Source organism: Pelophylax lessonae (genome assembly GCF_965119305.1).
Source record: "Pelophylax lessonae genome assembly, chromosome: 7".
Classification (NCBI taxonomy): Eukaryota; Metazoa; Chordata; class Amphibia; order Anura; family Ranidae; genus Pelophylax; species Pelophylax lessonae.
In genome coordinates, this window is record NC_138774.1 from 74,033,579 (window position 1) to 74,321,936 (window position 288,358).

General features: G+C 43.2%; 2 protein-coding genes across 3 annotated transcripts; one reads left to right on the forward strand and one right to left on the reverse strand.

The window, feature by feature from the left end:
* Positions 1–2,137: 2,137 nt before the first annotated feature.
* Positions 2,138–10,731, reverse strand: LOC309559922 (homeobox protein otx5). The gene is made up of 4 exons (XM_082263379.1): positions 10,685–10,731; positions 5,489–5,699; positions 4,451–4,602; positions 2,138–2,895 (listed from the first exon to the last, which is right to left on the reverse strand). The coding sequence occupies exons 2-4, from the start codon at positions 5,583–5,585 to the stop codon at positions 2,272–2,274; spliced, it is 873 nt and encodes a 290-aa protein (XP_082119505.1). The 5' UTR covers positions 5,586–5,699; positions 10,685–10,731; the 3' UTR covers positions 2,138–2,271.
* A 3,829-nt stretch (positions 10,732–14,560) lies between these two features.
* LOC309559923 (homeobox protein Nkx-2.4-like) lies at positions 14,561–241,928 on the forward strand (the record flags this gene model as incomplete). Of its 2 annotated transcripts, none has more annotated exons than XM_082263381.1 (2): positions 14,561–14,793; positions 241,328–241,928. In XM_082263381.1, the coding sequence occupies 2 exons, from the start codon at positions 14,676–14,678 to the stop codon at positions 241,861–241,863; spliced, it is 654 nt and encodes a 217-aa protein (XP_082119507.1). In that variant the 3' UTR covers positions 241,864–241,928. The 2 variants fall into 2 exon arrangements, with proteins under 2 accessions (XP_082119507.1, XP_082119506.1); XM_082263380.1 differs by lacking the exon at positions 14,561–14,793 and adding an exon at positions 238,706–238,961.
* Between the last annotated feature and the right edge of the window lie 46,430 nt (positions 241,929–288,358).

A 288,358-nucleotide genomic window follows, 5' to 3' on the forward strand; every position in this document is an offset into this window, starting at 1 on the left:
GCTTGCTAAAAGCTCTGCAAATGCTTTGTCAAAGCTTGCTGTTCACACTGCTCTTGTACAGCAGGCCCAATTGTGAATCGACAACACACAACTGTTTTGTGGAGTATTGTATTGTCAGTTTTCTGTTGCTAAACTACTTAGACCCACCTTCTTTCATATCTTCCCAACATAAAGGCTAATTATTTTGTAGTTCTAAGATAAAAACGACTAAAAAGCTAAATTACTTTCTCTGAGATAACAGGAAGTAAGCAGTTCACACAGGACAGCTCTGATTTTCTAACACGATCAACCGGTATTTTGTTTGCACTTGTCAAACAGCTATAACAAAACATGTTCAATAGTATGTATGTATATATATATATATATATATATATATATCTACACTAGGGATCGACTGATTATCGACAAGGCTGATATATTGAGGGCCAATATTGACTTTTGCCGATATATCTGTATTGGCCCTGGAACTTGCCCATATTCCAAATATTGCTCATGTAAGGGTAAAAATGATGTCACATAGCATAATACCATTTACAAATGTTATTGAATAATTTGCCATAAGTGATACCGCTCCGTCCGGCATACGATGACGATCTCGGAGGTCACGTGTGTGGTCACGCCCGGTATGCTAGACAGAGCGGTATCTAGCGGGTGTCACTTACAGCAAGTGGGTGAGAGACGGATCGGTATGGGGTGGGTGGGAGATGGAGTGGGTGAGAGACAGAGCAGTATTGAGTGGATGCCTAACGGAGCGGTATCACCCGGGTATCACTTACGGCAAGTGGATACCGATCTGCCAGCAGATCTGCTAATGCATAATTGTTTATATCTTTAATTTGTACATATGTGAGTGGCATATTCAATAACATTTGTAAATGGAATTATGCTATGTGACATCATTTTACCCTTACATGAGCATCACCACCTAATGGTTGGAGGAGGAGAAGACTAGTGTCGGACCCTGACATAGGATGTACAAAATATCGGCCCATATCGGCTGGTACCGATATGCGATGGCCAAAATATCAGTATCGGTATCGGCAACGAAAAACCGATATCGGTCGATCCCTAATATATACTGTATATGTATAAAACAAACCAAAAGAGAGTATTTAAGAGAAGTTCATTGTTGGGGATTATATATACTCTTTAATTATTGCTATAGGTGTAGCTGTTACTCTGTTTTTTCCAGTTCCCACTCTCACATATTAGTATTAACCAGATGCACAATCAACACACAAGGATGACTCATTGTATTTTAATAATATTCCACACTTTTTTTCAAATAACAATAATTAATAATATAACAGATCTATAGGAACAATCTTCTCTCTTAGCAACCATTTGAGGCAGCAGACACACAGACTAATAACAACACTATACAATGTTACACAATAACAAAGTAAAGTACACGGGGACACATTTAATTTTTTAAAGGAACGGGGGTGACAAGCCCTCATCCACTTGGAATGGACTATGACTCTTTATAAAATAAGTTAAACTGGTTTTAAAAATATACATGAAAAAATACATCCAGATTTACATGGCTCTGCTTAGGTGGTTTAAACAATTTTGTGACAGCTCCTGTGGGATAAAGAGTGACAGACTGGGTAGGCAAGAAGGAATCATCCTAACATTATTATGGCATCAGTAGCATCACCTCTCAAACGTCATACAGACACGTTATGTATGGTCCACCCACAACACATCAATACAGTGTTGCCACAATTTATAAGCAAGGAAATAGGCATAGCAGATTAGAATTTTCTAGGTGGACATAACAGAATTTTGCTAATTGTAATTGTAGCTTTTCAAAATCCCAAAGATCTAGATCCTTTCTACAACGTTTGGTAGCATTCAGCAAATCTTTCTTCAACAGTTGCCAATCTAAACACTGATGACTAATGAGAGGACATTGGAGTAGGTGTTGTTGTTTTTTGTACACAATGCATAGTCAAAGGCAAAATCCAAAACTGGACTCAGCTTTATGGTACGACAGAAAGTTCTTTTTACCCTCAGCCGAAGTGCTTTCATATCCCAGATCTGACAACACCCATCAACCTCAGAGAAAATTAGATTTATATTTGGAGAAGTGGAAGTTTTTTTTTTTCTAAGCACAACATTTCAGCGTGTCCTTCTAACAAGAAATAGACACTGAAGTTTTTGAAGTTGATGTGTTTTGTTATCTACCCACTGCTGAACTTCAGCCATGCCATTGGATCTAGTTGATTAATATTCGTGAATATCAAGCTTTGGAGCCTTCAGCTTGATTCACAAGACCTGGAATTTCCATGAACTTTGGTCCTTATAATCAAGACAGTCAGTGGCATTGAAATTAAGCTTCCAAGAGGAAGTTTGGTCTTTGTAGTCTAAGCAATCCACCGATGTAAAGCCAAGGCTGGAAGTTCCATATCCCTGGGCAGAGAGAGATGCCGGGGACTGGCTGAGATGACTACCCATGGTGGGAGTGGCAATAGGACTCAGCGTGGCACCTGGAGCTGAGAGCTGTGGGTGCATTGGAGATAAGTAAGAGCTGCAGTCCAGGCCTGTGAAATAAGATGAGGATCCACCATAGCTCTGAGTATAGGCCGGGGCTTGACTGTATGTCATAGGATATCCAGCTGATCTCTGCATACAAGGAGTGGAGACTGCAGAAAGAGGATCTGGAATTGGTGATATGGAGGCTGGACTCCAGATAGAGACTGTGGCACTAGCTGTGGAGCTGGGAGTCACTGCTGTGCCAGGTGGAGGTGGACTATATTGGCCATTTGTGCTAGCTTCTGAGTTAGTCTCTCTTGCTGGGGAAGTTTTCTTCTTGGCCGGTCGAGGTTTGGCCTGTCCGCTGCTTTGCTGCTGCTGTTGACGACATTTGGCCCGTCTGTTCTTAAACCAAACCTACAAGTTGGAAAGTAAAATGTAAGCATGAACATATATGATTAACAAACTAGATAGAATATATATTTCCTGAAACATTTGCATAAGTGGCTATGCGTTACTTTAATCCCATGGAAACAACTCAAGTACCACAACATTTTTCCAAGGTAATGACTCAGTATACAGGTTCAGCTTTACTATCTAAGAATTTGTTAGTGGTACATAGGTCAGGGAATGGCTCGTTCCATTAGAGCCTAGTCACAGTGTGGGTTTGCATCAGGCCTAGTCTTTCTTAGCTAATAGTTTATGAAATCTAAACAAAGACTATATATAGTCAGGGGTATGGCTATAGGCTATAGGGCTCTAGAGCAAAGTCTAAACAAGGTTCTCCTGATATTTTATGAAAAAACTTAAAATGCCCCGTGTAAACATTTAACAAAAAAAAAAATATGAACTCTGCTTTTAAGAAAAAAAAATATCAACCATTGTAAAAATGTAAATAATTCCTAAAGAATGCTGCAAAAGTTATCTGCAAAAAGAGAACTTCCATAATTAGAAAAAATGCTAAACCGGGAAATAACAGAAACGAAAGGATGTAAAGGACAGACAATATCTGATTTGTTTCATAGAAATGTGTATGCACACAACCGGTAAATAAAAGGGAGTCAAAATTGTGTAAGGGGCCTGGGGTACTTGCACCTTACACATGCTATGTAGTTACACCACAGCATAACCCGGCAGGGTCTCGTGACTTCTTATCATTCATAACACCAGCCATATAGACATAAGCCATGAAAAAAATATGAACATAAAAAATCTCAATGATTTTATGTTTGTATAATAAAGGGAAAGCAAGCAAGCATTTCTATTTTCCATGAGAATAATTTATTTCCCCTGACAATTGTGGGTTGTACTACCACTATGTTTTATGTTTATTGATTTTCATAATATAACACACTTTTTTTTCTTAGAGAAAATGCTAAAAGACGGTATTATCCCTTTTTAAGAGCAGATTATTTTTTATTTATTTTTATTTAATGCAACTTAAAAACCAACACCTGATTAACTTGATTAGCTGCATCACATTTGTTAAACTTTTTCTTAAAATAAGGGTCTTAACATTTTTTTAAAAATCAGTCACAGCAAACTGTAAGCTTTCCTTACAACTAACTGTATGTAAAAATCAAAGGGTAATATAGAGATGTTTTAACCCATGCCATTTTCCAGATCAGAAAGGAGCCACCTCCACAGCAGGCAAAATATGGCAAGAATTGTAATATTTTAGACTGGAGCTTGACTGATCGAAGAAGCCAGACAGCCAATGTACTCGAAAAATCTGATTTGGTGTCTGAAATTTGTTCTGCTTGTGTCAATGGAGCATAGACATGTTTTCTGGCTCCCTAACATAGATTGGAGCTCTGGGCTCTCTATTCTCTCTCTGAGTTCTGCAGCCTTGTTTTATACACAAAATCATCATCAATCTAAGCGGCAGTTAAATTCCTTGCCATGTGTGGCAATTGCAGGGGCATCAAAACTGACATATCAGTGATAATAATGTAAGCTATTGACTTCTTACCTGTACTCTTGATTCTGGCAGATTTATCTTTAAGGCCACCTCCTCCCTCATGAATATGTCGGGGTATCGGGTTTTTGCAAATAAGGCTTCCAAAATATCAAGCTGTGCCCTGGTGAAAGTCGTTCTCTCTCTTCTTTGTTTCCTTGGAGTGGCTGAGATTGGTTAAAAAGGAAAGAGTTTAGATACAGAAATGCAATGTTTCAATAACCAATACCTAACAGAGTTACTCAATCACATGTCAGTTCATGCTTTTTAAATAAACACGAATGGTGTGTGCTACCTAAGGAATTATTAGCTTTATTTAAACAAGGAATAATGCTGATGAACTGAATATCCAGTCTTTGATTTTTTTTTCCTACATTGGTTACTAGATGATGTAGGAAAGAAAGTTTCAGTTTTTCTTTCTGGCCTATTATTCAATATAATGGGGTTGATTTACTAAAAATAGAGAGTGCAAAATCTGGTGCATCTGTGCATGGTAGCCAATCGGCTTTTAACTGCAACTTGTTCAATTAAGCTTTGACAAAAAAACCTGTAAGCTGATTGGTTTCTATGCAGAGCTGCACCAGATTTTTCTCTCCACATTTTTAGTAAACCAACCCCAATGCGTAACACAGTTCTGAATTATTCCTAAATAGCAGTCAATGCATCTTTAGAACTAGAAATCAAATGGATGTAACAGGATAAAGAATGCTGTTCAGCAGACCAATCCTTTAGATTAACATTCTACAAGAAAAAAAAAGTACAAAAAAAAACTTTACATTGAGCTACCTTGTTTAAAATAATTTTTTTTCATTGGTACATTATTAGTAAACTTATTTTGTTTCTGTCAAAACTATCCTACACCTATACATCTATATAACACAGCACTGTTGCAAATAAACAGATCACAAGTACTTCAATTTGTTAACAATTTATAGCAAAAAATAATCTGATCTAAAATTATTCTTCACTAAGACTTGAATTTCAAAACAACACAGGATTGAATAACTTACAACACAAAAATAATAGCATACAATACTAAGGTATAGTACTTACTTGGGTACCCCACTGCCGAGTGCAGTAGATCCATTCCTGTCCCGGCTAATGTTAGCCCATTCACGGCATAATGTGGTTGTTTAATGTAGGACATCATTTCAAAGCTTGGGTGTTAGGAGGCCTTAGTGTGCGAAGACCTGTTAGCTCCTTGTTCAGACTCCTCGACTTCACCAAGATCTTAAAGCAGTTAGCAAATCTCCTTTAGATTCTTCTGAAAAATACAGACACCAGAGATGATGCTTAACTTCCCATGTAAAAGGTCCACAAAGTAGGAATCATTAGTCCATGTTCTCCAAAACTATATCCTATGTCCAAGAAGTCTTCTGAGCCTACTGAGTACAGGTAAGATCAATGTTTGCTTTAAAAGCTCCCCCTCCAGGCCACTAACTAATTAAATCAAAGGTTGTCTGGAAATCTCCACCCACTCATCACCTCCCCCGTTACTGCCCAGTACACTTCCCCCTCAATTTTGGGTGGAGACTTTGCAAGAACTTGAGGTGGGGTAACGTTTTAAGGTAGTAATGTGGATTTTACCAGAAAAAAATTGTTTTGTTGTCTTTAGGGTACTAGTGCTTGTAATGAATATTCGTTCATGAACATATATATCTATATAGATATATATAGATACATTTACATTTACATCTATCTATCTATCTATCTATATATATATATATATATATATATATATATATATATATATATATATATATACATATCTATCTATCTATCTATCTATCTATCTATCTATCTATCTATCTATCTATCTATCTATCTATCTATCTATATATATATATATATATATATATAAATACATATATTACATGTTACCTGGGAGACATGTAAAAAGTATTTATTATGAATACCACACTAAATGGACATCATCAGAGGTAAATATAGTGCTATTTAGTGTTGTTTAACTTTTTTCTATGTAGTTGTTAAATGTTTACACTGAAGAGTTTTCGGTTTTTCTGGAGATAATGAGACTTTAATAGGGGAATTTCTATTGTCCTTAATGCATTTTAAGGTTTTATAGTGTAAAATGGTCGAAGTCTGAAGCCACAGTCACAGCCATTGATAGTCAAATGCCCCTCCTTACAGTATGTTCACCAGGGGGGTAATGACTTAAGACAATGGTTCCACATAGTGATCTGGGAGATACAAAAGGATTTATTTAACATGGGGAAAATGGGTGAGGTGTCCCCAGCTAATATCCTATTACACCTTTTTGTTTGGGTGTCAATTGCAATCACTGAGGGTGTGTTAATACTGTGCTAATTGGGTAAACAGAGATAGGGGGATCTGTTAGCCTGCTCCTCCAGAATCACATCTGGTTGAGAATATTCTGAATTATTCTCTTTACCCCCTTCAGGCTGTAGCCCCTTGGGGCAGGAGTGGGGGATGTAGCTCTTTCAGTCAAGGTAGGAGCTCTGTATACAAGCACAAGTTAATAGGACTGCAATAAACTACTCAGCAGCAATGATACTAAGTAATTGGCTCAACATCTTCTCAATTACCGGCATTTGAGGGTATTCCCTAATGGGACCTGTAAAAACGTCACCTTTCTGCTCAGGAGATCTTGTACTTATCTAAGTTTATTTTTCCCACATGTATCCCATCGATTTTAAAGATGCACATTAATGGCTTTAAACAAATGTGACATTATTATTATTATACAGGATTTATATAGCGCCAACAGTTTGCGCAGCGCTTTACAATATGAGGGAAGACAATACATTTACAGGACAATTCAATACAGGAGGACTCAGAAGGCCCTGCTCATTAGAGCTTACATCTAAATTGATATGATGCCACCGTTTTTTAATTATAGTTGACTATATTGGCGTTGGTTTTGCTTTCTTATAAAGTTTTATAAGTTCTCATATCATAAAGCTAAACCACAAGGATAAGTATCTTAATTTTAACCATATGTAAATGCAATTGGACTCAACTGAAAATAACTGCCACTATTTTGGAAACAAGTATACTTATCCTGGTGTGTTAGCTTTGTGAATTGAACCTAATGTGCCAAATGCTTTCCTCAATGATGAATCGGTGGATGTTTTGGATACAGTGTTAAAGATCATTGCAAAAAAAGTTATGACCCTTTCTAGATGAGTATGACCTCTGACTCATATGACTCCTAGATTGACGCTATATAAATCCTGTATAGTAATAATAAACACATATAGCAAGTCTATTGCTGTAAAAGAGGGAAATCTCCCTCTCTCTATGTTCATGATATATGTCTTTCTGGTACAGGTAGCTTGAGATGCTATGTATGAAACAATCTTTTATATTTTGGTCTATCCTTACAGAAACATTTTTACAGACATAATTATGATAATGAAAAAATTAAAAGGAAGGGCCTTAGGTTTACTTCCCTAGTTCTGATATTCTCCCAATAAAACCAATCTTGATATACAGAAAGAATTATTGGTTGAGAAACTCCTAATATGCTTACCTATTAGACAAGTAAGCTAACGATTCAGCCAATATTGCTCAATAAATTTAGAGCAATTTCGATTTAAATTTAAATTTAGGTGAAGTGCTTTTCACAAATTAAACTGTACTTTCCCACATCACATTTGAAATACAAAGTGCTTTTATCTGAAAATATCTTTCTTGTGAAACTGATGGATCAAAGCGATCTGTGATAACAAATCACCAAACAATCCAAATGATTTAATTTGCACTGGGTACCACTTACAATCCATACCTGAGTTTTGACACTTCCTCCATGTCTGGCACATGCTCTACCAGTGGTCTCATAATTAACAACTTTAGTGTCCTTTCTTATCCATTTAAAACCTTTTTTTGTATTGTTTTTTTTTTTTAAGCTGCATGTATAGCTGTATTGTTGGTTTCATCTCCTGAATTACTAGTTTCGTTTGAGGTGTGACTAAGTGTGTCCTATACTACAATGTGGATGTCCCAAACTCTCATATTTTTTATACTTTTTTTTTCTTATCTGCTATTAAAAAGGTAGTTAGAAAATAATAGCAAAATAATAATTTCTATGAAAAAAAGAGTTGTTCTAGCTAAACAACTCTTTTTTTGCCTGTATGTTAAATTTAGTCTATTCCATAACATCATTTTATTTGGTTCCTTCTCACATATAAAGCTGGACTCCTCTGATCATCCAGACAATAAATATATATTACAAAAATATTTTATGTATGTGATAGACAGTTTTCTTCAATTCTCTTTTTTATTTTCATTTCTTTAGAATTTTTCTTAGATTTTATATGTATTTACTGTTGTGTGTATATGCAATTTGACAATGACTTTTTTTTTTTTTATTATTGTATACAAATGGTTAAATGAGGGATATCTATTAGTTCTCAATATTACAATTTTCTGTTGTCTATATGGAGAAATAATTTGTAGAAAAGATTTATGTACTTTTACAGTTCTGCAATAAACTCAATATAAAAAAAATGGTAAAACTCCACTTAATTTGTATAAAAATAAACTACAATCATTTGAGTACCTTAAAATATAATTTATACAGTTATGATTTCTATATAGCTACTCAAATCAACAAATTATCATTTTGTGATATTTAAATAATTCACATAGCTACTCTGTATCAAATTTCACAATTTTATAGTTGTAACTTCTGCTTTTCCCTCTGTTTTGCAGGACTCTTTTTTTCTTGTTAGTCTACACTAAAATTTAGTTTTTAGAGATTGGTTTGCCTGCAACTCTTTGTGCAATATTATCACATGAAAGGCAATCCCTGCAGATATAACCATCCCATTCCACATATCTACTTGATTAGTGTGCTAGTTTGCTACCCATTTAGTTCAGGTAATGTGCATTGAGATTTGAGTACACAGTCATTAACACCTACCCTTAGCTAATTACTTCCCACTGTACATTGTCATTGTGCTAAAGAATTTGATAGAGATCTGTGTAATGGGGCCAGACAGTTATTATCCATTACCTGAGTCACTTATTAATATAATGGCAGGTGCCTAAAATGTTGCTTTTAATAGTTGTTGGTACAACATTTATTATGCCAGCTGAAATCAAGGAGTTATTGCCCCTTTTCAACAAAACTCATTTTATTTTAAACCTTTTTACCTAGCTTTTAATGCTGATTTTTTTTATATATTATATTTAGATTTTTTTGCCAAGAATTATTTTTAAAATGTCTAAATTATTTTATAAATTACTTATCCAGTTTTTTTAGTTAGATATTTGTAAAATGATTTTATAAATTACTTATACAGTTTTTTACTTAGATATTTGTATAAACTTTGTTCGTGTGTGCAATCCTATATTACGTTTTTAATTTATTTCCTTTCCTTTTTCATTTTCTTTCTTTCTATCTATCTATCTATCTATCTATCTATCTATCTATCTATCTATCTATCTATCTATCTATCTATCTATCTATCTATCTATCTATCTATCTATCTATCTATCTATCTATCTATCTATCTCATTATAATGTTTTATGAGGGAAGATGGCATACTTTATTTCCCTGTGCTCTAGCTAAAGGGTACATTTTAAAACAAATGGTGCAATGCATTACTTCAGATTGATGCTTTTTCTAAGCCTGCCTAAAATGAACATCATCAGCAATGCATTGTTTTAAGTCAACCTAGCTCACACCAATATACTGGGCTAATGAGCATTTAGAAAAAAATACTGCATAAAACACTTTTACATGCGGTAAGTGAACACCAAAAAAAAAAATAGTCATGCATTTGTGTGTAGTGTGCATGCACACAAGATTAATTAAACTCTTGGTGTTATTGTAAGTCATCACTTAGCATCAGAACACACTCCGCATGTCATCCAGCAGAGCACTATCTTTGCAGAAGATTAACATGGAAGTCTCTAGGAGGAGTAGTAGTCAAATGACAGACAAAAGACCATCCCCAATTATTAGTGCTAAACAGTTTGTCCCTGAATAATTGACCATCCCCAGCTGCTACAGCAACAATCTTATGCTTGTATTGCATGCCTGTTGATGGGGTTTTAGGAATATTTGAATGACTTAATTAGAATAGAAGATGATAGATAGATAGTCTAATCAGTCCAATCTAGTGATAAGCACTTTTAACGAGCAGTTTCCTTCCACTGACAATTACAAAAGGGTTTCGTAATGTTTTGCTAAATAGGATTTTTGTAGTAGTAGCACTGCTTTTTTAAAGTTTTATCTGTGGACAGATAGATTTACCTACCTTATGCAAATTGCTCCCAGTCAGTATAATCATCAGTTGCGTTCTCTGCAATAAAACACAATAAGACAGCCATGATTAAAAAGTATAGCACAAGTACCAGGAAATCTCAGTACCATTGTGACCCACGCAATGGAACCAGGAGTATGACTGTCACCTGCACTGTGTGGCCCTTGCAGGGTTAATAGGCTGAGTAATACAGATCACATTGGGATTAATACAAAGGCATAAAGGAGACTTGTCTTGGGAGTTGGTTAACCCTCCATTTGTCTCGCACTGCAGGAGGTGAATAGGGATTGACTCTACAGCAATTATTGACTGAAGCTTGTAGGTTTTTGTGCCAGCGCACGCAAGTTTCCAGGACTAGTGTATAGCTGTCACTAGATAAGCACAATTTAAGAACAAGCAGACCCTTGAAATATATCTTTTTGACTTCTGACATGCATTGTCCTATGTTTCTGAGTAGTGTTTCTAATACAAAGTAAAGTACTGGATTAACTTTGCGCCATTAGCGCAGAAAGTTGGGACCCTTCTCTAATTTTCCTTTCTCAGTCTATTTGATTTTTTTAAACTAGTATATCTTATAAAGTTGTGTGCATTCAAGTTACACCAAGACTGATGCTCAATCACGCAGATAATGCTGATATCGGGTTCTGGTATCTAGATATGTATGGGTACCTCTTTTTATTAACAGTCTCTCTATATAAAAAAAAATGGGCATGTATATGCATTTCTGCATTGTATTTTGTTTTTTTGCAAGCTCACAGACATTTTTTAATAAACTTGAAACTGGGCCAGTGAACAGACAACAACCGTGTTTAAATATTCATAGTGATGAACATCTCCCAATTTTTTTGCAAGATTTCTTTAAGAGCGCTTCATAAGATGCTTATGTAGATGTCTCTATTTTATTACTTCATCTCTCAACCTCACCCAGTTTAATAGTGTCCTTAATTTTACAAAATGGATTGGATCACTGTTATTTTTTTAGTTTCTCATACATATTCCAGTGATCTGGAAAGAAAGGTTGGTCTGAACTCAATCTGAAGATAATTGAGGTGTATATGAACTACCTCCACCCCCAACTTTTACACTTGATTGTTATCTGCTTTGATATGGTTTGAGGGAGCAAAAATCCAGTTGTATAGTACCTTTATTTGTTATCACATATGTTTTCATTTGTTTTTAAGCGCTCCAGATGATATGGCAGGGTTCCCGCTAACTATATCTTATAGATTTGGCTATTTTATTCTGGCAAAATCAGGCATGTATCATCAGGCATTTAGAAACGGAGTCAGGAAAGTTTCTTTGCAAGGGCAGTAAAGATACAAGGGACTAATCCGGGGTGTGAATTGGACCATGAAACCATAGAAAGCAAACTTCTATTTAGGGATATGCTAACTGTCTTGATTCTAAGCCAATGGACAATGTGGCTTATTCTGTACTTTTCCTTTTCTAAATATAAGTGGAAATAATTGGTCCCTGCTTGCATTGAGATTTCCTCACGAATGGTAAATGTCTGGATGCAAGCCTCAGTATGCTTCTGGCGCTTGGGAGTCCTTGTTGATTTTTCCAGAGGATAGCTCAAAAATGGCCCATTGTGGCCAGAGCACGGCATCAGCCGTTTAGAAGCAACAGTGGGACTGGACCAGTTATGGCCACCATAAAGCTGCAAGGAACCATAAATCCCAAGTAAGCATGGCAGAGATTCTGCTTGTCTCTATCTACAGTGATTTTTGGTTGCCAGAGTTTTCTGTCTTGTGCAACTTTTGAGTCATTTTTTTCTGAGTCATCTTAATGCTGCATATACACATGGCAGTCTTTTAGCAACTTACAGGCACAAAAGCTATTGATTAAAGCAACCTTCCACCATCCATGGCAGTTTCGATAAAAACTATGCAAATAAAACAATTCTTGAGAGTTGATTACCTTAATGCTATTTGTTTTTTTTTTTTTAAGTTGGGCAAGAGTGATTGAAATTGGCAGAAAATTGCCATGTGTGTTTAGGCAGCATTAGACAGCATCTAAAAGAAATGACTCCTCCTCAAGAAAAGTTAATACAGTCTTGTTTGCCCTCACTTTGCATCTCCCACTTGTCAACGTTAACATCAGAACTAAGATGGAAAACTATTTCACAGCTAAAACCAGTAAACAAATTTTTTTTTTTTATGAATAGGAAGGAGAAGGAAGCTCGAAAGTGTAATATGACTTCAGGACCTGGACTATACATTTCCTAGATGTTGTATATTATGTTGTTTTTAAATTATATATTCCCATTTTACAGCATAAGCTTCTTAGTTCTCCAAACGACTGCAGGATACAGTGCATGCACACATTTAATAGACTAAGAGGTTGATTTACTAAAGGCAAATCCACTGTGCACTATCAGTGCACTTGGAAGTGCAGTTGCTGTAGATCTGAGGGGAAGCTCTGAAATAAGGGGAAGCTCTGCTAATTTCTATCATCCAATCATATGCAAGCAAAAATGCTGTTTTTTTATTTTCCATGCATGTCCCCCTCAGGTCTACAGCGTCTACTCTTCCAAGTACACTTGCAGTGCACAGTGGATTTGCCTTTAGTAAATAAACCCCAATGTATTCTGAAGTATCCAGTGATCCTGATTGCATATATTCAAACACTGCTTGTTTCCAAATGAATGAAGCGAGGACATGGTCCACGGTTAACTTGAACCGATTATGGAACATTCACATTGATCAAAATTTCTGTTTACAGTTCAGAATAAAAATTAGAATATTTGCCTTTCGGCACAGTAAATTCTTCAAGAGCTTGTGCAAAGTACAACCTAAATACTGTAGTGGATTACTTTACTACTGCTCTGGCTAACAGTATGGAATATGAAGTTAGCCCTGGGTATCACCATTGCTTCAGAAAATATGTGCAGCACAGTCACATCCAATGGATAACTCCTTATCTCTGTCCTAAGGCCAGTCATGTTCAGTGTAATGCTTTTTCAGATCTCCGATCCGTTCTGTGACTCATAAAATTCATTAGGTGAATGATCTGACTTTTTCGATGTGTTATTTTAAGACCACCAGATACAGCAATACAAAAACATCAAAATTTGTCACTTACATACAAGACTAAACAACTTGCTCGTGGCACATACGAAATAGGTCGAAATGCGAGAATAATAATGTCTTCACTGATCAAGGTGAGGGAAGAGAAAGTGTCAGGTTTTCTGAGACAGACATTCCCATAGTGGGAGGGTGTTTTCCTGACAGATCTGGTACCACAGGCGGTTTATGCTTTTAAATGAGACACCACATCCTTTGTGGGAAACATGTCAGGGCTTTGGCAAGTATGAATTAAAAAAACAAATTCTCATAAAACCCTTGACGTTAGGAAGGGGCAAGTTGGAACGGTGAAAATAATTATTTTGTCGGCAATTTACAGCTACCGTAATAGCGTGTATATACTATGAAAGCATGTATAGGTAAAATGTGTGCATGCAAGTGTGTATGGATATGTGTATTGTGTAAATAATAAATATATATATATATATATATATATATATATATATATATATATATATATATATATATATATAAATTCTTATAAAAATAAGATAAATGTTTTTTTTTTATTCTAGTCCCGAAAAGCATAATGTGTGAAAAACAAATATGATTCCTAATAGCTTAAAAATGAACCAAATGATCTCTCATTCTTTCCCTATCTGTCTGTCTCTCTGTCTTTATAGTCTCTGGTGGTGTCTAGCTTCAGCATCTATCCTGTTCTGTCTGTTCAGTCGTGTTCAAGTTCTTTGAAGTTCAAGTGTTTGTCTTTAAAATATGTTGCAGGACTTCTCAGAATAATGCTGGTGTGAAAAAAGAGATGTATCTGGATAAAGAGACCCTTGTGCAGTGTTTTTTTCCCGAGCTGTTGACCCCAACATAAAGAAGTTAATCTAGATCAGAGGAGCAGAGCTGCATTATCGGGGTAAGGACTTTAAATCATTAGTCATAATTTTATCAGGATGGCTAAACCTCTCTATTTTAAATCTGGATCAGATATCCTGCGGATAGAAAACTGGAAGAGGAATGAGATTCGGAGACTTACCTCGGAGCAGAGCGGACGGGCAGCAAGGAACACAGGTATCTAAGGGTGTCTTGCTCGGGATGTCACTGAAGGATGCTGGAAGATGAGGGCATCAGTTGGAAATAAGGATCATGAAAGATAGTTGGGTGACCATCTTTAAGCCGGAGGGGTTGTGATGTCATGGAGCATTGTGTGAATTTCACTGGTTAATATGAGGCGTGTGGCAGTGGGTGGACTGGTGAAGGGGAGGGCGAGAGGTCTACCATGGAGGTGACATTGCTAGCTTGCCCACCCTGGCTCGTGTGCGCTGTGTGTTGACTTAATCCTGAGATGACATGCCGGGACCAATTAGTGTTTATCTCCCTAGACGGGATGCTGACACGTAGGCTCCCTTCTGGGGCCTTGGGCAGATGTCCCCATGGACAGATCTGGTCCCTTTTCTGGTAGGACGTTTGGGGCAGCTGGTGGTTACTTAGAGCTGGTGGGCATCCATATGGCCTGATAGTTGTCAATATAGCATATTTTGTATTGTCTGGAAGCAGTATTGCATTGATCTTCTCTTTTATAACCCCTCTGGATATATAAAGATGTCTGGCACTGTTCCTCTCTGTCATGTATGGGGACTACAGTTATTATATCTACATGATTAGTCTTTAATATTTATAGAAGTAAATTGTCAGTGGTTTCTATAACTCCTTCATATGTACTCTTGTATTTATCCAATTTTTATGACATGAAACAATAAAATTCTGTAGTAATACACTTATTTTTTATTTATTATACTTTTTTTGGACCTGGATTCAGTAAAAATTGGCAAATTTTTACCATGAGTTTACTGATCCACTAGCGATTTGCGAATACAGGTAACTGTGCCCATGACAATTTTTCCAATCATTTTCCTCTTTTGTGATCAGTTTATTTCAATACATATCACATTAGGAGAAATTTTAATCTCTTTTTTTTTGTGTATGTGACTAGCTCCTATCAATGCTGTTAATGTAAAAAAAAAAAAAAAAAAAAAAAAAAAAGCATTTGGGCTAGAGTAGGGAATTTTTAAACCCTCTCTCGGGTTTTAAATGCTGTCTGTGTTCCTGCTGGGGAGATTGGCTTTCTTTTTTTTTACCTCAGGGATCATTTTCACAGGGACTCAAAGCACAGAATAATCCAAAATCTTTTTACAAAAGATTGGCTCAAGTAATGACTTTCAATAGATCTCAGCGAGGTAGCTGCTCTGTTGTACACAAAACCCTGACAAATCCAAAATCTTATGTTTTCACTAGAACTGCAATAAAAAGAAAATCTTCTAATGGGGACTCTTGTTCTAGTTACAACTTTTGTTTGGAGAGATCCCCCTCACTTATTGCTGTGTCTTCATAACAGAAAGTGAAGGAAAATCTCCCCAGCGGGACACTGACAACAAGAAATACAAAGTACAGGGCTTTGCCCATTCCCTACATTATCAAAAATCTAAAAAATGTGGTCCTTAAATGTACTTTAATGTGCATAATTTGGAAAATTCTAAGTACATAGGGATGATTTGCTCAATATATATGTAGGATCTGCTTCCTGCTTCATAGTGCTGCACAATGCATGTGCTTGTTAGTCTGCATCAGAGCAAGTTTAACAGACAAGTTTGTGCGCCTGAAATTCTGGAGTTGATTTAATGAAACAAATTTTGCAAGTTAATTTTCTTTGGCTTGAGTTGAGGTGGTGAAAATTCACTTTGCAAAGAAAACCCAATCATGTGTGACAAAAAAACAAACAACAATATTTTTGCTTGCATGCGATTAGATGTTGAAAGTCAGTAGAGTTCACCTTATCAGTCGGCTAAGGGAACATTCCCTTGCAAAGTGAACAGCCTATTTTTTAGTAAATCAAACCATTTATCTCAGCACTTGTTGATTGGAAAGATTGACTGATAACATGCAGTAAAATACAGCTAGGCACTACAAGAATGAACGAACTGCATATGTGCAAATGTAATATATTACTGCAAATATAGTACAGCAAGCATTTATTATGTAAAAGTTAAATACCATTATTAATTGTAAAACATTATAATTTTAAAAGTTAAATGAAGTTCGGGTAAGCTCGACACTAACAACTTAAAATATGTGCTCCCCAGAATAGACCATGTGCAAAATGTTTTCAACCAACTTACGAAAAATTCTCTGGCATAAGTAGGCATGTTGACTAATTCTTAAAGAGTCAGTCCACCCAAAACTGATTTTTCAGGTTTTGATAGATTACAGGGTTAAATTATCTAAATGTCTGAAGACTCTCGGTGAGATCTCTGAACTGGGTTCCTGGGTCTACACCCCTGCTCTGGTCATTAAGAGAGGTTTTCTTTCTCCATGTAATATGTTTCAATAAATTTCTATTATGGGGCAGGCAACATGTAGAATAGAACCAGAAAGAGATGATTGGTAATACCCAAAACTCCCAGGTGGGCAGATACAGAGTGAGGAATTATAGCAGATCTCACTGTTGGAGTATCCAATACATCTAAGCTGGCCATACATGGATTGAAATTTCGATCCATCTATGGCAGGCTAGTCTGCTGCAGGGGCATACCTAGAGCATTTGACACCCGGGGCGAATACTATATCTGGCACCCCCTCATTTGGAACAACTCCCCCAGTTTGGCAATAATATAAGTGAAATACCACTGTGTGCAAACTTACCACAGGGGTGCTTGTTTTTAGGACAAGAAGGTGTGGTATGATGCGCTTAGTGACAGTGGAATCAGGATGTAAACGTTTCTGGGGTGTTAGCTGGGGTGCCAAGCATGAAGAAAATGTGGTTCTATAGTGTGGAACGCATGCCAACCACAGGGACCAGGAAATCGGGCTGGAAATGCGTTCCAGCGGGCACTGCCTGCCGCCGTATGTTTAATTTCCCCTCGGCAGGCCACCGCTACTTGAGGTCAAAGCTCCCTCTACTCGAAAAGGAAAGCAAAACCACTGAATAAGTGGCGCCAGCCTGACACCCCTAAACGGCGCCGGCCTGACACCCCCACCCAATGTGTGGCACTGCCCCCCCCCCTGTTGGTAAGCCACTGGACTACAGATTAACTTGTGTACAACCAGCCTGTCAGATTTTTCCAGAATGATCAGTGCCACTGGCTATAGCTGGCAATACTGATCATTGTTTTCTGACGGTGGGGAAGGCTGTCCACTGTAAGAATACAATACCACTAGGGGAATGATTCACCATCTGCCTCGAATGTGTGAAATTAGATCTTTTTTCCCCATCCAACCCTGTCCAGGGGGGCTTAATATCACACCCCAGATCCATCCGATAGTGAGGATGATTCCTCCATGGTCGCAGCAGCAAATTAGAAAGCGCTGGTAAATGCACTTATCACTGCAGTGCGTGAGACTTTAAAAATGGAGGATGCGGCTGATGTAGCCACGGGCGTGGCTGTGTCATTTGGTACGCATAAGTCACCTCGCACTCCAAAGGTGTTTACTTATGTGCCTTATTTTGACAGGTTTTCCTGTAAGGAATAAAAACAACCAAAATTACCCTTTGTGGTCCCCAAAAGTTTTGCTGTAAATTACCCTTTTGAGGAGTCACTTTTAAAAAAGTGGACTAGTCCACCAGTGGTGGACCCCCCTGTTTCCAGGTTGAACAAAGCTACCATGATCCCAGTATAGGAATCCCCATCCTTTAAGGACCCAGCTAAAAGGAAAGCGGAGGCTGTGGCATGCAGCATGTTTACTATGGCTGGTTCAATATTGCAGCCAGTGTTTGCCTCAGCTCTGGTGTCTCAGACCTTAAATGAATGGGTCAAGCTTTTGTGGCAGGGCCCTAACCCTAACTGAATGGGGTGATCAGGTCCCTGCTGCTTATGTTGATTTAGGGGACCAGTTGGTCCATGGACTGCAGTTTATATGTGATGCAGCTTTGCATATCCTGTGCTGTCCAAACTTTGTTTCAGCGGTGGTGATTAAGCGTGTGCTATGGCTTAAGAATCGGTCGGAAGACCAAGCCTCTAAGAAAGCTCTCATTGATCTGCCCTTTGGGGCTACCCTGGATGACATCATTAAGGGTATCACGGGGGAGGGGGGGGGAGAGTACCTTCTTGCCATTGTCTAGGAAAGGAAAGGAGCTTTGTTGCAGACGGGTGCCCTCCTTCCCAGCACATAAAAAATTATTTTGTGCTTCTGGGATGGAGAATAAGGGAAATAGATCTTTCAAATCTTCCCTAGGAGGTTCCAAGCATCCTTGGTCTGGTAAGCATAAAGCAAGCTTCTCCAGACCCGCAGACAACCCATTATTAGGGTGGGGGGGGACATCTTCGCTGGTTTCTGGCCTCGTGGACCTCCTTCATGAGCTTTAAGGGGATCCAGAAAATGTATATTTTGGGGGTACCCAGAAAGGGGGACAAAGCTTGTCCTTTTCAGGTTTTGTAGGTCCTGAGTCTCCTTGTACAGATTTAATTCCTGTAAAGGTTCAGGTGATGTCCGAACTACTTAAGGTCCCCCATCCCTCTCCAGGGAATTGATTTACCTAGGTCTGATTCTAATTCTGACCAGGGTGGTCCTTCCTCTGGACAAACTTCAGGAACCACAGGCCGTGATTCACCGGCTGCTGTCACACAGATATAGTTCTCTCTCCCATTCTGCATACAGGTTCTGGTGGTACACACCTTCTGCACAGTCCTATATGCAGCTCCATTAGCAGGTTCGGCTCCACAGGAGAATACCGGGGATCACGGGTTCCTCTGACAGATCCTTTGGGCATCCAAGGGCCACGGTAAGGCCAGTATCATCCTCTACCTAGGCTGCCGCAATTTCTGTGAGGAATCAAAAGCAAGGATCTTCCAATCAGTCTGGAGGCCATAAACTTCCCTTGGGGGCTTCCTCTCAGAGAAGACCAATTGTCCAAAGGTCTGATTTATCATCCTGCTTTACAGTAGCTGTTTTTAATGGCTTAGCTATTGAAAGCCAGGTACTGAGGGATAGAGGTCTGACTGGATCAGTTATCCCTACTATGGTGAAGGCGAGGAAGTTGTCTTCCAGCAAGAAATACCATTGTACGTGGAAAGCGTACATTTCTTGGTGTGAGTCGATTGGCGCTTATCCTCGATCCTTTTCTGTGGCTCAGATCTTAACCTTTCTTTAACAGGGCGTTGATCAGAAGTTGGCCTTGAGTACCATCAAGGGCCAGGTGTCTGCCCTTGCAGTCTTTTTACAGCGACCCCTAGCCATGCACTCTTTAGTTCGTACCTTCCTTCAGGGGGTTCAACATGTGACTCCACATGTAGGGTCTCTTTTGCTGCCATGGGATTAAAATGTAGTACTTTTGGTTCTCCAAAAACCTCCATTTGAGAATATTGGGGATATTCCCTTGCCTATGTTATCCCAGAAGGTAACATTCTTGGTGGCTATAACCTTGGCCCACAGGGTATCGAAATTGGCGGCATTATCCTGCCACAGTCCCTATTTAGTGGTCCGTAGGGATAAAGTGGTTCTTTGTCCCTCTCCATCATTCCTGCCCAAAGTTGTCTCTGACTTCCATTTGAATGAGGTCATTGTGTTGCCTTCCTTGTGTCCCAAGCCGGCTCATCCCAAGGAATTTGCTTTGCATACCTTGGATGTGGTTCATGTGATTCGGGTGTATCTGGCAGCTACTGAGTCCTTTCGGAGGTCAGACTCGCTTTTTGTGGTTACGGACAGACCAAGAAAATGGCTGGCCGCTTCTTCGGCTACCATCTCCAGATGGATCAGAGAGACAGTGACTCAGGCCTATTCCATTAAAGGTCAGGTTCCACCTTTCCATGTCACGGTGCATTCTACTTGGTCGCTGATTGCTTCTTGGGCCTTCTGTAATCAGGCATCAATATCGCAAGTTTGCAAGGCGGCCACTTGGTCGTCGGTGCATACCTTCACAAAATTCTATAAGGTAGATACTTTTGCATCTGCAGATGCTTCTTTTGGCCGCCAAGTTTAGCAGGCTGCTGTTTAACAGGGGCTGTTCCCTCTTGAGGGGTGTTATTCTTTAAACTTTTATTAAACCTTGGACCCGGTTAAGGCTCCTGTTTGTTGGTTAAGGGCTCTTATGTTTAGCCTTGGGTTATTTTCCCCACTCTTCATTTTCCTTTTGGCACTGCTTTTGGACGTCCCAGTAGTTATGATTTATGGAGCAATGTGTCCGTCGATAAACGAAAGAGAAAATGGGATTTTTGTACTTACTGTTTCTCTGAGTTCATCGACGGACACAGCACCCACCCCTCTATGGAGTTCTGATACTTCTAATACTGCTTGCTACTAAACTGATTACCTAGAGCAGAGAGGGGGGGTTACACACCAAGCTGAGTACGGCCCATGGGCGTAGCCAGGTGTTTTTTGTTCTGCCTAGTCCTACTCCTGGAGGAAGCAATATAACCCAGTAGTTATGATTTATGGAGTGCTGTGTCTGTGGATTTTACGGTAAGTACAAAAATCTCATATTTTTCTTTAAATTCCCTGTCTTTGTATATACAGATTAGTAGGCCAGTGTAAAAATAAAATCTGTGCAGTTTAGCTTCTGAAATGCAGCCGCACACAAATCAGCCCCTGAAACACAGACAGAAGAAGGAAGGAGGAGACAGAAGAAATGCCTTCTTCCTGCAACAGGCACACCATTTCAGCCTTAACAAAATCACTTGACTGTAGCTGAAGGACGGCTTTTTATTGATAAAGGTTGCACTTTTTGGAAACATTATACTGTTGCCCTAGATTAGCCTTTCTCAAACTTTTCAACACATAGAGACCCTTAAAGTAACTTTCCGGTCCCTGGGAACCCCGTGCTAAAAATGTCTATATTCACAACTCATGATGAATTAGTGTGGTGGCCAGTGGGAAGAATGCTCCTTACTCTTGTGGTCGTTGGGAAGAATCCCCCCCCTTACAGATAGCTAAAAAGATCAATGGTTTCAGTGGGAACTTATCTGAGAGGCAGAAATTGATTATTGCTCAATGAACCCCTAGCAACCTCTGGAGGAACCCTACGGTTCCCATGGCATCCCAGTTGAGAAATCCTGGCCCAGATTGTGAAATGTTACGTATTTGTAAAGTCTGCTTTAGGAAAGTACTTTGTGACTTTGTCTACTATATGAATTGTCACTACATAATCTTTTATCTATAAGTTTTTTTTTTGCTGATGACACTATCTTGCAGTTATAGGTCCTCTAAGAGCTTATTCACACCACATACGTTCGGCTGGGTCGGTCAATGTAGTTTCTATTGTGTTAGTTCACACCAATGTGCTGTGTTAATAGGTGCTGAAGAAAACAAGGCATGGCAAACTTTATCCCAGCTTGTTGCCAAGTGCTGCAGCATGCTTTGCATAAAAGCAAAGTAATGCGTTTCTTATGAAAAAAAAGGAACCGCAACTTGCATATAAACAGCATGTGCATTGTGATGTGAGCCTACCCTAAGACCCAGGGGAGAAGTGATTGTAGGTTTTCCAGTGTTGTCAGTGATTGTAGTGGAATCAGGACATCAATACTATTTAACCAGTTAAAGGATGTTGGGAGGCTTACCGTTACACAAGAGCATACACAGAGGGACGTACTAGAGCAAAAGAAGTTTAAAGCAGAACTCCGCAAAGCATTACTTTCAACAATGCAGACCGCATAGCATAATTCTAAAGCTTTTCCAGGAAATCATTAACCTTTTGTGTGGGAAAAAAAAGAAACAAATGTTGGCCATACACAATAATTTGCACCAATTTTTCACCAATTTCAACCAGTTTTTATTTGCAAACTAAAACCAAATGAATGATTGCAACCTTCCATCAACATCATAAATAGTTTTTTAGTTTTGAAAACAAATGTTTGTGACAGGTGACATTGATCAGTTTAGTTGAAAGCTTGGATGAAAGTGGTTGAATGCTTGAAAATTGTCTTATGAATGGGCAGCATTCCTGTTATTGGAGTCCCCATGCCCCCATACTCCTGTTTATGGGGTTCCCATGCCTCCATATTCCTGTTTATGGAGTCCCCACGCTTGCATAGTCTGGTTTATGGAGTTCCCATGCCTCCAAATTCCAGTTTATGGTGTACCCAGGCCTCCACATTCCAGTTTATGGATTCTCCATGCCTCCACATTTGAGTTTATGGAGTCCCCATGCCTTTACATACCTGTTTATGGAGCCCCCTGACTCCACACTCAAGTCTATGGAGTACCCAGGCCTCCACATTCCAGTTTATGGATTCTCAATACCTCCACATTCCAATTTCTGGAGTCCCCATGCCTACATGTTCCAGTTTATGGAGTCCTTGTGTCTACACATTCTGGTTTATGGAGCTGCCATGCCTTCACTACCTATGTACGAAGTCCTTATGCCTCCATGTTCCAGTTTATGGAATCTCCATGCCTATACTTGCCTGTGTGTGGAATCCCCATTTCCTGTTTATGGTGTCCCTATGTAATTTAAGGAGTCACAATACCTACACGATCCTATTTATGGAGTCCCCATGCAATTTATAGTGACCCCATTTCATTTAGGGAGTCCCAATGCCTACACATTCCTGTTTATTGAGTCCCCATGCATCTAGGGAATCTGCATTTTGTTTAAAGAGTCCCATGCCTACATATTCCTGTTTATGGGGCTTCCTTATCTCCAACAGTTGGGTACATGGAGAAGAATAAAATATAAAAATTGGGACCAGTTTGTGACTATTCCTTCTCTTATTCAGCATGCCATAGCCAAACAGTTCTGAACCAGATTAAAAAGCTTAGTAACCATGAAGCGGGGGTACAGTGGCTAGTGGTGAGCACTTATGCCTTGGGGCACTGGGGTTCCTGTTTGAGTCCTAGCCAGTACTATCTGCATGGAATTTGTATGTTCTGCCCTGTGCATTGATTTCTTCTGGATACTCTAGTTTCCTCCCACACTCCAAAGAAATGCTGTAGGTTAATTGGATCCCAATCAAAATGTCCAAAGTATGCATTTACAAATTAACTAATGTTTTCTCACATTATGCATACCAGTCCCAAACCTGGGCAATTGGGGAGGGTTGATGAAAGACCTGGCAACCTACCTCCTCAGAAATTTGCCAAAAAACATATATGGAAAAGGTTTTTAAGTGTATCAGACATGATGCTCATAGCCAAAGCCAAGAGTCCGATCTACAATATATATGCATACCATAATGTAATAAGTGCTTTCCCTCTTGCTACTTGTAAAGTGTGCTGTCAATATGTTGTAGTGAAAGCAGAGAGAACAAGATTTTGGAGGGTTTCAGGCTCTGGGCTGAAGGTTAGCCGTTCTCCAAGCAAAGAATGTAACTTTTATTAATCAGTGATAGAAATGTCAACGTTTATTTTAAAATGTTTTTCATTAGATGGGAGTTTTTAAGGTGCTCGTGGTTGTCAGATAGGGTTGGGTATGTTGTATAAAAAGAAAAGAACGCTTGGCGTTCATGACAGCAAGAGGGAAAGCACTTATTACATTATGGTATGCATATATATTGTAGATCGGACTTCCAACCAATCATATCCTTACATGAAAGAATAAAAGGATTGCTATGGACAACAAACAGTTTTTGCATCAGATAATTCTGATAATCTTTTTAAACCATGCTTGCAGTTTAATATCTTTTCTAATCTTTTTTCACAACTTCTTTACCCCCAGTTATGTTTTCCTTGACCATTACATAAAACTGGTTACCCTGTGTAACTCTGAAGACAAGTGAAGAATTAAAAGACAAAGCTCAGTTTTAATGCCTTAGTTGTCATTAGTTAACATTGCACATCGTCTCTTCTCAAGCTATTGTTAGGGATGCTGCTACTAGCTTTCAATAATTTGAACATAATACACAGTAGCTTAATTTAGAAAAAATGTAAAAAAAAAAGTTGCAGTAACGGTTGGTCAACACAGGTGCAGGATTCAGCAGAGTTTCAATAAAGTACCATATTTCAAACCTGTATGTGCTCCCATTTTCCACAAATTGGCATTGGCCACTGATAGCCATTTACCATCGACACCATGCAACTGAAGGTGTTGCTCGCCTCCTCTCATGCTATCTACATCTTTGGCAGCATTGCAATCGCCAGACATAGATACTATGGGAGTGGGTGGGCTGAGTGACACCTTGAGTCGCATGGTGTCAGTGGTAACTGGCCTGCAGTTTCTATTGCTGATTGCTGGACAACTGGAGCGCAGACAGAATTCAAACATGGCGATAATGCATTTATCAAGGTACATATGTTATACAGTATGGCATTTTAATATTCATAGAGTGATTCTAGGGTGAACTACCACTTAAGATTTACTCTGCCATTTCCCCATTCACCTCTGTCTCCACACTGCTTCATTTCCCTGGGTGTCAAACCCTATGTAAGCTGTATGTCATTTGATGGCAGAGCTTACATTGGGTTGATGACATTGTTCTCCTTATGGGACAGCAACGTTTGGCCACTTAGGCCCTAGCACTTCATTTTGGGAGGTGGTCACATACTTCCTCATATCTAGCAGCACCAGGCATTTACAGTGGGTCAGATGAGTTTGGGGAGTAGACTAGTAAGGGACTGAATAGGCGCATTGGCAATTTCCCTATAAAGTAAACCTCTCATAACAGCAACATGTACAAAACAGCAACTTTTTATAATGCCTGAAATATATGCCAGTTATGCCCTAGCCCTTTATTTTGGGAGGTGGTTACATGCTTCCTCATATCTAGCAGCACCAGGCATTTACAGTGGGTCAGATGAGATTGGGGGGTAGACTAGTAAGGGACTGAATAGGCGCATTGGCAATTTCCCTATAAAGTAAACCTCTCATAACAGCAACATGTACAAAAGAGCAACCTTTTATAATGCCTGAAATATATGCCAGTTCATTGTACAGTACAAAATACAGTATTTGTAAAATTGCTTGCGTTATGAATGTACAATACAGTGTACAGAGTTCCGCAGTCTGGGGAATTTAATGTACACATATTGTACATACATACAGTATGTACATAGTGCAACAGTTTTTGGTGCCTGGTTTCAATTTCAAAGAATAAGGAGGAACTGTATGGCTAGAGATTGTGATGATAACTGCACCACATTCCACAATAACAGTCTGACGAAAAAAACTAGGTAGGATGGGATTTTTAAGGTGCTATTTGAGTCCACAAGCTAAATATTAGCTAAAATAGTAATATTTTATTTGTACGAGGATTAAAAACAAAACACATATAAACATATTACATATATATGACAAAAATGTCAACCATTGTTTGTGAAATTAGATTTGATTCCATACACACCAAAATCTTCTACATGTTTCGCCAAAAAGGCTTCTTCAAGAAGTATTTAAGTGCAAATAACATAACTAAATAGAGAAATAATCAAGAGTACATACATAAATTAATTCATGTAGCATGTCAAATACACCATCACCTTCCAAAGCTCTGAATTGTCTGCACCCGGATGGAGGCAGTGAGCCAAAGGACAGAGGGGGGAACAATCCCAGAAATCAGCAAGGCGCCAGAAGCCACCCAAGAGCCCAAGGGCAACAATCCCAGTCCCCCCCCCCCACAAACCCACACTTGGGGTAAATCACAGAAGGGGTATAAGTGATACAGAAAAAAATAGATTCTAGGACATAAACAATATTAAAATTAAGAATGTAATATGGGCCAAAGCTCCTACAAATGAATTACATGGTTAAATGCTCATATAGTTACTAAAATCAAATGAATTACACAAATGACCAGGAAGATGATACACCCCAATGTTAGATATGGTCAAGGTCATCCACTTGATGGTAGTCCATAATAGGTCTAGAATCATATAGAAAAAGGCCTATGGCACCATTGCATATGTATATATCCTTTAAATGTTGGAGGGCAGACTAAGTATTACATTTATCAAGCATCCACATTTGAATGAGTTAATTTAAATTAGTTGTGCTATATTCATATTTATTTTTTCATTAGCATGCCAAGCAGTCTAAAGGATAATTGCTTTCATTATAGCCTCCATCTCTATAAGATTATAAGTCAAGCGCCATGGGGAATTTCATGTATACACATTGTACATACATACTGTACATAGGGCAACAGTTTTTGGAACCTGGTTTGCCAACACAGTGGAAAATTATGGCATTACATTCAAGAGATGTAAACTCACGAAAAGAAAAATGGGACCTACAAACCCACCACTACTGGTCCAGAGTCAGCAGTAAAGGCTATGAGGACGACCAAAGGAAAAGGGACTTACAAACCCACCATTACTTGTCCAGAGTCAAAAGTAAGGGCTATAAGGACGACCAAAGGAAAAAGGACCTACAAACCCACCACTACTGGTTTAGAGACAACAGTAAAGGCTATGAGAACGACCAAAAGAAAAGGGACCTACAAACCCAACACTACTGGTCCAGAGTTAACAGTAAAGGCTATGAGGAAGACCAAAGGAACTACAAACCCACCACTAGTGGTCTGGAATCAGCAGTAGACAATATGAGGAAGACTAAAAGAAAAAAAAAAGTGTATGCTGTTTCAAAATCCACAAAGGACCAATAAACTGTAGAAAATGTAAAGTAAAACACTAGAAAATGTCTGCAGAGTTTAAATTTTGTGGAGCTATGTTCCTCTAGAAGTCATTTGTCTTTTTTTTTTACAAACATCTAAAAAGTACCCAGGTAAAAATAACAACCCCCCCTCAAAAAAACATTCCCTATCGCTGTACCCCAATCAAAGAAAACAGACCTGTCAGATAATAGTATTATCTAGCCAATGCTTATGGAAGATTGGTCCAATTTGTTCACTCCTCTAATGCAGTACATTGCCCACATACCTTAAGACCTTGGCACCCCAGATGTTTTGGAACTACATTTCCCATGATGCTCAACTACACTGCAGAATGCATGAGCATTATGGGAAATAGAGTTTCAAAACATCTGGGGTGCCAAGGTTCGCCATCACTGCTTTGGGAGAACCAAAGTGCGATCTCTTGTCTATGGATGGGGTCTGGTGGTGGTGTATGTTGTTATGGAGGGGGGGGGGGAGTTGTCACTTTATGCCTGGGTATCTTTTAGTTGTTTGTAATAAAGTGACTTCTAGAAGGACACAACTGAGTTTATTTTCCTATAACCATAGATTACAAAATGTGGTGCAGCTGTGCATGGTAGCCAACCAGCTTCTAACTTCAGCTTATTCAAATAAGGTTTGACAAAAAAAAACCTGGAAGCTGATTGGTTTCTATGCAGAGCTGCACCAGATTTTGCTCTCTCTAGTTTTAATAAATCAACCCAAGTCCCACTATTTTTATAGCCTGTAGAAATGTTGTTGTGTTTTGTGTTTTCTTATAGTTTGTTGGTCTGTGGTATTCTTTGAAGTACACCTTCCTTTTTTCTTCTGTCAGAGGAGAAGTACCTGGTACTGTGGTGGCCAACACAGATGTGCATTGGTACATTATTAGCAAACCACTGACTGCTAAGTAGTCTGCATTAGTTCACATTATGGCGCTTTTCCACTGCATGGAACCGTACCGGTTCAGCACGCTTTTGTGCTTTTCCACTGCGGTACCGCATGGTATAGGGTCGGAACGGTTCGGTACGGTACGGTATAGGTTTGCTTTTCCACTGCATGGAACCGAACGGTACGGTACGGCTCTGAAAAAACAGTACCTACTCGATTGTGGTTCCAACAGGTACCAAACTGGTACCATATCCCACAATCCTTTGCATGCAGTCACTACTAGCCACTGATTGGTCAGAGAATCACACCCACCCCGTTGTTATCCCACCCACTTAACTTTAGTACTACTTTAGTGGAAAAGCAAACCTATACCGTACCGTACCGAACCGTTCCGACACTATACCATGCGGTACCGCAGTGGAAAAGCAAACCGGGCCAAGCAGGGCCGAGTAGAGCCGAGCTGGTACTAGCCGGTACTTGCAGTGGAAAAGTGCCATAGGATTCACGTAAACCAGGTATGGACCTGTTGTTATCATATGGCACTTTTCCACTGCAAGTACCGGCTCGGCTCTACTCGGCCTTGCTTGGCCCGGTTTGCTTTTCCACTGCTGGTACCACATGGTACGGTGTTGGAACGGTTCGGTACGGTACGGTTTGCTTTTCCACTAAAGTAGTACTAAAGTTAAGTGGGTGGGATAACAACGGGGTGGGTGGGATTCTCTGTGGCTAGTAGTGACTGCATGCAAAGGATTGTGGGATATGGTACCGGTATGGTACCTCTTGGAACCACAATCGAGGTGGTACTGTTTTTGAGAGCCGTACTGTTCGGTTCCATGCAGTGGAAAAGCGCCGCCGTACCGTACCGTACCGTACCGAACCGTTCCTACACTATACCATGCGGGACCAGCAGTGGAAAAGCACAAAAGCGAGCCAAACCGTTCGGTTCCATGCAGTGGAAAAGCGCCATTAGTAATGTGAACTAGATTTGTGAAGGTTCTCGTAATACAAAAAAACTACTATCTGTGTAAAATGGGGATATCCCCTTTCAGACAGGGGCTCTTGTGTTAAATTCTTCCCTAAATTGAGTTTAAACTGGAAAACATTAGACAGAGTTTGTGTTTTTAGTGAGGAAATCTTGGTATAGGAAAAACTGATATCTCACATTGAGCCTGGCTATCCAACTCCAATCTAGAGAGAAATGTCTATGTTGGATGCAGGGGGTTAAATCACTCCATCCCCACTCCCTCTTTTTCTGCTGCTTTTGGTGAAGTCGGTGAAAGGAACATGTTCTCTGTCCCCTAATCCCTGAACCCAACAGCACACGCGCTTTTAATTAAGGAAACAGATTAGCCCCATCTGTCCATCAACTTAAGTTCTGCTTCAAACTGGGGCAGCAGCTAACAACGAGTCACTTCATTAGCCGGCCTGTGCTTATGCCAGTGTACAAGCTGTAGGCTTTTTATCATGCAATCTTAATTTATTGTACAATTTGTATCTACAAAATCATACTTTACTTAATTTTGTACTTTTTCTTTGTTTTATTTTGTTGTAACATGCACATGTTTTTTCGTAACACTCCCCATCCCCAATGTTAGTCTGTTTGTATGTGCAACTTTTTAGTTACAAATTCAATTACCCTTTTTCAAATATACTTTTAGGAAATCCTAATATAAGATTTTACCAAACTCTCCTGGTATGTTCCCATATTACCTGTTAGAACTCACCTGTAACTGAAATGTACCAGAACGGCACAACTGAGTGTTTTTATCTAAATATATATATATATATGTATGTATGTATGTATGTATGTATTTGTGTATATATATATATATATATGTGCATGTATGTATGTACTGTATATATATATATATATATATATATATATATATATATATATATACAGTACATACATATATATATATATATATATATATATATATATATATATATACATACATAAATACATGTGTATATATATGTAAATATATATATATATATATACAGTATATAGATGATGGAGATACAAAGAAAGATCTTTGGTGATAGAAAAACAAATCTGACAAATAGTTGGGTAATATAAATTTAAAGTGGTATTAAACCCAAAAGCTAACATGTATTATATTGCAGCTTGCCAATCCTTAGGCCCCTTTCACACGCGGCCGATCCGCTCGACGGACTCCGCTAGCTCAGTGGGAATCGCTCTGCTCACTGTGCAGAGACGGACCTGTCAGAGTCCCGCTCTCCTCTATGGGAGATCGGATGAAAATGGACAGCATGTCCGTTTTCATCTGATCTGACCCGCTGGATGGATGGCGAACGTATCACCATCCTTCTGTTTCAAGCGGATCCTCTCGGATCGGATAACAGACGGCTGTCAGCGGACACATCTCCGCTGACATCCTTCTATAGAGGAGAATGGGTGGCCCGATCAGGTCCGCCTGAAAAACGGACAGGCGGACCTGATCGGTTCGATTGTGTGAAAGGGGCCTTAGATGTGATAGCTGTATTCATTTTCTTTTTTAGTCTTTCTTTTTTTATCTAATTATCTGGCCAATAAGTCTGTTGTTTTTCAAAAGGGCAATCTCTCAAGCAGAATGTATCAGTTTACAGGGATGTGATAAACTATTTAACAGTGACGGAAGTGCTTACAATGATCGGCTTTTATTTATTTATGTAAAACCTTTATCTCAAAAGGAAAAAAAAATGTTTGCAGTAGGTGATTATAAATTATTAGACCTGGTTCACCCCAGTGCGACTTTGAAATCGGGATACTTTAGCGCAATTTCAAAGCCGCAGATCAGTGCAATTTGGACCTCTGATTTCACTGCGGCTTGCGACTTCATTAAACAGAAGTCAATGCAAGTAACAATAAAATCGCAAAAAACCTTTTTCAAACTGACTTGAGTCGCAACCGTTTTGAATGGTTTCATTGCTGGCAATGGGGTGTGAATTGTCATGCCATTTTGAACTGTCAAATCACATGACAAATCGCACTGGTGTGAACCAGGCCTAAGTTGGAGTCTGGTTTCACTTAAATGTCTCTAAATCTGCTAATCAACATAACATTCCCCTCCCTCCAGACTGACAACCTGGCTGCGCAAAGGTGCCCCTGTGCTTGTTCACCCAGAGTGGGGGCACTCTAGGATGTGTGATACTGGCCAGTTCACCAGGTGAAAACAGAGGGGGATTCATAAGCTGCAATATATTACCCTCCTGGTTTTAATACTGCTTTAAATATGAATTCCAGATATTTTTACAGTTGCATTGGTCCAGCTTGGTTCAATGCAGCTATGGATATACCATACCTGCGGGATCCCTCTAGAAGCTGTAAATCACTGTAGACATCGCTACTCCAGAGATGTCAAGCCAAGTGGTGCCAACAGGGCCACCCACAGCTTGGATTTCAGCAGGAATCCGCCAGAATTCGAGCCGTGTGTGACTAGCTTTAGGGTTCTTTATAAGCTGTGTGGGGATCCCATGGTGAGCTCTTGAACTGATCTCTGTAGGATCCAACTCTAGGCATTGTAATCTCAGAGCTAATTTCTTTCATTTGTAAACGAACTGCCTGATTGCGGTGTGCAGGATTTCTGTATACGGCATGGAATGTCAAACACTCTTCAGTTGGCTGGAATATGTTCTTCTCTTTACAAAATCTCCTTATCCTAAGGGTTCACATACTTTTTCATCAATGACCTATATTGTATAAACAATTATTTCTTAACCAGGATGCCATTTGGGTTCCTAGGGTGTCGTGAGCATGAGACCCGTTTGCCCTGGATCAGATACAGATGAGAGGACTCTGTGATGGGGTGACTGTGGTGATGGGGCTGATAATTTGTCATGCTGTGTTGACTTTTTAGGTGTAAATCAGGCAAATTACTTGTTATGGGTATTGTCAGGGTTTCCATATCATGTTTATGCTGTTTAAATATTGATTGCGTTCGTTTTCTGATGTGATGGGGGGGGGACTGTCATGAGGAGACTCCGATGTGATCAAAGGATCTCATATATTGGGGGACTCTGATACTCTGGGCTCTGATGTGCTGGGTGGACTTTGATGTGACAGGACACTCTGACGCAGTTCCGGGACAAAGTCATCTAGAGCCCAGGGCAAACATGCCAAATTGCGCAAAAATCCCCCACCCCATAAAAATCGAGCACTAATCTGCATGCATAACCCCCTAAGCATAAATTCCCCCTCCTCCCAGTACAAATCGCCCCCCCCTTACTGAAATTCCTTCCTTCCCAGCACAAATCTTTGCCTCCCCCAGCTTAAATTCTCTTTCCCCATATGCCCCCAGCACAAATCCCCCCAAAAAATGTCCCCATCTTAGGACAAACCCCTTACATGTCCTCTCTGAGCACAATTCCTCCCCCCCCCAACACTCCAAATTCCCCCCAGCACAAATTCCCCTACCCCAATTTCCCATCCTAACACAAATCCCCCCCCCAGTTCCCCTCCTAGCACAAATACCCTCCAATCATCCATAATAGTACAAATACCCCCCATCAAAAAATAAATAAATATATATATATATATATATATATATATACTGTATATCCCCTCATAGCACAAATCCCTTCCCCCTTCTACCATATCACCTTTTCTAGCACAAACCCCCCAAATCCTCCCTCCTATCACAAATCCTTACCCCCCCCCCCCAACACAAATCCCCCCAAATCACCACTCCTAGCACACCTCCTCAAATTTATTTCCTAGAACCATTCTTATCCCCCTGCTGCTCCCCCCCACCCAACACAAATCCCTCCCTCCCCCCCAAATCACCACTCCTAGCACACCTCCTCAAATGTATTTCCTAGAACCATTCTTATCCCCCTGCTGCTCCCCCCCACCCAACACAAATCCCCCCCCCCCAAATCTCTTTGTGGTGCCCCCACCTCACATGACACCACAATGCCCAGGGCGTGTCCTGCCCACCCCTTGTCCCGGCCCCGCTCTGACGTTAAGGTGGACCTCTGGTGTGAAGGGGGGGGGGCTTCTGCTGTGAAGTCAATCAAGATGATTGTGTGCATCGTCCTGTATGTACATATCAGAGTGGTTACATGGATACAGGGATAGATGAGTGTCCCTGGATGCAATCTGCCGTTACAGGTGGACATCTGGTCACGGCTGTACTCCAACACCTTTGTCTCCTGGGCATGGAAATGCGTTGAATTTTTTCAGTATACACCCAAATGCATCCATTTGCATGCGCCCTTAGATCTCAATTGTACCAGATGAATGAAAATGCAGAGTGGGTCATAGTAACCGCTCTGCATGTATGGGGCCATGGCAGGACAGAAAAGGGTTGTTCTTTTGATAAGCCATTAACAAAGATTGTTGATTGGTCAGTTAAGGGAACAAAATGAATTGGTCAGTTAAAGTACACTTACCTTTAATTGGCTGAAAATAACTAATTTAGCCACCTTGAGTCTGGTTCATTCCATATAAAAAGAGGTGAAATCTGTTAGGAATTTCAATCAGCAGAAACAGAAGAAGGAGTTTCGTCCCTCCCTCCCGCCCTAGAGGCGTGTCTTATTATTTATTGTTTTATTGTGATGGGGGGTTATTATATTGTAAAATTTTGGGAAGTTCAGGCTTTTTGGCCGAACTACACTGTTTTTAGTCTATAAGTTAATGTATGCGTACTTAGTTAGTTTCGAGCTTTGTGGCTGAACTAAAGTATATATGTTATGTTATATGTTATGTTATGTAAAATTAATAAATGGCCACGGCCAATTGCACCAATACAAGTCAGGAGTCATTAGTGTCATTTTTGTTTTTAAAAATTTTTGATTTATATCTTGATGTCCCACCTATGGCACCATGAGCCATCAAAGTATACTGAAATGCATTTTAGACACATGGCAATACAATGTGTTGGTGTTGGGCGGTATTGTAGACAATCAAGGTCATTGATGGATTTTCTCATGACAATGCATTTCGCCTGACCTGGAAAATACAGAAAGATTCATGATTATACACCTGGTATGAATGAGTCCATAGATGAAGAATAGAACGCATTGTATTAAAATTCCTCAAGTTCACAAATATTTTTCACAACTCCACTTATTTCCTACACCTATTGCTGTATGTATAACCCAACTTCTTAGGCTTTATAACTCAGAGTTACATAGTTAGGTTGAAAAAAGATGCGTTCATTAATGTGACACTAAACAATATCCTTATTTTCTAAAAAATAATCCATACACATCTACTACTTATTGGCTCTGTAATCTATTTTTCATTAAATTGTTTCTTACAGTGTTTTTCTGCCTACTTTTATAAACAATGTGGGCTATGTGGGACTTTAGGTGAGACACCAGCAGGTATGCCCAGCGTCTCCATCCCTATATCAAAAAAAACGAATTGAAAAGGATTAAGAGTGGTGCATGGAAGCCAGCCATCCCCCAGTCTGATGTACTCACCCTCCAGTCTGCCACCAACCAAGTAGACCTGTCTCATGATATAAATAGAGAACAGGGATTTAGTTGACACGCATTTGCAAACGCATGTGTAAGCTGCAGGGCCACTACACGGCACCCTGTTTTACCTGCAGTCCTAACACTTTTAATTTGAGTGTCTCCACACTGGGAGCACATGGCTGCTAATGGATGGATAGGAGGCAGGTGGGAGGGAGCAGCCCAAACCTCCCCCAACCCACCCCCATCCATGACTGGTCTAGTATCTCAAAACTCTAATAGGGATGTTCTTGCGATGGTACAAACTGAAAACGACCAGCTGAGAATCATACACCTCCAATCCCTTGGCGGATGCAGTGTAAAACACAGATTGGGACTTTATATGAGGCAATTGGCCTGTATAGCACAGTGCCTCCATCCCTAATTTCATAAAATATTTGGGACTTTACATGAGACAAGCAGGTCATGCTATGGTCTCCATCCCTGTATATGAAAAAACTGGGGTCAAATCAGACTGCATCCACCAAAAAACGCACGAAAATCGCACGGTGGGACTTTAAATGAAGCACCAGCCTGTAGGCAAGATACTAGACCAGTCATGGATGGGGGTGGGTTGGGGGAGGTTTGGGCTGCTCCCTCCCACCTGCCTCCTATCCATCCATTAGCAGCCATGTGCTCCCAGAGTGGAGACACTCAAATTAAAAGTGTTAGGACTGCAGGTAAAACAGGGTGCCGTGTAGAGGCCCTGCAGCTTACACATGCGTTTGCAAATGCGTGTCAACTAAACCCCTGTTCTTTATTTATATCATGAGACAGGTCTACTTGGTTGGTGGCAGACTGGAGGGTGAGTACATCAGACTGGGGGCTGGCTGGCTTCCATGCACCTCTCCTAATCCTTTTCAATTATTTTTTTCTGCCTACTTTTAACATACTCAGTGAGCTTCCAAAGCTATCCTTTTCCCTCCCACTTCTATTTGTTTGGAGGGAGCAGTCCATGTTAGTTGCAGTCATTTGCAAGGCCCTAAGCACACGACAAATCCCATAGTTCATAGTTTCTAGTCAATTTTGAGAGAAAACAGGGTGGCTACATTCCTACATACAGTGAGACCAGGGCTGCTGATAGAAATCGCAGGGCCCCGTACAGACTACCTGACAATCGCCCCCCCCCAAGAACACATTAAAGTTATAGATAGATAAAAATACAATAAAATCATTACCAGCGGACACAAATACAATAAAACTCACTGGGCTGGGATAAGGAGTATAGGAAGAACTGCAGGGAGAGAAACAAAGTTACAGAGATAACAAACCCAGGAGCCAAGCTAACATTTGAGTCAGGCTTGGGAGGGGGGGCACACAGGGAGGGGGATTTGTGAGGGACAACTGCCTCTTACTCAGTAGATAAAAGCTGGCAGCAGGGAGAGGGGGAGAGATCAGCTTTCAGGTGCTGGAGGAAGATTTCTGTAAATGTCGTTCATCACTAATCCCCCTCCCTGTGTGGGCCCCCCTGTGTGCTAGTGCCCCCTACAGGAGGACTGGTGGTCCCCCCCTATCAGCGGCCCTGAGGAACGTAGCCACCTTATAACAGGAAGTCAAAAGGCAACAGCAAAAAAAAAAAAGAGGAGGAGCCTCGGAACAATAAAAAGGACTTTTATGAGTTAATAATATATACTTGAATACATTTTATTTTTGTTAAACCAGAGTTTAGTGTTACTTTATGTTCAACCAAAAGATAAAAATGAATACAAATACAAAATGAATGTATTCTTCTAATTGGACTATATGACCTGTCAGCATAACAGTTTACTACTCTATATTTTAATCTACAATTCCATATAATTTGTTTTTGTATTCACAATTTGTTACTTCATACTGTATATATGCATTCTATAACACCAATGACCCTTTACAAATCAACCCAAAACCATGGATAGATCATGTCTATACCAGCTCCTGTCCTATTATCTAACTAATATGTGCTGTGTTGTCAGGGATAATGAAAGATCTGGGGCACCTTAAAGCGGGGTTCCACCCATTTTTGTGTTTATTAAAAGGCAGCTACAAAAAGTGTATCTGCTGACTTTCAATAAACAGACACTCACCCATCCCACGATCCAGCGATGCGGCCTCCCGAAGCCTCGCTCCTCCTCCTCTTGGTGGCGCCGGCATCACTAGTGTGGGCACCCGGCTGTAACAGCTTACGGCTTCACAGCCGAGTGCGCACTGCGCATGCGCGAGTCGCGCTGCGCATCCTGCATGGCCAGACAATCTTCTGGGACCTGTGACATGTCCCAGGAGATTGCAGGGAGGGGGAGAGGAGAATTACCTTTCGAGCCGCCTAAGCGGCCTGATCGGACGTGGGAGCGGGTACCTGTCAAAACAAGGTACCCCCCCAAAAAAAAACAACATGCCAAATGTGGCATGTCGGGGTCAGGAGTCCTTAAAGCGGAAGTTTCACTTTTGGGTGGAACTCCTCTTTAGGGAAAGCAATGAGGTGGAGTTTGATGCGGCGACCCGTTTTCAGCAGAGAGCAGTCTGAAGTCTGCTCTATGCTGACGTCACAGAAGTGATCCAGAACCTGGACTGACACCCAGTGGGCCGCTGAGAGCCTGAGCCAGCCGCTGCCCGCCCCTCCACAGCCCAGCACTTCAATGAGCGAGAAGGGGGCAGAGCAGAGAGCTGTAACTGATAGTTAGCAAGTCTCTGCTCTGGGAGCTGTCAGAACTGAGCAATCAGCGGTGTTTGATCGCTCAGTTCTCAGTGCAGAGGCGCTGAGGGACAGATGCAGCATCCACCTAGATAAGTATACATGGGGAAAAACACTGAATCCTAAACTTCTCTTTTAAAGAAGACCTTCAATAAAATAATGGGAATCTTAGCAACCAGCAACTGTTGAGACAATAAAAACTTTGTCGAGGAATATGTAATGTATATTGGTATGCACCTTGTTATGGACAACACAATGTATAGAATGAAGCAGTCAGCAGTATATGTCATAGAGTCCTTTATATTGCTGGTCAGCGGGAGGAAAGTTGTCTGTGCCCCCTTACATTGGTGATCAGTGTCTGGGCCCCCTTACATTGGTGGTCAGTGTCTGTGCCCCCTTACATTGGTGGTCAGTGTCTGTGTCCCTTACATTGGTGGTCAATGTCTGTGCCCCCTTACATTGGTGGTCAATGTCTGTGCCCCCTTACATTGGTGGTCAATGTCTGTGCCCCCTTACATTGGTGGTCAATGTCTGTGCCCCCTTACATTGGTGGTCAGTGTCTGTGCCCCCTTACATTGGTGGTTATTGTCTGTGCCCCCTTACATTGGTGGTCAGTGTCTGTGCCCCCTTACATTGGTGGTTATTGTCTGTGCCCCCTTACATTGGTGGTCATTGTCTGTGCACCCCTTACATTGGTGGTCAGTGTCTGTGCCCCCCTTACATTGGTGGTCAGTGTCGGTCCCCCCCCTTACATTGGTGGTCAGTGTCTGTCCCCCCCCTTACATTGGTGGTCAGTGTCTGTCCCCCCTTACATTGGTGGTCAGTGTATGGCCCCCCTTACATTGGTGGTCAGTATCTGTGCTCCCTTACCTTTTATGGTCATTGTCTGTGCACCCCTTGCATTGGTGTTCAGTGTCTGTGCCCCCTTACATTGGTGGTCAGTGTCTGTGCACCCCTTACCTTGGTGTCATTGTCTGTGCCCCCTTATATTGGTGGTCAGTGTCTGTGCACCCCCTACATTGGTGGTCATTGTCTGTGCACCCCTTACATTGGTGGTCAGTGTCTGTGCACCCCTTACATTGGTGGTCATTGTCTGTTCCCCCTTATATTGGTGGTCAGTGTCTGTGCCACCCCAACATTGGTGGTCATTGTCTGTGCCCCCTTACATTGGTGGTCAGTGTCTGTGCCCCCTTACGTTGGTGGTCAGTGTCTTTGCCCCCTTACATTGATGGTCAGTGTCTGTGCCTTCTCACATTGGTGACCCAAAATGCAAAATTGAAGGAGACCTATGGCCAAAGCTTTTTTGGCCATACTTCTCCTATGGATCACAGGAGTGCAACCTATTTTCAGCTAAACCCCTCTGTCGGCTGACGTCACATGGACCAACACCTTGCTCAGCGATACACTGAGAGCCTGAGGGAGCCCCTCCTACCCCCTCCACAGCCCAGCGCTCTAGTGAGAGCTGGAGGGGCAGAGCAGAGAGCAGGAGACTGACAGTCCCGGCTCTCTGCTCACAGCGGAGGGGGAAGGACCGAGCGATCAGCGGTCTTTGATCACTCAGTTCTCACTGCAGAGGCAGCAGGGGACAGATGCAGCATTGGATTGATGCTTCATCCACCTAGGTGTGTTTTTTACAATCCCAAACTTCTCTTTTTTAGCAAACCTATAACAACCAATCATAAGTTCTATTTTACTGATCTCACTAAAGGAAACTGAAACTAGTTGCTGTAGGTAATGTATTGGGCCCATCATCACTTCTCTTCCTGCTGCCTTATTGATAGAATCCTCAAAGGGGAGAGGGAAATGTGCTAAGCAAGGGTACCACATCCAAATTATTTCAAATGTGTAATAGAGTATACACTGATCAGCCATAATTTTACAACCACTGCCAGGTGAAGTGAATAACATTGATTATCTTGTTACAGTGGCATCTGAAAGTCGGTGGGTTATATTAGGCAGCAAGTAAACATGTTGTCCCTGAAGCTGATGTGTTGAAAACAGAAAAATTGGCATCACAGTTTGTTGTGTATGGGGCTGTGTAGCTGCAGATCGGTCAGGGTGCCCATGCTGACCTGTGTCCACAGCCAAAAGCACCTACAATGGGCACATGAGCATCAGAACTAGACCAGGGAGCAATGGAAGAAGGTGTCCTGGTCTGACAAATCACATTTTCCTTTCTATCATGTGGATAAGTCCTGCCATTCATGTGGATGTCACTTGACATACGCCACCCACCAAAACATTGTTGCTGGCCAAGTACACCCCTTCATTGAAATGGTATTTTCTCATGGCAGTGGCAGCGAATAATGCACCCTGCCACACTGAAAAAATGATTGAAGAATGGTTTGAGGAACACAACAACGAGTTCAAGGTGTTGATTTGGCCTCCACATTCTCCAGATCTCAATCCAATTGAGCATCTGTGAGATGTACTGGAAAAGCAAGTCTGATTCGTGAAGGCCTCACCTCGCAACTTCCAAGACTTACTACTGACAGCTTGGTGTCAGAGACCACAGCATACCTTCAGGCTGTTTTGGTGGCAAAAGGGGGACCTACTCAATATTTAGTGGGTCGTCATTTATGGCTAATCGGTGTATCACTTGCAGACTTTTAAGGTACCCTCAACACCTTGGAAGCTGTACTTTTTATTACTCCACTTTAATAAATATAACTCCCCCCCCCCCATACCCCCCATCATAGCTATTGCTTAGCATCACCCCTCCTGTAACTGGCCTTGATAGCAGGCAGCTATAATGTACCCATTGTATTGTGCTGGTCAGGTCTTTGGCGTTAACAGTCATGAGAATTTTTCTGTAAATGGCAAACTCTTTGGGGTGAGATAAAATCTCCATAAGAGGCTTCAGTTTCATAATTGTTCCTGGGGAAAATGAACACAGAGATAGTGTGCTGGTTAATCCTGTACCAATAACAGCCACGTGCTCTTTAATTACATGGCGGGCCGAGCTGCGCAGCCCCCTTCCCTCCATCCACCTTAATTAGAATGCACAAGGGGATTAAGGGCCCGTCCACCAGGCATTTCATCTGCAGTCCTTCCCTCCTCATTAGGCAAATGGAGGGAGAGAGACACAGTGTAAGTCCTCTTAATTAGAAATCCCTTGTCTTGGAATACGAGAGGGATTAAATGCCATATTATTTCTACATGTTGCGGCAATGAAGTGGAAACTCGGTAGCCAGGACTGCTTCCTGCTGACATGCACCTGTTACTGGGCTGCATTACTATGTAGGATGTTCAACTTAGTGTGATCATACATGGCTCAAAGTTTGCAAGCAAGGCGACCAATTTAAGCAGGTTGTGACAGTCAAGGGGTGACAGTGAGGCCCCAAGGGCTTCTGAGTGTCTATGGTGCTTGCTGTTGCACGCCTAACTCTTCTGAAAAAAAGAATTGTTGCTCTACATAAAGATTGCTTAGGCTATAAAAAGATTGCCAAGACCCTGAAACTGAGTTGCAGCACGGAGGCCAAAACCATACAGAGGTTTAACAGGACAGGTTCCACTCAGAACAGGCCTTGCCATGGTCGACCAAAGAAGTTGAGTGCACATGCTCAGCGTCCTATCCAGAGACTCTCTTTGGGAAATAGACGTATGAGTGCTGCCAGCATTGATGCAGAGGTTGAAGGGGTGGGGGGTCAGCCTGCCAGTGCTCAGACGACCAATTTATGCAGGTTGTGACAGTCAAGGGGTGACAGTGAGGCCCCAAGCGCTTCTGAGTGTCTATGGCGCTTGCTGTTGCACGCCTAACTCTTCTAACAGCATGTGATAGTTTATTTTGAAAAGTTGATGGCTGCGCTGGACTGACCTACTCCATAGAGGGTCTGTGGGTGGGTGGTAGGTGAGAGAGGGCCACTTGGGGGAATTAACATTTCAGAGAAATCCATGGAGGCAACCTTGGTTCTTTTTCCTTTTTTGGTTTAGAACAGGTTGGAAGACCAGTTAGAGGAGGTGATATACACCGCACTTGTTTACTACAGCGTGATTTGTGGTGGATACACAAGCTAAATACTAGAGCACCTAGTGGTATCAGAAAAAATAGTCAAGGGACTATCTACAGCGCTTGCTGATTGCCTAATATAGTAAATAAATATATATACTGTTAAAAAATAAATGGAAATATAAAATGTAATGATAAATTAATTCAAGTGCAGTCAAAGGTACATCAAAGTTAAATTGGTGACAATGGTATTAATAAATAAATAACCAATAGTGCAAAATTAATGTGTAATCATGAAGTCCATCAAGATGACAAGAAAAAAGTCTTTTTTAAGATCTAAATCAAAGTGCAGGTGCTTTGTGCTCAAACATCCAATAGTTTGTGACTTTTTGTGGCATGGGTTCCTTTTCCAGTGAATGTGGTAAAGGTGGATCACTTACCAGAGGTATTGGGTCTTATGTGCTGTATAGCACTAAGACCAAACTCGCTTGTGGGTCTACCAGGCCGAAGGTACTGGGTTCCTTGTGTACTCCTAGTGGAGATGATGGCTGAATTCCTCCTCACCTCTTCTCCACTCCTCGGGGTATAGGGGCCAGGTTTTTGCAAAAAAGCAAATGCTCCAAAATAGTGTAGATAAATTTTAAAATGTATTCCCCGCATTGGGTAAAAACATATCCAAAGGTAAACTCCAAATGACAAACAGCCGCTAACATGCAGAGTGGTGAGCGGAGTGTTCTGGCTTGCGTTCCAATGCGCGGTGCGTCACGACGTGCGTTCCAAAACTGACGCGTTTCGTCACTTCCTGTGACGTTATCAAAGGTTTCCTATAGCTGCTGCTGTAATATCACTAGTCTTGTCACACACAGTTTTTGTCACACATTTTGCACCTAGGCACGGGATGATACACTTTATTTAGTGCTATCTTTCTCACCTAGTGGTATGAACAATAGGATGGACATAAACCTTTTTTTTAAATAATTGTGAAGTTTATTAAGGGTTAATGTTTATTTTCCTACGGGACACCTTCCTTGATTTTTGATTGACTTGAACACACCACCTCTCCCCTGGTGTTACGTTTTGATGTTAATTGCAATTAAGTATGTACCTCCCCTAGTTTTAGGAGCAGTTTTCACATTATATAAGTTTTATTGTACATGTACATGTTATGAGGAAGACGTAAAGCCGAAACTCGTCAGTTTGTCATGTTGTCACCGCTAACTTGGAAGAATCATTTTCGTGTGCCGGCTTTATTCATATAACACTTGGGGGAATTACCTCCCAATCAATCTGGCCCAACTGAATGAAAAAAGGCAGTGGACCCTTGTTAAGGGGTCTGGTCTGCTACCTTAAGATACGGCCTAGTGGTCGTTTGCAAAGTTTCTAATGGTAGTCGGTTAAAAGAGCGCCCAAAATCAGCAGTAAGAATCCCGCTTAGATCAAAAGATTGTTGTTTTATTGGTATCAGAACATGTTAAAACCCAGCCAGATAGGCTATAACATGTTCTGCTACCAATAAAACGACGATCTTTTGATCTAAGTAGGATTCTTATTGCTAATTTTGGGCGCTCCTTTAACTGACTACCATTAGAAACAGCATGTGATAAGAATCATGGGGGCTTGACACTCTTGCCTTACAGTGCTGGGGTCCCAGATTCAATGCCCACCAGGGGCAGTAGAGCGTTAGCAGGCTGGCAAACACATTTGGATGAATGGAGTACATATAAAGTTTGTGAACCCCTATACAATTAAAAATTGTAAAGGAATGGCTTTCAAGATAGAGAGGTGTGCTATTGTTGAGGCCCTGAAAATTTGGACAAGTTTTAATTTTTATTTTGTATTGGGCTCATTCACACTAGCGGCAGCCTTTGCTACCCCTCTGAAAAGTTATCTGCCTCCTCACCACCTGTCTCAACCCTTAAAAGCCCACACCCCAACTGTGTGCAATACATGCGGTTGCAGCATGACCCCATTCACTTGATTGGGTCACGTTTGGTGAATTTTTTTCACAACACTGTTGGGGTGGTGCTTTGGTGAGATATCAGGGGTCTGAACAGACCACTGAGGTCTTACTCGTCATGAGACAGATAAAGGGACTAAGTCAGCATTCCCTAGTCCCTTTCCCTGTAGCCTCAGCTGCACTGCAGATGAATGAACAGGGGAGAGGGGCCTTCTGTCCATTTATAAACGGAAGCATAGTAAACAGTTTACTGTGCTTCATTTATGAATGAATACAGCGAGTGATCAGTACTGATTACTAACTGTGTTTACTTAGAAAAGGAAGGGGCCGGTAAATGGGGGATTTTTAGGCAGCAAGAGAAGCCTGGATCAGTGCACCAGGTGGGGGAATTGACTTAACTGGAACTGATCTTTTGTGGTTCTCACTGCAGAAGCTGGAGCAGTAGATGTCAGCTTTCAGCTGCTGCAGTGAGAGCCACAAAAGATCAGTTCCAGTTATTTCCCCCACCCGTTGCACTGATCACCTGCTCTCTCCACTCCACACATGATCCCCCCTGTCCGGGGGGAACTGCAGGGGCACCCCATGCACATGGGGCCCTGTGACCAGGGGTGCCTGTGTGAAAAGACGGCCCTGACCATCCAGCCCTACTGAGTAGAAGGCACAGGCACATCATCCAGCCCTGCTTGACAAGTTGTTAAACTCTGCTGTGGCTGGAAGGTGCACTGAGTGGTACTAATGTTTATAAGGTGGACTCTATCTGACTTTTTGCAGCTTCTAATGCACATTGTGAGAAGCTCACAGTGTGAAGTTAAACCAGAGTAAGCAATTTCAGCATAGGAGAGGAACCTGTACAGCTGCGCAAGGCTGAAGGGAGGGTTCAAGTTCAGCTTTAAGCCGCTGCACCCCATACATCATTATCTCCAACTGTCCATCCTGTGCAGACATGGGTTGCTCTCACAAAAGGCCCAACAAAGAGATGCATGTTATGTCTTATAAGAAAACGCCAATCAAATTCTTTTCTTACTTTTTAATACTGTTGGGAAAAAATTGTAACTTTTGTCAGGTTCTTATCTCCATCCTATAGTGGTGATAAACTTATGGCGCTTTTCCACTGCATGGAACCGAATGGTTCGGCTCGCTTTTGTGCTTTTCCACTGCTGGTACCGCATGGTACGGTGTAGGAACGGTTCGGTATGGTACGGTGGCGCTTTTCCACTGCATGGAACCGAACGGTACGGCTCTCAAAAACAGTACCACCTCGATTGTGGTTCCAAGAGGTACCATACCCAGTACCATATCCCACAATCCTTTGCATGCAGTCACTACTAGCCACTGATTGGTCATAGAATCCCACCCACCCCGTTGTTATCCCACCCACTTAACTTTTGTACTACTTTAGTGGAAAAGCAAACCATACCGTACCGTACCGAACCGTTCCAACACCGTACCATGCGGTACCAGCAGTGGAAAAGCAAACCGGGCCAAGCAGGGCCGAGTAGAGCCGAGCCGTTACTTGCAGTGGAAAAGTGCCATTAGTGAATGTAGGGGACCACACTTGCAGCCCTCAACATTTCCAGACAGCCACACAACAGCATGGTTCTCATACAGTCGTATTGTCTTAAAGTGATACTAAAGTCTTTTAATTACAAACATGTTATACTTACCTGCTCTGTGCAGTTGATTTTGCACAGAGCAGCCCGGATCCTCCTCTTCTCAGGTCCCTCACCGGTGCTCCTGGCCCCTCCCTCCTGTCGAGTTCCCCCACAGCAAGCAGCTTAGGGGCACCTGAGCCACTGCTCTGCATGTCCATTCAGACCCGAAGCCGTGGCTGGGCCCCACCCCCTCTCTCCCTATTGGCTCACTGACTCTGATTGACAGCAGCCGGAGCCAATGAGCTTTGTCTCAGCCAATCAGGAGGGAGAGTCCTGGACAACCGAGTCTCTCGTGCATCGAGATAGGGCCCAAGGGGGGGCTGCTGCACACATAATGTTTTTTATCCTAATGCAAAGAATGCATTAGGATAAAAAACCTTCTGCCTTTCAAACCATTTAACACACCTGATGTATTTGCTGGGCATTTCAGCACACTACGTTAAAAAAAAGTCTGATTTGGATTGTGTTAAGGCAAGTCATATGTGGCCCACAGGCACTTGTTGGATACCAAGGGGATAGGTCATTTCCTCCTCCACTGCAGTTTCTGCTGTACCCCCAAAAAAAAAATTAATGTCCTTTTTTCCCGCAAATAGAGCTTTCTTTTGGTGGCATTCAATCACCTCCTGAGATTTTTATTTTTTGCGCTATAAACAAAAAATAGCAGCAATTTTGAAAAGAAAAACATATTTTTTACTTTCTGCTATAAAACACGGCCAATAAAAAAATAAAAAAATGTTTTTTTGTCTTTATTTTAGGCCAATATGTATTCTGCTACATATATTTGGTAACAAAAAATCCCAATAAGCGTATATTGATTGGTTTGCACAAAGGTTATTGCGTCTACAAACTAGGGGATAGATTTATGGCATTTTTATTTATTTAATTTTTTTTCACTAGTAATGTGGGGATCAGCAATTTTTAGCAGGACTGCGACATTGCGGCGGACAGATTGGACACCAAACTGACACTTTTGAGGAGACTAGTGACATTACTACAATAATCAGTGCTAAAAATATGCACTTTTTTTCTTTTCTTTTCTTGCTTGTATGTTATTTTGTTATGTGAAAATTATAATAAAAGAGATATTGAAACATAAAAATATGCACTGTTACTGTACTAATGACATTGGCAAGGAAAGGGGCTAACACCAGGGGAGATCAAAGGCTTAAGTGTGTCCCTAGGGGATGCTTTCTAACTGTGTGCAGGGTGGACTGACTAGATGAACACAGAGATCCGTGTTCCTAAATAGCAGAAACACAAGATCACTGTGTTCATCTCTGACAGAACGGAGGTCTGCCTTGTTTACATAGATAGACTGCCGTTCTGGGGAGTGATCATGGGTGGCCGGTGGACATCCTGTCCGCCGGACCCGCTGATTGGCTCCCTGTCTGGCCAATCAGCGCGTGTCCTCACTGGCTATTGCACGAAACTATGTACAGGTACAGCATTTCGCGCAATAGAGCCGGTTTGCCGCAGTATGTGTACTGCTGGCGGTCGGCAAGTAGTTATTAACCATGTATTTTGGGTTGCAGCACAAGAAATATATTGTGTATTTGTTCTGTATAAGGGCATTTTGACACAAGCTGTCAATCAGATCCGCCTGTCAGCTTTTCAGGCAGACCTTATTGGACACTATGTTACTATGTTACTATGTGACACTGAATTGTCCTCTGTGGAGCGGTGGATGTCAGCAGTCGCCATACGATCTGATCCTGCCTGTAAAATGGTGGCCCTATTTCCCATCCGCCCGGTGTATTTGGATTGCAGGAGGTCCGTTTCCATCCGATTTCCCCATAGAGAAGAGTGGGATTGTGTCCGTGTCCGCTCTGCACAGAGGAGCAGACACAGGCCTGTTATCCGCCTGCTCAGCAGGGTTCAGCTGAGTGATCCCCCCCCCACTGAACAAGTGGAATTCGCTACACGGAGGCGCCTGTGTGAAAAGACCCTTAGATAGACAAAGGTCAGCCAACACATGTAAAAAACGCACACCTGATGAACAGTGATGAAGAGTTCCTATGTCAATGTAAAGTGCGTTACCCAGATTCCTAAGAAGAAACCGTTCACACTTGTCCTGCGTGATATGTGCATTTCATTGCATGATAAACACAAGGTAAGTAGAAATCCCATTCTGTGTGGAAGGTTCACACCTGTGTACTGCAGTGTTTAAAGAATAACTAAAGGCAAAACTGTTTTTTTCGTTTGGATAAAGTGGAAGGAGAATCACCCTCTCTATCTGTCCTTATTACCATTATCAAAAAGTGAAAAAAAAAAATCTCAAATTTTGGGTTGTCCCCAGAACAGTAATATAGGGGAAAATAGGATCAGCTGTGGTCCCGTAGTGATGGCGGAGCGGCCGGGCAGGGCTCAGAGGTATATATATACTGGGAGGTCTGTGCATCTCCAATGGTTGCAGACGATCGGCAGCGGTTTGAGCCTCAGACAACTTTAGGGTGAGTACTGCTCCTCGGATTTTGGATCATCCTTTCAGGTTGGCTTTCTCTTTGTTTGCTATTCTTACTGAGCCTGGTCTGTGCATATTTTTCTTTTAGATGCTGGTTTGCCCAGCCTGTTTATCTCTCACCATGGACAACTGAACCTGTTTTTGTTTTTTTTTTACCATCTTTGCTGAATTGTATGGTCATGTGATTTATACAGTTTGATGAGATGAGGGTCCCTGATAATGGGGGGGAGGGGGGCAACAGTCCTCCGGTAGGGGGCCCGGGAACACAGGGGGGGCCCAACAGCACGGGGAATCAGTGCGGTTGGGCAGAGGGGCAGTTACAGAAGGAAGCCCTGTGCGGCTCTCTGCAGCAGCTGAAAGACAGTTTCTCCCCCTCCTGCCAGCTTTCAGCTGCTGCGGTGAGAGACACAGACACAGGGCATTGTTGCTGTATTTGCTTCTCTGAAACCACCCCCCTCCCTATTTTGCCTGCTTCTGCTCCCCCCCTCCTTGTGTCCCCCCTTTCACTGTACCCTCCCCCTCAGCAGCGCTGCAGGCTTAAAAAAATAGCAAATTGAAAAAATTGTAAAATAAAATAATAATAATTAAACATTGTAATAAATAATTTTAAAAAATTGTAAACGAAAATAATTGTAAACATTTTAAAAAATGTTTTTTTTTTTTTTTTTTAAATGTAAAAAACAATTAAAGAGGGCTAATTCACACATGTTCCCTGTTATGTTTGTGTCAACTAATAATGATTTTAGTGTATTTTTAGTGACAATATTGTCTTGATATATTTCCCTGATGTTTCTGTGTCACATGTGTATATGAAAAGCTAGGAATGTTTTTTCCCCAGAGTATTTTACTATTGCTATGTATCTTTTAGGTCATCTTTAACCTCTCTGTGAGACATTATATGTCTATACTTGCTGCCATTTGATCTAACAGTGTTGTGAGCACAAAGCTGATTAAAGAGTTCCGGCCATGGGGGTGAAATTTAGCTCAAAATACCCCCGGGACAGTCAGGGGTAGTACATTCCACAATGGATAGCCTCTGTACTGTCCCAGGTCGCACTTACCTGCAAGAAGAAATACTTACCTTGAAAATTTCTTCTCCAGCGCTGCCATCTCGGATGTGGGCAGCTGAAGCCAGCGCGTCCTCTTCTGCATCCTCTTCCGTGTCCTCTTCTCCCAGAATGCGCCTGCACCGGCCCCGCTCGTAACTTCCGGTGCGGGCGCGTCATCCCTCCACAGCTTCAGGGCATGCCCAGAAGCTGTTTAGCAGGGAATGCCGTGCCTGCACCGGAAGTGACGAGCGGGGCCGGTGCTGGCGCATTGATTCCTGGGAGCGATGACTTTCAGCTCCCAGGAATCAATGCAAAGAGGAAGCGACGGCGCGGGCCGCGGCCGCAGAGGAAGGAAGTGGAAGAAAGGCGAGTATATTTTTCTTCAATAACAAGGTAAGTAAACAAAAAAAAAAAATCGTAACTATCCATTTGTTTTTCAGGTGACCAAGAGCAAGCGGATGGCCCAAAATCGATTATGTCGATTTTGTGGCCGGAACTCTGCTTTAATTTGCCCCTTGGTTAGTGCCTTTCTTTTTGTGCTTAAAAAAATCATTACATTGAACTTCCTAAAATGTTCGGTTTAGTATATATGATGGTTTATTCTGTTGCTGATAATACACATCCAAGTGTATCTAGAATTATCTGATCCGAGTTGTTATCCAAGACCACCTCTTCCTTTTCTGTATGTTTGCCGATCGTCCTTATTACTACATTAAGAATTTTCTAGGTGCGCACTCTTAGTATGATGTTATGTTACTTGTTGGGTGTTGTGTGATATGTACCCCAAGTGGGACGCCCCTATACTAAGCCATACGTATAATTATTTATTCTATTCTTACTAGTTCCTAACCATTTATACATCCACCTGTGTCCCCATTCGCTCTGGAGGTTGCCAAAATTGGCGTTGCTGTCCTTTGGGTATTGGTGGGGTTTCCAGTAAGTATGTCTTGCCCCACCTCCATGGTATCTGGGTAATTTGTGGAAAAAATTGGGTCTATATATGCTTCTACTACTTCGTGGTGGTTATTTTCATTTTTGATGATAATTGCACATCAGTATGTATATATTTATTTGTGTTGTTGTTTCTCTCTATTATCTTTGATTTGTTTTTCTTTTACAGATTTTACATTCCTCTTGAATCAAACTCTGAAGAAGCGGAGCGTCAGGCGTCCCGCGATTCTGTATGTGAGATTTTACCGCGATTTGTCGGACAAAAATCGCGGCAAAATCGCACTGCATTTGGGGTGCCATTGCAAGTCACAGGAATTGCTCGGGCCTCCCGCCACTTGCAATGGTTCGGAATCGAGGGCAGAATTGCGGCAAATCCGAAACGCCTGTATGTGAACGGAGCCTTAGGGTTAGAAGAAAGGTTAGTTTTGGGGTTGCAAGAAGGGTTATGCCTCGTACACACGCAACGATTGTTGGCCGTGAATTTTCGACCAACGTCCGATCGGCCGATTTTCGGCTTGTTACTATGATGCTTCCGACAACCGACTGCCGAACAAAATCTGGTGTGCAGGCTAAAAAATTTTTGTTGGCCGTCAACAGAACGGCCGATTTTCCATCAGTCAGTACAGATTTCGGCAGACAAAAATCAGATGAGCAAGACTGGGCATGCAGGGCAGCCATCAGAAATTTTGGGACCCCTTACACAGCTTTAAGCCTGGGCCCCCCTGGGCCTCACCACCTGGCCACTAAATGACTGCAGGAGGGAGAAGAGGAGAAGTGAGGATTTAATAGATGCAGCAGGTAAGTGGAGTGATCCGTTCCTCTATATGCTGCCTGCCCCCCCCCCCCCCTCCTCTCCTCCATCCAGGTGTACAGGAAGCATGGGGCCAGGTTGCAAATGTCAGTAGCAGTGGATGGGAACAGTGGTGTTGGGTTTGGGAGGCGGGGTGGGGGGGTTGGGATAAAGTTGGCATCATGCCCTACTCTCAACTGTGCATGCAAGGAGAATTCCTGCCCACGCGCAGCGCCTAAACAAGATGCTGCCACTGATATGGGTGGAAATCCCAAACAGAGCAGCCATACATCAAACGACTTAGAGGAGAATTCATCAAAACTGGAGCAGCCAGAATCTGGGACAGTTGTTTGTGGCAACCAATCAGCTTCTGTCTTTTGTCTTCAAAGCTTAACTGAATAAGCTGAAGATAGATGCTGATTGGTTGCCATCCACAGCTGCTCCAGATTCTGGCTGATCCAGTTTTGATAAATTTCCCCCATAGTGTCCCCCCCCCCCCCAGAGTGGGGGAACACCAGGGCCCCGCTCCCGGGCCCCTCAGAATGCCTGGGCCCCCTACATGTGTATGGGCTGTCCCCCCCCTGATGGCGGCCCTGTGGGCATGCTCAGAGAAGAAAAAACACACGCAAAGTAAACCATCACATGACATCACTTCTGAAGTTGGTTGTTGTTGGCCGAGAAAATTTGTGTGCAGTCTAGAGCACATTTCAACCAACACAACAACACTGGACAAAAGACGGCCGATCGGTCGGCCGTTAATCGTTGTGTGTGTACGGGGCATTAGTTTCAGGGTTTCGGGAAACATCAGTTGCAGGGGTCTTGAGGTGGGTCAACACTCTTTGCAATGGGAGTCATGAGATAAAATCTACCAATGCTGATCTCCCGGTACTGAAATTTATGGTATCAATAGAAAGGATCCCTGCATCAAATGCTGCAGACATATGCAAAATTTTACATCCCTGCTAAATTACCTAAATAATTTTGAATGGGATTATTTGTAAAACCTTCTTTTTCACAGTAGGCTTAGCTAGTCAGGGGGATCAAACTGTTAAAAATATTTTCACGCCTGCAGTAGCTCTGGCTTGTGATCTCATGGCTTTGCATAGCTCGGGGAACTTTCGGGACTTCTTTTTATGTAAACTAGGTGACAAATTATCCAGGAAATTTGGAGGTTAAATTCTGGTTTTCTATAGAACTCGTTAAGAGACGTTGCCCCGTAAAATGAGGGTTCCTCTAACAGAGATAGTACGGTAGTCCCGTCTGCACCTCTGTTTGCAGTGACTGAATGGGCCAATACCTTGGGAACAAATGGAAGCTGGCAGGCCGACTGTGAGGACAGCAGGAGCAGGGTATTAAATCCTGATGAAAATTGATTTCCACGTCCTAATCCCTATTCTCAATCTTATAGACTGCACACTACACAACTCATATAATATACTCCACAATTATACACTTACAATTTAATTTGTCCAACTGGCTTAGAGGAAATTGAAAATCGCAATAAAAAATAGAGACGGGCCCCCCTACCCCCCTCCTCCTGCACTCACACAGTGCACAGACAATTTCATTTTTGTTTTCTCAAGGTATTTTTTATTGTCTGCATTTGGAAGTAATAAAATGTATTGTCCGCTCTCATCTTTCCTTTATTATGATAATGTACAAAGCCAGAGGTAGGAACTGAGAGCACCCAAACTGCCATCCAATCATCTCGCTGGATATTAATAGATACAGCACTAAACATTTTTAAATGAACTTTCAGAGATGCTCCTCAGCAGGTGCATCTAATCCATCCACATTGATAAAATGTACCATTTAATGCACAACAATCCTCACTAAAAATGAATTGCATAGCTTTGTTGCTATGCATTTTTATTGAATTGTAATAACTTGATTGTAGGACCTAAATTTGACCTAAAAACATAGTCCACCTTTTTTTGCAAAAATGTAAATAATGCATTCACAATAATAAAATTAGAAAAGATGTATTATTTATTATTGCATTTATTATATTTTACATTGAAGCCTGCAGAGCATTGTAACTGCGATCAATGCATCAGGAGTGCAATGCACAGGCTTCTACATTGTTTACACCCCAGCTCTCTGTCCTTTTGGAGGTACGGACCTTCTGTTACGCATGCAGAGGAAGTAAACAATAAACCACAAGTGTGATGACATACAACACTTGTGGTTCTATCGTTTTCTATCCCAGTTTTTTTTTTTTTTATAGAAAGAGGGAGTCAATCTCCCCAGTGGGGGGGATACAAATCTGATGGAGGTTCTACCCCCTCACTTCTCTATCTAAAAAAAACAACAAAAAAAAAAAATCTATCAATGCACTCCCTAATTCTAAATCTGCCTTTCCCCACCAGGATGCTGTGGAACCCATGGATTCCTCCCAGGGCTTTTTGTCAGCGGGAATGTTCCAGTACCTCCAGCACAGAATGTAATGGCAAGGAGTGCCGAGGTTTGCTTGAGCTTCTGTTGATGATGGCTGATGGAGGATCTATTGCTGCTTGGGGGGGCTATTGTTGAGAGAGGGATCTATTGTTGCTGGGGGGGGGGGGTCAATTGTTGCTGAGAGGGATCTACTGTTGAGGGAGGGTTATATTGTTGCTGGCTGCTGGAGAGTCTATAAATGCTGACTGTTTGGAGATATATTGTTGCTGGTGGGGGTCTCTTGTTCTTGAGGTAGGCCTGTTGTTGTTAGGGGGTATTTTGCTGCAGGGGTCCATTGTTGCTGGGGGGTCTATTGTCTCTAGAGGGATCTATTGTTGCTTGGGCGGAAGGGGGGGGCAATGATTCTGGAGGGGGTCTATTGGTTCTGGCTGCAGGGGATCTATTTTACTGCTTTGTAGCTTATCATTAACTAATTCCATACAAATTACTTAACACCACAAAATTATACTTGGTTCTGTTTTCTCTAAAAGGAGTGGTATTGGGAGGTGGGTAGGGGGTGGAACCAAGGGAGGGTGCTCAGGGGTGGTTGGAAGATGGGAGTACCTGCACCTATTCTCTGAGAAAAAGAGCTTTGGTTCCTCCTAAACTTGGTAGGGCTTCCCTAAGCAAGAGCAATGTTTAACTGATCTCCTACCCACACTGACCACCAACACAAGGGTGCAATTTCCACTGACCACTACTGTAAGGGGGGACTTTTACTCTGGCCACCAATGCCAATGTAAGGGGGGGGGGGGCTTCTACATTAAATGCACAGAATGAATGTAGGTAAAAACACCTTGAGCCTTTACAGTCACTTTAACACTCATATAAGCTTTTACATGTTAATATAATTTCAAAATTTCTTTTCATTCTCTTTAACCTGCAGCTTTCATTAAATAATACATACTAATCCTACCATGAAGGTCCTTGTTCAGGCACTTCCTGTTATCAGGTTACTGCTGTCTATAAATTGTGCTCCTACAATGTTACCCTGCCATATGCCCTTCAGCAGATTTTCCAACACTCATTACGTAGGCTTGACCTATCATTGTCTCTATCAGGATGTCGGTGTAGGGCAGTGGTCTCCAAACTGTGACCCAGGGGCTAGATGTGGCCCTTTGCTTGCCTTTATATGGCCATTGTGGCACTTTTTCTCCCACTTGTACAAGGAACTGTTCGTCCCACTGACACCAACAATTGGCCATTATTACTGCCACTGACACCAATACAAGGAACTATTCTCACTGACACCAACAATGGGTCAATATTCCATTTACTATTCCATTTACTGACACCAATAATGGGGTACTATTCGTCCCACCGACACCAACAATGGTGCATAATTCCTGCCACTGACACCAACGATGGGGCACTATTACTCCCACTGATACCAACAATTGGTCATAATTACTGCCACTGACACCAACGATGGGGCACTATTACTCCCACTGACACCAACAATTGGTCATAATTACTGCCACTGACACCAACGATGGGGCACTATTACTCCCACTGATACCAACAATTGGTCATAATTACTGCCACTGACACCAACGATGGGGCACTATTACTCCCACTGACACCAACAATTGGTCATAATTACTGCCACTGACACCAACGATACAAGGAACTATTCCTACCACTGATACCAACAATGGGCCATTATTCCACTCACTATTTCATTCACTGACACCAATAATAGGGTACTATTTGTCTCACTAACACCAGCATTGGGGCACTGACACAAACGATGGGGCACTAATCCTCCTACTGACAACAATGATGAGGTATTGTTGGCTCCCACACTAGGACATTTTCAACTCCCACTGGCTACAGTCCGGCCCCTCTAAAATCTAAAGGACAGTAAACTAGCCCTTTATTTAGAAAGTTTGGAGACCCCTTGTCTAGAGCAATGATGTGGAGCTGATGCAGGAGTAAAGCCCCGTACACACGCACAGATTGTTGGCCAACTGATCGGCCAACTTTTGTCCAGTGTTGTTTGTTGGTTGAAATATGCTCTAGACTTGCACTGGACCTTTGTTGGCCAACAAAAACCAACTTCAGAAGTGATGTCATGTGATGGTTGACTTTCCCTGTGTTTTTTCTTCTCTGAGCATGCCCAGTCTTGCTCATCTGATTTTTGTCTGCCGAAATCTGTACTGACTGACGAACAATCGGCCGTTCTTTGTTGGCCAACAAAAATTTTATAGCATGCACACCAGATTTTTTTCGGCCGAAAATTTGCAGTTGGTTGTCGGAAGCATCATACTAACAAGCCGACAATCGGCCGATCGGACGTTGGCCAACAATTTACGGCCAACAATCTGTGCGTGTTTACGGGGCTTAAGTGTAGAATGAGTAGGAGAGAGAGATCAGCAGCATTGAGATGCAAAAAGGGATGAAAACATTATTTTGTGAAACAAAAAAACACGGCAATTGTTTATGATACATACTGTTTTAGCAATAAAAACATCATCCAGTTGTGTTTTACATCTACTTGAACACACATGGCCTTAATGCCCACACGTGCCTGTTAACAGATATGGAAGAGGGGGAGGGGAGAGCAATCAGACACCACTGCTGTTGGCTTAATCCAGAGAAAACAATAGCGACTGACCCAAAAATCCAACCCAGGAATAATTAGATGGGTGATATCTGCCATTATGGGCAACAATCTCCTGATGTCCAATATGGGCAACAATCTCCTGATGTCTGTAAATACTTGTAGTCTGATGATAGAACTCACTCACGGTAACATTTACTGTGTGTTTTTGTTGCATTTGTGATGTATTTTTTTAGGGATTAGTTATACTCTAGTTTTTCTTGAATGGCATTTATATGCTTTTGCTGTATTTTCATGTGTGCTTATGTTCCTCTTGGTACGTTTATGTGCAAAATGCAGCATGTTGTACTTTTTTTCTTAAACGGAAATGAAAGCACCAAAATGGTGTAACCTAGGCTCATCGAAATACTGTACATTCATTTTTCTTGCATATGTGTTTGTACAGCGTTTACAAATGCATTTGACTACATCTGATAAGACCTTACATGCATACCCAGAAAGTCTGTGTGTAGCCTTTCCCACCACTGTTGTATTTTATTATGCTCTTAATCAGATATTGATTGATAGCAATCCTTGTTTTTGCTCCCATTAATGAATGAAGACCTAAAATGGCATCTTTCTGATTCTCGTGCGAAGGGTTTATTCAGCCTTTTGCCCCCTTTCACACAGGGAGTCCGTCGGCGGACTCTGTTTTTCTCAGCGGGGGATCGATCCGGCGATCGCCCGCTGAGCAGGCGGATGGCAGCTCTGTCTCTGCGCTGTGTGCAGAGACAGAGCTGTCAGGTCCCCATTCTTCTCTATGGGGGAATCGGAATGAGAACGGACCGTCTGTTTGTTTTCATCCGATCCGGCAGACAGATGGAAAATAGGGTTTCCATCCACCTGGATTTGACGGATCAGATTGGATGTCAGGGGACATGTCTCTGCTGACATCCGATGCCCCATAGAGATGCATGGGGCATCCGTTCAGACCCGCCTTAAAAACAGACAGGTGGATCTGAACGGTCCGCCTGTGTGAAAGGGGCCTAAAGCCCCGTACACATGATAAGAAATTCGGAGGGAAAAATTTGTCCGATGACCGATCTGCCGATTTTCGGATTGTTAGTATGGTGCTTTCGACAGCCGACTCCGACTTTTTGGCTGACAAAATCCTGATGTGCATGCTATAAAATTTTTGTCGTCCGTAATACAACGTCCGATTTTCGTCTCATTAGTACAGATTTTGACGGAAAAAAATCTTAAGAGCAAGACTAGGTATGCTCAGAGACGAAAGATCACATACAAAGCAATCCAACACATGACATCACTTCTGAAGTAGAATTCTGTCGTACGGGAAAATTCGTATGAAAATAACCTCTTCACTTTCCACATCAGACTAGCATGCCACAAAAAACAGACGACCGGTCGGCGGAAATTCGTAGCGTGTGTAGGGGGCTTAAGACGTCAGCAAGAGATCTTATGTTGGACACTTTGGGGTTGATTTACTAAAACTAGTGAGTGCAAAATCTTGTCCAGCTGTGCATGGTAGCCAATCAGCTTCTAACTTCAGCTTGTTCAATTAAGTTTTGACAAAAAAAATGGAAGCTGGTTTCTATGCAGTGTGTACAGTATATTACTAGCCATACAAGGCTCGGATTTTGTCCAGTTTCCATTGAATTATCTGAAATTAAATCCATTGGTGGCCCTGTCCACACCATCCAAGTAAACAAACTTTGAAAAATCAAAGAAGCCAGATAGAAAATTGTCAGCCGAACAGTAACCCCAACCAATCAGCTACAGCCACTGTTGAGGTATTCTAAAGCCCCATACACACGTACCGATTGTCGGCCGTAAATATTTGGCCGCCGACCGATCGGCCGATTGTAGGCGTGTTAGTATGATGCTTCTGACAGCCGACAAGGCATTTTCGGCCGAACAGAATCTGTCGTGCAGACTTTAAAATATTTGTTGGCTGTCACCAGAACGGCCGATTGTTCGCCAGTCAGTACAGAATTTGGCCGACAAACAGCAGATTAGCAAGACTGGGCATGCTCAGAAAAGAAAAAACACACGGAAAGTTAACCATCACATGACATCACTTCTGCAGTCGGCTGTTGTTGGCCGACAAAATTCGTGTGCAGTCTTTAGCACTTTTCAGCCGACAGGACAGCACCGGACAAAAGACGGCCGATCATTCGGCCGACATTCGGTACGTGTGTACGGGGCTTAACAGCCATGGAAGTCTGGGGCTTTCTGGTTACAATAGCCAGCAAGGGAGATTCCTCCATCCATGCTCTTTGAATTGATTGTTTTCTCTTATTGAGCCTTGTTCACCACTCCAACAGATTGTCAAATTTGGCCCCTAATGTTAATGGGTAAATCTTTTACAGACTGGGCCACCCACCAGTGAGAGAGAAGAATCTTGGGCCTCTCCATCTACAAGGTTATGGCCACCTTTAAAAGCAGTGGAAAGCTCTCTGAATTAAAGCCTGGTTCACACCTATGTAGGTTGCGGTTGATGTGTTTTTTTACACACATTTTTGACATGTTTTGGATGCGTTTTGCACATTTGGGAGGTGTCTGTTGCGGGAGGAACCAGCAAAAATGCAAGCACTGCGTTTTTGATGCGTTTTCATTGAAGTCTATGGACTCAAAAACTCAACCTGTCAAACAAAAAAATCTCTTACCCTTTCCAAAAAAGCACCGGTGGAAAACGAACAGATGTGACCCATTGAAAAACCAAGTTAAAAGGACTGTACTGCGCTTCTGCAAAACTAAAGACGCACTGAAAAATAAGGTACGACCCAGGCCTAAGACCAGGATCAGTTGTTGATATTTAATTTCCGCTGACTGAGCGGCTGCACGTGAGCCCTTTGGGACTTTGGGGTCCATTAACACTAGATGTGGGTTAGATGGGTGGTGGGAGCCCTCCCATTGTCACAGACTGGGGAACGGTTCACTTCTACAGTATCTAGCTGTAATCTGATACACAGTAAATTGGTGTTTTTAATTGGCCTGGAGTGACATGGGAGGGGGGCAAAAATAGGCCTTGCAGAAGAGCTCTTGGGGACACAGAGGTCCATTAATACTAGATGTGATTTAGATGAGTGCTAGGGGTCCTCCTGTTGTCACACAGACCTGGACACAGCTTACTTCTATAGTATCTGTCACTTGGTATGCAGTGAATTGGGGTTTTTACTTGGTCTGTACTGGTATGGAGGGCCTAAAAATCGGCCTTGCACAAGAGCCTTTTGGGACCTGGGTTCTATTTATACTGCATGTGGGTTAGATGCAGAGATGTATAGTAACTAAGTAGAACTACTTCACTACTGTACTTAAGTACCGAAAGGCGATATCTGTACTTTCCTAGAGTAGAATTTTTTTCTCCTACTTCCACTTTTACATTTTTTCAATGATTTCAATACTTCTACTCCAATACTTTTTTTTGTGCTTCATAGTTACTCGTTACTATTATAAAAATTACCACTGCCAGAACAGTAGATGGCAGGTTTCATGAAGTTCAAAACATGTGTATTATCAGTGCATACGAAAATAAAAGCTACTGTATGTATAAATAAAAGCTGCATTTGAAATAATAAAAAACAATATGATGTTCAAACTTTTGACTTCTTTCTTTAATAACTACATAACACAGTACTTGTACTTTTACTTTCAGTACTTGAGTAGCAATTTTTTTTCAAAACTACTGGTACTTTTACTTTCAGTACTTGAGTAGCAAATTTTTTTAAAAAAACTACTTGCAATACTTAAGTACAAAAAATGTTGAATACTTTAGTACTTCTACTCAAGTCACTTTTTGATCAAGCACTTCCACTTCTACTCAAGTCACTTTTTGATCGAGCACTTGTACTTTTACTCAAGTATGGGTTTCGAGTACTTTATACAACTCTGGTTAGATGGGTGCTGGGAGCCCTCCCAATGTCCCAGAGACCTGGACACAGCTTACTTCTATAGTATCTGTCACTTGGTATGCAGTGAATTGGTGTTTTTACTTGGTCTGTACTGGTATGGAGGGCCTAAAAATTGGCCTTGCACAAGAGCCTTTTGGGACCTGGGTTCTATTTATACTGCATGTGGGTTAGATGGGTGCTGGGAGCCCTGCCAATGTCCCACATACCTGGACATAGCTCACTTCTACAGTATCTAACCATCGTTTGATACACAGTAAACTGGTGTTTTTGCTTGGCCTGAAGAGAGCCCAAAAACAGACCTTGCGCAGGAGCCCTTGGGGTCCATTTTTACTAGATGTGGATTAGATGGGAGCTTGGAGCCCTGTCATTGTCACACAGACCTAGACACAGCTCACTTCTGCTGTAGCTAGCTGTCATTTGATACACAGTAAATTAGTGTTTTTACATGTCCCGAAGAGGTATGCAGGACCAAAAATAGATCTTGCACAAAAACCCTATGGTGATTATTTCCATCACTGACCAGGGTAGAAACAGGTGAGTGGGATATGTGACCAAAGTCCTCTACACAAACTAATTTAGTTTCCAGGGTGCTGGAATGTAAACTACAGTCACACACCCAAATTGGATACAATTAAGAAAACTGCCCCCCACCCCCATCCCCTGGGCTTCCCCTGGGGGGAGAATTGATTTAATTATGCAAGCTCATTAATGTGGACAATGGGGAACACTGACCTGTTTATCATATCAATGCTTCTTATCTGTAGACACAATTAGGCAGCTAATTACCCCTTGAATTAGGAGCTGGGTGTTAGCATTGCATTTAAATCAGTGTATTGGTTGCTGGCAGAATGGACGGTGGCTGCAAGTGGTATTTAGAAGTGAATCAGATTTACTGTGTAATTGAAGTTTGATGACGTGGCTTAAAGTAATTCTTATACTGCCTCTGTTTAGTGTATTTATTGGGGTCATATTCAGCAATACCATTAGCAGTATAATGGATTGACTACTAGATGAGATCAAGACATTTGTCTGCGCTGGATTCTGCTACACGGGAAGGAAGCAAATGTTATTGGGTGTTGCCCACTCATTAATGCTGGTGAGTTACACAACCTGCTGGATCCTTAAAGGACACCTGTTATTAAAGAAATATGGAGATGTCCATTGCTTCTGTCCTTCTGAAGATGTTCCTCGCCTGGCTTTTACACTTCTGAATTACAGACCCACAAGAATCACACAAGAAACAAATGGGAAAAAAAAAAAATCTTTATTAGAGATAAGCTCAGCCGTGTTCGGATCCTAGGACAAACTCACCTAAGCGATCCCAACAGGAAGTTATTGCAGCACAAACCTATCATAAGTGGCCAAGGCATTTCCCGTCCTGCAGTCACGTGTGTACATGCAGAATGGCTCACCTGCTTATACCTGGCTTTATAGAATGACCTTTTCCTGGTGGGATAGCTCAGTTGGGTTCATACTAGGGTCTGAACAAAACTGACCCCATCCCTTATTGTTTTATCCTTTATACTTGTTTTGGGTCAGTTATTCAGACAGTATTGAAGCCACTGGATCAGTATACCAGCCAGACAACCAGCACTTTGAGATAGAGGTCAACATCAGCAGCCTGCCTATTTCTATCATGTAAAACAGGAGTCTCCAAATTTTCCAAACAAGGGCAAGTTTATTGTCCTTCAGACTTTAGGGGAGTTGGAATGTTTTCGCCCGTGGGGAATAAAGAATCGCCCCATCTTTGGTATTTAGGGGAGGGGGGAAGGGTGATAGTGACCCATCATTGGTGTCAGAGGGAGTGGGAGGAGTAGTCCCCCATCATTGGTGTCAGTGGGAGGAATAGTGCTTCATCATTGGTGTCAGTGGGAGGAATAGTGCCCCATCATTGGTGTCAGTGGGAGGAATAGTGCCCCCTCATTGGTGTCAGTGGGAGGAATAGTGCCCCCTCATTGGTGTCAGTGGGAAGAATAGTGCTTCATCATTGGTGTCAGTGGGAGGAATAGTGCCCCCTCATTGGTGTCAGTGGGAGGAATAGTGCCCCATCATTGGTGTCAGTGGGAGGAATAGTGCCCCCTCATTGGTGTCAGTGGGAAGAATAGTGCTTCATCATTGGTGTCAGTGGGAGGAATAGTGCCCCCTCATTGGTGTCAGTGGGAAGAATAGTGCTTTATCATTGGTGTCAGTGGGAGGAATAGTGCCCAATCATTGGTGTCAGTGGCAGGAATTGTGCCCCATCATTGGTGTCAGTGGGAGGAATAGTGCCCCATCATTGGTGTCAATGGCAAGAATTTTGCCCCATTGTTGGTGTTGGTGGCAAGAGTAATGCCTCAAGGGCCAGATAAAGGCAAGCAAAGAGCTGCATCTGGCCCCTCAGGCCACAGTTTGGAGACCACTGATCTGATGAGTAAAGTCAGAAGAACTTTTCCAACAAGGTGGAACATCTGTCTGATAAATGATTCTGAAACATTCATTATCACCTCCTGGGGGGGGGGGGGGGGTAAATAACCTGAGCATTGCATTTAATGCCATTGGACTGTTTATGGCCAACTTCATAAGGGTGTCCCTGTTTTGTCGCTGGATTCTACTGATAAAGAACATATAAACTGTACATAAAGTCCCCACTCCCATACAACGCAAAGTATTGGACTTTGATTTGCCACGCAGAGAAAACAAACATATATATGTATATATATATATACATACACTACAATAATAAATGGCCTCTTGTATTCACAATGGAAAGCCCATGTGACAGGGTGACATCCAAAAAGCACATGGAGGAGACAGACCTGATTGGAAGCTCCACACAGGTCTATGGGTAGGTGGGTGTAAGCAGAATTACATCCATATACATCCTACCTCTGCATCTGTCCAGGTCCTAAAAAAATAGTATCAAATTGATGTTCCTTTTCGACTGCACTCCCCGGAAAATTAGAAGGAGCAGGGATTGAAATATTTTCTTGAACAAATTAAGTTTAAAGCCTTTTTCAGGCGACTTCAGCTTGTAGAAGAGCACTGTGAACAGTAAGCTTTTATGAAACTTTCATCAAGCTTTTGCAAAGTTTTGAGTGACTTTGTCTAAGCCTTTAAAGTGCCCTTCAGCTCCTATTTAGAAATGTTATACACAGGTCTTAATGGGAGTGCTGGCTGTCACTTTAAACAAGCTGCTAGCGGGCTTCAGCAGGTTTTTAACAAACTTTAAGTAGTGCTGAAGCTTGCTAGCAGCTTGCTTGAAGGGGCAGTCAGCACTCCCATTGGGATATGTGGTAAACATTTTCAAATTGGAGCTGAATGTTACTTTAAAAGCTTCAACAAAGCTTGCTGAAAGCTCTGCACTTGCTTTGCAAATGATTGCTGTTTACGCTGCTCCTATACAAGCTGATGCTTGTTTGAAAAAGGCCTTACTGTGAATTACAATTGTACATATTGTAATGAAACCTGTTGAATACATCTGGGATTCCATTCAAATAGCAAACTTGGGCTAAAATGTAAGGGCATTCAAATGAAACGAATTGACTCAATGATGGCACAAAAGAATGTTTTGACAATGGAAAATAGGGTTTCCATCTGTCCAGATTTGATGGATCGGATCGGATGTCTCCACTGAAATCCGATGCCCCTTAGAGATGCATGGGGCATCCGTTCAGATCCGCCTAAAAAACGGACAGGCGGATCTGAACGGTCTGCCTGTGTGAAAGTGGTTCAAGTGTATTAATCAGCAACCTGCAACCCCCAAAGACACTCATTCTCAGTCAAGTTGGAGTTTCCCAGCTAATAGATCCAGTAATTTAAGAGTTCTTTCACATGGGCTTTCCGCCCGACGGAGTCCGTTTTGCTCAGCGGGGATTGATCCACCGATCCCGCTGAGCAGGCGGATGACAGCTCCGTCTCTGCTCACTGTGCAAAGACAGACCTGTCAGAGCCCCGCTCTCCTCTATGGGAGATCGGATGATAATGGACCGCCTGTCCATTTTCATCCGGTCCTATCTGATCCAATCCTCCAGATGGATGGAAAATAGGGTTTCCATCTGTCTGGATTTCACAGACAGGATCGGATCGGATAGCAGCGGGTGTTGCACTCTATTTCTATGGTCATTTTAAAATGTTCTTATTGAAATTGTCACTTGATCAGAGTTGTATAAAGTACTCGAAACCCATACTTGAGTAAAAGTACAAGTGCGCGATCAAAAAGTGACTTGAGTAGAAGTGGAAGTGCTCGTTCAAAAAGTGACTCGAGTAGAAGTACTAAAGTATTCAACATTTTTTGTACTTAAGTATTACAAGTAGTTTTTTTAAAAATTTTGCTACTCAAGTACTGAAAGTAAAAGTACCAGTAGTTTTGAAAAGAAAATTGCTACTCAAGTACTGAAAGTAAAAGTACAAGTACTGTGTTATGTAGTTATTAAAGAAAGAAGTCAAAAGTTTGAACATCATATTGTTTTTTATTATTTCAAATGCAGCTTTTATTTATACATACAGTAGCATTTATTTTCGTATGCGCTGATAATACACATGTTTTGAGCTTCATGAAACCTGCCATCTACTGTTCTGGCAGTGGTAATTTTTATAATTGTAACGAGTAACTATGCAGCACAAAAAAAAATATCGGAGTAGAAGTATTGAAATCATTGAAAAAATGTAGTGAAGTAAAAGTGGAAGTAGGAGAAAAAAATTCTACTCTAGGAAAGTACAGATACCGCCTTTCGGTACTTAAGTACAGTAGTGAAGTAGTTCTACTTAGTTACTATACATCTCTGCACTTGATTCTATCATTGTCAAGTTCAGGCGACAATTAACTAATGTGTATGGATATATTTCGGCTAGTCTTGTACTGGGTGGCTAAGGCCAGCCATACACGGTGCAAATTTCTTTTCTGCAACCAGTGGTAGATTTCCCCATGAACGCAGACAGTGTTGATGCACGAATCCTTCCTGCCAGGTCATTGTCTTCTCCCGGTGGGAGGAGCGGAGATGGCTTTCTGGGCAGGAGAAATTATTACTGCTAGAGGCTATAGCAGCCGCTAGCAATAATTGCAGGTAAAGCCCGGCATGCTTGTTTTACCTAAGTTGATCGATCAACTTGCCACATTCAGCCTGCCCATACATGGTTCAAATCTCCGCCAGTTCCTGCTGAGCCGGCTGAGATTGAACTGTGTATGGCCTGTTTTGTATTACAGTACTTGGCTCCTGGGTTAAATTCCCACAAGGAATACTATCTGTATGTTTCCATTTACAATCCAAAAGGCACAAGTAAGTGTAAATGGAACTCCAGCATGAGCAACTTTTTAGTTTTGGATAGAAAGGAGCCTTAAGGGCCATACACACTATAAGATTTTCTGAAGACTTTTTCCTTTAGACTTACCAAAACCATATAATATGAGGTCAAACCTAAACACTTTCAATTTGTATGCAATCTGGCAGGCCCTTGCACTACATAGAAAAGGTAAATCTGAAGGAAATCTAACCACAAAAGTTGGATAGTGTGTATCCAGCTTTAGTGTGCATTTCAGGATTTTATGGCTGGCTTTATTCCATTTAAGAAGCATTAACCACTTACCGCATACTAACGTAGGTCTACGTCGGTAAACTTTGCGGTAGTGTACCGGGATGATGCCTCTAGCTAGAGGCACCATCCCGGTACCGTGGTTTAGAGCCGACGGTTGGCTTTCCGTCGGTACCGACCGATGCGGCTCGGGAGCCGCTCGATCGGTACCCGGGGGGGCGGGAGGGGACGTCCCCCCCCCTCCCGCCGCCTTCCGTGGCTTTGCCCGGGGCTCCCGTTCCACCGGGAGCCCCGAGCACCCAGCCGGCACGTCCGCCGGCTGGATGGAGTCCCGATGAATGCCGGAAACGGCATCGATCGGGTCTCCGATGACGTAACCCGGAGGCGGCGTCCATGACGTCACTTCCGGGTTACTGTGCTGCAAAAGGCGGCAAATTTGAAAAACGGCTGTATGCAAAAATGCCGTTTTCGGCGTTTTGCATACAGGGAAGTGTAGTGGAGGGGTCTAGGGTCTTTTAGACCCTCGATCCCTCCATAAAGTGTACCTGTCACTACATATTGGTGTCACAAGGGATGTTTACATTGCTTGTGACAGCAATAAAAGTGATCAGATTTTTATTTTTTTTTTAAAACTTTAATAAAGTTAAAAAAATAAATAAAATAAATGGGAAAAAAAAAAAAAAAAATTTAGCCGCCCCCGTCACCGTTAGCTCGCGCACAAAAAAAAACGTATACGGAAGTCGAGCCGCAAATGAAATCGCTGTTCAAACCACACATGTGAGGTATCGCCGCGATCGCCAGAGCGTGAGCAATAATTTAAAAAAAAGAGCTACACTCTAACTCAAAACTGGTAACCGTTAAATAAATTTAAAGCGTCGCAGATTGAGATCTCTATTGACCGTAGTTTGTCGCGATCCCACGGGGGGGCGCAATTTTAAACCGTAACATGTTGGGTATCTATTTACTCGGCGTGACATGTTCTTTCACAATATACAAAAAAAATGGGCTAACTTTACTGTTTAGTATTTTTTAAAATTAGTGAAATGTGATTTTTCAAAAATTTTCCAAAAAAATGGCGCTTTAAAGACCGCTGCGCAAATACCGCGTGATAAAAAATATTACAATGACCGACATTTTATTCTCCAGAGTCTTTGCTAAAAAAATATATATAATGTTTGGAGGTTCTAAGTGGTTTTCTAGGAAAAAATACTGATTTAAACTTGTAAACAAAAAGTGTCCGAAATAGGGCTGGGGCTTAAGTGGTTAAAGCACATCAAGGTTGAAAAAAAAAAAACACATATGGATTAGATCGCTGCAATACATGCACATTTTTTTGTGAAGATTCAACAACAAGTGGGACACAATCAGGAAGTGGAATGAAATTTATTGGATATTTCAAACTTTTTTAACAAATAAAAAACTGAAAAATTGGGCGTGCAAAATTATTCAGCTTTTAATCTTAAAGCATAGAATGCATTGATATAAAAAAAAAAAAACCTGACTTTACAACTACTTTAAAAATTCCCCATAATTTATCTCTTAAATACCCTGCAAGTGACATTGAAGTAGCACAATAGTAGTTAGTACTTCTGTCGCTAGAATGGCTATTGTGGTCAGGACACTCCCTGCATGGAGTTTGCATGTCCTCCTCGTGCTTTCATGGAGTGTGCTTTCCTCCCACACTCCAAAAACATGCTGGTAGATTAATTGGATCCTGTCTAAAATTGGCCCTAGTATATGTTTGTGAGATAGGAGCCATAGATTGTAAGCTTCCTAACCACTTCCTGTCCTTAGGCAGTTTATAAACAGTCTAAGGTTGAAGTGGTTATACCAGGATCATGGTTGAGGCTTTTTTTTCACCCGGCAATTCTCTTTAACCACTTTAGCTCGGTAGGTTTTAGCCCCTTCGTGACCAGGCCATCTTTTGGTATTGAGCACTGTGCTATTTAAATGGTAATTGCGCGGTCATGCAAAACTGTACCTAAACAAAATTTATATCATTTTTTTTTCACACAAATAGAGCTTTCTTTTGGTGGTATTTAAACACCAATGGTTTTTTTTTATTTTTTGTAATATAAATTTAAAAAAAAAATCCTGAAAAAAAAAAAAACAAAACAAAACAATATTTTACTTTCTGCAACAGAACATATCCAATAAGAAAAAAAAATCTACTTTCCTAATAAATTTTGGCCAAAATGCATTCTGCTACATGTCTTTGATAAAAAAAAAATCCCAATAAGCGTATATTGATTGGTTTTTGTGTGAAAGTTATAGCGTCTACAAACGATGGTACAGTGCCTTGCGAAAGTATTCGCCCCCCTTGAACTTTTCAACCTTTTGCCACATTTCAGGCTTCAAACATAAAGATATAAAACTGTAATTTTTTTTGTGAAGATTCAACAAGTGGGACACAATCATGAAGTGAAATGAAATTTATTGGATATTTCAAACTTTTTTAACAAATAAAAAACTGAAAAATTGGGCGTGCAAAATTATTCAGTCCCCTTAAGTTAATACTTTGCAGCGCCACCTTTTGCTGCGATTACAGCTGTAAGTCGCTTGGGGTATGTCTCTATCAGTTTTGCACATCGAGAGACTGAAATTTTTGCCCATTCCTCCTTGCAAAACAGCTCGAGCTCAGTGAGGTTGGATGGAGAGCGTTTGTGAACAGCAGTTTTCAGTTCTTTCCACAGATTCTCGATTGGATTCGGGTCTGGACTTTGACTTGGCCATTCTAACACCTGGATATGTTTATTTGTGAACCATTCCATTGTAGATTTTGCTTTATGTTTTTGATCATTGTCTTGTTGGAAGACAAATCTCCGTCCCAGTCTCAGGTCTTTTGCAGACTCCATCAGGTTTTCTTCCAGAATGGTCCTGTATTTGGTTCCATCCATCTTCCCATCAATTTAACCATCTTCCCTGTCCCTGCTGAAGAAAAGCAGGCCCAAACCATGATGCTGCCACCACCATGTTTGACAGTGGGGATGGTGTGTTCAGGGTGATGAGCTGTGTTGCTTTTACGCCAAACATAACGTTTTGCATTGTTGCCAAAAAGTTTGATTTTGGTTTCATCTGACCCGAGCACCTTCTTCCACATGTTTGGTGTTTCTCCCAGGTGGCTTGTGGCAAACTTTAAACGACACTTTTTATGGATATCTTTAAGAAATGGCTTTCTTCTTGCCACTCTTCCATAAAGGCCAGATTTGTGCAGTATACGACTGATTGTTGTCCTATGGACAGAGTCTCCCACCTCAGCTGTAGATCTCTGCAGTTCATCCAGAGTGATCATGGGCCTCTTGGCTGCATCTCTGATCAGTCTTCTCCTTGTATGAGCTGAAAGTTTAGAGGGACTGCCAGGTCTTCGTAGATTTGCAGTGGTCTGATACTCCTTCCATTTCAATATTATCGCTTGCACAGTGCTCCTTGGGATGTTTAACCTCCCTGGCGGTATGATTCTTTTGGATTTTAGGTGCTGAAAGCGGTACCATTATTTTGCATGTAATTCTTGTGAATGAGCAGCCCAAACCAACTGTATACATATATATATATATATATATATATATATATATATATATATATAATAAATGTATATGTATGTATACATATATGATGTATACATATATTATATATATATATGTGTATATATATGTATATATATATATATATATAATGTATACAGTTGGTTTGGGCTGCTCATTCACAAGAATTACGTATATATATATATATATATATATATATATATATATACGTGTGTGTGTATATATATATATATATATATATACGTATATATATATGTATATATATATATATATATATATATATATATACACTGTATATATATATATATATATATATATGTATATATATATTTACATAAAAGGTACAGTAAAACTGGGGGGCAATGTAATATGATTTTATTTTATTTTGAATGGTATCAGTGTGTTTGGTGTGTTTTACATTTGAATTTGCCGCCGGTTCCACCCCCGGCGGACGTCACGTCGCCGGAGACGGAAGCCGGGGCTGACAGACGATCGGGAGGAAGCTCCGCCGCCGCATACCGCCCGCATTCATCGCTGGATCCCGGAGAAAAGGTAAGTAAAATCTCTTCCAGCATCCAGCGATCTTCCTAGCGCTACCCCGAGTGTGGCTCGGGGTTACCGCTTTTGGCTCTAAAATCTAACCCCGAGTCACGCTCGGGAATACCGCTAGGAAGGTTAAAGCTTGGGAAATCTTTTTGTATCCTAATCCGGCTTTAAACTTCTCCACAACAGTATCTCGGACCTGCCTGGTGTGTTCCTTGTTCTTCATGATGCTCTCTGCGCTTTAAACGGACCTCTGAGATTATCACAGTGCAGGTGCATTTATACAGAGACTTGATTACACACAGGTGGATTCTATTTATTATCAATAGTCATTTGGGTCAACATTGGATCATTCAGAGATCCCCACTGAACTTCTGGAGAGAGTTTGCTGCACTGAAAGTAAAGGGGCTGAATAATTTTGCACGCCCAATTTTTCAGTTTTTTATTTGTTAACAAAGTTTGAAATATCCAATAAATTTCATTCCACTTCATGATTGTGTCCCACTTGTTGTTGATTCTTCACAAAAAATTACAGTTTTATATCTTTATGTTTGAAGCCTGAAATGTGGCAAAAGGTCGCAAAGTTCAAGGGGGGCGAATACTTTGGCAAGGCACTGTATATACACTGGAATTTTTATTTTTTATACTACTAATGGCAGTAATCAGCGCTGCTAATAAAATCCATATATTAAAAAACTATACCAAACTGCTATTGTGCAATAAACGTGCAAATAAAGTGATTAAGTGCAATGCTGTGTAAACCATATAATGTCAATATATTACAACTGTAATAGCATAAATTAATAGTACAAATCAGCACAAATTCATAAAGTCCATTCAAAGTGCTCTTAGTGCTTCTTGGGGATTTAATCCTTGAGGTGATTCAAACGTGTTCACAATGTGCTCCCCTGTGGTGTCCCCACTCACCGGAAAGACTTGGTAATATGCCTGTGTAATAGTTGGCTGCTCCTAGTCACTCCTGGTCTTGTTGATAAAAACTATGTTATATCCTGGTATAGGCTGTTTTAATGCTCTCCGTGACCCAAATGAAAAGAAGATTCTCCTTAGTGAAAGTACATTACAGTAGTTTATTGAAAAAACAAATATCCACTTACATAAACGTAAAAACTTTTCCTCCTAAGTGAGTTTGGCTTGGTGGTTCCAGTGGTGTTCCGGCGTGCGTTCCACCAACCGGAAATTACGTTGTACGCTTTGGTATCACTCGACGCGTTTCGCCCTCCCACAAGGCGTTATCAATTTTTGCCTGAATTCGCACCTGAACTGGACCCAAAAACGCATAGGATCCTTTTTAAAACTGCAACGGGACTGCCTCGGACATGTGTGAACTGGCTCCATTGAGAACAAGTCACATTCACAGGTCATGCGAATTGGATGCGGTGTAAAATGCAATCAATACGCATATACTTGAACCCAGCCTTATTGACACCAGTGACACTAATACAGTGATCAGTGCTAAGACAATACATTGTCACTGTACTAATAACTCTGGTTGGGAAAGAGTTAACATCCAGGGGCGATTAGGGGTTAACTGTGTGTACAATGTGCTGCTTTTACTACTAGATCTCTCAGTTTCTTGTCACTGCTTTGTTCTACCTGAAACTGACAGATCGCTCCCTGTGTACAAAGCTCTGTGTTATTTATCATCAGGTCTGGGCTGTGCATCATTGGCCAGGACTTGCTGACAGGCTCCCGTTGTGTGCAATCACAGTGGGTGCCGGGGGGGATGTCAATTTGCCTACAACAGATGCTCGTCCCCAGCAGTAAATTGTTGGCGGGCGAAAAGTTGTTAACGTAAAAGTGATCCGAGTGGCTATAGAGCCTCTGGATCACTTAAACAGGTAAAAATGTCAAAGCAAGAGCAAAAGTTCTAGCGCCAGGCCTCCTGTGTAACTCTAACTGGCAACCTGTAATGACTTTTAAATTGTCACTTATGTAGATCTTTAAAGTAGTTTTAAAGTCAGGTTATCTTGCATTCTATGCTTTAAGATAAAAAGCCTTCTGTGTGCAGCAGCCTCCCCAGCACCCCCTAATATTTACCTGAGCCCCATCTCTATCTAGCGATGTTTCAGGAGTGTTCCGGCTGCCCAAGACTCTCCCTCCTGATTGGTAGAGATGGCAGCCGGAACACACCTGAAACATCGCTAGATAGAGATGGGGCTCAGGTAAGTATTAGGGGGTGCTGCTGGGGAGGCTGCTGCACACAGGCTTTTTATCTTATTGCGGCTCAGTGTCTGAATGAACACAGCTAGCTGAAGCTCAGCTCGGTTGCGCCCATAGCAAGCTGATTGCTGTGGGGGTACTCAACAGAAAGGAGGGGCCAGGAGCAAGGAAGAGGGGCCCATGAAGAGGATTGTTATATTTTACCAAAAAAAGCGAGACTTTATCACATTTAGTACAGTAGTTTGGTGCCATTCCACAGGTGTATGCAATTTTAAAGCGTGACACGTTAGATATTTATATACTTGACGTAATATCATCTTTTATGTTTTACCAAAATTTTGGGTATTATATTGTGTTCAATAAAACTCATTAAAGTGTATTTTTTCTTGAAAATTTTTTCACTTGATAAACCACTGTGCAAAAATTGCATGACATAAAAAATTGCAACAACCATTTTATTCTCCAGGGTCTCTTAAAAAAAAAAAAAAAAAAAAATATATATATATATATATATATATATATATATATAGAGTAAACCCCCGCTCTATCGCGGTTCAGTTTTTGCGGTCCCGGTATATTGCGTTTTTTTCTGTAATGTTATTTTACTAATTAAATCATTGAAAATTTATTATTTTTGTGTTTTCCATAGCTCTTGCTCTGTCTCTCAGTATCTTTTATGTGTTTAAATGAGATTCTATTGTTTTAAAAGTGTGTTTAAAGACCTTAAAATGCTTTTAAAAGTACAGTGACAGTTAAAAAAAACATGCCTACAGTGTATTTTAATAGGGTTTTTCTATTTCGCGGATTTTCACTTTTCGCGGGTGGGTCTGGAACGTAACCCCCGCGATGGAGGGGGGTTTACTGTATACAGTGGGTACGGAAAGTATTCAGACCCCCTTAAATTTTTCACTCTTTGTTATATTGCAGCCATTTGCTAAAATCATTTAGGTTCATTCTTCTTCCTCAGGAATGTACACATAGCACCCCATACTGACAGAAAAACACAGAATTGTTGACATTGTTGCAGATTTATTAAAAAAGAAAAACTGAAATATCACATGGTCCTAAGTATTCAGACCCTTTGCTCAGTATTTAGTAGAAGCCCCCTTTTGATCTAATACAGCCAGGAGTCTTTTTGGGAAAGATGCAACAAGTCTTTCACACCTGGATTTGGGGATCCTCTGCCATTCCTCCTTGCAGATCCTCTCCAGTTCTGTCAGGTTGGATGGTAAACGTTGGTGGACAGCCATTTTTAGGTCTCTCCAGAGATGCTCAATTGGGTTTAAGTCAGGGCTCTGGCTGGGCCATTCAAGAACAGTCACGGAGTTGTTGTGAAGCCACTCCTTCGTTATTTTAGCTGTGTGCTTAGGGTCATTGTCTTGTTGGAAGGTAAACCTTCGGCCCAGTCTGAGGTCCAGAGCACTCTGGAGAAGGTTTATGTCCAGGATATCCCTGTACTTGGCTGCATTCATCTTTCCCTCAATTGCAACCAGTCGTCCTGTCCCTGCAGCTGAAAAACACCCCCACAGCATGATGCTGTCACCACCATGCTTCACTGTTGGGACTGTATTGGACAGGTGATGAGCAGTGCCTGGTTTTCTCCACACATACCGCTTAGAATTAAGGCCAAAAAGTTCTATTTTGGTCTCATCAGACCAGAGAATCTTATTTCTCAGCATCTTGGAGTCCTTCAGGTGTTTTTTAGCAAACTCCATGAGGGCTTTCATGTGTCTTACACTGAGGAAAGGCTTCCGTCGGGCCACTCTGCCATAAAGCCCCGACTGGTGGAGGGCTGCAGTGATGGTTGACTTTCTACAACTTTCTCCCGTCTCCTGACTGCATCTCTGGAGCTCAGCCACAGTGATCTTTGGGTTCTTCTTTACCTCTCTCACCAAGGCTCTTCTCCCCCGATAGCTCAGTTTGGCCGGACGGCCAGCTCTAGGAAGGGTTCTGGTCGTCCCAAACGTCTTCCATTTGAGGATTATGGAGGCCACTGTGCTCTTAGGAACCTTAAGTGCAGCAGAAATCTTTTTGTAACCTTGGCCAGATCTGTGCCTTGCCACAATTCTGTCTCTGAGCTCTTCAGGCAGTTCCTTTGACCTCATGATTCTCATTTGCTCTGACATGCATTGTGATCTGGAAGGTCTAATGCCCCATACACACGTGCAGATTATCTGAAGACTTTTGTCTGCAGACTTACCAAAACCATATAATATGAGGTCAAACCTAAACACTTTCAATTTGTATGCAATCTGGCAGGCCCTTGCACTACATAGAAAAGGTAAATCTGAAGACAAAAGTCTTCAGATAATCTGCACGTGTGTATGGGGCATTATATAGACAGGTGTGTGGCTTTCCTAATCAAGTCCAATCAGTATAATCAAACACAGCTGGACTCAAATGAAGGTGTAGAACCATCTCAAGGATGATCAGAAGAAATGGAAAGCACCTGAGTTAAATATATGAGTGTCACAGCAAAGGGTCTGAATACTTAGGACCATGTGATATTTCAGTTTTTCTTTTTTAATAAATCTGCAACAATGTCAACAATTCTGTGTTTTTCTGTCAGTATGGGGTGCTATGTGTACATTCATGAGGAAGAAGAATGAACTTAAATGATTTTAGCAAATGGCTGCAATATAACAAAGAGTGAAAAATTTAAGGGGGTCTGAATACTTTCCGTACCCACTGTATATATATATATATATATATACAATAATGTTAGGGGGTTCTAGGAAATTTTCCAGCTGATTTTTACATGTATGTCAGAATTGGTCCAAACTGGAAGCGGTTAAAAGCAGGGACTGATTTGAATGTATAAAATATGTAAATTGTTGGTGCTCTAATAAATAAATTGTGATCACCCTCTCAGCAAAGCTCCATGGATGCATATATGTGGTGGCCCATCTGCTGTGCTGCTGCATACATGCATTACGCCAATCTAAAAGGGTACAAAATGGAAGTTCATTGTTAGTGTTTACATAGACTTTACCCTTACTTCCTGTCCGTGTGACTACACAAGAAATTAAGGCATATATCTGTTATGGGGACAAGTATGTACAATGGATGTAAGCAGCAGGTGATGGAAGTGTGGTGACTCCACAGTAGCTCCGGATAGGGGATACACGTTTTCTGTCTGCGGTTGGCCGTACCAGAACACTCCTTGTGTAGTCTCTTAGACAAAGTGTTTTATTGTTGCTGAAACTACAGGAAATCCCCTCTGGAATGAGATAATCAGCTGGAATTCACACACACACAATTCTGGCAGAAATTTTTGATGCAAATGAAATCACATTATCCCCCATCAGGAATGATTGGGGTTGCAGAAATATATTGGAACAACGGAGCCTCCAGCCACAGCAAAATGTTCCCCCACTCTGTCCATGTGCAGTAAGATCTGAGAATGTTTGCATTGTAAGCTTTCCATTAAGGTTGGTGAGAGTCGGTTAGCTGGCTTGGATTTCCCCAACAGCTCCCTATTTTTTCCTCTAAAAAAGCCTGCACCAAAAGGTCTTCGGAGCCCCCCCTACAATCCAATTGTGCATGCACAGCAGACCCTCATGTGATACCTGTACTGTAGGCTAGAAGAACACCCCACTATTATTTTGTTATAGCATTACATAGGATAAAGAAAAGTTAGAACACCCATCGGATTTTTACTGCTGCAGGGGATTCCCAGCTACCATGTTCATGTGAATTTGTAGCTAATGTCTGTCTTTGTTTAGCTGGACAACTGGACTACACACAGATGATTGCTTGATCACAATGCATTCTTATAGAGATACCATCTGATTTTCACATTCCCCATGTTTTCTCATCAGTCCTTTCTTTCTGGCACAAAAATCCCATAAGACGCTAAGGCTTCTTTTTAAAGGGCAGCAGTCTCTATCGCCCTCTGAAAAGTGATCTGTGGTGGCTTGCTTTTCAAAGGCAGGTTGAGCTGCGGCTTCCAGGCAGTGATCCTGCCACCTTCTGAATGTTTATGTTGTTTTTTGCATGTTCTTTTTTCCATCCCAAGGAGGATTTTTTATTGAAATACCGTGCTCCAACTATGGCTCACGGTTGCGGCGAGGTCCCGCAGACCCAGTGGGGGAGTCTGACAGGCGGTAGCAATATCAATTTTTTGTGGTATGTATATGTATGCCTCCCCCTTTGGCTGCCGTGGTGGTCAGGGAATGGTAAAAATGCAGATCCATTGCCTGCTTTTAACAACTCTCCCTACTTTGCCACTGCCTGAGTAAGAGGCCTTAGGTGAGTGGTGATGTCACTCCCTCTGTTATGTGACCATGACTACCTACTAGACCCCAGCAGTGTCACATGGGAGGAGGTTACATGCATGTTTTTCTACAAAAATTAGGTTAAAGCAGGCAGTAAAGGACTTGTCACATTGCTTCCTCACCGCCTCTGAAGGGCAATTCGAACAAGGATCAGGCTTCAAAGAAAATGGAGATTTAGACACGCATCTAAATCTACCCTTAGTGTTTTTGGACTAACCAGTGTTCCTAACTGGAGCTCTAGGGCCACGACACATGGCGTCATTCATTTGTTATGGTGTTGGCAGGCGGCACATCAACACCATTGCACCACATGACTCTGATCCAAGGCGTGCCTTCCCCAACATTCTGCAAAGTTCGGAAGTCCATCTCTTACAGTCCTTCTCCATCTCCTGCCCTCTGGGGTGCTGCTGGAGCCAACAAATAGGGTTCGATTATGAAGAGGGGACCTTGTGATTGGAGGGCTCTGTGATGGGTGGACTGTGTGATTGGTGGGCTCTGTGATGGGTGGACTGTGTGATTGGAGGGCTCTGTGATGGGTGGACTGTGTGACTGGTGGGCTCTGTAATGGGGGGACTGTGTGATTGGTGAGCTCTGTGATGGGGGCACTGTGTGATTGGTGTGCTCTGTGATGAGGGGACTGTGTGATTGGTGCGCTCTGTGATGGGGGGACTGTGTGTTTGGTGAGCTCTGTGATCGGGGCACTGTGTGATTGGTGTGCTCTGTGATGAGGGGACTGAGTGATTGGTGCGCTCTGTGATGAGGGGACTGTCTGATTGGTGGACTCTGTAATGGGTGGACTGTGTGATTGGAGGGCTCTGTGATGGGTGGACCGTGTGATTGGTGGGCTCTGTGATGGGGGGACTGAGTGATTGGTGGTCTCTGTGATGAGGGGACTGAGTGATTGGTGCGCTCTGTGATGAGGGGACTGTGTGATTTGAGGGCTCTGTGATGGGTGGACTGTGTGATTGGAGGGCTCTGTGATGGGTGGACCGTGTGATTGGTGGGCTCTGTGATGGGGGGACTGAGTGATTGGTGGTCTCTGTGATGAGGGGACTGAGTGATTGGTGCGCTCTGTGATGAGGGGACTGTGTGATTTGAGGGCTCTGTGATGGGTGGACTGTGTGATTGGAGGGCTCTGTGATGGGTGGACCATGTGATTGGTGGGCTCTGTGATGGGGGGACTGAGTGATTGGTGGGCTCTGTGATGAGGGGACTGAGTGATTGGTGCGCTCTGTGATGAGGGGACTGTGTGATTTGAGGGCTCTGTGATGGGGGTACTGTGTGTTTGAGGGGATTTGTGATGAGGAGACTGAGTGATTGGTGAGCTCTGTGATGGGGGGAATGTGTGATTGGTGTGCTCTCTGATGAGGAGACTGAGTGATTGGTGAGCTCTGTGATGGGGGGAATGTGTTATTGGAGGGGTCTGTGATGGGGGGACTGTGTGATTGATGGGCTCTGTGATAGGAGGGCTTAGTATTTGGTGTGCTCTTTGATAAGGGGACTGAGTGATTGGTGGGCTCTCTGATGAGGAGACTGTGTGATTTGAGGGCTCTGTAATGGGGGTACTATGTGATTGGAGGGCCCTGTAATGGGGGTTTTGTGATGGGAAGACTATGTGGTTGGTGGTGGTGGGCTCTGTGATGGGAAGACTGTGTGTTTGAGGGGCTCTATGATGGGGGGACTGAGTGATTGGTGAGCTTTGTAATGGGGGGGAGGGGACTGTGTGATTGGTGGGTTCTGTGATGGGAGATTGTGTGAATTGGTGGGCTCTGTGATGGATGGGACTGAGTAATTGGTGGGCTATGTGATGGGGGGAAATGAGCAATTGGTGGGCTCTTTGATGGATGGGACTGAATGATTGGTGGGCTCTGTGATGGGGGGGCTGTGTGATTGGAGGGCTCTGTGATTAGGGGACTGAGTGGTTGGAGAGCTCTGTGATGGGAGGGAGGAGAGGAATAAGTGATTTGTGGGCTCTGTGATGGGTGGACTGTGTGATTGGAGGGCTCTGTGATGGGTGGACTGTGTGATTGGAGGGCTCTGTGATGGGTGGGCTCTGTAATGGGGGGGACTGTGTGATTGGTGAGCTCTGTGATGAGGGCACTGTGTGATTGGTGTGCTCTGTGATGAGGAGACTGAGTGATTGGTGCGCTCTGTGATGGGGGGACTATGTGATTGGAGGGCTCTGTGATGGGTGGACTGTGTGATTGGTGTGCTCTGTAATGGGGGGACTGTGTGTCTGGTGAGCTCTGTGATCGGGGCACTGTGTGATTGGTGGGCTCTGTGATGAGGGGACTGAGTGATTTGTGCGCTCTGTGATGGGTGGACTGTGTGATTGGTGGGCTCTGTGATGGGTGGACTGTGTGATTGGTGGGCTCTGTGATGGGGGGACTGTGTGATTGGTGAGCTCTGTGATGGGGGCACTGTGTGATTGGTGTGCTCTCTGATGAGGGGACTGAGTGATTGGTGAGCTCTGTGATGGGGGGGAATGTGTTATTGGAGGGGTCTGTGATGGGGGGACTGTGTGATTGATGGGCTCTGTGATAGGAGGGCTTAGTATTTGGTGTGCTCTTTGATAAGGGGACTGAGTGATTGGTGGGCTCTCTGATGAGGAGACTGTGTGATTCGAGGGCTCTGTAATGGGGGTACTGTGTGATTTGAGGGCTCTGTAATCCCCGTGAGGAAGACACGTGGTCCCTTGTGTCGTCACGCGTAGGGGAGGGGCAAGGACGGACGGAGCGCTACGCCGGTCATCGGTGAGACTGTCAGGCAGACCAGCTAGGAGGATTACAAAGCTGAGGCGGTCTCCCATTACACCAGGACGGTATCCGGATGTTATTGAGCACACTATGAATGGCGATCTATAGGTGCATATAAGCACCATAACATGTGAGTGAGACAGCTTATTTTTTAATTTGCAATAAAAGTTGTGAAAGATATAAGCACTATCTCAAGCTATTTTCTTGCATGGTACACTTACTACCCACTTGGAGAACCAGCGGCATATAGCGGAAGGTGATCACATTGAGCAACAGGGTCTGATTGGAAGTAACAAAAGCTGACCTCCAGGAGGAGCCACATTCTGCATTCGGGTCTTATTGTTCTTATTATGAGGTGAGCGCCCAATCACAAGGGGGTGCACGGTGTGACAAGAATCTGTGACACAAATGTCACTGCCACAAATTAGGTGGCTCGAGCACATATAGAGGACATTTCATAATCACTTGGCACTAATTAATATCACGGACTTATTTTTAATTCATCAGTCTTAAACACTTTATGGACTGTTTCTGGTATTTTAAAGTTGTTTGCACCTATTTATTATTGATTGTCACATTGCATGAGATTAATTATTCAGCACAGTTTTGTAGTACAACATTTTATTGAAGATTGATATATTGATTATTGATTTAGCACTCAGTACTTTTCAATCCTTTTTAATTGATTACATCACCAATTGACGTTTTAATATGGTATGCACTTTAATATTTATGTTTTAACAATTGGAAGTATAAACACATCAACTATAATAGTTTAATATTAGGGCGGACAAAAATACATTCACATTACATTCACATTGGTATAGATTTTTATTTTTGCGTGACACTAATTATATAAAATTCTGTAATGGGGGTACTATGTGATTGGAGGGCTCTGTGATGGGGTACTATGTGATTGGAGGGCCCTGTAATGGGGGTACTGTGTGATTGGTGGGCTCTATGATGAGGGGACTGTGTGATTCGAGGGCTCTGTAATGGGGGTACTGTGTGATTGGAGGGTTTTGTAATGGGGAGACTGTGTGGTAGGTGGGCTCTGTGATGGCAAGACTGTGTGTTTGAGGGGCTCTATGATGGGGGGACTGAGTGATTGGTGAGCATTGTAATGGGGGGGGGGGACTGTGTGATTGGTGGGTTCTGTGATGGGAGACTGTGTGATTAGTGGGCTTTGTGTCTGTGATGGCAGATTGTGTCAATTGGTGGGCTCTGTGATGGAAGGGACTGAGTAATTGGTGGGCTATGTGATGGGGGGAAATGAGCAATTGGTGGGCTCTTTGATGGATGGGACTGAATGATTGGTGGGCTCTGTGATGGGGGGACTGTGTGATTGGAGGGCTCTGTGGTTAGGGGACTGAGTGGTTGGAGAGCTCTGTGATGGGAGGGAGGAGATGAATAAGTGATTTGTGGGCTTTGTGATGGGGGGACTGAGTGAGTGGAGGGCTCTGTGATTAGGGGACTGAGTGGTTGGAGAGCTCTGTGATGGGAGGGAGGAGAGGAATAAGTGATTTGTGGGCTCTGTGATGGGGGGACTGAGTGAGTGGAGGGCTCTGTAATGGGGGCACTGAGGGATTTGTGGGCTCTGTGATGGGGAGACTGTGTTATTGGTGGGCTCTGTGATGACAGGACTGTGATTTTGAGTGGCTAAGTGATGGGGAATTGTGTTTGGGGGGCTCAGTGATAAGAAACTGTGTGATTGAGGGTCTTTTTGATGGGGGACTGTGTGATTGAGGGTCTTTTTGATGAGGGACTGTGTGATTGGGGGGGGGCTCTTATTTGTAGGGGGGGCTCTGATGAGATGGGGAGACTCTAACCTAATAGGGGCTTTTATTAAGGTTGTTTTGTGTTTCGTCCCAGGCTAAGGTTTTCCATTGATGAGTAACATTTATATTTTTTTCATTTTAGACTGGGGTACCTTGAAATTCTGGATACTTTAAAGGGTGCCACGATTAGAAAAAGATCAAGAAAACTGTGCATTACTGAAACTAGAAAACAGCTGATTGTGGGTTGTCATGACCATTTGTACAATCCTACTCCCCGTTAATTTGTATTGCAATCTTCATTCAAGTGTTTCTGAAATTGTTCTGCAGTTGTCTGAGATCAATCGTATTTCGCTGGCAGCAATCGATCACAGGCAGTTGCAGCAATACATGACCCTAAGCGTTTTCAATTCAGGTTAGTATTTATGGAGGCTGGCACAAATGATTGCAGCAATCTGAGACTAATCACAGGCATTTTGCAGCCATACAAATATGTGGTAAAACTGTCTTTGTGTTTAACAATTATATGTGTGTGTTTTTTTATGCTATACATAACCATTATTTGAAAAATGCACGTTTTTAAATCTAGCCTACAATAAAAAGTTTTTAGATAAATATGTCACAGGAAACATGGTAACAATATTTGTACAGTGTGCAGTCTACATGTAGTCATTATGCCTCATCTACATGCTTGAGGTCATTGTGACCGTATTAGTGCACTTGCGACAGAGACAATTGAGTACTGTCCGTGACACTTTTTTTACTTGCACTAACATACAATTTTTCAGGACAAGCTTTCGGGGTATGTCCCCTTCTTCAGTAGTGCTTGGATCTTGAAGAAGGGGACATACCCCGAAAGCTTGTCCTGAAAAATTGTATGTTAGTGCAAATAAAAAAGTATCAGGGACAGTACTCAATTGATTCTGCCTCATCTACATTGAAGATTTCTCACAGTAGAAGGGATGGTTCTATGGCTCCATCTAGTGGTTAAGGAAAGGTATATCAAATCACATAATAATATTCAAAAAAGTGGTCACACCACCATCTTGTGGTAAATCCGGGGTAATGCAAAATCTCATCGTGAATTTCATTGCTCCTGGACAATAGCTTTGATATATGTCCCATCTATAGCATTTTTTAGCTGTATCTATTACATAATGATTGGATGATTGAATCGTTGAAAATTTTTCCAGAAACGTGGATAGTTATTTCTGCTAAATGTTTTTTTTTTCTTTCTTTTGATCTGTCGGTAAGGGGGCATATGCAGAGTTTTTAGTGGACACATGTAAGCGATTCCTGATCCAATCATTATCAGCCTGATTATCTTACTTTTATAGGTAGCCTAGATCTTAAAGGTTCAATGTTTTGTGTTTTCCGGGATTCACCTTTGCGTTGTGAAAAGTGCTTATCTGAGCAGTTGTGGACTTTCTGTTAGTTTAATTATTATTATTATTATTATACAGGATTTATATGGCGCCAAAAGTTTGTGAAGCACTTTGCATTCTAAAGGGAAACAGTACCGCTACAATACAAAAAAAATACAAGAGGGGAAAGAGTGCCCTGCTCATAAGAGCTTACAATCTAATAGGGTGGGGCAAGGGGTACAAAAGGTAATAAAAGTGGGGGATTAGCTGATGGAAGATCTAAAAGTTCAGTTGTTAGAGGAACTGAACTCAGGAAGCTGTGTCCAAAAACAAGATTTTAGGCAAAAATTGGCTAATCCAGCTATAGAAAAGGGTATGCCAACAATGCCAGGACTTTGAAAGCACTATATGATACAATAAGGTTTTATATAAAATCCAAATTTTATTTATACAAATATAAAAAGAGCAATTTTCTCCCAGTTTCAATAAATATTAATATCATAATCCCCATAACAAGACTACCACCCGCTCAGAGTAGAATACCCTGAAATATTGGATGATCCCATTGATAACAGTCACGGGTTTTTCTCTATTGTGAGAATAATAGGATGTTACAAAGCGTAACCTGTTTCTCAGATTTTGTCTCTCTGCTTCATCAGGAGTATAGGAGAGGGGATCAACGGACCACAAAAGTATTAAAACATTAATAACAATGTATAACTAAATATACTATATACTGTATCACAGAATTGACACCATTATTTATATATATATATATATATATATACAGTGGGTACGGAAAGTATTCAGACCCCCTTAAATTTTTCACACTTTCTTATATTGCAGGCATTTGCTAAAATCATTTAAGTTCATTCTTCTTCCTCATGAATGTACACATAGCACCCCATACTGACAGAAAAACACAGAATTGTTGACATTGTTGCAGATTTATTAAAAAAGAAAAACTGAAATATCACATGGTCCTAAGTATTCAGACCCTTTGCTCAGTATTTAGTAGAAGCCCCCTTTTGATCTAATACAGCCAGGAGTCTTTTTGGGAAGGCTGCAACAAGTCTTTCACACCTGGATTTGGGGATCCTCTGCCATTCCTTCTTGCAGATCCTCTCCAGTTCTGTCAGGTTGGATGGTAAACGTTGGTGGACAGCCATTTTTAGGTATCTCCAGAGATGCTCAATTGGGTTTAAGTCAGGGCTCTGGCTGGGCCATTCAAGAACAGTCACAGAGTTGTTGTGAAGCCACTCCTTCGTTATTTTAGCTGTGTGGTTAGGGTCATTGTCTTGTTGGAAGGTAAACCTTCGGCCCAGTCTGAGGTCCAGAGCAGGGCCGCTGATAGGGCAGTACAACCAGCCCTGTTGTACCGGGCCCGGCTTCATCAGCAAGACAGGGGGGCCCGGGCAGCTTTATGGTTCATTCCTGCCTATAATAATAAATTGATTTCTATAGCTCACACTCCTGCTTCTACTTACTACCCAGGGTTAAATTAAGTTTCCCTGGGCCCCATCAGGTCAAATGAGGGTCGCAGGAGGCTGGAGCAGAGCAGGCACTTTTTTTTCATTTTCGGGCGTAGGTACATGAAGTGCAGTTGCTGCACATTATAGATCCGGTCTGCCATCCGCCCGCCTACTGCCTATGCTATGCCCTCCCTGGCGGAGTGATTCTTTGTACCTCCGCTCCCTCAGCACTGTCAGCAGGTGCCGTGGAGTGAGGGAAAAGCTTCTGTGAGTTGGCTGAGAGGGAGCAGATCGGCATCCCAGAGGTTGGTGTGGCGGTGCACAGGCAAGTGACACAGTCACTGACAGGCAGCATGCCTGAAGGGGGACAATTGGGAGCAGGCAGGAGCAGCACCAGGTGGGTGCTTCAACACCTCCAGAATTTCTCCTACCACCCCCATCTGCAGCCCATAAATGACAAGTGATGCTGGAGTGCAGAGGAGCAGCCCTTTGATTTCACGTACTGTCCTTTTGTGTTCCTTATCTTGTGGCCTGTCTGCTGTCCATGTCCCCGGCTCAGCCACGCCCCCTCCCTGTGTGTAGAAGAGAATGCAGAGCTTGCACTGAAGTTTACAAGGTCTGTTTTCCTGTTTTGTAGTGCAGATGCCTAATGTGAAGGGGATGGGGGGGTGGCTGCATAGAATTGTAAGGGGAAGCTGTAGTGATATGGTGTCTACATAGGGGAAAACATTACTATTGTGTGACAATGTGAACCCTTACATTGTCAGCTTTATGTCTACTAAGAGCAGATAGATCTTATGGGGGATTTGAGGGCTTCAATATCTGCTTGTCGCTGAACTTTATTTTAAGCAAAGACTACTGTCCAGACTCACTGCAAACCTCCAGCATTATGTGTACACAGCCTGTAAGCATGCCATGTTTTCTCAATGAGAGTTCCCCCTGTTAAAGATGCATATAATTTCAGCAGGAAGAGGATACAAATTTTTTTACTCGGCTGTTTTAGTAGGGTATTTGTCCAGCACTTGGGCATGGTTCACACTAGTGTGATGTGTGTTGTGGCGATTTGAGTTGATGGATGAGGTCACCTCTGCCCCTTTGACATCTATAACAAACAGGGTCTGCATTAACTCCCATATGATGGAGCTTGGTAGGAGTATTGTGCACTCTCAAAATGATATAAAGTTGGCATAGTCTCTCATATATACTACAGTGCACTGTACATTTCTATAATGTCACCATCCATATTACCATCTACAACACACGGGCAGCAGTCAGCAGAGGTTCTCTATCACAGTGTGTCACATAGCATGGCTGGCACTGTTGCAGTGTCACAGGACATGGCTGTTGGGTGCTGATTTTGTTAACTCATTGGTCATAAGTTAAAAAGGTCAGCACCCAACAGCCATGTCCTGTGACACTGCGACAGTGCCAGCCATGCTATGTGACACACTGTGACAGAGAACCTCTGCTGACTGCTGCCCGTGTGTTGTAGATGGTAATATGGATGTTGACATTATAGAAATGTACAGTGCACTGTAGTTTATATGAGAGACTATGCCAACTTTATATCATTTTGAGAGTGCCAGCCATGATAGAACACCTGCTGACTGCTGCCTGTGTGTTAAAATTCTGATGATCTTAAGCTCCCTGTGTTGATGTTTGTTATCAAGGCTTTCACACAGAGTGGAATCTGTTTGTTCAGAGGGGGATCTGTCCACTGATCGGAGTGGGCAGATGACAGGTCTGTGACCACTCAGCTTATGTATAGTGGACATGGACACAGCCCACTCTGCTCTAAGGATGGCTGGTGTAAAAAAACAGATGTTCGTTTACACCCAGCGGCTAGACGAAGGGGAACAGATTCCTTTCCATTTTGTTAAGCGGATCGGATTGGAGGTAGGTGGGTTTAAATGGAAACAAGTATAGAGGGTCAAATTAGGTCCACCTGTAGAATGGACAGGTGTGTCTGATCCAGAGATGTATAGTAACGAAGTAGAACTACTTAAGTACTGTACTTAAGTACCGAAATGCGGTATCTGTACTTTCCTAAAGTAGAATTTTTTTCTCCTACTTCTACTTTTACTTCACTACATTTTTCCGATGATTTCGATACTTCTACTCCGATATTTTTTTTTTGTGCTGCATCGTTACTCGTTACTTTTAAAAAAATTACCACTGCCAGAACAGTAGATGGCAGGTTGCATAAAGCTCCAAAAAATGTGTATAATGTCATTCATTTGTAAATCAGCGCATACGAAAATAAAGGCAGTGTATAATAAAAGCTGCTATACCAAATCTTTCCAATAAAAAGAAAATATGAAACAAACAAAGGTGCTACAGCGGCAGCGCTTAAAGTGCATCAAGAAACAAACTACTAACAAACACAACTTGGCTGTGCGAATAAAGTGCCTGTGCAATCGATATAATATCATCGTTGCCCCCAGTGTGCCCTGCCCACACTTCGAGTCCACACAGTATCAAAAAAAACAACAGTGCTAAAGCCTAAATGCATTGAAAATAATTATTCCCACAATGTAGTAACAGTAAATTCAATTCATATAAAAATAAAATATGAAAATAAAATCACAATAAAATAAGTTATGAAATAATAAGTTAGGTGACTTAGGGTCAGGTCAGGTGCGTGCAACAAGTTGAAGTGTGTAAGATAAGATTGCTTTAGGTGATGAACTTCTTGGCGGCCCTGGCAGGATGACGGGGACACCCGCCATTTCTGGAGCCGAGCCACTGTGATTTCCCAACATGTGACAAAGTGACAGCCAGGAGATCTAGTGTAGTGCTCAGCTCAACAATACCGGTCCGCTTTTATATATAAAAATGAAATAAATATACATACTGACTCACAATTTAGTAGTAGTAGTAGTAGGTAGTAGCGTGTAGCAGGCAGCACAACTCAATTCAATCAATCCCACAGCTTCGCTCGCGCCGCGGCCCGCGGAATCACTGTCGTCATCATGATCATCAAGTTAAGAGACCGCACTGGAGGAGCCGTGCTGCCACTTCCCGCTTGAGGTCTCTCCGCCTCTAAACGTGATGTGTCACTCAGACTCCACCCCTTAGGGCCCTTACTGAGTCTGAGAGGAGTTGTGACGCGGGAGCAGGACTCGGAGCATTTTCTTTGGCATCTCTCTCATCTTCTTCTTCTATGAGGTGAGGTGAGTGAGGTGGACCGTGGAGAGACTGAGAGGGCCTAATCCTTGCCATCTGCCACCATGGCAATGTGCCATTTGAGAATCAAATATCAATATAAAATATATATATTATATTAATATACACACACACACGGGCACGGCCTGGGCCGGCCCGGGTCATGGGCGGCTGGGTGGCTTTTTTGAACCAAGATGACGGTGATGGCTATGATGATTATTTATCCGATCATCCATGGTCCATGGACTCACCTGGACCATAAGTGTTGTTGTGTGTGTGGGTGAGGTGGACTGGTGCCTGTGCTTCCTGCGGCCTGCCTCTGCCTGTGCGGCTGTGCCCGCACTGCAGTGGCCACTGGCAGTGGCACAGGCACTTGACTTGAGCAAAGCAAATGAGCACTAGTGTGAAGGAGTCAGGACTCAGGACAGGTGGTGGAAGCATGTTCTGACAAGTTCTTATAATGAAAATAATATATATAGACAGGTTTTTGAACCAGTGCAGTGCCAGTGCTGCTCCTAAGGTGAGACTGAGAGAGGCTATCCAGTCCACCACTTTACTTGAGCAGATCACAGAAGAAAGGTGGAAGCATCTGACAGCAAGTGACAGCACTTCTTAGATTGCACACTGGAATTCAGTTATGGACTTTTCCTTATAAAGTTTAGTTTACACACTTAATCTTGCACCTAACTTATTCACAATCACAACTTATTTTATTGTGGTATTGTCATATAATATATTTTATATGAATTAAATTTACATTGTGGGAATAATTTGCACTGCATTTAGCACAGACATGTCACTTTATTTTTGATACTGTGGACGATTAATCTGATTTTGAATACAAGAAGAATATATATTATTATTATATAATTGCATTTGCAGGTACTTTATTAGCATTTTTAGCACAGCCACTTTGTTAGTAGTTTTTGATGCATTTTTCACTTTTTAAGCGTTGTAGGTTAAGGTTTGTGATTGTGAAGCTGGCCTGGCACATCATCATCCATCATCAAGCGAATCAAATCAATCCGCGGATTCCGTGATTAGACTGCGCATGCTCATTCTGCCTCAGCTGAAAAGATGGACGAACCAAAAACACCACCTTCCACCCCTGGCCCTTCAACTTCAAGTGATCTGCCTGGCTGTGAGAGTGAGGAAGCTCATGAAGGAGACCACCCCTGGCCCTACTTAGAGTCGATGTTCTCATATGTCGGTGTGAAAGACAAGTCATATAGAATGAGGTGCTTACTCTGCCGCCCGAAAGGTTGTGAAATACTGGCCTTCAAAAATTCACCGTCGAATTTGAAGAAACATATCAAGGTAAGTTACAATTTTTTACAAATATCAAAATCACACCAGCTTGTGCTATCAGCTGTAACTGTAAGCCCTTTAGCGTAGCGATTAGCGAGTTAGCGACATGCTTAACGTTAACGCGTTAACTAGCTGTCATAAATTTCATAAAGGCTATGACGCAGCGTTGAATCGTGTTTTTGACCCATCCAGTAAGATTTAATCTTACATTATGTTAAAAAAATCATACAAGTTTTTTTGGTCACATTAAAAAAGTTCATATATAAAGACACAAACAACAAGGCGTCTAAAAACAACACAGATAAATGAAGGAATGGAATACTTTCATCATGACTACCACAAAGGGACACACAGTGGAGTGCCTATGTGTAGATTTCTTGCCCTGTTGCTGCCTATTGGCATTGGCATTGCCCAACATGTTTCGCGGTATCTTCTCCGCTTCCGCTTCGTAAGGGCCAAGGGGTCTTATCATGTTAACAGAGACTTTTTCCTCCTACGTCCTTCCTAAACATCTAAACAGAGAGCTTGCATTCAAAGCAAAGATCTATCAAAGGAATATAGATAAGTTAGAAAAATAATATAAGAGAGCAATATATCAAAAAAGCCACTGACCAAAAAGAAGGTCAGAGCCGTTCAGCCTGGTAATGTAAAGTAAAGCATAGCATAACATCATTTATTTTATTTATACTGTCATCATTATAGCTTGATGGTCCTATGTATGTTGGACTGAAATGGACGGTACAGTAACTAAAGCATAATATTGGAAATGTGTTGCATTTAATGATTTAATAATTAAAACACCTATATTAAAGTGTATCAAACTTGTAATGTTAAGGGATCATAGGACCAGTCCAGGACCAGGAGAGAAAGAGAACTTTCCTCCAAAATAGAAAGATATGTTCATGATATATATTCATATTCAATTCATTTGCCTCTATTTGCAGTTGATCATCCCTTGTTAAACAAAACAGGTGCAAGCAGAAAAATATATGTTAAGTAACTAGTTATTAAGTTAAGTACTGTCTTGTGTCTTGTTTCCCCTTTCCATCATGGCTGCTATATGGTTACGTTACGCAGCGCTGGTGAGTGTGACTGGTCAGATGCGCCCATAACCATAATAACCCGGCCGGAATGGCTCTCCATTCCGAATTTCCGGGTGCTGATTGGCTGGGCGGGGGGTGTGGAGATGTCCATCATCTGCCTCCCCGCCTGCCGTCGTACAGACAGTCAGCTGCGCTAGCCATCTGCGCATGCGCATTATGGGTCCGGGTCCGGCCGCGTCACACGCCGATGGGCGTGAGCGGCCGGACAGGACTCGGAGTCCTATAAAATGTCGGCAGATGCCTGTCAGCCAGCCTCGGCCACGACTACACAGACATTAGCACAGCAGGCTCCACGGACGGCCCAGGCCAGGACGGAGGAGGTTAAACTACTTGGTAAAAAATGCATTCGGGGTGACGGGGTCCACACTCTTGCTATCCTATCTTATCTATCATGATGTCAGGCACTCTCTTTCTTGTGGCTCATTTAATTAACTTTTATATGACTCTCTTTTCTTTGCAGTGAGCCCAGCATGGTAGTCTGACCATGTGGTCCCGTCCGGGCCGTCCGTGGCTTCCACAGTGTGTGTTTTTCTGTTTGTGACCTGCTGCTGGTCTTCCTTTTCTAATTGACCAGTTTTTTTTTGAGGCACCTCTCTTTGGCTCTCTCCTTCCTTCCCTGCCCTGGTGAGTCTCTTTGTCTGCAGTGTGCTGAGCCTGAGTCTGACTGAGTGCTGCTGACTGGACTGTCTGCTGATATTATTATATAACAGTACTTTTTTACTGTGTGTGTAAAAATAATATATATATACATATATTTTTCTGCTTGCACCTGCTTTTGTTTAGCAAGGGATGCGAGGCAAACATAATGATCATGATGAACATATCTTTCTATTTATTTTTACAATATGGAGGAAAGTTCTCTCTCTCCTGGTCCTGGTCCTTATATCCCTTATTCCCTTTTAATTTTACAATTGTTTGATGTCTGCAGAGTGCAGACTGTGCAGCACTGCACATTTTAATATATATGTTTTGAATCGATTAAATGCATATTTAGTAACACTTTTCCAATATGCTTAGTTACTTTCTGACTGCCATTTGTCCATTTCTTACTCCAACATAGGACTCCCATGTCCGTCTAGGAGGCGTTTCCGCTCAGTTTTGGTGGTTGCCTCCCCCTCCTGCCCGGCCTGGACCATCTTCTTGGCTAAGTCGTCGTCGTGGGGCCACCTTCCTTCGCAGGAATGTCATCACCAGCTATGTATGTATAAATGATGTCATGTTATTGCTGCTATAAATAAATCTATCTATCAAAGAAATAGATAAGTTAGAAAAATAATATAAGAACAAATCAAAAAGCCACTGACCAAAAGAAGGTCAGAGAAGTAATGTAAAGGCGTCAAGCATAGCAGTGCTATGCATGCTTGATGCCTGACCTTCTTTTGGCGAGTGGCTTTTTGATATATTGTTGTTATATTATTTTTCTCTAACTTATCTATTTCTTTGATAGATTTATTTGAATGCATTATGCAACTAGCTCTCTCTTTAGATGTTTAGGAACTCTCTGTTAACATAAGACCCCTATACGAAGTGGACAAGATACCGCAAAACATGTTGGGCAAGAAATCTACACATTAGGCACTGTGTCCTTGTGGTATCATGAGAGTATTCCTTCATATGTGTTGTTTTTAGACACCTTGTTTGTGTCTTACTCACTCTTTCTGAACTTTCTTAATATATTGTTGTGAGTGAGAGTGACCAAATAAACTTATATGATTTTTTAACATAATGTAGCCTTAGTGTACCCAGAAAGTCCTCATGCCTCCTCCTCCCTTTTCCTTTCTACAATTGATTTTAGGACCTAGGTACTTCTTTATTGGGTATTTGTCATTATGACACCCCAATTAGTACTAGGATTTAACTTGGTGTACTGCAGTAATTTCAGGTTATTTATAAAATTATATATAAAATTATATATGACAATGTGTAGAAAAATTCCCTAAAAAATATTTTAGCCTAGTTTAGACTGGAGTGAGGTGAAAACAGGAAAAAAAGTGCAAAGTAAGTTGGCTAGCTGTTAATTTTATTCAATTATATGGTAGAAAATTAGACTATTAGTCAAAATAAACTTTTGGTGATGAAATCAAAGTGCTGAGTGCTGACTGACAACAAACAAAGCATCTCAAATTGTCTGCTCTGCATGCATCTCAAGTGGTCTTCTTCGCGCACTCATGTTTCTCATCATGAACCATGCTTGTTGTATCAAGTGTTAGGCCTACAGGGTTTTGCAGCAAGAATGCAGAGAAGTACTAAAGCAGAATCCATGAAGGATCTTTGCTTATGGGGGTTTCTTGCTTAGTTTTTTGTATATAGAATTATGGTGGATAAGTATAACTGACTTTAATTGAATTATTTTTGCTTTTTATTAATAGTGTGGGTTATACACTCACCTAGCTATGTTGCTCAGTCACGTAAAACTTTATAATTCTGTGAAGGTAAAACAATATATTTTTTGGTCTCTTTTCAGAGCAAGCATGACTGCCACTTGAATAGATACGAGGAACTCACATCTGCAAAGCGAAAGAAGAAGACACCGATTCCCTCCCCTTCCATCAAGCAGCCGACATTAATGGGTAGCTGGAGCACAATGCCTCAGAGATCCATTGACAAGGCAATCATGAAGTATGTTGTCCGAGGACTTCAGCCTTTCAACATTGTAGAGCAAGCAGCTTTCCGCGATTTTGTGTTAGACCTGGTACCAAATACCAAAATAATGACAAGAATCACACTCACATCTATGATTGATGATGCTGCCAAACAGATGAAGATCAAGATTATTGAGGCCATGCAAACTGTTGACCACATCGCGACAACCACTGACTGCTGGTCAGCCAGGCGGCGTAGTTTCATTGGGGTCACAGCTCACTGGCTGGACCCGGAAAGTTTAAAAAGGTGCTCAGTGGCCCTGGCCTGTAAAAGATTAAGAGGCTCTCACACTTTTGACCTTCTGGCAAATGCACTTAATGATATCCATGCTGAGTATGACATTCGAGGGAAGATAGTCAGAACAACCACGGACAATGGCTCCAACTTCATTAAAGCCTTCAAACTCTTCGGTGAAGATGGAAATGCTGGTGCTCTAGTTGAGGTGGAGGAGGAGGAGGAGGAAGAAGCAGACAAAGATGAGGAGGAGGTCGAGTTTGTCGATGTATCTTCACTTTTGGATGAGGATGATGGTTTTGAGTTCCAGCTCCCGAAGCACCAGCGGTGTGCATGCCACATTCTTAACCTAATAGCCACTGCCGATGCCAGCAAAGCAGTGTCCAATGAGGCGTACAAGAAATTATACTACTCAACATTTGCCAAGTGCAATGCACTTTGGAATAAGTGTTCAAGATCCTCAACAGCAGCTGAAATTGTGGAAGATGCTTGCTCCCTCCAGCTCGTGCGACCAAATGCAACAAGGTGGAACTCTGTCTTCATGGCTGTGGAGAGACTGCTCAGGATAGTGAAAGAAAAGGGAGAGGCAACAATGAGAGTTTTCTGCACAGATTTGAAGGTTCCAATGTAAGTTTAAAAATGGTTTATGGTACTCTTTCTGTTCAAACTCAATTCTGGTCCATATTGTCTACTTGTACAACATTTAATTGAATGGTTAACATTGAACGATGTACCAAATTCATTGCATGATAATCACCACATCCAATCATGTAGCAATGCTGTTTTTTGTTTCTTATTGTTTATATGTTCTTGTCTTCTTCATAGGTTTAATCCAGCTGAACTCGCATTCTTGTCTGAGTATTCTGCTGTCATGTCTCCAGTCGCCCAAGCAACTAACATTTTGCAAGCTGAAACCAATGTCCAGATGGGGTGGCTGCTCCCAACCGTCAAGCTCCTGAAAATCAAGCTGAACAGGATCAAGATGCCTCTGAAGTATTGCAAGCCGCTTGTGGATGCCTTGCAGGTGGGCATTCAGAATCGCTTTGGCCCTATGATGGAAGACCCAGAGCTGGTGGCCGCTGCTATTCTGCTTCCAAAATTCAGGACAAATTGGACACAGGAGGATGAGACTATCAAAATGGGTAAGATATATAGTGTAGTATGGGTGAATTATTGTGTATTTTTTGTGCAATCACAAATTCACAGCAGTACAGCTCAAATATTGCGGGATTACTTTTAATTTTTTTTTTTTATATGAAAACAAACACACATGAGCTTGTCCTGCATAGAAGATATTGCAAACATACCAGGGCATTATGATGTTAGAGTGAGAAATGATGTGGTAGTATGGGAGACTTCCTCTTTAGCATAGCAGTATCATGGCACTGGCAGCCAAGCCTTCCTGTCTAAGGTCTGCCACCAGGCTGTAAATGCTGCAAAAGGCTTTTTGTTTAAGGGAATTATTTGAATTATAAAGTCGCCACTATTATTTCCATTAAAATCATCTACCGACAATGTCATCATGTCAAATCTGTGTTTACTTTCATGGGTTGAAACTCTTATTATTGTATAAGTTCCACAATAATTCTATATAAATCAAACTTAAGCAAGAAACCCCATAACCAAAGATCCTTCATGTATTCTGCTTTAGTACTTCTCTGCAATTACTTGCAAAACCCCTTAGGCCTAACTTCATACAACCAACCATGCATCTCATTCATGAGGAGGAGTGCGCGAAGAGTAGACCACTTGATGCAGACAAGTTGAGATGCTTTGTTGTCAGCACTTTGATTTCATTATTTTGACTAATAGTCTAATTTTCTACCATATACAATTGAATAAAATGAACAGCTAGCTAAGCTAACACACTCTTATATTTCAGGAATGGAATATATCAAACGAAGTATTGAAGACCCCTCGTTGCACTGTACAGAGGTCAACAGGTCCAGCTCATCTGATGAAGACGACTTCTTTTCTGGCATGCAGGGTTCGAAGGCACAAGACAGTGCCAAACAGCTAGATGCGTACTTGTCATGTTCAGCAGATAACATGGACTTGCTCAAGTCTTTTCCAGCTGTGTGCAAGTTGTCTGTTAAGTTAAACACACCTCTTCCAGCATCAGCAGCCTGCGAGAGGCTTTTTAGTATTGCAGGATTAGTCTTTAGCCCTAGAAGAGCGAGACTGACTAGTTCCAATTTTGAAAACCAACTACTTTTGAGGATAAACCAAAGATTTCTAACTTAAACTGGTATGCATTAAGCAGTCATATAAATATATTTAAGAAGGGAATAAGCTGTGGAGAAAAAAAACACAAGCAGGGAAGAGAGGGTAGGGATGCTTTAAAGGGGCATATTTGATCTGCTTTTGTTTAAGCTCAATGTTTTGCTCTAATCACTTTTGTTGTTGCATAAGAAATACTTGAATGTGGCCTACTGGCCTTTGAGATCTTTTAGTTGCCCTAACAAGTTGAGGATGAAAAGAAAATGCGTAACTTCCAAAAATGACTGCTTTATGCACACTGCAGGGAATAAGCTGTGGAGAAATAAATGTGAATATTAAGGGTGCGCTGCTGGCTGCTGATGCTGATATGTAAAAAAGCTGCAACCAGGACAAAAATAAATGAATCTGTGATAAATTAAATATATGGTGCACTAAATCGTATATAAAGCAATATACAATATATTCCAATAATGGAACAGTGTATGAAATGAAAGTCCAAAATATTGTGAATCTTGAAATATGTGACAAAACAAGATGAATATATTTTCAAAGGTGCAGGAATCAAACAGGACCTATTCCAAATAGGTGCAGACTCCCACCACCTTGTGGATTTCCCCCTTACCCGGCAGATGAAGGTAAGTGCAAAATAATATCCAAAATAGATCCAGTGAAACAAAATTGCAAAACCTGTGCTCTTAACTTTCAGTGAAAAAAACAAAATCAGCCTCTTACCAGAAAAAATGTCTATGTACGCTTGTGACTCTCCTTGGTTGGGAGCAGGGCCGGCCTTTGGGGTGTGCGAGCTGTGCGGCCGCACAGGGCGCCATGGGCAAAAGGGGCGCCGTGCGGCCATCGCAGCTCGTACATGATCAGGCAGCACAGTGGGAGGTAAGCGGCGACCGCGGCATGGAGAGAGTTAACACAGGCCACGACCGCCGCTTACCTTCCACTGTGCGGCTGTGCCTGTGTCTTCTATAGCTGCAGGGCTGAGTGCCCGCCACTGACAGATCCCCTCCTCTCCAGGCCAGGGACGCCAGAGGAGAGATCGTCGGCTCCCCCTCCTCCCGCCCCTTCTCCTCCTCCTCCTCCCGCCCCTTCTCGTGGTAAGCCTCCATACTAAGGTAAGTAAACTCTCTCCTGCATCAAATGTAAGGGGGGGGCTCTGTGTGGGGGTCTCGGATGTAAAGGGGGCTTTGTGTGGGGGGGTCTTTGGTGTGGGGGGTCTCTGATGTAAGGGGGCTCTGTGTGGGGGGTCTCTGATGTAAGGGGGGCTCTGTGTGGGGGGTCTCTGATGTAAAGGGGGCTTTGTGTGGGGGGTCTCTGATGTGTGGGGGTCTCTGATGTAAGGGGGCTCTGTGTGGTGGGTCTCTGATGTGGGGGGTCTCTGATGTAAAGGGGGCTTTGTGTGGGGGGTCTCTGATGTAAGGGGGCGCTGTGTGGGGGGTCTTTGATGTAAGGGGGCTCTGTGTGGGGGCCTGGGGTCTCTGGTGTAAGGGGGCTCTGTGTGGGGGTCTCTGATGTAAGGAGGCTCTGTGTGGGGGTCTCTGATGTGTGGGGGTCTCTGATGTAAGGGGGCTCTGTGTGGGGGGTCTCTGATGTAAGGGGGACTCTGTGTGGTAGAGCTCTGATGTGGGGGGCTCTGATGTAAGGGGAGCTCTGTGGGGGGCTCTGATGTAAGGGTGGCTCTGTGGGGATGGTCTCTGATGTAAGGGGGCTCTGTATTGGGGTCTCTGATGTAAGGGGGGCTTTATGTGAGGGGTCTCTAAAGTAAGGGGGCTTTGTGTGGGCATGGTCTCTGATGTAAGGGGGCTCTGTGTTGGGGTCCCTGATGTGTGGGGGTCTCTGTAAGGGGGCTCTGTGTGGAGGGTCTCTGATGTAAGGGGGACTCTGTGTGGGAGGGCTCTGATGTGGGGGGCTCTGATGTAAGGGGAGCTCTGTGTGGAGGGGCTCTGATGTAAGGGGAGCTCTGTGGGGGGCTCTATGGGGGGCTCTGATGTAAGGGTGGCTCTGTGGGGATGGTCTCTGATGTAAGGGGGTTCTGTATTGGGGTCTCTGATGTAAGGGGGGCTTTGTGTGAGGGGTCTCTAAAGTAAGGGGCTTTGTGTGGGGATGGTCTCTGATGTAAGGGGGCTCTGTGTTGGGGTCTCTGATGTAAAGGGGGCTCTTTGTGTGGGCTGGGGGGTCTCTGCTGTAAGGGTGATCTGTGTGGGGGGTCTCTGATGTAAGTGGGGCCTCTATGGGGGGTTTCTGAACTCTCTGTTGTAAGGGGGCTCCGTTGGGGGGTTTCTGTTGTAAGGGGGGCTCCGTTGGGGGGTCTCTGATGTAAGGGGGGTCTCTAATGTAAGGGGGGCCAAGTTTGTAGTGATCATAAAAAAGAAAAGTCAAATGAAGTGCAAGAAAAAATGTGCAGGGCGCTGGTGGGGGCGCCACAGGATCAGCTCGCACAGGCCGCTTGAACACCTAAGGCCGGCCCTGGCTGGGAGGTTCACTTCTTTCTTTCCCATTAACAGCAGATATGAAATTATATTCATCTTTTGTCACATATGAATATGATATATATTTGAAGATTCACAATATTTTGAACTTTTTATTGACTTAGATTTCATACACTCTTCCTTTATTTCATTATTGGAATATATTGTTGTATATCACATTGGTTTATATATGATTTTGTGCACCAATAAGCTGTGGAGAAAAAAAAAACAGGCAGGGAAGAGAAGGAGGGATGCTTTAAAAGGGGAAGGGAGGGACTTTATCTGTTTTTGTTTATAAAAAGTTACAGCCTAAGGAATTGTGATTGTCCTTTAGGTTAATCATTTGAATAAATCATTTGAAGTAATAAAAACAAATATTATGTTCAAACTTTTGACTTCTTTCTTTAATAACTACATAACACAGTACTTCTACTTCTACTTTCAGTACTTGAGTAGAATTTTTTTTTCAAAACTACTGGTACTTTTTACTTTTTCTACTTAAGTAGCAATTTTTTTGAAAAAACTACTTGCAATACTTAAGTAAAAAAAATGTTGAATACTTTTGTACTTCCACTTAAGTAACTTTTTCTGTGAGCACTTCCACTTCTACTTAAGTAACTTTTTGATCGAGTACTTGTACTTTTACTCAAGTAGAAATTTTGAGTACTTTATACAAGTCTGGTCTGATCAGTCCTGTCATGTGGACCCACCCCCAACCTTTTCCCCCCGAACTGCTTGCCGCCCATCCTCAGTCAATTTACTGCAGCAGGTTGGCACAGCAGGCTGGATTGCATACTTGTACTTCATCCAGCCTGTTCCTGCACTTTTCTTCAAGGCGGGGTCTTGGGAGGGGCCAGGGGCGGGGTTGAGGGTGGGACTGAAGGGGGCCCCGTCAGGTAGGCTGTACGGGGCCCCATAATTTCTATCAGCGGCCCTGGTCCAGAGCACTCTGGAGAATGTTTTTGTCCAGGATATCCCTGTACTTGGCCGCATTCATCTTTCCCTCGATTGCAACCAGTCGTCCTGTCCCTGCAGCTGAAAAACACCCCCACAGCATGATGCTGCCACCACCATGCTTCACTGTTGGGACTGTATTGGACAGGTGATGAGCAGTGCCTGGTTTTCTCCACACATACCGCTTAGAATTAAGGCCAAAAAGTTCTATTTTGGTCTCATCAGACCAGAGAATCTTATTTCTCACCATCTTGGAGTCCTTCAGGTGTTTTTTAGCAAACTCCATGCAGGCTTTCATGTGTCTTACTCTGAGGAGAGGCTTCCGTCGGGCCACTCTGCCATAAAGCCCCGACTGGTGGAGGGCTGCAGTGATGGTTGACTTTCTACAACTTTCTCCTATCTCCTGACTGCATCTCTGGAGCTCAGCCACAGTGATCTTTGGGTTCTTCTTTACCTCTCTCACCAAGGCTCTTCTCCCCCGATAGCTCAGTTTGGCCGGACGGCCAGCTCTAGGAAGGGTTCTGGTCGTCCCAAACGTCTTCCATTTGAGGATTATGGAGGCCACTGTGCTCTTAGGAACCTTAAGTGCAGCAGAAATCTTTTTGTAACCTTGGCCAGATCTGTGCCTTGCCACAATTCTGTCTCTGAGCTCTTCAGGCAGTTCCTTTGACCTCATGATTCTCATTTGCTCTGACATGCATTGTGATCTGGAAGGTCTTATATAGACAGGTGTGTGGCTTTCCTAATCAAGTCCAATCAGTATAATCAAACGCAGCTGGACTCAAATGAAGGTGTAGAACCATCTCAAGGATGATCAGAAGAAATTGAAAGCACCTGAGTTAAATATATGAGTGTCACAGCAAAGGGTCTGAATACTTAGGCCCATGTGATATTTCAGTTTTTCTTTTTTAATAAATCTGCAACAATGTCAACAATTCTGTGTTTTTCTGTCAGTATGGGGTGCTATGTGTACATTCATGATGAAGAAGAATGAACTTAAATGATTTTAGCAAATGGCTGCAATATAACAAAGAGTGAAAAATTTAAGGGGGTCTGAATACTTTCCGTACCCACTGTATATATAATATGTAATGTCATTGAGTACTTCCCTTTCAACAAAGAAGTCAAGGATGCTAGACTAGACATGTGCATGACAAAGAAATTTGCTTAGTTTCGTTTGATTCATTAATCTAGTTATTTAGTTTTGTTAAATTCGGTTGATTCGTTCAATTCATATTCGGGATTCATATTCACAATTCGTATTCGGAATTCGTTTTATGTCTTTTTTTCAAATTTTCTTCTAGTTTACCAATTTTCTTTTTTTGATTCAAATTGTTCTAATTAATACATTTTGAGTCGGTCTCGAATTGAGAACTTTCGATTTTTTTCTTCGATTCAAATGTGGCAAAATGAACAAACAAAAGAAAAATCTTCAAATGATTACAATGACTCATTGGCTTGACAAAAACAGCATTATTTCAAAATAACTAAAAACTCTAATAACACGCACAGTCTTTGATTTCAGAAATATGTTTACAGTTCGAATTCGATTGGAATTTGATGTAAAATTAAATCCTAATTTGAATTTCCGAAATTCGGAAAAAAATTAATTTTGTTATTCGGAGCATTCAGTAAACTTAGTTTATACTGCAATTCGGGTATTCGGATATATCTGAATAACGAACAATGTGTCCAAATATTTATTCAGAACGTAACGAACCGCAGATGTCTAGCCTAGACTCAGAGATGGGTAGGGGTCACAGACACAGTACATATCAGTATACAGGAGACATAAGGGTAAATACAGTACAACAAAACATGGGCTTGCTGGTACCACTTGGAAGAAAACAATGTCCCTGCATTGCTGGTGTCAGTCTTAGGAGGACTGATTGGCCTCTTTGTGTAGTAAGATAAAGGATGGAAAGGGAGGGGGGCACTGAGGAGTGCTTGGAACTAAAAGGATCTGGTGGGGGGTTAAGGACCCCAAGAGCTTGTCATTGCTGCCCCTCTTAAAAAAGATCTGTGGCAGATCACTTTTCAGAGGGCATTTGACAGGCAATGAGGAGGCAATATGTCACCTCCACTACCTATTTTAACCTTGAAAATGCCGAGCCACTCTGCTGAAGCTATGATCATTGCACACAGTAACCTGACCCTATTCTATTTAATTTTTGCAGTGGCCACAAAGCAGAGTATCAGGCCATGACATGTGTGCAGCCATGAGCAGCAGCATCTCCTTGTTCAGGTGAATGGTTGGGGGGCAGTAAAAACGTGGCTCAACTGCTTGCATTTGCTGCTCTCCATTCTATATCTGAACGAGCTCTATGGCTTTGCTTACACTTGTATAAATATCTTCTGTCATGTTTGGCTGCCCGTACCACCTGCTGAACATGAAACATGCAAGTGAATAGGACTGAGCTGCAATGGCACCAATAACCGCATACAATGCACACAGCTTTTGCGTAGTGGTGTGGGATTTTAGGGGTTAACACAGAGTATGAGGAGATAACATAATGCCTCTGATAAATAATCCGATGTGAATCACTCTTCAGAGGGCTACTGCAAGTGCAGAGATGTATAGTAACGAAGTAGAACTACTTAAGTACTGTACTTAAGTACCGAAATGCAGTATCTGTACTTTCCTAGAGTAGAATTTTTTTCTCCTACTTCTACTTTTACTTCACTACATTTTTTCGATGATTTCAATACTTCTACTCCGATATATTTTTTTTTGTGCTGCATAGTTACTCGTTACTTTTAAAAAAATTACCACTGCCAGAACAGTAGATGGCAGGTTGCATAAAGCTCAAAAAAATGTGTATAATGTCATTTGTAAATCAGCGCATACGAAAATAAAGGCTGTGTATAATAAAAGCTGCTATACCAAATCTTTCCAATAAAAAGAAAATATGAAACAAACAAATAAATGGTGCTACAGCGCTTAAAGTGCATCAAGAAACTACTAACAAACACAGGTTAATCATTTGAATAAATCATTTGAAATAATAAAAAACAATGATTTTCAAACTTTTGACTTTTTGACTCTTTAATAACTACATAACACAGTACTTCTACTTCTACTTTCAGTACTTGAGTAGAATTTTTTTTTCAAAACTACTGGTACTTTTTACTTTTAGTACTTAAGTAGCAAATTTTTTGAAAAAACTACTTGCAATACTTAAGTAAAAAAAGTAAAGTAAAAAAAATTACTTAAGTAAAAAAAATGTTGAATACTTTAGTACTTCTACTTAAGTAACTTTTTCTGCGAGCACTTCCACTTCTACTCAAGTCACTTTTTGATCGAGCACTTGTACTTTTACTCAAGTAGAAATTTAGAGTACTTTATACAAGTCTGTGCAAGTGTAAACTAGCCCTAAGGTTCCGCTCACAACTATACGTGTGATGGCCCTTTCCGGTCATGTGATATATCACATGACAAGGGGAGACATGAAGATGGGCAGTCTGCCCTCACTCCCCATTGGTGCCACACTGAGATGTGTTCTTACCTCCGTCGACTCCTGCAGGCAAGGGAGGAGAGAGTAGTATCCTCCCCCACCCCCAGCATATATTGGCCTATGCTCCTTCTGGGAGGAAAAAGCTGTAAAAAAAACCCCAGCCCCCCCCCCCTCCAGCTGATTCTTTTTCCATTACTGACTTATCAATCCTTGTTCTACACTGTGTCTGTGTGGAGGCGGCCATATTGGTAGAGGCCGGGCTTTGCTTCCTCATATTCAGACTTGTATAAAGTATTCGAAATTTCTACTTGAGTAAAAGTACAAGTGCTCGATCAAAAAGTGACTTGAGTAGAAGTGGAAGTGCTCGCAGAAAAAGTTACTTAAGTAGAAGTACTAAAGTATTCAACATTTTTTTTACTTAAGTATTGCAAGTAGTTTTTTCAAAAAATTTTCTACTTAAGTACTAAAAGTAAAAAGTACCAGTAGTTTTGAAAAAAAAATTCTACTCAAGTACTGAAAGTAAAAGTACAAGTACTGTGTTATGTAGTTATTAAAGAAAGAAGTCAAAAGTTTGAACATCATATTGTTTTTTATTATTTCAAATGATTTATTCAAATGATTTACCTGTGTTTGTTAGTAGTTTCTTGATGCACTTTAAGCGCTGTAGCACCATTTATTTGTTTGTTTCATATTTTCTTTTTATTGGAAAGATTTGGTATAGCAGCTTTTATTATACACAGCCTTTATTTTCGTATGCGCTGATTTACAAATGAAATTATACACATTTTTTTGAGCTTTATGCAACCTGCCATCTACTGTTCTGGCAGTGGTCATTTTTTTAAAAGTAACGAGTAACTATGCAGCACAAAAAAAAATATCGGAGTAGAAGTATCGAGATCATTGAAAAAATGTAGTGAAGTAAAAGTAGAAGTAGGAGAAAAAAATTCTACTCTAGGAAAGTACAGATACCGCATTTCGGTACTTAAGTACAGTACTTAAGTAGTTCTACTTCGTTACTATACATCTCTGCTCATATTAGAGCTTCAGTGAGCAATACTGTAGTGACTTCCCCAAATCTCCTGAGATTTATGATTTTCTGGGAGGTAGCAGTGCCTTAGATCTCACACAGCAGATATCCAGTTATGAGCATATCTGGGAACATTTGAAAATCTGAATTTCTGAAAATGGGGGCAGAGTGGTGTGCTGGACTAATAGCGGCTGCAGTGATGTTTGTTTCCAGTCACCCTGGAGGCAGCTCACCCCTGCCTGGTCCACTTTGTTCCCACACAGACACAATTCCAGCTTCTCGTTCTGCTCCAGCTTCTGCTCTCCCGGCAGCCGGTATGTACCAGCAGGGTGCAGCATACATGACTAAGGAAAATGACTTCCTACAGTTGTGCTTATAAGTTTACATACCCTGGCAGAATTTATGATTTCTTGGCCATTTTTCAGAGAATATGAAGGATAACACAAAAACTTTTCTTTCACTCATGGTTAGTGTTTGGCTGAAGCCATTTATTATCAATCAACAGTGTTTACTCTTTTTAACCACTTGCCAACCAGTCACGTTGACTGTACTGCGGCAAAGTGGTTCGTTATCGTCCAGCGACGTAGACCTACGTCGCTGGACTCCTCCCCATGTAGGCGGCGCTTGTGCGCCGCCGGAGGCGCTCTCCCGCTGTTTTCAGTCACAGCGGGAGTCGGGCCAGGGGAGGAGTGGCGGTGATCGCCGCTGCTCTTCCCCGATCGTCGGGGAATCTAGTTTGGAGATCCGCCCGCTTGTGTAAACAGAGCGGGCGGATCTCCTCAGTGACAAGGAGTGACAGATTGCAGTGTTCAGCATAGCTGAACATCCGATCTGTCCCTGACTCACTCAGTCACCTTCCCCCCCCACACATGTCAGTAAGCACCAGGCATACATTAACCCCTCCCTCTTCAATAAAATTAACCCCTTCCCTGCCAGTGTCATTTTTACAGTAACAGTGCATATATATATAGCACTGATTACTGCAGTAATGTCACTGGTACCCCCAAAAGTATCAAAAATGTCAGTCAAGGGTCCGATCTGTGCGCCGCAATGTCGCAGTCCCGCAAAAAAAATCGCAGATCGCCGCCATTACTCGTTAAAATAAAAACCACCAAAAATGACAGAAATCTTTCCCTTAGTTAGTAAACGCAATAACTTATGCGCAAACCAATCAAAATACGCTTATTGTGTTTTTTTTTTACCAAACATAGGTAGCAGAAAACAAATTGGCCAAAAATGTAAAAAAAAATTGATTTTTACATTTTTTTGGGGGGGAATTTCATATAAAAAATGTGAAAAATATTGTTATTTTTTCAAAATAAACACTTTTTTTTGTTTATAGCGCAAAAAGTAAAATTCGCACAGGTGATCAAATACCACCAAAAGAAAGCTCTGTTTGTGGGAAAAAAAGGAAGTAAATTTCGTTTGGGTATGGCATCGCACAACCACGCAATTGTCAGTTAAAGTTGCACAGCGCTGAATCGCAAAAAGTGGCCTGGACGTAAGACAGCAAAATCCTCCGGTGGTAAAGTGGTTAAATCATAATGACAACAGAAACTATCCAAATGACCCTGATCAAAAGTTTACATACCCCAGTTCTTAATACCGTGTATTGCCCCCTTTAACATCAATTACAGCTTGAAGTCTTTTGTGGTATTTGTGGATGAGGCTCTTTATCTTCTCAGATGGTAAAGCTGCCCATTCTTCTTGGCAAAAAGCCTCCAGTTCCTGTAAATTCTTGGGCTGTCTTGCCTGAACTGCATGTAGCAGGTTTTCCAGGCATTGGGCCTGATGTGGGTCTGCCATTGTTACCGGTTACCTCTCCCGCCCATGTGAGCTGCGACCCTGGGTGTGAGAACTGAGACACTGACAACTCTGGCATCATGGTTTTTGTGGTTTTATTGTAAATAAAGGGGATGGAGAAGGGAATGAGTGGGATACTCCTTTAGGCTTAACTAAATACAATTCGGGACTTTATCCAGAAAATGTCTGTTAACGCTGCCTTGACGCCAGCCGACGCTAGCCAATGCTCACTGACGCTTAGAACACACTGTAACTTGACAGAAGTGCTGAATCCTCAACTCTAGGTCCAGAAGACTCAGGGCTGTGGAGCATAAACTACTGAAACTGCTGCACTGCAAAGTCACTGACCACCCTCTCCAGCCTGGCACTGGCTGGAGATAGCTTGCTGTGATTTATTGTATAGCTGCAACTCTCAACTGGTACTCTGCACAATTCAGGGCCCAAACTGCAGGCGCCCCTTTACACTTTAGCTCTTCAGGGTCCAATGATTATGTACCCCCTTTGCTACTTCAGGGTCCTCAACCTCGTTACCCCCTTTACAGCTAGCTGACACTGGATCCCAGAACCTCCTCAGGAGTGGTCTCCTCCAACTCTCCAGGCAGACCCCCAGGGGCAATCCTCAGTACTCACGACCTGTGTAAGCTTTCCTGGGACTGAACCCCTCTCTCTCTCCGCTGGTTCTCGGCTCACCGGATCCCCTCAGCTCAACTCGGCACTCTCTGGATTCTCGAGCGACACCCCGAGGCATCCTCTTCCTCAGACAGGAGGAGAGACAGCTGCTCTCTCTGTCCTGGGACTTTGCTCCCGCCAAAGACGCCGGGTCACGTGCTTCCCCCAAACTTATACCCACTCCCAGAATCCTTTGCAGCATATTCTGCCCTCTGGGGTAGTTACAAGCTTAAATATGTCCCCTGATTGGGCTTCCTCCACTACCCTATGAGAAGCCTCTCACAGGAGCCAGTGGGGAGACTTCCCCTTCAGCAGGCACATCTTAAAACCATGACACCCTAACCAAAATAAATCTTTATTCTGCTGTAGCCAATGATAGGTGGACTTGGCCTTGTGTTTAGGATCATTGTCATGTTGGAATGTCCACATACGTCCCATGCGCAGCTTCCAGGCTGATGAATGCAAATTTTCCTCCAGTATATTTTGATAACATACTGCATTCATCTCGCCATCAATTCTGACCAAATTTCCTCTGCCTTTGTAGTTCACACATCCCCAAAACATCAACAATCCACCTCCGTGTTTCACAGTAGGAATGGTGTATCTTTCATCATAGGCCTTGTTGACTCCTCTCCAAATGTAGCGTTTATGGTGGCCAAAAAGCTCAATTTTGGTCTCATCACTCCAAATGACTTTGTGCCAGAAGGTTTGAGGTTTGTCTCTGTGCTGTTTTGCGTATTGTAAGTGGGATACTTTGTGGCGACTTGACCATGCAGCCCATCTTTCTTCAAGTGCCTCCTTATTGTGCATCTTGAAACAGCCACACCACGTTTTCAGAGAGTCCTGTATTGCACTTGAAATTATTTGTGGGTTTTTCTTTGCATCCCGAACAATTTTCCTGGCAGTTGTGGCTGAAATTTAGTTGGTCTACCTGACCGTGGTTTGGTTTCAACAGAACCCCTCATTTTCCACTTCTTGATTAGAGTTTTTTTTTTTTTTTTTTTAAACAAGTTTTATTGGATTTTTCAGTGTTACAACGAAAAGTACAAGCAGAAATACTCGATGAATCCTGTCTGGACATAAGATACTAATAACAGCAATAATCATGTCCTAAAGACATAAGAAAACAAACCAAAAAGAAGGGGGGGATCCATCATGAGTAACAACATGGGGGGGGGGGGGTTTGGGGGGGGAATACCTTGGCCTAAGGAAAGAAAGAAACTTGGAAGTTAAGCTAGAGGCGTTCACATAGGGACACAGCTAACATAGATTCTCGCAATATCTCAGGTAGGGTTGGGGATGGCCTGGGGGTGTGCCCGCAAAAAGGGGGACCATTTGGAAAGGAGGTGATCTGAGGTTGATTAGAGTTTGAACACTGCTGATTGGCATTCTCAATTCCTTGGATATCTTTTTATACCCCTTTCCTGTTTTATACAGTTAAACTACCCTTTCCCGCAGATCCTTTTGACAATTCTTTTGCTTTCCCCATGACTCAGAATCCTGAAACCTCAGTGCAACACTGGATGAAAGATGCAAGGGTCTGTCAGGAGTCCAGAAACTCATTGAGCTTTTATACACACACTAAAAACAAGTTAACTTTTCACAGGTGAGGATAGTTACCTTTAATAGCCATTCAAACCCCTTTATGTCAACTTGTGTGCATGTTATCAGACCAAAATCACAAGCATGGGCATCCGCAGGTAGGGGCAGGGGGGGGGGGGCAAACGCCCCCCCCCCCGAAATCTCAACTTCCACTTTAAAGTGGTTGTTAAGCCACTTTATACCATTCTTTCTGGTCTGTTTAATAATCCTGTGTGCCCCTGTGTCTGTGTATGTGTTTTAAAAAATAAGACGTTATTTACCAGTTTTTAGAGCGCCAAGCACCGCTCATGTGACCTGTCTGCTCTCTCCTCTCCCCATCTGACAGCTGCCTGCAGCGGGTGGTGCCGAGGATTACTCGCTGTCCTCAGTCAGGGGGAGGAGGAGAGGCGGTAGGTCCCGTGAGTGGCAATCAGTGCTCTGAAAACGTATAAAGAGCAGCTTTTTTTTTATAAAACACAGACACGGGCACACAGGATTATTAAACAGACTGTAGACAGGATATGAAACTTTAAATGAAACTACAGCAGCAGGAGGGGAGGGGGAGCACTAACACAGGAGCAGACAGGCAGGGGGGGGGGGGGAACAGAGGAGGACAGGAGGGCTGTGGATGACAGAGGCACGTAAACTGACCACAGTGTCAGGGCTCAGCAGCCATGGTATACCGTGGTCAGTTTACAGAGGGTAGGACATACCCAGGCAAGATCAGCCAGGTATTTTAGGTGATACTGGAGGGGGAATTACACAGCACAAGCACTGTGCTGTATAACATGCTTTTAGGGAACAGGATCAATTTTTTTTTTTTAGGTTGACAAATGCTTTAACCACTTTACCACTAGAGGATTTTGCTGTCTTATGTCTGAGCGTCTTTTTGCGATTCGGCACGGTGCAACTTTAACTGACAATTGCGCGGTCGTGCGACGCCATACCCAAACGAAATTTACGTCCTTTTTTCCCACAAACAGAGCTTTCTTTTGGTGGTATTTGATCACCTGTGCGATTTTTACTTTTTGCGCTATAAACAAAAAAAGAGCGTAAATTTTGAAAAAATAACAATATTTTTCACATTTTTTTATATGAAATTCCCCCCCCCCCCAAAAAAAAATGTAAAAATCAAATTTTTTTTACATTTTTGGCCAATTTGTTTTCTGCTACCTATGTTTGGTAAAAAAAATCACAATAAGCGTATTTTGATTGGTTTGCGCAAAAGTTATTGCGTTTACTATCTAAGGGAAAGATTTCTGTCATTTTTGGTGTTTTTTTTTTAACGAATAATGGCGGCGATCTTCGTTTTTTTTTTTGCGGGACTACGACATTATGGCGGACAGATCGGACCCCTGACTGACATTTTTGACACTTTTGGGGGTACCAGTGACATTACTACAGTAATCAGTGCTATATATATGCACTGTTACTGTAAAAATGACACTGGCAGGGAAGGGGTTAATTTTATTGGAGAGGGAGGGGTTAATGTATGCCTGGTGCTTACTAACGTGTGTGGGGGGAGGTGACTGAGTGACACAAGGACAGATCCAGGGTTCAGCTATGATCCGCCGAGAAAGGGGAGTGTCTGGCGACGTAGGTCTACGTCGCCAGACGATAACGAACCACTTTGCCGCAGTAGTGCTCGAGTGAGCAGACGGCAAGTGGTTAAAAATAAATGCTGCTGTTTGCCCTTTAAAAATAAATACTCAAAATAAGTATAATCCCCTTCATGACATTGTTAAAAAGAGGCGGAGCATGGGTGACCTTAAATTGATGCCCCCCCCTGAAAAAATTTCTGTGGACGCCCATGATCACAAGGGTATGTAAACTTTTGATCAGGGTCATTTGGGTAGTTTCTGTTGTCATTATGATTTAAATAGAGTAAACACAGTTGATTGATAATAAATGGCTTCAGCCAAACACTAACCATGAGTGAAAGAAAAGTTTTGTGTTATCATTCATATGGGGCAGTAGGCAGGACTGTTCCCCTTAAAACTTACTAACTATAAGAAAAGAGACCACCCATTTGTATAATTTTGGAATGAAAGAGGCCGCGGCCGTTTATTATTTAAATAATCATAAAATCAGAAACACTTTAAACTTTAATAACATCGTAAAAACCACAAAAAACAACCCGGTCAGCACGACCCAGGTTGTCATATCAGAATTCAATATTGAAATAAATCATCCAAACTCATAAACATAAACGTCCCCCTTCAGAAGAAGGGGACCCTAAAATAACAAACTGACCGCGACAATAACATGGGAGGGGGGGGGGGGGGAGTTGAGAAGTCTTCTTTTCTTCTTCTGTAGGTGAAGTGTGAAGATCTGTTCCTGAGGAGATTCCTTAAATGACCTGGCTGGAGACCCACGGCCAATCGAAATCCTGGCCTCCCGGCGGGAAAAACCGGTTTAGGCAAGTAAAGGAGTTATTCTTCCCAGATACAGTGACCTATAATGTTATGATAACAGCCAATCATTTTAAATTCATCTTTATTATTGAAACTGCCTGACAACAAGCTCCAGCTAGGAGCCATGACTGTTTTAACACTACGCCTGCCACAGCCCCATAAACAAAATGGGCTATTGAGCCCATTTTATTTTTATGGGGCAGTAGGCAGGACTGTTCCCCTTAAAACTTACTAACTATAAGAAAAGAGACCACCCATTTGTATAATTTTGGAATGAAAGAGGCCGCGGCCGTTTATTATTTAAATAATCATAAAATCAGAAACACTTTAAACTTTAATAACATCGTAAAAACCACAAAAAACAACCCGGTCAGCACGACCCAGGTTGTCATATCAGAATTCAATATTGAAATAAATCATCCAAAAGGCAGGCGGCTCACGCCCGCCTGGCACAACCCCAACGCGCGGCCTCTTCCACACAGGTCCCCAGATTAACATTGAAAATGTCCAGACCAATGTCGGACAAATGGGTGTCATCAAAACGGTACAAACCGCTGGTACCACCTTCCAATTCTCTATGCCGAAAAGAGAGAACACCCGCCGATCGCAAGAGTTTCGCCAGAGCCCTGTTAACTCGTTTACGGATTCTTTCCAACGGTTTTAAAAAACAGTGCTTGAACCAGGCAAGCCTGGGAATTATTTCCGAAAAAACCACTATCATATTTGGATAGGATAACTTCAACAGCTGCAAATCGTCCCTAATCGCGAAAATGAGGTCGAGCGTTTTCGCCCTGCCCACATCGTTCCCCCCGAGATGGACGACTAGTACATCTGGGGGGGGGAAGAAACTGCAACAACCTAAATACCTCTGGTCTGAACTCGGACCAGAGCATCCCTCTTTTGCTGAACCACTGGACACTAAAATGAGCAGGATTCAGGCCAACATGTTCGCCATAAGGTCTTCTCCTGGCGCGTGCACGAGCCCAGTGCACGAAGGAATGCCCGATGATCCAAGTGTCCAGTTTTCGCCCTAAAAACATCAACAAACAAAATGAGGACGAATATAGGACTGGAAAGCCCCTGACTTCCACCTACCAATTCTTTTGAGCACCTGGTCATTCAAACCCAACCTCGCCGCTTCAGTAGCGGCGCCGATCCGAAATGAATGAGACGTAAACTTTTCATCAGCAAGGCCCAAACTAGACAGGCACTTTTTAAACACAGCAGTAAACTGATAGCCAGTCAATGGCCTACCATCGGTGTGAACAAACAAAAAATCGGAGCCAGCTGAGCGAATGGACAAGAAATCGTTCAACAGGCGAACTGGACAAACCGCCGAGCTCCGGAACCTGCATAAACGAAGACGCTTCCCTGCGCCCAACTGGTCCGTTTTAGAAAAACGAATCAGCACACTGCAGCTCTCAGCCGATAAAACGACGTCCGAAAAAAGTAAACCCGATGTCGACGATCTACTCGAGGGAACTAACTCGGAAATGCGCAACGCCGCAAAAAACATTAGCGAAAAAGCTGCTTGAAAAAGAACGGACTCGTAAACCGAAAAACAAACGGAAACTGTAATAGCACATAACCTGGTCAAAAGAGAAATCGTAATTGGTTTCCTTGAATCAGTGCGGAAGGTGGATTTTCGGTAGCCCTTTAAGGCTTGGCGTACCGCAAAAAATGACAGGCAGGAAGGGAAATTCTTTAATTTGACGAAAAAGGACACACCCGCCAGAATCTTATTTACGTGCGTCCAAGCATACCTCCTTTGAAATAAATAATTCAAAAAAGACAATACTAAATCTTCGGAAAAATTATCTGCAGGTTCGTTCAAAAATCGCAAGTGTGCTAACCAAAGCGACCATGCCGATTGGTATCCTGCCATGGTCGAAGGAGCTAAAGAATTAACGATATTTCTCGCGACTAAGTCTAAGCAATGGTCCACAGATGGGCCGGATACGGCCAGCTCGACTCGTCTGCCTCCGGGAACAACGCGAAAAAGCGCTCCATCTGCAAGCGAGACAAAGCATCGGCCAATACATTATCTCTGCCAGGGACGAAAGACGCCTTTATCCAAATGTTCAGTGACAAACACTTAGACACTAAGTATCTCAGCAAAGCGATAACAGGGGGGGACTTTGACGACAGACAATTTATCGCAAAAAGCACCCCTTTGTTATCCGTTCTAACCATTAAACGCTTGTTCCGGAAGCAGTCCCCCCAGATCTCCAGAGCCAGAACTACGGGAAACAGTTCCAGCAACACGCTATTGCGCGTGTAGCCCAACTCCACCCAACGCTGGCACCAACGATCAGCACACCAATGTGTGCGCCAGATAGCTGCGAAGCCGACTGAACCAGCCGAATCCGTAAAAAGACAGAAATCCTTGTCCAGGATGAACTCCTCCTGCCAAATACTTTTCCCATTGAAATCAAGTAAGAATTGGTACCACACCAACATATCCTCCCTGATTTCGGCATTCAAACGGACATGGGAAGAGGGAGACTTAAGGCCTGAAATCGCTGCATACAGTTTCCTGGAAAATAACTTTCCCAGAGGTATGACCCTGGAAGCAAATGCCAGCAAACCCAGCAGCGATTGCATCTCCCGCAAGGTAACCTTACGTTTACGGATCAAGTTCAGAAGACATACCTTGAGCTTGACAATCTTCTCCAAGGGGAGCCTGAACTCCATTGCTGCAGAGTCAATCGTGATACCTAAAAATTGGACGCAAGTCGACGGAAAAACCGTCTTTTCTTGAGCTAAAGGGATACCAAACTCTTTGCACATCGTGAGAAAACTTTCCAAAAGGCGCAAACAGTTTGGAGAATTGGCCGTCCCTAGGAATAAAAAGTCGTCCAAATAATGGACAACGTCATGAGAGGCACAAAAATCGGAGATGACCCATTCTAAAAAAGTGGCAAAGCACTCAAAATAAAAACATGACAGAGAGCAGCCCATAGGGAGGCATCTGTCAAAGTAAAACTTACCTGCGAATACAAACCCGAGGGAATTGAAGGCGTCCGGATGCACTGGCAACAAACGGAAAGCAGATTTAATGTCCGTCTTGGCCATCAGGGCTCCTCTCCCGAGCTTCCGCAACTTACCCAAAGCATCATCGAACGACGAATACTGTACGGTGGCCAAATCGTGACTTATCTCGTCATTCAGCGACTCCCCAAAAGGGAATGACAAATGATGGATGAGTCTATAAGTATTAGGCTCCCTCTTTTGGACAATGCCCAAAGGAGAGATCCTAAAATCCCAAAAAGGTGGAAAATCAAAAGGGCCTGCAAACCTTCCCAATTCCAACTCCTTACTTACCTTATCCGCCACAACCGATTCAAGGCCAGAAACCGATTTCAAATTATCAACCAATGTGCAACCCTGGCCGCCAAATCTAGGCAAGGGGAAGCCATCCCAAAAACCCTCAATTAGGAGGGTGGCCCTCCCCCTGTCTGGATAACGCTGGAGCCACGGGAGCATGGCGGTGAGCTTCACTGGGGTTACCGCTTTTTGGCACAGTACCCGCGGGCAAGTTCCCATGCCTTTTGAAGCATTTTGCAATGGGGTGAAACCCAGAGCAAAAGGTGCATTCGTGCCTGTACTTGCACGATCCAGGCCACCTACACACAGATTCGTTGTAGTTGAAACAGACTCCTTTGCGCAGTTGGAGGCCTGTGGCGGATGACTGTTGGGTCTGCTGATTTGTAAAGGGCTGTTTGGAGAATATCGACCTTTGAGGAAGAAAAAGATCCAACCAAAGGCCGACATCCTTTACTCCCCATTTTAACGCTGGCTGAACCGCCAGTTTCTGGCGGAAGGCCACGTCATATTGAAACCAAGCAGATCCCCCAAAGTTCTTATAAGCCTCCAGAATCATATCTGCATGTCTAAAAAGCCAGATGCTTCTCTCTGGGAATTTCTCACACAGCACAGAAGCAAAAATAAAGAATCCCTGAAGCCAATTGTTAATTGATCTGGAGATGGGGCGTTTCCTCTCATCCTCATCCTTTTTGTCTGACTTAGCCATAAAGTCTCTGGCAGATGGCAATAGCGACAATAGGTCAACAAAGTTGCCCTGCCAGATCCTCTCCTTGACGGACTCAGACAAATGAAACCCCAAAGGGGAGACTTCACAAGCAATTGCCTCCCGCAGAGAAGTTTCCGGCAGATTCTGCGACTTCGCCAGCAGGTATGCATTGGACCCCTCAGAATGCAAGCTCTGAGGTCTAGTGGGGTTCTGAATTTCCAGAACATCTACAGAGGGGGCCCACACATCCCTTGGGGAAGGAGAAAGATGGATAGGAGTAGTGGGAACATCAGGAGGAGGAGCAGGCTGAGAGGAAACAGCATGTCTATCAAACAAGGATTTAAACTCATGAATGAAGCCATGGAGCAATCTAGCTAATGGCTGGAGTGCAGCCTCAGCGACAGCTGTAGCTAACATAGGGGGCTCAGTGGGTTGGGCAGTAAACAAAACATCCCCCCTTCGGGAGCTCCCAGCTGGCTGCCCACCCTCCAAATTTAAATCCCTGGCAAGAGGGGGGGCTCCCAGGGAGGGTACAGAGGGTTGAAGGACAAATGAAGGGGCCGGGACAGGGTGACATACATCCCTCTCACCTGTCCCCTGGTCCCTCTGGTCCGGGATCCTTCGGTCACTCCGCTCGGTCGCTGCCTGCGACCCGGATACTGCTGCAGATGCCGGCCTCCTGGCCGTACGATGTGTTGCGGGGGGAACCTGAGCACCCCCGGTGCGCCCGGTGTCAACCGGCGGGGAGTATCGATGGCGCGGAGTGCGCCTCCTCTTCGCCGGTCTCGCGTCCGTACCGGCTCTTCCGGGTATGGCGCGCGTGCGCACACCCCGTCCGCTGACGTTCTCCGGTCCCGCAGCCGATGACGAACTTCCTGCTGCAGCCGTTGCGTCACCCGATCCGCGTCCTCCGCTTCCGCCGGCTTCTTCGTGCGAAGAGATCCCGGTCCGGTCTCCGCCCGACGATCCTCCGTCCTCTGCGGCGAGCGGCAGCTCGAGGCACCTCCGGAGCCACTCATCGCTTCCCGCTTCCCCGGCGCGCTCGATTAATCTCCTGAGGAGGCTCATCTTCGCAGGTAAGGACTGCAGTCTTCCCAAGAACTCCGAGGCTTGACCGATGCCGCAGATCCCCTGACTCCAGTTGCCGGACCGATGACCCGATTCCAAAGGAGGCTTGACCGACACCGCTGACCCGACTGTGGGGACTAGATGGCTTGACCGACACCGCTGAACAGGATGGCTTGACCGATATCGTAGCAGCTGCAGACCGGGGTCCCTCAGTCTTGACCGCACCGACGTCCTCTCTGGGGAAGTTGAGAAGTCTTCTTTTCTTCTTCTGTAGGTGAAGTGTGAAGATCTGTTCCTGAGGAGATTCCTTAAATGACCTGGCTGGAGACCCACGGCCAATCGAAATCCTGGCCTCCCGGCGGGAAAAACCGGTTTAGGCAAGTAAAGGAGTTATTCTCCCCAGATACAGTGACCTATAATGTTATGATAACAGCCAATCATTTTAAATTCATCTTTATTATTGAAACTGCCTGACAACAAGCTCCAGCTAGGAGCCATGACTGTTTTAACACTACGCCTGCCACAGCCCCATAAACAAAATGGGCTATTGAGCCCATTTTATTTTTATTCTCAGAAAAATGGCCAAGAAATAGGAAGAAAAGGGGTTTCTATGAACCCCTTTTCTATATGGGACAGTGACAGGTAGTTAGCCATGACAGGAATTAGCTTTGGCGGGCTTAGGTAGGAAGATTTGAGTTACCAGGGGGAAACAGGGTTCCTAGATGGTGGTTGGCTGAATAAGCCCCTATCATATTTAGGATAACAGGTAGCTAGGGAGATTGTCAGAGGTACCTGTTTTTTCTGGATAGCTTCCCGCCTTCTGAGCCTGATCCCAGCCCTATTTAAGGGGGCTCTCAGGTAGCTGGACCCTCAGACCACCTCATCATCCCGGATCGTGCGGTTCCCCTCCCCCCCTCCCCTTTTGTTTTGTTGCGGCCAGTTTATTATTTTGGGTCACCTTTGTCAGTTTGCAAAGGGGGACGATATGTTTTATGTTATATGACGAGTTGATATGGATATTTTTATTGAGTATTTATTATTGTTAAACCTGGACCGTAGTGGTCGGGTTTATTATTTATGAGTTGAAATCTTTGATGAGTTTTAAAGCGGTTGTAAACCCTAGAAGAAGAAAAAAAAAAAACCTGCAAGACAAAGGCATAATGGGCTAGTATGCATCGCATACTAGCCCATTATGTGTAACTTACCTTAGAACGAAGCCCCGACACGGACCCCCGGACATCGTTGCGGGCGCTGCCATGATCCCTCGCCGTCTCTTCCAGGTTCGGCGGCTCCGGCGCGGTGATTGGCCGGAAGAGACGGCTCCGGCGCGATGATTGGCCGAAGCTGCGATGACGTCACTCCCGCGCATGCGCGCGGGAGTGATTTTCCGGCAAACTCCCGGCAAATTAATTGAAGGTCCCCCCGGACCTTCAGAGCGCATGCGCCGCTCGCGAGAGCGGCTGCATGCACTGTAAATATCTCCTAAACCATGCCGGTTTCGGAGATATTATTTGTACCTACAGGTAAGCCTTATTATAGGCTTACCTGTAGGTAAAAGTGTCAAAAAGCGGGATACTACCGCTTTAATGTTATTAAATAAATAATAAACGGCCGCGGCCTTTTAATCCAACAGCTTGTGTGAAGTGTCATCCTTTTTTATAGATAAGTCTTAGCTTTAAGGTAAATGAATCCTGTCTACTGTCCCATCATAAATTCTGCCAGGATATGTAAACTTATGAGCACAACTGTACATCTTGCGCTCTTTTTGCATCCCTGGAATAGAATTTTCAGAGACGTATCCTTTCTGTAAATGACCTGGCAACTGGAGCTAAATTCTGGTATTGTGGGGTCAGTTCCGGTAAGTTCCCAGGTATGGTTATGGGGCTGTACTGTAGTCACAAAAGGGCTTAGGCACCCTCACATACCAGAAAGTGCTGTGTTATTTTTCAGGAGGAACTCCGGGCATAGGAAACATTATTATAACTTCTAGGTGTTCCCGATAACATAGCAAATCTTCACTTTTTGAGTTAAAGTGGAAACATGTTGCCAACATGTTACATCCTAATTAGAAGTGTATCATGTAACATGGTGTAAAAGAGGAGTTAGCCTTTAAGAGAAACCAGCAACTCCAGTGATCAGGTGATAGTGTGTCCTGTAATGATATGAAAGTAGATGGGAAGAACCACAGAACACAGCATGAACTCTGAGTTTGACACTCCTGCAAGTTATGTTTTCTGAAAATACATCAAGTCAGGATTTCCTCATCAATAAAGTGGAAGTCAACCCTCCTATCTTTTTCAGCCAAGGATGTTGCCATCTTGGCATATGTTTAATCTACAACTGCCATGATGCTGCACATGTGATCAGTTATGACACCAGCCATTGGATGGTTTGACAGTTTGATTGAGATCACAACCAATGGGAGTGTTAGAGTTAAATGTATGGGTTTACTTCCACTTTAAGATTACATTCAGAAGTGTAGGCAGCGACAGAGAGAAAAGGTTTTCTTTTTCTACCACTTTTATTTTAGTGACCAAGTCACTTTAACAAAAAATAAAGATTTAAAGTGTAAGTTTAGCCAAGATTTTATTTTGGGATGACATGGGTAAGTATTAGAATCCTTGTTGGGGTTTTAGTGCCATCTAATGCTCTATTAGAGAGATTTCCCCTCATTTAGGAGTCAATTCATTAAGAGTTAAAGAGGAAGTAAACCCTCCTCTGCAAGTTTTACCTATAGGTAAGCCTATGATAAGGCTTACCTATAGGTACTGTAAATATCTCCTAAACATGTACCGTTTAGGAGATATTTACCTTACATGCAGCCAGTGACGTCACTGGCGCATGCGCTCTGAAGGAACGGCCGCTGGTGCCATTCCTTCAGAGCCCCATGCCGTGACCGTCAGCTCCCGCGCGCGTGCACGGGAGTGACATCACCGTGGCTCCAGCCAATCAGATGACCGGATCCTGCGATCCCGGAAGACGGGCAACTGAACATATCGCCCGTCATAGAGGTAAGCGGGCGGCACAGCGGGGGCTCGTTATAAAGTAAGTATTTCATAATGAGCTAGTATGCGATACATACTAGCTCATTATGGGTTTCTCTTTCAGGTTGAAAAAAAAAAAAATTTGGGTTTACAACCTCTTTAAATAATGGCTGATAAAAAGTGGTGAAATAACAGTTGCGGTAAATCAGTTGTGAAAGTGCAAATCATTAAGAATTTTGTTCGATTGAACGGTAATTATTGCATTTTGTTCATGAGGTAATTTACAGCATTGAGCTGGTTTCTAAGGAGCGGGCCGGGTAGCTCGCTGCCGAGTCCTTAACAATGGATGACTCATCAGCTGTCAGGGGGTTCATCACTGACAGGTGAATGTTAAAAAAAAAACATACACACTCCCATACATACCAGGCCCCATTCATCTGTAGCATTTACTGTAAATTGCCGGAAATACAATTCCAGTGTCGGCAATAGAAAATTGTATTATTTTTTTTAAACGGCGTGGCCCCCCTTAGTCCATACTTTGGGTTTGGTATGGATTTTAAGGGGAATCCCACACCAAAAAAAAAAAAACATCAGGGGTCCCCCCCAAAAAATCTGTACCAGGCCCGAAGGGGCTATTGCCGACACTGGTATTGTATTTCCGGAAATTTAAATGCTACAGCATGCAGTCCAGCAGGTCAGGAAGGGGGGGGGTGAGCCCCACCCCAAACAACACCAGGCCAGATGTCCTCAACATGGGGGATGGGTGATTTGAGGCTCTGTCCCCCCAACCCCAAAGCACCTTTTCCCCATGTTGATGGAGACAAGGGCTTCATCCCCACAGCCCTGGCCGGTGGTTGTGGGGGTCTGCGGGCAGGGGGCTTATTGTGAATGAATACCCCTACCAATTCACTAAAAAAGTGTCAAAAAGTAATAAAAACATAGAGACAGTTTTTGACAATTCCGTTATTAAAAAATAAAAAGAGAGTGTCCCCCGAACCATCATCAATCACACCGCCCACCGACCCGAGAAAAAAAAAAACGTAAGGCAAAGAAAGTAAGACAAACTGCCGAATGCCTATCTTGCTGTTTGACAGTTCTTATATACAGTGGGTACGGAAAGTATTCAGACCCCCTTAAATTTTTCACTCTTTGTTATATTGCAGCCATTTGCTAAAATCATTTAAGTTTATTCTTCTTCCTCATGAATGTACACATAGCACCCCATACTGACAGAAAAACACAGAATTGTTGACATTGTTGCAGATTTATTAAAAAAGAAAAACTGAAATATCACATGGTCCTAAGTATTCAGACCCTTTGCTCAGTATTTAGTAGAAGCCCCCTTTTGATCTAATACAGCCAGGAGTCTTTTTGGGAAAGATGCAACAAGTCTTTCACACCTGGATTTGGGGATCCTCTGCCATTCCTCCTTGCAGATCCTCTCCAGTTCTGTCAGGTTGGATGGTAAACGTTGGTGGACAGCCATTTTTAGGTCTCTCCAGAGATGCTCAATTGGGTTTAAGTCAGGGCTCTGGCTGGGCCATTCAAGAACAGTCACGGAGTTGTTGTGAAGCCACTCCTTCGTTATTTTAGCTGTGTGCTTAGGGTCATTGTCTTGTTGGAAGGTAAACCTTCGGCCCAGTCTGAGGTCCAGAGCACTCTGGAGAAGGTTTTTGTCCAGGATATCCCTGTACTTGGCCGCATTCATCTTTCCCTCAATTGCAACCAGTCGTCCTGTCCCTGCAGCTGAAAAACACCCCCACAGCATGACGCTGCCACCACCATGCTTCACTGTTGGGACTGTATTGGACAGGTGATGAGCAGTGCCTGGTTTTCTCCACACATAGAATTAAGGCCAAAAAGTTCTATTTTGGTCTCATCAGACCAGAGAATCGTATTTCTCACCATCTTGGAGTCTTTCAGGTGTTTTTTAGCGGGCTTTCATGTGTCTTACACTGAGGAGAGGCTTCCGTCGGGCCACTCTGCCATAAAGCCCCGACTGGTGGAGGGCTGCAGTGATGGTTGACTTTCTACAACTTTCTCCCATCTCCTGACTGCATCTCTGGAGCTCAGCCACAGTGATCTTTGGGTTCTTCTTTACCTCTCTCACCAAGGCTCTTCTCCCCAGATAGCTCAGTTTGGCCGGACGGCCAGCTCTAGGAAGGGTTCTGGTCGTCCCAAACGTCTTCCATTTGAGGATTATGAAGGCCACTGTGCTCTTAGGAACCTTAAGTGCAGCAGAAATCTTTTTGTAACCTTGGCCAGATCTGTGCCTTGCCACAATTCTGTCTCTGAGCTCTTCAGGCAGTTCCTTTGACCTCATGATTCTCATTTGCTCTGACATGCATTGTGATCTGGAAGGTCTTATATAGACAGGTGTGTGGCTTTCCTAATCAAGTCCAATCAGTATAATCAAACACTGCTGGACTCAAATGAAGGTGTAGAACCATCTCAAGGATGATCAGAAGAAATGGAAAGCACCTGAGTTAAATATATGAGTGTCACAGCAAAGGGTCTGAATACTTAGGACCATGTGATATTTCAGTTTTTCTTTTTTAATAAATCTGCAACAATGTCAACAATTCTGTGTTTTTCCGTCAATACGGGGAGCTGTGTGTACATTCATGAGGAAGAAGAATGAACTTAAATGATTTTAGCAAATGGCTGCAATATAACAAAGAGTGAAAAATTTAAGGGGGTCTGAATACTTTCCGTACCCACTGTAGGTAAGGGTGGAACCCCCTGGCGACCTGGTGGCACCGACCCCCTGTTGTGCCACCGACCAAGCATGCACTGGTCCATGATGTCACAAGGGAAGTGGTGCTACCAGGTGATGTCACCAGGTGTCCCCGCCCTTACCTATTTAAGAACTGTCAAACAGCAAGCGAGGCAAGTTTGCCTTACTGGATGGCGGAGCAATTTCTTTTTACTTTTTCGGGTCGGTGGTGCGGCAGGCAGCGTGTCTGACACTTTTTTTTTATTTTTTATTAAAAGAATTGTCAAAAAATGCCTCCGTCCCAAACTTGCTCATCCATGTCTTTATGAACCTTGCGTTGTGCACTGGTGCACAGTCATGTTGGATCAAGAAGGGGCCAACCAAACTGTTCCCACAAAGTTGAGAGCATGAAGTTGTCCAAAATGTCTTAGTATGCTTCCCTTCACTGGAACAAAGGGGCCAACCTCAACCCCTGAAAAACAACCCCCCACTATAATCCCCCCCCCTCCACCAAATTATTTGGACCAGTGCACAAAGGTCCATATAGACATAGGTGAGCAAGTTTGGAGTGGAGGAACTTGACTGGTGTGCACAGAGTCCTGACCCTAACCTGATGGAACACCTTTGGGATGCATTCGAGCGGAGACTGCGAGCCAGGCTTTCTTGTCCAACATCAGTGCCTGATCTCACAAAAGTGCTTCTGGAAGAATGGTCAAACATTCCCATAGATACACTCCTAAACCTTGTGGACAGCCTTCCCAGAAGAGTTGAAGCTGTTTATCGCTGCAAAGGGTGGGCCAACTTAGTATTGAACCCCACGGACTAGGACTGGGATACCATTAAAGTTAATGTGGGTGTAAAGGCAGGCTTCCCAATACTTTTGGTAATATAGTGTATATATACGAGAGAGGGGAGAGAGAGAGAGGGGGGAGAGAGAGAGAGAGGGAAGAGAGAGAGAATCGGCAACACCGATATATCGGGGGCCGATATGCACTTTCCCCGACCTATCAGAATCGGCCTTTGGATTTTACCGATATTGCCGACATTTCACACCTCCGCACACTGAGCAGCTCTTAGGCCGCCTCGCTACAGTGTCTTTTACCCGCTGCGGCCACACTGGAGTCTGCATGCTGCACAGGCGGTCGGTCAGGACTGTGGGTTCTTCTACATCTAGTGAGTGAACAGTGACCAACAGTCTGACACACGTTCTGTATCTGTTCTGTGAGTGATAAGTGATAACAGTGACCAACAGTCTGACACACGTTCTGTTCTGTAACACAGCCGCCGCAGCCACCCACCACCCACAGCTTCCCGGTGCCAGCCAGCAACCCAGTCCCACTCACCCACTCTGTACCAGCTAGCCACAGGCCCTGCCTGAGTCCTGACTGTACAACTACAAGCTAGCCAGCCACAGGCCCTGGGCCTGTACGTGTCAGGCCCGCCAGCCAGCCACCAAAGGTTGATGACAGCCAGCCACCCACCCACCTGGTGCCAGCCAGCCAGCCACGAAAGGGTGCCAGCCAGCCAGCCATCAAAGCGGTGACAGCCAGCCACCACAGGGTGCCACTCCCAGCCAGCCAGTCACCAAAGGGTGCCAGCCAGCCAGCCACCTACCCACCACCACAGGGTGCCAGCCAGGCAGCCACCCACCACAGGGTGCCAGCCAGCCACTCACCACAGGGTGCCAGCCAGCCAGCCACCCACCACAGGGTGCCAGCCAGCCAGCCACCCACCACAGGGTGCCAGCCAGACAGCCACCCACCACAGGATGCCAGCCAGCTTAACAACCACCCACCACAGGGTGCCAGCCAGACAGCCACCCACCACTGGGTGCCAGCCAGACAGCCACCCACCACCGGGTGCCAGCCAGCCAGACAGCCACCCACCACAGGGTGCCAGCCAGACAGCCACCCACCACAGAGTGCCAGCCAGACAGTCACCCTTCACAGGGTGCCAGCCAGCTAGAAAAAAAAATAGACATAGTAGACAGTGGATTGGAGTCAGTGCCAGTGAACTACTGCTGCAGTAGAACGCCACTCACTGCTGCAATAATTTGAAATCACTGTTGCAGTAGTGCAGTAGTGATTTACAATTATTGCAGTGAGTGAGTGCTCTACTGCAGCGGTAGTCTGCTAACTACAGTCCAATCCACTGTGTAGCTGTTGCCTTGCTTTTTTTCTAGCAGTATTGCACTGACTGCAGTAGTTGCAGTGAGTGCCATACTGCAGAGGTAGTCCTCAAATGACTCCAGTCCAATCCACTGTGACATGTGTAGCTGTTGCCTTGCTCTTTTTCTAGCAGTTTTGCACGGACTGCAGTGCAGTAGTTGCAGTGAGTGCCATACTGCAGAGGTAGTCCTCCACTGACTCCAGTCCAATCCACTGTGTATGTGTATTTATTGTGTAACTGTTGTTGCCTAGCTTTTTTTCTAGCAGTTTTGCACTGACTGCACTGCAGTAGTGAATTAAAAATATTGCAGTGAGTCCACTACTGAAGCACTTTATTATGCATTAATGCACAATCAGATGATGTGAAATGCAAATGTCTCTGCAAGTGCAGTTTTCCTATCAGTTTTCATGCAGTTAAGGTGTGAAGAATGTTAAAAAAGATTACCATGTTTATTAAGAGATTTGTGTCAAAATTTTTTATTTTTGCAAACTTTTACATGTGTGAAAATATCGGCCGATACCAATATGCGATCGGCAAAATATCGGTATCGGCAACAAAAAAACAATATTAGTTGATCACTTATACTGTATAACCTTTATGAGTTTAAGAGGGTGGACAGCACCATCAGGTAAAAATGGTTATCTATGTAAGTAACCAGGTGGATTCCTCATTAACCACTTGCCGACCGCCGCACGACTATATACGGTGGCGGTCAGCCCCTCCTGGGCAAAGTGACGTATAGGTACGGCACTCGCCCACGAGCCTCTAGGGGGCGAGCGCGCGCCGCCGGAGGCGCGCTCCCGCCCCCGCTCGTTCCCTGGCATTCCCGTGCGAGTGACCGGTGGCTGCGATGTCCGCTGGCCACTCGTGATCTCCCGCAGGAGAGGGAGAAAGGCAGACGGCTGATGTAAACACAGCCGTCTGTCATTCTCCCTTAGATCATGACAGAGGCTATGCGATCCTGCTATGTAGGATTGTATGTCTCTGTTATGATCTAACAAGCCACGCCCCTTGACAGTTAGAAGCAGGCCCCTAGTGACACACTTAACCCCTTGATCACTAATAAATTTAACCCCTTCCCCGCCAGTGTCATTTTTACAGTAACAGTGCATATGTATAGCACTGATTACTGCAGTAATGTCACTAGTACCCCCAAAAGTGTCAAAAATGTCAGTCAAGGGTCCGATATGTCCGCCGCAATGTCGCAGTCCCAAAAGAAAAATCGCAGATCGCTGCCATTAATTGTAAAAAAAAAAAACAATAAAAATGACATAAATCTTTCCCGTAGTTAGTAAACGCAATAACTTTTGCGCAAACCAAAATCAAAATACGCTTATTGTGATTTTTTTTTTTTACCACAAATATGTACCAGAAAGCAAATTGGCCTAAAATGTTAAAAAATTTTGATTTTTAAATTTTTTTTTTGAGAATTTCATATAAAAAAATTTGAAAAATATTATTTTTTCAAATTTGTCGCTCTTTTTTTGTTTATAGCGCAAAAAATAAAGATCGCACAGGTGATCAAATACCACCAAAAGAAAGCTCTATTCGTGGGGACAAAAGGACGTCAGTGTCGCACGACCGCGCAATTGTCCGTTAAAGTCACGCAGTGCCGAATCGCAAAATAGGGCCTGGTCTTTGAGCAGCCAAATCCTCCAGGGCTTAAGTGGTTAACCACCAAGCTAATTAATATATAATACAAAGGAGTTACAGTATATACAGTGCCTTAGAAAAGTAATCAAACCCCTTGAAATTTTCCACATTTTGTTATGTTACATCAAAAACATAAATGTATTTTATTGGGGTTTTTTTTGTGTTTTTTTTTTTAATAGACCAACATAAAGTGGCACATAATTGTGATGTGGAAGGAAAATGATAAACAGTTTTCAAAATGTTTTTGTAATTATCTGAAAAGTGCGGTATGCATTTATATTCAGCCCCCCTGAGTCAATACTTTGTAGCACCAGCTTTCGCTGCAATTACAGGTGCAAATCTTTTTTTTTTCAGGCTGTCTCTACCAGCTTTGCACATCTAGAGAGTGACATTTTTGCCCATTCTTTGCTAAATAGCTCAAGCTCTGTCAGATTGGATGGAGAGCGTCTGTGAACAGCAATTTTCAACTCTTGACACAGATTCTCAATTGGATTTAGGTCTGGACTTTGACTGAGCCATTCTAACACATGAATATGCTTTGATCTAAACCATTCCATTGTAGCTCTGGCTGTGTGTTTAGGGTCGTTGTCCTGCTGGAAGGTGAACCTCCGCCCCAGTCTCAAGGCTTTTGCAGACTCTAAAAGGTTTTCTTCTAAGATTGCCCTGTATTTTGCTCCATCCATCTTCCCATCAACTCTGACCAGCTTCCCTGTCCCTGCTGAAGAAAAGCATTCTGACAACATGATGCTGCCACCACCATGTTTCACGGTATAGATGGTTTGTTCAGGGTAATGTGCAGTGTTAGTTTTCCGCCACACATAGCGCTTTTCTTTTAGGTCAAAAAATTTAATTTTGGTCTCATCTGACCAGAGCACCTTCTTTCATGTTTGCTGTGTCCCCCACTTGGCTTCTCCCAAACTGCAAACAGGACTTCTTATAACTTTTTTTTAACAATGGCTTTCTTCTTGCCTCTATTCCAGAAAGGCCAGATTTGTGGAGTGCACAAAACGTAAATGTATTTTTTGGGGGATTTTATTTGATAGACCAACACAAAGTGGCACATAATTGGGAGGTTGAAGCAAAATTATTAATGGTTTTCAAAATGTTTTAGAAATAAATATCTGAAAAGAGTGGTGTGCATTTGTATTCAGCCCCCGAGTCATTATTTTGTAGAACCACCACTTCACAGTTGTTCTGTGGACAGATTCTCCCACCTGAGCTGTTGGATTTCCGCAGCTCCTCCAGAGTTACCATGAGCCTCTTGGCTGCTTCTCTGATTAATGCTCTCCTTGCCTGGCCTGTCAGTTTAGGTGGACAGCCATGTCTTGGCAGTTTTGCAGTTGTTCCATACTCTTTCCATTTTCAGATGATGGATTGAACAGTTCTCTGTGAGATGTTCAAAGCTTGGGATATTTTTTTTTTTTAAAGCGGAGTTCCACCCTGGAATTTTTTTTTTTTAAAAATACCCCCGGGACAGTCAGGGCTAGTGCATTCCACAATGGCTAGCCTCTGATCTGTCCCGGGTTGCACTTACCTGTTAGGACAAATACTTACCTTGAAAAAGTCTTGTCCAGCGCTGCCATCTCAGGTGTGGGCAGCTTGAAGCCAGCGCGATCCTCTTCTGTGTCCTCTTCCTTCTTGTTCGGTCCCACGATGCACTGCACCGGCCCTGCCGTCACGTCCGGGCGCGCGCGTCATCCCTTCACAGCTTCTGGGCATGCCCAGAAGCTGTTTAGAAGGGAATGACGCGTGCGCCCCGGAACTGACGTCGGGGCCGGTGCAGGCGCAATGATTCCTGGGAGCGATGACGTTCAGCTCCCAGGAATCATTGCAAAGCCAGGAAGTGACGACGGCCGCAGCCGAGAAAGGAGGAAGAAGGAAGTAAGGTAAGTATATTTTCTTCTCTACGAGGTAAGTAAAAAAAAAAAAAAAATGCGATTATCCATTTGTTTTTCAGGTGACCCGGAGCAAGAAGATGGAGGTAAGTATAAAATTAGGGTGGAACTCCACTTTAACCTAACCCTGCTTTAAACTTCTCCACAACTTTATCCCTGACCTGTCTGGTGTGTTCCTTGGCCTTCATTATGCTGTTTGTTCACTAAGGTTCTCTAAGAAACCTCTTAGGGCTTCACAGAACAGCTGTATTTCTACTGAGGTTAAATTACACACAGGTGGACTCTATTTACTAATTAGGGGACTTCTGAAGCCAATTGGTTACACTGGATTTTGGTTAGGGGTATCAGAGTAAAGGGGGCTGAATACAAATGCACACCACACTTTTCAGATACTGTATTTATTTGTAAAAAAAATTGAAAACCATTTATCATTTTCCTTTCACTTCACAATTATGTGCCACTTTGTGTTGGACTCACACAAAATCCCAATAAAATACATTTACGTATTTGGTTGTAACATGACAAAATGTGGAACATTTCAAGGGGTGTGAATAATTTTTCAAGGCACTGTATATTTTTTTTAAGATCCTTGCATCAGCAGTGGTCACATTTCTGTCTGGAGAGCAGAGAAGAAGGCACATGGTTTCTTAGAATTGTACATAAACTACTCACGAGTCTTCCTGTCCTGCCTGACATCAATGTATAGAAAAGAACTCAAGTTGAACAGCATTCGACATTGTTTAAAAGAAATCAGAGATTAAAGTGTTGTTCACACTTGCTCAAATTTTTCTACCATGCTTGTTCCATAGAATATATCCCAAAACATTCTCAATTCCTTCTCTTTAACGTGTTTCCCAGAAGAAAGATTCCAAGAAAAAGGCGCTCTGCGCACAAATTCTAATACTTACTGCTCCAAATGTAGTGTTCTCTACTTTATTTCCCACACTACATCTTACATTGCTTACCTGCTTGTAGTAGGTGAGTTGTTTCTAAAGTTGTTTCTAAAGACCCTGCAAGTACATTTGAGTGAGTACTGTAGATCTCCACCTTGGCCTCGTTAGTGCCAAAAGGAGTGAATTAGACATTATTTGTGTTATCGTCCGTCTTTTTGCCATTTACAAATGTTTTTGAATGACTGTATTTAAATATTTAATATGTTAATATTTCAGAAGTATTTTCTAAAGAGTTAACTGGTCATACATTATCTTCCTAATTATTGGATATAATTCACCTTATAAAAAAGTAAGCTTTTTACTGTGCTAGAATGGGAAAAATGTTGGATTGTAGTGAATTTTCTGGCATACAAAGCCTTAATTAAAAAATGATTAATGTATAGCATATAGACACCACCTCACCTGAAAAAGTCCAGTGTGACCAAGCATGGACCAAGGAGGTGACATCATCTCAGAGGCGTTATTAGAACCTTCAGGGCCCCAGTGCAATAAGCCATGAAGGGCCCCCCCGGACCCCTGCCTGCGGCCCTTCCCTTCAAGCCTGAGGCTCTTTCCACTGATCCTGGGGCCCTTTACTCCAATTGTGGGACCCTTTCACAAGTTCTGCAGTGGGTCCCCTTCCTGCCATCTTAGGGCCTCCCCACGGTGGTGGAATGCCAGGGCCTGGTCACAAGTGTTTTTTATTTTTTGATATTTTAATTGTATTACAGTATTACAATGTCACTGACTTTGACTCTGTCCATTCAGAAAAGAAAGGAGCTGGTAAATTACATATTTATCGACCCCTTTCTGGTTCTCTATTGTGACATCCTATCCAATCCAGGTGTACAGGGGAGCCGCACAGGCCCCCTGTAGTATGGGGCCCGGTTGCAATTGCAACCCCTGCAACCCCTGTAGTTACGCCCCTGCATCATCTTATGTTTAATGTCTATACACTTTATTATAATTGTAATTGTATTAATCTTTTCAGAAACATGGTCACATTACAGATCACCTCTTGTTCTCTGTACATCTCCTCTGTGTACTGATATTTGTGGCTGTGCAAAGGGGGATTTCTGCTTTTCGGGTCTTGAGGGGAAAAAGTCTGTTAAGGGGGATCTGATTTGTGCTCTTATGATGGAAACCAGTACCAAGAGCCATTATGAGGCTGTTATTGCCTTCTGAAAATTCTAGGTGCCTTAGCATCTCTGGCTTGAATATTTTTACTGAGCTTGAACAAGCACACGATTAGGGAAGTTAGGGTTCCTGATCTACATGCTTGTTCAAGATTACGGCCTCAGAAAAATGTTTGAAGCCATTAAACAGCCAGGCAAGTACAATTTCAGGAGAAGCCATCAGTGGTAGCCTCCATATTTCTGTCTTACAGCTTTAAAAGATATCCTGTAAAAAAAAAAACAGTCCACAGGTAAGGTGTGATTTCTTTCTTTTACAGCTCCATTGTCCAAGATGGCCCCTATCAGTCTAAAAGGTTGCAGTATGCAGGCACAACCAGCGCCATAGAGGATTCCTGCCAACAATAAGGGCAAAGGCACAAGATGCAGATCTTATACAGAGGTTACATAGTTGGTAAGGTTAAATAAAGAGTCCATACAATTCAACCTGTGTGGGTGTATGAATGTGTATGTATTTATGTCTCTACCATTGCTTATATCCCTGTATATATATATTTTTTTTTTTAATTATCGACATTCTTTGCTGGCACCACCAATTGTGAAGGAGGGTTTCCCATCTTTAATACTCTAGCAATAAAGAACCCCTTATGCCGTTTGCGATTAAAATGCTTCTGGTCCAACTTCATTGAATCTCCATCCGCCATAAGCTCTCCAGTTTCAGCACCTCTTTTCTATAGCCTGGAAACCAGAACTGGACAGCATATTTAAGATGCGGCCAAACCTGAGTTTTGTAAAGTTGTAGAATTATAGTTTTATCTCTTGAGTAGTTAAAAAAAATGCATGCTTGCTGCAACCTGGAGTTACATATTATTGCTAAGCCTGTGGTCTACAAGGACCCCCCGATCCTTTTCCATTCCTAGATTCTTCAAGAGGCTTTCCCCCTAGCGTATAAATTGCATTCATATTTTTAGTCCCTAAGTACATTACTTTTGGAAATAGAAAACAGGTACAGTGCTCAAAACAAGGGAACCTTGTAAAGAAATTTAATAAAAATATTTAAAACAAAACAAGGGAACCACTATACAAACTGGAAGAGACATCCACAGATGGTTGCCCTGGCTTGGATATCATCCAATCATCACAATTGCTTCTAACAAGTAATAGAGCCAGCAAATCCGAAGTCCATACAAATACAGTATATATATATATATATATATATATATATATATATACACAGGTCCCTCTCAAAAAATTAGCATACTGTGATAAAGATCATTATTTTCTGTAATGTACTGATAAACATTAGACTTTCATATATTTTAGATTCATTACACACAACTGAAGTAGTGCAAGCCTTTTATTGTTTTAATATTGATGATTTTGGCATACAGCTCATGAAAACCCAAAATTCCTATCTCAAAAAATTAGCATATCATGAAAAGGTTCTCTAAATGAGCTATTAACCTAATCATCTGAATCAACTAATTAACTCTAAACACCTGCAAAAGATTCCTGAGGCTTTTAAAAACTCCCAGCCTGGTTCATTACTCAAAACCGCAATCATGGGTAAGACTGCCGACCTGACTGCTGTCCAGAAGGCCATCATTGACACCCTCAAGCAAGAGGGTAAGACACAGAAAGAAATTTTTGATCAAATAGGCTGTTTCCAGAGTGCTGTATCAAGGCACCTCAGTGGGAAGTCTGTGGGAAGGAAAAAGTGTGGCAGAAAACGCTGCACAACGAGAAGAGGTGACCGGACCCTGAGGAAGATTGTGGAGAAGGACCGATTCCCGACCTTGGGGGACCTGCGGAAGCAGTGGACTGAGTCTGGAGGAAGACTGGGGAGAGGGAAATGCCAAAATGCCTGAAGTCCAGTGTCAAGTACCCACAGTCAGTGATGGTCTGGGGTGCCATGTCAGCTGCTGGTGTTGGTCCACTGTGTTTTATCAAGGGCAGGGTCAATGCAGCTAGCTATCAGGAGATTTTGGAGCACTTCATGCTTCCATCTGCTGAAAAGCTTTATGGAGATGAAGATTTCATTTTTCAGCACGACCTGGCACCTGCTCACAGTGCCAAAACCACTGGTAAATGGTTTACTGACCATGGTATTACTGTGCTCAATTGGCCTGCCAACTCTCCTGACCTGAACCCCATAGAGAATCTGTGGGATGTTGTGAAGAGAAAGTTGAGAGACGCAAGACCCAACACTCTGGATGAGCTCAAGGCCGCTATCGAAGCATCCTGGGCCTCCATAAACACCTCAGCAGTGCCACAGGCTGATTGCCTCCATGCCACGCCGCATTGAAGCAGTCATTTCTGCAAAAGGATTCCCGACCAAGTATAGAGTGCATAACTGAACATAATTATTTGAAGGTTGACTTTTTTTGTATTAAAAACACTTTTCTTTTATTGGTCGGATGAAATATGCAAATTTTTGGAGATAGGAATTTTGGGTTTTCATGAGCTGTATGCCAAAATCATCAATATTAAAACAATAAAAGGCTTGCACTACTTCAGTTGTGTGTAATGAATCTAAAATATATGAAAGTCTAATGTTTATCAGTACATTACAGAAAATAAGGAACTTTATCAAAATATGCTAATTTTTTGAGAGGGACCTGTATATATATATATATATATATATATATATATATATATATATTTATATGAACTTCTGAGTTGCTGGCTCTATTACACGTTTTAATTTACTTTACATTAATAAATATTTGTTACTTGCCAACAGCCAGCAGTAGATGTACTGGGCAGCTCCCCCAGCCACCGTGACGTACCCATATGTCATGGTGCAAATGCTCACTGTGCATGCCCCCTGGGGACACAGCAGCACGATCTGCAAGCACTGTGTCCACCAGACACAACAGATTGTGGTGCTCAGTATCAGATGACTGTGAGTGGCCTAGATACCACGTGATCGCTGTGTGATCACATGGCACATACTGTAGTAAACAATAGCCATCAATGGAATCTATTCATGACATTATTGTTTACTACTGTGTGTGAACTGTGATTGGACACCAGTGATCACATGGTACCTAGGCCAATTATAGCACCCTGTACCATTTGATAGTTGTAGGCCAATCCCAGCATCCCAATAGTAAACAACGAGTCATGAATAAAAGCCATTCCTAACAGTTCAAATTATTGCTGTTACAGTGATCATCACTGTAACAAGCAATCACAGTGTAACCCCCCCCCCCCCCCTTTTACTTTGGCTTCATTATTTGAGTCATAGGCCTGAAATATAGAAACAAGGTATTATGACCATTTGCTGCGTACTTGTCTAAAATGTCAGTGTCTCAAACTATTGCAACCAGATTTGGAAGGCAATTGGTACACTGCTCAAAAATTAAAGGAACACTCAATCAGAGTAAAGCATCAAGTTAGTTAAACTCCAGGGATATTGATCTGGTCAGTGAAGTAGCAGAGGGGGTTGTTAATCAGTTTCAGCTGCTCTTGAGTTAATGAAATTAAAAACAGGTGTACTAGATGGGCAGCAATGAGACTACATCTATAACAGGTGCGATTTTACAGGTGAAGGCTACTGACATTTTTTCCCCCTACTTTTTCACTAGTTTTGCATTTGGCTAGGGTCTGATAGCATGAGGCGGTACCTGGACCCTATAGAGGTTGCACAGGCAGTCGACACTCCTCCAGGATGGCACATCAATACGTGCCATTGCCAGAAGGTTTGCACAGTCTTAAGTGCATGGAGGAGATTCTAGGAGAAAGGCAGTTACTCTAGGAGAGCTGGACAGAGCCTTAACCCATCAGCAGGACCGGTATCTGCTCTTTTGTGCAAAGAGGAACAGGATGAGCACTGCCAGAGCCCTAAAAAATTACCTCCAGCAGCCTACTGGAGTGAATGTCTCTGACCAAATAATCAGAAACAGACTTCATGAGGGTGGTCTGAGGGCCCAACGCCCTCTAGTGGGCCCTGTGCTCACTGCCTGGCACCGTAGAGCTTGATTGGCATTTGCCATTGAACACCAGAATTGGGAGGTCTGCCACTGCGCCCTGTGCTTTTTACAGATCAGAGCACGTGACAGACCTGAAAGGGTCCGGGGAAGCTGTGGAGAACGTTTTGCTGCCTGTAACATTGTTTGGCATGATTGGTTTGGTGGTGAGCCAGTGATGGTCTGGGGAGGCATATCCATGGAGGGATGCACAGACCTCTACAGACTAGATAATGGCACCCTGACTGCCATTAGGTATCGGCATGAAATCCTTGGATCCATTGTCAGATCCTACGCTAGTGCAGTGGATCCTGGGTTCCTCCTGGTGCATGTAAATGCCCGGCCTCATGTGAAGAGGGTATGCAGCCAGTTTCTGGAGGATGAAGGAATTGATACCATTGAATGGCCCCCCACACTCGCCTGACCAAATCCAATAGAACACCTCTGGGACATTATGTTTTAGTCCATCCAGCGCCACCAGGTTGCACCTCAGTCTGTTCAGGAGCTCAGTGATGCCCTGGTCCAGATCTGGGAGGAAAAACGCCAGAACACCATCCATTGTCTCATTAGGAGAATGTCCTGACATTATCAGGCATGCATACAAGCATGTGGGGGCCATAAAAACTACTGAGTACCATTTTGGGTTGCTGCAATGAAATTTCAGAAAAATAGACTAGCCTGTTGCATAATTTTTTCACTTTGATTTTCGGGGTGTCTTTGAATTCAGCCCTCTGTAGGGTGATACTTTTCATTTCCTTTAAAGGAGGTGGCATCCTTTCATTGCTAACACATTACCCAGTCCATATCAGTATAAATATCCAGCATGATATTTTGTTCCCCATTGAGATCAGATGTGTTTTCAAAGTGTTCTTTTAATTTTTTTTGAACAGTGTATTTTTAAAATGAGGTCAGCATGGCTGCCTGGATAGTCTTCTCACACTGTCAATTGGTAACCACCCACACTAGCCCTCAAGTTGTGATAAAGATATATAGTTTTTCCCATCTCAAGGGTGTCAGCCTTTCTTCAGTCACTTTGTCTACATGGATGCACAGATGCCAAGCATTTGCACAAGTATCGGTACTCGCCCAAATGCTCCAGATACCAAAACCCTGTGGTGAGATTTACATCAATACAAACTAAATGGGTGCAAATCACAATGCAAAAAAAATTGCATGTGATTTGAACAGGAATGTGGTACAATTCCTTTCTGAATCGCATGCAATTTCCCCCACTGCTCCTTTGTGTGTGTGTGTATGTATATATAGATAAAGAGTGGGCAGTTTAAATAAAATGTTAGAACTCACAGTACATATCTGGCCACATGAAAAATAATCAACATAGGTGTCCCAGTCCACTGATGATAGCAAATCACGACCGCTAGAGGTGTAGAGGCGGTCTGCCTCAAGCTGAAATCACTTCGCCCGATCCCCATAGGCTCCTGAAACTTCTCCTCCAGTGGCCCTGATTTGCTGTCAATGGCAGACTGGGACACTTATGTAGATTATTTTGCATGTGGCCAAATTTTTACTGGGGACTCGGGAGTTCTAAAAAAAAGTTTTAAAACTGCCCACTAGATGGCGCTTTTCCCTTTATATACACACGTAGTAGGCGGGAAAGAAACTGCATGCGATTCAGACAGGAATTGCACCGCATTCCTGTTTAAATCCCATGTCAGTCTTTGCAGTGATATTTAAGCCAATTTTTTTTGTATTGACGCAAATCGCACCACAAGCTATTAGTACTCTGCAAATACCTGACCAAAAAGGTACTCGTTGATTAAAAAATAAAAATAAAAACGTATCGGTGCAATCCTAATATGCACACATATATATAGTTGTAGCCTTAACATGGTCATGGTAACCCCCAAGGCTGCTGTCACCCCAGAACAAGCAGTGATGTTAATGGCAAGATAACAGGATTTTAAGGCTACAGCTGTATTAAGATTGAAATGATTTACATTTAGTTCATGCATGTGGACTGTCTATTCCCTCTACAGTTCCACATTAGCTACTTTAATAGAAAAGTGTATAATCATTTTAGATGTCAAAGAGCAGAGACAAGGATATGGCTTTAATAAGCGCTCTTAACTGACCATGCCCAATTAATCTCTATCTCAGGATAATGCTGCATATAGTACAATGAGGCTATGGTCTGAAGCCATTGCAAAGCCCTATTGCAGTCCATACACATTTTCAGCCTATTAAATATAAAATTGCCATTTGGTACCCCCTGAACGCTCCTGAGCTAGTAGCATAACAGCATAGTAATCCGTCGATTAAGAAATGGCAAATTATCAATGCAGGAACTTTTATTGCAGCATTTGCAAAATGCAGTACATGTGCCACTAAGAAACTTCTGTCCTCTGGTTTATTATATGCTCCAAAATAAGAGGTCACAAGATTAGGATGCCCAGGCAAGCCTGAATGTATAACATTTTCCATCTGTTCATTGTGTAAAGTGGAGGAGGAGGTATAAAACCGTTCCCATGGAATAGAACCAATACATGCTTTATTCACTTCTATGGACAGGAAAATACAGCATGTCATGGTTTAATGATGCCACTGTTCAGATCTGACCAAGGCAATTGGATGCATAGCTAACTAATGGCATCAATGAGTCCAAAGCTGTTTCAGCTACTCAGGCAGAGGCTTGGATGAGGTGGTGTGAGGTTACCTGCATACCTCATTCAATCAGGACACTTTACATTAATGAAAAAGATGCAAAGCAACCTCTGAATGGAAACCATGTGGCACAGTGGACACCTTTTTCACAATGCAGTACAGGACCTAGAAGCTAGGAGATCACTAGTGGAGTCTACTACAGCAATTTCCAGCTTCTAGAGACAATAGCTAGAAGAGCTGGAAACATTTAATTCTTGGAATTCTTCAAGGGACTCTCATCATAATAAATATCCCAAATAAAAACAACCCTACCACATTCTGCCTTTAATATAAGGCCCCTTTCACACTTGTGCAACTTGCCATGCAACTTTGGACATCAGAGTTGCACGACATGTCGTTTGCCATGTTTTCCAATGATACCCATTCATATATGCACAACTTAAAGTTGCAGCAACTTCAAAGTAGTTCCTGCACTATGTCCCGATTTTAATGCGTTTTGAGGTCCAAAGACATAGACATTGCTTCAAGTCCAGTCAAAATAAATTGCGGTAAAATCGCACGACTTTCAAGAGCTCAGGGGGATCTAGCTGCAGCTTTCATCTGAGGCTTCGCAATCCAGTCTAGTTAAAGCAGACCTTCACCCAACATTTGGCACTTTACTGTAGCACCCTCCTAGGAAGGTGCTAGTGAGAGTATAGTTTTTGCTGTCTGCCTATCAGAGGAGCTGCAGGCAAATTCTATATTTCTCTGTGTTTATTGGAGAGCAGGATCTGTTTGTGAGGTCTGCTCATTGTGCTTAATATTCGATTCATAGAGAGCGATTCACACTGGTCCAATAGGGAGGCATGTTGGACAGTGGGAGGAAACATGACAAATGGATGCATAGGCTTTGGTACAGTCCTGGCGATTGGCAGGTCACCTCGGTGCATTCTGGGATACTGCATAAAAGCCAGGAGCTGTCCATGAGAGTTCGACAGCAGGCGGGGGCACTGGAAACCCTAGAAAAGCAGTATTGTGAGTACAGGGGCTCCTGTTGAGGGGATACTGAAGAGAGTGTCCTGAAGATAACCTTAGTTCATCAAGTCGTGGAAAGATACTTAAATCTAAACTCACCTCAGTGGTAGAGGAGTCCCTTGTGCAGTTGCACATCTCTCCCAGCAAGGAGTATTATCTCCAAGGGTTAGAAAGGCTGGATTCATCCTTTTTTTATGGATAGTGTAGGACCCACTGACAATGGGGTACTTTGATGTAGTGGTGGGCTTGAGTACGATATGGCCATATGGTGGGACCAAATCCCCATTTTTATTTATGGATTGTCTTCATATTTGATAGTCATTTCTTTTGCATGTGTGCGCTATTCTTTTACATGTCGCTTGGTTCAAAGCTGCACCGGCTTTAGATATACATGTTCAGGGTTTGCTCCCCCAACTTTTTGCTTGTTTATTAAGGTGGAACAGCCTGGCTGTACCAAGAGATAGAAGCCCTCCAGTATTGTGAATAGTTAATTCAGAGTATCCCACCCCTCTCCCAACCCTCATTTATAATAAAACCCAAAAACAACTACATAGCCCTGGACCGATTATTGGACAAGCCAAAGAGGAAAAGTGAGAGACTGAATGTCAAGGTTGCTAATGGTAACTCAGGGGGAGCTGCCAGTGTGAAATCTGGCAGTGCTACAATATTTTTTGGAAGGGGGTGGAAAAGGAGATGTTCCTGCTTTTGACCAGTACCCACTCCCACAAAAAGGTGCTCCAGGCACAAGTTCACCCTGTTTCTTCCCCCCTCCGCAGCCTTCTAGGACACATCACAGGTCCCAGAAGACTACAGGACCATTCACAAGGTGCAGCAGGAAGCCAGCTGTGAAGGCACATGCACAGGCAGTTTCTTTTAGGTAAGATGCCAGTGCCTGGACTCAAAGCCTCTTGACAAATCAGCTTGGTTTAGGACAGTGCTGGATATCTGGATCAGTAGTTGTACCTGGTGGAGAGACTTAGACCACCCTTCTCAATCAGATTCTCATCCTAGAAAAATAAATACAATTTAGACAAACCCGACAAACAGAAACTTTTTTATTAATCATTTTAAAAAAAGTATAAGAAAAGCAGCAAGAGTCGAGAAGGAAAACCGTCATTTTCTTCATCTTCACATACCACGCAGTTTATCTGGGAGCCGCCTCGCCTATTGGGCGTTTTTGCTTTTCCCGTCATGAAGCGCTCGGAAAAGATGAAGGAAGCAAAGATTTTTCCACCTAGAACAGAACAAATACATTAGGAGTGACATAGATCTTAAATATAAGCATTTGCAAATCAAACAAGGTAAAGCTGAAGTTTAAACAGCTTTTAAAATTGTATTTTTCCTTGCTCGTCGCAACATGTGAAATTTTTATTATTTTTTTTTTTTTTTTAAACACAACCGGTTACATACCTTAATTAAGACCCGATCACTGGTTTTCTGTGCTTCTTTATGCAATGCAGGTAGATCCTGGCTAGGGTGTGGGGTGGCGGGGGGTGCAGTACATAGCTTCTAAAAAAAACACCACAGCACCCTGCCTCAGTAACAATCAGTCCTGATACAAGCAGTGGTCTGGCTCTTGTTATGCAAGATCAAAATGCCTTGATTGGATGGGCTTTAGTCTAAAAGAGTGTTCCTAAGCAGACTGCAATTGCATGAATGAAAGATGGGCCAGGGACATAAGGGAGGGGGCAGGCAAGATTAGGCTGGATGTCCTCTAGCCAGGAAAGCAGACTTGCTGCAGCTTCTAGTGCACAGCATGTAGTGAAAGCCGTAGCAACCTCAGGACAGGATCCTGCACAGCTGTGGATGACTGGAGTGGAGATTTAATGAAGGGGGAGATCAAAACACCACCTCACCACACTGAATTGATCTCCTAACCCCACAAGCAAGGTCATTGGGAATCCTCCCTGCTGTGTTATAGTATTCAGACAGGGGGGGATCCTCCACTGATCAGCGATACAGCAAATTTTGCTAATCAGCACTGCAGCCAAAGGTGTTGGTTTAACATCTAAGTAGGACTAATGTGTGGAGGTTTATTTTAAAATCATCCCAATGCACTGGTTTGTGGGCTATACAACAAAGTTTACACAACTGGAGATTGTAGAGTCTCAGATGTTCACAAGTGTGATATTCTTTTGTTACTTCACCTCCATTACATGGATAATGTTGCATTCAGTCACCCAATGCAGCAACAGTGACATGGCCCAAAATATGGATGATGAGCTGCGACCAGAATGCCGCACTAACACCAACCCTAGATACAAACTGTCAGTGTCGGTCAGAGACTCTAATTATACTTTTCCCTCAGATGAGCAGTTATATGTAAATAGTGGCATCAGTTGTTGATTTGTATAGGAGTACAAATCCGACAGCTGCTGGTTGCACAGTGTGCGCTGGCAGAGTTTGCACCATTTGCAAGCATCTACCAATGCTTAATGGTAAATGCAGCCTTAGGCCACTTTCAGATCAGCGTTACCCATCAGGTCAACTTGTCAGTTTCAGGCAGACTTGATCGGAAAGGTCCATACAGCTGTAGCGCCCTCCTAGTAGGTGCTAGAGTGAGTGTATATAGTTTTTGGTCTGTGCGCAACAGGGAGACAGCCAGGCAAAGTTATGTGCTGTCTGCTTAACAGAGCTGTGATTGATTAGCAGAGGCTGCTCAGTGTGCTCATCATGCTGTCTGGATGTTACACACACAGTAGCTATGGAGTAGTTTGGACAGTGGGTGGAAACTTAGCAGGTGAGAGCATGGATGTCTGTACAGCCCAGGCCAATTAGAGGGGGGGGGTGAGCCCCAAGGCATGCTGGGTGACTATATCCAAGTAGCACATGGGCTTGTGGTCCAGTCCAGCCAACCTCTACAGGGAGAGGGCTGCTGCCTCTCCCCAGCACAGGCTACCATGTGGCCTCAGGTAGGAGACCTGAGGGCTTGAAACACTGAAGCTGAAACCAATTGTTCTGTTGCAAGCTGACTGAGGGAGGATGGATGTCCATGGATTCTGTCTGGTATCATGGAGGAAGGCGACCTATAGCCAGGGCCTTGCGAGTACAGACCCCCCCCCAAAGGAATCCTAGAAACTGTTGCTAAAATACCACTCTTTTTGATAGAAGTCAGCATACTGGGTGCAAGTTATAGTTTCTTTAAGAAAAATCCATTAAATTCCTTTTGCTATAAAGTCACTTGCTTTATTCTGTACAGCCTGTTGCATAGTGCTACTGACAGTCTGCTATACAGTTCTATTAAAGTTGTCCTCGCACGTGAATAGTTAATTTGGAGTATCCTACTATATTCCTTCTCCTATCCAAGTTCTCCCAAAAAAAAAAAAAAAAAAACACACACACATGCCCTAGACTGGTTATTGGAGACGAGCAGAAGAGTGTGCACCTGGCTGTGTGAAAATACCATGACTGGATGTGGAGTAATCAGTGGGAGACCCGGGCACATTTATTCAAGCGGCTCCTGCGGGGGTTCGCGCTACACAGCCCTATGGCCAGATGGGTGTTTTTTACTAGAGATCGCCCGATTATCGGCAAAGCCGCTATATCAAGGGCCGATCTGCACTTTCCCCAATATATTGGAATTGGCCACCAAGGTGACCGATATTTCGGGAAAGTGCTTGTACTGAGTGATGCATGCAGCTAGAGGCATCACCCCGGTACCGGCTGCCTTGTAATGACAACCGATTGGCTGTCATTACAAGGCGCGGGAGGGGACGTTCTCCCCCCCCCCCCCTTTCGCAGCTTGCCCGGGTCTCCAGTCCCACCGGGAGACCTGGGCAAACATCCTGCACGGCCGCCGAAGAAAAGACCAGATCAAAGCTGCATTCGGCTCTGATCGGGTCTCCATGTAAAAACCCGGAAGTGACATCACTTCCGGATACTCTGCACCAAATTCAAAAACATTTCAGCATTCAAAACAGCCAAACTTGGCGTTTTGAATGCTTTCAAGTGCAAAGGAGGGGTTTGGGGGGGGTGGTCTTTTAGACCCCCAGATCCCTCCACAATAGTACTGATGTACCGATACTAATATCAGTATCGGCAATAAAAAAAAAAAAAAAAAAAAAAAAACACACGGTCGATCACTAGTTTACTCTCATCTAACTAGGGGAGAGGCAGTAAAGTCCATTTACACCCAGCCACCTGCAGTGCCTGTCCAGGTCCCCTCTGCAAAACTGATTATTGGAGCCAAATCCACCCTGTGTGAAAGGGCCTTAAAGGTTTATGAATGAGTAGGTTCACTGTCATGTTAGTCATGATTAAAGGTCGTTCCAACTGAAACATTTTGGTGCATCTGCCTTTTTTTGGCGCAGTTTGTATAATTAACGCATTTGAGAGAACTGGTACCAAGTGCAAGACTTGATTGCTAAGCAAGTTAGGAAAAATAAATAAAAATCAAGCAATGTCTTGGGGGGCGCATGGGCTGGGGAGTCAGATTATATGCAGGGTGCTCAACATAAACTAACCACACACACACACACACACACACCAATTATTCGCTGTGCAGGAGTGAAAGTCCGGGTCAGAAGTCTTCTGCCAAACACGTCATTAGACATTCTAATGAGAGAAGCAACCACTGCAATCTCATGCCTCAAGGCATTTATTCATAACTTTCAATCATGAACATTGTTAACTCCAAATGCCAGAAATGCACGTTCAGCTGCATCAAATCCTTCCAAAAATGTGGAACATCAGAGAATCAACATTAGGATTACACTGAGAACACTCATACCATGATAATGTTGTGTTTATAGCTGCAAAGACAACATGATCAGGAGCCACACATGAAGCTGCAATTAATGCCTTGGAAAGGCGCAAGCTTCTGTTTTTTCTTATGCCCCATACACACGTGCAGATTATCTGCAGACTTACCTTTTCTATGTAGTGCAAGGGCCTGCCGGATTGCATACAAATTGAAAGTGTTTAGGTTTGACCTCATATTATATGGTTTTGGTAAGTCTGCAGACAAAAGTCTGCAGATAATCTGCACGTGTGTATGGGGCATTAAGGGATGCATCCATTTCAGTTTGAAACATGTAAAGCAAGGATAAATCTATGACTGGGCCCAGAGTTTGCAACCTCACACAGGTTGACACTAGTATTATTGTAACTAGGTGGTACTACCATTTAGTAAAAGGTGGGGGGGGGGGGGGGGGACTGTATAAACTCAAGTCTTCTAGCAAAATCCATGCTGATATTTGCCTATAAACATCAGCAAAGCAAGAGGGTGTTGCCTAAGGTAGCTAATTGGTTTGTGATTGAGGCCCAAAGCCTGAAAACCTCAGCTGTAGGTGAACCAAAACTTACCATCACAGCTCAAGCTGTAGTTAGCCATACATCCTCCAATTCCATCATTTCTTCAGTGCGGCCTCAACGGCTGCTACAATCTTCATTAGCTTGGACTCCTTATCCACATAGCCATCTCCATTCTAGTTTTTGGGGGGGGGGGGGGGGGGTGGGGACAAAAAAAAAAAAAATAAATAAATAAATAATTTTCTACAATTTAACAGCTGTCAGTACAGTAACTATTGCAGCCTGCGTGGTTGGGCTAGCCACAGACCTTGACAATATAGTACCTTGTAAGCTGCCAAGGAGAATTTTCAGCGATGCCCTTGATTATGGATGCATGCTACAGAGAGCCACCCCACAGGCAGGAAAACATTTTTTAGACCCACATCAGTACCATTTCATGCTCCATTTTGGGTTTCTAGATGTGACTCACTTCTTCTCTACCAAATCCCTGCCCACTGCCACATTTGAACCAGCTATGCATTCACCAACAACCCCAGGCACCATCAGAATAACCCCCCTGCCATCATGTTAAGTATACAACAAGAATATTATATATAAAATTTTACACACACATCCAGTTCCTATAAAGCATGTTATACAGCAAAGTGCATGTGCTGTATAATTTGGCCCTCCATCACCTAAAAAACTGGCTGATCCTGACAGTTTCTGCCCTCCCTCTGTAAACTGACCATGGTATATCATGGCTGCTGAGCCCCGACACTGGTCAGTTTATGTGCCTCATCATCTGCATCTGTGTCCTCCTCCCTACCTGTCAGCTCCTGTGTGGGCCTGTCTCCTCCCCCCCCCCCCCCCCCTTCTTCTACACAATGTAAAAGAATGATCTTTACTTTATAGAATCCCCTCCATTATAAGCTGTTAAAAATCGCTCTGCCTTGGTTTTATAAAAATGAAGATGCGCAATATCTTATTGAAGACTGTTGCTGAGCAGTCACGTGACCGCCCAGGGCTCTCCTGGCTGACGTCAGAGGGAACCTCAGCCCCTCCCTATGAAGTCCTCGGAGCAGGGCAGGACAGCCCTGGACATCAGCTGACCACACAGCAGATCTTCACAATAAAAAAAAAAAAAAAAAAAAAGTATTGCCAACTCATTTTTATAAAACAAAGGCACTGAGCAATAGAACAGGTTATAATAATAGAGAGGATTCTACTGAGGACCCATAATGGCTTAACCACTTTAAATTCCAGGCTCTCCTAAATACACTGTTGAATTACTTGTTGAGAGCCATTAAACCTGCCAAAAATGATCTGACCATCCAGTGCCGACATTCACACAGCCCCGCCAGACAGCAGAGCCAGCAAGATGACTTGATTTTTGCCATTGCAGGTAAAGCAGTATTGTATAAAAAAAGGTTTTCATTAAGTGTACACACATTGCAGGTTAAAAATTGTGCATGCATACTTGGCTACTCTGTTGACTTTTGCATCATCCTCATTACACATATGCCTAGTCTCTTCCTCTGCAAAGAAAGAAAAAAAAAAAAAAAAAAAAAAAAAAAAAAAAGCGCTACAATCCAAGGAAGAGATTTAAAAGCCAACTGCACCTTTACAATATTTTGCACTTGTGTTCAGGGTGCAACCTGCAACCCTCCTAACTCCAAAGTGCCCTCCCATGACAGAAAAATATATCACAGCGCAAACAATAGTGAATCATATAAAGAATAATTAGGTAATTAGGTTCTACTCAAAAACTCATAAAGTGCACCGTGCAAATATGTGCAAAAAGGGCTGGAGTGTAGAAACCATGTAAACATATACTAAGTAAATAAAGTGCCAGTCCAGATAAAATAGTTCTTTAAGATCTCAGTAGATGATAAGATATAAACAGTCCCAAAAATATGTCCCACGAAAGTGCTGGAGTGCCAGGAAGAAAGTGCACAAACATGCAATCTTTTGCGGTGCTGTGAGCCGGTGCCGGTCCTCCCCCTTTGGGTGTTCACTTACCGGACAATGGTGACCCCTATGCTGTATAGCTATAGAGAATGACAGGGCTTATGTCCTAGTAAGGAACCGGCTATCACAACTCCTCCAAGGCGGATGTATCTCCACAGATGTAAATACCCCGATACATGTATTGGAGAAAAGGATGCTCACATAGTGTAAATCCGATATAAGGTTTTTATTTGTGCAAATAGTAAAAACAAACTCACATTTCGTTGCTGTATTAAAGGCGTATATGGTAAAAAATCTCGTCCTTCCTAGTGGCTGGTGCCACTAGAACGCCCCGTGGTTTTGGCGTGCGTTCCACCGCACCGAAGTGACGTATCGCTAAGATGTAGACCGGAAGTGCGTCGACGCGTTTCGCCCTCCTCTTCCGGGCGTTTTCACAGACGTATTGTCCGGAAGAGGGCGAAACGCGTCGAATAAAAACCTTATATCTGATTTACACTATGTGAGCATCCTTTTCTCCAATACATGTATCGGGGTATTTACATCTGTGGAGATACATCCGCCTTGGAGGAGTTGCGATAACCGGTTCCTTACTAGGACATAAGCCCTGTCGATCTCTATAGCTATACAGCATAGGGGGTCACCATTGTCCGGTAAGTGAACACCCAAAGGGGGAGGACCGGCACTTGCTCACTGCACCGCAAAAGATTGCATGTTTGTGCACTTTCTTCCTGGCACTCCAGCACTTTCGTGAGACATATTTTTGGGACTGTTTATATCTTATCTACGGAGATCTTAAAGAACTATTATATCTGGACTGGCACTTTATTTACATGGTTTCTACACTCCAGCCCTTTTTGCACTTTGAGTTTTTGAGTAGAACCTAATTACCCAATTATTCTTTATATGATTCACTATTGTTTGCGCTGTGATATATTTTTCTTGCATTTGTGAATTTTGGGTTACCACAATTTATGAACAGCTGCATTCTAGAAATTTTTAATAATTTTAATATTGACAAATAGCTTTTTCACTTATCTTTGCGCTGTATTTGCACTGCACTTTAATATATTTGGTCACTACCATTTTGAACAGCTGCATTTAAGTTCACCAATATTTCAGTTTATATATATATATATATTTTTTTTTTTTTTTTTCCTGAGTGCGGTACACACCTACCTATGCCCTCCCATGACAGCCTGCAGCAGTCACATTTGAAATGGATGTGGCTATGCAAGCGAGAGAACTACAAGTCCCATCTTTCGCTACAGTAGATGGACTTTTACTTCAATAGATTATGAATGCAGTAATTGGCACACTCATAGCCGATTGACTCCTCCTCCAGAAATATGGGCTGAGAGCTATAAAAGTCTGCAGGAGCCCGGCATTGCACGCTTGATCCACTGATTGCAGGTGCAATTCTTTGCATGATCCTGCAATATGTGCATGTGTTTTTTTTTTTTTTTTTGAGCCGGTTCACACCATGCATATTTTGATGCATTCCCCCCCCCCCCCCCCTTTCCAAAGTTCCCTGGGTTTTTTGTATGCATTTTGCCACATTCAAGCGCAGTTCTGTGCAGAGAAAAAACCTGCAGCAGTTTTTACTTTTTTTCTACACTGAACTGACCACACTGGTGTGTATTCAGACATTGCAAACCCATATCATCTGTCTGTTTTTGATGAGCGAGCCCCAAAAAAAAAAAAAAAAAAAAAAAAAAGTATACATAATATAATCAAATGCCCTGCACTGGACTGCATCTAGTGTGAACTGGTCCTTTTAAAGGTGACATTAGCCTTTGTTGCTCAACAGCAGTTCTCTAATCAAGGGTATAATGGGGTGTTCCTACATCTTTCTTCTGTATGCCACCGAGCCTGTGGCTAAAGGGCCATACACACTAAGATTTTCTGAAGACTTTTTCCTTTTCTATGTAGTGCAAGGGCCTGCCAGATTGCATACAAATTGAAAGTGTTTAGGTTTGACCTCATATTATATGGTTTTGGCAAGTCTGCAGATAATCTGCACGTGTGTATGGGGCATAAGTCTTGCAATGTTTAATGGGGCTTTTAGTTTAGCTGGTATGCCAAGGTTGCCTACCCCTGCTCTAGATTCTGTGGACAGAATAGGAAGGTTCACTGTAATAAAAAGTGAAGGTGCAGGCAGAAAAACTTAAAATGGTGTTAGGTTGGACCCGTCACCCTGAGCCTCATTTCAGAATGGTAAGGATTATCTTTAACCAACCAAGGAATTCTGAATCGGACATATGTAATGGCTCCAATGGAATGGAGCTCTTCAAAAACCTGATCCTTCTGGATGGTCTTCAGGGCAGGGCAGTCAAGCAGCCCTGATCACCACATGGAGAATGTTAAACCCTTAGGTAAGCGGCAACAAAGTTTAACAAAATGTGACGGTTTTGGCTCCAATGGTCACACAGGAGTCATGGGTAAACACAGATGTCAACTGAGCAGCATCTACAATAATGAATTGTCAAGACACTTTAATAATGTAAGAAAAGCTTTAGTAAGCTACAGATCTTGATCCAGAGAGGTGGGTGTACCCAGTTTATGCAAGTATCTGAAGAAACTCTAAAGCCCCGTACACACGTAGCGATCGTCGGCCGAACGATCGGCCGTCTTTTGTCCAGGGCTGTCGTGTCCGCTGAAAAGTGCAAAAGACTGCACATGAATTTTGTCGGCCAACAGCAGCCGACTGCAGAAGTGATGTCATGTGATGGTTAACTTTGCGTGTGTTTTTTTCTTTTCTGAGAATGCCCAGTCTTGCACATCTGCTGATTGCCAGCCGAATTCTGTACTGAATGGTGAACAATTGGCCGTTCTGGTGTTGGCCTACAAAAAATTTAAAGCATGCACATCAGATTCTTTTTGGCCGAAAGTGCGCTGTCGGCTGTCAGAAGCATCATACTAACAAGCCTACAATCAGCCGATCGGTCGTCGGCCGAATATTTACGGCCGACAATCAGTACGTGTGTACAGAGCTATACACCCCTTCAGCAACTCAATGCAATTTGTCCAACTACCTAAAAAGGTCACACTGATTGGCTGCTGCAGGACAATACAGTTACCTTTGGCACTTGGATAAGTGAAACCTCACTGAATCAGAACCTACCTTCTTTGAGTGCACAAGCTTTCCATTAACATTCACTTCAAGCCATCCTGTAGCAGTTGGGGTAGCTTCACCTTCCTGAAAGAGGTTACACAGATGAAGAGGTTTACTGCTGCAATATTCCAATAGTTAACTTTGCACAATTTATATACAAGGAAGGTAAACTTACAAATTCCAGCAATCCTGGGAACCGTTTTTCCAGGTCCCTCTTGATCTGCTGAAACTGCATGAGAGAAATATATTAATGCACATACCGTTGTAAAACTGCACCGATACCCATCATTGCAACCCTTAACTGAAGAGAGGTTACTATAAAGGCATGCCAATGTTTTATGCATTTTTGGTCTGCTCATTTAAGACCCCAAAACCTGAAGCAACCTCCACCACAATGGTTTGACAATATTGCAGGAGTCATGGGCCTTTATGGCTTGTGTAAGGGCAGCCTATACCTACTTAGTAGTAAGGTCAATTAACCACATTAGAAGAAGAAGAGTCTTACCTTGGGGCCGTACCCTCAGGCTCCACTAAAAAAAAATAAAAACAAATATTAATTACTGCTTTTTATTTATTTATTTTATTAATATACAGTTAGGCTACACTTGGCAGACACTTTGATTGGAAGTTGGCTTTTAAAAAAATTGGGTTTTGGAAGCATTTTAAAATTTCCTGAACAAACTATATTTTCACTATTAGAAATGAGAGCATTTCCCATCACTGTGGTCAAACCATCAATTTAACCCCACTAACAAATCAATGAAGTCAGTTAATGCAGACAATTCCATTATCCAATCCTCTGTACCTAAAAAAAAAAAAAAAAAAAAAAAAAAAAAAAAACACCCACACAACCCTGAAGCCAAGACGCTTTTTAAAAACCAAACCCAAGGCAAGATTGGTTTTAAAAACACTATGGGGGAAATTACCTAAATCTGGAGCATGCAAAATCTGCTGCAGCTCTGCACAGAAACCAATCCACTTCAGGATTTATTGTCAAAGCTTAACCACTTGCCGACCGCTGCACGGCGGCGGTCAGCCCCTCACAGGCAAAGCGACGTAGGGCTACGTCGCTAGCCTGTGAGGCTCTAGGGAGCGAGCATGTGCCGCCGCTGTTCGCCGGTCACTCGCGATCGTCCGTTACACCGGGAGAAAGGCAGGCGGCTAATGTAAAAGCCGCCTATCATTCTTCCCTGTGTAAGAATGGAGATCAGACGGTTCTACTATGTAGGACCGTTGATCTCTGTTCTTACACCAGTAGCCACATCCAATCACAGTTAGAATCACGCCCCTAGGGACACACCTAACCCCTCCCTCTCAAAAAAAAAAAAAAAAAAAAAGTTACCCCTTCCCTGCCAGTGTCATTTTTACAGTAACAGTGCATATGTATAGCACTGATTACTGTAGTAATGTCACTGGTAACCCCAAAAGTGTCAAAAATGTCAGTCAAGGGTCCGATCTGTCCGCCGCAATGTCGCAGTCCCAAAAAAAAAAGCACAGGTGATCAAATACCACCAAAAGAAAGCTCAGTTTGCGGGAAAAAAAAAAAAGGACGTCAAATTAGTTTAGTTACAGTGTCGCACGACCACGCAATTGTCCGTTAAAGTCACGCAGTGCTTAATCGCAAAATAGGCCCTGGTCAGAAAGGGGGTAAAATCTTCCGGGGCTTAAGTGGTTAAGGAGTAACTCTACTTTTGTTGGGGAAAAAAAAAAAAAGCACATTCCCCTCTGGGTGATCCATATACATTACCAGCAAGGCTGGTGCCATCTATAGGCAAGGTAGGCACCGGCCTAGAGTGCACATCACTTGGGAGCGAGGTGCAGACAGGGGCACACTGGCAGGGCTTCGTGCTAGGCATCCCGCTTCTACTGGGTACTGCTGAGCTGTGAGCACAGCGTGTAGCCTGGCACCTCCCTCTTGACACACCCAAAAAGGCCCCCCCCCCCCCCCCGGAGAGAGCAGTAAAATCGATGTCTCTGCACAAGGGGAGAGCAAATGGCCATTTTAATACATCGATGGATTGGTTTCCGTGCCATAAGCTGGAAATCAGCCATATCCGGGAATACCATTTTGTGCGGAGACACAGCTGTCAGGTCCCCATGCATCTCTATGGGGGAATCGGATGAGAATGGACTGTCTGTCCGTTGTCATCCGATCTGCCAAAATGATGGAAAATAGATTTGACGGATCGGATGTCAGCAGACATCTCCGCTAGCATCCGATGCCCCATAGAGAACCATGGGGCATCCGTTCAGATCCGCCTGAAAATGGACAGGCGGATCTGAACGGCCCGCCTGTGTGAAATGGGCCTTAAAGAATTTCTTCAACTCTGGCTTTTAAATATTGAACATTGATCCCAATGGGAGTGCGGATTGCCACTTAAAACATGCTGCTAGCAGGCTTTCAATATGCTGAAGTGCTGAAGCCCAGCAGCTTGCTTTAAGTGGCAATCCGCACTCCCATTAGGATCGGTGTTCAATATTTATAAGCCGGAGTTGAAGAAATGCTTTAACAAAGATTTCTGTTCACACTGCTGAAACTCACGTAAAACAGGACCAAAAAAAAAAAAAAAAAAAAACCACACCACACCCCCCACACCTCAACATGCATGGAGATGCGCATTCCAATGACAAAAACAAAAAATGCATAGACAGTTTCTGGTGTGGATGGGCCCTTTAATACTCGCCACTAGCTGTCCAGGGTGCAGGGAGACTGTGGGGGAGATTTACTAAAACTGGTGCACACAGAATCCGTTACAGCTGTGCATGGCAGCCAATCAGCTTTTCACACGGGCGCTCCGTATGTCCGTAAATCACCCCATCTGTTTGGAGATGATTTACAGACATAATGAATGTCAATGCCATTGAGGATGACCATCCGCCGACATCCGATTTTGGTCCTTTCAATTCTGTTCTGTTTTTTGGAACAGAACCCTATTTTTTTGTTCAGTTTAAAAAACGGAAAGAAAGCAAAATCGAATGTCAGCGGTGTCACCCGCTGACATCCGCAATCCCATAGGCATACATTATGTCCGTATATCATCCGCAAACGGATGGGAGGATATGCGGACCGGATGACACAAATGTCATCCGCTCCCGTGTAAAAAGAAAAAAAAAAAAAAAAAAAACTGAACGGCCGTGTGAAAGAGCCCTTAGGCTCCTTTCACACGGGCGCTCCATAGGCAGATCCGTGCTGCTCAGCGGGGGGAATCGATACACTGATCCCCCCGCTGAGCAGGAAGGTGACAGCTCCCTCTCTGCTCTGTGTCAGAGCCCCATGCATCTCAATGGGGGAATCAGATGAGAGCTAGATAGATAGGAGAGAGATGCATTTTTCCTGCACTGGACCACTGTAAAAACGCATCGGAACACACGTCTTTGGGAGGTGAAGAAAATAAAGGGGGAAATTGCACTGGACTGCATCAAAAACATGCATGCAGAAAAGCATCGGGAACGCATCCAGACTGCATGTCTATGGTGTGAGCTGGCCCTTAAACGTTGATAAAAGCCGGAAGCTGATTGGTTACTATGCTCAGTAAGGCCCCTTTCACACCTGTGCGATCAAAGTCATGCCACTTGAAGCAATCCCCGTGTAATCTTGACATCTATGAAACTCGAGTCACAAAGTCAGACCAAAGTAGTGCAGGGACTGACTTAATAGTCACACATATGAATGTTAGACCCCTTTCACACTGGTCATGTGACTTTGTAGTCCCAAGTCGCACTCCATGATTTCCACTGATTGTTCAGATCTGTGCAACTTCAAGTCACAGCGACTTGACCTGTAGACTTTGGTCCAACTTTGATGCATTTTGGAGGTCCGTAGACCTCCAGATTACATAGGCAGTGCTTCAAGCCCAGCCAAAAATCACAGCAAAAAAAAAAAAAAAAAAAAAAAAAAAAAAGGGGGGAGGGGAAAAACCCATCATGCAACTTTTAGGCTGCACAAGTGTGAAAGGGACCTAAGGCTCCTTTCACATGTGCAACTTGTCCTGCGATTTGGAACTGCAAAGTTGCATTACAAGTCCTACTCCATGATTTCCAATGAGTACCATTCATATCTGTACGCCTTCAAAGTCGCAACGACTTCAAAGTAGTCCCTGCCCTACTTTGGGCCAATTTTAATGAGTTTTGAGGTCCAAAGACATAGGCATTGCTTCAAGTCCAGTCAAAATGACAACATTTAAGTCGCACAAGTGTGAAAGGCGCCTTACTTGTTGGAAATCATGGATATAACTTGTAATGCGATTTTGCAGTCACAGGACCAGTGGCACAAGTGTGAAGGGGGGGGGGGGTCTAAAGCCTCCCCCTGTAGGTGAGGACTGTACACTGACCATAGAAGACATGACCCCCCCAGCACAGCACAGCACTCACCAGTACACCACATAGATGAGCACTTTATCGGAGTTCGGCATGGTTCTGTCTCTGTGATCCTCTGATTTCTCCTTCCCTGTCTCTGCAGCTGTCGCTCACTATGACTCAGCATTGCCACCTCCAGGAATAAATATTACATGACCCCGCCCACCACCCCTGTACAAAGGTACTGTGTCCCCGCCCACATCACCCCAGTACAACAGCAGTCATTCCCACCTCGCCTACAAGCCTATGGAGACCCCGCCCACCTGCCCAGAGCTATCATTGTCTGGCCCATCCTGGCTATAGGAGTACTGTGACCCCGCCCTCCACTAAATATAAATGCATCGTGGTCCCGCCTACCTCGCTGGAAGTGCCTAACTACCCAGCCCTGCTTTATGACTGTACCATTACTAATGGGGGGGGGGGGTGATATAATTTCATACCAGACACAGCGCCGCATCCAACTTCTGCTACACATTCGACAGGTGGAGATGAAAACAAACCACCTCCCCTCTCTGATAAATTGAATCGGCCATCCCATCCCACATCAGTGTAATAATATCCTCCTATACATAAACATGAATTAAGCCCCGTACACACGATCAGATTATCGAACGATCTGTCGTCCGTTTTTTGGGGCATGCTAGTCTGATGTGGAAAGTGAAGAGGTTATTTTCATACGAATTTTCCCGTAAAACAGAATTCTACTTCAGAAGTGGTGTCATGTGTTGGATTGCTTTGTATGTGTTGTCGTCTCTGAGCATGCCTAGTCTTGCTCTTAAGATTTTTCAGACAAAAACTATACTTATGGCCCGTACACGATCCGAAGATCGGACGATAATCTGATCGTTAGTACACAGCTTATGAGAGGCGATCACGACAGTTCGCCCGATATTATCCGATCGTGCAAGCATAAAAATGTTGATCGTATTCTAACACATCGTACGATAATCGTATTATCAGTATGTTGTTCGTCCGAAAAAAATGGTGAGCAGTAGACAGCGCATGAGCAGTAGACATCATTTCCCCTCACACGCTACGGCGTGGTTACGCATACCGGAAGCTTTTGAATCATCGTCCGAGAAAATTCGTATCGTAAGTAACCTCTCCCATTGGCGAATATAATTGAGAGTTCCTAGCAACCAAACAAAACGGACGGAACGTCGTCCGATTTTCGGATCGTGTGAACTGGGCATAATTAAACGAAAATCGGACGTTGTGTTGACATACGATAACATTTTATAGCCTGCACATCCAGTTTTTGTCGTCCGAAAATCCGTAATCGGCTGTTGAAAGCACTATACTAACAATCCGAAAATCGGCAGATCGTTCGTCGGATGAAATTTCCCTTCCCATTTTCGTATAGCGTGTACGGGCCTTTAGGATGACCACACACTACACAATCTCATCATACAATCTCTCTACAGTCAGATTTACCAAATCCATGTAATATGAGGACCTGACTAATCTATCCAACCAATCTGTGTACAATCAGGCCCTCCACTACAGACTTGTAGGTAGATCTAATGGAAATTGTACAATCAGATTGTAACGTTTGTGTGTGGTGATGTCAGATTCACCCACTATAAACGAATCTCCAGTGACAAGATCACTATAAACGAATCTCCAGTGGAAGGATCACTATGAACGAATCTCTAGTGGAAGGATCACTATAAACGAATCTCCAGTGGCAGGATCACTATAAACGAATCTCAGGTGGCAGGATCACTATAAACGAATCTCCAGTGGCAGGATCACTATAAAACTAATCTCCAGTGGCAGGATCACTATAAACGAATCTCAGGTGGCAGGATCACTATAAACGAATCTCAGGTGGCAGGATCACTATAAAACGAATCTCAGGTGGCAGGATCACTATAAACGAATCTCAGGTGGCAGGATCACTATAAATGAATCTCAGGTGGCAGGATCACTATAAACTAATCTCCAGTGGAAGGATCACTATGAACTAATCTCAGGTGGCAGGATCACTATAAACGAATCTCCAGTGGAAGGATCACTATAAACTAATCTCCAGTGGCAGGATCACTATAAAACTAATCTCCAGTGGCAGGATCACTATAAACGAATCTCAGGTGGCAGGATCACTATAAACGAATCTCAGGTGGCAGGATCACTATAAAACGAATCTCAGGTGGCAGGATCACTATAAACGAATCTCAGGTGGCAGGATCACTATAAATGAATCTCAGGTGGCAGGATCACTATAAACTAATCTCCAGTGGAAGGATCACTATAAACGAATCTCCAGTGGCAGGATCACTATGAACTAATCTCAGGTGGCAGGATCACTATAAACGACTCTCCAGTGGCAGGATCACTATAAACTAATCTCAGGTGGCAGGATCACTATAAAACTAATTTCCAGTGGCAGGATCACTATAAAACGAATCTCCAGTGGCAGGATCACTATATACGAATCTCCAGTGGCAGGATCACTATAAACGAATCTCCGGTGGCAGGATCACTATAAACGAATCTCAGGTGGCAGGATCACTATAAACGAATCTCAGGTGGCAGGATCACTATAAACGAATCTCAGGTGGCAGGATCACTATAAACGAATCTCAGGTGGCAGGATCACTATAAACTAATCTCCAGTGGAAGGATCGCTATAAACTAATCTCCGGTGGCAGGATAACTATAAACGAATCTCCAGTGGCAGGATCACTATAAACGAATCTCAGGTGGCAGGATCACTATAAACAAATCTCAGGTGGCAGGATCACTATAAACGAATCTCAGGTGGCAGGATCACTATAAACGAATCTCAGGTGGCAGGATCACTATAAACTAATCTCAGGTGGCAGGATCACTATAAACGAATCTCAGGTGGCAGGATCACTATAAACTAATCTCCAGTGGAAGGATCGCTATAAACTAATCTCTGGTGGCAGGATAACTATAAACAAATCTCCAGTGGCAGGATCACTATAAACGAATCTCAGGTGGCAGGATCACTATAAACGAATCTCAGGTGGCAGGATCACTATAAACGAATCTCAGGTGGCAGGATCACTATAAACGAATCTCAGGTGGCAGGATCACTATAAACGAATCTCAGGTGGCAGGATCTCTATAAACAAATCTCCAGTGGAAGGATCACTATAAACTAATCTCCAGTGGCAGGATCACTATAAAACTAATCTCCAGTGGCAGGATCACTATAAATGAATCTCAGGTGGCAGGATCACTATAAACGAATCTCAGGTGGCAGGATAACTATAAACTAATCTCAGGTGGCAGGATCACTATAAACGAATCTCCAGTGGAAGGATCACTATAAACTAATCTCTGGTGGCAGGATAACTATAAACTAATCTCAGGTGGCAGGATAACTATAAACGAATCTCCAGTGGCAGGATCACTATAAACGAATCTCAGGTGGCAGGATCACTATAAACGAATCTCAGGTGGCAGGATCACTATAAACGAATCTCAGGTGGCAGGATCTCTATAAACAAATCTCCAGTGGAAGGATCACTATAAACTAATCTCCAGTGGCAGGATCACTATAAATGAATCTCAGGTGGCAGGATCACTATAAACGAATCTCAGGTGGCAGGCTCTCTATAAACTAATCTCAGGTGGCAGGATCACTGTAAACTAATCTCTGGTGACAGGATCACTGTAAACTAATCTCTGGTGACAGGATCACTGTAAACTAATCTCTGGTGGCAGGATCACTATAAACGAATCTCAGGTGGCAGGATCTCTATAAAGGTGGTCTGTGTGTCCCCTGGAATCCTTCCCTCTGTAGTCACATCTGTCCCCGTACACGAGATGTCGTTCACTAGCAAATGGGAGGGACATCTCTTCGCCTCACCTACATTCCATAGTGATCCTGTCACCAGTGTCATCAGCCTAATGGTGGCCATACATGCCTGGTTCTATTATCCAATCGATGGACCTTCAAACAATCAAATAGGGATTGCACTTTGCTCCAGAGCTTAGTAAATGAGCAGAAGCTCTACTGACTTCCACCATCCAATCATGTGCAAGCAAAAACACTGTTTTTTTTTTTCCCTTGCACGGGATTGGGTATTCTTTGCAAAGTGAAGCTTAACCTCATTTACTAAACTCTGGAGCTACTGCACTTTGCAGAGTGCATACTCTAGTTGCCTTTAGTAAATCAACCCCAAAGCCATATCTGACTTTCAAGAGGAAGTAAACTCTTCAGTTTTTTTTTCTTCCCTGCAAAGTAGATGCATAATGTGGTAGTATGCATCGCATACTACCACATTATGTGACACTTACCTGCAAACGAAGCCCGCGTTGTCTCCGCCGGCGGCTGCATCCATCTTCGCCCATGGTCCTTCCGGTTTTGCAGACTCCAGCTGTATAACTGGCCGCAGCCGTGTGACGTCACTCCCGCGCACTTCCGAGAGCATGCAACGTAAATACCTCCTAAACGGTGCAAGTTTAGGATATATTTACAGCACCTATAGGTAAGACTTATTATAGGCTCACCTATAGGTACAAGTTATAAAGGTGGGTTTACAACCACTTTCAGCCCCCATTCACATCGAGCCGATTTGACATGCGATTTGACATTTTAAATCAAATGCCAAATCGCAGCCTATTGCCGGCCACGGCACCGCCCGAATCGGTGCAACGCCGGCTTTTCGGCGCCGCACCAATTCCCAAAAGTAGTTTCTGCACTACTTTTGGCGACTTCAGGGGCTATTTCAATAGACATCTATACAGGAACCCGCACAGATGTCTCTCAAATCGCCCCCAAAGTCGCACTGAAATGTCGGTTAGAAATCTTTTGAGTTCAGCTAAACTCGCATGATTTCTAACCCGCCCTCAGTGCGAACGTGGCTCACTCAACCAAACAGAGTGGAAAATTATTCATCATTTTGTACTGATTGGCAGCACTGAGATACTTTGTTCCTGAATACAATCAGAGGTCGATCGATCAGATTATGAGATTAGAAAGAATAAACCCCTGAAAAGTAGATATTCCTAAAAGGGATTTCTAAATATAATCTGAGACCAACTGTATTCACTTATCTGTACAAATAGATCTATTTTTATTGCAATGTATCAAAAAATGAAAAACTCAGAAGAATGTAATACATTGTAGCACAGTCCATGCACACATGGCTTGAGGCTGGGTTCACACTGCTTTGACTTCCGTACAATTTTGAGACCTGGTTCTCACATATGCAATGTCAGACATTGCATGTGATTCGGAGCGCACTGCTCTGCAAATCACATGCGATGTCTGTGGGTTGCGAATTCAGCCATACAGATTGTATGGCTGAATTTGCATCACATTCGGACACAACACGCACAGGACCCTTTGGGTCTGCACCAGAATCGGATTGTGTGGGCGTTCACACCTATGCGATCCGATTCATGTCCGAACTGACATTTTGCACTGCGATATGCAAACTGATCTGGGGGTGTTGTTAACCTTGTATTGACACCCCCAGCGATTCGCATATGGCAGTGTGAACTGCCTGTGCATCGAGTGTGATGCGGGAACCTGCAGTGGATTCACAGGGTTCCCGCATCGCATATGTGTAAACTGGCACTAAATCTGACATCCCTGTGCAACTTCATGGTGGTTTGGCAGATAATGCATGTCGTATTATCTAATAGGGATGATCGAACTTTTGAAAAGTTCGGTTCGGCCAGAACATCCGAACTACCCGAAAGTTCGGCCCGGATTTCAGAACCCCATTGAAATCAATGGACCCGAACTTCAGTAATCAAAAAACACAATTTTAAAGCCATAAAACCCAATAAATGCCCCTAAAAAGTGCATAGGGTTCTGGGTCATGCCCCAGGGACTATTAATCACACAAAAAAAGTTCTTAAAAATTGACATTTTTCAAAAAAAAAGCCAATTATTGAAAAATAAAAAAGAGATTTTTTGATTTTGACTTTGGATTTAGTATCTGGGGGGTCTAAAAATTGTACCTGTGAAGTTTCAGCTCTGTAGCATGTCCAGAACCATAAAAAAAAAAGATCGTTTGTATTTTGTCACTTAGAACACAGGTAGTTGGCTTCGCAAGCGTTTATTTGGGCATTTTTTGGGTTCTTTGGAGTCAGGAAAAACATCTGAACTTGTGTATAGTGGTATATACCACTATACACAAGTTCAGATGTTTAGCCTGCCTCCAAAAACCCCAAAAAAATGCCTGCAACAACACACCTGGGCGTTTTTCTTTTTTTTTGACGCTAGCGTTTTTTTGGGCATTTTTTTGGGTTCCTTGGAGGCAGGCAAAACATCTGAACTTGTGTATAGTGGTATATATGCACACATAGTTATATGTATATACACACCTAGACATATATAGGTGTGATAGGAGCAGAAATATATTGGTGTTAATTATTTCATTAGCGCAAGTAGTTTTTTCTGCTCCTTTCACACCTGTATATGTGCAGGTGTATATATACAGACATTGCTGTGTATATATACCCCCTATACACATGTTCAGATGTCATTTCTGACTCCAAACATGTCCTCAAAAAAGCACTAGCAACGCCTGCAGCCAAAAATGCTGGCGGCGGCGAAGCCATATCCCTGAAGCGAAGGTGACACAAGAGAAACTAGCTTTTCTCTATAGCGGTCACCCTGCTATGGAAGGGTTTGGTCACCCTGCCATAGCAGTCACTGTCAGTTCACCCTACCCTACATTACGTTCACCCTGACACTTCACACTTTCCCTACAGAAACTGAATAAATTGAAGCTAACTAAAGTGTAAAGGAGCACTCTAACTACACTAGATATCCCTTTCCTCACACTAATAAATGTTAAATGACACTTTTAAAGTAAAATTCACAGAACTGCTTCCACTCTCTTCCATGTCCCTGTATAACAATGCTAGGAATATGGCGGGGGCTATCTTATATACTGGGGGGCGTATTCACTAATGATTGGTCTAGGGACCTCCTAGTCACTCCAATCACATTCCTAGCATTCTCCTGCCCCCTCAATTGGCTTTTACTAATGGTTCTGGTCCAATCACGGGCTTTTAAAGCCCATTTCCTGAAGCATTGCATTTTGGTCGGTTCTGGTTGCCGAATTCGGAACTTTTTGGGCAAAAAGTTCTAAATTCGGCCGAACCTCGAACACCCAATGTTCGGGCCGAACCGATGGTCGACCCGAACCGTTCGATCATCCCTATTTTCTAAACTTTTTCTAAGTCAGAGCGACTTGAGCCGCACCAATTAGAATGATTCCATTGCAGTTTATGGGGGCAAAACTTGTCAGTGTGAACGGGGGCTAAAGGATAAGTTCACTTTACAATAAATAAATAAATGCACATTTATTTTGCAGGTAAAAAAAAATTTGCATGTATTATTTTTTATATAAAATGTGAAAGATATGTTCCCACAAGCTGCGCAAAAACACTTAAAGGCTCCTTTGACACGAATGATCCGATCAAATCTGCTTGTCAGTTTTTTAGGCGGATCTGAATGGATGCTCCATGCATCCCTATGGAGGAGCGGATGTCAGCGGAGTCATCTCTGCTGACACCCACTGCCACCCACATCCGATCCTGTCCGATAAATCCAAACGGATGGAAACCCTATTTTCCATCCGTCCAGGGGATCGGATGAGAGCGGACAGGCGGTCCGCTCTCATCCGATTCCCCATAGGGAACAGCGGGGCTCTGATACCTCCGTCTACGCACACAGAGCGGAGGCGGAGCTGTCATCCGCCTGCTCAGCGGGGATCGGCGGATGGATCCCCCGCTGAGCAGTGAACGGACCGCAGCACGCAGCGCAGCGTGTGAAAGGAGCCAACTGGAATAACTGTTTAAATAAATATGTGCCAAAAATACAGTGTTCCAACAAATAATCATAATAATAAAGAATAAACACATATAAAAAGTAATTGTGCACAAAATATATCACATGAAGTCCATTAATCAATTGTGCTAAAATAGTGACAGGTGCGAAGAAAAGAGCTTCGTGCTGAATGCTGGACACCACTTAGGCTCTGTTCACATGTAGGCGTTTTGGGGCGTTTTTGGGGAGTTTTTCTGCTCTTGGATGAGCTCTCAAAACGCCCAACAAGACAAATCCTATTCATTTCAATGGCCCCTGTTCACATCTGAGCGTTTTGACGCTGTAAGCAAAACGCCCAATGCTCAAAAAAGTACATGAGCTTCTTTTTGGGCAGATTACAGGCGTTTTCCATTGGTTTCTATTCAATCTAAAAACGCCTGCACAAAAAACGCCTGTAAAAACGCCTGTAAATCACGGTAAAAACGCTACGCTCAGGTGTGAATGTAGCCTTAGATCCACCACCTGCGTGATCCCTCTCCCATCAGCTGGTCACTCACCCCCCTTTGACAAAGTTGGAATGACGAAACATTAGGGCGTGGCTACGCGGCAGACCGGAGAAGTGATCGGGTGAGTGGCGGCGGTTCCTCCATGTCCAGCACACTAGCGTGGAGTTGGTGAGGACGTGGGGAACACCCCAAACCCCATATTTTATAAGGCGCTGTTGATGTTGGTTTTATGTGAGTGCAACTACTATTTTTTAACAATAAAATGGGAAGTTTTAAAACTGTATTGCACTAGTGGATTCCCTTTGTTTTTCCCTATATGTACATGCGAGAGGAGAAATCATTTAAAGCGGAGTTCCGGGCACAAAATCGATATTTTTTTTTGTGCCCGTCCGCTTCTACACCTTCACCTGAAAAGGAATTGGATAGTTAGGTTTTTTTTTTTTATTTACTTACCTTGTAATTGAAGATCTAAGATACTCACCTAGTCTTCACTTCCTCCCTCTGTGCCGAGGCTCAGTCGTCTCTTCCGGGCTTGCACTGATTCCTGGGAGCTGAACGTCATCGCTCCCAGGAATCAATGCGCCTGCACCGGCCCCGCTCGTCACTTCCTGTCTCGCTATGATTCCTGGGAGCTGAACGTCATAGCTCCCAGGAATCAATGCGCCTGCACCGGCCCCGCTCGTCACTTCCTGTCTCGCTATGATTCCTGGGAGCTGAACGTCATAGCTCCCAGGAATCAATGCGCCTGCACCGGCCCCCCTCGTCACTTCCTGTCTCGCTATGATTCCTGGGAGCTAAACGTCATAGCTCCCAGGAATCAATGCGACGGCACCGGCCCCTCTCGTCACTTCCGGTGCGGCGCCACATTCCTCCACAGCTTCTGGGCATGCCCAGAAGCTGTTTAGCAGGGGAATGCGGCACCGCACCGGAAGTGACGAGAGGGGCCGGTGCCGTCGCATTGATTCCTGGGAGCGATGACGTTCAGCTCCCAGGAATCATAGCGAGACAGGAAGTGACGAGCGGGGCCGGTGCAGGCGCATTCTGGGAGAAGAAGACGCGGAAAAAGACACAGAAGAGGACCGCGCCGGCTTCAGCTGCCCACAAGAGAGATGGAAACGCTGTGGAAGAAATTTTATAAGTGAGTATTTCTTCTTGCAGGTAAGTGCGAACCGGGACAGATCAGAGGCTAGCCATTGTGGAATGTGCTAGCCCTGACTGTCCCGGGGGTATGTTTGTTGAAAAATGACTTCTGTGCCCGGAACTCCGCTTTAAGGAGGACCCCTAAAACTTAACGGTGTTTTGCCATTGCACTTGCAGCCCTGACCATGCAAATGGGGGGCATTTTGTTGGGGTGAGTGACCAGCTGATGGGAGAGGGATCTCGCAGGTGGTGGATCTAAGTGGTGTCCAGCATTCAGCACAAAGCTCTTTTCTTCACACCTGTCACTATTTTAGCACATTTGATTAATGAACTTTATGTGATATATTTTGTGCACAAATACTTTTTATATGTGTTTATTCTTTATTATTATGATTATTTGTTGGAACACTGTATTTTTGGCACATATTTATTTGAACACTTATTCCTTTTAAGTGTTTTTGCGCAGCTTGTGGGAACATCTTTTTCACATTTTATATTGTGTGGTTTTAAGCTGCAGCCTATGTATTCAATTATTATTTAGTTATTTATATGATATTGAATTTACATGATATTTGATTTACAAACTGGTTATCACATTTATATTTTGTGTGATTTAGCGCGAGAGCTATCCTATTATCATTATTTATTATTTTTTGTTGCAGGGTCCCGGAGAGCAGTGCACCAGCGAGCAGCAGATCGCTAATGCCATGCAGGTCTCCTGCACACTGTCAATGTATGGCACAGGTGTCAAACACAAGGCCCACGGGCCGAATGTGCCCCCCCCCCCCAGGCCATTTCGTGTGGAACTCGCACCTCTCCTTCAGCTGCGGCACCCCCCTTGTCTCTGCCCCACCTTGCCTCTGTAGTAGACAGCAGAGAGGACAGAACTCCTTTGCCAGATCCTGCACTCCTCTGTGCAGCTGCAGAAACAGGCTCGTCTTTGCCCACCCCCCCCCCCCCCCACCCCCTTCTCAGCAGTCCGCAGCAGAGGGGAGGGCAGAACTATTCCTACAGATCCTGCACATCTCTGTGCAGCCACAATACCACCTTGCCTCTCCGTCCCCTGGTCTCAGCATTCAGCAGACTTTGGAAGCTGACTCCAGCCCTCCTCTGGTTCTCCTCCAGACCCTGCACTTCTTCCCAGATCCACCAACATCATCTTCCTGGCAGCAGCACAAGGTAAGGGGGTGCATTATGATGCAAGGAAGGCTGGAAGACTCTTGACTTCTGATAATGGGGGGGCTCTTGATATCCCATGTAAGGATGTAAGGGGGGGTCTGGACATCTAATCCTACAGATACAACTGGCCCTTTGAGGGCAGCCATAATGCTTATGCGGCCCATGATGAAATTGAGTTTGACACCCCTGGTATGGGCTTACCTGTACATCCCGTACGGGTAAGCTGATACTCCCTGACAGGAAGACTCAATAAAATACCCCAGCGCCATGCTAGTTCATTGAGAACTTCAAGCCGACAGCCGGTAAGGATGTCAGGAGTTGTAGTTCATTCAGACACTCTAAGCCAGGGCCCAGGGGTCTTCAAACTATGGCCCTCCAGTTGTTCAGGAACTACAATTCCCATCATGCCTCATCATGTCTGTGAATGTCAGAGCTTTCCAATGCCTCATGGGATGTGTAGTTCCGCAATAGCTGGAGGGCCGAAGTTTGAGGATCCATGCACTAAGCTGTGTGTATGAAAGATGCGGCCGTGTGGGCGGAGCCCCACACTTTTCAAAAAGTGGCAGCTAGTATGGGGAACTCCTCCCAAAACTGCTGCCACAGGGAGGGGAGGGCTGCAGCACTGGGGACATGCTCCATCTTCCACCCTAAAATCAGGTGGAACATTTACTATGTTCCCAAAAGTGAACTTATCCTTTAAAAAAACGCTGCTCCTAGAGGAGTTTAGCGCCTTGCCTGTAGAAGTAGCTCAGTGTTATCTTATGTGTCCATGCACATTAGGACTTGTGCAACTTGTCATGCGACGTTTGACATCAAAGTCGCATGACCAGTTGCAGCCCATTCTTTTCAATGGCACCTGTTCAAATCGGTGCGACTTAAAGTCAGCAGCGACTTTGAAAAGGTGCCTGCAATACTTTGATTCAACTTTGATCCAGAGAGTGTAAAGACAAATCAAAGTCGCACTCAAAGTTACATCAAAGTTGCTCCAAAGTCACACAGGAAATTGTCCAACTTTGGAGTCGCGCTACTGTGAATGGAGCCTTGGAGACATATTTTAAGCTCAGCAAAGCAGAAAGAAAAAACCCTTCTGGTTTGCCTTTTTAAGAGGAGTTTCCTGGCAGAAAAAGGAAACGCTAAACGCTTCTAAACACCTGTACAAAAACCCTCTATATGAGCTTTTTTTTTTCCTGCCAAAAGAAATCGCGTTAAAGCGGATTTCTGGCCTCAAAATCGACAAAATTGATTTTGGGCCATCCGCTTGCTGAGTGTCACCTGAATAACAAATGGATACTTACGATTTTTTTTTTTTGTTTACTTACCTTGTTATTGAAGAAAAATATACTCACCTTTCTTCCACTTCCACCTTCTGCGGCCGCGGCCCGCGCCGTCACGTCCTCCTTGCATTGATTCCTGGGAGCTGAACGTCATCGCTCCCAGGAGTCAATACGCCTGCACCGGCCCCGCTCGTCACTTCCGGTGCGGCGCCTCATTCCCTGCTAAACAGCTTCTGGGCATGCCCAGAAGCTGTGGAGGGATGACGCGCCTGCACCAGAAGTGACGAGCAGGGCCGGTGCAGGGCATTCTGGGAGAAGAGGAAATGGAAGAGGATGCCCTGGCTTCAGCTGCCCACACCTGAGATGGCAGCTCTGGAGAAGAAATTTTCAAGGAAAGTATTTCTTCTTACAGGTAAGTGCGACCCGGGACAGTTCAGAGGCTATCCATTGTGGAATGTACTACCCCTGACTGTCCCGGGGGTATTTTTATCTAAATTTCACCCCCATGGCCGGAACTCCGCTTTAAGTGTGCATAGACTGTAGGCTAAGGCTAGGTTCATACTGTAGCAGGTCTGGGAACGCGTGTAAATCACACATATTCCTTGACCCACAGGCAAAACCAGCTGCTCTTTTGCAGACTTGTGGGGTTGACATTATTTCTTAATGGCACCCCTACACATCAGTAGAGATGATGCATTTTTGGGTGCATGAATCCACATGGTGAAACATGTATGGTTCCATATGGTGGCGTTTTTAAAAAAGGGTCAGGGACTTTTTCCTAAATGAATGGATTGATGTGCCTAGGGCCGCTGATAGGGAGGGGGGCCTGGCACACAGGGGGGGCCCAACAGCACAGGGAATCGGTGCGGTCGGGAGGAGGGGCAATTACAGAAGGAAGCCCTGTGTGGCTCTCTGCAGCAGCTGAAAGTCAGTTTCTCCCCCTCCTGCCAGCTTTCACCTGCTGCAGGGAAAAACACAGACACAGGGCATCATTCTTGTATTTGCTTCTCCACTCTGACCCCCCCCCCCCTTCCCATGTGCCTCCCTTTTTAAAAATTGTAAAATACTTTGTAAAATAATTGTAAAAAATTCTAACATTTTAAAAAATAAGGTATACATTACTTTTTTTTTTCCATTAAAAAATAAATAAATAAATTAAAAAGGGCTAATTCACACAGGTTCTCTGTTATGTTTGTGTTCCCTAATAATGATTTTAGAGTATTTTTAGTGAAAATATTTTCTTGATAAATTTGGGGGGGCCCTGCCAGGTAAGCTGTACAGGGCTCTGTGATTTCTAACAGCAGCCCTGGATGTGTCCAAAACATGGCATGCAGATCCGGATACAGTGTGAACCTAGCCTAAAGCCCTTCGATTTTTTACTTTAGATTTACCAAAACCATATAATATGAGGTCAAATCTAAACACTTTCAATTTGAATGAAATCAGGCAGGCCCTTGCACTACATAGTTGAAGGTAAAGGCTCGTACACACGTGCAGATTGTCGGCCGAAAAGATTCGGCCGACGACCGATCGGCCGATTTTCGGCTTGTTAGTATGATGCTTCCGACAGCGCACTTTCGGCCGAACAGAATCTGATGTGCAAGCATTAAAATTTTTGTATGCCGACACCAGAATGGCCGATTGTTCGCCAGTCAGTACAGAATTCGGCCGACAAACAGCAGATTTGCAAGACTGGGCATGCTCAGAAAAGACAAAACACACGGAAAGTTAACCATCACATGACATCACTTCTGCAGTCGCCTGTTGTTGGCGGACAAAATTCGTGTGCAGTCTTTTGCAGTTTTCAACAGACACGACAGCCCTGGACAAAAGACGGCCGATCGTTCGGCCGACGATCGGTACGTGTGTACGGGGCTTTAATCTAAAGGAAATCTAAAAAAAAGGTTGTATAGTGTGTATCCAGCTTTAGTTGGGCGGCTGTTCCAGCACAGTCCCACCCCAAGACAAGGTAAAATGCACCCTTTACATGGAAGAAAAGCCCTAAACTGGCCATATATGATTCTGTTTTTTCGATCTGCCAGCGAGATGAATTAAAAAAATGAAATGAATTCCCTTCCACACATTCAGTTTGGAAGAGGGAGTCTTCCCTGATGTGGACTGTATTCTGACAGCGGGGCTCCCCTGCTAGCAGATAACACTGATCAGCGCTGCAGCCGATTGGCTGAAAGGGTTGGTCGAAATGAAAAATTTAAGCAGGACTGTTCATGAAAAGTCGATTGATAGACGGTTCCTGCCGGTTCCTGCCGGTCAGTCAGTCTAACACTGTCTATTCTTGTTCCCTTCTCCCCTCCTCCTACCTATCCTGCCTAACCTGTATAAAAAATATCCTGCAGGGCATGCATGCGTAAGGAGCTTCCCAGGCATCACCAAGTCTTCTGCTGATATGATGTTTGATAAATGGATCAATAATTTACTGTATATTCCTATCAGCAGAAGACTTAGTGATGCTTGGGAAGCTACTTATGCATGCATGTCCCGCACAGGGTGTATATTATTTCTTTTTAAATGTGTGTTTCTTTAAAATGGAAGATAAGGCTAACCTTATTTATAAAAAAAAAAAGTCCCCTTCTATCTATTCTGCATACCCTATATAAAAAGGATCCATGTACCTACGAATAATCCGTTTGGTTACGTGATCCCACAGCTCTGACTCCCCTGTGACAGAGAGCAGCTGCTGCAGGGGAGAGGAGTAAACGCTAACAGATGGGTCATGGGGGCCTATGGGTGACATCACAGCTCTGGGAAATTACAGCCTCAATGACACAGTAGAACCAGAGCTGCTGAATCACATAACTGGGTCAGATGTAATATAGGCAGGGCTTTTTTTTCTCAGAAAAAAGGTGCAGGAACTCAACCACGACCCCCCCCCCCCCCTCCAAAACTGGTCAAAATTTCACTAACAGTGGGAGGGTCTTAAAGGGGCATCAAATACCAGGAGTGCATTATGCACAGAGTGCAGAGTTCAGTGGGGTTACACACAGAGTGCAGAGTTCAGGGTTGTGCTACGTGCAGAGTTTGGGAGTGTGCTACGTTTGCAGTGCAGAGTTCAGGGGTGATCTACATATAAAGTGCAGAGTTCAGGGTTGTGCTATGTGCAGAGTTTGGGAGTGTGCTACGTATACCGTATAGAGTTCAGGGGTGATCTACATATACAGTGCAGAGTTCAGGGTTGTGCTATGTGCAGAGTTTGGGAGTGTCCTACGTATACAGTATAGACTTCAGGGGTGATCTACATATACAGTGCAGAGTTCAGGGTTGTGCTATGTGCAGAGTTTGGGAGTGTGCTACGTATACAGTATAGAGTTCAGGGGTGATCTACATATACAGTGCAGAGTTCAGGGTTGTGCTATGTGCAGAGTTTGGGAGTGTGCTACGTATACAGTATAGACTTCAGAGGTGATCTACATATACAGTGCAGAGTTCAGGGTTGTGCTACATGCAGAGTTCGGGAGTGTGCTACATATACAGTGCAGAGTTCAGGGTTGTGCTACATGCAGAGTTCGGGAGTGTGCTACGTATACAGTGCAGAGTTCAGGGTTGTGCTACATGCAGAGTTCGGGAGTGTGCTACGTATACAGTGCAGAGTTCAGGGTTGTGCTACATGCAGAGTTCGGGAGTGTGCTACATATACAGTGCAGAGTTCAGGGGTGATCTACGTATACAGTGCAGAGTTCAGGGTTGTGCTACGTGCAGCATTCGGGAGTGTGCTACATATACAGTGCAGAGTTCAGGGGTGCACTGCACACAGAGTACAGAGATCAGCCTTCTTCCACAGCTGCTTAGTTCTGCATCCCCCATCTCACTTTTACCTCTCTTCTCTAGTACCTCCCCTCACACTGTAGATTGCTTCACCTCTCTCACTTGCAGGGAGATTATCCAGTGGGGGTGTCAGCATTCGCACTGAACCCCAGGCACCGGCTTCTCCTTTGTCCCCATACTGCCCTTGGAAAACACAAGAAGTCAAACCCCTGTGTTTATGAGTGATAGCGGTGAGCAGGGAGCAGAGGGCCTGAGCCAAAGGTGGTGGAACTGAGTTCCACCAAGTTCCAGCTGAAAAAAAGACCTGAATATGGGTAAGTACACAGATCTTTTTTTTTTTTTTTTTATACAGGGTATGCAGGATAGGTAGGAGGATGGTAGAAGGAGGGGGGGGGGGGGAAGGAACATTTTTTTTAGCTAGAGTTATTCTATAAAGTTACACTAAACTGTTTATATCCCTGATATTTCACCAAAGTCCTCCAATAGGGCTGGTACTTTTTTTTTTTTTTTTACTTTCACAATTTTGTTTTTATTAAAGATTTTCATTGAAATTACAATCAGTACCAATAGCAAAGCCAGATCCAACAAAAAGGCTCTGGTCAATAAAACAGAAGTCAAAGGCAGACATCAACTTTTCTGTCCCCGTCTCTAGTATCCTAGACGACAAAATCTATATTATCAGGTCCAAAGTGCCTGAACACTGAGGTATCATAAACATAGCTCATACCATAAAGATTATTCCTTAGGTCAGCAGTACATAATAAATGCTGCAAACTTGCTAAAACCCGGAGCAATCCCTCATTCCCAAGACCAGGGACAGAAGCGGATAAGAAATAAAAAGAGAAACAAGAGGAAGAAAGAGAAAGAAAACAGGAAGGTGAAAGAATCAGATTAGAGCAGCAAAGGAAAAGCTAAAGGAAGAATATGGTCCAGCATGTTTTTTTTGTTTAATAAAAAAATAAAATTGTAGTAAATAATACAAAAATGTAAGAAATAATAAAAATTAAAAACACATAAAGGTTCATTTACATGGGTTCTTAGGCCCATACAGTGTGAATGAGCGGTCTGTTTGTGAGTCTAATACTGTCTATGGGAAAGAAGTAGCTGTACGAACACAGCCGCGGGTCCTAATTAATTGTTTTGATATTTTCAGGATGGGGGGGGGGCTGTATGGGACCCTGTATGGGCAGGTAGGCTGTATGGGACCCTGTGATTTCCAACAGAGGCCCTGGTGCTATAATGTATTACATTCAAGTAAGTTACCTTAGTTCTCCAACCATTCCTTGGAACGATTTTATGTGTTATATTACTTACACCCCTAAGTTTTTCAACTGGGCTCTAAAAGTTCTACCTTCTCCCCTAGTTCCATTCTATGGATATTTGGGCTACTTCTCTTTGGTTACATCTTTGATAGAGAACTGCCTCTCCTCCTGGAGTCTGGTCTGACTATCTTCCCAGCTTCTTAATACCGGTCCAGTCACATCTATGGTCACGATCTACTCTGTGTGGCCTGTGAGTATTTTGATATATAATAGCACCTTTAGAACTAAATAGTATAACAACATTTCTGTTTAGGATCCATACCGTGATTGCTCTTTATTATAGATTACACACAGGTTGTTGGCTGGTATCTCTATCTCAGGACAGTAGAGCTATCCGCTCTCTGTTTTGATACATTGGAGGATTCAACAGCCTTTTGGGTGTTCCTCCATCTATACAACCCACAAGGTAAATGCAAGTTCAATATTAACTTAAAGCTTGTTTCAGTGGGATGCCCTACCCATGGTGTGATATATATATATATACATATATATATATATATATATATATATATATAAATATATATATATTTCTCAGCTAGGCTTGGACCTCTTACTTTGTTGTGCCTATGCCACCTGCCGCCCAGCTGTCTTCTTTAGAATAATTCGATTCATAGATAATTATGGTATAACACTTACCTCTAATACCGCTCTTAGCTAGAGTACTTTTAAAGCTTATACATTCCTTATCATTTTGTAATATAGGTGGGTTCCCTCCCTCCCCTCACTAGCCGCTAATTTGGCGTGGATGACACAATCTTCCTGCACTATAAGAGGTTGGTTCATGTGCTGGTTTTCACCTTTGGTCACTACAATGATTGATGTATAAATATAAGCACATTATATTATGTATTGTTGACTAACTTTGTATTTTGCTTATTTTGTTAAGAGAGTATATAATCATCTGTGGTCCTGAAGAAGCGTAATGCGAAACGCGTTGACCTTTCCAGACCAGTAAAATATACTTACCTCTTCAAACAAATAGTGTGCAATGTTTGTATATCCACTATGAACCTATATGGAGGTTTTCTCTCCATCAGTTGCTTTGTTTTTAATATGCTGTCATATGTATATATAATGTTTGGCTCTTTTTTAAAAACTATTTTTCCAATAAAATGTTAATGTTTTAAGCAAACTCTTCTGCCTATCCACATATGTGCCTTTAAAGTCCGCAATTCTTTTTGGGGTAACAATTTGTTGCACCAATCGCTCTTTTTGTATTACATTCTTGTGTTTTTCATTTTTTGATACATTGAAATATATATATATTTATACATTAAAATATATACATTGAAATATAAATATATTTGTATAAGTAAGTGAGTGAAGTTGGATTCAGATTATATTTAGAAATCCCATTCAGGAATACTTCTTTGTAAGGGGCTTATTCTTTCTACATTTTTTCTGTTTTATGAGTTGTTTCCTTGAATGGGCCTCTTATTTATGAAATATATTGCTATATTTTGGGTATCTTACTGCATTATAAAGATGGAAAGATTATGAGATCACATGGTGGAAACTATCGATTGAAATCCACTCCCCCCCCCCCCCCCCCGTATGGCATATAGATTGAAATGGTTGTCTATAATAGAAACATTTTTTCTTTTAGAAGAGAAAAATCACGAGGCACACCACCATTGGAAAATGTTAACTCTGTGCCTATATTGACTATATATAAAGTAATTCTCTTGAATAGGATTCAAATAAACACAAAGAAATTATTTTATATGAATGCGTGGTGGTGGGGACAAGGTGCCTTCCAAGGGGGAGGCTGCGCAGAGAGCATGGGGTGGCAGCATACCCCCTCCTTCTGAATCATACCAGGCCACATCCCTTTTAACACTGCGAGGGTACCTTTCAAAATTAAGCCCCCCTCTTTGTAAGGCAACTTGTTCCCAGGTTGAGGAGACAAAGATGTAATTTCTACATCTTGCTCCCAGAAGGGATCATGTGACTCACGGACATGTGCCGGGGGGCCTATTAGAGTGGAAGCCCCTTTATAGTAAAGGTGCCCCCAAATATCTGATCCCCAATAACCTCCAAAATTGAATAAACACACACAAATCATGAAAAAGTATTTTGCTAAAAATTCCATAAATAAAAAACAATGTCACCTGCTGTACAGTAAATTCATCATCAATTTCCAACATCAGGGCAGGCAACAATGTAGAGCCAGCCTCAATCCTGAAGACCCAGCACCACACCACAATGTCCTCCTACCTGATAATGTTGTCCAGGCTGCCTGTCACCACCACGACGTGCTGTCTGACACAGTCTTCCTCTCCAGGTTCTGTGACAGTGAGTCCCACGCTGCGCACCTGCAGACAGTGCAGTGCGCGCTGAAAGTATGTGGAGGCGGAGCCAAATTGTAAAAGGCAGGGGGCCAGGAGGCGGCGGCCTGGAGGAAAAGAGGCTTAGAAGGGGTGACGTCACTGGTTGCTAGATGCTAAGCGGCCTCTAGCCTCGCAACCAGTGCTCCCCGCAGAGAGAGAGCGCCACCGCCACAGCCACAGGACACAGGACAGAGGCAGAGAGAGCAGTGCCACCGCCGCAGCCACAGGACACGAGCGGATGATAGATGGTCAGTAAGGCGGTTCTGCAAACTGCCAAAGCTTCGGATGAAATTGGAATTTTTCCCATGGCACACCAGGCAATATCTCACGGCACACTAGTGTGCCACGGCACAGTGGTTGAAAAACACTGTTATAGATTAATGCCAAATATTCAAAATGGGCCTTCTTTCAGTACAAATGTGAAATACCATTTTCTTTATACTATATGTTGGTCTGTGGAGCATCAGTGGAGGAAACGTTTCTATCAGATGCCATTTGATGAGGAAAGCCTCTTTTGCAAATCCCAGAAACACTACATCAAGGAGGTCACTAGAAGTAAGGGAACGTTTTTGCCCCACAAAAAAAAAAACGGACAAATGTTCCATCTGGGAACCCTCTACTGAGTCTAAAAAGAGACCCCATCTCCTTTCTCTCAAGCATGGATGAGCTCATTCATGTGTGTATCATAGTCCAAAGCCACCTGAGCGATCCTACCAGAAAGCCTTCACTGCCTACTGCCAGTCAACAGTAACAGACATTCCCTACCCTACAGCTGTATGTACACAGGGGGTCTGTATCTGTGTGGCTGCTGGATGGTGAATTTCTAGGCCACTGATGATTGGTGGTAAGCTGTTACGGCTTTCTGGTGGAAAAGCTCAGGTGGGTTCAGACTAAGATCCAAATACTCCTGAGCTCATCCCTACTTCTAAGCCTCCAGGCCCAAGGCTCCTGAAAGCTAGGAAATTGGCTTCTTGCAAAGATTACCATTGTGCTTGAAAAGCTTATTCCTTCCCGGTGCAAGACAAGACAATTCCTTCTCAAGACGTTCCGCATGGGACAAATCCTGTCTTTTGCCCATTCTGGGTTGGATCAGCGTTTGGCCTTGAGTGGCATCAAGATTTTTTTCAGAGGAGACTTGTCTCTTGCTTCTTAGTGAAAGTCTTGGTACAGGGTGTCACTCAGATTGTTTTTTCTGTATGTTCCACAGTGACTTTGTGGGATCTCAGTGTGGTTCCATTGGTTCCTCCAAGACTGTCCTTTGAATCTTTCAGGGAAAGTTTCTCTGTCTTTCCTTACTCACCAGGTTGCATTTTTCCATCATTTCTGTGTGCGTTTCAAAAGGATGAGGTTGTTTTGAGGCCAAGGGCCCTTTCTTGTCCCAAGGAGGTTTCTTCTCTTCACCTTAAAGAAGAACTAAACCCACCATTTTAATTGTTCCCCAATAATACGTGATACGTGTTTCAGTTTCAAGTGTACTTATGTCCACTCTCAACCAAAGTATCACGCCATGTAATGGCTGCTATCATAGTTTGTTACATGTGCAGCACAATGGCAACCGCAGGTTAAACACATGTTAAGCTGGAAACTTTCTTGGCTGTAAAGAATAGGAGGGTTTAGTTCTACCTTAAAGGGAGTTAGTTCTGTTTAAACACCCCCCCCCCACCCCCCAGGAAAAACAGTCATTTTTTTATTTCTTGGTTTATTCATTTTCTTCTTTGACCTCTCACAATCCTTCTAGCCTAGACCAGAATGTTGTGTACCGAGTCCTGCACCCCATTCCCAAAGAGGCTGCCGGGGCCTGGCACATCACTGGTAACTGGCTGCCTGCACCTGGAAAAGTCAGTTCGCTGAAGATGACCAAGATGGCATCTTTGGGACCCAGTGTATGTCACCCCAACAGTGGATAGCAGGGGATCAACACTGGATTCACTGTGCCGGTGAGTATCTGTTTTGAAGAGAAGCCTGGAATACAGGTAAGAGAGAAAAAACAACAACACGGGGTGAGTACCACTTTAACCAGGACATTGTTCTTCCATTGTTCCTCTGTCCTAAACATTAAACAAGATTTACTTGCATAGTCTGGTGGATCTTGGCTATAGATATCTTTTGACAGTCCAACTCCCTGCTTGTTTTTTTCGCAAGGGCGTGCTTGGGGGACAGCCTGCTTCTCATTCCAATATCAGTAGGCTGATTTGATTGCTCATCATTCAAGCTTATCACCTTAAGGGCAAAGTTTCCCTTTTACCTGTTAGGGCACATTCCATCAGAGCAGTTGGATGATTCTTGGGCTTTTCAGCATGAGGCAGCTGTTTTTCAGGTTTTCAGGACTGCCCCCTGTAATCTTCTGTTCATACTTTCATTATGTTCTTCCAAGTAGATGTTCAGGTCTTACCTGGTGCCAGCTTCAGTCATAACATTTTTCATTCTGTTCCTTTAGCAGGACCATTCATGAAAAGTCGATTGATAGATCCAGTTCTCATAAATAGGAACAGCCATAGGCGGATCGAAATTAAGCTGGTTCCTGCTGAACCGGCCAGATTTTGATCCAGGTATGGCCACCTTTGCACTTTAAATAGTTTGTTTGGGAAGATTTCCTTCCATTGTCTGGATGATCTCAGCTATAGAACCATTTGACTGTCCAACCTTCCGCTTTGAAAGTTTTGAAAGGGCTAGGTAGGGAACGGCATACTTCTCATTCCACTATCAGTAGGTGGATTTAGGCTCCCTATTCAAGCTTATGACCTTAGGTGCAAAGTATCCCTACTACCTGTCAGGGTGCATTCCACCAGATCAGTTAGAGGATTCTTGGGCTTTTCAGCATCACGCCTTTGTTTTTTCAGAACTGCCACCTGTAATGTTTAGGACTGGCATCTGTAATCTTCTGTATATACTTTCATTAAGTTCTTCCAGTTAAATGTTCAGGCCTTACCTGATGCCAGCTTCATCCATAATGTTCTTCATAAAGTACTGAAGGCTCAGCTAAGCCACATCTGGTAAAGCTTAACTCCAGCTTTGCTATCGCTTTAAATAGTTTGTTCGGGCCAAACATCAGCTAAGTTACATTTACTAATACATCAGCTACATATAGCGCTGTGTTTTGGCAGTGGTACAGGCACTTCCCTTCCCATTCCTGAAAAAAATCGATTCAGGCTGAGTGCTGGTCAGCCATTCACAGGAAGACTTGTATTTTATGAATGATAACAAGGCTTCTTTGATTTTGTGAGGTGGAGATTGTGATGTTATCTTCCTGCCTCTCCCCTGAGCCAATCAAAGGAAGCTTTGCATTCATTCATAAAATACAAAGCTTCCTGTGACTCACTGAGCAGAACCCAGCCTGACTGCATTTTTTTCTGGAAACGGGACAGGAGATTCCCTTACTGATGCTGGAACACAGTGCTGCATACTTCAGTTAGAAATGACTGCTCGCATTAAAACCCATAAATATCACAGATCGAGAGAACTCCTCCTCACTGCACTTCCGTGTATCGGTGTGACGCAACGCGTCGGGTGGAGCCTGTGGCGTAATTTCTGGTGACACCGGAATTGGTCATTCTGTGAGGTGAGCAGCTATTTCACCTGCTGTTGGTGGCCCTATCCTATTGTCACACTTCCTTAAGGATTTTGACACATTGCTGATTGATTACAAGCGTCACTTTGTGCATTGAACACACGCACGTTGTTATTGCACTTACAAGCTAATATTTTGGACTGTTTTTTGTTCTATTTAATTAATTTTTATTACACTGTTTTAATTGTTTAATTACATAAGTATTTTGCTACACAATTGATTGATACAGTGTATGAATTGTTTCAAGCACAAAGAGGGTTTTCTGAACAAGCGCATTGTTTTTTCTGTACAAGCTTATAGTAAACATCTAAACTCAGTGGACGAATGTGAAGTTTTATACCGGAAGAAGCACAGAATAACACATTTTCTTTTTTAAACTGTGTGTTACATGTCAAGCAGGGGGTGGCTTGGACCTTTAAGTCTACATGAAACCCACCCACATAGACCATCATCTGCTTTTTGACTCCCGCCACCCGCTGGAACACAAACTCAGGATTATTAGAACTCTAAATTTAAAAAAGGAATATGGAAGTGGCCACAAAATTAAACACACAAAAAATGGAAAAAATACACAAATTAAGTAATCTCCCAAATTGATTTGTATATTTTTCCATTGCTCTTTGTTTAATTTTTTAAGCTTTGACTTTTTCCTTATTTTGTTTGTTTTAATTTGATTATTTCTCTACCTGCTTTTAGGTATTTTTAAGTGGTTTGTGTGGTTTTATGGGATCATTTAGTATTGTAGCTTGTGGCTACCCAGACTAGGCCTTCATTAAAACATCTACAACGTCAAGCAAAAACATGGAACAGTTGAGCATAGGGGAGAAGCAGAACATACAAACTAATATAGTATTCCCATAAGTACTTGGGGCATCAGAAAAACTCAGAAGGATTTTTTAACAAACAATTACTAAAACTGGAGAGTGCAAACCAGATTCTGATGGCACTAGTTTTAGTAAAACTACCCCATTGCATCCTTGTGTTCTTCAAGCCCTGCAATACACAAAGGCAGAAGCTTGCACATCCTAAAGATCCAATACCGAAACACAAGCAAGGTAACTTGGTTTATGCAGTGCAATGTAGTCAGTAATGTAACAACCTATGCTTTTGAGAGACACGACTCAAGAAAAAAATGGCCTAACATAAGAGGGCAAATTCTACAGCTCAAGATTCACCTTTTGGACAAAGAGGACAACTGGTTGGCAGTTCTTAAACAGGGGTGGGGGCCTATTACACCACATACATGTCCAGGGCTGCTGTTAGAAATCGCGGGGCCCCGTACAGACTACCTGGCAGGGCCCCCCCAAGAAAATATTAAAGACATATTTAGCTAAAATTACAACAAAATCACTATTAGCAGACACAAATATAACATAACTCGCATAATTCCTGCTAAATCTAAAAAAAAACTATGTTAAATAAAAAATATACAGGCTGGGCAGTTGGAGCTCAGTGATCAGAGAGACAGAGAGAGAGAAACAAAGTTACAATTTACAAATAAACTCCTGAGCAGAGATAAGTGCTGGGAGGGGGGACCCACACAAGGGAGGGGGGTTAGTGAGGGACGACTGTCTCTTTCTCAACAGATAAAAGCTGATAGCAGGGAGAGGGACAGATCAGATTCAGGTGCTGGAGGATGATTTCTGTTTTTGTTGTCCATCGCTAATCCCCCTCTCTGTGTGGGCCCCCCCTGTGTGCTCGGCCCCCTACAAGAGGGCTGGTGGTCCCCCCTATCAGCGGCCCTGTACATGTCCTACATATAATGCAGTTTTAACATCTCTACCCCAATGAATAACCAATTCCCACCTTTGTCCATGTGAAATGAGGAATTAACAGCTTTGCAGACTTCCTGACTCTAAGGATGGGATTACGTGATTAGACCAGGGAGCTCCACAACTTTCACTCCTACCATCCAGTTTTTGTACAGTCAACATCTGCACATTCTTTTGTGATTATATTAATGTGTCTATGCTATCTGTGTAGATATATAAATACTGGGGTATCTTCTTAAGACTCATTGGAACTCAAGAAGTGGCTTGGGGATGCTAAATAATATTTTCAACATTACACAACAAGTTGAGTTGAATTTGACTAACTACCAGTGGCGGCTGGTGATAAAATTGTTTTGGGGGGGGACCCAAACAAACTCCTCCAGGTCCACACTTATGTTGTCTCTATCAATCTACATTCAGCGGAGCTAAATGTTCTCTACTGTTACTTTTGGAAAATATTGTGCTTGTCCTTTTGTTTTAGACACTTTCAGATATTCTTTTTCAGTGTGTATGTGACAATAAACACCTTTATGTTTTCAGGGCAGTTAAGCTGCACTAACTGCACTCACCAGAGAATGCTTTGTGTCATACGGGATGAGAAGCCGGACACCTGAAGTGACGGGATGATGAATATTGATTCGCTAGAATCAAAAGTGGGAGGGTTCTGCGCCCCGAGGACAACCCAAACAAGTCAATTAGAGCCTCAGCCTCAAATTACATGCTCGCATCACATTTAGGGACCTAATAGACACCCATTAGTCCGGCTCCCTGCACAGTGTATAGACAGATTTATTTTTTAACAAATGATAATACAACCAAAAGTTTTTAATATATTAAAGTAGCTTTCTTCTTTGGCAAAATAAACTAACTACAGTGCTTCTAGCAACACAACCTTCGTAAAGTCATTTTTTTTCTTTTCAAATAACAAACATGTTATACTTACCTGCTCTGAACAATGGTATTGTACATAGTGACCCCAAACCTCCTATTCTGGGGTCCTCCACCTCTACTCCTGGCTCCTCCTTCTCAGTGTGCCACCATAGGAAGCCACTCTCTACTGGGGCACACCTCCAGGGTTGATCCCAGGCCCTGCTGCCTGCAACTATAGACACACATAATTAATAAGCACATAAATCATTCCTTTAGGAAAACCAATTTAAATCCTTTTCGGTCCCACCTATGCTCAGAAGATACAGGCGCTAAGTAAAAATTCCCCATGCAAATGTGCTGGAGTGGCTATAGGTATTCATCTTTCAGGGGAATAAAACCAAGTCATTGGTTCAGAAGTGTGTGAGCCAAGATTAGAACATCAGAAATACAAGCCTATAGTAAACTTCTAAACTCAGTGGACAAATACGTGAAGTTTTTAATGGAATTAGAAATTTTTCCTATTTTGACTGTGTGCTGCATGTCAAGTACGGGGTGGCTTTGACCTTAATGTATACAGGAAACCCACCCACACAGACCATCATGTGTTTTTTGACTCCTACCACCCACTGGAACACAAACTGGGGATTATTATAACTTGGCCTTTACACCCGCTCCCTCGTCACAGGATTTGACTGACAACAGCAGGAGCCAAAGGCTCCTGTTGTCTCAGCAAAGCATGTAAGAGCAGGGAGAGAGGAGAGAGCACTAGATCAAGAACAGGTTCTAGTAAGTAGTAAGTTCTAAAGCAGGGGTCCCCAAACTAAGGCCCTCCAGATGTTGCAGAACTGCACATCCCATGAGGCATTGTAAAACTCTGACATTCACAGACATGACCAGGCATGATGGGAATTGTAGTTCCTGAACAACTGGAGGGCCATAGTTTGAAGACCCCTGCTCTAAAGCCTAAACATTTTCCACTTAAGGACCTAGTCTTATTCTGACATTTGTTGTTTACGAGTAAAAATCTGCCTTTTTTTTTACTCGAAAATAACCTAGAACCCCCTAAACATTGTGTATGTATATGTGTGTATATATATATATATATATATATATATTTTTAGCAGAGACCCTAGAGAATAATATGGTGGTCGTTGCAATTTTTTTTGTCTCGTGGTTTTTGCACAGCCGTTTTTCAAATGCAGTTTTTTTCGAAAAAATACACTTTAAAGCGGTTGTAAACCCTAGAAAAAAAAAAAAAACCTGCAAGACAAAGGCATAATGGGCTAGTATGCATCGCATACTAGCCCATTATGTGTAACTTACCTTAGAACGAAGCCCCGACACGGACCCCCAGACATCGCTGCGGGCGCTGCCATGATCCCTCGCCGTCTCTTCCGGGTTCGGCGGCTACGGCGCGGTGATTGGCCGGAAGAGATGGCTCCGGCGCGATGATTGGCCGGAGCCGCGATGACGTCACTCCCGCGCATGCTCCCGGCAAATTAATTGAAGGTCCCCCCGGACCTTCAGAGCGCATGCATGAGCACCATGCCGGTTTAGGAGATATTATTTGTACCTACAGGTAAGCCTTATTATAGGCCTACCTGTAGGTAAAAGTGTCAAAAAGCAGGATACTACCGCTTTAATGAATTAAAAAAAAAAAAGAAAACCCTAATATATACCCAAATGTTTTATTATAATATGAAAGATGATGTTACCTTGAGTAAATAGATACCTAACATGTCAGGCTTTAAAATTGTATGCGCTTGTGGAATGATGCCAAATTACGGTACTTAAAAATCTCCATAGGCGACGCTTTAAACATTTCTACAGATTACCAGTTTAGAGTTACAGAGAGGATCTAGTGCTAAAATGATTGCTCTTGCTCAGCCGCTTACGGTGATACCTCGTGTGTGGTGCAAACATCCTTTACATATGTGGGCGTGACCTACGTATGCGTTCACTACTGCGCGCAAGCACACGGGGCGCTTTAAAAAAATTTTTTTACATTTATTTTATTACCTTTTTTAATTTTTACACTACCTCTTTATAAAAAAAAAATGTAATCACTTTTATTGCTTCCTCTTTATGGACAGATCAGGGAGAGCCCGCTGTTTGTGTCAATGGAGGCAGCAGCGGGTCTTGGGAGTGAGAAGCAGCTTCACATGGGGGCAATCACTAGAAGGGGGGAGTTGCCAGGTACTCAAGAAGAGGAGGTTTGGGGCCACTTACCATTGCACAGAGCAGGTAAGTATAGTGATGTTTGGTCCATTAAATTGATTGTAAAGGATTTATGTTTTTAAATAACAAACATATGTACGCCATGAAAATAGATGTGGTAAACTACTCATGTGTGCAATATTCAGGAAAAACAAGTTTAGTGTACAGCCTGACAGACACAGCCTCTGTTTTCCATAAATATATATATAAATATACAGACATATATTATCTGACAAAGCTCACTCCCCACTCATTCTTGATAATCATTCAAGACTTCAATTCGCCATCTTCATTTAATCTACCAGATTAGCCACACTAGATTTTCTAGGAATATACAGTATCTGATGGCCCCCTTTACAACTCTAGAAATACAAGATGTCATATGCTACCAACCAGCAGGTAAATGTTCAGGACCTGATGGTTTCACTGACGTCTTTTATAAACAGTTTACTAAGACCTTTTTCGTGGTTATGGGGAATAAAATCTTTTTAGTTCCATATTTGCCACATGCCTATTCATTATACGAGCTCAAGAATCCCACATCACATATCCCTGATCCCCTAACCCCAGAAAGATCCTACTCAATGTTCTAGCTACAGGGCTATATCAGGAATCAATAGGCTCCAGCCATATATACCCTCCTTAACCACTTTACCACTGGAGCATTTTGCTGTCTTACGTCTGGGCCGCTTTTTGCGATTCGGCACTGTGCGACTTTAATTGAAAATTGCGCGGTCATGCAACGCCGTACCCAAACGAAATTTACGTCCTTTTTTTCCCACAAACAGAGCTTTCTTTTGGTGGTGTTTTATCACCTGTGCGATTTTTACTTTTTGCGCTATAAACAAAAAAAGAGCGTTTATTTTGAAAAAATAACAATATTTTTAACATTTTTTTATATGAAATTCCCCCCAAAAAAGATGTAAAAACCAATTTTTTTTTACATTTTTGACCAATTTGTTTTCTGCTACCTATGTTTGGTAAAAAAAAATCGCAATAAGCGTATTTTGATTGGTTTGCGCAAAAGTTATTGCGTTTAATAACAAAGGGAAAGATTTTGTCATTTTTGGTGTTTTTATTTTAACGAGTAATGGCGGCGATCTGCGATTTTTTTTTTGCGGGACTGCGACATTGCGGTGGACAGATCGGACCCTTGACTGACATTTTTGACACTTTTGGGGGTACCAGTGACATTACTGCAGTAATCAGTGCTATAAATATGCACTGTTACTGTAAAAATGACACTGGCAGGGAAGGGGTTAATTTTATTGGAGAGGGAGGGGTTAATGTATGCCTGGTGCTTACTGACGTATGGGGGGGGGGAGGTGACTGAGTGAGCCAGGGACAGATCGGATGTTCAGCTATGCTGAACACTCCGATCTGTCACTCCCTGTCACTTAGGAGATCCGCCCGCTTTGTTTACACAGGCGGGCGGATCTCCAAACTGGATTCCCCGACGATCGGGGCAGAGCAGCGGCGATCCCCGCCGCTCCTCCCCTGGCCCGACTCCCGCTGTGAATGAAAACAGCGGGAGCGCGCCTCCGGCGGCGCGCGAGCGCCGCCTACAGGGGAGGAGTCTAGCGACGTAGGTCTACGTCGCTAGACGATAACGAGCCACTGTGCCGCAGTAGCAACACAGTGGCTAGTGTTAAAGTGGTTAATCCACGCAGATAAGATTTGTTCCTTGTCAAGAAGCAACGCTATTAGGACATTCTCCATTATTGACTACCCCTATAAAAAAAAAAAAACACTGATTGTTTCTTTCTGCCCTCTACTCGCAAACCGTTCAGTACACCAGCTGCCTTCAACCATCAAACAGCTAGGCTGCCTGTGAATGGCTCTTTTTCTGACCCAGTCCACAGTGCCCTCTTTTTCCTTGTCTTTATATTCTATCTATGCAATACCTGGCTAAGGCTTTTTGTTATAACTCTGCCTTCCAAACGTTTCCCTGGGAGACCATCACCACAAATTAAGATTATATGCTGATGATTTGTACCTTTTGGGTACTCTTGCATCTTTAAAGTTAACACCTATGTAGCAATATTTCCAAGCATTGGGCCTGATGTGGTTCTGCCATTGTTACCGGTAACACTTCCAACACATTTAAGTTGTGAACCCAGGTGTGAGAACTGAGACAATGACCATTCCGGCATCTTTGTTTTGTTCTGTTTATTGTATATTGGGGATGGGAAAAGGGAATGAGTGGGATACTCCTCTGGCTCAATTAGGTTTGACTGGGACTTTATACAGAAACATGCCGTTGGCGCTGTCTTGACGCCAGCTGAATGCCGACCAACGTTCCCTGGTGTTTAAAGATACTGTTATGCTGAACTTGTGCTAGAACTTTAACTATAACTTGTTTGTTAACTCAGAAGATCCAAGACTGTAGAACACTTGACTCCTGACACTCGACTTAGCTCAAAAGTCACTGAACAGCTCCCTTCCGCCTTTCACTGACTGAGGTAGCTCCTTGTCACTGCTGGTGCCGCTGCAACTCTTAACTCTGTACACTGCACACTGTACACGTAAATTCTTCAGGGCCCAACTGGTGATGCCCCCTCTACACTTCAGGGTTTTCTGACTAGGCACCCCCTCTAACACTTCAGGATCCTCTGACTATGCACCCCTTTTACAGCTAGCTGACTCCTGGATCCCTGGGACCTTCACTGGAGTGGTCCCCTCTACACTAGGCAGACCCCTAGGGCAGTTCGCAGTACTCACGACCTTGGCAGGCTTTCTTGGAACTGAACCCCTCTGGATGAGGGAAATAATAAGGAAAACAGGGAGTGGAAGAGAGAAAGAGGGGGTAAGGACAAGGGAAAGGGTACACCTCCGCCGCCTGGCATCCTAGCTCCTCCTCTGATAGCAAACTGGTCTCTGAATGTTCCAGGATGGATTTGTACTCAGTAGAGAACATAAATTTGTGCCAGTAAAACAACTTCTTCAGAAATATATCACAAGTCCTTTGATCAGTTGAAATGAGGTACTCCATTCTATTCACTTGCACAACATTTGGGGGGGGGGGGGGGGCTGAGTCTGCTTCCAGAGGTCTAGGATGCAACTTTTAGCTGCGTTAAACAGGTGAGATAAGATTTAGCATATATAAGTATTCCATGGTATGGCATGGTGGGGAAGGAGGAACCAGGCCAGGTCCAAGGGAATTGGGTAATATGTAAATTTTTGAGAGATTCATCTGACTTCGGACAAGAAATCCTGGATCCGAGACCAAGAACAAAGACCAAAAGACATTCAGGATATTGCCAGCAACGGTCTGAGGAGTGCAGATACAGCCTGTCAAGTTTAGCTAGGATTGAGTACCATCTTGTCAGGACCTTGTAATTTATTTCCTGATGTTTAGAACATATGGAAACTTTATGAGAGAAGGATAGAATTCTGTTAAGCTGGTCCTGCGTAAGAGTCAACTGTAGGTCACATTCCCACTTGGCAAATGAAAGGCGATTGGAAATCCTTGGGGGGGGGGGGGGGGACATTAACAAGACTGTATATGAGGGAGACAGAATGTCTCAGTGGGGTGGTGGCCACGCATTCCCTTTTGAAGCTCCCTAGTATTTTTTACACTTTTTAAGCACTGCCTGTTCTGATTTTTTTGCATATTGAAAAATGCATTACTGAAATACACTTGGGCTCGATCGACTTCTTCCTTCTGACTAAATTGCAATATCTTAGGTGGAGGTAAGTCAACTTGAGATGTGGGACTTCCAAACCTAAAATTGTATGTAGCACCCTCCTAGGTAGGAGCTGGGAAAACCTATGAAGGGGCCCTGCCTGCTTATCAGGGGGGCCTGATTGTTCAGCTAGGCTGTCATGTGTTAACAGTTGTGGCTGTTGAGCTTGGGGAGTCTTCCCACTGTATCCAATGAGAGCTCTCATTGGATACAGTGGAGGAAACCTGGCCAGTAGCACACCAGGGCTTGTATCTATACCAGAGGGCAGAATCTACCGCAATGCATCCTGGGAAGGGGTGTAAGTCTGAGGGGAGCACATGACAGGGTGTCTTTGGTGGGAAGCAGGGTCCCAGAAGGCGGGTGACGGCTGTCTCTCCTCCTGTCAGTGCTAGTGCAGGTGTCCTTGGCAGTCTGCCTGAAGGACAAAAGATTGAGATGAGCTGCAGAGAGGGATCCAGTGTGCTGAGGACCGAGTGGAGCTGCTGGGGCAGAAGTTTCCAGGAAAGCAGTGTCATGAGTACTGTAAAATGCCCAGGGGTCTGCCTAGGATAGGGGACCACTCCAGAAGGTCAGAGGGATCCAGGGCCCAGCTAACCAGTAGAGGGGGCTTGGAAAGGGGGCGCCAATGCTTAAGCCCTGAAGATAAGTGTGTGTAAAAGAGGGTGCTGGTGCGGGCCCTGAAGTGTTAAGCAATGCAGCAGTCTTACAAGTAGCTACCTCAGTGAAGAGGGGAAAAGGAAGCTTTAACCACTTAACCCCCGGAAGATTTTACCCCCTTCCTGACCAGGGGGTATTTTGCGATTCGGCACTGCGTAAATTTAACGGACAATTGCGCGGTCATGCGACGCTGTACCCAAATGAAATTGATGTCCTTTTTTTCCCACAAACAGAGCTTTCTTTTGGTGGTATTTGATCACCTGTGCAATTTTTTGATCATGCGCTATAAACAAAAAAAGAGCGACAATTTTGCAAAAATAACAATATTTTTCACATTTTTTTAATAATGTAATATCTAATTTGCTGTAATAGCTAGCCCACCCGCACAGCCGGGTCACTCACAGTGCTCTGTGATTGGAAAACTTTAACCACTTTACCACCGGAGGATTTTGCTGTCTTACGTCCAGGCCACTTTTTGCGATTCAGCTCTGTGCGAATTTAACTGACAATTGCGTGGTCGTGCGACGCTGTACCCAAACAAAATTTACGTCCTTTTTTTCCCACAAACAGAGCTTTCTTTTGGTGGTATTTGATCACCTGTACGATTTTTACTTTTGGCGCTATAAACAAAAAAAGAGCGTAAATTTTGAAAAAATAACAATATTTTTCACGTTTTTTTATATGAAATTCCCCCCCAAAAAAATGTAAAAATCAAAATTTTTTTACATTTTTGGCCAATTTGTTTTCTGCTACATATGTTTGGTAAAAAAAATCGAAAAAAGCGTATTTTGATTGGTTTGCGCAAAAGTTATTGCGTTTACTAACTAAGGGAAAGTTTCTTGTCATTTTTGTTGTTTTTTTTTTTTTTAACGAGTAATGGCGGCGATCTGCGATTTTTTTTTTTTTTGCGGGACTGCGACATTGCGGTGGACAGATCGGATCCTTGACTGACATTTTTGACACTTTTGGGGGTACCAGTCACATTACTACAGTAATCAGTGCTGTACATATGCACTGTTACTGTAAAAATTACACTGGGTGGGAAGGGGTTAACTTTATTGGAGAGGGAGGGGTTAAGTGTGTCCCTAGGGGCGTGCTTCTAACTGTGATTGGATGTGGCTGTGTGTGTAACAGCAGAGATCAACAGTCCTACATAGCAGGACCGTATGATCTGTGCTTTTACACAGGGGACCAGGCTTATGAGGTTGAGCATCCCATCCCCCACACACACCTGTACTCTATTGGTGTCCTCTATCAAGTAGATATAGGAGGAGTCCCCTGCAGTGCATTAGCACACCTTCCCAGCAAGGAGCGTTGTCTCCAAGGGTAAGAGAGGCTGGATTCACCCCTTTTTTATGGATAGTGTAGGACCCACCGATAATGGGGTACTTTGACGCAGTGGTGGGCTTGAGCACGATATGGCCATATGGTGGAACTAAATCCCCATTTTTATTTATGGATGGTCTCTATATTTGATAGTCATTTCTTTTGCATGGTTGCGCTATTCTTTTTTAATATACATGTGGCTTGGTCCATAGCTGCACCGGCTTTAGACATACATGTTCAGGGTCTGCTCCCCCAATTTTTTGCTTGTTTATTATGTACACAGGGGTTAATGACAGGCAGCTTTGTTTACATTAGTCGCCTGCCTTTCTCCCTCTCCACCCGACGATCGCGAGTGACCGGCGGACATCGGGTCTGCTGGTCACACGCGCGGGCTTCTTAGGGAACGAGCGGGGGCGGGAGCGCGCCTCGGGCGGGCGCGCTCGCCCCCTATTGGCTCCCAGGCTAGTGACGTACCGGTACGTCACTTTGCCTGGGAGGGGCTGACCGCCGCCGTATATAGTCGGGTGGTGGTCGGCAAGTGGTTAACTAGGACTTTGTGCCACATTAAAGTGTCAAAAGTCAGTTCAGCATTAACAGACAGCAAGTCAGCATTAACCGGCATCAACCGGCGTTGACCGGCATCCAGCCAGCGTCAAGTCAGCGCTAATAGGCGTTTTTCAGTTGTCCCACTAAAATTGTGCATAGTTGAGCCAGAGGAGTATACCACTCATCCCTTCTCCCATCCAAGTTCACAATAAATATAAAAAACTCAAAGATACTGGACTGTTCCTTGTCTCAGTGCTCACACTTGGAGAACACGCTTACAGTGGTGATCGAAAGTTTGGGCACCCCAGGTAAAAATTTGTATTAATGGGCCTAAAGAAGCCAAGGAAAGATGGAAAAATCTCCAAAAGGCATCAAATTACAGATTAGACATTCTTATCGTATGTCAACAAAAGTTAGATTTTATTTCCATCATTTACACTTTCAAAATTACAGAAAACAAAAAAATGTTGGGGCACCCTGCAGAGTTAATATCTTGTACTGCCCCCTTTGGCAAGTATCACAGCTTGTAAATGCTTTTTGTAGCCAGCCAAGAGTCTTTCAATTCTTGTTTGAGGTATCTTTGCCCATTCTTCCTTACAAAAGTCTTCCAGTTCTTTGAGATTTCTGGGCTGTCTGTCACGCACTGCTCTTTTAAGGTCTATGCATAGATTTTCAATTATGTTGAGGTCAGGAGATTGTGAAGGCCATGGCAAACGTTCAGTTTACGCCTCTCGATGTAATCCCCCGTGGATTTCGAGGTGTGTTTAGGATCATTATCCATTTGTAGAAGCCATCCTCTCTTTAACTTCAGCTTTTTCACAGATGGCATCATGTTACCATCCAAAATTTGCTGAAATTTTATTGAATCCATTTTTCCTTCTACTCGTGAATCGTGAGATGTTCCCTGTGCCACTGGTTGCAATACAACCCCAAAGCATGATTGATCCACCCCTATGCTTAACAGTTGGACAGATGTTCTCTTCATTAAATTCTGTGCCCCTTCTTCTCCAAACGTACCTTTGCTCATTCCGGCCAAAAAGTTCAATTTTAACGTCATCGGTCCACAGAACTTGTTTCCAAAATCAGGCTTGTCTATATGTTCATTTGCAAAGTTCAAACGCTGATTTCTGTGGTGAGGACGTAGAAGAGGTTTTCTTCTGATGACTCTTCCATGAAGACCATATTTGTACAAGTATCTCTTTATAGTGGAATAGTGTACCACAACTCCAGTGTCTGCCAGATCTTTCTGGAGGGATCTTGCAGTCAAACATGGGTTTTGAATTGTTTTTCTCCCAATCCTGCGAGCTGTTCTGTCTGATATTTTTCTTGGCCTTCCAGATGTTGTTTTAACTTCCACTGTTCCTGATGACTGCCATTTCTTAATTACATTCCGAACAGAGGATATTGACATCTGAAAACTCTTTGCTATCTTCTTATAGCCTTCTCCAGCTTTGTGAGCGTCAACTATTTTCAGTTTCAGTTTTCTAGACAACTGCTTAGAAGATCCCATGGTGCTGATTGTTGGGGCAAGGCCAGATGAGTCTGGGCATTTAAAACCTTTGAGATTGACATCACCTGGTCTTCCCAGACAATGATTGAGAACAATCCATGACACTGGCAGATCTCAGCCTTGCAAAGGGGGCAGTGCATGCTATAAATTCTGCAGGGTGCCCAAACTTTTGCAGATGCCATTTTTTTGTTTTCTGTTATTTTGAAAGTGTAAATGATGGAAAAAAAATCTAACTTTTGTTGACATATTATAAGAATGTCTAATCTGTAATCTGATGCCTTTTGGAGATTTTTCCATCTTTCCTTGGCTTCTTTATGCACATTAATACAAATTTTTACCTGGGGTGCCCAAACTTTCGATCACCACTGTAAATGTGCTGTTGTTGTTAGCGGTAACCCTGGTGGACCCATAACCAGCAAAATGGCCGGGAATCCTGCTACATGTACTACAAATATAGCCAATATCCTTTATTTTTTTTAAATTGGAAAGTTATTTATTGAACATCTGTACATACAATACAGTGAAAACAGACAGCAATTTGCAGCGGATGCAGTCAGGTAAACATTAAGGGTTACAGCACACAGAGCAATAATCAGTGATGCATATAGCTTAAAGGATAAGTTCACTTTTTATAACATGTTATACCCATATTCAGAATGTAACATGTAACATAAATAGTATGGATACATAAAAAATAGTGAATACATTATGTGCATGAAGTCAATAGGTGCATCAAAATGTATCTATATCTATGTATCTATACTATTTATGATTATTTATTGATTGGCGCTGCATTGTAACATGTAACATGTTATGAATGCACCAGCCCTTGTACCCTCCACTCCCCTGCTGTAATAGCTAGCCCACCCGCACAGCCGGGTCACTCACAGTGCTCTGTGATTGGAAAACTTTAACCACTTTACCACCGGAGGATTTTGCTGTCTTACGTCCAGGCCACTTTTTGCGATTCGGCGCTGTGCGACTTTAACCGACAATTGCGTGGTCGTGCGACGCTGTACCCAAACATAATTTACGTCCTTTTTTTCCCACAAACAGAGCTTTCTTTTGGTGGTATTTGATCACCTGTACGATTTTTACTTTTGGCGCTATAAACAAAAAAAGAGCGTAAATTTTGAAAAAATAACAATATTTTTCACGTTTTTTTATATGAAATTCCCCCCCAAAAAAATGTAAAAATCAAAATTTTTTTACATTTTTGGCCAATTTGTTTTCTGCTACATATTTTTGGTAAAAAAAATCGAAATAAGTGTATTTTGATTGGTTTGCGCAAAAGTAATTGCATTTACTAACTAAGGGAAAGATTTCTGTCATTTTTGGTGGGTTTTTTTTGACGAGTAATGGCGGCGATCTGCGATTTTTTTTTTGCGGGACTGCGACATTGCGGCGGATAGATCGGACCCTTGACTGACATTTTTGACACTTTTGGGGGTACCAGTGACATTACTACAGTAATCAGTTCTATACATATGCACTGTTACTGTAAAAATGACACTGGCAGGGAAGTGGTTAATTTTATTGGAGAGGGAGGGGTTAATGTATGCCTGGTGCTTACTAACGTGTGTGGGGGGAGGTGACTGAGTGACACAGGGACAGATCGCATGTTCAGCTATGCTGAACCCTGCAATCTGTCACTGTCTGTCACTTAGGAGATCCGCCCGCTTTGTTTACACAAGCGGGCGGAACTCCACACTCGATTCCCCGACGATCGCCTCTGGCCCGACTCCCGCTGTGACTGACCACAGCGGGAGCGAGCCTCCGGCGGCGCGCGCGCGCTGCCCACAAGGGGAGGAGTCCAGCGACGTAGGTCTACGTCGCTGGACGATAACGAGCCACATTGCTGCAGTAGCAGCAATGTGAGCAGACGTAAAGTGGTTAAGGTCTAGCAGGCTTTGCGGCTGTCGGCTTGTAGTTTTCAATGAACTACTACGGCGCTGTGAGGGCTGTGGTTGTTCATTCATTCTTTCTGTCAGAATATATATAATAAATAAATGCACATTTTGTTACATGCAAAAAAAAAAAATGTGTATTTATTATTTTTTGTCAAAAGGTGAACTTATCCTTTTATCTCTACATGCAAAATAAAGTCAAACATTAATTCCGGGGTGGCGGAGTAGACCAAAATGTCCAAAATGTTTAACTTATGGAAGGTATTACCTTCCTAAACTGCTTATGCAGGGGACAAGAACTAAGAAATAATAATTTTCACAGTAATCTATGTAATACCAAGTCAAATGGGGCAAGACTAGGTGCAACCAATAGCTCGAATACTTGACTGGATACATTATTGCAAAGACAAGCTACGGGTAATAATTGATTATTACCTTATTCCTATCTTACTAACCTCTCTCCCATGGGTACCACACCAAACCTGACCCTCTTACAATCCCCTTGTTGAAAAGATATACCACCTACACACCTTATAACACAAATATATCACATCTTATCACACAACTTTTGCAACCCCATCCCTTCAACTGGCTTTGATAAGTATTGCAGTAGGCACAGGGATGCCATCCCATTTGCATTATCTGTAATGGAATAGTCACCCCCATCAGACACCAACTTCCTACAAGTACAAATTCCCTTATGAAGTGCATAGCTTTGACCAATTGTGGTATCCCCCCTTGTTTACTGCAGGATCATGAAACATTTAGCTGGGCCCCTTGGACATTTACTCGGCCCTAAGCTTCTAACTAGGCTGCGTTACCGATTATCTGGCTCTGTGTCAAATAGACACGAATCGAGTAGAAATCTCCCCAATAGGATAGCAATAAAAACCTGACACAAGCTCTAACCTTTCCCCGCTCTATCCAAATTTCTCTATTATAAAAAATCCTTTGGCTGGGACTTAGCTCTGATTTTATAGTGATGTGTCATGGTAGATCAAATGTTTATGGTCTGCAAATTTTTCTAACAGCCATGTACATGGATAATTGGGCTTGATAAGGAGCCAAGCTTCCCAAGACTTCACAATGTCTCAGTGAGGAGAGAAAACAGACGGCACATGTCATCTGGAAGGAAAGAAGAAGCTGAGTGCATAATTGCTCACTTATACATTTCCTCGGTTTATCATTACGTGAGGCAGAATATGGTGTATAGGTGTGTCTGGAAACATAAAACTTCAATAACATTATACGTCAATGTCTATATGAACACGTAATAGGATGCACGCCTATTAAAGTAATAGGCGATCCCCCAACAAGAAACATATTCATAAGTCCTTCATCATTACCCCCATTCATTGATTCCTCATCCCTGTATCATTAAAATCACTGATAAATACCTTTATTTTATTTTATTATTTTCGGTCACGTGATCACTAATCCCTTAAATTCTTCCTTTCCAGACAGTGAGCATGTTCTAATGATGCTCCTTCACCACCTCTTCTGCGGAGGTTGTTAGTAATATCTCTTGGCTGACAACGCCTGCAAAATGGAGGACGTGATGAAGTCACCGCTGAACCAAATAGGAAAACACAAATGCAATGTGTCAACAATCAGCTGCAGCTCCTTTACCTCACATTTCTGCAATGTCTAATGGTTCTCCTTTGGGCGATGGGTCGTATGGAGTACAGAATGTTCTAGAGATTTGCTTGAAAGAATATATGCTTTGTGAGCTGTCACCTTTTAAGTTTTCATCAATCCGCCAGTGTTAAAGAGAAGATTTGTTCAGATTTTGTTGATTTATAATCACTTCTTCCTTCTAAAAAATTATTTTTGTTTAAGAACGACAGGTCAGAAAAAGATAGGCGTAGGCCTGTTTCTAGAACATTTAACAACTGGTTACAGGCTTTGTATACAGTAAACCACCCTCCATTGCAGGGGTTACGTTCCGGACCCAGCCGCGAAAAGTGAAATTCCGCGAAATAGAAAAACCCTATTAAAATTCATTGTAGGCATGTTTATTTTACTGTCACTGTACGTGTAAAAGCATTTTAAGGTCTTTAACCACTTTACCACCGGAGGATTTTGCTGTCTTCCGTCCAGGCCACTTTTTGCGATTCGGCGCTGTGAGACTTCAACTGACAATTGCGCGGTCATGCGACGCCGTACCCAAACGAAATTTACGTCCTTTTTTTCCCACAAACAGAGCTTTCTTTTGGTGGTATTTGATCACCTGTGCGATTTTTACTTTTTGCGCTATAAACAAAAAAAGAGCGTTTATTTTGAAAAAATAACAATATTTTTAACATTTTTTTATATGAAATTCCCCCCAAAAAAGATGTAAAAACCAATTTTTTTAAAAATTTTTGGCCAATTTGTTTTATGCTACATATGTTTGGTAAAAAAAATCACAATAAGCGTATTTTGATTGGTTTGCGCAAAAGTTATTGCGTTTACTAAGAAAGTGAAGGATTTCTGTCATTTTTGGTGTTTTTTTTTTAACGCGTAATGGCGGCGATCTGCGATTTTTTTTGCGGGACTGCGACATTGCGGCGGACAGACCGGACCCCTGACTGACATTTTTGACACTTTTGGGGGTACCAGTGACATTACTGCAGTAATCAGTGCTATAAATATGCACTGTTACTGTAAAAATGACACTGGCAGGGAAGGGGTTAATTTTATTGGAGAGGGAGGGGTTAATGTATGCCTGGTGCTTACTGACGTGTAGGGGGGGAGGTGACTGTGTGATTCATGGACAGATCGGATGTCCAGCTATGCTGAACAGTCCGATCTGTCACTCCCTGTCACTATGGAGATCCGCCCGCTGTGTTTACACACAGCGGGCGGATCTCCAGACTCGATCCCCGACGATCGGGTAAGAGCAGCGGCGATCGCCGCTGCTCCTCCCCTGGCCCAACTCCCGCTGTGAATGAAAACAGCGGGAGCGAGCCTCCGGCGGCGCGCAAGCGCCGCCCAGAAGGGGGAGTGTCCAGTCACGTTAATACTACGTGGCTGGACGATAACGAACCACTCTGCCGCAGTAGTATTACTGTGAGCGGTCGTAGAGTGGTTAAACACACTTTTAAAACAATAGAAACTCATTTAAACACATAAAAGATACTGAGAGACAGAGCAAGAGCTATGGAAAACACAAAAATATTTCATTTTTAATGATTTATATAGTAAAATAACATTACAAAAAAAACGCGAATTACTGGGACCGCAAAAACTGAACCGCGATGGAGCTGGGGATTACATGCAAGCCTCATTTTTGCAAGCCTCATTTTTGAAAAATATCCTTAAAAAAATGAATGGGTTGCCCCAAACACTGCACAGATGTGAACCAAGGGGGCACCTTCACATGTGATGTTGGAGGACGGTAAAACCACACAGTTGAAATGTGTTTTGACAACCCCCAACTGCTCCTTCTTTAGCTGCAGAGGCAGCAGTCAGGGTGATATGCATTCTGTGGCCGCGACATGAAGTTTACCCCCAGGTGAATGGGGCTATGCTGAAACTACCCCACAACTGCATGCATTGCTTGCGGTTGCAGCACAGTAATGCTGCATTTAGGGGCTTATCACCTCTTCTCCACCTATCAGATGCCTCTGAAAAGTATTAAAGTTGTTCTTAGATTCATGCAGTTCTTCATAGAGCCAATTTTACAAAGTGGGAAAATAGTTACTTCCAGTTCATAGATAACAAAACTGGAGATAATAAGACCAGCTCTAAGTTGGTGTACAGAGAAAGGCAGCGTGCCTGTCTTTGTCCACTGTGTTGTAGAGAAGTATATTTGCCACCACTACCTACTCCCCACCTGTTAGTGGTTGTAAACAACACCGTCAGTTTCACAGCCAACAGCCTTCTAGCAAGTAGTGATGCCGATAGTGGGCGAACCCTGATGGGGAAGCTGAGACACTAGTCTCCTACCATGTCCAGTCTCTCCTTGCGATTGACAGCAGGCAGTGAGTAGATTCTATAGGCAATAGCATATTGTCTATTGGCTATAGATCAGCCCGCTGCCTCACTGCCTGCTGTCAATTACAAGGGAGTGGACCTGATGGGGAACTAGTGTCTGTGAAAATGACAATGAGGATATTTGCCAGCACATCACAGATCATCAAGTAGAGTCCAAAATGTTTTTATTAAAACACAATTACATCACATTACAAAAAAAGGTAGTGCAACATTTTAGAGTCACGCAGGACCCCCTTGTCAGCCATCACATGCCTAACAAAGGGATCCAACGTGACCCTGAAATGTTGAATTACCTTTTATTGTGATGTGACCATGCTTCAATAAAAACCGTTTGGACTCTACTTAATGATCCGTGGTGTGCTGGCAAATATCCTCATTTTGGCTTTCTGAGCCAGTCTCCAGCTGGTGGTTGCTGCATCACCCAAAACTCTAGAGCAGGGTTTCTCAACTAGGGTTCCTCCAGAGGTTGCTAGCGGTTCCTTGAGCAATGAGCAATATCTGCTTCTCATATAAGTTCCTACTGACACCATTGATCTTTTTAGTTTTCTGTAAGGGGGTATTTCTTCCCAATGACTACAAGTGTAAGGAGCATTTTTCCCACTGACCATCACACTAATGTATCATCTTCCCTGAGATCAGAACGTTATTTCAAGGATTCCTCTGTATTGAAAATTTTGAGAAAAGCTGCGCTAGAGCTTTCTCCAGGAACGTGTGCAATGGGAATATGGAGTACTACGAGTGTCTGCAAATTCCTATCAGGCTGCGCCCACCCAGCTTTTAAAATCTTTGGTAATTTAGTTGTCTGTGGGACAGGTACAGCGGCGGGGAGGGAGCTCAGCTCCACTGAAAGTTTAGTTTCCAATATGGTTCAGTCTCGGTGCGCACCACAGATTGATGTACCTGTTTACAACAGGTAAATTAATTTGTTGCCAACATTGGTCATGCTGAGGCACGTTGAAATTTGAAAGAGTATTTTAGACATTTTATTCTGATTTGCCCTGCTTGTCGATGAGTCAGAGGGATAGGGGAAAAAAACATCTTAATAAGGACACAGACAGCAACAAAAAACCTGGCTGAGATTTTTCCACTACATCCTAATTTGTTTTTGTTTTGTTTAAGGAAAGTGTTTGTTGGACTAAGGCCCCGTTCACACTGGAGCGACGCTACTTGCCAGGGCGACCTCATAGGTCGCGGCGCGCTGCTCGCACCACGACCTCGGAGCGGCCGGCACGGACTTCATAACATTGAAGTCTATGCAGGTCGCTCCGGGTCGCCCCAAAGAAGCTCCGGACCCTTTTTCTAATTCGGAACGACTTGTGTCGCTCCTATTAGAACGGGTCCGCAGCTTCTCTATGGAAGGAGACCTACGGCGACCTGTCAGGCGACCAGGTCGCCCCAGTGTGAACGGGGACTAAAAATAAATTTAACATTATTAAACAAAATTCTGAGTTTCAAATTCAGAATTCTGAGCCAGAATTCTGACTTAAAACTCAGAGACTTGTTTACAAACATTTTAGGACGGCCCCAGGGCTCTTCTGAACCATATTACTGGTTCTCTCAACCCTCTGCAATATAACTGGTTTTCCCAATCTACTGTAATATAACTGGTTTTTATAACCCTCTCTGTAATTTATCTTTGCTCAACAAACTCCACATGCCCCAGGGAAGAGATCTCTATTCACAGAAAAAACTGACCAAACGAGCAGAGCATTGAGATGACACGAGAACTACCAGTAGATGCAAATCCAAAAAAAAAACTAAACACCCACAGCCAGGTTTCTCATCTCCATTTAATGTTTAAAAACGGTGTTAGCTTATGTTCACACTAGTGCTGCTACATAAATAATAGTTTTTTAGTACGTTTCTGTTTCAACATGTTTCTGGAGCATTTTTTTTTTCGTAGGTGGAATCAAAGCCCTGCAAAAACCACACCAGAAACACGTTTGTGTATTTTCCATGCGCTCTAAGGGCTCAGGGCTGGTTCAAACTATCCTCAGAGAAAAACGTTCTGTTCCTTTATTCTGTGTGGGTAGTGATTGCAGCTGGATAACGGTGACATGCATATTTAAAATACAGGGCACTGCTTCTCCTTTTTTTTTTAAACTTTATTGGAATGTCACTAATACCTCGTACGCACGCATCGATAGTTGGCTGTGAATTTTCGGCCAACATCCGATCAGCCGATTGTCGGCTTGTTAGTATGATGCTTTCGACAACCGACTCCGACTTTTCGGCCGAATAAAATCTGGTGTGCATGCTATAAAATTTTTGTTGGCCGTCAACAGAACGGCCGATTTTCCGTCAGTCAGTACAGATTTCGGCAGATAAAAATCTGATGAGCAAGACTGGGCATGCTCAGAGAAGAAAAAACACACGGAAAGTTAACCATCACATGACATCACTTCTGAAGTTGTTTTTTGTTGGCCGAGAAAATTCGTTGCAGTCTAGAGCACATTTCAACCAACACAACAACACTGGACAAAAGACGGCCGATCGGTCGGCCGATAATCGTTGCGTGAGTACAAGGCATAAGTTGCATTCAATGAATTTCTCAGCTTTGCATAGAAACGCAGGAACATGCAGACAGCTGTGGAGCAGTGTGGAAAAATGCATCACGCCTGCATTTTTCTGCACTGATATGCCCCGCAGTGTGGGCAGAGTATTTGTAGCACTTGTACCATGTTACATTGATGTGAATGGGAATCATTGAGAATAATGTGATTTCCATTGTCACGCATTGCAGTGCGACCGCAGTGAAGGAGAAAATCGCACTAGTGTGAATAGGCCTTACTGGCTTTAGTTATTAAGAGCAAGCCTACTGCATACAGTCTGCTGTATTGTATTCACTCTCCTTGCAACTGCAAAATGCATGATATGAAACTACCTATTATTATTAGAACATACCCAAACCCATGGCTCCTCTCCAGACTTGCTCCTTTCATCTCACACAGACAATCCACGTGCTGGCTACCACAGCAGCCCGTCTCCACTCTCAGTCAAAAGTATAACAAATTTAAGCCACACTCTAAAATCTAGCTCTACTTTCCGTGTTTAACCACTTAAGCCCCGGAGGATTTGGCTGCTAAAGGACCAGGGGTTTTTTTGCGATTTTTTACTGCGTGACTTTAACGGACAATTGCGCGGTCGTGCGACGCTGTACCTAAACGAATTTGACGTCCTTTTTTTCCCACAAACAGAGCTTTCTTTTGGTGGTATTTGATCACCTGTGCGATTTTTTGATCACGCGCTATAAACAAAAAAAGAGCGTAAATTTTGCAAAAATAACAATATTTTTCACATTTTTTTATATGAAATTCCCCCCCCAAAAAAATGTAAAAATCAAAATTTTTTAACATTTTTCGGCCAATTTGTTTTATGCTACCTATGTTTGGTAAAAAAAATCGCAAAAAGCGTATTTTGATTGGTTTGGTTTTTTTTTTAACGCGGAATGGCGGCGATCTGCGATTTTCTTTTCGGTACTGCGACATTGCGGCGGACAGATCGGACCCTTGACTGACATTTTTGACACTTTTGGGGGTACCAGTGACATTACTGCAGTAATCAGTGCTATATATATGTACTGTTACTGCAAAAATGACACTGGCAGGGAAGGGGTTAACTTTATTGGACAGGGAGGGGTTAAGTGTGTCCTAGGGGCGTAATTCTAACTGTGCAGGGACATTGCTATTGGTGTAAAAGCAAAGATCAACAGTTCTACATAGTAGAACGGTCAGATCTTCACTTTTACACAGGGAGAACTGACAGGCAGCTTGTTTACACAAGCCGCTCTGTCTTTCTCCCTTCACAGGAGCGATCGTAGTGTCCGCCGGTCACACGCACTGACTTGTCTGTGAACGAGCCGCGGCGGGCGCGCGCCCGTCCGCAATAGGCTCGCAAGTCAGTGAGAGGCGAGTGACGTATCGATACGTCACTCTGCCTGGCCGGGGCTGACCGCCGCAGTATATAGTCGTGCGGCGGTCGGCAACCGGTTAATATTTGTAATAAAAAAAACTGCATACATTGATATCTTTTTAACGCATTTCACCACTGCTGGCTTGTTCACAAGGATGCAGCAGAAGTGGTGAAACGCAACAAGGAAGGTTGATTTCAGACAGAGATATCAAAGTTTGCAGTCTTTTTTTGACATATATTAACCACTTAACAACCACCGGCCACAGTTTTACTGTGGCAGGCTGGCCCTCCTGCGTGAACTGACGTAGCTCTACATCGGTCGCGTGCCTGCAGCTAGGGGGCAAGCGTGCGCCTCCGGCTGCGCGCTCCCGCCCCCACTCGGCAGCAGGGACTCCGATGCTGAGGCTGGCAGCTCCGATTGCAGCCGGCCACCTGCGATCGCTCCCCACTGAGAGAGAAGGACGGTCAGCTATTGCAAACACAGCCGACTGTTCTCTCTGGTATGATCACAGAGCGCCTGTGATCCTTCTGCATAGGATCACATGTCCCTGTGGTCATTTCAAAAGCCCAACCACCATACAGTTAGAAACTCTCCCCTAGGCTTACATTTAGCCCCTTCATCACCCACTGTTTTAATCCCTTCCCTGCCAGTGTCATTATTACAGTAACAGTGCATATTTTTAGCACTGATTACTGTAGCAATATCACTGGTCCCCCCAAAAGTGTCAATTAGGGGTCCAATCTATCCGCCGCAATGTTGCAGTCCTGCTAAAAATTGATTGCCGCCATTACTAGTAAAACGCTAACCAATCAAAATACGCTTATTGCAATTTTTTTTTTTTTACCAAAAATATGTAGCAGAAAACAAATTGGCCTAAAATGTTACAATTTTTTTTTTTTTTTTATGGGAATGTGAAAAATCTTGTTTTTTTCAGAATTGGCGCTCTTTTTTTGTTTATAGCGCAAAAAATAAAAATCGCAGAGGTGATCAAATACCACCAAAAGAAAGCTCTATGTGTGAGAAAAAAGGACATCAATTTTTTTTTAGGTACAGCGTCACGCGACCATGCAATTGTCCGTTAAAGTATCGCAGTGGCGAATCGCAAAAAATGGCCTGGTCATTAAGGGGGCAAATCCTTCCGGTGCAGAAGTGGTTAAATATAGAAAAAAGAGCTAGGTTTTGGAGTGTGGCTTCCATTTTTTTTTATACTTTTAGCTGTTATTACTTTTTAATTTAGTTTCACTGGTCATCAACATTATTTACCCAGATGTTTTCCCTGTTAACACATAAAAGCATTTTTGAGGAAATGTTATCTTTAAATAGTTATAGCCGGGTGATTTATTCCCTGCCTGTCTGCATTTAATTTACATCTGGGTTCACAATACTTAAAAAAAAAGGCACAAAGATGGCTGTCACAGGCCTGTTATTATACTGGGTCAAATACAATGCTGCTGTTTACCATTAGTATTAATATTAAAGTAGCACCCTTCTAGGTAAGTGCTAGAAGAGAGTATAGTTTTTGGGTCTTTCTGCTTTACAGAGAGATTGCCAGGTACATTAAGATTAGGGATGCACCGATCCGACTTTTTTGGTCCCGATCCCGATCTTTTGCCTTGTGGATCCCAAGTCCGATCTGGAAGTACTGTTTTGTGAGCTTATAACAAAATAATACTTCTGGATCGGTATCAGCAGACACCTTATAACATTGTGCATTTAAGAGGTTAAACTTCCCTCCTCTGGCAGATGGAACGAAAAGATACATTGTATGCATTGTGTTTACTTAAAGCGGTATTATACCGCTTTTCTTGACTTTTAACTACAGGTAAGCCTATAATAAGGCTTACCTGTAGGTACAATTAATATCTCCTAAACCTGCACGGTTTAGGAGATATTTTCTTTGCATGCAGCCCCTGACGCGTGCGGCGTATGTGCTCTGAAGGTCCGGCGGACCTTCAGAGTTCCTTGCCGGGAATTGCTGGAAAATGATTCTCGCGCACATGCGCGGGAGTGACGTCGTCGTGGCTCCGGCCAATCACAGCGCCGGAGCCGCCGAACCCATGAGAGGACGAGGGATCATGTCAGCTCCCACAGTGGTGTCCGGGGGTCCGTGTCGGGGCTTCGTTCTAAGGTAATAGTTTCATAATGAGCTAGTATGCGATGCATACTAGCTCATTATGCCTTTGTCTTGCAGGTTTTATTTTCTTTGAGTTTACTACCGCTTTAACTGGGAGACTGACAGGCATTCGCAGGAGGCTCTTTTTTTTTTTTCTTTGACAGCTGTTCTCTGCTTCCTCACAGCTATGTAAAGAGCAAAACCAAATCGGCCCGTGGATCTGTTAATTTTACCGATCCCCGATCCAGCTATTATGGCCATATCGGAGCCGATATCCGATCCTAATATTGGATCGGTGCATCCCTAATTAAGATTGCTCACTGCCTACTGGAGGGCAGGATCCATTGGTAGGATCTGCTCATGGTGCCCAGGTGCAGCTCAGCTTGTCTGAAAATTTTCACACTGGTCTAATAGGGAGGCATATTGGACAGTGGGAGGAAACCTGACAAGTGAGGGCACAGGCATTGTTACAGCCCTGGTGACTGGCTGAGGAAAGAGCCTCGGTGCATGCTGGGTGACTGTATAAATGCCAAAAGCACATGTGCTCGGGGTCTTCGCCTGGAGAGCGGGGTTTCAGAAGGGAGGGGGCAGCTGCCCCCCCCCCTCTGTAGAAGCTGCCACGCAGCCTCTGGTAGTCGACCTGAGGGACTGAAAGTCAGATAGGGGCTGAACCCAGATGTCCTGCAGAGCGGACTGGAAGGGAGACACTGGAAAGGATCTGATTCTGACTACAGTGAGTACAGATCTGTGTCATGGGGCCTGTCCTGTGAGGGCCATGCCTTCAGTGGAAGAGTCAGTGCACAGGTGTCAGTCAAGGGGATGCTAGAGAGTGTGTTGAAGATAAAGTTGTTGCATCAAGTCTGCTGCTATAGAGCAAGAATACCTAATCCTTCCATACAAGTGGCAGTATGGTTAAAGCAGTGTGTCTGCTTCCACAAATAACTCAATGAGGTCAAGTGAGAGTTGTCCTTATCTACTGGGAATAGTTAAGTTGGAGTATCCCATTATTCCCTTCTCCTATCCAAGTTCCACAATAAATACAAAACCAAATACCCTGGACTGTTTATTAAGTAACGAGCCAACGGGAGTAAGGATGGATTTGTGAAAAATCCCCTGGTGACTGTCTGCAGGTAATCAGTGGGAGGCCCAAGAAGTCAACACCCAGCAAGCCCTACGGGGACAATGCTACATTAATTTTTGCCTGAATGTTATGAAAGTGACAAGCATTTCTAAACAGAACACTTTGTGTTAGCGCCCATTCACACTGGCGCGACACGACTTGCTGGGGCGACCTGTGAAGTCGCGGTGCACAGCGTGCACCGTGACCTCGGCGCGACTTGCACGGACTTCATATCATTGAAATCAATGCAAGTCGCCTCCAGGTCGCCCCAAAGTAGTACAGGACCCTTTTTCTAAGTCGGAGCGACTTGTGTCGCTCCAATTAGAACGGGTCCTGTACTATTCAATGGCAGGCGACCCACTGCGACTTGTCAGGCGACCAAGTCGCCTGACAAGTCGCGCTAGTGTGAATGGGGTCTTAAAGCAGAACTAAGTCAACAAAAAAAAAATATTATGAGTAAGCAGCCCTTTATTGCAGAACGGGCATGTCAGTGCTGTGATATTAGAATAAATGGCTCCCATGCGTATGTTTGGTAGTCAAATAACGCCCTGACAGCCAATCAAGAGGTCAAAAACCAGCACCCAGAAGAAGCCTGGGGAGAATATGTCAAAGGCCGATGTCAAGATATCAAGTACTGGTATCTTGTTAAACAAGCATGACCAGATATGTATGAATCTGCACAGAGATCCCCAGGCTTAACACTGAATGAAAGAAATGTGGTTTATTAAGGAAATAATACAAATGACAAGTACAATAATAGATATATGCATATAATACACCAAGGAATACCAACCCAATGAACCTATATAAAGGTGATCTTACCAGTCTGCATAGATGGCAGATCAGAATTAGGCTGAGAAGTAAGGAAAGAACCAAACTAGGGAGAAGGTACTTGGAAACAGCTTTAAGCAGGAGTAAGTATGAGCAGGAACAGGGACATGATCATTCACAATCACAGAGTACACAAGCTAAAAAATGCTGAGCTTATATGGAATGCTAGAGGAGGAGCTAAATAGCCTCCCAGCAGCCAGCATTAGGTGAGGCACTGATGGAGGCCCTATGCATTGCACCCACAATGTACTGATTGTGGGTGCAATGCTCTGCAGGCATCAACTCAAAAAAATAGTACTGTGAGTGCAGGGTGTCAGGGACCTGCCTCCTAAGGGGACATTACCATGGCCTTTATGCACATAAGCATACATATTAGGGAAACATCAATGCAAACGTGGCAGTGGCAATTAAGGCGTTCGCGTAGTTTCAGCATTCGCAGCTGACTAAAATTTAAATGGTAACTCCCCTTTCGTAGGTAAAAAAATAGCAAATAAAGAAAAAACAATATAGCGTATACAATTGCGACACAAATCATATTGTGATTGAATGTTATTAAAAGTACCTTTCCTTTTCAATCTGCAGCTGTTCTAATTTTCTGGAAATGCAATATGGCTAACTGGAGCTGTTCTGTACACAGAATGCATATTGACCCCACCCCAGAAACATAATTTTCTGCTTATGTGATTGGCTCACCAATTTTCCCAGAAGTCTGCCTAAGATACAAGTCAGATTTCTGGCATCCCCTGCAACAAAAATGTCATTTTTGGTGAGATGCTTCCAATAGGAACACTTCTAAAGGGATGCAGGCCCTGCAGCTTTCCTCAGCTGACAGATAATTATGAAACTACTCCCATTAGACCCACCCAGCACAGAGGAACAAACAATGATTTCTTCAGAATAACAAAAGGTAGGAGGAATTACACCAGTCAGGAGTTATGTTTCTTGATTTATTCTGTGATATTTTTTGATTCCTGGTGTGTGAGTGCAGAATAGTGGTGTTCAGTGGCGGCCCGTGCATAGAGGGCGCCAGGGCGCCGCCCCCCTACCCCTAAAAAAAAGAAAAAAAAAAATGACAATGCGAACAAATAAAGTTTTACAAACAAAAAAAATTGGGTTCGCCGGCCTCTGTAATGGAAGTGGTGGCTGGGGGGGGGTGGGGTTACGTCCCAGAAGAGGCGCCGATCGGCAGCCTTCTTGGGGCGTAACCCGAGCGCAAGTCCTTGCGATTGGACACCCCCACTTTCGGATATCCTGGCTGTGATTGGTCCAGTCTCCAGCCTGGACCAATCATCATCCAGGACATCCGATCCCTGACGTCACAATGGGGGCGGTGCCGGTGCGTGAGTCAGTCACTCACCATCACCGCCGCTCGGAGGACGAGGGAGAAGCCGCTCTCCTTCCCGCCGCCGCCGCCGCAGAGAGGACGGACTGGATCGAGGAGGGAAGAACCCGCCGCCGCCGCCAGGTAAGTGCATTAAATTGAAGGGAGCACGCACGCTGGTATCTGCATTGATTGGGGGACAATGCTGTGGGCACTCTGCATTTATTGGGGTACAATGCTGTGGGCACTCTGCATTTATTGGGGTACAATGCTGTGGCGCTCTGCATTTATTGGGGGACAATGCTGTGGGCACTCTGCATTTATTGGGGTACAATGCTGTGGGCACTCTGCATTTATTGGGGGACAATGCTGTGGGCACTCTGCATTTATTGGGGGACAATGCTGTGGGCACTCTGCATTTATTGGGGTACAATGCTGTGGGCACTCTGCATTTATTGGGGGACAATGCTGTGGGCACTCTCCATTTATTGGGGGACAATGCTGTGGCGCTCTGCATTTATTGGGGTACAATGCTATGGGCACTCTGCATTTATTGGGGTACAATGCTGTGGGCACTCTGCATTTATTGGGATACAATGCTGTGGCACTCTGCAATCATTGGGGTACAATGCTGTGGGCACTCTGCATTTATTGGGGTACAATGCTGTGGCGCTCTGCATTTATTGGGGTACAATGCTGTGGCACTCTGCAATCATTGGGGGACAATGCTGTGGGCACTCTGCATTTATTGGGGGACAATGCTGTGGGCACTCTGCAATCATTGGGGTACAATTCTGTGGCGCTCTGCATTTATTGGGGTACAATGCTGTGGCACTCTGCAATCATTGGGGTACAATGCTGTGGGCACTCTGCATTTATTGGGGTACAATGCTGTGGGCACTCTGCAATCATTGGGGTACAATGCTGTGGCACTCTGCAATCATTGGGGTACAATGCTGTGGCACTCTGCAATCATTGGGGTACAATTCTGTGGCACTCTGCAATCATTGGGGTACAATTCTGTGGCACTCTGCAATCATTGGGGTACAATGCTGTGGGCACTCTGCAATCATTGGGGTACAATGCTGTGGGCACTCTGCATTTATTGGGGTACAATGCTGTGTCACTCTGCAATCATCGGGGTACAATTCTTTGGCACTCTGCAATCATTGGGGGACAATGCTGTGGGCACTCTGCAATCATTGGGGTACAATGCTGTGGGCACTCTGCAATCATTGGGGGACAATGCTGTGGCGCTCTGCAATCATTGGGGGACAATGCTGTGGCACTCTGCAATCATTGGGGTACAATGCTGTGGGCACTCTGCAATCATTGGGGTACAATTCTGTGGCACTCTGCAATCATTGGGGTACAATGCTGTGGGCACTCTGCAATCATTGGGCTACAATGCTGTGGCACTCTGCAATCATTGGGGGACAATGCTGTGGGCACTCTGCAATCATTGGGGACAATGCTGTGGCGCTCTGCAGTGATTGGGGACAATGCTGTGGCCTCTGCATTGAAAGGGGCATGCACGCTGAACTCTGCATTGTGGGGGCACAGCACAGTGTTCATTGCATTGAAGGGGGCACAGCACAGTGTTTATTGCATTGAAGGGGGCACAGCACAGTGTTTATTGCATTGAAGGGGGCACAGCACAGTGTTTATTGCATTGAAGGGGGCACAGCACAGTGTTCATTGCATTGAAGAGGGCACAGCACAGTGTTTATTGCATTGAAGGGGGCACAGCACAGTGTTCATTGCATTGAAGGGGGCACAGCACAGTGTTTATTGCATTGAAGGGGGCACAGCACAGTGTTCATTGCATTGAAGGGGGCACAGCTTCAAAGTCCCGCAATTTTTTTACTGCGTTTTTTGTCGCGAAGCAATACCTATTACATTTTTCTTTTTGCGCCCCCCCCCCCAAAAATTTTGAGCACCAGCCGCCACTGGTGGTGTTACCCTATGAATTTGGGTAATGACATTTTGATTTGGATTAATGATGTTGGTACACATATTACATTTTTGTGGTGAAAAAGCTTATCATTTGGAAATAAACAACATACAACATTGTTACTCATTTTAAATTTGCATCAGCAATGGTATTGTGTGTGGTTTGTGAAGACAGTTGTGTGAGTTTCGGGTTAAGATTTATGTGAGATGAAGAGCAATAAGTACATTACCTACCATTTACTTATCAGATGTCAAAAAGCGAAGTGTTTGAGCATGCTTAGCTTAACCAGAGATATGGCTCAAACAGCTAAGTGTCTGAGCATGCTCAGTGTAACAAGAGCTATATCCTAAATGACAAAAGTCCCTGGGCATACACAATGCACATGGCAGTATGTAGAAAAATAGAGAATATCTGTTCCAAAAACATGAAAACATTACAGATTACTAGCTTTGTTTAAAATAAAAAGGAATAAGAAGCAAAATAAAAAGCCAGCAAGGACAATTTAACAATTGTAAATACCAAAAAATGTATGTTTTTGTGTAAAAAACAGTTACAATTTGAATCAATGGATGACACTTGCTTTTATACCTGTATACAGTGTGTATGGAAAGTATTCAGACCCCCTTAAATTTTTCACTCTTTGTTATATTGCAGCCATTTGCTAAAATCATTTAAGTTCATTCTTCTTCCTCATGAATGTACACACAGCTCCCCATATTGACAGAAAAACACAGAAATGTTGACATTGTTGCAGATTTATTAAAAAAGAAAAACTGAAATATCACATGGTCCTAAGTATTCAGACCCTTTGCTGTGACACTCATATATTTAACTCAGGTGCTTTCCATTTCTTCTGATCATCCTTGAGATGGTTCTACACCTTCATTTGAGTCCAGCTGTGTTTGATTATACTGATTGGACTTGATTAGGAAAGCCACACACCTGTCTATATAAGACCTTCCAGATCACAATGCATGTCAGAGCAAATGAGAATCATGAGGTCAAAGGAACTGCCTGAAGAGCTCAGAGACAGAATTGTGGCAAGGCACAGATCTGGCCAAGGTTACAAAAAGATTTCTGCTGCACTTAAGGTTCCTAAGAGCACAGTGGCCTCCATAATCCTCAAATGGAAGATGTTTGGGACGACCAGACCCCTTCCTAGAGCTGGCAGTGTTGCCAACCGTCCGTATTTTTACGGACAGCCCGTAAAATCAGGGCACTTTAAGGCTGCCCGTAAATGCCCGTAGGAGCCAGTAAGTGCCAGTAAAAATGGCTGCTTCGGGCTCAGATTAGAACTGCGCATGCGCAGTTCCGGAAATTATCGAGTCTGACTCGACGAGTCATCCGATCTTGAGTCTGCCGCCACCCACTGGTGATGTCATGCCGCATGGGACGGGAGGCGGGACTCGGGAGCCGTCGTAAAAATTTAAAATGATGCCGGGCGGGAGGAGGATACCGGACGCGGTTCACTGCACACAGCCACACACACGCGGCGTCGGCAAGAGGCGGGACTCGGGAGGATGCAGCTTTTACATCTCTGTAAGCCAGGTCAGGACCGTCAGGATCACCCCATTGCTAAATAGCAGCTTCCTTCCACGGTGAGAGAAGCATTGGCTTTACTGGGCACTGCACTGGCGCTGTGGCTAGAGAAGTGGAGGACAGGAGGACACTCATTAAAGAAGATGGCAGAGGACAGTGCCTGTGGGGACTAAAGGGGGCACAGGACAGTACTATGGGGGTCTGAAGGGGGCAGAGGACAGTGCCTGTGGGGACTAAAGGGGGCACAGGACAGTACTATGGGGTCTGAAGGGGGCACAGGACAGTACTATGGGGGTCTGAAGGGGGCAGAGGACAGTGCCTGTGGGGACTAAAGGGGGCACAGGACAGTACTATGGGGTCTGAAGGGGGCACAGGACAGTACTATGGGGTCTGAAGGGGGCACAGGACAGTACTATGGGGTCTGAAGGGGGCACAGAAGGACAGTACTATGGGGTCTGAAGGGGGCACAGAAGGACAGTACTATGGGGTCTGAAGGGGGCACAGAAGGACAGTACTATGGGGGCTGAAGGGGGCACAGAAGGACAGTACTATGGGGGCTGAAGGGGGCACAGAAGGACAGTACTATGGGGGCTGAAGGGGACACAGAAGGACAGTAATATGGGGGCTGAAGGGGACACAGAAGGACAGTACTATGGGGGCTGAAGGGGACACAGAAGGACAGTACTATGGGGGCTGAAGGGGACACAGAAGGACAGTACTATGGGGGCACAGAAGGACAGTACTATGGGGGCTGAAGGGGTCACAGAAGGACAGTACTATGGGGGCTGGAGGGGTCACAGAAGGACAGTACTATGGGGTCTGAAGGGGGCACAGAAGGACAGTGCTGTAGAGGGTATATGAAGGTGGGCAGAGGAGGACTCTGCTGTGGGAGGGTGATTTAAAAGGTGGCAGAGGTGGACACTGATGTGGAGGGTGAAGTGGGGCAGATTAGGACACTACTGTTGGGGGGAATGGGGGGTGTCTGCAGCCTCTCAATACCTCCTGTACCATGTCCGCACAGCCTCTGACCATCTCCTGTAGAACGTCCGCAGTCTCTGACCTCCTCCGGTATGATGTCCACAGCATCTGACCACCTCCCGTCTCATTTCCGCAGCCTCTGACCACCCTCAGGTAAGTGACAGCGCTGCCAGGCCAGTCTAAGGGGGGGTCACTGATGTAAGGGCTGGGTGAATACAATAATGTAAGGGGGAACTGATGTAAAGGTTTCCCCCTTATAGCAGGGAATCCCCCCCCCTTACCTTAGTGTAATTAATCTGTGGAAGGTGGTCTCTGGTCACCAGAGTCCCCCCACCCCCCTATCAGAGTTCCTGATATTCCTCTCTACATCAGAGTCTGCAGTATTCTCCCCTTACAGTGCGAAGGGGGAACTCTGCGGACCCTGATGTAAAAGGGAACTCTGATGTAAAGGGGAATGCAGTGGACTCTGATATAAGGCGGTTTCTGGTCACCAGAGCACCCACTTAAATCAGAGTTCCTGCTTAAATCAAGATCTGCAGCATTCCTCTTTATGTCAGAGTTACACTGTAAGGGAAATCCTGAACACTCTGATATATGGGGGAACGCTGTGCTGGCTGGGTTATATTAATCTGATCTTCATGTAAATGGAGAAATATGTTTTTTGACTTTTGTTTAACTTAAACACATTGCTAATAGCACTATCTACATGTTTATAGTTTAAGTATTGATATTTGCACGGTTTAGCACTGAAAACAGCCTGTTTATGTACATTTTTGCCATGTCAGTAAAAAATTGGTGCCGTCCGTAAATTTTGGACGTTCTGCCAGTAAATTTCCCTCCGGGGGGTTGGCAACACTGAGAGCTGGCCGTCCGGCCAAACTGAGCTATCGGGGGAGAAGAGCCTTGGTGAGAGAGGTAAAGAAGAACCCAAAGATCACTGTGGCTGAAGTCCAGAGATGCAGTCAGGAGATGGGAGAAAGTTGAAGAAAGTCAACCATCACTGCAGCCCTCCACCAGTCGGGGCTTTATGGCAGAGTGGCCCAACGGAAGCCTCTCCTCAGTGTAAGACACATGAAAGCCCGCATGGAGTTTGCTAAAAAACACCTGAAGGACTCCAAGATGGTGAGAAATAAGATTCTCTGGTCTGATGAGACCAAAATAGAACTTTTTGGCCTTAATTCTAAGCGGTATGTGTGGAGAAAACCAGGCACTGCTCATCACCTGTCCAATACAGTCCCAACAGTGAAGCATGGTGGTGGCAGCATCATGCTGTGGGGGTGTTTTTCAGCTGCAGGGACAGGACGACTGGTTGCAATCGAGGGAAAGATGAATGCGGCCAAGTACAGGGATATCCTGGACAAAAACCTTCTCCAGAGTGCTCTGGACCTCAGACTGGGCCGAAGGTTTACCTTCCAACAAGACAATGACCCTAAGCACACAGCTAAAATAACGAAGGAGTGGCTTCACAACAACTCCGTGACTGTTCTTGAATGGCCCAGCCAGAGCCCTGACTTAAACCCAATTGAGCATCTCTGGAGAGACCTAAAAATGGCTGTCCACCAACGTTTACCATCCAACCTGACAGAACTGGAGAGGATCTGCAAGGAGGAATGGCAGAGGATCCCCAAATCCAGGTGTGAAAGACTTGTTGCATCTTTCCCAAAAAGACTCCTGGCTGTATTAGATCAAAAGGGGGCTTCTACTAAATACTGAGCAAAGGGTCTGAATACTTAGGACCATGTGATATTTCAGTTTTTCTTTTTTAATAAATCTGCAACAATGTCAACAATTCTGTGTTTTTCTGTCAGTATAGGGTGCTATGTGTACATTCATGAGGAAGAAGAATGAACTTAAATGATTTTAGCAAATGGCTGCAATATAACAAAGAGTGAAAAATTTAAGGGGGTCTGAATACTTTCCGTACCCACTGTATCTTATGCTCATTTCTAACATTTGCGAACTTCCGAATTCACTATAGCGCCTGCTTACACTTAACAAGGTTTAGGATTGTAACTATTTTTATGGTCTGGGCATGCTTCTTAGTCGTATGGGATAATTTATCTCTTCTCAGACTTTCCAACAAATTTATTTTTAAACATCAATTTTTTAAATTGTTTTAAAAGAGATCATCTCCAAACAATCTACCACATCTTTAAGCTATGCTATCATGCTCTAAACATTATTTCCAAATGCAATACTGGTACTTTTAGAAAGACTACTAATTTACCCGCTCAATGCTATATATATATTGCCTATAGTGAATTTGCGTGCGCGACTATGTTCTCCCGCACGCTATACTGAATTTAGTTTTGGAGTAAATCTACGGGTATTCCGCCGTAGAAACTAAAAGTACGCACATTCGCCTACTAAGGCGTTATAGTGAATTAGGCCCTTGGTGTCTGTGACATTGGCTAATTGGATCACACCACTGCTGGCTGCCTTGTGTCCTAGATCAGTACCTTGCTGCACAGATATCTAAAAGAACAAATGAGAGCTTTATGTTCATGTTCAGTTATTAGCACATAACAAAATGTCATATGTGTGAGCCTAGGAAATCAATTTTAGATCCTCTGTTTCGAGAACAGAAATCTGTTTCAAGGAAAACCTGTACAGAGAAAAAGACAGTCTGCCATTGCTGACTTACTTTTAAAAGTTATAGCTCACTGGTTTTCTACCTCATCCACTGGCTTCTGTTCTTTCTTAAGTATCGACACAGGACTCAGAAATGCTGATCTTCACTCTTGTTTCTGGTCAGTGACTCAGAAAGTACTGAAGCTATTGGATCATGTAGCACTACCCCTGTGAGGGCCGCTCAACAGTGGCGACTCTAAGAACAATATGTCAAAACTGGGGTGGCACTCATTATTTTCACCACTAAATCATATCACTGAAAAAAACTAACGAGAGTAGTGCAGTATGCAATGATACCTTTTTATTGTACTAACCTAACACCTAAAAGACAAGCTTTCAAGAGTTTTCCTTTCTTCCTCAGGTGCTACTTCAGATCTGAACAAGAGGAAAACTCTCAAAAGCTTTTTTTAAAGTTTAAAGCACTTTCAGCAAATGGTTTACACCCCTAGTTTTGGTGCCAGTTTATGCAGTAAAAGCCCCAGTATTTGTGCCAGATTACGCAGTAATAACCCCTAGTATTGGTGCCAGTTTATGCAGTAATATCCCTCAGTATTGGTGCCAGTTTATGCAGTAATAGCCCCTAGTTTTGGAGCAAGATTACGCAGTAATAACCCCTAGTATTGGTGCCAGATTATGTAGTAATAACCCCCAGTATTGGTGCCAGATTACACAGTAGTAGACCCTAGTATTGGTGCCAGTTTATGTAATAATAAAACCTAGTATTGGTGCCAGTTTACGCAGTAATAAAGCCTAGTATTGGTGCCAGTTTACGCAGTAATAATCCCTAGTTTTGGTGCCAGTTTATGCAGTAAAAGCCCCAGTATTGATGCCAGATTACGCAGTAATAACCCCTAGTATTGGCACCAGTTTATGCAGTAATATCCCTCAGTATTGGTGCCAGTTTATGCAGTAATAGCCCCTAGTATTGGAGCAAGATTATGCAGTAAAAACCCCTACTATTGGTGCCAGATTATGGAGTAATAACCCCCAGTATTGGTGCCAGATTACACAGTAAAAGACCACAGTATTGGTGCCAGTTTATGCAGTAATAACCCTTAATATTGGTGCCAGTTTACGCAGTAATAACCCCTAGTATTGGTGCCAGTTTACGTAGTAATCGCTTATAGGATTGGTACCAGTTTATGCAGTAATTAAGCCTAGTATTGGTGCCCGTTTACATAGTAATAAAACCTAGTATTGGTGCCAGTTTACGCAGTAATAAAGCCTAGTATTGGTGCCAGTTTACGCAGTAATAACACCTAGTATTGGTGCCAGTTTACGCAGTAATAAACCCTAGAATTGGTGCCAGTTTACGCAATAATAAAGCCTAGTATTGGTTCCAGTTTACACAGTAATAAAGTCTAGTATTGGTGCTAGGTTACCCAGAAATAAAGCCTAGTATTGATACCATGCTCTCTGCATGGATGAGGTAGGGAAGAATAGAGAGACCTGCCAACCACAGTGCTGAAAGTGATAAGGTCAACCCTTTTATCAACTTCTAATCCTGCCTGGTATTGCTGGTGGGTATTGTGGGCTGATACTGCTGGATGGTACTGTTGGTGGGTACTGCTGGTGGGTGCTACTGGCTGGAACTGCTGGCAGGTACTGCTAGCTGGTACTGCTGGCAGGTACTGCTGGGGGGTACTGCTGGCTGGTGCTGCTGGTGGGTACTGCTGGTGGGTACTGCTGGATGGTACTGCTGGTGGGTACTGCGGGCGGGTACTGCTGGTGGGTACTGCTAGCTGGTACTGCTGGTGGGTACTGCTGGCAGATACTTCTGGCTGGTACTGCTGATGGGTACTGCTGGTGGGAACTGCTGGCTGGTACTCCTGGCAGATACTGCAGGCTGGTACTGCAGGTGGGTACTGCTGGCGGGTACTGCTGGCTGGTATTGCTGGTGGGTACTGCTGGCAGATACTGCTGGCTGGTACTGCTGGTGGGTACTGCTGGCGGGTACTGCTGACTGGAACTGCTGGTGGGTACTGCTGGTGGACACTGCTGGCTGGTACTGCTGGTGGGTACTGCTGGCTGGTACTGATGGCTGGTACTGCTGGCGGGAACTGTTGGTGTGTACTGCTGGCTGGTTCCCGACTCACCATTCCAAAGCATCAGTGTGACAGGATCCGGCACTAGAGGAAGCATGCGGCTGCAGTAGAGAGCAGAGCCGATGCTTCCTGTATGGCACCTGTCACAAGCGGAGTACATTTGGTATCACTCGCCTGTGACAGGAGTGTGCGCTATAATAGAGCATCAGCTCTGCTTCCTCTAGTGCCAGCTCTGTTCTTCACACTGAAAGATTGCTACACAACCTATAAAAACATTTACCACAATTTAAACTTAGCAAATAGTGGCACACTTCTGGATTCTGCTGAAACCATGTTTATACATTCTCACTTAACTCATAATCAGTTTGTTGGCACAGACCAGGGCAATTGCTGTGACCCAACCAGCAGTGTTAGAGGTTTTGATCAATATCACCCCCTACCCAGTTCACAGCAGTGGGATCAGGTGTAGAGGTTTGTCTTTGGATGGTAGGAATTAGTTTGTTCTCTCCTAGGACTTCTCTTAGGTGGGGGGTTATATTCCGCCTCAATTTAATAGCTGAATAATTATCAGACACTGAAACAGAGTCTATCTTTGAGTTTTCCGTTCCAGCAAAGTCAAGAGGCTCCAATATAAAAATCGATAGCAAAGTTTCAGAGTTAAACCCTGGGACGGAAGCGTTGGCTTCTTCAGTAGGGTCAAGTGTAGGCATGTCACCATCATCTTCACTTGGCACTAAGATTTCAGCTTCAGGGGGACAATCTGGTTCAGGTAGCAGTAAGTCTCCAGCAACGAAACTGATCGAGTCTTCTACACCCCGGTCAGGGAATGGACTAGTGCTTTCAACTTTAATTTTGTCAACCTTCCCAAGCTGTGGAAGAATCTCGACTCCTGAACTGGAAGGGCTCTTACTTGCTCTTTATCTGCGGGACTCTGGTCCCCACATCAACCTCTGAAGTCATAGGCCACAACCAGTGTTGCACTATTTCTTCATCCTCACTGTCTTCAAGGTCTCTAACATCCACCAGTCCTGTGATGTCCTCATGGAGGAGTGGAAGAGGACTCCAGTGGCAACCTGTGAAGGTCTGGTAAACTCCATGCCCAAGAGGGTTAAGGCAGTGCTGGAAAATAATGGTGGCCACACAAAATATTGACACTTCGGGTCTGATTTGGACATTTCCACTTAGGGGTGTACTCACTTTTGTTGCCAGTGGTTTAGACATTAATGGCTGTGTGTTGAATTATTTTGAGGGGACAGCAAATTTACATTGTTATACAAGCTGTACACTCACTACTTTACATTGTAGTAAAGTGTCAATTCTTCAGCAGTGTTGTCACATGAAAAGGTATAATAAAATATTTGGAAACATGTGAGGGGTGTTCTCACTTTTGTGAGATACTGTGTGTGTGTGTATATATATATATATATATATATATATATATATATATATATATATATATATATATATATATGTACTGTATATATGGGCAGGAAAGGAAACGAAGATAGAAAGAAAGGAGACATAGAAGGCCTAAATGTACTTCCCATTAATTTTGGAACCGAGTCTCCTAACCCCGATGTAACTCAGTAACATCACAGAATTGAGCTCCACTATGTGATGTGACTGAGTTACATTGGTGTTATGAGACTCGGTCCCAACATGAATGGGAGGTACATTTAGGTCCTCTGGGTCTTCTTTCTTTACTTCTTTCTTTCTTTCTTCCAAGCCTATAATGGAAGAACTTGACCAGAATTTACTACGCCAAGTGAAATGTGTATGAATGGTCAACGATTCTCACATTGTTCATGGCCAAATGCAAGATATGTATTTGTTAATGGGCAGCTAAGTGGTTAGCACTTTTATCTAGCAGCACTAGGGTTGGTAGTTTGAATCCCAAACAAGACATTGCCTGCTGGCGTATGCATGTTCTCCCTGTGCCTGTGTGGATTTCCTCCCATACCCCAAAGACATGCTGGTAGGTTATCTGGCTCTGTCTAAATTGGCCCTAGTATGTGTATGTATGAATGTGAGTTAGGGACCTTGGATTGTAAGCTCCTTGAGGGCAGGGACTGATGTAAATGTACAATACAAATGTGAAGCACTGGGTAAGTTGATGGTGCTATATAAATACCTGCAATAAATGAATATTTCCCTAAATTTTCTATGTGAAACAGGAATTGTGGCTGACCACTGCACAAGTCTATGCAAATAACATAACTTGTTTTTTTTAAGGTCCATAAATACCTTCAAACATCCTATTTCATCTGGTAGCAGCAGTTGCCAGGTTGACAGTGCAGGCCTATGCACAGTGATTTGGTTTGGTAATAATGGCACATACTGTATTAAATAGACTGAATCAGAGAAGTCTGGTGTGTGAGGAACACTAGGAGACTGAACTGTTTTCACTAAAGCAATCTAGAGCAGCCCTCAGCGGTTCTTAGGGTTTCCTTCAGCAATGAGCAACTCCTGTAGGAGGGATCCTTCCTTAACCACTTTACCACTGGAGGATTTTGCTGTCTTACGTCTGGGCCACTTTTTGCGATTCGGCACTGTGCGATTTTAACTGACAATTGCGCGGTCGTGCGACGCCGTACCCAAACGAAATTTACATCCCTTTTTTCCCACAAACAGAGCTTTCTTTTGGTGGTATCTGATCACCTGTGCGATTTTTACTTTTTGCGCTATAAACAAAAAAAGAGCGTTTATTTTGAAAAAATAACAATATTTTTAACATTTTTTTATATGAAATTCCCCCCCCCCCCCCAAAAAAAATGTAAAAATCAATTTTTTTAAAAAATTTTGGCCAATTTGTTTTCCGCTACCTATGTTTGGTAAAAAAAAATCACAATAAGCGTATTTTGATTGTTTTGCGCAAAAGTTATTGCATTTACTAACAAAGGGAAAGATTTCTGTCATTTTTGGTGTTTTTTTTTTAACGCGTAATGGCGGCGATCTGCGATTTTTTTTGCGGGACTGCGACATTGCGGCGGACAGATCGGACCCTTGACTATAATTTTTGACACTTTTGGGGGTACCAGTGACATTACTGCAGTAATCAGTGCTATATATATGCACTGTTACTGTAAAAATGACACTGACAGGGAAGGGGTTAATTTTATCGGAGAGGGAGGGGCTAATGTATGCCTGGTGCTTACTAATGTGTGGGGGGGGGGGGGAGGTGACTGAGTGACATAAGGACAAATCGCATGTTCAGCTATGCTGAACACTGCAATCTGTCACTCCTTGTCACTGAGGAGATCCGCCCGCTCTGTTTACACAAGCGGGCGGATCTCCAAACTAGATTCCCCGACGATCGGGGAAGAGCAGCGGCGATCGCCGCCGCTCCTCCCCTGGCCTGACTCCCACTGTGACTGAAAACAGCAGGAGCGAGCCTCCAGCGGCGCGTGCGCGCTGCCGAGAGAGGGGAATGTCTGGTGACGTAGGTCTACGTCGCCAGACGATAACGAGCCACTGTGCCGCAGTAGCAGCACAGTCAGCAGTGGGGAAGTGGTTAAGACTACAAATGTAAGGAGTATTCTTCCCAGTGACCTTCACATTAATGTCCCATGAGCTGTGATAATAATTATTTAGCAGGGTTTCCTGAGCCCGGAAATTACAGTGCTATAAGGCTGATCTAAAGTCTTTAGACAGCAGACTGACCCCACTGATTTCATCCATGACTAGTTTAGTTGTGCATTCTTCCATTCCTAACATGATAATTCACCTTACCAAAGGAAGAGTTGACACATGTACCAGTTATACAGTATGTCAGATAAATTAGTAATGCTAATTTGTGGCTGAACATTTTCTGCCTTTTTTCTTTGCACTATTTTTCACCTCTCTGCTACAAGCTAAATTTCACCTCTCTGCTACAAGTTAAATTTCACCTCTCTGCTACAAGTTAAATTTCACCTCTCTGCTACAAGTTAAAACAGGTGAGGCCAAGTTTATTAAAAACTGGCCGAAATTCAGCCAGTGTGTAAGGCAGCCGATTTGGCCAGGTTTGGCAAGTTTGATCGTTTGGCCGGCTTCTGTCCAATGAGCATGCTGGAAAACCAGCAGACGACTGGCTCCCAATCAGCACTCTCAGCCAAGTGTTCTGGTGGGGGGTATCCCCCTGTCAGAGAACAAAAGAATGCTGGATCGTTAGTACAGCTGCTCTGGCTAGGTTGATTGAAAAAAAAAACCTAGTGGTGTGTACCAGGCTTTGCAGCCAGCGGGAAACCGATGCTGCATCCACCTAGGTACTGTAAGTATGATAAAAAAAAAAAAAAGGACAAGCTTATACAATTTCAATTCATTCATAGAATTTACTACACGCCGGCCCGTCTGGCGAGTGTTGGCGGTGCTCCGCTTCCCCGGCGGATGCAACTCATGTTTTCTGGGAATGTAGCCAGATACAGCGGTTTTGGACTGCGGTGACTTCCTGTCTCACGGAGGTGTTACTTACTCCGATTCCGCGGACCCAGCGAGTTTATCTCTTGGGTTTGGTGGAGGAGGTGGTTCCCTCGGTGGCACACAGAACTCTACTGGTTATTCTCCTGTTCTATGCTAAAAAGGCAATCTTATTGTATTGGAAGAAGGTATCTCCACCCTCGTTGTTGTTCTGGAAGGGCTTGGTTAATGCAGTATTACCCCTTTATAAGGCAACTTATGTTTCAAGGGGGTGCCCCAACAAATTTGAAAAGGTTTGGAGGGCATGGGTTGAATCCTTGGATACTGTAGGTTGAAGCATATGTTTATGTATTTGTCTTTTAAAAGAAATTTTTTTGTTCTGTTATCGTATGAGAACTTTTTGTTGTGCTTGCTTCTTCAGAAAATTTCACATGGACTGTCGTGATCGGCTCTTGAACGATGTGTACTAACAATCAGATAATCGGACAATCACTCCAAAAGCAGTATTTTTCGTCTGATTTTCTCATCATGTGTACTAGGCTTTACACTCCCAGACCAGACCATAACCCTAAGACTAATTTTTTTGATTGACAGCAGGTTTGGGAAGTAGGAACACACAGAGGTAAATTGGTATTTTCCTGCTGCAAGGTTAATTAACTGTAACACTGGGATGGGCTCTTTAAATCCTGCCCATCAATACTGAGAAAAACTAGCTAAAGCACCTTTTGTTTTTTCCTATCCATCTTGCTTGAGTGGCAGCTGCAGGGAGGAAGAGTAAAGACTGAGCACTGATTGGCTATGCAGGCAAGGGGAAGGATCCAGGAGGATTTTGTTTGGTTGCTGGCTGTTCTTAGCCCTGCCCACCTCCAAGGTTGCAGAGGACACTATTATTGGCTGCTATGCAGCCGGGGAAAAGAAAAGACTGCTGGGAGTCGCTTGGAAACTATGGGAGACGTAGTCCCCAGGAGAAAGCCTCTATCAAACTAAGGACTAGAAGGGACTACAAGTCCCAGCAGGACAGAGAGCTGCAAAAGGAAAGAGAATCCAGGGCTTGGTGCAGTCTAGCATGGGAAGTGAATGGTGACCAAAGACTGGGCTGCTGAGTTGGAGAACCACCTGTGGTGAGTGTTAACCACTGTGTCCAGGAGAGATTGGTTTGCCATATCTGCACGGAAGGTAAAGCTGTCAGAGAGACCCAGTGAACTGGACGAAAGGGGTGTCATCGGCTCTGTGAGAGGTCGGCATTGCCAGGCCCTGAGTTGGCGCTTATGTCACCAGTTCTCCATTATCATGTCCTGGGTCGTCGTCAACTCCACTGGCTCCTAACACCAGAGAGAGGGAGGAGGTTTAATTACAGACTGCATAGCGATGAAGGGCAGAGGGCCACAACTTTGTTACCCACTTTTTAAAGGGACAGTGTCACCTTGCCTTGGGATACAAATTAGGTATACTGTTTGATCTGCAAAAAACTGAGTGCTCCAGCTCCAGAACTTTGAGCCTCAATATTAAAAGTACATTTGCCAGTGGGAGGGACTTGGGAAACTAAAGGACCTTTTAGCTTGCATTATCCATTGCTTTGCAGTAAATCACTTGATTTTTACTGCAAGATCTGCTTATTGTATATTAGGGTCCCTCCCACAGGCAAGAGTCACTCCTGTGAAAATAGCAGTATGAATGTAAATAAATAAAGGGAAAAAGGTTATTAAATATAACAGAACAAATGTTTTAAATTAAAACTTTTATTCTAAGATTCCCAAAAATGATTTTGTGTGTATTAAATATAACATTCTTACTCTGCACCACAGGGTAAGAGTGATGTCACTAATCTTCCACAGTAATTCTAAGTACCTGGAGATGCTCCTGAACTGTGTTGAATACGATGACATCACTTCATGGAGTATAGGCTTATTAAAACCAGTATTAAACCCCGACAACAAAAACATACTGAATTGAATAGCTTAGAATTCTTAGTTTGTTCTGATTGTTCCTAAGTTCTTTTTTTTCAGTTTTTTTCCCTTAATTTCCACCTGTTGATCCTGCTGTTAACTCTGATATTTTTTAACTTCCTTTAAAAAAACAAGCCCTCTAGCAAAAGTGGCAGTTAGAGGGTTGAGACAAACCATTTACAACTCACAGGGGTGCGTACAATTATCAGCGTTTATTCATTTATGTAAAGCCTTTATCTCGTAAGGCAAAAAAAAAAAAAAGTGTCTGTAACTGCCGAAAAATTGTATTTTGGAGTTTGAGTTGTTAGTTAAGTCCATGTAAATTTGCTAGAGCATCTAACACTACTCTCTCCCCAGACTGACAATGCTGCTGTCCAAAGGTGTCTCCGTTGCATCTCCATCCACAATGGAGACACCCTAAAACAGGAAGTATTGCCTGATCATCAGATTAGAATAACGATAAAAAGGCCATGAAAAATAATCAAGGCAGCCACCACATCCTATGATCGAAAAGCTACAATATATTACGCTTTTGTTTTTGAGTTTATTACCGCTTTAACTTTCATGCTGATATTAACTATGACGAAGGGGTTCTGATATATTAAGAAGAACTTTTTACTTCATGGTCCACTATGATGTAAAATCGACCCACATAATAGCAGAGCAAATCATGCACACACAACATAAGGCAAAATTCCAGGCAAAAATACAACTCCTCATTTTTGGATATAGTTTTTTTTTTGCTATTTGTTTAGTACCTTTTCTGGTGTTTTTAAGGTTGACTTTTCTTATACCTCGTCATTTCCACCCTGCATCGGGTCATGGAATTGCTGTGTCATCAATCCCAGGAGTCATTTGCCACCCCCAGCTGCTATTTCAAAACAATAAATAACGCAATGCTAGGCGAAGATTGAAGCCATTTTTGATTAGGGAATGTACCGTGGCAGTCTTTTGTTTGTTTTATTGCCAGGGGCTTGGCACTGCACATGTGTGAGATCGGGAGGTACATGCTGGGTAGCCAGCATGCACCTAATCCCAGGAAAGAGACCCAGCTGGCATCAAATGCCCATAGTTAGGATGGTTGAGTTGTGCAGAAGAAGAACACTGCACATCTCCAAAAAAGGGGACACTTTTGACGACTGGCAATTGTGAAAATACGAGCGGTGACAATCACAGGCGTCATTTTCTAAAACAAAAAACGGCCGGAACTCCAATTTAATGACTAAGAGGAAACACACACTACTTCACTCCCTCGCTCCGGGTATAGACAGTGACATCCTAAATCTGAACCCCAGGCAGATATTTAAGCTCTGATGAAAAGGATGTACCCTCGAAACATGTGTAACAATATTTCCAGACATTGAGCCTGATATGGTTCTGCCATTGTTACCGGTAACACTTCCAACACATTTAGGTTGAAAACCCAAGTGTGAGAACTGAGACAATGACCATTACGACATCTTTGGTTTGTTTTGTTTATTTTGTAATGGGGGAGGGAGAAGGGAATGAGTGAGATACTCCTCTGGCTCAACTAGGTTCAACTGGGAAACTGTACAGGAAAATGCCTGTTAGCGCTGTCTTGACGCCAGCTGAATGCTGGCCAACGCTCCCTGGCACTTGAAGATCCTGTTCTGCTGAACTGTGCTGAAACTTCAACTTTAATACTCAGATTAACTCAGAAGATCCAGTACTGTATGACATTTGACTCCTGACACTCTGTTTAGCTCAAAAGTCTGGTGAACAGCTCCCTCCAGCCCTTCACTGACTGAGGTAGCTCCTTGTAACTGCTTGTGCCGCTGCAACTCTTAACACTGTACACTACACACTGTACACTTAACTCTTCAGGGCCCAACCGCTGGCCCCCTCTGACACTTGAGGGTCCTCTCGCTAGGCACCCCCTCTAACACTTCAGGGTCCTTTGACTAGGCACCCCCTCTAACACTTCAGGGTCCTCTGACTAGGCACCCCCCTGACACTAGCTAGCTCCTGGATCCCTGGGACCTTCAACGGAGTCGTCCCCTCTACACTTCAGGCGGACCCTCTGGGGCAATTCACAATACTCACGAACTTGGAAGGCTTTCCTGGAACTGAACCCCTCTATCGCCACTGGTCCTCAGCACACTGGATCCTTTCTGCAGCTCAGCTCAGCTCTCTCTGGACTCTCAGGCCGCCACCCGAGACACCCGATCCTTCTGACAGTAGGAGAGACAGCCGTACCCTCCCTGCTGGGACTCTGCTTCCCGCCAAAGACGCTGCATCATGCATTCCCCTCAAACTTATACCCACTCCCAGAATCCTCTGCGGCAGAATCCTTCTGGGGTAGATACAGGCCTGAATGGACCACTGATTGGGTTTCCTCCACTGCCCAATGAGAATCCTCTCATGGAGCCAGTGGGGAGACTCCCCTTTCAGCAGCCACACCTGAAAGACATGACAGCCCAGCTGAAAACCATGGCCCTGCTGTTAGGTAGCCAAGGCCCACTATGCTTTTACCCAGCACCTACCTTGTAGGGTGCTACACACGTAAGTGCCTGCAAGACTCAGGTACATTGTTCTGGTCCATCGGGAGAGGTATTACCACTTCTGGCTGAGCTGTTGGAAACTTGCATTGGGCTTGTAGCACCACTTGTTTTGTGAGTAGATTACTTTTAATTGTTAAATAAAAGGTGACTTTGTTAATGCACAAGGCCCATGCGCCCTCTTTTGTTCTTTCATGTACTGTATTCATTATTATAACAATGTATTTTTTAAATGCAAGCAGTTTAGGTATCTAAATTTGACTGATGCCCCATACACACGTGCAGATTATCTGCAGACTTTTGTCTGCAGACTTACCAAAACCATATAATATGAGGTCAAACCTAAACACTTTCAATTTGTATGCAATCCGGCAGGCCCTTGCACTACATAGAAAAGGTAAGTCTGCAGAAAAAAGTCTGCAGATAATCTGCACGTGTGTATGGGGCATAAGAATCAGTTTCTTAAGCCCCGTACACACGTACCGATCGTCGGCATACAAATGTTCGTCTTTTCTCCCCGGGATGTCGGTGTCTGTTGAAAAGTGCAAAGACAGCACAAGGACAGCACAAGAATTTTGTCTGCAGACTTCAGCTGACTGCAGAAGTGATGTCATGTAATGGTTAACTTTCCCTGTGTTTTTAATTTTCTGAGCATGCCCAGTCTTGCAAATCTGCGGTCTGTCGGCCGAATTCTGTACTGACTGGCGAACAATCGTCCGTTCTGGTGTCCGCAGACAAAAATTTTCATGTTTGCACGAAAGACTTTTGTCCGCGGATTGTGCGCAGACATCTGTCGGAGGCACCATACTAACACGCGTACAATCGGCAGATCTTTCGTCCGCCGACGTTTGTATGCCGACGATCGGTACGTGTGTACGGGCCTTTAGAGTTGTGTAGCAGCACCAATAATGGGAGAGGGAGAATCAGCACAAGCAGTCAGTCAGCTCTATTGCAGTGCTCATGCATACCTTCCAACTTTTTGAGATGGGAACGAGGGATACCTATAATTTAAACCATCCACAAGTGCTTTTTATTTACCACTACTATTCCTTTAAACTGGCTTTTGAAATGTACAAATGCTGCAATTTAGGAATTGGATGAAAGGTTAAGCACTGGGAAATATTTTTTAAAAGATAAATTGTGCATTTTCTATGAAATGATATAAATCAGACCAAAATAAAAGACAAATAAGGAGGAAAGGGGGACAGAGGGACTTTGTTCCAAATCAGGGACAGTCCCTCAAAATCAGGGACAGTTGGGAGCTATGCTCATGTGCTAACATGTAGCTTGCAAGGATGAGAAAAAGATCAGTCTGCAGCTTGTGCTAACATGGGGCATGCTGGGAGGAGGAGAGAGCAGCAGACTTTCTCATAAATCCAGCATCCTCTGCAAGCAGTGTGTCATTGAAGCCCTGAAACAAATCAACAAAGGCTGTCCACAAGGTTTAGGAGTGCCTATGGGAATGTTTGACCATTCTTCCAGAAGCTAATTTTTGAGGTCAGGGACTGATGTTGGACGGGAAGGCCTGGCTTGCAGTCTCCGCTCTGATTCATCCCAAAGGTATTCTATCGGGTTGAGGTCAGGACTCTGTGCAGGCCAGTAAAGTTCCTCCACCCTAAATTCACTCACCTATGTCTTTATGGACCTTGCTTTGTGCACTGGTGTGCAGTCATGTTGAAACAGGAAGGGTGAACCCCAAACTATTCCAACAAAGTTGGGAGCATGAAATTGTCCAAAATGTCTTGGTAAGCTGACGCCTTAATAGTTTTCTTCACTGGAACTAAGGGGCCATGCCCAGCTCTTCTTCTCTTCATCTCCACCAAATTATTTGAACCAGTGCAAAAAACAAGGTCCATAAAGACATGGATGAACGAGTTTGGGGTGGAGGAACTTGACTGGATGAGAAGACCTGGCTCACAGTCTCCGCTCTAATTCATCCCAGAGATGTTCTATCGGGTTGAGGTTAGGACTCTGTGCAGGCCAGGCAGGTTCCTCCACCCCAAACTTACTCATCCATGTCTTTATGGACCTTGCTTTGAGCACTGGAGTACAATCATATTGGAACAGGAAGGGGCCATCCCCAATTTATTCCCACAAAGTTGGAAGCATGAGATTGTCCAAAATGTCTTGGTATGCTGACTTCTTAAAGTGGAGTTCCACCCTAAAATTATACTTACCTCCATCTTCTCGCTCCGGGTCACCTGAAAAACAAATGGATAATCACATTTTTTTTTTTTTACTTACCTCGTAGAGAAGAAAATATACTTACCTTACTTCCTTCTTCCTCCCCTCGGCGGCCACGGCGATTCGTCACTTCCTGGCTTTGCAATGATTCCTGGGAGCTGAACGTCATCGCTCCCAGGAATCAATGTGCCTGCACCGGCCCCGACGTCAGTTCCGGGGCGCGCGCGTCATTCCCTTCTAAACAGCTTCTGGGCATGCCCAGAAGCTGTGGAGGGATGACGCGCGCGCACCGGAAGTGACGGCGGGGCCGGTGCAGTGCATCGTGGGACCGAAGAAGACGTAAGAGGACGCCGAAGAGGATTGCGCTGGCTTCAAGCTGCCCACACCTGAGATGGCAGAGCTGGACAATACTTTTTCAAGGTAAGTGCAACCCGGGACAGATCAGAGGCTAGCCATTGTGGAATGTCCCGGGGGTATTTTTATTAAAAAAAGTATTCCCAGGGTGCAACTCCGCTTTAATAGTTTTCTTCACTGGAACTAAGGGGCCAAGCCTAACCCTTGAAAAACAACCCCACACCATAATCCCCCCTCCACCAAATGATTTGGACCAGTACACAAAGCAAGGTCCATAAAGACATGGATGAGTGAGTTTGGGGTGGAGGAATTTTACTGGGTCCTGACCTCACCCTGATAGAACACCTTTGGGATGAATTAGAGCATAGAATGCTAGCCAGGCCTTCTCTCCAACATCAGTGCCTTACCTCACAAATGCGCTTCTGGAAGAATGGTCAAACATTCCCATAGACACACTCCTAAACCTTATAGACAGCCTTCCCAGAATAGTTGAAGCTGTTATAGCTGCAAAGGGTGGGCCAAATTAATATTGAACTCTATGGGCTAAAACTGGGATGCCTTTAAAGTTCATGTGCGTGTAAAGGCAGGTGTCCCAATACTTTTGACACTATAGTGTATTTTCTATTTAACATTTATTGTAATGTGCTTTGCTGTGATGACCACTGAATGGCACTGCTGAGCTGAATATAACATCTCAGAAAAGTGTAGTATCACTGAAACTGGGTTTTCGTGATGACTACTATACTACTTCCATCACTTGAACAGAGATTTCAAGTTAAAAGAGATTCAGGGTTATCAAAAGGTTTTAATTTAAAGTATACAGTATATAAAGCCAAAACTTTTTTTGCTTTACAGTATGTAAGGGTTAAAACTTCTTTTGTATGTTGCTTTTACGTACAATATTGTGCAAAAGTTCTAGGCAGGTGTAAAAATGCTGTAAATTAGGAATACTTTCAGAAATAGAAGTGTTAATAATTTAGTTTTTATCAGTTAACAAAGTGGAAAGTACATGAACAAAAGAGAAATCCAAATCAAATCAATATTTGGTGTGACCGCCCTTTGCCTTCAATTTCTTCTAGGCACATTTACACACAAATTTTTCTGTCTCTTTATGTAATCCCAGACTCGATGATGTTGAGATTAGGGCTCTGTGAGGGCCAAACCATTACTTCTAGAATTCCTTGTTCTTTTTACACTGAAGATAATTCATTGGCTGTATGTTTGGGGTTCTTGTCCTGCCGCAGAATAAATTTGGGGCCAATCACATGCTACCCTGACGTTATGCCATAAAGGATAAATATCTGCCTGTTTTTTTCAGCATTGAGGACACAATTGATCCTTACCAAATCTCGAACTTCATTTGCAAAAATGCAGCCCCAAACTTGCAAGGAACCTTTACCATGATTCACTGTTGCCTGTAGACACTCATTATTGTACTGCTCTCCAGCACTTCGGCAAACAAACTGCCTCCTGCTACACCCTATATATTTAACATTTTGACTCATCAGTCCAGAGCACCTGCTGCTGCTATTTTTCTCAGTTCCTATGTTTTTGTGCATAGTTGAATTGCAGAATCTACTTCTGGTCAGACCTTTCCGGACAGTAGATGGGTGCAAAACTGTCTTTAACAAGGGGCAAAAATGACAGCTACCCAGGGCCCTGTCATTGTTCAGGGGCTCAAAGCAGCTTCCCCTTGAGCCCCTTGTCATAGGGAATCCTGAACCAGTGGCGGCAACAGGGCAGGAGCAGGGGGAAGCAAGAGCCCGGGAGGGAGAAGAGCTCCCTGACCACCAGAGAGGTGAGGAGCAACAGACGCAGCAACCCCAGATGCAGCAGAGCCACCCAGAGGCGTGATTCCTCTAACCTCCTCTCCACACCCAGCTCCGACAGCGGCTCAAAGGACAGGCAGAACAGGGGCTACCCGGGGACCGGCGGGAGCCACATGCAGCCAAAGACTAGTACCCGCCCTCCTCTCCAAACCCAGCTCTGACAGCGGCGCTGAAAGCCAGGCAGATCAGGGGGCCCCCGAGGACGGGCAGGAAACACATGCAGCCAGGGACTGCTACCTGGAACAGTCCATGGTCTATGACATAGAGCAGAGCACCCCCATCCTCACCAACAAGAAGGAGAAGGGCACTGCCCACTGCTGGTCAGTTTAAACGTTCTATGGAAGGAGGTACCATGCATCATACACACCTACCCACAGACTGGGACAGGAGGTGCACAGAAGGGACTGCAGACAGGGTTAGGGGTCCCTCTCTCTTACCCCCTCTCTCTCATCCCCAATCCCCCCTCTCTCTCTCTCTCATCCCCAGTTCTCTCTCTTTCACCCACCCTCTCTCTCTCACCCCAATCTCTTCTCTCTCATCCCTCTCTCTCTCTCTAATTCCTCTCTCCCTAATCCCCCCTCTCTCTCATCCCTCCCTCTCTCATCCCCCCTCTCACTCATACTCCCTCTCTCTCATCCTCAATCCCCTTTCTTTCTCTCTTATCCCCAATCCCCCCCTCTCTCATCCCCAATCCCCTCTCTCTTACCCCCTCTCTCTGATCCTCAATCATCCCCTCTCTCTCTCATCCCCAATCCCCTCTCTCCCTCTCATCCCTAATCCTATCTCATCGCCCCTCTCTCTCTCATCCCCCCAATCCCCACTCTCTCTCATCCCCAATCCTCTCTCTCTTTCCTCCCCAATTTTCTCTCTTTCACCCATCCTCTCTCTCTCATCCCAAATCCTCTCTCTCTCACCCCCTCTCTCTTTCTCTTATCCCCCTCTCTCTAACCCCCTTCTTCCTCATCCCCCCTCTCACCCCTTCCTCTCTCTCTCTCACCCCCTCTCTCTCATCCTAAATCCCCCTCTCTCATTCTCCCCTCTCTCATCCCCCATCCCCCTCTCTCTCTCTCATCCCCTCTCTCTCTCACCCCCCTCTCTCATCCCCCTTTCTCTCTCTCCCATCCCTAATCCCCCTCTCTCTGTTCCCCAACCCCCCTCTCTCTCACCCCCTCTCTTTTACCCACCCCCTCTCTCTTCCACCTCTTTCTCTCAAACCCCTCTTTCTCATACAACACTGTCTCTCATCCCTTCTTTCACCTACCCCCTCTCTCTCTCACACCTCTCTCTTTCACCCCCTCTCTCATCCCCCTTCACCCCTCTCTTACCCTTCTCTCTCACACTACTCTCTCTCACCCCCATTCTCTCTCGCTACCTCTCTCACAGCCCCCTTCTCTTTCACCCTCCTCGCTCACCGCCTCTTTCTATCTCTCACCCCCTCTATCTCTAACCCACTCTCTCTTTCACCCACCCTCTCACTCTCTCACCACCTTTCCCTCACACCCCTCTCTCTTCTCTCTCTCTCACCCCCTCTCTTTCATCCCCCCCCCTCTCTCTCTTACCTATCCCCACTCTCTCCCTGCCCCCACCCCCCCCCCCCAACTCATGCAGGCAGGTGGACACTGAGTGGACACTGTCTGACAGGTGACAGAAAGTGAGTGTCACTGATCCCATTTCCACCTAGCACTGCCACTGATCACATCCTCCCCAAGCACTGCCACTGATCCCCCTCCCAAGCACTGCCACTGTTTCCCACCCCCCTCTTCCCCCCCAAAGCACTGTCACTGATCCCATCCCCCCCAGCACTGCCACTGGTCCCATTAACCCCCAACACTGCCACTGATCAGATCCTCCACTCCCCCCCCCCCACCACTTCCACTGATAACATTCCACCCACCACTACTGCACACCCCCCCCCCTCCCTAGCCCCAGCAACTAATAGGTGAGTGGTAATGAAGTGCAGTAACCTATAGCAACCAATCGGCAAACTGAAGTTTTGTGCTGTAACCTCTTACAACGAATCAGCGAGTGATAATGTTATGCTGCACTGCACTGATTTTGAGTTTAGCTGCTATTTATTGTATGTCTAAAAGCATGTGGAAAGCAAAATTGCATGAGAGGGGGAGAGGGGCAAAGAAAATGTTAGCCCAGGGTCCAATCATTATTAAGGATGGCCCTGGATGGGTGTACCTGGATCCCACTGGTTTCCTGCCAGTTGCTGATGGCACTGCTGGACATCTTTCGATGTCGAGGGAAAATAAGCATAATGTGTCTTTCATCTGCTGCATTAACTTTCCTTGGCTGACCATTGCATCTGCGGTTCTCAACATTATCCATTTCTTTGTGCTTTTTAAAAAGGGCTTGAACAGCACAAACCCCAGTCTGATTTGAAATATTTGCCTGAGAGAGACCTTGCTGATGCAGTACCTTGTGTCAGCCAATATCGTTAAAAACTATCTTCTGTGTAAAGAAGTACAAGGAGTCCTGGAAGTGATGGTTTGGCCCCCACAGTGTCCTGATCTTAACATCAAGTCTGTATGGGATTACATAAAGAGAAAGAAGGGTGAGAGGCAGCCTACATCCACAATAGAGCTGTGCTTAGTTCTCCAAGATGTTTGGAACAACCTACCTGCCGAATTCCTTCAATAACTGTGTGCAAGTGTACCTAGAAGAATTGATGCTGTTTTGAAGGCAAAGGGTGGTCACACCAAATATTGATTTGATTTGGATTTCTCTTCTACTTTCCATTTTGTTAATTGATAAAAAAAATAATGATCTCTGAAAGCATTCTTACTTTACAGCATTTTTTTTACATCTGCCTAAAACTTTTGACCAATACCGTACATTTAAGGCTGAACTCCAGGCAAACCACTAAATACACAGATATGATGCATCCATGGTAGTTGTACTACCTGCCAAAAGATTTCTTCTGTCCATCAAGTCCTCAGATTTCCACAACTCTGCTACACAGCACAGCCAGGCAAAGACCTGATTTATCTTTACTGAAATTACCCAATTCAAGTTCAGACATTTTCACCCCCTTCCAATTCAGGCTATTTTTCAGTTTCCAGCATTGTTTACTGTGAATGATATTTACTTATGCAACACTGTATGAAGATGAAATGTTTATAATTTTCTGAGACAGATAGAGGTTTCTTTTGGTGGTATTTAATCACCAGTGGGTTTTTTATTTTTCCTATATGTAGTGCTACCCCCGTGGGGGCCGCTAGTTGAGGTTTGTTCCCGGCTAGTGCTCTGACCTAGCAAGCCTTTAAACCCCTCTGACACTCTAGATTCAGACATTGTATTGGTAATTAGAATACCTCCACACTTAAAAAAAAAGAAGACACAGGTTTAAACCGGGTACACATGGGGCGAATGTCGGGGGGAAAAAAAGTAAAAAAACGTTTGACAATTGGCTCATGTGTAGTCTGTGTGTCCAACAGAAGCATTTGGCCGGCTTTTGTCAGACGTGCATGCTGGAAAACCAACGGTTGACCGACTCCAGATCAGCCCTCTTAGCCAATGGCAGAGAGCGCTGATTGGAGTGTTGTGGTCGGGGCCAATCCCCCGTCAGAGCACAACAGCTCAGTGGGGGGAGATCAATGCATTAATGTCAGATGATTAGTACAGCGGCTCCGACCGAAGCTGACAGTAGTGTGTACCAGGCTTTTGGTGTCAAGTTCTCTATTATATTAAAGGAATGGTTGGATTGTACAACAAAACAATTCTACACACCCTGCTAATTAATTATTAATGTGTCCAAAGTGCAAAGCAATTAAAGCGGTTGTAAACCCGAAAAAAAAAAAAAAAAACTTGCAAGACAAAGGCATAATGAGCTAGTATGCATCGCATACTAGCTCATTATATATTACTTACCTTAGAACAAAGCCCCGACACGGACCCCCGGACATCGCTGCGGGCGCTGCCATGATCCCTCGGCATCTCTTCTGGGCCATTCACAGCGCCGGAGCTGCGATGACGTCACTCCCGCGCATGCGCGTGGGAGTGATTTTCCGGCAAGCTCCCAGCAAGGAAAACTGAAGGTCCCCCCGGACCTTCAGAGCAAATATCTGCTAAACCGTGCCGGTTTAGGAGATATGAATTGTACCTACAGGTAAGCCTTATTATAGCGGGATACTACCGCTTTAACCTTCCTAGCGGTATTCCCGAGCGTGACTCGGGGTTAGATTTTAGAGCCAAAAGCGGTAACCCCGAGCCACACTCGGGGTAGCGCTAGGAAGATCGCTGGATTCTGGTAGAGGTTTTACTTACCTTTTCTCCGGGATCCAGCGAAGAATGTGGGCGGTATGCGGCGGCGGAGCTTCCTCCCGATCGTCTGCGAGCCCCGGCTTCCGTCTCCGGCGACGTGACGTCCGCCGGGGGGTGGAACCGGCGGCAAATTCAAATGTAAAAACACCCAAGCACACTGATACCATTCAAAATAAAGAAAAATCACATTACATTGCCCCCCAGTGCCCTTTCCTGCAGTTTTACTGTACTTTTATGTATATACAATATATATATATATACTGTATATATATATATATATATATATACAGTATATATATATATATATATATATATATATACACACACATATATATATATACACACACACATATATATATATACAGTATATATATATATATATATATATATACATATATATATGTATATATATACGTATATATATATATATATATACACGTATATATATATATATATATATATATATATATATATATATATATATATATATATACGTAATTCTTGTGAATGAGCAGCCCAAACCAACTGTATACATTATATATATATATATATATATATATATATATATATATATAATATATGTATACATAATATATGTATACATACATATATATATATATATATATATATATATATATAATATATATAATAAATGTATACAGTTGGTTTGGGCTGCTCATTCACAAGAATTACATGCAAAATAATGGTACCGCTTTCAGCACCTAAAATCCAAAAGAATCATACCGCCAGGGAGGTTAAGGTGCAATGTATAATCAAAAAATATTCACAATCATAAATTAATAAACTCATACATTAATTATGCTAGTATAAACTAATTTTTGACATGTGCTAAAAATACAATGAAGTGCAATGTGAATAAATGTATAAATCAAGTAGTCCCACCAGGATCTCTTCCACAGAAATCCAAAGTGCACAGTGCCCAGTGATTCCGTGGTATATATTGCTGACAGTTCCACAAAAAATTTGACGCAATAACTAAATCAATAGTCCCATACAGTTCTCCTCATTCAGAAGTACAAAGTGCTCAGTGCTCAGTGTTATCGTGACATACTGTATGTTGCTGGTAGTTCCACACACAGGTATAAAAGTGCTCAGTGTCTTCTTTGTGTGCTCCCCTCTTGGTCCCCCACTCACCGGACAACCATAGTAAAACAGCTCATCAAAATCACTTCCCTTCCAGGTCTGGAAAATGGATGCCGGCTGGTAATGGATGCCCACACTCAAATATGCATGGCGGTAGCGAGATTCCAAGGTTCTCCTATATAGCTCCCCCACGGGTGTAGCCTTGACACTTCTCTGCAAAGTTGAATATCCATTAATGCTTCACCATTTCCATCCAACTGCCATGTTTCAGGTTGTCTTTTACCTTCATCTCCTCAGGTAAAATCCAAAGTGCACAGTGCCCAGTGATTTCGTGGTATATATTGCTGACCTTCGTCTACTCAGGTAAAAGACAACCTGAAACATGGCAGTTGGATGGAAATGGTGGAGCATTAATGGATATTCAACTTTGCAGAGAAGTGTCGAGGCTACACCCGTGGAATACTGCCCTGCGACTCAGTCTCCGAAGGGAGGGGATCATGCTCTGCTGTAGCTCCCCAGACCATGACACTCGGACCACCATGCTTGACTGTAGGCAAGACACACTTGTCTTTGTACTCCTCACTTTGTTGCCGCCACAAACACTTAACACCATCTGAACCAAATGAGTTTATCTTGGTCCCATCAGACCACAGGACATGGTTGTAGTAATCCATGTCCCCAGTCCGCTTGTCTTCTGCAAACTGTTTGCGGGCTTTTTTGTGCATCATCTTTAGAAGAGTCTTCCTTCCTTTGATGCAGTGTGCGGCATATGGTCTGAGCACTGACAGGCTGCCCCCCACCCCTTCAACCTCTGCAGCAATGCTTGCAGCACTCATACACCTGTTTCCTAAAGACAACCTCTAAATAGGACGCTGAGCACGTGCACTCAATTTCTTTGGTCAACCATGGTGAGGCCTGTTCTGAGTTGAATCTGTCCTGGTAAACCTTTGTATGGTCATGGCCACCGTGCTGCAGCTCAGTTTCAGGGTCTTGGCAATCTTCTTATAGCCTAGGCCACCTTTATGTAGAGCAAGAATTCTTTTTTTCAGATACTCAGAGAGTTCTTTGCTATGAGGTGCCATGTTGAACTTCCAGTGACCAGTATGAGAGAGTGAGAGCGATAACACAAAATTTAACACACCTGCTCCCCATTCAAACCTGAGACCTTGTAACACTGAGTCATATGATACTGGGGAGGGAAAATGGCTAATTGGGACAAATTTTGACATTTTCACTTAGGGGTGTACCTACTTTTGTTGCCAGCGGTTTAGACATTAATGACTGTGTGTTGAGTTATTTTGAGGGGACAGCAAATTTACACTGTCATACAAGCTGTACACTCACTACTTTACATTGTAGCAAAGTGTCATTTCTTCAGTGTTGTTACATGAAAAGGTTGATATATTTTTTTTAATATTTACAAAAACCTGAGGGGTGTACTCACTTCTGTGAGATACTGTAGATCAGTTCTGATGTACTAGCTGCCTATCTCATTTCATGAGGCTCTAAATGGCAAGGACAGTACAAATATCCCCCAAATGAGGATGCAGGGGGACATATGGGTACATCCACCCGCATCGGCGCTGCTTCCAAATGGCTGTTTATGTACAGTGGCTGCACAGGAAGCTGTATAGTAATATTTACAGGTTTATTCCCTCCCCAAGACTAAAGGCCCCTACACACGATCCGAAAATTGGACAAAAAATACCGCTTTCGAAGCGATCATACGATAATCGGAAAATTAGTACAAAGCTTTGGAGAGCCGAACAGTTCATCCGATAATATCTGATAAGCACAAAAAATGTTCTCGCATGATACCTGATCGTATAATTTTCGTTTAATCTGTACAGTTTTCATTCGAAAATACAATACAAATACAACATATGACATCAACTCTGATTTGTTTTCATTCTGTCACACTAGAATTTTCGTAACTTTAGTAAACTCTTCATGTTTGTTATGCAAATAGCATGCAAAAAAAAAAAAGAACGATGTGTCGTACGATTTTCAGGTTGTGTGTACGGGGCTTAACCACTTGCCGACGCCAGCCGACCTTTAACTGCGGCAGGGCGGCTCGGCTGCGTCCAGTCACGTAGTACTACGTGACTGGAGTGCATGTAGATTCTGGAGTGCATGTGTTTAGACACAGCGGGAGGCGGGCCACGGGAGGAGCAGCGGCGATTGCCGCTTTCCACCCGCGATCGTCCGGGAAACCGAGAGAAGACCCGCCTGCTTATGTAAACAAAGCAGGCGGGTCTTCTCTCAGACAGGCAGGGACAGATCAGCAGTTTCAGCTAAGCTGAAACTGCGATCTGTCTGTGCCTGTCACAGAACCCCCCCCCCCCCCCCCACACACACACACACACACAGTCAGTAAGCATACAGGCATACATTTAACCCCTTTGATCTCCCCCAGTATTAACCCCTTCCCTGCCAGTGTCATTTATACAGTAACAGTGCATATTACTTAGCACTGATTACTGTATTAGTGTCACTGGTTCCCTAAAAAGTGTAAAAAATGTCAGAAGTTCGATCTGTCCGCCGCAATGTCGCAGCCCCGCTAAAAATCACAGATCGCCGCCATTACTAATAAAAAAAATAAATAAAAAGTCCAAAAATCGATCCCGTAGTTTGTAAACGCTATAACCTTTGCGAAAACCAATTAAAATACGCTTTTTGGGATTTTTGTTTACCAAAAATATGTAGCAGAATACAAATTGGCCTAAACTAATAAAAAAATTCAATTTTTACATTTTTTTAGAGGGAATCTTTTATAGCAGAAAGTAAAAAATATGGCGTTTTCTCCAAAATTGTCGCTCTTTTTTTGTTTATGGTGGAAAATCTAAAAACCACAGAGGTGATCAAATACCACCAAAAGAAAGCTCTATTTGTGGGGAAAAAAGGACATCAATTGTATTTGGGTACAGCGTTGCACGACAGCGCAATTTTCCTTTAAAGTAACGTCGTGCCGAATCGCAAAAAAAGGTCTGGTCATTAAGGGGGCAAATCTTTTGGGTCCAGAAGTGGTTAAGATTGGACACTAGAGAGTGACCAGAGAGTGACTAGAGAGTAGTAGCTAGTGCTGACAGCCATGCCAGGCACATAAATTAGGAGCCTCTTCTGAAGCCTATCAGTTCAGAGTTTCCTTCCCAACCAAGTCATTTAACCCCTTCAAGGAAAAAGAGCACGCTGTCTCTTTGAAATTCCAAAGAACAATTGTGCATACAAGATAACTGTATCAAACCATATTACTATCTTATAAGAAAATCATGATGGTATAAACTCAATAACTTAAGAAAATGTAAACATTGGCAAACCAAATATAAACACAAATAAAATTTTGTCATTTACTTAACTGTGGCAAAAGCACCTAAACTTTAAAGCATGTGTAATTTATACTCTACTTTCAAAATAAAGATAAACAAAGAAGAGTGTATATCCGTACAGACGGAAAAATGTGTATATGAACAATAATAATCTAACCACTTAAATATATCAAAAACACTCAAACACTAAAGTGTATGTGCTATAACCCTGTACTCCACTCTCAAAATAGCAATAAACATGAAGAAGTGTATATACGTACAGATGGACAATTTTACAAATGGACAATTATAAATAAACAAACATGAATGAAAATGGGTTATTCAATATTCAAAACAAAGATAATAAAGGTGAATATAGCAAAGAAATGCAAATGTCAGATGGATACATATTCTGATGAACAGTCCAAAATCAAGATGGAAAATCCCAAAGAAAAAGATGATACACATCAAAGTGTGAGACAGAGAGCATTCAGTGCAGCAGGAATGGAGGGTGCCAGGAAATCACACCACCCACATGTAAGGTAAACTCCTTATCAGAGATCCTGATCCCACATAGAGATCATAAAACGCATTGCTGTCCCACAGTACAAAATATTCAGACATGCCACTCCATCTAGGTACGATCCTGTATAAGTGTGCTCAGCACAGAGGAGTTAAAAGCAAGAAGGGACTGTCCCTGATTTGGAACAAAGTCCCTCTGTCCCTCTTTCCTCCTAATTTGTCCCTCATTTTGGTCTGAACTATAAAGTTGTATATAAAATACACTATTTATCTTTCAAAAAGTGTTTCCCATAGCTAAACCGTTTATAAAATTTTTAAATGGCTGCATTTGTAAATCTCAAAAGCCAATATAAAGGAATAGTAGTGGCAACTAATCATTTTTTTTTGTATATTTCTCCTTTAAAGGGATGTGGCAGGAGGTGTGTCCTATGCCTACATATTTTTGATTAAAAAATCCCTCATTCCCTTCTCAAAAAGTTGGGCGGTATGCAACCATAGTGCAGTATGTTAAAACCAAGGCCCTTTAATATGGTAATGTACTTACAATAAAGCGACAATCACAGGCATATAACAAAAGATGAGCACCACTGGATTCCTGCCAGCGTGCATGATAACGTCACGTGTTTGGCCCCGTCCTAACGCTTTTCACTATAAACAGCGTCTTCAGTAGAAATGGGCTGAACGACCCCCCGTTCGCACCAGAACTTTTGAACATCGCGAAAGTTCGGAACCGAATAACAAACCCCATTGAACTCTGTGGGACTCGAAACTGCAAAAATCTGAAGTGCCCATTTAGAAGGTTTATATATGGGTAATTGGGCATACAATGGTTATGGGGGTTCGGGTACTGCCCTGGACGACATGTTTCAATGAAAAAAAAAACCTAATTTTTAAATGAGCAGTGATTTACTGATTTATATAACCATGCAGCGCTTTTAAAGTGAAGTGAACCGATCTCATATGGTCCACAAATATTATAGGTGGTAAACAGTTCACATAAAGTCCACACACAGTAATAAATAGGGGATCAAGTATTATCGCAATTCCAATATGAAATGTGAATCCAGAAGCCATCACCAGCAGTCACCCAGGTGTTCAATCCTCTTACCGGATCTGACAGACCCCCATTACAGAGGTCAGTCCAGCGTGCACAATAAACCTCCTCTCATGGAGAGTCAGCCTCAGGTCCCACATTACTCTTAATCATGCAGCCCGGTAAATGTACTTAGCAGACCTCAGATCAGAGATAAAATGTACAGACTCCTCATGGTGTAGTATTACAAACTAGCAGGTTTATTTAAGTAAAAATTGGCCACTTACACAACATCCAGCAAGTAACAGCTCATAAATAGCAGCAGCTCTGGACACCAAAAAGATGGCCGCCGTATCCTCCAAAGCACTAAGCGTCACGCCAGCTAAACTCCACCTACATGTTTCGTCATAATCAGACATCATCAGGGGGCGTTATGCCAACGTGATTTACTGATGCTTAAAGTGAAAGCATCAAAATGAGAAGTAACAATAAAAATGACAAATTCCTTTTAATATAGAGCCTGGGGGGTCCCCTTAGTCTACCTGTAAAGTGGCACATCTGTACTGTGTATAGAAACTGCTGCAGAAATAATTGCATTTATAAAGCCAAAAAAAAGACATTTTCCCTGTAAGCTTTCTTTATTTTGTAAACAATGGCTTGGAGAGCCAGCCTGTATGATGAGACCACAATGTAGTGCACTGGGAACAAGATTAGAGATTTTGTGGATAAATTCTGGTGTCTCCGCCGCAGACTTAGGATAGAAGTATCAGGTGCGGAGAAATTGGTCTTTGTGTGTCGAAGGTACCTTCACACTGTAACTCTATAGAGGTACTCTAGATGAAAACAAGAATTGCCTTGCTGTCAAAAATATAAATGATATGCACCTGTCAACCAGGTGTTGAAAAATTGGTCTTTGGGTGCCTGTGGCGCCTTCACACCGTAACCCTATAGAGGTACTCCTCATGAATGCAAGAATTGGCCATGCTGTCAAAAATTTAAATGATATGCACCTGTCAAACAGGTGCAGAAAACTTGGTCTTTTGGTGACTGTGGCGCCTTTACACCGTAACCCTATAGAGGTACTCTTATTGAAAGTACAGAGACTTTCCCACTAATGGTGGTCAAGAAGGGTTGCCAACCAGTAGTGATCCTTCTCCTTGATGCCACGTATTCTTGGGTCCTTTCGCAGGCTTTGAAGTATGAGGGAGCCCATGCACCACAAGTTTGTGGAGGCATGAGAAGCAGACTTCTCGGGGGGGATTGCAGTATCTGGAACTGCCTCCTCCCAGCCACCAAGGATTCTGAGGATGGAAAACATGAGGACATCATTGATCCTGACCAAATCTCCAACTCCATTTGCAGAAATGCAGCCCCAAACTTGCAAGGAACTTCAGTACAACCAGTCTGTTGGATTTATTTTGCTTGATCGCTGCTGGTGGATTTAGCTGCCAGCAGTGGTCATGGTGTTCTGTCGATGGAAAACACGGGGAGCAGAGGGAGGGATTCCCCCATCAACACTTACTGTATTGACAGGGGAATCAACCAATTTCCTTTCCTTCAACCCGTGGTTGAAGGAAAGAAAATAGCATAATGTATGGCCTGTCTTAAAGTTTATTGTCTGTTGACCGTACATCTGATTTAAATTACCACTTATCCACTGTGCACTTAAACCCCCTTCCTAACCAGACCAATTTTCAGCTTTCAGTGCTCTCACATTTTGAATAACAATTACTCAGTCATGCAACACTATACCCATATGAAATGTTCATCTTTTTTTCACACAAATAGAGCTTTCTTTTGGTGATGTTTAATAATCATTGGGTTTTATTATTTTTTGCACTATAAATTAAAAAAGACCGAAAATTTTTCTTTGTTTTGATTTTAAAATTTAGCAAATTTAGTAATTTTTCTTCATAAATGTTGGCCAAAAGTTATACTACCACATATCTTTGGTAAAAATAACCCAAATAAGTATATATTATTTGGTCTTTGTGAAGGCTATATAGTCTACAACAGGGGTGGGGAACCTATGGCTCAAGGGCTGTATGCAGCAAAATCATTTGATCCGGCCCCCCAGGCTGCCGCTGAGTCTGTGTCTCTCAGCTGAGCTGTCAGAATGGAGACAATATTTCCTATATAGTTCAGGCTCCCTCCTGACAGTCTGAGTCACAGGCAGAGTGATTTCAAATGCACTCCACCTGTGACCAATACAGGAAGCATTGCATCTATCTTCCTCCAGCGCGGCGCCGCTCCTGAGTCTCACGCCAGCATTTCCCGCCAGCAGTACCAGCCTGAGCCAGCAGTACCCACAGCAGTACCAGCCAGCAATGCCAGTGAGAGCCAGCAGTACCAGCCAGCATTTACCACCAGTGGTACAAGCCAGCTGTACCCACCAGCAGTTTCAGCCAGCAGTACCAGCAGTTCTTTTCAAAACTTACCACCTCAAAGTGTCGACTGCGCACCAGACTGACCGACGCAAACCTGGAAAACCAGTTGGGAGTAGCAGCATCATCAATACCAGCGAACATCACACACCTCACCAAAGAGAAGCAGTTCCAGCCATCACATTAGGGGTGAATTAATTAAATGTTTGACCAAATATAACAGGCTAATTTTTAAGTTGATAATTTTGTATGGCCCCCGAATTATGTTATAAATATCCAAATGGCCCTTGGCAGAAAAAAGGTTCCCCACCCCTGGTCTACAAGTTATGGGGCCAAACATTGAAAATTAAGCACACCTGATGTACTGACAGCTCATTTCTTGAGACACTGACAAGCCAGGAAAGCACAAATACCCCCCAATGATGCTTTTTTGGAAAGTAGACATTCCAAGGTATTTAGTAAGAGGCATGGTGAGTTTTTTGAAGTTGTAATTTTTTCTCACAATTCTTTGCAAAATAAAGATTTTTTTTCCCACAAAATTGTCATATTACCAAGTTATTTCTCACACACTGTTTAGGCATAATTGCAATTACACCCCAAAGTACATTCTGTTAATCCTTTTACACAGCCTGGCCACATACAGAGGCCCAACAGTCGCTTGAGAGGGGATATGATATCAATGTACAAATATTGTACTGGTGACCATGGCATAAGGAACAAACTTTTCAGAGAAAGGGAATAAAATAAGACACATGACCACTCACTAAAACTAGAGGAAAAACAGTTTAACCTTAAAATACGTAAAGGGTTCTTTACTGTCAGAGCAGTAAGGATGTGGAACTCTCTTCCACAAGCAGTAGTATTAGCAGGGAGCATCGATAGTTTAAAAAACTATTAGATGGGCACCTTAAAGACCACAACATAAAGGGATATACAATGTACGGATAACAGCAAACACATACACACATCATAGATTGAACTTGATGGACCGATGTCTTTTTTCAACCTCACAAACTATGTAACTATGTAACATCCAAGTAGCACCTCCAGGTATTCTAGGAGCAAAAATTACACATAACATTTCCTGACAACCTGTCTAACTTTTGAAGGCCCTGGAGCACCAGGACAATGAAAAAGCCCACAAAATGACCCCATTTGGGAAAGCAAACACCCCGACACATATTTTAGGAGGCATAATGCATATTTTGAACATGTCATTATTTTCCAGAAGGCTTTTTTTACACAAAGTTGTCTATTTATAAGAGATTTCTAACACATAGTATGTACATAGCAAAAATGACACCCCAAAATACATTCTGCTACTCCTCCTGAGTATGGCGATACCACATGTGTGAGACTTTTACATAGCCTGGCCACATAGAGGCCCAACGTGCAGGGAGCACCGTCATTTCCTGACTACCCATTACATTTTTGTGAGGCACTGTAGGGCACTGACAAGCACTGTAGTGGCACTGTTGTGGCACGGATGAGCACTGATGTGGCATGGATGAGCACTGATGTGGCATGGATGTGACACAGATGAGCACTGATGTGGTATGGATGAGCACTGATGTGGAATGGATGAGCACTGATGTGGCATAGATGTGGCATGGATGAGCACTGATGTGGCATGGATGTGGCACGGATGAGCACTGATGTGGCATGGGGAGGCATGGATGAGCACTGACACGGCAATGTTATGTGGCACAGATGAGCACTGATGTGGCACAGATGAGCACTGATGTGGCATGGATGAGCCATGGATGAGCACAGAGGTGGTATGGATGAGCACTGATGTGGAATGGATGAGCACTGATGTGGCATGGATGTGGCACGGATGAGCACTGATGTGGCATGGATGTGGCACGGATGAGCACTGATGTAGCATGAGGAGGCATGGATAAGCACTGACATGGCATGGATGTGGCACGGATGAGCACTGATGTGGCACAGATGAGCACTGATGTGGCATGGATGAGCACAGATGTGGCATGAATGAGCCACGGATGAGCACTGAGGTGCCTAGTGCTCGTGGGGCCCAAAGAGTCCTGCTGGTTCGGTGACAGCGAAACAGAACAAAATCCACCAATCCACAGCCACAGCAGCTGCGGCGTCTTCACACAGCGAGTGGGTAGCTGCCAGCCCTGGAGGCTGGCTAGAACTGAGAGCCCAGGAGGGAGAAGACCTCCACTGCCACGGCACCACCCTGTCCTAAGCAGCAGTGGGTGCAGCATCCCTGGAGTTTTCCAGAGCCTGCACTCCTTCTCAAACTTCCTCTCCACTCCCAGCTGGGACATCAACAGGAAGACAGACTGACCGAGGGCCCAGGAGACGAGTACAGGCGGGAGGTAGTTGCATCAAAACACCTACCCACAGACAGGGGGGCACAGGAGGGACTTCAGGCAGGGCTAGGGGGTCTCCAACCCCCTCTCTCTCTCTCCCTCTCTCCCCCTCATCCCTCTCTCTCTCCCCCTCTCTCTCTCATCCCCCTATCTCTCTCTCTCTCTCATTCCCCCTCTCTCTCACCCCCCCTCTCTCTCTCTCATCACCCCTCTCTCATCCCCTCTCTCTCTCACACCACCCCCCCTCTCTCACCCCCTCTGTCTCTCTTCCACCCCCTCTCTCCCTCTCCCCACCCCTCTCTCCCTCTCCCTTGCCTCTCTCTCTCTCTCTCTTTCACTCTCATCCCCCCATCTCTCACCCTCCCTCTCTCTCTCATCCCCCCTCTCTCTCCCCTCTCTCTCTTTCTCCCCCACCATTCTCTCTCTCTCCCACCCCCCTTTCTCTCTCTCTCTCATCCCCCCTTACCCATCCCCCTCTCTCTCCCCCTCCCACCCCATTTCTCTCTCTCTCTTCCCCCTCACCCTCTCTCTCTCATCCCCCCTCTCTCACATCCTCCCTCACCCACCCCCCCTCTCTCTCTCTCACCCCTCCTCATGAGATCTCCGGGGTTCTTGCTGGAGCTTGTAGTCCTTTAATTTTGGAGGGCATCACATCCGTTGAACATGAAGGGGTGGGCAAATTTACATAGGAGGGGAAGGGGGGGGGGGCCCAATTTTAGTTTTGCCTAGGGCAGCACAAAACCAAAATACACCACTGATGAGTGTTGCTCCTCCCTCCTCTCCTCGCACACTGTACGATCGCTGTGTACAGCATGCGAGGAGAGTAGAGAACTAAACCTGACTTGAGCCTGGTTTGTTGACAACTGATCGCTCTGTCATTGGATGGAGCGACCATGTGGTAAAGGGCCACTGTCATTGGCCCTTTACCACAATCTGTGATGCGCCGGGTCCAAGGAAGCAAGGACTCTTCCATGTGCTCGCCCGATTCTGGGAGGACATCATTGTACGCCCTCCCAGAATAAGCCGACCACGCTGTAGCCATCATTTGGCTATGGCCCAGTCGGCAAATGGTTAATGGCAGGAAAAATAATTCTTCCATTGTAGTCATATTTTAAATAGCAAAAAGGACATTAATCGGCTGTTAAAAAATTCTATATAAGTATGTATTCCTAACTCAAAAAAGTTCCTTCTGTGAATTAATGGTCCTAGATGTGTTCTTGTTACTCTGTCAAGTGCAGCAATACCTAATATGTGTTGCTGAATCGCTGTATACGTATGGGTGTTTGCATCCACATGTGTAAAGGGTAGGAGTCATTATTTTGTTTTTATTGCAATGGCTGAATGCAAGCTTAAAATATTTATATTGACTTATATTCTCAAGTGTTACATGCACATAGACAAACAGATAGGCATCTGAAATGATCAGAATCATCTTCAATATTCATGTTTGGATGTGTCTGCTTTTAAGCTGCCCATAGATGGATCGGAATTTGGCCAGTTCAGCAGGAACCAGACAAATTTTGTTCCATCTATGGCCATTCCCGCTCAACAGAAGTCAATCTAACAATCAACTTCTGTCGAACAGGACTGTTGTAAAACTTTTGACAATCAGTGGCTACAGCCACTGATCAGTATATTCTGACTGTGGTGGAGTCTCGCTGTCAGAACACAATGGCACAGCAGGGAGGATTCCTCATTGCTTGTGTGGATTCCTCCATCTATTCATTTTTTTTTTTTTTTCCATCAGACCGATGGCTGAACAAAAAAAAAAAGCATCTATGGCCAGCTCATCAACCTACTTTATTCAAACGTTTAATTTCAATCTCATTCACTTTATCACAAACATTTCAGTACAAGCAGAATTTTTCGGCATCTGCATTTTTAACATTGATAACATTTTGCTCGCTCAAACTTCGGTATCTTCCTTTGTTATAGATCCTTCTAAATAAAGTCAACAATAGATTAGTTAAACAATTCATAGTACTATAAAATGTACTACAAACGTGGTAAAGCCCAAAAAAGACTACCTGGATTTTGCTGTTATAATGTAAAGTCATTATACATGGGCGTCAGATTGTTTACTCAGGGCAAAGTTATAGTACGACGGTACCATTTAGAGATTGATAATCTATTGCTTTTACTCTCATTGTCAGAAACACATTAAGCCCCTTTGTATCCCCCCCTCTGAGTGATTAAGAGACACTTCACATTCTATTAACACCATTGTTCTGGAGGAGGCTCCTCCCTTTCTGCCACTTGTCCCTCTCCTTTTAGGTGTTCCCTGGCCCACATACCCTTGATAAGATATGTGCACAGGAGCAGTGCTTTTTAGTTGAAGTTACCTCCAACCTTACAGAGACATCCAGCTGTTGCATATTTTCTTCTTTCTTGGGCTTAGGGCTGCAACCCAAAACAGCAGCTTTCATGGAGGACCTCAAAGCTTTTTCCTTGGACACTTGTCTAGAAGGTTATGGACCTCTAGTGCAGGTGTCTCACCAGCCTTGCCTTCAACCATCCATGGGGTCCCCTGGATTCACCATGACCCACTGTCTTACTCAGAACCCGATCAGAACTTGTTGCCCAGGGGGTTACAACAGTTCAGGAGATCTTCCAACATATCAGGACAACATAAGGGGTGCAGAATGGTATGGACACAGTCAGGACATGCATTATTCTTCATGTAAGTAGATAACATGTCACATATAAACGATAACTGGACAAAGGCCATAGTGTATATTACAAAGTTATGTTGTTTGTATCTGTGTAATTTGAGTACAGAATTTAGGTAAATCAATGATTTTACAAAGTTATTAATAATTTGTAGATAATTCAATAAATTAATAATTAATTAACTATTTAATCATCTGAAGATTTTCACTCTTTATTTATTCATTCAAAGCAACAGACTTAAAATAATGAATTGACACTAGCTGATTGATTATATCCATTCACCAAGATTTAAAATATTACATTTTTGCTCAGTTTTGATTAATGACAATAATCGCCTACACAATTTGTGGATGATCCAAAAAGTGACAACTACTTATAAGCCTGGGTCAGTAACAGCTGCGGTAATCAGAATGTTGTCAGAGTTGGCAGTCAGGGTTCTATTGCTGAAAGCGCTGGTCAAGAGATTGCCCTGGATTCCAAAATAAATTTTTAAAATAAAAGATTTTAATGTCTTTAATAGTAAAGTACTTCTCCATTGTATTTATATTTACCTATCATATTAAACATAAAGATGACCAAGAAAACATGAAGAAGAACATATTTATTTTTGAGGCAATTGCTTCTTTATCTTTCTGTGGTTTTCTATTTTATTTTTATTCTATTGTAGCAGCCCAACAACTATTTACTTAACAAAATAACCTTATTGAAGATGTTATCTTATCTCAGCCCGTACTTCAATATTTGACTCAAGATATCAGTAATCCGACAGTCTATTCTCTGTCTATATCACTGTACTAAAAAAAAAAGCCAGGCAAAAAAAAAAAAAAAAAAGAAAATACAAGTATCAAGTTTTTTTAATACATATAAAGTTAATTATCTATAATAACATAATATTGAGCACAGAAGAGCAGGATTTGTCTATGGCAATTATAATAATAATAGTAATTACTGCAGTGTAGGAAACTGTATAGATATCATTGTGTGATTAAAAAACATAAGCATGTGCTCATTCTGTAGTATTTTGTAAGCCAAACGCTACATTAAAGTTAATAGTGGACATGTATAGAGTTGTTTTTGTGGGTTTATTTTATCTATTTTATTTGTTTTTTTAAAAATCCAGTTAATATTTTCTGGCATGAATTATGTAATAAAATGTTATTACTTAATAATCTATCACAACAAAATGTTGTATTCTGTATGTTGAAATGCTATTTAAAATTAAATATTTTTTTTTATTTCACATGCTTTTAGTGACGGTTCACACTTGTGCGATTTTACTGCGAATGCGATGCGTTATGAAAAGTCTAGATTCGCATGTATTCCCAAAATACATTGTATTCGCGACGGTCGTTCACATCTATGCGTTGCGATTCAGATGCGAATATAATGAGATGATGAAAAGGGTCTTGTGCGAGTTTACAGAGTTGCGTTGCAAATTTAGTCTCCATAGACATCAATGTAAATCGGTCTGGACTCGCATTATCAGTTCAGATATGTGTGAATTCTTATGTGCGAATTCTTATTTTTTGTTTGATTTTCCCCTCAGCTCCACCCCTCCTGAACTTAATTAGCATAATCAATGCAATCAAATTTTCATTACAATCGCGCTGGTACTATTGAAAAACACAAGGTAAACTCGCACTGCAAATTCGCATAGCAATGGCATCCGTTCGCAATCGCACAAGTGTGAACCGCCACTTAGCTACACTTTCTGCATTTACAGGCAGACTACGCTGTCCATTATAAGTGACTATGACAGAGGTTGGGATAAAATATAAGCCTGCCAGATTTGTGCTTACAATGAATACCATTTATCCGCATAGTTGAATCCCTTTTTTTTTATTATTATTTTTGTTGCTTTATTGCTGCAACTGTGGATGTGTTCTGAGTTTCCTGTACCCCTGTCAGTTTTGCTGGGCAGCTTGGCCTACAGGTAAATGTGGTGGACATTTTTTTTTTGTAAAATAAAAAATAGTAATAAATAAATGTAAATAATTACTATTTAATTAATACTACCATTACCTGTATACAGTTTTCAGAATTAAATTTTTTTACAATAATGGTAATGGTAATATTTTATATACATACCCTAGATGCAACACAAAGTAGATCATGCGACTAAAAAATAACTCCAGTGCCGGATTCATAGAAGTTATTTATTAGATGCATATCTCCTCTTCCCCTCAAGCAATCCTGAATTCTGCTGATAACCTCTGAAACAATTTTTCTGACCTGACTTGAAATTTTATGCTACGTATTTTTTATTTTTTTTTCCTTGATTGTTATTGCATATTGTATTGGGGTATTTTCTACTTTTAAATGAAAATATGAAATTGATAGCCACTCAAGTTTTGTAACATATTGTTTTCCCTTCAGTTTCCAGGATAATTACACCTTCAGGATTTAACGTAGCACCTTCCAGCTGCCTGGGATACATCAGTGAAGGAGCCAAAACCTCTCTATACCTTCAGCATACATCCAAGAGAAAAAGGAGGGTCCTTTTTTCCCAGGCCCAAGTGTATGAGCTAGAAAAAAGATTTGAGCAGCAGAAATATCTTACAGCCCCAGAGAGAGAACAGCTAGCAAAACATATCCATCTTACCCCCAACCAGGTTAAAATTTGGTTCCAGAACCACCGCTACAAAATGAAAAGGCAAGCCAAAAACCGAGATCATCCCGCAGAGGAAGGGGCCAAACCCTACAACTTGGACTCAGAAGAAGTCAAGGTGCCCTGCCCTAGTCCATGCACTTCAATGGAAGATTATAGTGATGTGAAGCTGGACTACAAGGCCTCAATCCAAGAACAACTCCAAGGTCATAGTCTGTTTTTGGGACAGGACTTTCTTAGCTCTCCTTCAGACATTCATGAGTTTGATAAATCGTCTCGGAATATTGTGTTCAAGCCTTGGTGACCAGTGACAGAAACTCTTTCATCATTGCTATGGCCACACTTTGCACTAAACAAATGCTGGATCTTACTAAACAATCATTTACTGCCATCTAAACATTTATTGAGAAAAAAAGGAAGTCATATAATTGGTGTTCATAAATCATAAGAAGAATCATACTAATATGTTGACAGACAGCCTTACATATGAGTACACAAACGTGTAATTTATTTAGGCATTTAATTAAAGGACAAATAAAATATGACTTATTCACAGAGAACACTTATAGCACCTTCACACTAAATTTGAAAAAAATAAAGATTTGCAAAGAAAATCTGCCTTCTATCCAGAAAACATGGAAATTAAAATACGTTAATAAATCCTACTTAAGTATCTATGCAAATAGGTCATAATGTAGCCTTTTTTTTATTTTTTAAATATTCAAGACAGAAGATTTGGTATTTCAGACTTTGAACATTTTTACATTTTAATTTTTATTATAATAGAAGCTCTTACATTAATATTTACTAGTTTTCTGTTTGTTAATTAATTACTGCCTTTTTAGTATGCATTGGTGCAAATTCTGCAGCTGAAACAATTTTTAGATTCACAGTGTTTAGGCTCATGTGCATATATTCAATTCTGTATTTTTGGTTCTTATTATGCTCCAAGTCATTGTCTATTGTAGCCAAAAACACAAAAAGTACAGAAATCCCCGGGTTTTTTTAACTACTTATCAGCTTCACTTTAACAAATCAAATATATTTCTGATGATTAAATCTAATAGTAGCTAGCTTTGGGAAACACAGAGCCCACCATAGTATTAACGCAAATGTGAATGTTTTCTATTTTTAACACACTTTAATATACTTTTCAGGTTAAAAAAAAGCACTTGGGCATATGAGCCCTTAGAGTACAAAACAAGAATTTACAGTACTCAAATCGGACTTGTTGTTATTTGCTTTTTTATTTTGCTTTTGTTCTATTTATTATTACTTTATTTTCTCTGATGTGCATGTTCATTAAAAATATTTTGTTAAAAAAATTTCATAGTTTAGGATTCATGAGAATATTTAAGTTTTTGCATTCAAGAAACATTATTGCTTTAGACATACATATTTAATAGCAGTAATAATATAGGTAGATATGTCTCAGTTGTGTATTAGCACCATAAGGGATTCGTAGATCTTCAATTGTAAGCAATATGTTCATGTCAGTTTTTTTTTTTTTCTTTGCCGTTTTAATGCCTAAATCAAAAAATGATGACAATTGGAAATCTTTCTTTTGATGCTTAGATTTAAAAATTATGTCAATAGGAAACCTTTATTTTGATTATACGTAAAAAGTTATCTTTTTTTTCCTTTACATCTCTTGTTTAATAAATTCATGTTCTGATTTAAGAAAAAACTTTGAGACAGTTTTTTTGACAAATAGATTAATACATTCTATATTTTTCTGTATAATATTTGTATTACAAAATGCATTCAGGAAAAAAAAAATTCAGGTATTTTCACTTGTAATTTTCAGGGACATTCATTGAGGATATTATTATTACAATTAATGCTTTTATAATATGAAAATAGCACTACTGTGGCACTGTAGAAAATATTAGAAACAACAAGGGTGGGGAGTATACTGTAAGTAGTACAATACATAAAATATTCCTAAGACATTGGGGTTGATTTACTAAAAATGAAGAGTGCAAAATCTGGTTGAGCTCTACACTGAAACCAATTAGCCCCCATTGTTTATGTATTTATTTTTTTTGCCAAAACTTAATTGAACATGCTAAAGTTAAAAGCTGATTGGCTACCATGCACAGCTGCATCAGATTTTGCACTTTCCCAGTTTTAGTAAATCAACCCCTTTGCTGTTCAGAAAAAATGTAGCAAAAATATGACACAATAAGATTGAGTCGTTCCCAAATATTAACTATTCATATAATATTTTCAATATTTTTTTAAATGTTTTTTACAATTTGTTATATATTTTGGACAAAATTTTAATTAAAGCAGTGAGTGAGTGAGTGAATGAGTAACCCCTATCATTTGGATGCCAGAATTGGGTACCATTTTGTGTGTATTTTTTTAACTTGTTGCCATCTTTTCTAGGGATTCTTTTTTATTGAGCAATAAATATTCACAGGTGCAAGTTTCAAATGGCAGATGAAAAGGCCAGAATGAGCAGTCTTCATATCACAGTTAAAGTATAGATAAAAGTGGGGTTACAGGGAAAAAAATGTCATCATCTATGGCCCACCTAAGGGCCTAAGAAAATGGATACAAATGGAGAGCATTGTTTAGGCTTCTCCTCATATTACATAATTTTGGTAAATTTTAAGGTGATTGTACAGAAATTGTTTAATCAGTTTGTGTTTGATTACTCTAAAGCAGAAAATAAACAGCGCAGCTCCAGAAAGTGGGAAAATCTCCTATGAGCTGGTCTCAATCCTTTGCTTTTCTTTGTAGCATGGTAGAAGATCAGACGTACCCTGCATGCGTTGCTGTCACTATGAATTATCATGGCTCTGGTGATGAAATGGGTCATTCAAAGACAGCCTTATAATACCCTACACATGGATGAGATATCTCCTAATTTATTGTCATCTTTAAGGTTTCTTAATGGCCCGTACACACGATCCGAAAATCGGACGAAAATTAACGCTTGTGAAATGATCGGACGATAATCTGATCGTTAGTACACAGCTTACGAGAGGCGATCACGACAGTTCGCCGGATATTATCCGGTCGTGCAAGCATAAAAATGTTGATCGTATTATAACACATCGTACGATAATCGTATTATCAGTATGTTGTTCGTCCGAAAAAAATGGTGAGCAGTAGACAGCGCATGAGCAGTAGACATCATTTTCCCCTCACACGCTACAGCGTGGTTACGCATACCGGAAGCTTTTGAATCATCGTCCGAGAAAATTCGTATCGTAAGTAACCTCTCCCAATTGCGCATATAATTGAGAGTTCCTAGCAACCAAACAAAAACGGACGGAGAGTCATCCGATTTTCGGATCGTGTGTACTGCGCATAACACCTTCCATCGCATGCTTTTAAGATAAACATCTAATTGGTTCTGTGGCTAATGGCATTTTCAACATTTTCATTAGTTTTTGCAAAATTTTATTACCCTCCCTGGTGGTCTGATTATGTCAGAATTTTTGTGCTAAAAGCGATACATTGTTTTGCATGGAAATCTGTTGTTTTATATTTTAGGCCTGTAATTATTAGGAATAACCCACTTAAATCGGTCCAAACAAGAGTCTACTAGACATCCCGGGTATAATAAAGTTTGAAACACAAAATGATAAATTATAATGTAATAATAATAAATTTCATCAAATTCTTCATTGTTTTCGAAGTGGAGATATTTCATTATGAGGGAGAATCTGTACTCCTGGGGGGGGGGGGGGGGGGGCGCTGCCTGATCCGTACCGCAGTCAATAGAGCACCAAGTCCGCACATCGCTGAGATCAGTCGCAGAATCATCGCTGTTGTCACTTTTATTACCTGATGAGGAATTTTCCCACAAATTGCTATCACTCAGTTCTTCAAATAATTCTGATACACCATCACTGTTTTCCAGTTTGTCTTAAAGCGTTTTTGAGCTAAAAGAACGCTTTTTGGACACCATGGACGGTATCAATTTTCCATGCAGAAAGTACCACGAAAAGTACAGGCAGGGCACTGCAAAAGCCTCTAGGTTGATACAAAGGTTGATACAAATGATACAAAGTTGTAATTCTAACAGATTACACTGTGTCATGTCATTTTTTTTTTTTTAATCGGCGCTCGCAGGGAAGGGAACCGGAAGACAGGTGCCGGCATCTGCCGAGCACACAGCGGGAGGACAGCGGGAGGACAGCGGGAGGATGGCTGGAGGAAGGCTGGGGAGGACGATGGGGGATCGCAGGGAAGGTGAGTATCATTCTGGGGTAATCCTGAGTGTGGCTCGTGGTTACCACTTTTGGCACTGAATATTAACCCCCGAGCCACACTCGGGAATACCGCTGGGCAGGTTAAACAGTTATTCTTGTACAAGACGTGGTTTTCTGATTGCATGAAACGCTATATTTAAACAATTTACTAAGCCTTTTTATAATACTCAGAATACACAGATTGATGTGGGGTGGAAATAGTTATTCATTGAATAATATGTTTGTGAGTGGGGATTCCAAGGGATTGCATATATACAGATGGCTACAAGTGGATGTTTATTTTTTTACGAGCCTATATACTGTACACTCACCGGCCACTTTATTAGGTATGCCTTGCTAATACCAGGTTGGACCCCCTTTTCCCTTCAGAGCTGCCTTAACCACTTCTAGACCAGAAAGGTTTTCCTCCTTAATGACCAGGCCATTTTTTGCGTTTCAGCACTGCGTTATTTTAACTGACAATTGCGCGGTCAAATAAAATTGATGTCCTTTTTTCCCCCACAAATAGAGCTTTCTTTTGGTGATATTTGATCACCTGTTTGATTTAGATTTTTTGCGCTATAAACAAAAAAAGAGCGACAATTCAAAAAAAAAAAAAAAAACACATTATTTTTTTACTTTCTGCTATATAACATTCCCAATAACGAAAAAATTTAAAAATCTAAATTTTTCCTCATTGTAGGCCAATTTGTATTCTGCTACATATTTTTGGTAAAAAAACCCCCCCAATATGTGTATATTGATTGGTTTGCCCAAAAGTTATCGCGTTTACTAACTACGGGAAAGATTTGTCATTTTTTTTTTACAAGTAATGGCAGCGATCAGCGATTTTTAGCGGGGCTGCGACATTGCGGTGGACAGATCGGACACCTAACTGACCATTTTGACACTTTTGGTGGGGACCAGTGACACTAATACAGTGATCAGTGCTAAAAATATGCACTGTTACTGTAATAATGACACTGGCAGGGAAGGGGTTAACACCAGGGATGGTAAAAGGGTTAAATGTGTCCCTAGGGGGTGCTTTCAAATTGTGTGGGGGATGGGCTTATGGAATGAACACAGAGACCTGTGTTCCTAAATAGGAGGAATATAGGATCCCTGTGTTCATTGCTGACAGAACAGTGGTCTGCCGTGTTTACAACTGCAAACCGCCGTTCTGTCTTCACAGGGAGCGTTTACAGGTGCACGGCGACAAATGAGGCCGCCGAACCCACAGATCAGCTTCCCCTCTGGCGAATGGGCGCACACGTGAGCCCCCACTCGCCGGCCCACGAAGTGACGAAAAGGTACGTTGTTTCGTGGGAACTAGCCGACCTGCTGCAGTATATATACGGCGGCTGGTTGGAAAGGGGTTAATTATTCATGGCATAGATTCAACAAGGTGTTGGAAACGTTCCTCAGAGATTTTGGTTCATATTGACATGATAGCATCACGCAGTTGCTGCAGATTTGTCGGCTGCACATCCATGATGCAAATCTCCTGTTCCACCACATCCCAAAGGTGATCTATTGGATTGAGATCTGATGAGTGTGGAGGCCATTGGAGAACAGTGACCTCATTGTCGTGTTCAATAAACCAGTGGTGAGATGATTTGAGCTTTGTGACATGGTGCATTATCCTACTGGAAGGAGCCATCAAAAGATGGGTGCACTGTAGTCATAAAGGGATGGACATGGTCAGCAACAATACTCAGGTAGGCAGTGGCATTTAAATGTTACTAAATTAGTACTAAGGGGCCCAAAGTGTGCCAAGAAAATATCCTCCACACCATTATACCACCACCACCAGCCTGAACCATTGATACAAGGCAGGATGGATCCGTGCTTCATGCTGAAATCTAGACTCATCAGACCAGGCAACATTTCTTCAATCTTCTATTGTCCAATTTTGGTGAGCCTGGGGCGAATTGTAGCCTCAGTATCCCGTTCTTAGCTGACAGGACTGGCACCCGGTGTGGTCTTCTGTGGCTGTAGCCCATCTGCTTCAAGGTTCGATGTGTTGTGCATTCAGAGATGGTATTCTGTATACCTTGGTTGTAACGAGTGGTTATTTGAAATATTGATGCCTTTGTAACATCTCGAACCAGTCTGCCCATTCTCCTCTAAACTCTGACATCAACAAGGCATTTTCATCCACACAACTGCGGCTCACTGGATATTTTCTCTTTTTCGAACCATTCTCTTTTAGGCCCCCTTGCACACTGCAGCTTAAAAATGCTCAGTACAACTTTTTTTTTTTATGAGCTAAAATAGAGCCCATTCATTCTAATGTGCCTATGCACACAGCCGCGTAAATGAGCGCCGTGTATTCTTCAGTAAGAACAAAATAGAAAAATCTGCATTTTTGGACAGTAATTTACGCCTAATGCGCGCATTTACGCGCAAATGCGATCAAATGAACGCACACGACCATACTGTTGATCTGGAAAATTTGCATATTCAGAGGCGCGAATTTACGCAAACGCAAATGCGCGAAAATACGCGCAAATGCGCGCTTTTTAATAAGACAAAAATTACGGCTGAAAACAGGAGTATTGTGTGTAAGAGGCCTTAAACCCAATCGATGGTTGTGTGTGAAAATCCCAGTAGATCAGCAGTTTTTGAAATACAGTAAACCCCTCTCCATCGCGGGGGTTACGTTCCGGGCCCACCCGCGAAAAGTGAAAATCCGCGAAATACAAAGACCCTATTGAAATACACTCTAGGCATGTTTTTATAACTTTCACTGTACTTTAAAAGCATTTTAAGGTCTTTAAACACACTTTTAAAACAATAGAAACACATTTAGGGCCCTTTCACACGGGCGCTCCGTATGTCCGCAAATCATCCTATTTTTTTGCGGATGATTTGCGGACATAATGTAAGTCAATGGCATTGCGGATGTCAGCGGAATACCATCCGCTGACATCCGATTTTCTTCCTTTCAGTTCTGTTCCGTTTTTTGGAACGTAACAGAACCCTATTTTTCCTCTGTTCAAAAAACGGAAAGGATGGAAATATTATGTAGCAGGATTCCCAGCCATTTTGCTGGATGTGGGTCTGCCAGGGTTACTGCTAGCAACAGCAGCACAGTTAGGCATGTTCTCCAAGTGTGAGCACTGAGACAAGAAACAGTCCAGTATCTTTGGTTTTGTATATATTTAGGAACTTGGATGGGAGAAGGGAATGAGTGGGATACTCCTCTGGCTCAACTATTCACAAGGTAATGGGACAACTGAGAAAAATGCCTCTTAGCGCTACTTAGTTCTGACTTGCGGCCTGTGAACTTGAACTGACTTCTGACACTCTCCAGTGATACAAAAGTCCTTTGCACTGCTCCCTATAGCCCTCCCAGCTGAGGTAGCTTAACTGTGAACACTGCTGTAACTCTTAACTCTTCAGGGCCCACACTGGCACCCCCTTTGCTCTTCAAGGCTTAAAGCGGAGTTCCAGCCACAAAATCGACATAATCGATTTTGTGGCCATCCACTTCTTATTTGGATCCCCTCTGACCTTCCGGAGTGGTCCCCTATTCTAGGCAGACCCCGGGGCAGTTTACAGTGCTCACAACACTGCTTTCTTGGAAACTCCGACCCCCTACAGCTCCGCTTGGTCCTCAGCACCCTGGATCCCTCTCTGCAGCTCAGCTCAACCCTCTGTCCTCTTAGGCCAGCCACCTAGGACTCCCGTTCCATGCTGACAGGAGGATAGACAGCCATCACCACCCTCCTGGGACTCTGCTTCCCACCAAAGACAATCTGTCATGTGCTCTCCTCAGACTTATACCCCATCCCAGGATACCTTGCGGGAGATTCTGCCCTCTCTGGGATAGATACAAGCCCTGGTGTGCTATTGGCCAGGCTTCCTCCACTGTCCAATAAGAACCCTCATTGGATGCAGTGGGGAGACTCCCTAGCCCAACAGTCACACCTGAGGACACATGACAGCCTAGCTAAATAATTGCACCCTTCTGATAAGCAGACAAGGTCTCCCCTATAGGTTACCTAGCACCTACCTAGGAGGGTGCTACAATTAAATAAAATTCTTCATATCCTCAAGTCTATAAAAAAAATGTGTCTTTCCATTCTAAGTTGAAAAGGATGAAGGTCGCTATTTCTTCTCCAACACCCCAAACATGCACCATCATGTGCCAACAAATACTGCACTCACCAGATCAATATGGCTGACCAGCAGCCAACAAGCACTTACCTTAGATCCAGGATTTCAGAGAGTCAACATCTACTCTTCTCCTACTCCTCATCAGCCGTTCTCATATGATGGGTATGGAAAATAAGAGAGAGCCCCAAAGTATGTAAGTTATATAGTGTATTCTTTTTATTGAAATAGAATATATAAAATCACATCTCTACTCTCAAGCTTGCCAATACAGGTATGTCCAGATGACCAAGCCATGTTACATCCATCAAAAAAAATAATGATCCTGCATAGTTGCCAACATTTGAAAAACATTTCCAGGGACACTTTGCAGCACAGCTATCAATTACTTACTCGAAAATGTACCACACCCACTTCCCTCAAGCTCCACCCACTCTGCATAATTAATCTCCACCTACTTATCATCAGATTATAGGGTCTACTCAATAAAGAGAGAATTACAGGAAATTAAAAAGGGAATTTTAAACTTAAGGCCAAAGGAGCAGAGTTGGAATAATTCTCCCATTCAGCTGCACTACTTCTGCCTAAAGTTTAAAATTCTCATCACAATTCCCTGCAATTCTAAACATCGGGTCCGCCGGTCACTCTGCGATCGTCGGGGGAGAGGGAGAAAGTCAGGCGGCTTGTGTAAACAAGCTGCCTGTCATTCTCCCCTGTGTATGAAGGATGATCATACGGTTCTACTATGTAGAACCGTTGATCACTGTTCATACATCTGAAGCCACAGCCAATCACAGTAGAAAGCACGCCCCTAGGGACACACATAGCCCCTTCCTTTCAAATAAAAGTTAACCCCTTCACTGCCAGTGTATTTTTACAGTAACAGTGCATATGTATAGCACTGATTACTGTAGAAATGTCACTGGTAACCCCAAAAGTGTCAAAAATGTCAGTCAAGGGTCCGATCTGTCCGCCACAATGTCGCAGTACCGCAAAAAATAAAATCGCAGATCGCCGCCATTACGCGTTAAAAAAAAAAAACAACAAAAATGACAAAAATCTTTCCCTTTGTTAGTAAACGCGATAACTTTTGCGCAAACCAATCAAAATACGCTTTTTGCGATTTTTTTTACCAAACATAGGTAGCATAAAACAAATTGGCCGAAAATGTTAAAAAATTTTGATTTTTACATTTTTTTTGGGGGGAATTTCATATAAAAAAATTTGAAAAAATTGCTATTTTTGCAAAATTTACGCTCTTTTTTTGTTTATAACGCATGATCAAAAAATCGCACAGGTGATCAAATACCACCAAAAGAAAGCTCTGTTTGTGGGAAAAAAAGGACGCCAAATTCGTTTAGATACAGCGTCGCACGACCGCGCAATTGTCCATTAAAGTCACGCAGTGCCGAATCGCAAAATACCCCCTGGTCAGGAAGGGGGTAAAATCTTCCGGGGCTTAAGTGGTTAACACCTTGCACTTTATTTATATTTACATATTCCATGGTCACACCTGAGCACATTTCACACTTTATTCACATGTCTGTTACCAGATATTTTTTCACATAAGATTAATGCTTTGCATGTGTAATATTTTACCTTAAGTGTCCATTCACACTACCGCGACTTGTCAGGCGACTTGTCAGCCTGACAAGTCGCGGTCCGTCGCGGTCCATGCAGTGCTACAGGACCCATTCTAATAGGAGAGACACAAGTCGCTCCGACTTAGAAAAAGGGTCCTGTACTACTTTGGGGCGACTTGCATAGACATTCATTATATGAAGTCCGTGCAAGTCGTGCCGAAGTCGCGGTGCACGCGACTTCACAGGTCACCCCCGAAGTCAGAGCGACCTAGTGTGAACCTGAGACTTAGGCAGCGCCACCACATACCTTCCCTTTCTGACATCCTACCTTCATGTCTGTGAATGTCATGCCTTCATTCTCAAGGGCTCCTTCTCTGCTCTGCTGTGGTGGCGCCGGCGAGGCACTGTTGAGAACGAGTGCCTTTGATTTAAAAATGGCACCAGGCAGCACCATTACGTAACTGTGCATGCGCCCGCCAGGCCGAGCTTGTAAGAGCGATGTCGGCCCGCAACCATTTTATTTTTGGGCACCGCCTTCCCGTAACGGGCATTTACAGGCAGCCCGATTAACGGGCGGTTGGCAACACTGATTTGCCGGGACAAGTAAATTAGTAAATTACCCGGGACGGGCTCCTATTTGCCGGGACTGTCCCGGCAAAATCAGGACAGTTGGCAAGTATGATCTTGTATTCCAGGGGTAGGCAGCCTTTGAGAGGGGCAGATCCTGAACAACATGGAAGAGATCAAAGATCACCATGATTTGGCTCCTTTTTTTTTTTTTTTCAAAGGGCTGTTTACACTATGTGCAGTTACCTGCGTTTTTCCTCATGGATAAACACAGGTACAGTAACTATAATTACATACAGAAAACTATAGTTTTCTTTGTGCATTGTTCACACCAGAACAGTGGTGTTTTTAAGTGTTCCAGAAATGTGCAATATAATGCAACTTGTTAGGCTTCTTTCACACGGTCAGCCTCCGCAGGCGGATCCGTGTTGCTCAGCGGGGATCGATCCGCGATCCCCGCTGAGCCGGGCGGATGACAGCTCCGTCTCCGCTTGCAGAGCGGAGAGGGAGGTGTCTCAGCACCCGCTGCCCTCTATGGGGGATCTCATCAGATCCGCTCCGCTCCGATTACTGAACGGATGGAAAAATAGGGTTCCATCCGTCCAGATTTCAACACAGGATCGGATGCGGATGGCAGCGGGTGTCAGCGGAGGTCACCCGCTGCCCCATAGAGCTGCATGGAGGATCCGATAAGATCCGCCTAAAAAACTGACAGGCGGATCTGATCGGACCGCCCGTGTGAAAGAGCCCTTAGCATAATATCACACCTCACTGGACATCCTTGCATGTCACAAAGTGGCACTCCATTCACTGTCACCGCACAGCAGCACGGTGTGCTATGAGGTGACAATTAATGAAATGCTCTGGAAGGATCCCAACAATATTTTCAGCATCCATCCTGCTGTCTGATTGACAGCTGGCTCTGCCTTTCAGTGCATGGTTGAGAGCTGGAGCCAACGACACCCACCCCCTCCTCAGCCCGGTGCTCCATTGAATGCTGAGAAGTGTGGAGAGCAGTAACAGACAGTTGCTGCTCTCCCCTTGGAGCAGACTAAGCAATTAACCACTTGCCGAATGTATACTGTATATATACAATGGCAAGCTGGCTCTCCCAGGCAAAACAACGTATCGGTACGTCATTTGACTGGGAGAAGCTAAGGTGCGAGCATGCGCCCCCGATCATCAGCGGGGAAGCTGGTGCATGTGTCAGTCGGCTCTCGATCTCTCCCCGCTGACAGAGAAGGACGGTCAGCTCATGTAAACACAGCCGTCCATCCTTCTCCCTGGGATGATCACAGAGACCATGTGATCCTGCTATATAGGATCACATGTCTCTGTGTTCATCTCACAAGCCCAGCCCCCCCCCCCCCACAGTTAGAATCACTCCCCTAGGCTTACATTTAACCCCTTGATCAACCAAAATGTTAACCCCTTCCCGGCCAGTGTCATTATTACAGTAACAGTGCATATGTTTAGCACTGATTACTGTAGTAATGTCACTGGTCCCCCCAAAAGTGTAAAAAATGTCAGTTAGGGGTCCGATCTGTCCGCAGCAATGTCGCAGTCCCGCAAAAAAACGCAGATCGCTGCCATTACTAGTAAAAAAAAAAAACCAAGAAAAATTACATAAATATTTCCCATAGTTGGTAAACACAATAACTTTTGCGCAAACCAATCATAATACGCTTATTGCAATTTTTTGTTACCAAAAATATGTAGCAGAAAACAAATTGGCCTAAAATGTTAAAAAAAAAAAAATATATTGTGTTTTTTTTTTTTTTGCAAAATTGTCGCTCTTTTTTTGTTTATAGCACAAAAAATTAATATCGCACAGGTGATCAAATACCACCAAAAGAAAGCTCTATTTGTAGGAAAAAAAGGACGTCAAATTTATTTAGGTACAGCGTCGCTCAACTGCGCAATTATAGTTAAAGTTATGCAGTGCCGAAACGCAAAATAGGGTCTGGTCATTAAAGCGGAGTTCCGGGCAGAGAAACGTTTTTTGGATGAACATACCCCCGGGACAGTCAGGGCTAGCACATTCCACAATGGCTAGCCTCTGATCTGTCCCGGTTCGCACTTACCTTTTAGAAGAAATACTTACTTAGAAATTTTCTTCCACAGCGTTTCCATCTCTCTTGTGGGCAGCTGAAGCCGGCGCGGTCCTCTTCTCCGTCTTCTTCCGCGTCTTCGTGTCCCAGAATGCACTGCACTGGCCCCTCTCGTCACTTCCGGTGCGGCGCCCAGAAGCTGTTTAGCAGGGGAATGCGGCGTCGCCCGGAAATGACGAGCGGGGCCGGTGCGGCGCATTGATTCCTGGGAGCTATGACGTTTAGCTCCCAGGAATCATCGCGAGGCAGGAAGTGACGGGGTGAGCCTCGGCGCTGGAGGAGGAAGCTGTCATAGGTGAGTATTTACGATCGTCAATAAAAAGGTGAGTAAACAAAAAAAAAAATAAATAACTATCCAATTCCTTTTCAGGTGCGGCATACCTAGCGGAGGGGCACAAAAAAAAAAAATCTTTTTTGTGCCCGGAACTCCGCTTTAAGGGGGAAAATCCTCTGGTCTGAAAGTGGTTAATGGTCATGTGATCACTCATTTCTTGGTCTTAGAGCTGGGCGTGGGTGAGCTGCATCTTGACACTGATGCTGCAACTTGGAGGTAAGTATGAAGGTTTGCTTTTTTCATATCCCATAATTCTCCATTAAAGCTGGTTAGCTGTAAAAAAATGTCCATTTTGTAACCCATATAGTAAGGGTTTACCTGCTACTGCAGGCTTCTTCTCTGCTAGACAACCAGTCCAGATTAAAAGGTCAGGTTTAGGGGAAAATATTTTAAACCACCAATCCAAAGATACAGATTGTAATAAGTTACAACAGCAATGGTAACAGCATACAAAACAACTACTTACTTAAATTGTGACTTGTATGCCCCACACCTATCATGTGCTGTAGTTATCCCCCACTGCCTTATACATATCAATACCAAAAATAAATATACTCTTGTCTAACTTGTCATAGCCAAAATTCATGGTGCCATCTTACTGCAGCCAAAATAACCGTGCCAGTTTTAACACACTATAAATCACATATCATCATGTATGAGAAACATTCTAAGAATCTATGTCCTTTTCATAAAGCCTACCTTACCAGCCAACTTACATCACAACACCAAAATAAACAATGCACGGCTTTTCCATTAAAGTCAACATTCTGGCTGTATTACAACAAGGCCGCCATATAACAGCCATATTTCTCTCCATTAGAAATTGTTGCGGCCTACGCAAGCTGCAAGGCATGAATAAGCTACAGCCCTGAGAGAGGGTAATGGATGGGAGTTGTCGCTCCCGGCTGATTAATGATGATTTAGTCTCTGATTTTTGTTTTATGAGAGCAAACATGAGAGAACATTCTGCAATTATTTCCCAATTGGCATCCTACAACAATGAGCACATACATCATAGGCCTCTATATTGCCTCATATAGGACAGTGCTGGCTCCAGGCCCGGTCTGCTCTCAGGCTCAGTGTAAACAGAATAAGCCACTGTGCCTCTGCTCCTTTCTTTACTTACACTGGAATGCACAAGCAGAGAAGAGCCCAAATTAAAGCTCCTTACTCAAGTCGAGCAGAAGCCAAATTTCCTGGTTGGCTCCTTTTTTTTTCTTCTTCTTCGCCTTATCAAAGTGAGCAAACTCCATTTGGAGATCTGAGTGACATCATGCCTGCCTAATACATGGAGATTTGGGTCAATATTGACTTGGTTGGAGATAGTGAAGTTGTCCAAAGCTTTCTTCTTAGATTAGGTCAGAGCCCGGCGCCAGGGTCCTTTGCAGATTGGAAGGAACTTTCCCGACCTTGCTGGTGATGCTTCTCAGATTGCTGTTTGATCTTGTTTGTACAAATGTAGGATTAGTTGTGCAAACAGCACCCTTTCATTGCCATATCTGTCTCTGCAGGGGTCTACAAAGATGTCACCATAAATGGTCGTACCATAAGGAGGATGCTGATCATACCTTCCAATCTTCTGAGATGGGAAAGAGGGGCTCATTTTAGTACAGGCCAATTTCTGATGAATCATTTTGAACAGGGTAGGTAATGCTCTAGAACAGCCATGTCCAACCTGCGGCCCGGAACCGCAGGCAATGGGGCCCACTGCCCCCTGGCAATTTCTTTTTTTTGCTGGGGACGAAGGAAGGCAGGTCGGGGGCATGGCCACAGCAGCTTCCAACTAACTGTAGGCAGAGGCTGCCTCGGAGGGGTTCATCCTCTAATTGTGTTAAATTAGTGCTGGGGGGGGGGGGGCGGCAGTGCGGGAAGGGCGCGGCGGCGTTTTATTACTTATATACCTTAGCTATATTTTATATGCGGCCCGAGAAAATCTCTCTACACTCAATGTGGCCCAGAGAAACCAACAGGTTGGACACCCATGCTCTAGAAGCATTGTATGTCTTTTTTGATTGTTATTGTATCATCACTTCGATTTCTCTTCACTTCCTGTCCTAGAGACACAGCAGGAAGTAAAAGTAAAACTCTCCAAAGTGGGGGGGGGGGGGGGACCCCTTTTATACAGCTGTCACCAGAACAGGTTTTCTTTTTAAAAGAATTTCTCTTACTTGTTCCCATGAAAACTCAAGAATTTTGGATTACCCACCCTATTCTGTACCAAAGACAGTGGTCACCATGGCCAATATTGAGGGTCACAGATAGCAATAAAAAACAAGACAGAGGTTCGAACCCTGCCACACTCTATCCGTAACAGAAAAAAAGTTTTGTTTTAACATACACTTTCAATCTACAGGTTTTTTTTTACCACTCTTTGTCCCGGTTCACATTAGTGCGATGGCAGACATTGCATGTGATTCAGAGCTCACTGCTCTAAAAATCACATGCGATGTCTGTGCAATGCAAATTCAGCCAAACAGATTGTATGGCAGAATTTGCATCTGATTAAGACTGAACATGCACAGGACCCTTTTTTGGGTTCACAGTAGAATCGGATCGCATGGGGGTTCACAGGAATGCAAAATGATTCATGTCCGAACTGTCAGTTCGCACTGCGATATGCAAACTGATCTGGGGGTGTCGTTAACTTTGCATTGACACCCCCAGTGATTCACATATAGCAGTGTGAACTGCCTGCAATTTGAATGCGATGTGGGAACCCGCAGTTGATTCGCAGGGTTCCCGCATCGCATATGTGTGAACTGAGCCTTTTTCTTTAAGCACTTAAAACTAAGGAATGCAATAATATGAAGGATGGCTGGAAAGTTTAGTACAATATAAACAACTTTGGTAAAAACTTTCATGTATTTATACAGATCTATACACTAGAGCTAAAGTCAGGGCTTGTTTACATCAGAACATGGTGCAGGAAATCCATATTCCCCATTCCACATTTCTCACACCGCATTCAAAACTCACCGGTTGTGCGATTTCCTGTGGCTGTCAATGTATTCCTAAAGACACCCCAAATTGCAGATCTAAAACACAGTGCATTTGGATTACATGGTATCGCAATAACATGCGATTCATTTGCAGTGCATTTTTAAAAGTAGTGCATGCACTACTTTGGTGCAATTCAGTGTGATTTTAACCACTTTAGCCCCGCTTACATGGAGGCTCCTGCGGCAAAGTGCCGCGATCCCGTCCAGCGACGTAGACCTACGCTGCTGGACTCCTCCCCTTGTGGGCGGCGCTCGCGCGCCGCCGGAGGCTCGCTCGCGCGCCGCCGGAGGCTCGCTCCCGCTGTGTTCATTCACAGCGGGAGTCGGGCCAGGGCCCGGGCCCGATCATCGGGGATCGAGTCTGGAGATCCGCCCGCTGTGTGTAAACACAGCGGGCGGATCTCCATAGTGACAGGGACTGACAGATCGGAGTGTTCAGCATAGCTGGACATCCGATCTGTCCTTCTGTCACACAGTCACCTCCCCCCCCCACACGTCAGTAAGCACCAGGCATACATTAACCCCTCCCTCTCCAATAAAATTAACCCCTTCCCTGCCAGTGTCATTTTTACAGTAACAGTGCATATATATAGCACTGATTACTGGTCACTGGTACCCCCAAAAGTGTCAAAAATGTCAGTCAAGGGTCCGATCTGTCCGCCGCAATGTCGCAGTCCCGCAAAAAAAATTGCAGATCACCGCCATTACGCGTTAAAAAAAAAAACACCAAAAATGACAGAAATCTTTCCCTTAGTTAGTAAACGCAATAACTTTTGCGCAAACCAATCAAAATACGCTTATTGCGATTTTTTTTACTAAACATAGGTAGCATAAAACAAATTGGCCAAAAATTTTAAAAAAAATTTGATTTTTACATTTTTTTTGGGGGGAATTTCATATAAAAAAATGTGAAAAATATTGTTATTTTTTCAAAATAAACGCTTTTTTTTTGTTTATAGCACAAAAAGTAAAAATCGCACAGGTGATCAAATACCACCAAAAGAAAGCTCTGTTTGTGGGAAAAAAAGGACATAAATTTCATTTGGGTATGGCTTCGCACGACCGCGCAATTGTCAGTTAAAGTCGCACAGCGCCGAATCGCAAAAAGTGGCCTGGACGGAAGACAGCAAAATCCTCCGGTGGTAAAGTGGTTAAAGTGAAACATACTGAAACGCACAGGAACATGAACCACATTCCTGTGTAATTCTGGGGGGGAAATGGCCCTTAAAGTGGTTGTAAACCAAAATGACTCATACACACGTTCAGATAATGGGACGACTTTTCGTTCGCATTTTGTTGCATGATACTAATATCGAATTCATCAATGCACATAAAAGTAGGATTTTTTTCGTACGATTCCGGAAAAGCTTCCTGGTTTCTTAGCTACGTATCAGATGGTGAAAAACAAAAACAATGGCAGCCACGCTTTTTCCATTCTATTTTAGAGTTTCTGATCATGCGCGGTCCTGACGATCGATTTCTAGCGGACGCACACTGTACTGATAAAACGATTGTCGTTCGCTAGGCTATCATACGACAGAAGTTTTCGTGTTTGTCCCTTCGGATTTTGTGGGACGAACTGTCGTGATCAGCTGTGGAAAGCTGTGTACTAACGATCAGATTATCGTGCGATCAAGTCGAAAGTGATTATTTTCGTACAATTATCTGAACGTACGTGTGTACGAGGCATTAGGCTGGATACATACTATACAACTTTTGTTGTTAGATTTCCTTTAGATTTATCTTCAACTTCAGTGGGGATCTTTGTTGATATATTATAAGAATATCTACCGGTAATCTGTAATTTGATGCCTTTTGGAGATTTTTCCATCTTTCCTTTTTTCTTTTTCTTTATGCACATTAATACAAATTTTTACTTGGGGTGCCCAAACTTTCGATCCCCACTGTATATAGTGCAAGGGCCTGCCTGATTGCATACAAATTGAAAGTGTTTAGGTTTCACCTCATATTGTATGGTTTTGGTAAATCTAAAGGAAAAAAAATCGAAAGAAAGTTGTATAGTGTGTATCCAGCTTTACATATACCCAGTGAAGTGACTGGCCTCAGGCGATATACAGAGATGAAACAAACCCTCCTACATAAGTTTTACCTTTTTATCTGCCTTTCTTCTCTTCTTTACATCCATTCAAAGTCCAGAATTTATAAACTTGCCTAAGTGTTCAGAAAAAAAAAGGGATGGAGAGCTGAAATTACACTCTGCAGTGCTCAGCGAAGAGAGCTGATTGGAGGAAAGGGACACCCCCCCCCTCCTCCACACAACACACAGGAACAGAGCTAAGGCTGTCAATCAGCTGGAAATCCTTCCCCTGTCACCATTTCTCTTGGTGTCAGGAAAACTTGTCAGAAATGACTCGTGCTGATAACAGAGGAACAAGACAGCAGAGAGAAAAGTGCTCTGGATAGAGACAACTACACAGTATAGGAGATGCTTTATTGCTTTATTCATATTTCATGTCTGAGGTTTACAACCACTTCAGGGAGGATTAAAGAACAGCTGGATTTGGTTTCAAAAGAGATCAGTCACTCCAAATGAAGGACAGTTTAGATCTTTGATTTTTTGGCAAACCATTTGACTGTGTATGTATTCATAATGATCAGATTAGTTCACCAGCCTTCAACTAAATGTAGGTGCAAACCCAAGTATTAATTATATTTTCTGGAAAAAAAAAACAATTGTAATGGCAAATAATACATGTATATTAATTTAGTAATTTGACCCTTTTGTAAGTTATCAGACTAGAAGCTCTTGTAGAGTTCAGGAGCGTTCGCTCAATACGGCTGTTTGTGCTCAACTGGGGTACTCCCCACTGACTGAGCCTGCTTGGCGAAAGATTTGATTAGTCGGGATGGAATTTCGCAGTTGATCCCCATTGTTTTAATAAGTATATCCCTGCAATGCTTCCATTCCCCTACCTGTAGGCATAAACATAGAACATCACAGTGTGCACAATGGTCATTAATAACAACAATAATAAGACACAAGAGGAGACTGCTTGTTTAAAGGTGTTCACACATAATATGTAATCATTCAATTTTCTGGTCATATAAGGAAAACTGACCTGAATGTGGAAATTCTTCCTTTAATAAATAAAATAATTCCTAAAATAATTCCTTTCAATCATTTTTATAATTGAATCAAAAAAGAGGCTATTAGGGAGGCTGAATACCTTTATGTTAATGTAAAAGTGCAGTCTATCAATCTATTTGATTTAATTTGATCCTTTCACTTATCATTTCCAATTGAACCTCAAATTTAGCAAAATGTAAAATCAGTAACATTGGTCATTTTTTATTTTGATCAATGAAATTTAAAAAAAATAAAAAGATCCCCCTGGGAAGCACCTTGTACAGTACCCATGTTGATGATACTTGGGATGGTAAGTGGTGTAAACCAACATGCTCTTTACTCAGGATGGCAAGCGTTATGTCCTGGAGAATTAGCATGCGTTTTGAGGTCTAGAACTCTCATGTGGTGCGCATGTCCCTACAGTCTGGTAAAAAGTAGAATGACAACGCATTTCCCAAATTGTGATACACTGACAGATGTCAAATGAGAATTGACAATGCCCTGACTTGTATGGCCTGGGAAACCAAAGCAATCGAATGGGTTTACAAACAAAAAATATTCAGCTGATCATATCAAATGATATCAGAGATGAGGAGTAGGTCAATATTACAGAAAAGTAAGTAAAACATAAAACCATAATTAAATGTACTGCAGTATCACCAAAAAAAAATGATTTCAAGGAAACAACCTAAACTCAGAAATGTAAGAATGACAGCAGAGATCATCACTACCTGATAATGCTCCTCATTGCGGCCAGGACCAGTATCCTGCCCAACTGGAATTCCTCCTTGACTCCTACAGATGGTCAATGAATCAAGACTGTAAAATATCATGAAAATGGAAGCTCTAACCTTATCTCTCAGAGAATAAGAGAACTGCTTTTAGAAATATGGTTCTACTGGACCTAATGCAAATTTTCAGATAAATATAAAGAGTTTTGGACATTTGTCTTCCTTGAGTGGAAGTGTCAGAGACCCTTACTAGTGATCGACCGATATCGTTTTTTTAATGCCAATACCAATATTTTGGTCATCGGATATCGGTATCGGCCGATATTTTTGGACATGAAAAGAACATTTTTTTTTCTTCCCAAGTACTCCTTTTGGAGGCATCTGGGGGTCTAAAAGACCCCAAAAGCCTCCTTGGCACTGAAAAGCATTCAAAATGCCAAGTTTGGCTGTTTTGAATGCTGTCAGTCTTTTAATTTGGCGCTGAGTACCTGGAAGTGATGTCATGAGATCACTTCCGGGTTTTTTACATGGAGACCCAATCAGAGCCGAATGCGGCTTTGATCGAGTCTTCTCTTCGACGGCCATGCAGGATGGATGCCCAGGTCTCCCGGTGGGATGGGGGGGGGTCCCACTCCCACTCCTTCTCAGCCACATCGGTTGTCATTACAAGACAGCCAACCGCTGGCTATGGACGCCAGTACCGGGGTGATGCCTCTAGCTGCAGGCATCACTCCGGTACAAGCACTTTCCCTAAATATCGACAATATCAGAAACCTCAGGGGCCGATTCCGATATATCAGGGAAAGTGCATATCGGCCCCCGATATATCGGTGGTGCCGATAATTGGTCGATCCCTAACCCTTACCCACTTTTTTTCCTCTCTTCTTTCTCTTTTTGCCCACTTTTGCTCTCCTGTGTTCCCTACTTAAACTGAGAAAACTTAGCGGAGTTTCATTTTGCCCCACTGATGACATCTCTCTTTTGTCAAAAGCAAGACATAATAACAATGCCCTTACGTTCATGGTTTTGGTGTTGGCTATGGACCAATTATTTGTGACGCTCCTATGTTTTGAAACCAACACTTAGTTCTGTCGTTTTTTAAAAACATGCACCAAAGGGCATGGACTGTTTAAGAGATAAATGCGAAAACGTATGTCACAATTAAAATACAGATGGATAGAGTAATTGTGACCCATATAAGCATGAGAAAACATTGAGCTGCAAATAAGACTTCATAAATCTCTCAGGTAAGAAATCGTAGATTTGCACAGATGGTATTCTGCGTATTTTCAGTGTGTAGAATATCAACACTGGCTCTCTCATTGGCTTGGAAAAGAGCTCTATTCAATACATTAGCAGGATAACCCCATTTCAGAAATTGTTCACACATTAGAAAAGTGTAAACTTTCTATTTGTAGAAATACTTTCTGTACACTTTTCTAGTACTTGTCCTAGATAATTAGGTGAGAACTTATCAGTCTCTCAATTTGCACGCATTCCTTTCCGATATTAAAGATTGTCGAATCATAAAAACTGAAACAATGTGTAAAAAATTTCTAATCTGAATTATCCCATTAATGTACTGAATAGCTCCTTTTCAAGCCCATGAAAGAGTCAGTGTTGATATCACACATACCGCAAAGACAGACAGAATACTATTTGTACAAACCTACATTTTGTTCAGAGAAATGTAAGAAAATTACCAATAGACAGCTAACCTTTAACTTAAGATAATAATCTGTGTGCTGACATCAAATGATCACCATTTCATGAATGGAGAAAAAAAATTGAAAGAACTGTAAATTAGAACAGTCCTTGTGACAAATATCAGAAGACATCTATTAGAATATCAGAGAAAAAAGGGTTGCTTTAACCACTTTACCACCGGAGGATTTTGCTGTCTTACGTCTGGGCCACTTTTTGCTATTCGGCACTGTGCGAATTTAACTGACAATTGCGCGGTCATACAATGCCATACCCAAACAAAATTTACGTCCTTTTTTCCCCACAAACAGAGCTTTCTTTTGGTGGTATTTGATCACCTCTGCAATTTTTATTTTTTGCGATATTAATAAAAAAATGCGACAATTTTGAAAAAATAACAATATTTTTCTACTTTGACAGTTAAAAAATATCCAATATATTACATTTTTGGCATATATTTAGGCCAAAATGTATTTAGCTACATGTCTTTGACAAAAAAATTCTCAATGAACGGATTTTTAACCGCTTTAAGACTGGAAGATTTTACCCCATTCCTGACCAGGCCATATTTTGCGATTCGGCACTGTGTTACTTTAACGGACAATTGCGCGGTCATACGAAGCTGTACCCAAATTAAATTGACGTCATTTTTTTCCCCATAAATAGAGCTTTCTTTTGGTGGTATTTGATCACCTGTGCAATTTTTACTTTTTGCACTATAGACAAAAAAAGAGCGACAATTTTGAAAAAATAACAATATTTTTCACATTTTTTTTATATGAAATTCCCCCCCAAAAAAATTTAAAAATCAAAATTTTTTAACATTTTAGGCCAATTTGTTTTCTGCTACATATGTTTGGTAAAACAAATTGCAATAAGCGTATTTTGATCGGTTTTCGCAAAAGTTATCGCAGCTACTAACTACGGGAAATTTATGTCATTTTTATTGTTTTTTTTTTTAAACTAGTAATGGCGCCGATCTGCGTTTTTTTTTTTGCGGGACTGCGACATTGCGGCGGACAGATCGGACCCTTGACTGACATTTTTGACACTTTTGGGGGTACCAGTGACATTGCTACAGTAATCAGTGCTATAAATATGCACTGTTACTATAAAAATGACACTGGCAGGGAAGGGGTTAACTTTTATTGGTGATCAAGGGGTTAATGTATGCCTGGTGCTTACTAACGTGTGTGGGGGGAGGGGACTATGTGACACAGGCACAGATCGCAGGTTCAGCTATGCATTTCCATCAATCCGGATTTTGCAGACTGGATCAGATTGGACATGTCTCCGCTGACACCCGCTGCTCCATATAGGTACATGGAGCATCCGATCAGGTCCGCCTGAAAAAAAATGACCTGATCGGAAAGCCCGTGTGAAAGGTGCCTTAGGAGCAAAGTTAAATTTTAAAATTAACAAGAATTCAACTACAGGCGAGTCTATTAAATAAAAAGGTGTCCAGGAGACAGTTGATTGTAAAAGGGCATTACTTACCAAAGAAAACCCCTTCCCATTTCATGCTGTCAGCAATGGCACCATATGGAAGAGAAATGTCACAAGGCCAAAGAAAGAAAATCATTTCTTGACTAAGGCACCCCAGATGAAATTTGGACACTTACCATAACCCTTATCTCAAATCCCAAACCCTTTCAATGAACTTCCTGCAATAAATACACGGACACCTTTATTGGAGTAAAATTGGCCAACGTGGCCATTTATTAACCAATAACAAAATATATATAACACGTTCCTTAAAACTGGAACCAAAATATTCAAATAAAAGATCACATAAGGTTGCCGATCTTTGGAGGCCCCAAATACCAAGTACCATTTTGTGTATCTGTTTAACTCTTAACTGTCCCCAGCCGCAGCACCGGCTCGGGGACGACCTCAACACACAGCAGATACCTCCCAATTTAAAATTCCAGTTAACCCATCTATTAACATGGCATTCCCCAGGTGACTCCATACCTTAGATGGGTCCCTCAGCTGCTGAGTACAGCAGGTTTTACCAGACACACCTCCAAAGACCCCCAACCGAAAATCAGCACATAAACACATGAAACAGACATCCCAATGTAGGGGCGGGCGGGCGGGAATGCTTCTTCACCCACGCTGGAACTGAAGCCCGGGAAAGACTACAGTGAGCTCACTTCCCCCCTTCTACAGACCCTCCCTTAGCTGCCCTGACCAATCGCGGGAAAGACTGCAGTGAGCTCACTTCCCCCCTTCTACAGCCCCTCCCTTAGCTGCCCTGACCAATCGCGGGAAAGACTGCAGTGAGCTCACTTCCCCCCTTTAACAGCCCCTCCCTTAGCTGTCCTGACCAATAGAAGGACAAACCCCAGACTGCCTAACATGTTAACCCTTTCAGAGACAATTCCACTGATGGCCAAGTCATGCTATCCCTCCGCCTATTTCTTTTGTTCTTTTGCTCCGGGCTGTACTTTACACAAGAAATGTGAAGGCTACAAGGAGATCAGCAAAGCTTTACTTATCAGTCAGAACACTGTAGCAAAAGTGATATAAACATTTTACAAAGATGGGACTGCAACCATGTCACACAGTCACAGAGACGTCCACAGAAGTTAACACCTTGATAGGAGCATCTTCTGAAGAGAAGGGTTGAAGAAAATCGCCATGCAAGTTCACTGCAGTTAGCTAAAGAAGTAGAAAGCCAAAATGGAGTGATTGTTTCCCATGACACAATACGGTGTACTCTGCAGAGGAATGGCATGCATGGGTGTCGTCCACGAAGGAAGCCTCTCCTGAAGCCCATGCACAAAAAAGCCGCCTAGAATTTGCCAGGGCCCATGGTGAAAAAGAAGAAGACTACTGGAACTCTGTACTCTGGAGTGATGAGACAAAGATAAATGGGCACACTTTGGGTGAATTTATAAGTTCTGCGGCTGCGGTCTCTTTTATTGTATTTTATCTCCCTTTTGTGTTTGTTTTTTGTATATAAAGTTTTTTTGTAAAACCTACAAAACTTTTAACAAAACAATTTAATAAAAAAAAAACAAGAAGCAACCTAATCATCCTAAACACACCTGCAAATGCAAACACACGCATGGCTGTGCACATGTTCGTAAACGTAGATTGAGCCACACATATTATATTTTTCCCGCAAATGTCAGAGAGAAAAAATTCTAGGCCCCTCATTTATGATTTACTCTAAACATATGAGCTCCTAGTGGGCTTCATTACTGGTTGGGAAGCCAGAGCTACAGAGATATGCCAGGGAACATTAGCATGGTACCACTTGGCTTTCAGGAGCCTAGCACCCTACAAGAGTGAGCATACTGGTCTTCGCACACATGGGAGTGCAGCGTCCCACTCAGGACACGTGGGCACTGCAAATGTATTACTTCTTTGTCATTGCTGTATTGCATGTCATTTTGCATTGCTACACCTGTTGCATCCCTATTCATAGGCTGGTCAAGTGTGCTTAATACATCCCACCACTAGATGGGGATAGCACCACTCCTGGATATCTAACCCAGCTCAGGTCCTATCTGTGGGGAGTTGTTGTGTTCAGTTGGTCCATGTGCAGAGTAAGCACAAGGTGGAGGAGTGAAGTTCAGTCCAAAGAAGGGACAAATTGAAAGTGCTCAAACCAAAGGGTAATATCAACCAACAGCAGCATCAAAGACCTTTGAGAATAAAGGTGAAGGATTTCTTAGCCACCGGCAACCTCACCCAACGTCACTGGATTCAAAAGGGACCAGAAACCGAGTCACTTACCAGTAAAAATTATACTGAACCACAGCCTGAGTCAAGGCCTACCAAAACCTATTAACAGTGGATCAACAGAATTCCTCTATTTACCCCGAGACTGTATTCGATCCGGATGTTTATACTGTAACCAAAACCAGAAGTAGTACAGGACCCTTTTTCTAAGTCGGAGCGACTTGTGTTGCTCCTATTAGAAGGGGTCCTGTAGCACTGCATGGACCGCGAGGGAAAGCGACTTGTCAGGCTGACAAGTCGCCTGACAAGTCGCGGTAATGTGAATGGAGCCTAAAAGTTGTGAGTTGTATCCTACCACTGTCTAACTCATTCTTCAACATTGCTACTACAACTGGTGGTACCACCATTAACGGTACTGGCGTCACGACAAATACCATCAAGGGACCTAGCTGCCACAAGCACCTTAAACACCACTGTCATCAAAGGCACCTCAACCACCATCTTGGCTGGTGTTTTCCCTATCCCAGAGCGTGCCCCGGAGGATTTTGTGCTGTCTTCCTCTTCACTGTGCGACCGACCCAGGGAGGCTTTCTGCTAACTGTGAGTAAACCGATGAACTGTATCATTGCTGTCTCTCATCGGCCCACCGTGCACCTCACGTGTCACCCCTGCGGTTCTGGCACGTCGCACCAGTGGGAACACAATCTGTTACCCTCCAGACATCCACATACATTGTCTGACATAGGTGTTCTTGTAAGATCAGAATATTCATGTTTTAAGGAGAAACTTACTAAAAATTCATTGTGAGACAATCTTATCATTTATAAATGAATGTTCTCTAATGTCTACGGGCAGCTTTACTAATATAAATGGAAATCATTTATTGAACATATTAACACATGCTCTTAATGATCCCTATTGACTTCTTTTATAAATACAGTATTACTAAAAAAACTTTTAAAGAATGTAAATCCTCTTTAAATAGTTTCCACTCCACCTCTTCTCTTCTCCACTCATGGCTCAGTTCTCTAAGAAAAACACACTTATGAGAGATTGATGCAATCGCTAGGGCTAAATTCACATGGCGCGGCTACAAAAAAGCTGGTCAGACAGCTTATCGGAGGGTAGAGATCAGTTTGAATTAGCAATGGCAACAACAAATTAAGAATTCAATAAAAAACTAGTGTAGAGGATTCAGTCCTTTCGCTGTGCTCTAATCGAAGTTAGCATTGCATTAGTCACCAGTGATTTCTGCGGTAGAAATTAGAACACAAATTCTGCATGGTCTGACATGCATCTTGTCTGATAGTGTCAGCTTTGAAGGTTTGATATTTTAATATGTAAAATCAAAAGTCACATTTGTAAGTAAGGAGTACCACTTGCCTCTACTGTTGCAACTCTCTCCACATTGACCTACCTCTACACAGACTCCCCCCCCCCCCCCGAGTCTATAATGAATGCTGCTGCCAGACTCCTCTACCTTACTAACCGCTCAGTGTCTGCTACCCATCTCTGCCAATTCCTACACTGGCTTCTGATCACCCAGCAAATTAAATTCAAAATACTAACAATAACATACTAAGCCATTAACAACTCCGCCTGACCTACATCACCAATCTTGTCTCCAAATATTACCCAAACCATCTTCTCAGCTACTCCCAGGACCTCCCGCTCTCTGGCTCCCTTGTCTCCTCCTCCCATGCTCGTCTCAAGGACTTCTCCAGAGCCTCTCCCATCCTACGGAACTCTCTACCCCAATCCTTCTGGCTATCTCCTAATCTGGCCACCTTTAGGTAATCCCTGATAACTCATCTTTTCAGAGAAGCCCATCTCACCTCCATCTAACAACTGAACTTTTAATTCTTCCATCAGTTCATCCCCCACAGTTATTACCTTTCAGTGTCCACCACCTCACTCTGTTATTCTCCTCAGTGGTTCTGGATGCCCAACAAATAAAATTCAAAATACTACCCTACTGTAGAAGTCAATACTGACCTAATGCGTATAGGCCTATAGAGGCTTATATATACCTATATAGGCCTATATACGCGTATAGGCATATAGAGCCTGTTCATCTATTTCAAACTGTGGCCATGGTAGCCATTGAATGTCTGTAAAGCCCACACAGCTGCTTGTGCTTATTTTGTGAGTATACATTGCTTTTAACAAACTGCATGGTGATTCCTAAATTACAAAGAGCAATAGATTATTTCATTTCTGCCTTATATATGGATCGTTTTCCTTGAGAGGGATCTGAAGGATTTAAACCAGAGATCTACAGCTGATTGGATATATCCCCACATGGGGAACTGCTTTATCTGACGTGCTGGTGAAACAGGGGTCAGATAGTAAGGTGAGAGGCTCATCCATAGGGGTGGTGGAGAAGCACAGAGCACTTGGCACTTTATTGATTTTTGCACCCACTGAGATTTTATGGACTATTTTTTGCACATAATTGTAATATTTTTCATGGTATTTTTAATAATATTTTTATTGCTAGCACCTTCCACTTTTTTGCACTTTATGGACTATTTCTTTACATTATTGATTAATATTATTATCGCTAGCACTTTTCACTTTTTTGCACAATATATCAATGACAACCAGAGAGAGTAGAGATCATACACCCACCATAATGGAATGATTTGATTTTATGAAAAGCATGGTATCAAAATATTAAAGACTGGCATTGTACTTTCTGAACTTTATTTTATTCTTTTGTCTAATAAAGAGTCTTCTGCAGTCAAATAAATTAAAAAGTTCAAAAAGGAAATAAGAGTTGAAAGCCCAATGCTGCCCAAAATGAAAAATAAAAGTTAATGCAAGTGTTGATCTCAGTGCTAGGGAAATGTGAAAACAGAGTTTTTATTTCCCTGAAATGTTAGGTAAAAGCAAAATAAAAATTGCAGCCACTCAGGTTGATTTATGCACTACATTTATGCATTAACATGAATTTCTGAAACAGCTTAGACTTCTATTAAATATTAAATACCCTGCCCAAATACACATTATTTAACCACTTGCCGACTGCGCACAGTATATTTACTGCGGCAGTCAGCCCCGGCCAGGCAGAGTGACGTAGGTCTACGTCGCTCGCCTGTCACCGGGTTTTGAGCCAATAGCGGGCGAGCGCGCGGTCGCTGAGGCGCGCGCCCGCCTCGGCTCGTTCACAGAGGAGTGCGGGCGTGTGACCGGCGGACCCGATGTCCGCCGGTCACACTACGATCGTCGGTACAGTGGCAGAAAGGCGGGCGGCTTATGTAAACAAGCCGCCTGTCATTCTCCCCTGTGTAAAAATGGAGATCAGACGGTTCTACTATGTAGAACCGTTGATCTCTGTTTTTACAATAGTAGACCTGTCCCACTACAGTTAGAAACATGCCCCTAGGACACACTTAACCCCTAGGACCACTTAAAAAGTGAAAAATATTGTTATTTTTGCAAAATTTACGCTCTTTTTTTGTTTATAGCGCATGATCAAAAAATCGCACAGGTGATCAAATACCACCAAAAGAAAGCTCTGTTTGTGGGAAAAAAAGGGCGTGAAATTTGTTTAGGTACAGCGTGGCACGACCGCGCAATTGTCCGTTAAAGTCACACAGTAAAAAATCACAAAAAAAACCCTGGTCAGGAAGGGGGTAAAATCTTCCGGGGCTTAAGTGGTTAAAGAGGAGCTCCACCCAAAAGGGAAAGCTCCGCTTGTTCCCACCCTTCCCCACTCCTCTTTGACCGGGGGGGAGCCGGTACCTGGTTTTGACAGGTACCCGCTCCCACTTCCGGGTAAGATCGCCTTCCCCCCACTGCCCTCTGGAGCACACACACACAGGTCCCAGAAGAAAGAGGGATTATTCAGAAAGCACAGCACAACTCACTCATGTGCATTAGGAAACCGCCTGAAGGTTTTCCTTACTTATAATGCCAGTGCCTGCACCCATAGCTGATTGATGAATTGGCTCGGGGGGGGGGGGGGGTTGCATCGCGGGATCCCTGGACAGGTAAGTGTCCTTATATTAAAAATCAGAAGCTACAGTATTTGCTGCTTTTATTTTTTATTTTTTTTCCAGACTGGAGCTCCTCTTTAAGCCTGGGCCATCTTTAATATTGATTGGACCCTAGGCAGACATTTTCTTGCCCCCCCCCATGCAATTTTGCTCTCCACCCCAATATCCCAAAGAACAAGCCCCCTGTTGCCCTGCATTAAAAATGGCCCTGGTGCTCTGAGACATAAATAGCAGATCAGACAGCGATTGTGATTGGTTGACAGAGGCTACAGTAGATCGTTACCGCTCACTGACTGGTTGCTAGAGGTAACAGCACACATTATGGCTCACTGATTAGTTGCTAGATGGTATGCTACATGCACCGCAGCAAAAAGTGGTAATGGGGTAATGGTTTACATTGCACAAAATTTTGGGTGTGGCTAAAAGGGGTGTGGTTAAAAAGTCCTTGAGATGACTTACATATTGTAGACATCATGAGGTCATGCTGGGATCCACAATGACTGGGCCTTGGGGCAGGTGCCCCTTTTGCCCTGCGTTAAAGACGGCCCTGATTTAAGCCAGCCAGAGAAGGTTTGAATCTCGGTCAATTCAGCAGGGACCGGCCGAGATTTGAGCCATGTATGGGCAGGCTGAATGTACCCAAGTAGAGTGATCAATCAAGTTGGATACAACCAGCCTGTCGGATTTTACATGTGAATATTGTTAGCGACTATTATATACCTTCTGTTTTTAGAAAGCTTTATTGTCCTCACCGGGAGAACACAATGGCTCTGATGGCTCTGTGGGAGGGATTCCCACTAACTGGGTTTCAGGAAAGAAAATCGCTCCATCTATGTACGGCCTTTTGCTAGGTAGCACAGTAAAGCCTTCTAAAAACAGAAGGTATTTACAATGTCTCATTCCATTACTTATTCTTGATAAATTTCTTTGTATGTTTACAATGACAATGCAGTATTATCTTATATCTTATTTTAAAAATAAGAGGGTTATTCCTTATTCTGAATAACAGTAGTGACATCACCAAGTCTTACTCCAAATCATCTGCAGCTAGCAGTCCGAGGCAGCAATGCTTTAGATATCACACTGCAGATTTACAGCTATAAGGCTGTGGGCACAGCAGTGCCTAGGCACCCTCACATACCAGGAAGTGGATTCCAGACAAAAGGTACATTTTAACCCCTTCATGCCGACAGTGCGCAAAAATGCGGCCCCATTGGACTGGGCTTTTTTCCGTGGGGCCGCATATTTGCATACCTCCCTTTGTGCTGGGGACACGCCACACGACACACTCCCAGCACAGAGACCGGAGTATCACCGAGAGTCCCGGGCCCTGTTCTAATGATTGGGACCCAGAATGGCCGGTACTGGGTCACCTGTTCGCTGTGATAGCCTCTGATTGGCTATCACAGTAATCAGTAACTGTGAAGCCCGCCCCCTTGTTTTCTGTCTCTTTGAATAGATGAGAGAGATACATTGGACGAGAGAGATACATTGTATCACTCGCTGTCTTTGCGAAGATAGAAAAGTGTGTGAAGAAAAATAATAATTATAATAATAATAATAATAAAAATAATAATTAAAAAAAAATAATAATAATAATTAAAAAAAAAAAAAAACCTGGACCGAGGTTTGATCTACGTCAGTGCCAGAGTTAGTGTTTGGGTAATAGTCAGGGTTCGTATTTTTTGGACAGGATTTTTTTTTTTTTACATTTGTATCAGCGCCAGTCAGTGTCAGTGTGTTTTAGGTAGGATTTAAAAAAAGCAAAATGCGCACTATTGATTCTAAGCTGTGCTACAGGTACAAACAACAACTAACATACACATATGTGGTATCCTGCGATCATCAGGAGCAGGGGGATATAGTTTGGGTTCATCTTTGGTGGTAGATTATGGTAGTAGCAAGAAATATAAAAAAAAAAAATTTTTTTTTTTTCTTTTTTGGGCCAGTTTTTCTTTCATAATAAAAAAATCAGGATTACCATTTACCACCAAATGAAATCCCAATATGTCCTAAAAAAAACATTTCAAACGTTTTCTTATAACATAGAAAATCTTCACTTTCACGTCTTCTTTAATTGAAGTTAGCAGGAGGCAGACCACTCATTTGTACACATTTTGCTGGGAATTGTAGCTGGGCATTACACAGAGCTTATTCTTGAAAGTATCTTAAAGATTCTCTGTTTCATTCTTATTTACTGTCTTGCCATTCCTGAAAATTTTGATTCTAAAATCTGTTGTAACCTGCAACCTTCTAATTCTGTACACTATTCTAAATTTGCTATTTATTGTAGTAGAAATTCTCCCTGTGCTGTTTATTGCCATTGCAGGCACTCTGCTACAAACAATAGAGGCTCTTTTTTCTCTACACTTAGAACTAGCACACCCTAATGATGTCAAAAGGCCATTCCTGCACTGACATTTCTTCAGTGTGCGCAAAAACACACAGGGTTGAGACATCAGATGTGTGTGTGTTTGATTAAGTACTGTTATGTTAAGCTGCTTGGCAACAGAGCTGAAGCGTGACCAATGAGAGTGGGTAGGGTAGCGAGGAGAGCAGATAACGAGCGAAGCAGGGTGAGCTATGACCACTTATAGCAAGGAGCCACCATACATTGTCATGGAAACCCAGAGGGTGCTAGAGGGGGAAAAGGGCTGGAACGTATATAGAACAGAGCAGGAGACAACAGGTGCATGCACATAGATGCAGACTAGGGTTACAATCCCGTTCTGTCATCATATATTATTATTATTATACACCTTTATAGCGCCAAACGTTTGCACAGTGCTTTACAGTATAAAGTGAGACAGTTAAAATACAATAAAATACAAGAGGGCCCTGCTCATAAGAGCTTACAATCTAATATGGTGGGGCAAGTGGTACAAAAAGGTAATAACTGTGGGGGATGAGCTGATGGAAGAATTAAAAGATCAGTTTTTAGATGGAGGCAAGATGGGCTTCTCTGAAAAGATGAGTTATCAGGGATCACCTAAAGGTGGCTATATTAGGAGATAGCCAGAAAGATTGAGGTAGAGGGTTCCATAGGATGGGAGAGGCTCTGGAGAAGTCCTTGAGATGAGCATAGGAGGAGGAGACAAGAGATCCAGAGAGCGGGAGGTCCCGGGAGTAGCTGAGAAGACAGTTTGGGTGATATTTGGAGACAAGATTGGTGATGTAGCTCGAGCGGAGTTGTGAATGGCTTTGTATGCTATTTTTGGTATTTTGAATTTTTTTTGCTGGGTAATGGGGAGCCAGTGTAGGGATTGGCAGAGATGGGTGGCAGACACTGTGCGGTTGATAAGGTAGATGGAGTCTGGCAGCAACATTCCTGAAAGACTGAAGAAGGGATAGCCTATGCAGAGGTATGCCCCAGAGCAGGGAGTTTCAATAGTCAAGGCAAGAAATAACAAGGGAGTGAATGTGTAGCTTGGTGGTTTCATTGGATAAAAAGGGGCAAATTTTAGAGATGTTACGGAGGTGAAGTCTACAGGCTTTTGAAAGTGACTGGATTTGGGGCAGAAAGGACAGCTTGTTTCTTAGTATGAATAGTTTTAGGCTGGGTTCACACTAGCTGCAGCCGTGGCTCGCAGCAGGGGTTCCGGTACGTCCTTGCTCTCCATTTCAGGTGCGAATCAGGTCTGAATTTTTGTCTGAATTCGGATCTGAAACGGAGCTAAAGACGCACAGGGCCCTTTTCCAATGTAGAACCGGCGCCTCCCTGGAGCAGTGTGAACCAGCTTCTCATGAGAGAACGGTGAGTTTCGTATTGGGTTCATATTATCTGAGAATTCACTGATCCCCTCTTATACCTGGGTTTTATCTATTAGCTGTTTATACTTATATTATACATACTCTTGTACCACTAAGGCCTCTTTCACACCGCCGCTCCGGTGTTTTGCTCCGCTACGGTCCTTTTTTTTTCCACGGAGCGGATGACACTTGTGTCATCCGCTCCGTATGTCCGCATATCATCCCATCCGTTTGCGGATGATATACGGACATAATGTAAGTCTATGGGCATTGCGGATGTCAGCGGATGACACCGCTGACATCCGATTTTGCTTCCTTTCCGTTTTTTGAACGGAGGAAAAATAGGGTTCTGTTCCGTTCCAAAAAACAAAACAGAACTGAATGGAAGAAAATCGGATGTCAGCGGATGGTATTCCGCTGACATCCGCAATGCCATTGACTTACATTATGTCCGTAAATCATCCGCAAAAAAATAGGATGATTTGCGGACATACGGAGCGGCCGTGTGAAAGAGGCCTAACTCTCTATTATTGTTTTGTTGAACCCCTGGCACAAGGGGAGGGACTGACAGTTGTATTATTGATCTTTATGGAAAAGTCAGGGAGGAGGGCATAGGGCATGGGGGGGGGGGGGGGTATATTATAAGCTTGGTTTTACTGAGATTTTGTTGAGGAAGTGGTGTGACATTTATGTTGACATGTAGAAATAGAATACTCCACCATACTCTAAATCTGACCACACATTGATAGAAATGTGTCCAGTTCAGCAGGGACCAGACATATTCCAATCCATATATGGCCATTGTGGTTGAACAGATCTACCGATTGACTCCTATATAACTGCTCTGTTGGAAGCTTGCCATCTACAACTATCCTCCATGCATACCCAGTCTTAAACTGGTCATACATGGATCGAAATTCAGCTGCTTCAGCAGGGACCAGCTGCATTTCGATCCATGTATGGCCACTGTGGTTAAAAAGAATTCAATCAGCAGATCGACTTCTGTTCAACCACCCTGTTAGAAAAAAAGCCCCTTGATCAGCACCGCAGGCTATAGACTGCAGCTCTGATCTGAGTCTCCATGTTGTCAGAATGTCAGAATACAATGACACAGCAGGGAGGATTCCCCACATCCATATCCAATGTGTGAATGGGCGAATCAGGTCAGTTTTTTCCTTCAACCCACTGATTGAATGAAAAAAACTGACTCATCTATGCTAGATGATAGCTAGATGAGTCCGTTTTTTTTGTTCAACTAGTGGGTTGAAGGAAAAAAACTGCCCCATTCCCCTATCCACACGTTTGATGTGGCTTAGGCTGGCCATAGCTCAATCAGTTTCTTTCATTCTACCAGCCAGTTGAAAAAAAAAAAAAAAAAACGGACTCAATTCCCCCCATCCATTCATTCAATGTGGATGGGGAAATAATCCGATCTGTCACATTATATTCTGACAGCAGGGATACTGTATATCAACTTCTCTTCAACCACAGTGGCCATACATGGATCAAAATTCAGCTGGTCCCTCCTGAACCGGCCGAATTTCGATCCATGTCTGACCAGTTAAAGACTGGGTATGCTTGGAGGATAGTTGTAGACAGCAAGCTCCCAGATGAACAGCCTGCCAACTTTCCACTGCACAAGTTTGAATTGCAAATCAATGGAGCCATACGCATGAAGACAGCTAACAAGTGGCTTGTTTTTGTCTGGTTGCTGAAAAGCCTTCTCCCAGATAGCAAGGATAACTTGCCACAAAGTTGTGGCAGTGTTCAGTTGTAAGTCTTGGTAACTTGCTGCACATTTTCACTGGCATGTTATACACTGGCAGAGCACTTGAAGCACAAGTTCTAGTTGACGCTTTTCCAATTTGTAGCAAATTTGCATGGCAAGTCTCTAGCAAGAGCAAAGTTTCAGCGGTGAGTCTACAGCAAGAGCTCTGCAGGTCACAGTGACCCCTGTAGTGGGGTGACTATTGCAGAACATAACTGAACCAGAACTTGCAGCAGACTTGCAGATTTTTTGCAAAGAAAGTGGATCTGGAGTCATAAAATGCAGACTTGATCCAATTGTGTGACAAATTTGTGAAGCCTACCAAGTCTAGCAATAGCTTAGCAAGGCATTTTCAAACTTGCAGCTCAATTGCTTACTATCTTGGCTTCAGCTCTTCATTGCTCCCACCCTGCTTCCATGATTATGAATGGTCAGCAAATTCAGGTGGCCAGACTTCTGGACACTGAACCACCTTTAAGGCCCGTACACAGGATAAGAAACTCTGAAGGGAAATTTCGCTTGACGACCGATCTGCCAATTTTCGGATTGTTAGTATGGTGCTTTCTACAACCGACTCCGACTTTTCAGCTGAAAAAATCCTGATGTGCAGGCTATAAAATTTTTATTGTCCCTCAACACAACGTCCGATTTTCGTCTCATTAGTACAGTTTTCGACGGAAAAAAATCTTAAGAGCAAGACTAGGCATGCTCAGAGACTAAAGAACACATACAAAGCAATCCAACACATGACATTTTTTATTATTATTATTATACAGGATTTATATAGCGCCAACAGTTTGCGCAGCGCTTAACAAAATGAAGGCAGACATTACAGTTACAAAACAATTTGGAACAAAAGGAATCAGAGGGCCCTGCGCGTTAGAGCTTACAATCTAAAAGGGAGGGTCAATTGATACAAAAGCCAATAGCTGTGGGGGATGGGCTGATGGAGCAAGTGAAACAGTGTTATTAGTTAGTAGCCAGGTAGGCTTCTTTAAAGAGAAGGGTTTTCAGGGATCGTCTAAAGATTAATAGATTAGGGGACAGTCGGACAGATTGGGGTAGAGAGTTCCAAAGAATGGGAGAAGCTCTGGAGAAATCTTGGAGGCGAGCATGGGAATAGGTGACAAGGGAGCTAGAGAGCAGGAGGACTGAAGAGAGCGGCTTGGTTGATATTTTGAGATCAGGTTAGTGATGTAGCTGGGGGCAGAGTTGTGGATAGCTTTGTAAACTATTGTTAGCACTTTGAATTTTATTTGTTGGGTGAGTGGAAGCCAGTGAAGGGATTGGCAGAGAGGGGTGGAGGACACTGAACGGTTGGTAAGGTGGATAAGTCTTGCAGCTGCATTCATTATGGATTGAAGGGGGGATAATCTATGTAAGGGTAATCCAATGATGAGGGAGTTGCAATAGTCGAGGCGAGAGATAACCAGGGCGTGGATTAAAAGCTTGGTGGTGTCATTGGTTAAAAAGGGCCGTATTCTAGCGATGTTGCTTGAGGTTAAGGCGGCATGATTTGGAAAGGGATTGGATGTGAGCCTGAAAGGACAGTGCAGAGTCCAGGGTTACCCCTAGCACCCTGGCATGTGTGGAAGGACTGATAGTTGTTCCATTGATCTTGACAGAGAATTCCGGAAATATTATGAGCTCGGTTTTAGATAGATTCAGTTTGAGGAAGTGGTGAGACATCCAGGCTGATATGTCTGTTAGTAGATCAGTGATGAGGGAGGAGACTGATGGGGTGAGCTGAGGAGGGGTAGAATTCGGTCGTAAGGGAAAATTCGTATGAAAATAACCTCTTCACTTTCCACATCAGACTAGCATGCCACAAAAAACGGACGACAGATCGTTCGATAATCTAAACGCGTGTGTACGGGGCTTAAGGCTACGTTTACATCTGCAGCTGTCACTGACGTGTTTCTGAAAAGTGATCTGCGGCTGGATTGCTTTTCTGAGGCATGTAACAGATGGTGTGGAAGCGATATGTTTCCTCCTCACTGCATGTGTAAACACCCATAAATGGTTCACCACCTCTCTGCAATCACATGAGGTTGCAGGGCAGCCCCATTCACTGATATGAGCCCTTGTAGTTGAACCCCAGGCAAACAGCTAGTAGCACGGTTGAAATACATGTATAGGGGCTGTTTTGCCTGCTACAGGATGTGTATATTTGTCTAGCCCCCCATGATATTTACATGGTCCTGCCAGACAGCACAGCCAGGGTGGAAAGAAATGAATCATCTATGGGCTGTTTAGTCACCTCTCAGCCCCCAGCCAGTGTTTGGGCAATGAAAGAGCATCAGCACAATGAAGTGCGCATCACCCTACCCACTCTGCTCTTTTTTTCTATCAACATGTTTTTTGTTATTACATGTACATGTAGATTTCTAAGTCAGCTCAAAACATTTAAAAAGGAATTTGCTGTAAAGATATAATCCGAATGCTCTCAGGACTGGTTCTTTGGTACTGTAGAGCAGCCTTTTTCAACCAGAGTGCCTAGGCACACTGGTGTGCCTTCAGATGTCTTCAGGGGTGCCTTGGCAAAATGCCTAGAAACTGCCCAGAAAATCGAATAAAGGTCAGTGGGGATCAAGCCTGCCTATTCATTACACAAAGCCACAGGTTTTCATTGTGCACCATTACAACCTTCTAGTCGCCAGTGTCCTATCATCATCAGTTGATAAGAAGGACCTTGGGCACCTGCACATTACTCTTATTTGCCCTTATCCTGCCCCTGTCCATCAGCGCTGGGGTAATATTAGCTGAGTGATGGAGAGAAACTCAGAGAGAAGACAAACACTGGAATACTAGTCAGTACCAGTGTGCAAAAGTGTTTGTTTTGGAAGAATAACTAATGTTGGGTGTCCTACACATATGGGTGTCCTGCCTTATGTAAAATTATTAATTTAGTTTTTTACATTTTAGAATGGGATGCCTCGAGATTGTGCAAAATTGTAAAGGGTGCCTTGACTGAAAAAAGGTTGAGAAACACTGCTGTAGAATATTTCCTAAGTTTGTAGGATCAGCTCTGCCAACTGAACATGGTTGAGGTAAGAGTGGACAGAGGAGTGCTGTAAGCAGATGCTGCCAATGTGCTTCTCTTGCTGGAGAAGAACAGCGATTGGGGCAGGTTTTTCAATCTGTCCTAATGTCCATTTTTAGTGGTTTCAGAGGCCCTTTGGTCTGCCTTCCAATCTTGACATAAACATTGATGCTTAACCACCCCCTTCGCAGGCCTATTCTGACACTTCGTTCCTACATGTAAAAATCTAAATTTTTTTCTAGTTCTAGAAAATTACTTAGAACCCCCAAACATTATATATTTATATATATATATATATATTTTTTAGCAGAGACCCTATAGAATGTCACACGGTATTTGCGCAGCGGTTTTTTAAACGCAATTTATTTGCAAAAAAAAACACATTCAGGAAAAAAAAAAAAAACAGAAAAGTTAGCCCAACTTTTTTGTATAATGTGAAAGATGATGTTACACTGAGTAAATAGATACCTAACATGTCACGCTTTAAAATTGCATCTGCTAGTGGAATGGTGGCAAACTAGGGTGCTTAAAATTCTCCATAGGCAACATTTTTAACACCTTTACAGGTTACCAGTTTATAGTTGCACAGGGGGTCTGGTGGTAGAATTATTGCTCTTGCTCTGATGCTTGCGACAATACCTCACATGTGTGGTGCATTCACCATTTTACATATGTGTGTGAGAGTAACATATGTAGAGTAACACCACTTCATAGGCTATCCCCTCTTCAGTCCATCATGAATGCTGCTGCCAGGCTTATCCACCTTACCAAATGCTCAGTGTCTGCCTCCCCTCTCTGCCAATCCCTACACTGGCTCCCGATTGCCCAGTGAATTAAATTCAAAATACTTACCACAAAATACAAAGCCATTCACAACTCTGCCCCGAACTACATCACCAACCTTGTCTCCAAATATCACCCAAACCATCCTCTCCGCTCCTCTCAAGACCTCCTACTCTCAAGCTTCCTTGTCTCCTCCTCTTATGCTCGTCTCCAGGATTTCTCCAGGGCCTCTCCCATCCTCTGGAATACTCTACCTCAACCTGTAAGGCTGTCTCCTACTCTAGCTGCTTTCGGGCGATCCCTGAAAACTCATCTCTTCGGGGAAGCCTATCACACCTCCAACTAATCTTCCATCAGCTCATTCCCTACTGTTACAACCTCTTGTAACACCTGCCCCACCCCATTAGATTGTAAGCTCTTCTGAGCAGGACCCTCTTAATCCTCTTGTATTTTATTGTATTGTAACTGTATTGTCTCCCTCTAACATTGTAAAGCGATGCGTTAACTGCTGGCGCTATAGAAATCCTGAATAATAATTATATGCGTTCGCATTTGCATGTAAGCACGGTGGACAGGGTGCTTTGAGTTTTATTTTTCTTTCATTTATTTATTTCACACAAAATGTTTTTTTTTTTTTTTAATAAAAACTATCTTGCTATCCCTTGAGACAGCATGGGCCGTGACAGGTCTTCTATTAGACCCCAAATCTCTCCTCTAGCCCCTCATGCAGCTAATCAGACCAAGATAGGTCTAATCGGCTGCTTTCCTGGCCGCTGGTGGCCAGGTAAACAAAGGGGCAGAACCAGAACAAATACTCATCGCTCCCAGGTTTCAGGGCTATAGAGAGAGAGGAATGATGTCAGTTCCTCTCTCTTTGTCCCAGGCAGCCATTGTGATGGGACCAGAGATACCGGGAGAGGCAGTAGAGGCGGACCCCATTCCGCCACCCCCAGAAGTGATTGAGTGGCTAATTAGCTACTCGGATCACTTCTGCATTGTAGAGAATTTCTGGCTGAAAAAAATGGTACTGAGATGATGCCTGTAGGTGCAGGCATCATCCCGGTATAACCACGGAAACCCAAGGACATACAGGAACATCCTTGAGTGGGAATTGATTAAAGAAGAAGTACAGCCAAAGCTCATTTGACTGTACTTCTCCTGTGGGTCACAGGAATACAGTTTTCATCTGGAGCTCACTGTCTGCTGATGTCACAGAGCTGGTTCCAGCTCAGGTAAGATCACGACACTGGAGTCGGATCTGCCCTCATGCCTGGACCAGCGCCCAGCTCAGCCTCTCAGCAAGCCGCTGAGAGCCTGAGCTGGCCACCTTGGCCCCCTCCACAGCCCTCCAGTGAGCAAGGAGGGAGCACAGCATAGAGCGTTGACTGACAGTAAACAGCTCTCTGCTCAGGGAGCTGTGAGAACCGAGTGATCTGCGGTGTTTGATCGCTCGGTTCTCGGTGTTAGAGCCAGGGGGGGGGACAGATGCAGCATCAGACTTAGGTAGGTTTAAATCTGCAAAAACCCCATACTTCTCTTTTAAAGAGGAGTGCCAGCCAATTTTGTGTTTAGTTTATTTTAAAATTGTAGCTGCTGACTTTTAATAAAGAGACACTCACCTGTCCCACGATCCAGCGATGTGCTCTCCTGAGCCGTCCCTTCTCTCAATATTCTCTTCTAGGACCTGTAACATGTCCCAGAAGACTGCAGAGAGGGAGGGGGAGAGGAGAACTTCCAGTTGGATGGCCTAGGCGATAGGAGCAGAAGTGGGAGCGAGTACCTGCTAAAAACACCCCCCACCCCCTCCAAAAAAAAGTGCCATTTGGGGAAGAGGAGAGAGGGAGAAGGCCTAAAAGTGGAACTTCCCCTTTTGAGCAGAGCTCCACTTTAAAGTGCACCTGTGCCCAGACCATGGATGCCCAGACAGGTGTCCCCAGACAGCAGGAGATCTTGACATTTACCCACCTCTCTTCTTGTGCATTCACAGGACACCTTGATATCTGTGAACATGTACATAGTCCAACACCACTTGGATATTACAAGCCATGAGGATGATTAGAGCATATAATAAATCCTTCTGTATCCTACCAGCCCTGAAAATGAGCAGTATCCAGGTCTACATGACAATGAGAGGGGTCCCAGCACCTGTCTGATCTACAGCTACTATAAATGGGCCCCTAAATCTCACAGGGCCCTTGTGCAGCTGCATATTGTGCACAAATAACTCTGTTCCTGATGTTCTGGCTCCATTGATGCCAGGAATGTATCTCTCTGTCCATCTTTCTTGGGGAGATAACCACTTGCCTATGGCTTTCCTACAATTACTTGTTTATTTCTTGATTTTTCAGATATAAAATCAATTGTGCCCAACAACATCAAAGTAATCAAGGATCCAGAGCAGGGTTTCTCAACTAGGGTTCCTCCTGAGGTTGCTAGGGGTTCGTTGAGCAATGAGCAATATCTGCTTCTCATATAAGTTCCCAGTGACACCATTGTTCCTTTTAGCTATCTGTAAGGGGGTAATTCTGCCCAATGATGACAAGAGTAAGGAACATTCTTCCTACTGACTGTCACACTAATGTGTCATGAGTTGTAGATTTTAATTTTTAGCAGGGGTTCCCCGAGACCAGAAATTTATTTCAAGGGTTCCTCTATCTTGAAAAGGTTGAGAGAGGCTGATCTAAAGCAACATCTCTATAGTATTGAAACAGAATGAGATAATATCAGCGTATTATGAGGAACAACTACAAACATTGAGCGTATTCTCCCTGGAGAAGGAGGGGATATGATCGCAATATACAAATCCTTGGATGGTAACTCTAGCATTGAGAGGGAACGATTTAATCTTCAGTTTCTAAAGAAGACACACAGCTACACAACGAAGATGGATGAGAAGTGGTTTAATCTTAAACTGTGTAAAGCAGGGGTCTTCAAACTCTCCAGTTGTTCAGGAACTACAATTCCCATCATCCCATTCATGTCTGTGAATGTCAGAGTCCCATATGCCTCATGGGATGTGTAGTTCTGCAACAGCTGGAGGGCCGTTGTAATGTGAGAATTACCTACCCCGTGAGAAAAACCTACCCTCGTCACTTCCGGCCAGGAACAGCTGAGCAGCGCAGCAGTGCGCATGCTCACAGCCCGGAAACGCAATATAACAGATGAGGAGCAGACTAGTGCGCATGCACACTAGTATGAAATTATCACTGTGTTCCGTGAAAAAAACCTACCCACGCGGCGGTTACATTAAAACATCTCGGCTGCAATACGAGTCATCTCCGCTCCTGTCCCTGTGACTTCCCTCATCTGGGCTACTAAATATAAAAGCGGCTGGCGGCTCCGTGATTTATCTTTTCATACACCCGCCACCGCTTTTATATTTAGTAGCCGAGATGAGGGAAGTGACAGGGATAGGAGTGGAGATCACTCGTATTGCAGCACATTTGTTTTAATGTAAACGCCGCATTACATACAGTGCCGTGCAACCGGAAGTGACAAGGGTAGGTTTTTCTCACGGGTAGGTAATTCTCACGGAACACCGTAATTTGTGGATTTCTGGTGTAAGGGGTTCTTTACTGTTAGAGCAGTAGGGATGTGGAACTCCTTCCCACAGTTGGAGGTTTAAGCAGGGAGTGTAGATTAACCACCTCCCTACCGGCAATAGTATACATACGTCCTGAGTTTAAAGCTAAATACCGGTGTTATGGCAGCAGATAGCTGCCATAACCCTGGTATTTTTTTAAACTGCAGGCGATGGGCTTTCCGATAAAGGTGGTCCCAGCAGCGGATTCGCCGCGAGATCACCCTCCGGGATGGCGGAATAGGTGCCCCCCCCCCCTCCCGCCGCGTCCCAGTCCTTTTCCCCGCTTACCGGACCCGCCGGCAGCGGGGAAAACGATCGGGTCCCGGATCCTCACAGACAGGATGTCGAGTGAGGGCAAGCTTGCCCTCACTCGACTCTATTGTCTTGGAGGACCGGAGCGACGGCAAACGTCGTTACCGAGCAACCGACTTAAAGGTCCCTTTTTTTTTTTTGTCATTTTTTTTTTTTTCCTTTCCAACTTTATTAGTGTACTTGTGAGATCTGAGGACTTTTTGACCCCAGATCTCACAAAAAAGAGGTCCTGTCGTGCCTATTTCTATTACAAGGAATGTTTACATTCCTTGTAATAGGAATAAAAATGATCAATTTTTTTTTTTTTTAAAACGGTGTAAAAATAAAAAATAATAAATAAAATAAATAGTAAAAAAAAAAAAAAAAAAATGAAAGCGTCCTGTCCCCGTTAGCTCGCGCGCAGAAGCGAAAGCACATGGAAACCCCGCCCACATATGTAAATGGTGTTCAAACCACACATGTGAGGTATCGCCGCGATCGTTAGAGCGAGAGCAATAATTTGAGCCCTAGATCTCCTCTGTAACTCTAAGATGGCAACCCGTAGAAATTTTTAAAATGTCGCCTATGGGGATTTTTAAGTACCAAAGTTCGTCGCCATTCCGTGAGCGTGCGCAATTTTGAAGCATGACATGTTGGGTATCTATTTACTCGGCGTAACATTATCTTTCACATTATGGAAAAAAATTGGGCTAACTTTACTAGATTCTTATTTTTTAATACAAAAAAGTGATTTTTTTCCAAATAAATTGCGTTTGGAAGACCGCTGCGCAAATACGGTGTGATAAAAAATATTACAATAATCTCCATTTTATTCTCTAGGGTCTCTGCTAAAAAAAAATATATAATGTTTGGGGGTTCTAAGTAGTTTTCTAGCAAAAACAACTGATTTTAGCTTATAAACACCAAATGTCAAAAATAGGCCTAGTAGGCAAGTGGTTAACCCACTTGCCTTCTGTGCACTTAAACGCCCTTCCCATCCAGGCCAATTTTCAGCTTTCAGCGCTGTCACACTTTGAATGACAATTGCGCGGTCATGCTACACTGTACCCATATGACATTTTTATCATTTTTTTCACACAAATAGAGCTTTCTTTTGGTGGTATTTAATCATCTCTGGGTTTTTTATTTTTTACAAAAAAAAAGAAAAAAGACAGAAAATTTTGAAAAAAAAAAAAAAAGTTTTTCTTATTTTCTGCGAGTAAATTTTGAAAATAAATTTTTCTCCTTCACTGATGTGCGCTGATGAGGCGGCACTGATGGGCACTGATAGGCTGCACTGATGGGCACTGATGAGGTGGCACTTATGGGCACTGATGAGGTGGCACTTATGGGCACTGATGAAGAGGTACTAATATGCCGCACTGATGAGCACTGATAGGCGGCATTGATAGGCGGCACTGAGAGGCGGCACTGATAGGCGGCACTGATGAGCACTGATAGGCGGCACTGCTGGGCACTGAGAGGTGGCACTGCTGGGCACTGAGAGGTGGCACTGCTGGGCACTGAGAGGCGGCACTGAGAGGCGGCACTGACGGGCACTGATAGGCGGCACTGATGGGCACTGGCGGATGGCACTGGACACTGACGGGTGGCACTGATGAGCGGCACTTATGGGCAGCACCATCAGTGCCCACACTCAGTGCCCATAGTGCTGCCAGTCAGTGCTCATCAGTGCTTAGATGAGCAGGCACTGATGGGCACTGACTAGCAGCACTATGGGCACTGATTGTGGGCATTGATGGGGGGCACTGATGGCGGGCACTGTGGGCACTGATGGGGGGGGCACTGTGTGTGTGTTTTTTACCTCTAGTAATCAGGGCACTGGTGATCAGTGCCCTGATTACATTCTCCTGTGTCCCCGGCGCTGTGAGGCTCCCCCTCCTTCCTCACACTGCAGGCTCCGTGTGAGGAAGGAGCGCCGGCGATGAGAGATGATCTCATATGTTTACATATGAGATCATCGCTCATTGGACGGCCCGATCACGTGGTGAATGGCCGCTGTTATTGGCCATTCACCACGATCTGTGATCGGCCGTGTCCAAGAGACACGGCCGACACAGATTTCCCCCGCAGCGCGCTCGCGGGAGCGCGCGGGGGGCGTGTCACTGGGAGGCCGTTTAAAAACGGCCTCCCGAAAATTCGAGTCCGCGCTGCAGCCGTATATAGGCTGTAGTGCGGATGGGGGAAGGTTAATCTAATAAAAAAAAAAAAACTTTTAGATATGTTTCTACAGGGATATTGAAAATGGTAGTGACATACACACTCACACACTCAGGTAGAACTAGATAATCTGGAGTTTTTATTCAACCTTGCCAACTATATAACCATATGTGCAAGGCTAGCATGAACTGTCTCATATTTGCCCTCAGGTATGACAATGCTAAATTGTAAGACCTAAAGTTGTATTAAACCTTCAGCATTTTTTAGCTTAACACATATTTGTTAAAATTCTTACGCCAGCACTTGCAGTTTACAACTTTCAACGCTGCTGGTTCCTGCTCTCTCAGTGCTGCTGCCCTGAATGATCTTCATGGGAAAGCGTTAACAGTGGACAGTGCAGTCTCCAGTCAATCTTTTATCTTGGGAGGTGGAGTGAGGAGCAGAGGAGTGTCTTATCATCCTAGGCTATGGGGCTGTGTGTTTTTATTGATGCACACAGTGCAGGGGGACACAACTCTAGTCCCTGCATGCAAGGGTGGCTCCATAGGATGCTGCAAGAGAAAGGAGTTATCCTGAAACAGGAAACCTGGGGGAAGTGATCACAGCACCAGCTTAATTTGAAACATAGGTAAGGATTAAAAAACAAAGAAGCTGCATACTCAGTAAGTGATTGAATCTGTTGCTGTAAGTGTAAAAAGAAGAAAAATCTTTTACATTTATTCTTTAATAGTTGCAATGAATATAAATCCATTTGGTGAGTAACAGATGCCTTCGAAAGTCCAGGTAATACCATGTAAAAGTTGTAGTGACATCATCACTAAGCTGTACAGAGCTTGTGCAGTGAGCAGCGCTGAGGGAAGGATCCATCAGGTTCCAATCACTACAGGAAGCTTGCAGAAAACTACAGGAGGGGGCGGAGACAGGACCAGTCACCCTGCACAAGGAGAGAGATCAGCGGTGACCGGTCTTTAACCACTTAAGCCCCGGAAGATTTTACCCCCTTCCTGACCAGGGCCTATTTTGCGATTCGGCACTGTGTGACTTTAACGGACAATTGCGTGGTCGTGCGACGCTGTACCTAAACAAATTTGACGTCCTTTTTTTCCCACAAACAGAGCTTTCTTTTGGTGGTATTTGATCACCTGTGCGATTTTTTGATCATGTGCTATAAACAATAAAAGAGCGTCAATTTTGCAAAAATAACAATATTTTTCACATTTTTTTATATGAAATTCCCCCCAAAAAAATGTAAAAATCAAAATTTTTAACATTTTCGGCCAATTTGTTTTAAGCTACATATGTTTGGTAAAAAAAATCGCAAAAAGCGTATTTTGATTGGTTTGCGCAAAAGTTATCGCGTTTACTAACAAAGGGAAAGATTTTTGTAATTTTTGTTGTTTTTGTTTTTAACGTGTAATGGCGACGATCTGCAATTTTTTTTTGCGGTACTGCGCAGCAGACAGATCGGACCCTTGACTGACATTTTTGACACTTTTGGGGTTACCAGTGACATTTCTACAGTAATCAGTGCTATACATATGCACTGTTACCTTAAAATTACAGTGGCAGTGAAGGGGTTAACTTTTTTTGAGAGGGAGGGGTTATGTGTGTCCCTTGGGGCGTGATTCTAACTGTGATTGGATGTGGCTTGAGGTGTAGGAACAGTGATCAACGGTCCTACATAGTAGAACCGTATGATCACTATTTCTACACAGGGGAGAATGACAGGCGGCTTGTTTACATCAGCCGCCTGCCTTTCTCCCTCTCCCCCGACGATCGCCGAGTGACCGGCGGATAGCCGGTCACACGCGTGGGGGGGGTCCGTGACCGCGCGGGAGCGCCCCTCTGGGGGCGCGCGCTCGCTCCCTAGACCCTCACAGGCTAGCGACGTAGTACTACGTCGCTTTGCCTGTGAGGGGCTGACCGCCGCAGTAAATAGTCGGCAAGCGGTTAACAGGAAGCAAAGTTTCACACTAGATTACTGCACAGATCTGAAAAAAATACACAAATCACACCAAGATTCTAAGAAGTATACATATGACCCTTATATTTAGATTATTTTACTTATCCTGGAGTTCAGCTTTAAAAAAAAAACAGGGTTTAATATAACTTTAACTCCAAAGCCAAAAATATGAATCATTTGCTTGAATCTAGTCAATGTTTGCTCCCAATCATCCTGTATCTTATAACACATTTTGTATTTATTGTACTTGCAGACCCCTAACATTGTCCGTTTATGGCATCTCGCCATTTTGATTGTAA

Excerpts from the sequence above, each read along its gene's own strand:
- LOC309559922 (XM_082263379.1), bottom strand. The coding sequence starts at position 5,585 with ATGATGTCCTACATTAAACAACCACATTATGCCGTGAATGGGCTAACA. Across the intron at positions 4,603-5,488 it reads CTCGGCAGTGGGGTACCCAA|CCACTCCAAGGAAACAAAGA; the intron begins GTAAGTACTATA and ends AACCAATCTCAG. Across the intron at positions 2,896-4,450 it reads TGCCAGAATCAAGAGTACAG|GTTTGGTTTAAGAACAGACG; the intron begins GTAAGAAGTCAA and ends TCCAACTTGTAG.